The sequence below is a fragment of the Chlamydotis macqueenii genome, chromosome 24, assembly GCF_036417535.1.
Source record: "Chlamydotis macqueenii isolate bChlMac1 chromosome 24, bChlMac1.mat, whole genome shotgun sequence".
Classification (NCBI taxonomy): domain Eukaryota; kingdom Metazoa; phylum Chordata; class Aves; order Otidiformes; family Otididae; genus Chlamydotis; species Chlamydotis macqueenii.
The window spans coordinates 3,394,378-3,652,382 of NC_141579.1; the positions used below are offsets into that span (position 1 = coordinate 3,394,378).

General features: G+C 43.9%; 5 protein-coding genes and 2 long non-coding RNA genes across 28 annotated transcripts; 3 read left to right on the top strand and 4 right to left on the bottom strand.

Annotated features, from left to right (window-relative positions):
* Positions 1–226: 226 nt before the first annotated feature.
* On the top strand, positions 227–71,125 carry ZBTB44 (zinc finger and BTB domain containing 44). 19 transcript variants are annotated; one of them, XR_015261069.1, is made up of 10 exons: positions 227–499; positions 20,098–21,167; positions 25,761–25,845; positions 31,071–31,234; positions 33,495–33,578; positions 59,927–60,049; positions 66,778–66,955; positions 67,128–67,217; positions 69,720–69,921; positions 70,372–71,125. XR_015261069.1 is itself a non-coding variant. In XM_086766403.1 (9 exons), exons 2-8 carry the CDS (start codon positions 20,150–20,152, stop codon positions 67,204–67,206), a joined length of 1,731 nt encoding a protein of 576 aa, XP_086622529.1. In that variant the 5' UTR covers positions 227–499; positions 20,098–20,149; the 3' UTR covers positions 67,207–67,217; positions 70,372–71,125. The 19 variants fall into 19 exon arrangements, 10 of the variants coding, with proteins under 10 accessions (XP_086622529.1, XP_086622531.1, XP_086622534.1 ...); XM_086766403.1 differs by lacking the exon at positions 69,720–69,921; XR_015261070.1 differs by lacking the exon at positions 59,927–60,049 and having other exon boundaries at positions 229–499.
* A 341-nt stretch (positions 71,126–71,466) lies between these two features.
* On the top strand, positions 71,467–72,510 carry LOC147597878 (uncharacterized). The gene is made up of 2 exons (XR_015261037.1): positions 71,467–72,181; positions 72,243–72,510. It is a non-coding gene; the product is annotated as an uncharacterized LOC147597878 (long non-coding RNA).
* Positions 72,511–92,575: 20,065 nt separating this feature from the next.
* On the bottom strand, positions 92,576–93,561 carry LOC147597879 (uncharacterized). The gene is made up of 3 exons (XR_015261024.1): positions 93,292–93,561; positions 92,948–93,113; positions 92,576–92,699 (listed from the first exon to the last, which is right to left on the bottom strand). It is a non-coding gene; the product is annotated as an uncharacterized LOC147597879 (long non-coding RNA).
* A 1,982-nt stretch (positions 93,562–95,543) lies between these two features.
* BSX (brain specific homeobox) lies at positions 95,544–97,860 on the top strand. Its single transcript, XM_086766327.1, has 3 exons — positions 95,544–96,035; positions 96,941–97,137; positions 97,267–97,860. Exons 1-3 carry the CDS (start codon positions 95,768–95,770, stop codon positions 97,510–97,512), a joined length of 711 nt encoding a protein of 236 aa, XP_086622453.1. The 5' UTR covers positions 95,544–95,767; the 3' UTR covers positions 97,513–97,860.
* A 7,971-nt stretch (positions 97,861–105,831) lies between these two features.
* Positions 105,832–124,078, bottom strand: JHY (junctional cadherin complex regulator). 2 transcript variants are annotated; one of them, XM_086766264.1, is made up of 10 exons: positions 124,038–124,078; positions 123,695–123,810; positions 122,569–122,995; positions 119,347–119,848; positions 115,334–115,444; positions 112,242–112,864; positions 111,161–111,422; positions 109,160–109,240; positions 107,761–107,886; positions 105,832–106,494 (listed from the first exon to the last, which is right to left on the bottom strand). In XM_086766264.1, exons 3-10 carry the CDS (start codon positions 122,907–122,909, stop codon positions 106,282–106,284), a joined length of 2,259 nt encoding a protein of 752 aa, XP_086622390.1. In that variant the 5' UTR covers positions 122,910–122,995; positions 123,695–123,810; positions 124,038–124,078; the 3' UTR covers positions 105,832–106,281. The 2 variants fall into 2 exon arrangements, with proteins under 2 accessions (XP_086622390.1, XP_086622391.1); XM_086766265.1 differs by lacking the exon at positions 124,038–124,078 and having other exon boundaries at positions 123,695–123,829.
* Positions 124,079–124,476: 398 nt separating this feature from the next.
* Positions 124,477–138,554, bottom strand: CRTAM (cytotoxic and regulatory T cell molecule). 2 transcript variants are annotated; one of them, XM_010126402.2, is made up of 13 exons: positions 138,506–138,554; positions 135,171–135,317; positions 133,245–133,397; positions 132,896–133,027; positions 129,777–129,947; positions 129,145–129,216; positions 128,903–128,968; positions 128,563–128,670; positions 127,725–127,796; positions 127,109–127,213; positions 126,582–126,725; positions 126,267–126,350; positions 124,477–125,394 (listed from the first exon to the last, which is right to left on the bottom strand). In XM_010126402.2, the coding sequence occupies exons 1-13, from the start codon at positions 138,552–138,554 to the stop codon at positions 125,264–125,266; spliced, it is 1,434 nt and encodes a 477-aa protein (XP_010124704.2). In that variant the 3' UTR covers positions 124,477–125,263. The 2 variants fall into 2 exon arrangements, with proteins under 2 accessions (XP_010124704.2, XP_086622382.1); XM_086766256.1 differs by lacking the exon at positions 129,145–129,216.
* Positions 138,555–140,486: 1,932 nt separating this feature from the next.
* UBASH3B (ubiquitin associated and SH3 domain containing B) lies at positions 140,487–215,130 on the bottom strand. Of its 2 annotated transcripts, XM_086766191.1 has the most exons (14): positions 214,970–215,130; positions 167,880–167,933; positions 167,114–167,300; positions 166,382–166,580; positions 163,993–164,162; positions 161,632–161,840; positions 154,822–154,957; positions 154,311–154,431; positions 153,124–153,246; positions 151,236–151,328; positions 150,330–150,474; positions 147,485–147,591; positions 146,409–146,518; positions 140,487–145,555 (listed from the first exon to the last, which is right to left on the bottom strand). In XM_086766191.1, exons 1-14 carry the CDS (start codon positions 215,128–215,130, stop codon positions 145,418–145,420), a joined length of 1,953 nt encoding a protein of 650 aa, XP_086622317.1. In that variant the 3' UTR covers positions 140,487–145,417. The 2 variants fall into 2 exon arrangements, with proteins under 2 accessions (XP_086622317.1, XP_086622318.1); XM_086766192.1 differs by lacking the exon at positions 151,236–151,328 and having other exon boundaries at positions 214,970–215,126.
* Positions 215,131–258,005: the final 42,875 nt, after the last annotated feature.

Here is a 258,005-nt window from a genome sequence, read left to right on the forward strand (position 1 = left end):
GAACCCCCGACGCCCGCCGCTGCCCGCCGCGGGGTGCCGAACCCCGGGCCCGTCTCCCGCCGCTGGGCGCTGCGCATGCCCGCTCCGCCTCTCCGCCGCGGCCCCGCCTCACACCCCCCCCCCCCCCCTTCCCCGCCCCGGTGCATTCTGGGACACAAACAAAGTCCCCGGCCGGGCGGCGCGGCGCGGCGCGGCGCGCGGGAGCTCCGACCCCCTCCCGCCCCCCCTTCCCCCTCCCCTCCCCGCCGCCGCGCGCACGTTTCCCCCCCGCCGCCGTTCTCCGCGTGCCTGAGGGGGAGGCGGCGGCGGCCTCTTCCTCCTCCTCCTCCTCCTCCTCTTTTTCTTCCCCACCTCCGCCGCCGCCTCCCCGCCCGCCGTCATGGCCCAGGCAAGGCCCCGGCGCGGCCCCAGATAAAGGGGGGGGAGGGCGGGCGGGCGGGGTGGGGGGTGGCTCGGCCTCCCCCGCACGCCGGGCCCAACCGGCCCCCACCGACCGCAGGTAAGCGGGGAGAGGGGGTGGCGGGGTGGGGGGGGGGGAGTGGCGGCGGCCATTGGTTCCCCTCAGGCGCCCCTGCGTGCCCACCCGGGGGAGGGTTTTGGCTGCTGCACCCCGCGGGTCCGTCCCCCTCATCCCCCCCCCCCCCCGCCGCCGCCGCCGCCACCTCGCGTGTTTCCCGTGGGGAAGCCGAGGCTCGCCGCCCGCGGCGGGGAGGGGGTGGCGCGAGTCCCCCTCCCGCGGGGGGCCCCCGTCACCTCCCGCGCTCCCGGGTCCGTGTGTGTGCGCGTTTGCGCGCGTCCCCCGGGAGCCGCGTTGCCCGTTTGAGGCCCGTGGGTGCGCTCGGCTGCCCCGGGCACACGCGTAGCTTCTCGGGGTTTTGGGGGCGGGGGGGGGGGGGGCTGTGTTCTCTTCCGCATCCCAGCGGGATACCTGCTGCCTCCCTTTCCCACCGCAGGCTGGAAAGTGGGGATTCCCGTAGCTCTTAGGCTGTCCCTTTGTTGATTTTGTTTTGGTTTTGTTGGTTTTTTTATCCCTTTCTGTATATTCTATACTGCCCATCTGCCGGGGTCTGCTGTGCTGCCTCTGCTTGCGCCCGTGTCCGCGCACAATGAGGCTGTCGTAGCGCTCGTCTGCAAAGATCTGTTGCGCCTTTTTCTGCTCTCCTTCCATGTATTCGAGGTTATTTTCCTGTATACAAACATAAACAGTGGCAGATGCTGGGGGGTGGGTACAGTCTACTCGCTTGCCTGTTGCCTCCTTTCCTGCGCACAGGGCAAGGGCACCGCTGCCTTCCAAAATCTGCTGTGCTTCCTTCCACCCGCAGGTGTGCTGGGGAACGCCTCCATGCCTGACCACCACAGCCTCTTAAATACACACACCCCAGGAGGCTTCTTCCTGTCTCCAAAAAGCTGCAAAGTGTTGTTTTTTTTTTTTTTTCACCCAAATAGATGTGCAGGTATCTTCTACCAAACCCTAAGGGATGACTGCTCCAGGCCATCTCTTTGCGCTGTGGAGCTTGCCATGCCCGCTGATGCGGGAGGGTCCGTCTCGGGGGTTGTACGTACACACACCGGGGTTATCCCCCTGACCGCCTGCCCGAAGCCAGCGCAGCCTGCGTCGTGCGTGTTTGCGCACATCGGAAAAGGCACAGGCAGCTTTGCTGGTAGCCTTTGGGAGGCAGGCAGGCATTTCTCCTACAGGCTCCCAGGGAGAAGGTTTCCACTGTTTGTCCTTTCATGTCTTGCCTGTTCCCGCAGACACCCGGTGGCAGCTGTTTTGCTGCCTGCCCCCACACCGTAGTGCTTCCTTGCTACACGTGCCAGAGAGGTCACCCGTTCTTACCCATTTCTTATCTCTTCTTGGCTGCACTTCGTGGCTGTCTCTTACATCTTTCATGGCTGAGACTTTCAACCCCTTTTCTTCGTGTGCCCTGCTGATACTGCAGTGCTATACGGTCCGGTTAAGCCTACCTTGCTTTCTGCTTTGGCTTTTGGTTTTTATTTTCTGAGCGATCTGCCAGGGTAAGAAGAAGTCTGCTTACTTCCTAGGTATCTGCAGATCCAATGTTGAAAACTACAGGTCTAAAATGCGTTCAGTTTCTCATTTCCGGTCGTATATGTAATTTGTCCAGCCCAGGATCTGTTCTGATGTTTCTAGAAGTCTCCTGCTGCCATAATTTTCCTCACGTGAGCTCCTTGGTTTGCCATACCCACGTAGGGAATTTCTCAGGTTTCCCACTCATGTGTTTGCCCCTGCTTTCTCTCTGTGCTTCTGCCTGGCATGAGGCTCTTCCTTTTCCCCTCTTTTAATTTTTTTTTTTTTTTTTTTTTAATCCTTGAGATGTCTAGTACACTTAGCTGTTACTTAGGTAGAGGTCACCCAGTTCACCTCCCGAGTTCCTCCCCAGCTTCTAGCTGCCTTGTTTTTGTAGACACGGTGACATGTTGTTTATCAGGTGTGGGGCACGCCTGTGACACTGCTCTGCAGACCCTGCGAGGTGACACTGAGTGGGAACGGTGTAGCGCCGGCGTAAGTCTTGTAGGGGGTTTTGAGTGCAAAGTGCTTTTCCTCTGCCATCGAGGTCTCTTACTGCAGCTTGACGTCTACACATAATGCGGATCCAAGGTGTGATGCACCTGGAGACCTTGCCTGGGTTTAAGCGCATCTGTTTGAGGAGATAGGGTTGAACAACTGTTAACCTGCAGGCTTAGACGCGGCTCTGCCAGTATAAATGCCTCCATTGATGTAAAACTGTTTATACCAGGAACCAGTTACAATGCTGTAAGTGTCTCTCCCCAGGGACTACTTCTATTTAAACAGCTGCTTTTAATCCGAAATTGTAATTGGTGCGAACACTACGAGCAGTCCCTTTCCAGGGGAAGGGAATTTCCAGCCCTGCTTTAGTCTCCCCAGGTGGATGTTGCACGGATGCCTAGTTCTCGGGAGGGAGGATCGTGCTCACTCCCACTCACACAGAAGGTTTTGTGCTGGTTTTGTTTACAGAGTGAGAGAACTTGTCTCATTGTCACTGTGAGGTTTGGAGGGGGGGAGTGTCCTTACGTATTTCTTCTGTAATACAGAAGAATAGTAGTCAGCAAGTGAAACTGAATCCTTGCCATGTTTGTTGCAACAGGAGGTTAATCATAAACTTTGGCAACTTTTAAAAGGGGTGGTTTCGTTCTGTGGTGTCTGTAGCAAATGCGTGCTGTTTGGAGGGTCTGGTCAGCTGCTTGCAAAGAGGATCAAAAGCAAATACAGCTTCCCTCCTGTGAAGCTGAACAAGCGTCCAAACGTTATTTTGGGTTGTATCCCGTGACTTGCTTGAAGGAGGCTTTTTATTTTTATGTCCTCCTTGTGAATGGACGTGCGATGCCTGAGCTGGGAGGTGAAGGGTGTTTGTGTGACTTGTGTGCCTTCTTGGGTGCTTTGAGCTTGTCGTGGGTGCTTCACATCTGGTGTTTCACTGGCATTGCCTCTTACATCTGGTAAAGTTATTTTTCAACAGGCTTTGAGAATGTTTACGTGTATTTCTATGAGAAGACCTGGTGATATGTGTAAATTCACTCCTTTTAGCCGTTGGAATCCACTAACTTAAATGAGAAGGCCAAACTGTGACAAAGCAGTGATGCTTCTGCTGGCACATGACGAGGAAGGAGACGTCCCTTGACGCAGAAGGGATTGTCTGTTGACATTCTTCTATCTCGCCTGGATAGAAGTAGGTTGTCCCTGCTCAAATTATGCAACCATGCGGACAGCCAGGCTTCAGGAATTCCAAATACTTTGTGTCAAGTGCTGACTTCGAAATCAAACGCTACGGTCGCGGAGTGCGTTCGCAGTCTGCCTCTTGAAGCAGGACATCAGTCGCGTGTGGCTGAAAAGGGGCAGCAGCTTAATTGCTTGTTTCTTTGAAAAGGTGTGTAAGATTTGCAGGAACAAACCTGGGCGGGAGATGTGCCTCTACCTGTAATCGCGTTTCAGTGTGGAAGTAGGTGGCTAGCATTTCAGCAGTTACAAGCAGGAAAAATACTGAAAACATCGGTTTACGTAAGAAATTGAAACGCCTCGCTCTCTTCCTGGCTGCTGCTGTGGCCTCGAAAGATGCAGTTTTCTAGATCTAATTGAATAGTCGTGTACTTATTGCCAAGTCAACAGTGGAGTCCATCGCTCTTAACTTGCCTTGGAGATCAGATTGATTCTTCTAATGGTTTCGCTGGATGAAAACAAATGTCTGGTACTGCTTTGTAAAAGGTGTGTAAATGAAATGGTGGTGGTAGGGAACAAGCTGCAAACCTGATAAAATGGCATTCCTGCGTACTTTTTGGAAGAGAGGAATTGTAAATGCTCGGCGTTTCATTTAATTCTCACATTCCATTTAATCAAGTTAAGGAAGTGACTTAAACTGTGCATTATTTGTCGATATGCATTTGTAATGTATTCCAGTTTAGAGCTGGCGAAATAACTATTTCACGTGGACAGGTTTATCAGAGTAGGTGAATGATGGGATAATAATCACTGCAAAATGTCTTTGAGCTCAGCGTGTGTTCTCTGACAATGACCAGGAGTAAATCGTTAGGGGGAAAGTGGACAAGCATACACAGCGTAGTGATCGTTCCTCAGTGCGTCTGCCAGCGGTGAAGGGTTTGGAGGTGGCCTGGGCTGGAGGGTACGTGCTGACAGTCGTTTTAATAGTGCCCGTTGGACCTGTCACCTCTGGATTTGCCTAGCCCTTTTGAACTGCTTGTACCGTTAGCTTTTAAGTGTGCTGTGCCATGCATCCCCCAGTTTGTGCAAAAAGTGATCCTGGAGCTTGGATATTTTTGTTAGTTTGTTTTAAACCTGATGAATGGTAATCTCATGGAGTGCCTCCTGGGTTTTGTAGTGTGAGAAAGAATAAAGAATCTTTTTGCAGTCACCACCTCACTTGTCATTTTATAGACCTCTGTGTTCTCAGTTTTCTCTCTGTTTTTTTTTGTTGTGGTTTGGGTTTGTTTTTTTTTTTTCTCCACCTTGCGTTGTCCCAGTCTATTTAGTACACCTGTCTGCAGAGGCAGTTCTACATCACTTTTTTTTTCTTTGAGCTCTGCTGTATTATTTTGGGGTGATATGACCACAACATTTATTTACTTGCTTTACCCAAGAAGGCTTGAATAAAGGCTTTTTTTTTTTTTTTTTTCTCCCAGAGCATTAAGAGATGCTTTCTAATAAAGGGACACTTTGTACCTCACCTGCAATAACATTATAAACATTTACTGTGTGTGATGTTTTATATTCAAAAGTACAAATTAATGTCATAATCGTAGTGAGAGCTATTCTAGTGGAAATGTAGTTACAGATAGTAAGGAAGTTTACAAATCTAGCTACAGGTGGTAGTTGATACGGCATGTCGTATTTGGATATTACAAAGGGTGCTTTATTGGAACAACTACAATTACGGTGGGTAAGTTTTTTGGAAGGTTTTGGAGGCATCAAGATGCCGTGTCCTGTGGAGACCCAAGAGCCCTAGAAATCACTAGTGGGCTTGGAAATAACTAGTGGGTTAGGAGGCAAGTTGGTCCTGTTAGAGACAGGTATGTACATAGTGTTGAGACTCTGCAAGTCTGACAGTTTCCTGCGGTTTTCTTTCAGCATCTTGTTTTTTTTAAGTGGATGAATAATCCTGTTAAGAAAGGCCTACTCTGAGGAGCTTCTGTGAAATGTTAGTAAAGATGCTAGAGGTTTAAGAAAACCCACAAAACTGCTTATCCACAGCCTGAAGCATGGATGTGGTTCTGCCAGTCAAGGTTTGGCCATACAAGGGAAGAAAGTTAGCCTGTATAGTTGCTACTCACCTGATAACATGATTTGTGGATAAATACAAAGATTTTTAGTTTTTGGGGCCAAGAAGAACTCCTTTTAGGCACTGAAGTTTATCTGCATAAATGAGTCATTGGGAAAATAAAGGGTGATGACACAACCGCATTCCTGCCTTGCTTCAACTTGTTCAGGATTCTTTATAGCCGCTTCCGTTGGAAAGGTGGCTGCTTGTTTATGTGTCTGTGACACCTTGACTAGCTGGCCCTGCTCCATGCCGTCTGGATTAGCGATGCCTTTTCGCCTCTTCAGATTGTGCACAGCCTGTGACTTTGCCTTGATCTCTCTCCGCTTTGCTCTTTACGCAGTTTTTTTCTGAGGTGTTGCTTGTCAGCGCAGGCTTCCAGTACTTGGGGCGTTAATGGGACTGGCGTGCTTCGGGGAGGTTTAAGATTTGCGTTGGACTTGAGAAAAATACATTTGTTGTAGTTAATGTGGATTTCATTAAGGTGTGACGCTTCCTTGCTAATCTGGAATAAAAGTGAGAGAAGGAAAGCTGTCATTTTTTTTGTAGTAAACCTGAATCCTTTAAACAACAAATTGGTTGACAGGTAAGCTTTGTGCTGAACTAGTGAAAACTAGCACTTAGCCAAATTTGACTGTCACAAACCTGATGATTGTGATGTGCAGTTACAGCCGTTTGTTTCTGTAAAGTCAGGAGACAGATATGTCATTTCCAAGTGACAAAAATTAAAGCCTCGCGCGCAGTAAGAAAGGAGGCACAACTTGGGAGCGGTAGTGGAGGGGAGAGATTCTTCAGTTTGATTGTTTTGGCAGCTCTTGGGGCATTTTACACCCAGTTAGGCCTTGGTTTTGTCTTGGAGGAAATGAAGAAATAATTTCTTTTCCAAGCATGGTTTTCACCGTGCCATCAGGTAAAATGACCTCTGAAATGGACCCTCTTCTGTCTGAAAACACGGGATGTGCCCTTTTCTCTCTTCAAAGACATGTAGTAGGACTTGGCATGTGTGTGAGGAAGCACAAGCAGGTTTTTTGGTTTGTTTTGGGGTCTTTTTCCTTTTGACTTTTTCATGGATCTAACACAGTAGTGCTACCAAGAAAATCTTCAACCATGCTAGAATATTTTGGTATGCAGATACAAAAAACCATCCTGTTTTTCTTGGTATTTCTTTCACATGGTAGTACCAAAGAGGGCTTGGAGATTTTGTTGTTGTGACTCGTTTGGGAGGTTGGCCTGAGCAGTCTTTTTGATGTGTATTTTTCATAAGTTCATGTTGACATGCCTACAGAGCTTCTGAAAGTGAAGACTGAAATGTTGTGGGTAGCCATGGTAAAACAAGAAAAAAAAAGCTTTCTGGAGTTATTTTAAATTAGAAGACTGCTACCATGTGACAAATAAAAGTACTTCATGGGTATTTTTTTGGCAATTTGCAGTGCTTAGAAGAATTTAATGTTCAACTTGGGGGGTTTGTTTGTTTTGTGTCTCTTGTTTTTGTGTATTGCTGTTAAAGACCAAAGAGTGTAAAACTGAAGCCTCACTTTTTATTACCTGGAGTGGGAAACAGTCATGTAATGGCTTGTCTGTGCTGAGAGACTTGGGAAAAAATTAACCTGAACGTGCACAGAGCAAAAGTGTAAAGTAGGTATTTAGATCGTATAAATATTGTATGTGAGCACTGTTGTGGAAAGAGTGGTTAGATCTGAATGTGTGCCTCAGGGATGCAACACATCGGTCCATCCAGTATAATCTGATTACGTTCCGTGGGGCTTGCCTACGTGAGGATACCAAGCGGACTATGAATTCACTTGGTTTTGGTTTTTTGTTTTTTTGGTTTTTTTGTTTTTAGTATAAAAAACCCAAACGCAGATTTGCTTGTATATGAATGGCTCTAGCACGAAACTTTCAGGGCAAACCACCATCGAACTAGCCATCTGATAGTTTGGTCATGTGCTTTATCAGAGCAGTGGTGAAAAAGAGAAATCGCAGGGCGGTGAATCTGTTGTGAAACATCTCAATACATTCCGTCTCATGAAGTTCAAGCATTAATTTTTATTATGATAATAAAAGTGATTTGCTGTATAACAAGACCTTTTAGCAGTTACTGCTGTACTGTTAAATGAACCTCAGTTTTAAGTGCTACCTGAAGATGTGCTTTTATGTGTTGTGTGGAACGCTAACGTGAGATTCTTACAATGGAGAGTTCAAAGTGCTGGAGGCTGGGGAAAGTGGCATTTATCTCGTTTGCTTATTCAGCCATGTGAAAGCTATATCAGGCACATAAAGTTTATACTTTGCACTGCAGCTTCAAAAAGGCAAGGAGTTAAATCCGGGTCCTTTGAAGTAGTGAATGGTAACATTCTGTGCTCTGAAAGAGCCGGCTTCAAATGATCACACCAAAACTTGAACAACTCAGTCATGGCTAGGGAAAACAAGACTTGGGGCCGGGGAAGGGAGGGGCAGGGGAAATACAAGCTATGAAAATGTGTGGTGCTTCTTGCACGTCGTTAGGAATAAAGAATAGCCCAAATATTGTACCTGCTTGCGTTCCTGAAGCTCTTTGCCCATTCTGCAAAGTTACTGTTTCAAATTGTTCCCAGATCAATCTTATTTAAGAGTTCAGCTGTTGCCTGAAACATGGAATTTGTTGGAGCCAGGGAACTTTGTTTCTGTAGAAAGGTACAGAATCTTTTAAGAAAATGATGTCTATTTTCTTTATGTATCTGTAAATGGATTCAAGAAACATCTTGTCATATAGCTGTTGTGTAAAAACAGTCAGTGGCATCAGATCAACAGTTTGCATGCGGCATGCACTGCTGTACTGCCCTGATTATTGTAATCTCTTCTTTTAATTAGATCCTGAGATTAAGAGCTGTCTTGCTGATCAGGGCACTTGATGTGTGCCCTGTCAGTTCTACCTCGTACATGTTTCTAGCTGAAACGTCGTCTCATTAAGTTATATGCTCTGAAAAGTTTTAAGCGTAGTTTACTTTACAGACACATTAAGGGGAAGCTGCACAAAGAAAACCACACCAAAAAACCCTCCCGAGAACCTTCCAGGAGGTTAAAATAGATATTGGCAAATACCTGACAGAAAAATGAGATATTTAAGTAGTCCGGTGGTTCTGCGGGCCTTTCAGTTAGCTATTTAGTTTAATAGCGTGGAGATCTTACTCCACAGTCACTCTCAACTAATTAGCTTCCAGATTATAGCTCAAGTCCGTTACTCGCTCCCTCATATATAGTGTCGAGGTTTTCGTTGTGTTGGGTTTCCCGTGAATTTCATTCTGTTCCTCAGACTCCAGTTCTCAGTTTTGTGGTTTGATGCATTGTGCTGACGATACATCTTAACGTTTTCATCAGCATTTTTTGAGCTGGTGTCTCTACGGAAACACTCAGATCATTGCTAAAACAAGTCCCTGTGGTACTTCACAGGTAAACTCTTTAACCCATTATTTCAAGTACATGAATTGCTGCTTTTCAGCCAGCTCCTTAGCTGCAGTTTGTTTATTCATCTCCGTGTTTTCCCTAATAACTCTGTATGTCATGTTATTCAAACATTTTAATGAAGTTCTCATCATCTGTGGCACTTCCTTTTTTTTTTTTTCTGAAAAATACATTATCAAGTCTGTTTGACATACTTTAGCTTTAGTAAACACAGGTGGTGTCTCATTTCTGTTTGTTGTCTTATTCTTTATTCTCCTTTTCTTCAGATTGTTTTTACTTAGCCAGATTTCTGCAGTTGTATGCAAACACCTATAATCATGTATCTCAGAGAGGAAAACATCTCTATATTTGTAAATAATCAGAGCTTCTGCACTAAATATTTGAGAGGAAATTAATACAGTGGTAACGTTGCCAAGCTTTCTGGCAGGTGTGTACCACCAAATGAGACAATCTTTGAGCAGTCTTGCCTCTCCTCCCAGTATGCTAGCACCTTTTCCTTGAGAATTAAAATATCAGTTTGCGTGTTTGCAATCACAGCAGTGTCTAATGGAAACGTGTTTAGGTTGTCTCCTAATGAAAGGAGTGGTAGCATGTTTTACACACCTGCATTGTGATCTTTAATCTTCAAGTTTTATTGATACTAGGAGTTGTAGCTGTGCTTTAATCTTCTTGCTGTATTAATCCAGCACGCTGGGTGCTGACACCCAGAGCTCTGTTGTGTGGCAGTGGTTCCCAAGCTGTTTTGGTTACCAACTGTTGTCAGCTCTCAGCTTCTCCCATCACCCACAAGGGTCTGCTGTTGGCCATGGCCATTTACAGTGCTGTGCAGACTGATTTCCATTGCCCAGAAGCCAGTGGGACCATTTAGCAGGTTAAATTTCGCTATATATGACCTGCAGCTCAGCGACACTTCCACAGTTGATGGATTCACAGGTAAATTGGGAAATTATTATCTGCTATAGAGCTGCCTCACGACAGCTGAGAGTTGTCAGCTGTGGAGATCAGAACTCTCATTTGTGTCTCGTTTGCCCAAGACATAAGTGGTGTGCAGTTCCTGCAACAGAAATTAAAAAGAAAGGTTTATAGAAGGATTAAATTCTCTTGCTAATTTGAGATCAGTCAGGAGAAAGTCTCGCAGGCCGCTTCCTGTCGGCCGTGTATAGGGGATGATAAGGAACACGAATAAGTCTAGAAGTGTCACTTTCACAAGGAAATTATAATCCAGAGCTGTGTGAGAGTCTGCTGCAAGTGTGTGGCTGCTGGTGAAGTTAATGAATGTGGCCTTGGCATCTGTCATCTGTTACGGTTGGGCAGATGACTTCTTAATTCTGCCAGATGCAGGGGGTGGAAGAGCTCCTCTCTGAGTTCCAGGACACGCTTGGGGCTTTCAAACGGATCCAGTCTGTAAAGGACGCGCTGGAAGATGTCAGCCCAAATTGATGAGTTCCGTGTCTTGTTCTGTTCTGGATCTGGGAAGTTTTCGAAGGTTTGTCGAGGGACTGTTGTCGACAGATCCAAGGTCATTTAGGTGCCTGCGTTTCCATCCTCTCTGCTGTGTGCTGGGCTCTAATGTAGGCTCTTTTTTAGGCTGTCGTACTTCTTCCTCTCAGCCTGCACCCAGGCTCTCTTTATCCAATATCTCCTGCCAGACTGTCAGAAGATGACTGCTGAATTTTAACATCTGACTTCTTCATTTCCATGCAAATGACTAATCAGGAAAACAAACTAAAAATTCCTAAGACACGTTATGCTTCACGTTCTATGTAGAAACAGCAACTCCTGAAAAATAGCAGTGCTTTAACTAATGGTTTACAGCTTTTTCTTTGTTGTGACCTCATGGTACAAGAACAACAGCTCTGTGATATGTTTTATGCTGGTTTTATTATTCTAAATTAAAAGTAGTAGACGTGTTCCCCTCTTTTTCATTGTGGTAGACATCGCTTTTTTCATATGTCCAGCAAACATCCTGCTTCTGTGTGCTGAGGCAGTCGTAGAATCATAGAATCATAGAATGGTTTGGGTTGGAAGGGACCTTCAAAGGTCATCTAGTCCAACCCCCCTGCAAGGAGCAGGGACATCCCTGACTAGGTCAGGTTGCTCAGAGCCTCATCCAGCCTGGCCTTGAACACTTCCAGGGATGGGGCATCCACCACCTCTCTGGGCAACCTGTTCCAGTGTTCTATAACCCGCATCGTAAAAAATTTTTTCCTAATTTCTAATCTAAATCTACCCCCCTCTATTTTAAAACCGTTACCCCTTGTCCTATCGCAACAGGCCCTACTAAACAGCCTATCCCCATCTTTCTTGTAGGCCCCCTTGAGGTACTGGAAGACCGCTATCAGGTCTCCCCGGAGCCTCCCCTTCTCCAGGCTGAACAGCCCCAGCTCTCTCAGCCTGGCCTCACAGCAGAGCTGCTCCAGCCCTTTTATCATCTTCGTGGCCCTCCTCTGGACCTTCTCCAACTGGTCCATGTCCTTCTTGTGCTGGGGACTCCAGAACTGGACGCAGTACTGCAGGTGGGGTCTCACCAGGGCAGAGTAGAGGGGGAGAATCCCCTCCCTCGACCTGCTGGCCACGCTTCTCTTGATGCAGCCCAGGATGCGGTTGGCCTTCTGGGCTGCAAGGGCGCATTGCCTGCTCATGTTAAGCTTCTCATCCACCAGCACTCCCAAGTCCTTCTCCTCAGGGCTGCTCTCAATCCATTCCCCGCCCAGCCTGGATTTGTGCCTGGGATTACCATGACCCAGGTGCAGGACCTTGCACTTGGCCTGGTTGAACTTCATGAGGTTGGCACAGGCCCACCTCTCCAGCCTGTCCAGGTCCCTCTGCATGGCATCCCTCCCTTCCAGCGTGTTGACGGCACCACACAACTTGGTGTCGTCGGCGAACTTGCTGAGGGTGCACTCTATCCCACTGTCCATGTCGCCGACAAAGATGTTGAACAGGGCCGGGCCCAACACGGACCCCTGAGGGACGCCACTCGTGACCGGTCTCCACCTGGACATCGAGCCGTTGACCACCACTCTCTGAGTGTGGCCATCCAGCCAACTCCTTATCCACCGAGTGGTCCGTCAGTCTTGTAGCATGAGGAAGACTGGTCTTCTGTGGAATCTGTACACTTTTCACTTGGAGCTTTATAGTTTAGAACCAGTACAGCCAAGACGTTTGTAACTGATCTGTGATTTATTCTTGGTCTGTATTGCTTTAACAGCAGGTATTGTGCTGTTTGTGTGTTTTAATATGCATGGTGTAAAAAAAAAAAAAAATCTGGAAAACTGAGGAGAAAATAAAGAGCATTTGCCTGTCTTTTGGTGAACAAAGTCAAAATCTGGTAACGGAAATGTGTGGAAGTGGCTTGCAAGAACAGTGCCTTTCCCCATCCTGCCTCACAGCAGAGATTTGGTAATGTGTTGTTCCCGGGGTCTCTAACAAGATACTTTGGCTTCTCTCACAGGCCCCTTCAATTCTGTTCTGATCTGCTCTGGGTCAAAACAGCCGTGCTACGTGGACGTGTTTCTCGCCCTGCGTGCCAGGAGGGCAGTGACAGTTGAGGGACGGGCTGCTGGAGTTTTGAAGGAGCGCTCTGCTCAGTCAAAACTTCACCAGCTTCAAGGTGGTGAATGAAGATGACAAAACAATTCTGGTGAGCAGGGCCAGGGCTCATCCTGACAAAAGCTGAGGAGAGAGCTGAGAGTTTTTGTAACTATTTTTAGGAATTTGCACTGAAATGGGAGCTCTTTCATTAGCCTCATACTTGGTGGATATCATTTTCCTCACCAATGAATAAACCACATGTTCCAGCATGTGAAGAGCTCCAGTTCGGTGCATTCAGCAGCAGCACTGGTTTCTGACCAAAGCTTACACCTTGATGCTAATAACAGTTAAAACTGAAAGCCAGAATAGGTCTATCTTTTGCTATCTCTTGTATGGGAATACATGTCAAGAAGTTATTAGATGAACTTCTTTAAAAGAAAAAAAAAAAGCAGCAATAAAGTCACAATTGCTAAAAAACTACCTGAGTTTTGTAAGATAAATTGTGGGGGAGATAAGTGGCTGGCAGCCATGGCATCTTGAAGAGGAGGGGTGTCAGCTCCCTCTAAATTCAACACTCAGCTGAAGCTCCAGTCATGTAAACCGGTTTAAGAGAGCCTGTGTTCTGCTGTGAGGGGAAAGAAGTCTGTTGTTACTGTAAAAATGACACCCTGAACTTTCCCTTAAAATGTATGTGTAAATATTTTTTTTCTAGTTTTATCCTTCCAGAACTGTTCTGTGGCAGCTGACCTACCATCTCAATTTACAATAAAACCATTTTGTAGAATAAATGGCTGGTTTTGCCCACCACTACTTTGTCTCAATGCTTTCACCAGCTCTGAGAATTAAAACACACGTACTAGATTTGTGTCATGTGAATCCACTTTTCCGTTATCTGAGATCTGAGCCATTCTTTTCCCATCCTCGTTAAAGATTAATGTTTTCAGCAGTGATGATAACGTGAGTCAGTGCTCTAACTGTGATCTAAGACTTTGCCATGCCCTCACACATCTTTTTTTCTCATGGCATGTTAAAGTTAACGCTTTTCCTTTCTGTTATTTTAGGGTATAATTTAGGGGAAGCCTGAGAGATCTATTAGGAATATCAGACAGGTATTTCATAGATATTTTGGGCCTTCTTATTCGGGAGTAATTATTTTGCAAGAGGAGCTTGGTTGGTACCAAACAAGTAAAGTTATTGTGGACCCTGGCGCAGCTTAGGATTTCCAGATATGCAAATCTTTTCAACAGTTTTTCGTGAAGAGATGCAGCCTGGGTGCTTTGACTTTGTAAACCGCTAGCGAGGAGCTTAGCTAGATCCTTACAAATTCATTTAAGATTGAGAGGAAGCTTGCCACAATGCAGTTTCTGCAAGTGTTAAACGGAGGCCTAGGTACGTAGAGTTCATCTTTCATCTGAACATTTTGTAGGCTATTTACACAGACCTGGATCAATGAGAGTTGTCTGCACTTAAACATTTGAAACCATAGCTGCTTCCTGATAGGGTTTTAGTCTGCCTCTGTGAAGCTTAACTCTAGTTCTGAAATACTGCCTGCCACCCTTGTGCAGTAGCTTCTGCTGCTCTGTACCTAAAATTTAGGAAGATCTTACTTTAGAAGGTCTCTTTGCCAGGAATTTTTCAGAGGATGAAGTGGCTGCTTGTGAAGCAATTTGCCACGGTAGCATCCTTGGAAAGTGCTCTGTCGGGGGGGTGGGGGGGGGGGGGAGAGTTGAAATAAAATTGTAGTGAACGTAGGTACAAGCTTATGTGTGAGTACAAAGAAGCAAACAAATGCTTTTTGCAAGTGACACTGGCTGTAGGAGGAGACAATGACCTTGAAAGCTTTAACACATGAACTTGTCAAAAGTGGTGTGCCAAAACCCCAGTTTTTACAAAGTAAATGGCCTTATCGAATGCAGGACTTCTGGAGTACGTAGGAAAAGCACAACACACTCTTTTATATGCCTTTTACTGTGAAAGGGAGCATTACTGCCAACAATAAATAGATGGATTGTAGTATTTCAAGTCTTCAGTTTGCTAGGGGAAATTGCTCTACCATTAAAGCTCCCAAGTGGAGTTTTCCGGAGTTACTTATCTCGCTGTCGGTGATTCTTTGCTGGGCAGACAGAGATCTTCCTGGAGGACTGTCCAAGAACAAAAGCCCCCTACAAACTCCTTAAAACAGAAAATTGTCGTCTTCTGTGATCCTGGGGAGAAAGGTACACAGGAGCAGTTCTAGGGTCTTCGGGTATTTCAGGAGGAGTGGTTGGAGAAAAGAAGTCTCATTCCTGAACCGAGGGACCAAGGACCAGGTCAGCCCCAGTAGTGAATGCTCTCTCCTGTTTTTTGCAGGGTCTAGCATCACCTCAGCCTCCATTTATAGACTGCAGCTCGGCATCTGTTTCAGGGTCTAACATAAAGCTGTTTATGAAGTGGCTGACTTAACACTAGGTCCTTTGTGCACTTGCAGTTTGAAGTATGCTGTCCTGGAGGAAATTGAAGTTCTGAAACACTGCATACTTCTCTGGATGGTTCATTTCCCTGGTCTGGTCAGCCACTGCAGCTCAAGGTTACAGGTTTGCATTCCACAGATTCCAGGACACCAAAGTGAACACTGCACATTGACGTAATTTTCAGCACAGAAACCTTGTGTCTGGCTTCTCTCTTCATAAATACCATCAGGTTTGGCAGTGATGGGCTGAGTTCAAACTGGGTTTACTGACCTGCCTTAAAATACAGTTTTAAACGCAGTTTAGAAAGTGCTGTTGGCTCATTGGGAACAAGAACAGTTTGGCAACTCCAGCCAGCAGTTTTGTCAAGTGAAGCAAGGCAAGATTTGTCGTGATAGTACCTTTTATTAGGCCAGCTGGTGTTGGGGGGAAAAAACAGATGCGTGTTTAGATACACAAGTGTTTTGATTCTGAAATGGAAATGAAAAACTTGAAGTTAAGTACGCACACAGAGCAATTGCTCTAATTCAATTATAAACTTAATTGCACTAACCAGTTAGGCAGTTTGAGGGAGAAAGAGGTGCTGGTGGCTTTGTAGTACAGTGAGAAGCTGACAGAGATGAGGTGGTCCGGGTCACACGTTGATCCCCACAGTTGTCTGTGCCTGGGCTGCTACCGCTGTTTATGGGATGGTGCTGTAACCAGTGCTCAAGAAGTGGTTTGGGTTAAAAATAAATTTCAAAATGAGAGATAACCAGTGATGTAATTTACACCATTGCCTCACAGTTGAATGAGTGTACCTGAGGGAGTGCTGGTGAGGACGAGGGTGGGAATTTCCTGAGCTTTTTGGGCACTAAAGCCAACATGACATTTCTGTATCTGAAGTCTGTTGGGTTTAGTATTCAGAAAACTCAGTGTTTTAATGATGTTTTGTAAGTTGCCATGGGTCAGGGTACAGGCTTTAAAGGTGGGGTGGTAGTTTTGTGGTGCTAAAAAAAAAAAATATTCACTTCTGTTGTAAAATGATGCTGCAAAGTGAGACACTGAGTGCAAACAGCTCTATGAGTTTGATTCGCTGACTCCTCCAAAGGAAAAAACTGAGATTATTGTAGGTACCATGTTTCAAAACCAGTGGTTTGAGCCATAACAATCAGCAGCAGGTGAATGAGGAGCTGACTTTTGGGTACGGGGAAGTAGGCAGGTCAGGTAAGCAATATATTTCAATTCTGTTACAGGTTCTTTTTTGTTTACACAACATAGCGTACACTTTCACCTTTTATGTTTCCAAGCACAGAAACTTGATGGGTGTTTAATCATTGTCCCAAAACACTGTATGTGAATCGGTAACTGTTGCTAAAACTTGTTTTTCAGTAGCCTTGAAACAGAATGAGAATGCGCGAAGGTCCTTTGAACTACTTGCAGGTCAGGTCTATGTTAGGGCTCCTAGGATTAAAAAAAAAAAAAAAAAAAAACCCCAAACAAAACAACTAAAAAACCCAACTAATTTTCAAACGAATTGTGCAAAGTCTTTCGTGCGGTAGCACTTACCTTCCAACTGCTTTCAGCTAATAGTGGAGAAAATTCTCGCTCTGGAAGTCCTTAAGTGCTCACATTTGAATTCTCACCTTCTCCAGGGATCCGCACTTGGGTGGTGAATCCCCACGTTTCCAGTGCTGGAAAAACAGTTCTCTCAAACTGTAAGTGTCTGTGGCAAAGTTAAATACAGCCCATTAAATACGGGCTGAAGCGTCCCGATGAGAATATTTTGAAAACTTTTGAAAATGTCTTTAAATTTCACCACGTTTCTCTTGAACTTTGAAATACTCTGAAGTATTGTGGGCCAGGGTATAAGTGTGTGCGTGGGGATTGTGGGGAGGAGGAGCCGTGCTGCTGCAGCGGGAAAGAAAAAGCAAGCCACTGTTTCTTCTATACCAATCCCAGTCCTTGTTTGGAGTCGCTGATGGTTTACAGCTCAAAGATGAACAACTTTTCCAACCCACTTTTCACTTAGTTTGTGCGCGCCTTGATCTCCCCAGCCCAAACACTGCCGAGGTACCGTGTCTGTTTAGTGCTAGGTTATGGGTCTTTAATCACTCCTGAATGTAGCACCTTATGGTCCAACAGCTACTGTAGGGACTCTCTCATAATTGGCAATAAAACGTGACAGAACATTGTTTTGAAATGGGGATGATCCAAAGATGTAGAACTGAGGTGAAGCTGTAACATTGCAGCGTGCTCATCTTTTCATGCAGAAAATATTTTCATATTGCTTGAATTACCTTCTTAAAATATTTGATGTTTTTTACTACCTGATTTTCTGTAAAGAACCAATATTGGTCCCCCTCCTCAGCCCACTCCTTTTGATTTTTTTTTTTCCTAAAGATAGCATGCATATGCATACTTCCTTTGTCCATGCCGCAGCCTGTGTAGGAGCCACTTGTTTGAACACTGGTGTCAGTGCAATGAAGGGGAAAGTTATTTTACAAAAGTGACTTAACGGAGCAATATTCCACATTCATGGCAGGCATGCTGTTCCCGTAATAAATTTAAATCGATTTATTGCACATCACTGACTTCCGCTATTTTATTTTAAATTCTGTAACCAGATCAAGGTCAAGGAAGCAACAGATGAAAGGAAAAGGGGAAAGGAAGCCGGAAGAGGGGAGAGGCAGGCAGGAAGGGGGAAGCGGGACAAGGAATGGTTCAGAGCAGGATTTGGAGGAGGTGAGCAGGATAGAGCTCCAGCACTTAGAGACTGCTCAGATGAGCGTTACTTGTTGAGATGAACTGAGAAGGAAAATGGGTTAGTCTTCTGGGCATACAAGAATTGGGAGTATTGATGGCTTAGGTTTTGCTCCTTGCTTACAATTATGTATTGGTTCTATTTCTGAATTTCAGATACGCTGTTAGTCCTTGCAAATGTAATTCTTTGTGTGACCAGTTGCTGAACAGAAGTACTTCTGGACTTCTGATGTGCCTAGTAATTGCTGCAGCGACTGGGAATTCAGAAGGAAGGGTATCCCAAGGCCATTTTAGAATATGCTGTTGCAAGATTTTACTGTGGTGTTTTGGTCTGAGATCAATGAAATATGCTTTTCATTTGATTCACACTGGAGAACAGACCGTCTGGCTCTTCAGATGCCTCATGAGGTCGAGATGTTTTCTTTCACTGAAGGGAGTGTTTTGCTTGTGCTTAACTTCTTCCTCTGCACTAGTGTGAAATTGCATTTTAAACCCAAATGGCCCTCACAGTTTCACTCAGACTTTATATATATTGTTAAGTGTTAGTTAATCTGTTCTCTTGGATAGATATTTTTCCTCTGTCTGAAACAATTTGCGGTATCAAAAGTGAAACCATAGGAACAAGAGGCAGCCAAGTGTAAATGTCTGTAGAACAAGGTAGGCTCTGACAGCTGCCGTTAAAATCTGTGCTACGGCTGGTGAGAGCTGTGGTAAGCTGTTCCAGACTTGCAGTGCTCTTTGTATCTGGGAAGCTCCACGTGAGCAATTTGCAAGTGTGGTCTGTTTTTGAGTACGCATAAGGGAAAGGAGAAGGATGATGTGAGGAATCTGCCTGACTCCAGGAAATAATCAGATCCAATTATGTTGTTGATGTTTAACCACCAACTTTACCGAGATAGTATTTCTGTATCACGTTAATTGTGTGAGTCATCTGGAACATAAAAGACTTTTCATGGAAGCTTGGGAGAGCCCTACGAAGGTGAAACCTGGTGGCTTATGTTTCCTTTATTCAGAAATAATTGGAGCAAACCCAGGAACTGATTGTCCTGCTCTGCTCTCTGCAAGTAGACAGCCTTGGTGGCCGCAGAAGCTCCACTGCAGGGGCAAAGGATGTCTGGGCATATTGCGTCTAGCTTGGCATAGTGTCTTTCCCCTGTGCCTTGCAGAGGGAATGAATCATGGATCAGATTAATCCTCCTCATTTTCAGATACTGCTGGAGCCTTAGAACTTGCAGACAGTGTGGGGCAAACAGTCCCTTCTACTCCATCAGGACCTTGCACAGAAACATTTGCTCCCACACGTGGGAGAGAACTGGTCCCCTAGAAGGCAGTTTTGTATTTTTCAGAAGAAAGAAGTTGTCCTCCTTGTATTATTTATCACATCTATAAAATCAATTTGTGTGTATTTGATTTATATGTAATCTTTCCTTTGAGGTTTGCAATCCATTGTGTTTTTGAAGGAATTTTCAATAACTTCTCATCCTGGTTCAAACATTATTTATTAAAAGCAGCTTTACGCAATCAGTACCTGCACTGTAGCAGGAAAGCAGAGCTATTGGCAACTGTTATTTTGTGTTTACTAGCTTGAACTCTGTCCTCTGAAAATTAGTGCTGTAGTTTCTCTAAAGCTTTTCTGGTATTAAATACCTTCTCTGGGAGACTTGCTTGCTCCTGCATGCTTGTAAGCGGACCCAAACTAATGGCTTTTCCACTTAAAAGAAACATTGGACAAGGTCTGTCAGGTTTAAGAACCGTAAGCAGTAGTTTCCTGAGCCCAAAAAGTAAAAATGTGTTTGTTACGCAGATGATAGTTTCAAAAATGCTTTATTTTTAGTATTACAGACATTTGGTTTTCTCTAGACTGTGTTAGGAATTTGTCTGGAGTGGTCAGTAGCAGAAATGTGGAAGATTGTTAGTGATAGATTGCAAATAAATTGATTTGCTTTTTTGAAAATTACAGGTAGCTAATTGTATTTCTGTAGAGTTGCACAGTCTGGGTCCTAGAAAAACCTGACCCTAGAGAATTCAGCTGAATTTTCTTCGTTCAGAGTCGTACAGTCACAAAGCCACTTCACTTTTGCTTTCAGAGATGAAAATGACGGTTTTCTTCTTTGTTTTAGGATACCTGTGATCCCTCGTATGTGGAAAGAACGCTAGCAGAAAGGTGAAAAAATGGGTGTTAAAACCTTCACTCATAATTCTCCTGCTCACAGTCAGGAGATGTTGGGAAAGCTGAACATGCTCCGCAACGATGGCCATTTTTGCGATATCACCATCCGCGTCCAGGACAAAATCTTCAGGGCGCACAAGGTGGTTTTGGCAGCCTGCAGCGACTTCTTCCGTTCTAAACTCGTCGGCCAAGCAGAAGATGAGAGCAAGAGCGTGTTAGACCTGCACCACGTGACAGTGACTGGTTTTATACCTCTTCTGGAATATGCTTACACAGCAACGCTATCTATTAATACAGAAAACATTATTGACGTGTTGGCTGCTGCCAGCTACATGCAGATGTTCAGTGTTGCTAGCACGTGCTCGGAATTCATGAAGTCCAGCATTTTATGGAATACGCCCAATAGCCAGCCAGAGAAGGTGCTGGACGCAGGACAGGAGAATAGCGCAAACTGCAATTTTACTTCTCGAGACGGCAGCCTTTCTCCGGTTTCTTCTGAGTGCAGCGTCGTGGAAAGAACCATTCCTGTTTGCCGAGAGTCGCGACGAAAGCGCAAAAGCTACATAGTTATGTCTCCCGAGAGCCCCCTTAAGTGTAACACACAAACAAGTTCCCCCCAAGTGCTGAATCCTTCAACTTCTTACCCGGAGTCCAGAAATCAGCCTGTGGACTCGTCCTTAGCTTTTCCCTGGACTTTTCCTTTTGGAATCGATCGAAGACTTCAGTCTGAGAAGGTGAAGCAGGCAGAGAACTCTAGGATTTTGGAAATGCCTGGGCCCTCCGAGTCCAACAGAAGAATTGCAGATTATGTGACTTGTGAGAGCACAAAAGCCAGTTCTCCCCTCGTCATTGAAGAAGACGTGCACGTCAAAGTGGAAAGGTTAAGCGATGAGGAGGTTCACGAGGAAGTATCGCAGCCTGTTAGCGCGTCCCAGAGCTCTCTGAGCGATCAGCAGACAGTCCCAGGAAGCGAGCAAGTGCAGGAAGATCTCCTGATCAGCCCACAGTCTTCCTCTATAGGTATGAACATTTCTGAGGTTAGATATGTGTACAAATAGTTATGGGTGCACTTGTGATTTTGTTGGAGGAAGTCTGCTTCATGATTTTTCATGCTTTTGTGCCACTGCATTTTGGCTCCAGTTTTATGAAATGTTGTGTATAAACCCTGATGGAGAGATGGGACTTGGAGCTCTTTAAGTAGCTTTGAAGAAGGCAGCTAAGAAAGGTAAGCCTGTTAATAGACCTCCTTATTCAGGAGAGGCTGAGAGCCTCTTTTTACCTCTGGTTGCTTGACTGGGGAGAATAATTCTGTTTTCAGTAGTGTCAAAAGGCATGATCTCAGCTGAGCAGAAGCACCAAATCAGAAAGACTTGTGGTTGTAGCCACGGAGGGGTAGAATGGTACTTTGCATCAGACATAAAATCTTGTATAATCATGACAGAGAGCCTTTGTAAGAAGATTTGCAAAATAAGTGGTGGAACGCTGTCATCCTAATGCCCCAGACGAAAACAAAACCACACAGTCATAATACTGAGAATCTTTCCATTTCTGTGGGATTTGGTTCTCAAGTTGCTGCTTCAAATACTGCCAGTTGCTGAGAGAAACCTTTTTTTTTTCCATGGAAGACAACTTGAAGCCAATTTTGGGTTCTTGTGGCAGACTGTTGTTTATTAATAGCTAATGCTTAAAGGTTACTGTAACAACCCCATTTTCCCTTGTTGTGCAGAATGCATTGACTGGCTTTTAGTAAGCCAGAAGATAGAGGTTGGGCAATATTTCTAGTTTAATTACTGAATTTTTGCCTAAGTCAGCTATTTTGCTTTCTTTTGGCTTAACCTGTGCTCAGTAGTTTGTTTACTGAAAGATTTTTAATAAAGCCTGTTTTGTTTGAAGGCGGTAAGAATGGCGCATGTACTGGTCTGCTTTGTTCAAATAATGTATACATGAAAGGCTGCTTCAGTTAAATAAATCAACTACAGCAAAGTAAATAAATGTAGTCTAGTAGCCTGCATGATTTGTTTTGTTTGGTCAGCGTAACACTGTGCCTTCTCTGAGGAAAGTGAGTGTTAGATCAGTCTGACCATTCCAGGACTGCAATATGTAATCAGTGGCGTTAAACTCTTCAGGTAATACACGCTAAAAAGAAACAAAAATATTTTCCATTTATCCCATTCCTTCAGGATTTTTTGTGATTGGTTTTGTTCATTGGTTTGTGTAGCTCATATGTTGATAATGCTTTTTCCAAATGAAAATGTTTTATTTACTGGAGACAGGGATGTTTACCTTTTGTGAGAAGCAGACTTCATATCAGTTTAAATATAAATCTTTAAATGTAGTTTGCCAAAATACTGCATAGATTAAAAATGACAAGAAACAATTTGTTTGCTGGGTGGTCTCCAGGAAAAGTGATCCTTGTTCAAGAACAGGTTTAGCTTGACTCAGTTTTTAACTCATTACAGTAGAAGCTTCAGAAGGGCCTTGCGAGCGCCATCTGAGAAGAGGTGGAAGTCATTTCATCAACATAAATCTACTATCACAGACAAAGTAGAAGAAGGAGAAATAATTTTTAAGGAAAGTTTAAAATAGCACATCAGGTGAAAGGAGGGAGTTTTACTAACTCTAAATATCATACCCAAGCAGCTTAAAAGAACAGAGTATAAACTCTAGATTACAGCTGAGTAGCGTACACTCTGCTGAAGTGTTCAGAGAACATCTCTTGGAGTTAGAAAAAGCAGAAAAATTGCACAGTCAAAAGTGGCTTGAACGGCTTGGGACATGAGAGAGTGAGGCTAGGACTGATTTGCAGAGAGAGGTGCCACTGAGTGCTATAAAATCGCCTTTTCTAAGAGAGTCTTAGTGTTAAACAAAAAAATACCTTGAAAGGTTCTCCAGCAGCCAGGCACCTTACTGGATTCTGTTCTTGCTGTAGCCAATTTGCAGAAATTATTTCTGTTGAAAAGCAACTTTGCACATCTGTCTTCAAAAGCTCTCTGTTTTGAAGCCAAATGATGTTTTTGGGAAAGTTTTCTGTTTTCTATTTCCTATTTTAGGTTGTGTACTGCTGAGGTCATGTATCTGACCGTTTGTATGGCATGGGGCAGAGTATCTTAGGCTTTAATGATTATAATGTTTAAACTTAAATGTCTGTTATTGAGGATATTAGTATAGTATGTTCTTCCTTAAAATGGCTACAGAGAGAGAAAAAAAAAACATGCTAGCCCCAAACCTTCAAAGTACAAATTTGTTCTTTGACTACGTGTGAATTAATATTTAGTGGTCTTTGCATAACATTACTGACTATCATCACAATAGTTTTTATTCTATTTTATTTTGCTATAAAGAGAAATGGTGCTCTTGCTTTTTAGCACAGTTCACATGTACTTAATGTATGATAAGACACACTTTGTAGCTGGAAAGCACTTTTTGCCTCCTGAAAATGTATTTCCTCATGCAGTAATGTAAGAACAGTAAATGGAGGCAGCAAGACATGTTAAAGTACAGCTTTCGCTTCCCTGAACATATTTTCTTTGTATAATTGCATAAATTTATCTCAGTGTTTTATAGCGCATTTATAAAAGCATTCCTGCCTCTCTTTCTGATATTGCAAAAAGCTCTTATTCACTCCTTGGGCAATTTCAAGAATTGTTCATTTGCAATTTATGATATTTGGAAGCACTTTATAATACGGAAGGAGACTTGAAGCAAGGCCCTGATAAATAAGTCATTATGGTTACAACAATAGCTGTGTCTGAGAAGATATCTTCATAACTCATTAACACTGTTTCCATTTGAGAGGTGAAGGCATCAAATTAAACCTAAGAGCAACTGGGCTTATTTTTCAGTAGCCTTTCAGTTAAGTATTCTGTGAGAAAGAAGGATAAATCAAAACAGGATTAACTTTTGGAACTTCCTAGAGTGCTTAGTTGCTGAATTTCCCAAATGTAGTTTGTCAGCTCGTAATGAAACTAAAAATTGTGATTCCACTTGTGTGATTTTAATACTGCTGGGGATGCAAGTTTTCTCCCATCTCTGGCCCCACAACATGAGCTCACATTAAGACAATAATTTCACTTCGGTAGGGTTTTGTAGAACACCCTTGGCCTTCGTAGGGACAGCCTTTTTTGGAGACAATGCTCTCGTTCTTTTTGACAGTATAAGCACACTTTCTGCTTCTCTTTCCATGTATTTGTTCCTTCTCTCTGGTTTTCCATTTTGTCTGACACTTGCCATTGTAGACCTAACGATACTGGGTTTTCCTAGTGTGCTTTAGAGAAGGGTGCCCAAATTCAGATTGCTCACGCACCGCTCTCTTAGAAAGCAGAGTTATTTTTACCACAGCAGCAAGAGCAGCTCCTAGCACTGTCCTAAGCTTCGCTCGTTCTCAAGATGTAGGTGTAGAGAGAGAAGTTCCATTCCCGTATCTGTTCTCAGCTCACGTGGATTCAGTGGTAGAGACTCAAAGGCTGCTTGACTCTTCAGAAAAGTTCAAGCGATGCTTAGTATTCAGTCTCAACAGAGGGGAAAAAGAGGCAAGACAGAATTAGTTCTGCACCACTTCCAAGTGACTTTCTGATCCTTTTGAAATTTGGTGGAGTTCAGACATTCATATCTTATCGTCTCCCATTGCACCCGTAGTCATCATCAGAGGAAAAGGAGGTCTGCGAGGAGATCCAGTCTGCTCTTCTACGCTCAGCTCCAAGAGGCAACAAAACGTGGTTTATCTAAATGGTCACATGTAACCAAACCAGAGGATTTTTTTTTTTATCAAGGGGTATGGTTGGTGAAGGGTCAGTATCAGTTCTGGGAACTGTTTTAGTACTGTGCTGCCAACGTCCCTCCCTGGTGTGGTGTCATGAGGCCAAACTAACCTTCCCTAATACGCCTAAACAAGAACTGAACGCCAGACTCCAAGTGGTGATGGGGGAGGCCCGTCTGAGCAACAGCCAGATGCATCAGGTGAATGAAGTCGTAGTTTTGCTTTAGTGCTGCTTTTACCTTAAATTCTGTTTCCAAAATCCACCTGAGCTACATTTGCTTGATTGTTGTTGCACTGAAGAAAGCTCTAGAATGGTTTCGTGTATACGATTCTCTTACAAACAGATGTTTGGTCTCTTTTGTGTTGCATTTCTAATTTCTCAGAGGGCTCTCTCTCTCTCTCAGCATCTTCTCAGTAAATAAAGGCATTATCTATATGTATGTATATATATACACAAATCAATGTAGTGTAGCAGGATTGAACTGTTTATTGCTCAAGAAGTCTTGAAAACTGATGGGATAGTCCTTTTAGGTGAAGGTAACGTTTCTGCTTTACAGTGTCGGTACTGGATGTGTTTTGAAAACTGTGGCTGTGTTTAACATAGATTCTTTCCATTTTCTAGATGTGCCAAATATTTGCCTTTTATTGAGTTGTCTGTTTACTAGGTAATCTGTGCAGATGAGAAGTTGAGCTGGAATGCGTTGCTTCTGGGTTTTCTAAATGGTTTTCCCGAGACAATTTTAATTTCTTATCACCCAGAGATTTGGGAAAGCAAGCTTTATGTGTATTAACCTGCCCCCCCCCAACCCTTTTTGAACACGTATTTACATTAAATTGCCCTTTTTTTCTTTTTCTAGGCTCAATAGATGAGGGGGTTACGGAGGGATTACCCACACTCCAAAGTACCTCTGGCACTAACGCTCACGCAGATGATGATGATCGGTATGTACCAACATGGTGTGCAAACTGTTCTGCAGCAAGTGCTGTGTTGTAATTAACCTACCCAGCCTTAATCCCAGCATGTTCAGTTGTTCGTACATCTAATTTGCTGTGTTGATCAAAGTACAATCAGTGCCTGAAGGATCAGATGCTTTAGAAGAATGTAGGTGATGAAAGTCAGAATCTGCTTACTTGTTGCTTTTCATTTTCTGTCTATTTCCAGGGAACACTGGTGAAGACGGATATTAATGTTTTTGCTGTTTCTTCATCACTGTGCTTCATGAATAAATTAAAAAAGATCTTTACTGTGAAACAGGTGTGGTAGCTGCATGCATGTTACAGCTGACGTAAAGCCACAAAAGCAACAAAATGAAAACAAGTACCTAGCCTTGGCTTCACCAGTTGCCGTAAACCACAGAACATGCAGAGCAGTTTTAAATCTTTTCTCCCAAACTTTCTGCATGTAGCTTCTTACGAGATGCTGCGTGTCACTTACTGTAAATATTTAGCACTCTTTCGCTGTGCTGAGACGAGCGATTTATTAAGGGAATCCCTTATAAGGGAAGGCTGCCAGAGAAGACCCAACTAAAATGGGTCTGTTTGGTGGAAGATGTATTGTTGTTCCGTTAGAGCAAAGCGGTGTACCTGCAAGCAGCAACCACAACTGGTTTGACTTTGATTTATTTGCTTTTTGTGGTGTGTGTCAAGCATGGCACATAAATAGCTATTCCCTTTCTAAGCAAAATTTTTAAGTATTGACAGTGTAGCTTTTGCATGGCTTTTTGTTAGACAAGTGGGGCTGAGGAAGAAGTGTGAACCGTTGGGAGTTGCTCTAGAAACCGTGTCAAGTGAAACTCCCTATAGAGATAGCTATCAAGAGCTGCATTTTCACAGCTCGTAAAATCTTTCCTGCCGCTTCCATCTAAAACCTGTCCCATTGTAGGATTAAATCTGAAGGGAAAATAACTGCCTAGATAAGATTTTTGTGTATGGCAGAGAAGATTTTATCTATCTGCTAACAAACCGCAGTATAAAAATAATACCCAGCACTTAGGGTTTGAATTGATAGTAGGAGCACATGTTACATTAGAAGTATTCCAGGTTTTTAAAGCTGTATATAATTCTAAAGTCAAGCAGTTCTCAGCAGTAGATTATTTCAGAAGTTTCCCATAAAATTGCACAGCTTCTGCACAAACTGCGTAGAAAATTTAAAGTATATAAAATCCTTTTAACACACTGAAAATTCCTGTTAAAAGATCTCTTCTATGTAGAGAAGGAAAAAATATTTGCCTTAGTTTATGCACAAGTTTGAAAATAATTAGTCTCAGAGTAACAGAAGCATCAGCAAAATGAACCAGAATTTGCACATTGTTTATGTAAACAATGAAGGAACTAATCGTTACGGGGATTTATGATAATTTTAGACTGCAGAACTAAAATTTTCTACCAAATGATTTATTTTATAAACTCAAATGAAAGTGCCAAGACTGTACTTATTCTGTGAATCAGCTAAATGTGTAAAATGGTGCTTTCAAGTCCTAAGAAGTTTTCTTTCCCTTGTGAGCCTGTCAGGGTGGGACGGTGCATTCTGAAACGTTGTGACAGCCCTTCAGTCTCCAGACTTTTGAATCCCCGTTTCAAGCACAGAATGGGCACATCAGCAAATAAATATGGCCTGTCACTCACTGGGCCATACGACATCCTTATCATTGTGGAGAGAATCATAAATATTTCAAAATTTACGATGTCTTATCTCTTGAGTTTCTGTGTTAAATAATTAACGTAATTAAATGATCCTCCTCCGTATTCAGTGTTTCGTAAACAGCAGGTCACACGTCATTATTGTCGGCTTAATAGGCACACAAAGTCGGTTAAGTATTAAAACTTCTGTTTCACAGTGAAGTCTGAAATATTCTTTGTCTGATATTTCACATTTGGATTGCAGTACGCTTCTGTAACACAGATCTGTAATTGAGCCTTGGCTGGTTTAACAGTCTCTGTATCAGTTCATGGCTGTGTTTAAAAAGGAGTTGCAAAGGCTCAATTATAAAAGATCTCTCTGATCTGGTATAATGAGAACCTCTACTTTTCTCAAATAATTGTTATTTACAAACAGAGAACATTTCTCGGCTCACTGAGCATTCTGGCATTCACATTTGTCAGAGTTTAATTCTGCATAGTTAAATATGTATATAATCTCTTGGTGAAAAGAAGAAATTGCAAGTAGAATACTTTAGTGTTGCAACAAAAACATTTTAAAGCGTCTCTTTACCTAGTTGTTACAGAAATTCGCTGAGACGTTAGACAAATCTCAGCCGTTAAATGCCACATTTATCACAAATTGCAAGTAATGAAAATTGGAGTGTGTACGGGGAATAAAGAAGCAGGGGAGAAAAAATACAATTGTGTTTCAAATGTAATTTCTTCGTTGTGCTAAGCTCTGCAGGTAGGTCACCAAGAGGTATTTCAGCCTGCTTGCAGTGCCAGGATGGAAAAAGACATGCCAGTCACTGGTAGCTGGAGAGCCTCATGATTCCCGTGTTACCTGCTTTAGCCAGCCTTTCTCATCACAAAGCTTTTCTGTAGAAAAAAAACCCAAACTTTATTTTAAATTCCTTCTAGGGAGATTGTTCCCGTAGCACTTCTCCATTCTCTTCCAATCACAGGGAAGCTGGCACCAGCGCAGGCTTTGAGGATGAGCTAGCCTGAGAAAGCTGGAAACAAAAGGAGAGCTGTGGCTCCTGATTTCTGCCCTAGTTTGAGTGTCTCCCTGGAAAGCTCTAGAAGCACAATGCACTTTTGCCTCCTCACAGTCCCCTGACACAGAAACGAGGGAAGAAGGACCTCGGAGGCGTGTTACCAGAAGTTGAAGTTCTCTATAGAGCAAGTTAAATGTTGTCACAAAAAAACAAAATGTAATTCTTATTTGAGGACACTGCATATGTGTATCTATATGTGCAGCTCAGAGCAGGAGTCATCCCTTTATCACCCCTGCGTTGCAGCTGTCACTTCTGGTGGCACATAGCTCTGAAAATGTTAGTTGTGAATTCTCCAGTCAGCTGAGCCCAAGGACGGGATTGCCCCTTAGCGAGACTGCACGGCGTTTGTCACATACCAGATGAGGGGCAAGTTGTCCATCCTGGGCCCAAGTCAGTTTGGCTATTTGATTGTTAGGTCATTCTGGCAGCTGGACTTCTATGCTGTATGCTTTTTTTGCAATGTCGTTCTTTTATTTTATTTTTTTTTTTTTAGTATTTACGTTTGGATAACAGGTGTCTGTTAGTCTGTGTTGATGGAGTTCTCATTGGTAAAGAGGAAAGTGTACGGTCATACCAACTCTAGAGACAAAGCTGGTGTTTCCACATTTGAGTAGAGTAAAATCTGTTCTCTGTCTAGTGATCGGCTCACAAAGAGGAACAAGAGTGCCAGTTTGTCAGAAATTTAGTTAAACAAACCAGAACCTATGTTTAATACCCTCATTTATTTCACATGCGTTTGGTGAGCCGTCAGTTGGCTTTTTTAGATTCGTAAGTGGCAGTGAACTACCTTGTGGCAGGCCCTGGATATGAGCTGGTAACTTCCCTCTTGCAAACACTCCCTTAAGCAAAGATCAACAAATCTGTCCGCATCTATCTTTTCCACAGTTCTCTAAGACCCTGCTGTGTATAAAAAAGAGTGAAGAACAATAAAATTGCTTCCTTAGAGCAAATATTATTCCAGTTCCACATGAGACCAGAAATCCTTATGGGTTTTACAGGCAGATTGTTACTGAACTCCTGCAGGAAACTCTTATCTTGTGTGTATCGAGAGCTGCTTGGTGCGCTCGCTCTCTCTCTCTCTCTCCAGGTAAATTTTACAACTGGAACTTTTGCCACCGAGACCCATTGTTGTACTCAGAATTCAGATACCTAGTTCTCACGGGTATACTGACATCCATTTCCAGAACAGATCAAGACAGTTAAGGTGTAGACTTTAGAGAGGTGGTCCTAGTTCTTGACCTCCTGTGCTGATCTGCTCTGTGGATTTTTGTATGAGGCGTAGGAAGACGTGTTTGTGCAAAGTGCACGTTTCATTCCTGTGAGCATTCGAAGTCCACAAATTCAGCCTAACCTCAAAACCAATAATCTGGGCTCGAGGTGGAAGCAGACCAGCCAAAGGATTTGTTTAGTTAGGGAGACTTTCTGACGATGCGCAACAGGGGACATTGTTGTACTTTTTTTTCTCCTACATCACAGTTTAGTAGAACTAAAATTGCATTGTTCTGGCCCTGGAGTATTCAGGATCAGAGCAGTTCCCTGCTGCCAGTGACGTCTGATCTGCCACCAGGCTGTGAGCAAGCTGAAATGTCTCTTTCAACAAAAAGTGTAGACCTTAATGCTCAGGTAGGGGAAACCCCAGGTAAGTACAAACTCCTGTCGTTATGATGTTTGTACCAGCAGATTTGGTTTTATTTCACCATGCCCTTTAGCAAAGCACGTTCCTGGCCAGAGGACTTGGATTGTAATGCTGTAGTTCCCCTAAACAGTTTGCAGCTACAGGCCATGTAGGAGCAATTAGTCAGTTTTAAATAAATTACTTTGAAAGTTAAATTTTTCCGTTATTATAATCTGCATGCTGTTTTTTAAATACAACGCTTGAGTCATTCTCATGGAGCCGGTTGAATCAGACAAGGAGCAAGTATTGATTAATTAGATGAGTATTTTAAACTTAGAAATATGTAATTGTAGATACAAATGTTTGCTCATTGAACTTGGATTAAAGTGTAAATGAATCAGCTTTAATTTCATTTGTAAATATCATTGAAGCTGCAAAATACTCCTTTCATTTCCAATTTGCTCAATTCTTTAAATTCTTCCTTGGGGACTCTTTACTGATTGTAAATCATCGATATGCTTGACAAAATGCCTGTGCCTGGAAAACAAAGTTCAGTTTGCAGCTGGTGCTCAGACCTGTGCCCAAAAGAATGGAATTCAGAGGTTATTCTCTGGTTTTGTTCAGGTGTGGAATATTAGTGACTTTGAGACTTCAGATGCATAGCTGTAGAGGAGGAGATTTCCAGCATAAATATAGACTTCATCAGAAATATGAAACACCAGTCTTTTTCTTCTTCTTCTCATCCAAATGTGTTCAAGGTTCACATTTCCACAGGCAAGTCCTCTTATTTTTTTTCCTCTAGCTTGCTTGTAAATCAGTGATTTTTTTTTTTTTTTTTTTTTTTTTCTTTGTAGTTTGGAGAACGTTCAGTATCCCTACCAGCTCTACATCGCTCCTTCTACCAGCAGCACAGAGAGACCCAGCCCAAACGGTCCAGACAGACCTTTTCAGTGTCCAACCTGCGGGGTCCGGTTCACTCGCATTCAGAACTTAAAACAACACATGCTTATCCACTCAGGTAAGAAACATTTCCAATAATTACTAATTTACAGACTCGCAGAGGTTTGCTCGCTGTGCAGCAGATATAATAATGCAATGCTTTTTTAATCACCTGCCAAGCGCTTGGGAATTGATTTCGGAAAGATTGAGTAGAGGTATGTCTCCTTAAATGCTTGTTTTGATACATCAAATCTGACTGATAGTTCTACTCGTGGATGATTAGCGTTTGTGTGGACTGAAAAAAATCTGATTGCTTGAAGATCATCAGGACAAGTCATTTTCCTGATCAAGATTTGAGATGAAATAAAGTATACTTGGCTTTTTTTATGATACTAAAGAAGTGACATAGATTGAAATTCTTGCTCTTACATGTTGTAGTTGTCTGCTGGGTTTTAGAGGAAACTTGTGAATAATACAGAAAATATTATCTATCTTATGTCCTTGCATTGAAGAATGTTGTATCCTTTGGATCTCAGAATCTTTGGAGGGATTGCAGGACAACTGAATTGGTTTGATAATCAGTTTGGCTACTCCAGATAGTACAGGTAGCAAAAGGTTTGTGTGAATGCCTCCGCTGAGTCTTGGTCCCCAAATTGGTGCATTCATTTTGATTTCTAACTTAAGTATGAACTCCTTATGTCTTAGGTATCGGTGTTTTTCAAGACTTGTCAGCATTATCTGGCAATAGCATCGACATTTTAGTGAATGGAGGGAATATTGGGTTTTGCAGTTGAGCACCCACAATTACACCTTGAGGTGTAATTTTGTCCCTGCCAGCGATTATTTGTCAAATCCATTCAAGGAAAATGGCCGTATGATGTAATAATATGTGTTTCATACTTTAAAAAAGCAAACTTTGGGAGCATTTCAGGTGCGAGATTGTCCCAAGCTTGTTGCTAAAAAGGTAAACGACAGCAGACAGCCTTCAGCGGAGCATCTCTGGCTGACCTGTGGACTGGCAAGACCTAGGCAAAGCTGGGAGAGATGTGAATAGCTGTTTTAGCGTAGTTAGCCTGCAAAAGAAACTCTCAAAACTTGTAAATGTTGAAAGTGTTTTCACATAAGCAAAATGGCTGAAGAGATTGTCCTCAATCTATCAGAGGAAATAGATGTCCTTGGACAGTAGGGAAATGTGGAAAGTTTTAGCTCCACAAGACAATATTCTGGTATATTAACTTGTTTTCACATGCTTAACAAGGAGTTTCAGTGTAACCTTAACTACAGCTTTCTCTTTAAAAAAGCCCCAATTAAAAGTTCAGCTCCCGCTTTGAACGTGAGGAAAGCAGAGTGAAAGACTGGTGGAATTAACAGCCTGGACTGATGCACATTCAGCCTTTTGAAAAAAAACCTTTTTTTATTCCTTTGACAGCCCTATTATGAATAGAGCTCCAGATTCCAGATTCTTGGCCTCACGTTTGGATTTCCACACTTTCTGGAGTTCAGGCTTTTTATTAAATCTGAACTTTTTGGTGATTCAGTCTTTTATGTTGTAATAGTTCTGTTTGGGTGTGATTACATACTCTCAGCCACTGCAACATGTTGCAGAGCTCGTCTGTTTTGTGCTTCTATTAGTACCTGCAATAAATGAAAAATGAACTAGTAAAAGAATTTCTAAATTAATACAAGAAAAAAGAGAGACATGAACCTAAACTGTCTTCGAGAGCTGTCTGTCATGCAGAGTTGCTGAAAATCCTTGTATAGAAAGGTTCCCACGCAATATAAAGGCTGCTACTTCACCCTTTTATCACCATTCCTGCTGCATTACAGGGGCATCCTTGTGCACACGGTCCCCCTGCAAGAACACTTCTCTGAGGCCAAAGGCAGCAAGAAAAAGACCTTGCAATTAAGGATAGTCTGATAATGGCATTGTTGGGAACCAGTCTGGCACAAGAAATCTCCCGAGATCAAAGGAGTTCAAAGATGGTTTGAGAGGACTGCTGCATCGGATACTTTTTTGGCTGTGGCTCAGGATCTTAACTGTAGTATAATCCATGGAGGCTTATGTTCATTTTGAAACATGAGGGGAAGACAACGTGTGAGCGTTACGGACAGGTCACATTGTTATGAAATTTATTGGCAGTTGGTTCTGAGAAAGCACAGCTCTGTGATAATTGCTTCTGCCATTTTAAACTTAACCAGAGCTTTTTTTTCCTAAAACAGCGCTTTGCTGTGGCTGGCCACAGCTGCTGTCTGTGTTGGAAATCTGGAAGGATGTTGTCAGCGACCTCATTACAAAAGGTGAATGGTTTTGTTTTTTTTTTTTGCTCTCTCTTCCGCAGGCATTAAACCATTTCAGTGTGACCGCTGTGGGAAAAAGTTCACCCGAGCTTACTCGCTAAAGATGCATCGCCTGAAGCACGAAGGTAAACGCTGTTTCCGGTGCCAGATATGTAGTGCCACTTTCACTTCCTTCGGGGAATATAAACACCACATGCGGGTTTCCCGGCATATTATCCGCAAGCCTCGGATTTACGAGTGCAAAACATGTGGCGCCATGTTCACCAACTCTGGAAATTTAATCGTTCACCTGAGGAGCTTGAACCATGAAGCGTCAGAGCTAGCAAACTACTTCCAGAGCAGGTGAGGTGCACAGCAAAAACCTAACAGGGAAACTTGCTGCTTTTTTTTTTTTTTTTTTTTTTTTTTTTTTCTCCCCCCCTTCCTTTTTGCCTTTTTTTTTTTTTCCCCCCTAAATCGTATTTTCCTGCTTTCAGGGCAGCCTGCTGTGCCTCTCATCAGGTTGCCAGCTACTTCCAGTCAAATTCATTCTCGCGCCACTGTCTGTTCTATCTGATCTGTCTTACAGCATATGAGCTATGTAGGGGGGCACTGAAGAATCGAGTGATATGCAGAAGTTGCTTCTGGGCGACTTAATTTCTCTTTTCAGTAGTATCTGTGGACAGGCTAATGGTGTTAAGCCAGAGCATTCTGTACTACAGTATCTGTGGAGTTCTGTAAATGATTTGCTATTCAAAATCTTGTGCATAGCCTGTTCACTTACTCAGGGAATAGACTGACTATTTAATTTTAAGTACTTGCTTGATGGTGGATATTTTGGAAAGATTGCATGATTGCATACCTGCTCTTTTTTCATTTTCTAGGTAACATTTTACTAAATGATCAGACTAGTAGGGTTTGAAATAGTAAAGGCCAGTGGGACATTTCGTGTTTATCAGGGCACAAATGACTTGGCACATCTCACAAGTACACTTCACTAAAGACTGTTAAAAGGATTCTGAGGCATCAGATTAGCACTGCATTCTCACGTTGAAATAAGTGTTTGTAACCATTGGAATTTGAGATAGAAGAATATGAAAGTGGATGAGGGAAACTGGAGGAAGATAGATCTCACAGCCCTTAAATGTATAGAGAGGGTGCAGCTTGGTGTGTCTATAAGTCATCTGCCTTCAGAAACGCAAAAGAAATGTATTGTAAATGTTACGGCATCTACAATACCATCCCCCGTGATTTCTAAATGTTATGCTTTTTTCTTTACCAAACATTTCAACATTTTGTTCTATTTGGGTATCTCAGAAATGATGTAGGATGAAAAAATTGCAAAACAAACCAGGAAAGCCGGTCACTGGTCTTCCAACAGAATATTGTTTAAAAGTACAAGTGCTTCAGATCTGTGGGTTTCCGCATTTCTTGTTCTTAACGCTTGTGCCAAAACTAGAGCAAAAACTCTTAAGGGGTGATGTGGTAAGCACTTCATTGTTGTCGTCAAATTAAAGTCAGATTTAAGTATGTAATGTTAGTCGTCTGTAGGCCTCCCTTAGTTTGAATGTATAAACACTAGGCTGAGCGTAGCTGGCTGTGATTTTAGATTTGAAGCAGTGAATGGTGCTGTCCTTTAAGAAAAGGACTGCTTTTAAATGGATTATTACAAGGAGGAACCAAGGCACACAAACCTGCATGTATATAATATATATATGTACTTGCCTCAAGTACTAACTGACATGTCTAGTGCTGAATATTTGCAAAGAAATTTTATTCTGCTTATGTGCTCATGCTCTGAAAAATACTACTGAAGAGTTTGGTAGATTATTTTTTTTATACACTCAGCCATCAGTTGGTAAGAATCAGTTACAGAACTGTTGTCCAGACAGGACCGAAATGGGAAGGCAATGCAATTCTATTCTTTTCACAGTAGCGTGAGATGTGCCAACATCACAAAACACCGCTGTCGCTGGCGGCCTCCTTATCCTTTCAGCAGAACCCTTGCTTCCTTGCCTCACACTTCTGTTTACAGCCTGTCCACTCTGAGAGGAGTGCTGCTGCTGTTTCTTGGGTGGATCTTATCTCAGTGGTGGAAAAGGCCTACACCTTTGCCAGTGCTGAACTCGTTTCTATTTTTAAAGGCTGAGTGCTCCCTTTTTTCATTGAGATTTTCAGTGCCATATGATGTTCCAGACATTAATTTTCATTCTCATCAAGGTGATAAAATCTAAATAATAAGTTGCTGTGTAGGAAATATGGATGCACAACGATGCAAAATAAATGCCTTTGAATAAATTCTCTGTGTGTTTAACTGAGAACCAGGTGTTGGTGCTTAGCGAAGGACATCGCTGTGATGATCTTGGAGCAATGTGAAATGAATATCTTTGTTCTCTGAACAATGCAGTGTGTAGCTTGTGTGATGAAACTGATATCGCCAATGTTTGTGTGAGAAATGACATTTCTCTTCTGTCCTTTGCCCCTCTTCTAGTGACTTCCTAGTACCGGACTACTTAAACCAGGAACAAGAAGAGACCCTCGGGCAGTATGAGCTAGGGGAGCATGGCTTTGAAAGCAACTCTTCTGTCCAAATGCCTGTCATTTCACAGGTCTCGTCAACTCAGAATTGTGAAAGCCCTTTCCCCTTGGGGTCTCTGGGTGGGTTGGCAGAGAAGGAGGAAGATGTGCCAGAGCAGCCAAAGACTAACGCCACTGCTGAGGCAGCCGCAGGTGACGCTCCGAAACCGGAGCTGTCATCTATTCCTATTGAATAATTCATGGTTTGGTTTCATTTTTGTTCTTTGGAAAGTGCCTGTGTTTGGTCCTGTACATTTTAATTTAATTTTTTTAAACAAAAGTGGGGAGATTTTCCCTTTTTACTTTGTAAGCTACGCTTTAATCGGAAAACTGCAACAGATGTTACATTATTTTTCATGACTGAATGATGACTTCTGTGAAAATATTTAAGACTGAATGCAGAAAAAGATCTTGTCAGAACACCATGGAAGCTGTGATACACTTCTAAAGAAGAACAACTGATTCAGATTACTTGTAACTATTTCTTCTTCCACAGTTAGAGCAGCTCATTAAGTTTCTCTTCCTTCTGCAGACCCTCTGGTTAAGGGAAAGAAATCAGAGGAAACCTTTTTAAAATGACAAACAAAAGGATGCATTGGAAATAATTATTGAGCAGTTTTGACTAGTTTTGAGTGGATGCTTTAATCTTCTGCATTAAAAAAAAATACACTTTCTATCTCTGTGCCTGCTGTTTTTCAAAGCGCTTACTGTAACCCTTTTCTTGGAAACAGTAAGCATTTTTGAAACGAACAGCCACACACTTTTAAAAAACATGTCCCTTTTCATCTCAGATGAATCAGTTTTGACAAACCAAGTGATGTCATGCCAGGTATTCCTACTTCTTCTATTCCAGTCCTCTTAGAAACTGCTTGATCAAATAGCCTGTCCAGATTTGCCCATCTAAGGTTAGGCTGTCAGGAAAAGACTAATAGGTGTGTAATAAATTGAGGGTAATAGAAAAGTATATATCCGTGCAAGCCTGACAAATCTCTCATGACTGTATCTTTCTGTAGAAGGGGCACCACATGTGAAAAAGAAGGTTTTCCTAAGCTGAAATTCTTAAATCTTGGCCAGGTTGTTTGCAGTTCTCGTCACTTCTCCCGATCATATATACTGTAGTTTTACTAATCTCCAAAAGCTAGCTAGAGGGAGTTTACAGATGGGGAAAAAAATGAGCTCTTTTGTGCGTTATTGCACTTTTTTTTTGTTGTTTATACATATGCATGTATAGTTTCTGAGACTTTTATTAGTCTGTTTTGGACAAAACAAGCAATTTATTCTCTTTAGAGGCCAACTTTCTTACCCAACAGGGGGTTGTTTACAAAAAGCCTATATAGCAATGATGAATTGTTCCTGTTTCAAAACATTTTAAATCCTTGCCAACTTGGTTTATTAAAGGCCATTACTCCAGCTACGTACACAGCTCAAGTAGGCAATAAATTGAAAGATTTGCAATTTCATTTTTCCATATTTAGAAAAAGCAGCAAATTTAGGGTGTGGGATTTTCAGAGCAGTGAGTCTTGTTTTGTTGAGGCTGGTTGGGCTATAGTACTGCTTTGAAATCTAAATTAGGAAATACATGAGGAGGTTTGTGATTTTTCTTCTTGCTTCTGAAGTTAACTCCATGTTTGATGCCAGATGCCTGTCGCCTACAGATGACATGCTGAGCGAGTAGGTATTACTTGATCTTAGTATTCCAAAGGCATAATATACTCCCTTAGTTTTGAATCTTGGTTTGTTTTTGGTTTTTTTTTAATTGTTGTTTTCTATCCGGATTTGTTTTTCACAAACATGAGGGTGAAATAAAGCCAGTAGAGAAAGGTTACTCCTGAAGAAACAGAAGACACAAAAGGCTTATTATTTTGCAAGATCAATTTGTATTCTGTTAGCTTAGGCAGCTCTGATACTCTGTAGGTCTGAGTTGTTTCTACTAATAGCCAGCTTCTGTAAGGAAAAAAGTTTATTGCCCTTTGGAAAGAGCTTAAAGAGTTTCAGTGACTTTGACAATTTTTCTCTGCTGTATTTTAGGTAAAAAAACCACACATTTTAGTTAAATAGAGCAAAACCAGTTGGGATTTCAGTCGTTTCCAAGTTACTAGAGTGAAGTCTCTCTACCAAATCCAAAGGGTGCTTTAGAAACATGCTGCAAAGAAGTTCTCTGCTACAGTTCAGTCTTGTTGTCTACCTTTGTAAGTCATCTTAAAAGGGCTTGAAGAAGAAACTCTTTTTTTTTTTTTTTTGGGATGTTGTACTGTGAATTAGTCCAGTGTCTGTTGATGGGCTGAATTTAAATACCAGTTCTCTTCCACTTCTGATTTCTATAACTGAGAAGCCAGTGAGACAAGACAACGCCTTTTGCTGAGTTTTATCCTGAATTATAGGGCTATGACACTGAACTCAAATACATAATTTTATTTTTTTCTAATAAGCATTTCTTCACTTCTGCAGATATATGAGAATACTTTGTGATTCGTGTGGTAAGAAGTACTTCACGCAGAAACACATTTCCAGGCTGTACAGAGGGAATAATCAAAGGTGGTCAGATACAGATCTGACCATCTGTAATCTTCTGTTACAATCTGATGGTTTTCACCCATTAGATGTTTTGCTAAACAGTTTGTTGGTGAGGAGATGTGCAAATTCAGAATAGACCCATCTGGGTATTGGATTTTTAAGACTTAAAATTTTGTGTCGGAAGGCAAGCTGCTTTCTGAACACCAAAGAGAAGGGGGAAAAAAGTTAAAAAGACTTTGTCACTCAAATCTGTTCCTCCTTGAAAATAAATTAATATCATTAATTCATGGGTTACAAGGCAGGTCACGGGTTTCATTCTTCATTGCACTGTCATACACATTATCTTTTCAACCCCGTAATCTCTATGTAACATCTTAATTTAGTTCTCACTTTTCAATCTGATTCAATTGCAGGAACAGTAGAGTTCTTGGAGGATTTTATGTGTTTGTTGTAGGGTTGACTTTACTTGTTAATTTTCCTGGTTGTGATTGTTTCTTGTTAGTATCTTTTTTCTCCCTAGAAGTGAACACAGATTAAATACCATTTTACTTCTCCTCCCTAACTTGTTAGAAGTGTACAGATCTTTGAAATGCTGGTGTTCTTCACAGGAGAGATGTAAAAACATTGTTTTATAATATCCTATCTCTGTTGCTAATACACTTAGATTCCAAACTGAGCGAGATGGGTATCTAACTAAGCTAGAAGAAACTTACCTTAAAGTACACTTGGAATTAAACCTAAAGCGTAAATTTTTTTCAATACATTATCAGAGAGTTTTGAACTCTGGAGTGCATTTTTTTTTTCTTTTCCCCTCTCCCCCTAAAAACCCCATTATTTGGTATGCATTTATATTTCCGCTTGACAGGGATTTCAGGATCACAGAATAGTTGAGATTGGAAGGGATCTCTGGAGGCGATCTAGTTCAACCCCCATGCTCAAAGCGGAGTCGGCAAGAACAGGTTGCTCAGTCTGGTCAGGTTTTGAATATCTGCAAAGATGGAGATTCCCCAGCTTCTCTGGGAAGCCTGTTGCAGTGTTTGACCACCCTCACTGTAAAAAAAAGGTGATGTCTAGATGGGATTTCTTGTACTTCAGTTTGTGCCTAGTGAGAAAAGTCTGGCTCCAGCTTTTTTACACCCTTCTATCTGGTAGTTTTAACTTTGATAAGATCCCTCTAAGCCTTCTCTTCTCCTGGCAAAGCAGTCTGAGCTCTCAGCCTGTATGGTAGATGCTCCGGTCCCTTCATCATCTTCATGGCCCTTCTAGGTTGTTCAGAATTTCTTCCATATAGCTACACGTACAACCCGTTGCAGCAGTTTTTGCATTGACGCGTAGTCTCCAGATTCATTCAAGAAATTATTTGAGTATGTCTTGCTTTTGCATGTTCTTCTCCCATGTGGCACCAATCTTTGCACTCAGTGGAAGATCCTTTCCTCACCTGTTTATTTTGCAAGCAGAGTGCCTTCACTACCAGGGAGCTAGCGAGGTTCTGCCGTATGCCGGGGACCCGGATTCTCGGAGTCTGTGCAGAGCCTTTACTCCTTGCATATTGTGTAGACCAGTACGTTTGATGGGAACAATGGTGAAGGAAGGGATAGGTTTTTTCCTGACCTAACGTGGTGTTTTGGGAGAGAGGAAAAAAATTCAGAAGCTTTCTATTTCACGGCAAAGAGTGGAAGAAAAAGTAGTGATGTTTTAGCTGCACGGGAGATTTGGCCAAGTTGTAAGGGTTTATTTTGTTTTTTGATGCAGACCCGTAGCACAGCTCCCCTGGAAATCCATGGGGAGCCCTACACATTCAGCAAATTAAGCTCCCTGTCAGAACTGCTTGTCACTGTTCTTACACCACATTTTAAAAAAAAAAAAAAAGTGTTCCTGATGATTTGTCTGTCTCAGTACAGTTTGAGGTCAGTTGTCAGGCTCGCAGGTACTATGGTCACATCTCTCATACTGAGAGATTAGTAGACTAGGTTATTGAAAATGGTTCTGGGTTCACGTGTATCCTGAGTCTAAAAGGTGTGAATTTAAACTTTTTAAAAAAGTAATAGCTGCCAATGCAGTAAAATATATTTTATAAGACTATGATCCCTATATGTCCCTTACGGGATAAAATTTTATTGTTTTTAAGCTATAGTTTAAAGTTTTTATATGAGGGCTTCAGTCGCTTCTGGTTGCTGGCTTTCCCCTCCAGCCCCAGGATGTCGGAGCGCTGAGACTATTGCCGGTCTCTCTCTCGGAGACAAACCGTGAAGCATTTTATATGCAAATCAAACGGGAGCTTTGTGCACCCCGCAGGGACGGAGAAAACGCAGATGTAGGAGCACCTGTTGCTCCGAGATCCATTGCAACTTCCACACCATCAAAATATGGAAAATAGTTAATTTTCTTTCAGATTGATTACATTCGAGTTTTGCTTACGAGGTGAAACTCAGTTTTGGAGGGTTCTCATCTCCAAGTACGGACATAAGAAGTTTCATAGCATCTCGATGACAGATAAGAGGGTTCAAGGCCGGATGGTGCCTCAGCCACATCAGAGGTCCCTAGTAAATACAGTCAGTTCAAAGCGTACCATAAAAAAACAAATGTGATTTTTTTTTTTTTTTTTAAATGCAACAGTACTTACTGCTCTGGGTTTTTGTTAACTCAATGTGTGCTATCACAGTAATTCAGTGTCCCACAGGTCTCAACTACCAGTGTGGTTGCACTTAAAAAAAAAAAAAAAAATCCGAATCGGTTTCTGGTGCTGCCAGCCTGTGTGGCAACTGTACCTACAGTCTTCCTGAGGGTTGCTGAAGTCCCCAGAGGAGCGATTTTGTTTGACCATTCGTTTAGCTGATGCATGCTTTTGATATTCTGACTTCTAGCCCTGGCTACACAAAGTTCTTGGACAGCTTCTTTGCCCTGTTCCTGCAGTGCCTTCACTCGAGGTGCTGCCCTATGGTGAAATCCTGAAGAGGGAAAGAGTAAGCTGGAGGAAAAAAATGTGAATTAAATTATTGTTGGGCTTCTTTGTGCATTTTAGTACCAGTGAAAACCCCCTTAACTGTGCCAGTCTCCGGTCACCAGCCGTATATCCAGTCGTCATCTCATCCACAGTACAGCTTCTCTTGTTGATGCTGGCCACAGCTAGATTACTTGGCATGTTTATTGACTTAACAGAATTGTTTTTTGGTTTTCTTTTTGTTTTTTAATGTATACGATGTTTAAATACACTTCACATTTTATATAATACTATCTGGCTATTAGTATTTTTCAGGAACCATAGTTCTTGGTGGCTATATATATTTTTGTGACTTTTTTTGTAAACTAAGTGCCGTTTCAACGTTACAATCATTTTTAGAGTTCTTGTAATCAATGTGAATATCATGTTTTTTCAACTCTGTTCTGAGCCTGTAGTGTTTGCTTTGTGATCATATGTGTAATGTATATATTCTGTATAGTTACATTGTATTGAAATACTAGCTTGTTTGATATAAGAAAAGTATGTATTGGGTACCTTTTTGCTAGCCTGGTTGTTTAATCTTTAAAAAAAAATGTTCTAAAATACAAAAAAAAAAAAAAATTCTCCAAACTGGTCCCATTATAGGTCAAAATTAAGGGGGGAGAAAAACTAGTTTTGAGTGTCTTTGGATAGAAACATGAAGCTAAGATTTTTCATTAAAATATTAATGTTTTATGGAGTATATCTTTGCTTTGTGTCGTTATTTAACTAGACTGGAGTTTGTCTTACAGTACAAAAGGCAAGCTTTGACCTTGTGTAAGAAGGTGCGGTTCTGTTGCTAGAGCTACATTCTCTTATAACTTTTGCTTATAATTAGTCTCAAAATAGCTGAGCATGAGGAGAACTCACTGCTGCTGAACTCACTGCGGCTGAAGGTAGTTTAAAACAAAATAAGCTTTAATAAATGATTGGAGAAGTTACATGAGTAAGGAGTATTAAGAATAAAGTACACATTGCTGTTTCGTTTTCCATTGTATATTACATTTCCTTTTGTTAATGCCCTCTTTTAGGCTGTATTCTGCGAAAAGCAGTGGGGCTGTGTTTTGAGCGGGGTTTTATTGATGGAAAGCCAGCCAAGAGTGAGTCTAATCAAATTAGTCAAAGCAGAAGACGTTTAAAAAGGACAGTAGACAGAGTCACTGCTATCGCAGCTGCGAGCTTCAAAATAGTCATGAAACAGCCTAGAGTCATGGGACTTAAAACACACCTCTGCTGTTTCTGGCAAGCCTTTCAGTTAAATTAATTTGCCTCCTACAGATCCAGCTGTCTGACTGAGCCGGAATGCTGGCTGGATCCACACATAGCTAGGGCACAGGTAGGAAAATGAAAGTTTTGTAACTGCTTGGCTGGAATGATGGTAACTCTGCCCAGTAGCCTGTGTGAGTAACAAGCAGGCTGACACAATTAATACACCAGCAGTCAAATTGTGTTCAGCACCTGACACAGGAGTGAAAAAGAAAATGAAAAGGCATTCCGTGGTGCAGTGTAAGCAGCTACAAAGAACCTTGGGTGGCGGGGCTGTGAGAGTTTCTAAATTCCGAGTTCTTGTTTTCCTGAGGAACTTGTGTAGAGATAGTATTTTGTCTAAAGCATAATTGGGAGAGGGAACATGTCTGGTGAAGGCTTTGGAGAATGAAGTTTTAGACATAAAGGTTTTGACTCTCTGAAGACAGACAGACCCGGTTAGGAGTACGCAGTGATGCTTAGCAGAGCGTTACAGATCTAAAGCCTTATATGACTGTATATGAACATATACTCTCCTGAAGCCAAGGCGAGACTGCTAAAATGCTTGCCTTGGATGGATATCGAGGTCAGATCTGTGATCCAGCGGATTTTTCCCAAGCACAGCCACATGTGGTAGTATGAAACATCTTTTAGATGTCCTTAACAAAGCAAGTGTACACTACTGAAGTCTTTCTGTGGCTTCCTTGTAGCATTTAAGCATTTTATTCCTGACAGTAATGAAGTACTATTTCTTTTGCGCAGAGGAGAGCAGCTGAGATTGAACTCATAGCTACTGAGAATGTAGGAGAGGAGCGAAGAGAGTTCTCTCAGGGCTTACCGCACCATTCCTACATACGTGATATCCTGGTGAAAATGAAGCTGCTGAGGGAAACCTGACTCGGATTGTGCATCGAGCGCTTTTCACAAGCTGCTTGTGCTTGCTGCCTCTCCAGAGTACTGAGCGTGACTGTCATCACCATTCTTAGAGCAGAGATCGCGGTGAGACCGTGAGCGAGCAGAGCAGGGGTAAGTGCATACACATTAGAGCCTGGGTTACAGCTCAGAAACCTGTGGTTTTCAGTCATTCTGATTTTGGCATCTGTTAAAGACTTTTTTTCAAAGGAGATGTGCATTCTTGACTAGCAGATTTACACTTACGGATAGTAGCCCTGATTTTCTTATTTGCCTCTCCCAAATCCTTTAGAAACAGGCCACAGACACCCAGAGCGAAACCATGTGTTTGGAAAAACCACTCGAAAGGCTTGAATTAACTGCTTTTGGTCATGAGTTGTCTTTGTCTCAGTCACATGGTCTCCCACTGAAGATTAGAGAGCAACGCATGGGGCATCTATTTCTGTATCTCACTTGAACCTTGTCGTAGTTCAGCCCCGATCGGGACCAGACTACGCAGTCTCTCTCCCGCTCCCCCCACCCTCCGAGAGAACAGGGGGAGATGATATAAGAAAAACGGCTCAAGGTTTGAGATAAGGACGGGGAGAAATCCTTAAAGTTACCGTCACGGGCAAAACAGACTCGACCTGGGGAAAACTATTCATTTATTTTCTAAAACTAGCAGGAGAATGAGACAGGGAACAAGATAACCTCCCCCCACCCCTCCCTCTTCCCGGGCTTAACATTATCTCTACTACCTTCCCCTCCCGAGCGGCACGGGGGGGGGAAAAGGGAATGGGGGTCGCGGTCAGTTCATCACGCGTTGTTTTACGCCGCTGTATCATCGTCAGGGGAAGAACTCCTCGCATTCCTCCTCTGCTCCAGCGTGGGGTCCCTCCCACGGGCCACAGTCCTCCGTGAAACTGCTCCGGCGTGGGTCATCTCTTCCACGGGGTGCAGTCCCTTCAGAACAGCTGCCCCAGCGGGCCCTCCACGGGCCACAGCCTCCTTCAGGCATCCACCTGCTCTGGCGTGGGGTCCTCCACGGGCTGCAGGTGGATCTCTGCCCCTCCGTGGACCTCCATGGGCTGCAGGGGGACAACCTGCTCCACCATGGTCTTCACCACGAGTTGCAGAGGAATCTTGGCCAGGAGCCATATTACTCCTCCCCCTCCTTCTGAACTGACCTTGGCATCTGCAGCCGTTCCTCACAACAGGCTGGCAGACGCCTCTCAGGATCCTTTTTACATCTTATTCACTTCTCATCTCCTCTCCACTTCTTGCAACCAGGCCGGGCCGAGTTGGGCCCAGTCGGCTGCCCGGCGGGAGGCCAGAGGGTGAGGCCTGCAAGGCCCATGCGGCTCGCGCCTCCCCCTCTCTGCCCCCCGCTCAGCTGCTTCACATCTTCCCTCCTCTTTTTCCTGTTTTCCCCTACTTAAATACGTTATCGCAGAGGCGTTATCACGGGACATTCTGCTACCAATTGGCTCGGCCTTGGCCAGCAGCGGGTCCGCCCTAGGCCCGGCCGAGTCCACTGAACAAAGGGGAGCGACTTCTAGCAGTTTCCTACTGAAGCTACCACCTTAGGCCCCCCCTCACTAACAAAACCAAAACAAACCTTTACCTCTGGCTGCTGAAATTTCAACTTCTATTCAAATTTTGAAGTGAATGACCTAGATGTTTTGCTCAACTGCATGTTACTTTGTGTGGTTGTGCCACTGTCACTGGCTCTTAGACGCCTCCTCCCATTTCAAATACAAGTGGTTGGATTTATGTAGGAGTATCTTTGAGAATAAGTCTGCCACATCTGGCTAAACTGCATTCCCAGTCTTCACACACTTGCATAAAACTAGATGCTTAGCCCCTGTGTTTTGCAATACTCCCATCATTCAGAAGATAACAGTTTTTTCTCGCTAAGTACTGCTTGTTCCCCTGTACGTGCACACGCGCACTCGTGCACAATCTGTATGTGCTCATTCAGAAGGAATTTTTAACAACGGCCGTACAAAAACACCAATTGACCAACTCTTTCCTTGCTGCTTCCCTACAGAAACAGCCAGTATTACTGTGGGTTTTTTTCTTTGTTAATTCTCATCAGATGAAACAGGTTACTAGCTTAAACCTCCAGCAAGAACCTTGCTTCACTCTTCTGTTAGCCATCAGAAGCTTCTCTTGGGTTTGGAGTGAAAAGGACAAGCACGTTTTCCTGCCATCCTGTGCTCATCTCTAAACGTGTCCACAGGGAGGCAGGACTTACAGACAAGATATTAATTGTAGGGAAGCAGATACGTTCTGTGGTCTTGAGAAGGGTCTTACGGTGTGAGTGTCGATGAGTACTTCACCATATTTTTGGGTTTTTTTTCTCTGACATTTTCCAGACTATTTCTAAGAAAAAACTGTGTCAGCTACAAACAGATTGTTGTTAAATATGAAGCAGCATCAAATAAACATGGACAGTGTTCATTTAGGCCAGAACAAAGTACAGTCCTTAATTATTTGTACAGTCCTTAATTATTTGTTGGCTTAAGGTGTTTATGTCTGCAGCGCAGTATAGCTTTCAAACTACCATGTGCCCCAGGTAGCTGTCAGTATGCCCGTGGCATTCATGCCTCTAAAAAGACAGAAAAGCAATGGTAAAATGAATCATCTGAATTCTTTACAGGCAGGGGAGAAGTCTTCCAGGTGAGTACACTTCTGAGTCAAACGGGAATAACCAGGAGTGTTGGGAGAGGAGTAAGGAAACCACGATGTGTCTGTGGGCTGGTGGAGGTGGTGACTCCGTTCCAGGATCGTTGCAACAATGATCTGTGTAAGCGAAGAAAAGACATTTTGACCCATAGACAAGGAGAACTGATCCCTCGGGGTTTGAGGCTGTATCACTAAAGGGTAACAGTCCGCCAGCTTCGGAAGAGCAAGGTAAATTACAATCCCAGTCCCCTTAAACATTTAAAGAGTCTGCCTTTCCCAAAATGTGTTTACATCCCTTCTTAAGAGCTTACTCATTTTGTGAACTTTACTTCTGCCAGTTGCTTCTCTGACTCAGTAGAGAGTGTTTTATAGCCTGTGTATGAAATGGGGTGCACAGAACTGTTTTTGGAGAGTTTATGTGCATAAACAGGCCCTTACACTCTGTAAAACAAAACTGGACAGAAACGACACCAAAGCACAGGACTAATAGGCAACAGAGCTCAGAAAACCAAAACATCTCTCCAGGGTAGGACTTCATCTTCCCACAATTTAAACGAGAAAAATAACAAAAATCCTAACAAAACCTTTTATGTAACTTCAGCGTTGCAGTGATCAGTTTCAGCGTTGACGTGACAGCAATTATAAACAACAGTTATGCAACTGCCTCCTTGATTGAATTGAAATTAATATGGAGAAAGAAAGAGCCAAAGAAAAAGAAATGGCTTAGGGTTGACTCGTTATGTTTTAAATAAATTAAAAAAATGCCCAGGTCAGCCTCTTTTTCAAAAGTGAGCACAAGCCCAGGGTGAAAAATCTCCTTGAAGAACAGACAAAGTGAATTGCTCTTAAAAACTCTATTTGTTAGAGGCAGAATTTTGTTTCTCTTCTAAGGCTTACAGCTCTTTCTTTTTTATCTGAGATAGAGGTAATTCAATATTTTAATTTTGCTCAAGTTCCTTCAACTTTAAAACTCTTAAAAAAAAACTTTAGCACTTTGTATCGTTGGGCATAGTGACTCCGGTGTTACTGATTCACATCGTCTGAGGAGAAGCCCCACATACGCGTTTGTGCGTACCCGTTATTTCCTCCCCTCACCATCTGCCCGGCGTTGAGATGTTTTTGAGTGGAACTGAAGGCAACGTGGCAGCTGCATGTTGCACAGGCAGCATCCGGTATCTCGAAGAGGAATGCTTCGTTAGAGTGAGTACCGTTTGGTTGTCCTTCAGTTCACGTAAAGAAAACACGGGAGAATTCTTAGCCTAGCTGGCTGTGCTGGCAAAGCCTGAGTCCCACCTGTATTGCACAGGAGTTGTGCCCAACTCGTTTTCTGTGATCCACCGGATAGAGGCAGGATGCAATTCCTGTTCAGTGCCATTAATGGTTTTGCGCAGACATGAGCTAACCTCCAGGAATTAATTTGCCATTGTGAAGTAGGTGTATAAATCAACGCCAGGGTGGATCTGGAAGAAATGCTGTGGTTTTGTTGTTTCTCCAGAAGTTCTCCTGTTGATTCAGGGAATAACGCATCCAGGAAGAGATGAGATCCAGGAATGAAACGTGCTGTTTCTTTGCTCCTCCTCACCTTTCCCATCTTGAGTGGTAGGAGGCAGAGGAGCATTCCAGCTTGTTGCTTCCAGTGGGAAAGGAGGAAGCAGATTTCGGAGGCTCCCACACAAGATGGGTTTGCTACACATCCCACTGACATGCATGCTATTGTGAGTCATCCAGGGAATTTGCTACCCTGTATGCAACAGGTTCAGTGAGCAACGAGCCAAAGAAAACCTGCAGAATATAGCAGGCTCACTGTTCCTGCACGCATGCTCCGCTGTGATGAGCTTTTGTGCTGGATTCCCTGCCAGGTTTGCCTCAAGTAGGCATTGGACAGGCGGCTTCATCCCCAGTAGCCTTGTTATTGAGGAAAAAAAGCTGATCTTGAAGCTACCTGTCTTTCCTGGACCAGTAACTTAGCGTTGGGTATTACCCTTGGCGTGCTGTTGGGTGACATGAAGAGTGCGGTCTGTGCAGCCATCTCATTGTCCTTGCTTGCCTTTCCTGCTTTCCTCCTTCTGTCTGTTTCTGCGGATTCCAAAGGAACGAGGAAAAAGTGAAAGCTCGCATGGCCTTTGACATCTCTCCAAGCCAGAAATAAAGCACTGGGAGCTTAAATTTTATGTTTCGCTTAGCCTTCTCATCTGGAGACATGAAAAGAATTATAGGAGCTTGATCTATAGCGTGGCTAGGCAGCTGTGATGGGTGCTTTATTAAAGTCTGTAGCAATCAAGCTAACACAAACCAGAACCTTTCCCTGCAGCTTTATGTAACCCTTTAAAAAGTGATGGATGTTTTGCAGCAGGAGTGGGGGGAAATCAGTAGGTTAGGTCAAACTGCACAACGTGATAACCAGAACAATTAATAGTGCTTAATGTGAAATAGCAAGCTCTTGGCTCCTCAAATATTATATGGTTTATAATCCAGGACAGATTCCCTTTAACGCATGGCTCTCGTCAAAACAGCAGCTATGGAGCCCTCGTTACAATAAAGCTGCTCCATGGAGAAGATCCTTCTCACTGTCTTAAGTAGTTTTTTGCTACTGGTTTTGCCCCTCTCTGTCTCCGTGCTATAGGAGCAATGCAGCTTTGAGGGAGGGAACTGGATTCCTTTCTTTGGAGAACTGGCAGCTGAACTGTTCCCTGAGCTCTGATGGCAACAGTGCCTTTTCCCCATCAGTTGCCATTTGTGCAAATTCACTGCATCAGCTGCAGAGCGGTAACTGGGCACGATCTGGTTTTGTCTTTATTGCTAGCGATGGTGCCAGAAAGCCTGCAGCTTGAATTCCCATCTCAGAGTGGGTTTTGCAGGACCTGTGTTCTGAAAAAGCCTTTCTTTTGTTTGCTGTCCAACACAGAGGCTCTGAGCTGGATGTCGGGAGAGACAAAGAACCTAACAGCACAGAATGCAACTTGCTGGACATACCAGGGCACGTGTTCCTCTCCTTCAGCACCTTGGCTGTTTTGATCCCTTAAGATATTCAATTTTTTATCGAGAGTGTCAGGTTTGTCCTCTTTTCTCATTAAAGCTAACTTTATTCTTTAACTCCTGAAGGGAGACAGGTGGAGTGAAGAAACGGAGTTTTGGTTTTCTAAAAGTGTCTTGGAAAGAAAATTACTGGATTATTGTAATTATCCCCAAAGCGAGAATATAAAACCCACAAAACTGGAAACTAATTTTCACTGTAACTTTTGAATTTAGAAAGTAACTTTCATTCTGAGTTGGTGGTTCATTTTGAAAAGACAGACTTTTTTTTTTTTTTTGACAAAATACCTTTGTGATTTTGAAATTTCCTCCTGAAAATGTCTCCTTTTTTTTTTTTTTCTCCATGATATGTCTTGCTATTAAAGGTTTTCTTCCTGACTTAGAAGACGAGGTAAATTCAGACCATTACCATTTCTCACAAAGAGGACGCGGTTCCCTGCAGGACTCTGGCTTCGGCTTTTGGCAGCCTCGGGAAGCCAGCGCTCCCTCACTTGCATTCAAGTCGTGTTTGGTAGTTTGGCTTTGGAGCAGAGGAGGTTTGTCACGCATTTGAAGGCTAGAAAACAAACCCTTAATTCCCCTTCTGAAAACCAAAAGGAATTGTGCTGCAAGATAGCAGCCCGCTATAAAAGTGCAACGTTTTTGCAGCCCTCTTTCAGCCAAGCCATACGTAAGTCCATCGCCATAACCACGGAGCAAAATGCTTGCCCTTCCTCTTCTATTTATAGAAAACAAATATAATATCATTAAAGGAGGAGGGAGTCTGGGGTTAGTAAATTGCATTAGCATATTGGCAGAGTTTAGATTCCTGTCCTGGAAGAGTGTCCATAACGAAACAATCTGCTTAATTACCCCAAGGTCCAGCAGCCTTGAGTGAGAAAAAACAGATTTTGCGAAGTAAAACCAGTTCCGCTGTTACCTTTCCAGCCCACTGTCCTTAAACAAAGCAGTTACATCTCTACATAACCTTGTGGTGAATGAACTTCAAGTCTCTAAGCCAAGTCTGAATTTAGCCTGTGTTTTTTTATCTCCAGAGGTGTTTCATTAGCTCAATTATGAGTGACAGGTTCCACTATGTGCTGCTGACTGAAAAAACTCAGCCAACCTAAATCCCTCTCCAAAGAGAATCCAATTAACCTCTTACTCTCCCTTCCTTTAATCCCCCATGCCTCATGACTTGGTCACAGCCACACCTTTTAAAGAAGACCAAAGTAAACTACCTGAGGTAATGATGTGCTTGTGTTTGTACTTGAATTTTGGGTGCCGTTGGGCTTGGGTATGCGCTGTTCTTGTTCAAAAAGGAACAGCCTGTGTGTTTTGTGATGGTGTCCAGTGAGTTCTCTGTTGTACAACCCACCATTTGGGCATGGGTCTGGCCCTGGATTTGCCATACAGGCATTTTCTGTGCCTCACCGTCCCCATCTGTAAAATAGACGGGCAGTGATCCTCACTAACGTACAGCAAAGTTGTTGAACAGGTTGGATGCAGACCACCGTGTAACTTCAGAGACCACCCCGTTGTTGTGAACATGCTTGCTAATGACTGGGTTTGCTTGTAGGAACTTCAGATCCTGGTTAAGCCTTGTTTTGAAGGTGGTTACGGTGCCTGCTCGGGGCTGAGTTTTGCCCTAGATCCATTAATGTTTTGGCAGCAGTGCTGCCTTGCTGGTGTTCTCAAGACGGTTGGGTGCTGAAGTCATCGGTAAAGCACATAAACCATAAATGGTTGGATCCTAAATGGTTGGATCCACCCTAAATGGGTGGATCAGTGACCTACTTTAACATATGAGCCTTGCACAAGCCTGACCTTCTCCCCACGATCCACCCTGAGACCTCAGCAGCACAGGCCATTTCAAAGCATCCTCTGGTCATGTGTTGAAGCCTTACTAGCAAGGCGGCGAGTCCATCAGCTGAGGCCGGCAGCTGTGATTTGGAAACCCCGAGTGCTTGATTTGGCTACAGCCTTGCTTTGCAAATCCACACAAACATCTCATTTTCTCGATTTTTTTTTTTTTTTCCCATTGTAACTACAGTCCGTGTCCCGAAGAACTTGTCCTCCCTGTGAGTTACTGGTGGGATTATTAATGGAATTTTGTCTGCTTGCATGCTTAAATAGGCTTTCAATCTGGCCTGAGATTTAGGCTGCATTAGTTGTTGGGGTTTGTTTTGTTAGCAGACAGTTGTTTTTTAATATAGTTCTGCTTGCATCTTACAAGCATTTTCCTCTGAACGTGACTACGACAAATAAGCAGGAAAACTCAGAGTGAGTGGGACAAATGTGCTGCTGAGGACGAAGCAGCCCTGGGCCCTGATCAGAACAGGTTACAGCAGAGGTATCTGATTGCACCCCTAAACTGAGGAATATGGTAAAAAACATAGAGAAAAACTCAGTCTCTTCCAATAAAGATGCTCTGTGCATTTTGTGGGTCTTGGATCAGCATGGTCCAACTCTGTGTTCCAGCCAAACCGAGTTTTGGACGTGTTGCTACGAACAGCACCATAAAATTTCATCTCTCGGTTGCGTTTCACTTTTTATTCCTCTAAGTTTGAATAGCCTGAGAAACGTCTTTGCTAAAAACCGTATTACTGCCCAGAAAGAGTTAGCGTGTTGTGTGGGATCGGCTAGAAAAACACGCGTCTGGCTTAGGAAGGCTGGCAGGCTCTGGATGGGAGCTGGGATGAGTGCCGACGTGGTGGTGTTTTGGCGGGGCAGCACGGGCTGATCGTCCGGACCGGTGCCTGCCTGGATTTCTAAACCTGCGTGCGTTTGTGCAGCTCGCCGAGTGATAAACTGGGATGGGTGCCCTGTGACGTGGGAAGGCTGCGATGAGGCTCTGCTTTCCTGCAAAGTCAATACGCAGAACTAGTCTGGTCAGGTTTTCCTCAGACAATTATCTATTTCTTCTCTTCATATAACATCTCTCTCAATCCTTTTTTGGCTTTTCTGCTTTTAATTCCCCTTTCCTCCCCTAAGCTGAGCATCCATCCTCCCTGTCTCTTTCTATCCGTTCTCGCCAGTGGTCCCAGTGACCTTCAGTCAAAGCGCGCGCCGCCCCGCTTCCCTCATCACGGCCGACGGCAGCCTTCTCCTCCCTTCGCCGCGCCCCCAGGGCAGCTCGGGACTGCTGGCCGCTAACTGAGCTTAGGCAGTTCCTCCGCTCTGGGCCCAGCTGGTGGGTTTTACGTAGCAATGGGCCCCGTCCCAACCCTGACCTCAGCCTGCCTGGAGGTGCTTTCCCCACCTGAACCAGGCTGAGGTGGTCACGGGTGAACCCAGGTGCTTTGGGCTGTTCGAAATCCGCGTGGCATTTCTGTGGCTTTAGCAAATTTCTTCATTTCGTGCTCTCGGTTCTCGGAGTTGTTTTCTTTCTGCCTACCCACTTAAGAGGTCAAGTGCTTCCACAGGGAGGTTAGCCTGTAGTTTTCCATGCACCCAGACTGCTCCGCGCACGAGTGAATTTGTTCTCTGATAGTACAGCTGAGCAGGCAAAACCACAAGTAAATCAGACTGGGGTTTTTTTCCTACTTTTAATAACAGTTTACTATTCTGTAAGTGCATGTAAAGCACATGCCCTATTCCCCCAGCCAAGGAGCCTGACAGCTTGTCAGCAAGAACTACCATAGGTCGAGTGAGTGATTTATACAAGTAAAAGCACACGTGCCAAGACCTGGCAGCAGCTTGCTCCTTCTTTTTTTCTGTTTTTTTTGGGGGGGTTTTTTGGTTTTTTTTTTTTTTGTAATGACTTGGCAACCCTGTCTCTTCTCCTTCGTCCAAACTTTTGCCTTTTATAGTCTTTGAATAACACCTTTTTTTTTTTTTTAACGTATGTACAGTTTCCCCTCCCTTCTCTTTCAGCCGTTCGCTCTCCTTATCTGAATTGGCCATGGGACAGGAGATCTTGGCTTCACAACAAGCAGTTCTTGACTGAGTGCACACGAACTCATGTTTTCGTGGATGGGAAGGGGTGCATCAAGGGCTTCATAACGCTTTCTTACCTGTGCTCTGAAATTCCCATGCTCACGCTTGTGCTAAAATTCACTTCCTTTGTAGAAGTGTATGCACATCCTAAGCTCACACCGGTGCAATCAAGCGTTTATTAACACCGATTCTCGTGTTCTCCGTGTGGAACATCCCATTTACAGAATTACACAAATTTGTCTGCGTATCCAAGTGGGAATTCTTATACACATGCACACACAAACAAGGATAAACCATCCTGTGTAATTATACAGCCTCCAACGTAGATTCAGACTTGATGACGGTTTATTGATTTGCTCTTTCTCACTGAAGCTGCTGTTCGGTTACAGGCTCATGGACAGCTGCGCGGCCACGCTGTTTCTCAGACATGAGCATTCTCAGGCACAGACGGTCTCTCGCACATCAGCTTATAGATTTATGATTTGTTGTGGGAGCAGAAAACAGCTGCTGCAGGCTAATCGAATACAGCAGAAGATTTAATGCAAAATATTGAAAAACACTGTCTGGTAGGAGGGTGGAATCCTTAAAAACATGCTGGTCTCATGGCTCTGGGCCAGTGGAAGAAGATTTGCACCTGGCCATCAGCAACGGGTCTGGAGGAGGCTGCTTCACCCTCAGAGGGCTGTCGGACGCACGGGCTAAAATTCACAGCAGGTTTGGCCCTGCAATTAAGCTACATGGGTCTGAGGTTGTGGTTTTTCAGGGGCACGGAAGCAGAGCTGCTTCGCGTGGACTGGTAGGGAAGAAGAGGAGTCCCAACTGGAGCATGAGGTTTGCAGAGCAGGTTGAAGTTCTCACTGCTGGCTCACTTCTGCCTGTCTCTGTGGACAAATGGAAAGCCTGTTTCTCCAGGGCTGTCAGTTCAGTACCTTTCACTAGCTCTTGCTCAGGCTGCAAAGGCTTGGAAATAATTAACTGCAAAGGAAAGAATTCCATCTTGAGTTTCTGCTGACTGACGACATAGGCAATTTATGATGCCACAAGAAGCTCACGCTGGGATTATTTCTATGTAACTCCCAACGCTGCTGCTTGGCAGCTTAATGACTGTGTTGGAAGTGACTGAACTAGATTAATACCTTGTGGATTTGAACTATAAACTTCCACAAGTTTGGAGTTCTGGGGCTCGGCTGAGTACAGATGAGAGCTGTGGCACTTGCAGCGTCCCATCTCTCTTCACTGTTGCCTGTAGGCGTGATTTTCTCTCTATCTTCACCATCCATTTTGAGATCAAGGTGAACAGTGCTGTTGAATCTGTTCTTTGCAGTGAGACACCAACTGCGCATCTTCACGTTGGTGAACCAGCAGCTCTCTGACTCACGGCTGATGGGCTCCGCACTGCCAAGGAGACCATATTCCCTTTCTCCGTGGGTAGACAGCCCTGGGTGGCATAAAGTACACACTGAAAAGTGCCATCTGGGGATCTGAGAAGCATCTGTTCCTTCCAGATGTTGGAGGACAGGAACCCCCTTCAGTTATGTGAGGCACTCGCTGTTCTCAGATGTCCGGGAGAGCATGTGGGATGGGGGGAGAATTGGCTTTGTATGACGCCAGCAAGGAATAGAGGTTTCATGCTTTTTGGGAAACACTTGAAAGGCCTTTGAGCTCTGGCTAATCTCCATTGTTCATGTGTTTTCCGGCAGCAGAATAAGAGAGGAAGAACAGAAAGAGGCAAGAGAGCAAGGCTGAGAATTAGAACTGGAAGCCTTTCCCGTACTCAGGCGAGCTTGGCAGAACCCATTGTGGCAAACGGAGATGGATGCAACAGAATCCAGGCTTAGGCTTGGCTCAGGTTTTAGGCCCAGCAGAGCCTCCTTAGATCTGCAGGAGCATTTTAAGTAGATGAATGTGTTTCAGCCAGCCTCGCTGAACAAGTGCAGCTGTTGATTTCAGCTGTGGAACAGGGCAGAGGGTAGCATTGCCCAGATCTGGGGCCTTTTTGCCCACAGCCATTTTATGTCTTTGATTTTTCTACAGACTGATTTTCCTCTGCTGCTGTAGATGATAGAAGACTGTTGGAACTAGACGTGCATTGCAAGCTTTGATCCATTCATGTGCAAAATGCGTATTTGCAGCAATATGCTGCAAAATGACATCCACAAAGTCTCCTGTAAGTGTTCAGCAGAGCTGCGTATTGTACCTGAAATGCACCAGCAGAAAAGCTTTGTTAAAAAAAGAGTCATTTGCAGTTCAAAATTTGAAATGTTTTGTTCCTGACGGTGAGTCAATGATTTTTCCAGTCCCTCCCCCACAATCAACAAGTGCAGGCTGAGTGTGGTCCAGAGGAAAATGTGAGTTACACATGTCCTGGCTACATACATCTCCGGTACCAATTATAACCATATGGTGGCTTTCAGACCCCAGCTCTCCACCGAGAAGTGTTAGCAGGAATCAGTGCAAGCTCCTGCAGAGTAGACACGTAACCAAGCCCTGCCTGTAGCTGCTCGTGCGTGCCTGGCAAACACCTTCACAGCCTGGGACGGTTGTAGCGCCTTGTTTTCCGGTTCAGCTTCGCCTGCAGCAGCCCTTGGGCTAGTTTCAAGGTTTAGGGGCAAACCAAGTACAACAGGTACGTTATAATTTTGGCATCTCACTCATTTAGGATGCAAACAGTGCCATCACTAGCGAGGACAGCCCATAAATTGCTTGCCAAATTTCAGGACTGTTAAAGAAACTCTGTCCCAAAACCAGTGCAGGAAGCACAGCGTGCAGCAGGCCCCCAGCGCATGTCATGCCACCATGCCATTGCATGATACTGCTGCAAGGAAGCTCTCAGCTCCCCCTAAGTTAGCATCATCATCGCTATTTTCTGCAGAAATCCAAAGGCTGGTGTCTTGGTTTCCCTTTCTTAGAGCTTGCCCTGGCCTTTGCTCACAGGCTGCAAGATTTCCCCATGCGTGGTTTCCCATCCTTCTTTGGAACCAGCTTGTTCCTACAAACACTCTGTATCTCACCTGTATTTCTCCTTCCAGCTACTGGGGGAGCAAACAGGAGGAGGTTCACTGGTTATTTTTAGCGTAAAATCTCAGCTAGGTAACCTTTACTGAAGCTAAGCTAAACACACAGCAAACATAAGCTTTACTCAGGCAGCAGTTCACAGGAACTTGGCAGAAGCCTGCCTGCGTTTCAGAATCCTTGTCCTTTTTCTAGATGAAAGCCCTGCAGAAGGATTTGTTTTTCAGACAGAAGGGAAGCCAAGTTGGTGATTTCATCCCAAGGCAGGCTGTGTCAAGCTGGTCCTATTCAAACACGCAGGAAATCAACCTTGGAGCTCGTTCAGAAACGAGGATGGAGAGTGGGGGTAGAGAGGGAGGCCCTGAGGAGGACAAGATCTTGGATGCTGAAACTGAGCTCGAAAAAAGCAGGGGAGATATCTGCTGTCAGGGTAGTGCTGCACGGAGCCGTCCTTCACCCTTTGAAGGATTAACTGGCAAGGTTTCAAGAAGCATTTCTTGATTTTCCAAGAAGCTATCCTGTTTCTGTTCTCGGGGCCGTGCGCAGCATCGCTCCGATAAGAGGTCAGGTGGCTACCACAGGCAAATTTTCCCAGAGTCCCCTTGTTTCAGTACATTTTCTACTGTTTAAAGCAATTATTGTCTAATTACAGCAGTTTCTTTCTGAGCTTAAATATGGATTATTGAGGAGAGAAGGAGAGAGAGCCTGCTCTGAACATGGGAACGGGAAGAGAGAAGAGGGGAGTGGAAGAGAGACTCTTGCGAAGTTATTCTTTACAAGCTGTTATAATGATCTCCACTTAAACATTTGTAGAGCAGCTATGTAACACCGGCAGTAGAGGGGAGGCAATGGACAGCAGAATTCAGAACGTTTGTCCTTGGGTCTGCTACGAAATCTCAGAGGTCTTCAGACAGTCCCTTCCCAAGCAGCCAGGGAAGCACAGTGAAGAAAAACCTGGCCTAATTTTATCTGCTGCATTTCTACAACTTGCCTGTTGATGTGCAAAGATTTCACTCCAAGAACCTCCATCGCTCTGCAGTGTTTCAGATACAGCTCGTCACATGGGAAATTAGTGAGAGAAACCTGCTTGGGATGTATGTGTGAGTGTGTATAATTCTTCATCCCTAAATAACATCTGCAGAGGCTCCTGGGCAAGGCAGCCTGAGTTTGCTGTCACGGCTAGAAAAAGCTCAGAGCTTCCCCTTTTCACTTACTCTGTCTACAAAAGAACTTCAAGGACTCCAGTCCTTCCTTTCTAGCAATTGCTTGCATGGATCCAGATTTTAGTGGTTTGGTTGTTTTTTTCTTTAAATCAAGCACTTTCTGATGTGAATAATACCAACAAAATGTTTGCAGCTTGTCCTGGAGGACGAGAAAAATGCAGGCGCTAAAAGCCAAGGCAGTTTCTGAACGTCGATGCTCATTAGGTACTTTTTAATATGAGTGGCTGGTGCTGGAATCTGCCCACGCAGGCTGGAGGCTGAGGAAATATTATTTGAACACATCTGTTCCAAGAGATACTGTCAGACTTGGGGAGCATCTTGTGGTAATTAGGGGAATTCATTTCCTTATGTAGTCCAGCGGAGTTTTTTATCCTGATTTTTTTTGTTTGTGGGATCCTTTAAAATTTAATTTTCTGTGGGTTTTTTTTCAATAAGTGGAAGGCTCCCAGGCAATATTAAGATGCTGTGTTCACATAGCATCTTCATCCCTGTTGCACAGCACCTGGCAAAGCTGGATAAGAAGTATTTCACAAGTAAAAGAGGAGAAACATGGGCTCAAAAGATGACACAGAGTTGTAAACCCCGATTGCCTTTCCCCTTTCCAGCCCCTGCCATATCTCGTGCCTCCCCATTTCCCAACCTACACGTGTGCAGCTGCTCTCCAGGTAGGAAGCTCCTCTAAGACCCCAGTGCCAGGGTTCAAGCAGACCAGGTGTCTGCTTTTCACACCGGGTCTGCCAGATGACATCCCGGGCTGGAAGTGGCTTCTTCCTCTCCTTTCCACTGCTCTTGCTGAAGGCGGGGTGGTACCTGACTTCCCCGACTCAAAACTCAATCCCTCAGCAACTTTCATCTCCTCATGAGAAGTACTTTAAAAAATCTTTTCAAGAGGTGGACGGCTGTAAACCCCTGTCCTTTTCGCTGAAAAAAAAATGTGGCCTTTAATACAGTTTAATTAAAAGCTCATCCTGCAGAGCTTGTTTGGAGTCAGTTTTGAAATTCTGTGTATTTTGTTTCCACTCGTATTCTTTCGTGTGTTTAAATCAGTGCATTTCCATATAAGGTTTTTGTGCGCTCACCGCCCATCTCTGCGCTCGCTCCTTGAACCTTTAATGCTTTCTGTAGCGCTGAGCGGTGACAGGGTTATGTTAACCTCTCAGCTTCACCGGGCACGTTTGTTCCTCAAAATCAACAGAGCAGCTGTAGGAGCTGACATCTGACGTGGTCCTGGCTCTCTTTATGGCACGGAGCGTCTCTTTGGGCTATGTGGGTTGCATGGAGTGCCTTGCAGGGAACACAAGCCAGAAAAGCAGGTGCTCAAGGACGAGGAGCCCTTAGCTAGGAAAGGAAAGGCTTTTGGTATGACTGGTCATCCGGGAGCCAGCCCACGGGACAGTTTTATTTGGCTGCTTGGGCAGCTGGCTAGATTGGGTGGCCATTGGGGTGGGAATGTCTGTGGTGGGGACAAGGTGAGTTCACTTCAGGCCAGGCTTGTTTTGAGGCCAGGTGCAGCTCGTCCCAAATCTGTCCCCTTTTAGGCTGAACTTGAGCAGCTGGCTGGGCTTAAATGCTGCTGGTTGAGGAGAGGAGCTGGCTCATCTTGCCCTTGGTGAGAACCTGTGGCCATTCCTGGGGAACTGGAAGCTTGAAGGAGAGGCACTGAAATGGGAATATGGTTTTGCAGGAGGTGATGAGGCCCTGGCTGAAAATCCTCTGTGTCAGATCCAGGAGACTGAACTGTGGTGCTTTCAGGATCCTGTGGTTGGCAACATGCGGGAAAACCATAGTGGAAAGTGAAATGGAAACTCCTTAGTTTCCATTTCTAGCTTGACCAGCTGCTAGAGCCCTTCCCTCAGTGGGTAGCAATCCAGAAGCCCTCTCCTCCCTGTGAAGCAGGGGCAGTGAACAACAGCAAATGACTGTCCTGGCGCATTGAAGCTTTTATTGGAGCAGCTCTTGGTTCTGTAGCCGGGTGAACCTGCTGGAAGGACGCCCAAAGTGCTGGGAAGATGCAGCTGACACGAAGCCAGTGAGAGGTAGGGGGAAGAATTTACTTGTGTGAGCTGCTTTAAGGTGCCTGGGAGGGCAAGGATGCTACTTTGTTCAGTGCCTTTTGCCCACACCATAATTGTGTTAGTGCTGGGATCTGAATAGTTTTAAGTTTATTCCTCATTTTCTGCACTATGCATGGATCGTAAAAATCAGTGATGTGGTTGCCCAGTGGAGATGAAAGCTGCTTACCTAAGGTGTACAGTGAATAACAATGAGAATTAAGTTGCATGTTTCTGAATCGTTTCTGCTGTTCTAGATGGATGAAGCTCTGCCACGAAATGGTGGATTTTCTTAAGCTTTTTCTGTTTCTTAGCACCCATGTTGTTTATTTTCTTATGACTTTCCCATTTGTTGTTCTCAGCCTTTGGAAGTCAAACGCTTAGAGGTGACTGCCCGGCATCTGCCCGTATTAGTTTTGAAACGGGAGAGATTGTGACCAAGAAACTCAAAATTCAACAGCTTCGGGTGAGTGTGCTGAGAGGAGGTACGGTGATTGGGGGGGTGGTGGTCTCTGAATTAAGAGGGAGCCTGTGTTATACATTCCTGGGTGTAGTGCTGTGTGGGAGAGCTCTCCTAGGACAGGGGAAATGGAGGTGGCCATGGGCCCTGTGTCTTCAGGAGTCATTTTTGTTGTCTGATACTGAGAAATGAGTAGTTGTCATGGTTACCGGCCTCCCCTTCTCACTTTTGCCAAATGTCTTCTCTGGAGCCTCAGGCTTGGAGCAGGATTCAGTGTTTCTCTCTTGTTGAGAATCGCGCTCTGATCCAAGTGCCTTGAATTTCAAACATACCCAAGCACACACAAACGTCACACCAGAGTGCCAAGGTAGGTATCTCAAGGGCCTTTGGTGCTCCTGTCTTCTTACTGATCCTTTTTTCTGAAGAACACGAAGTGAAGGAAATAATTCAGCTGTAGGAATACTGAGGGATGCAGCCCTGTGTTTGCAAGTTGGGCCGAGGTGTAAGGCATCTGGATGGGCTTGTGGGGTCTCAATTCCCTGGACCATACGTGGGCTCCATACAGACGGTGCCTCCTGTGGAAAAACTTGAAGGGATTAGCAAAGCTCAATCTTGTTTTCTGTCTTCAAACCACAGTGTGTCTAGTGATGAAGTGACCTGAACCATGAAGGTCAGTCTTTGCAAAGCTTTTGGCTTGAACTTGACTTTTTTTCCCTTTTTTTTTTTTTTTTCCTTTTTGTCCTCAAGGCCCATAGAGGAAGCTTGAGTGAGAGGTGAACAGGCTAACAAGCAGTCTGGGTTGGATATTTTTGGAGCTGGGTTTGGTTGCCATTTCTTTGGAGAGTGAACTGAGCTCTGAAAAAAGGCTCGTGTGAGTTGTGCTGGAGTCCATGCAGCAAGGGGATGGCGGGGCTCGCAGCAAGCCATGCTGTAGGAATTCTTGGAGCAGGAGGAAGGTGAAGTCTCAAAGGAAACGTGAGGTCATTTCCCTTTTAACATAGTACATTTCAGAGATACTTTAACAATTAATCAATATCTCGATCTGCAGCCCATTAGAGGGCTTGGCAGTGGGTTGTTTTATAGCCTAACAAATGGGAGCCTGCCTGTGCTAATAGGTTGAATCCCTGGGCTACAATAAAGGTCGCTATCACATGGTGAGCGATAACTTGCTCCTCCCTGCCTTTTGAGATGAGGTCAATTACGTTTACCATCTATGGTAAAGATATTCTTCCAATTCAAATGACGAGGATGCAAGGAATCCACTTTTGCTTTCTTTATTTTAAACTTTAAAAGTAACAATCATTACCAAAAATCTGGGAATGAGGGGCAGGGGAATCTCTCACTATGCAGGCAGCCAAGTGTTACAACATAGCTTTGGCTTTGGGCGCTGAAGCTGCTGCTCAGCCCCTTCGTAGCCCCATGCTGCAACATCTGGTCCATCTCACGACAGCAGGTCAGCCCGAACAGCCAGGCAACGGAGTCTGGACCCGATGAGTGCCTGGACTGTGGGGGCTGGACAGCTGCGTCTGGTGTTCAGAGCTGGGAGTCTGCAAAGCTCGAAACGCTCCTGGGGCAAGAGCTTACCTGGTGAAAAACAAGCTTGGGTGTCTCAACCCTTGGATTAACTAACCCGCCCATAATTTTTCAGGATTACGTTAATTTTTTTTTTTTCACACAGCCCCTTCATTCTTCCAAAAAAACCCCGGATCACTCTTCTCTAACTTCTGTCTGGAAGCTTATTTGGAGCAGTGGACAGCGAGCAGCTCCTGGCCCTCCTGTTAAATAACCTGGACCCCTCTGGAGATGGAATTGGCTGCTGCGTCTGCTTTAAGGTTATCGGTGAGCAGCATCAAAGGAGTGCGAAGGCGTTAGTCACTTAATTAGCATTAATAGGGCAATTATTAGCTTAATAAAATGACTGATTATGACACTGAAGTTATATTTGAGGTTTAACAGCTGCAGCAGCCTGACTGAATTGTGTGTTTGTTAATCTTCAGTGAGGGTGTTCTCTTTCATGAGGTGACGTTTATTTAACGTGCAGTAAGTGTCTTGGTGAATCTCTGTTGAAACCTCTGTTGAATCTCATGTGGAAACCCTAATTTGAAGCATTTCAGAAGAGAGTGAGACCATTCAATTCATAAAAATCCTATTTAAATGCTGCAAGCTCCAAATCCCAGCCGGTGCCAAAGCAAACTGTATCCTGTAAGCTCCGTGCCAGATGTTTCATGTGGGGTGTACTCAAGGTCCAAAGAAAATAAGGTTTGGAGGGAACAGTTTGGCCATTGAATCTCCAACCCAGCCTATATAAAGGGGTTTCATTTCCATGCAGGAAACACAAACCTCTTCTCTGTTGATCCTGTTCAAAGTGTGTTTGCTGAACAACTCTTCCCAGCAGCAGCGATTCTTGGTGCCACCACCTACGCCTATGAGCAGAAATGAGATCTGGTGGGAAGGTTTGGGAAATAGCCTGAACTTCTCTCTGTTTCTGAGAAAGAAGAGACAACAGTAAATCAGTTGGAAGTGTCTCTGGGTGTTAGGCACTCTGGTTAGTATAATGGTGGTCTGGGTCAGGCATGAGATGAAGCCTTGGCAAACCTGAGTTTTTCTTGTGTGTCCTATGACATTAGGTACCTGGTTTCTGTGGTACATTGTGCTCTGGGCAGGGTGCTCCAGGATATTGGGTCATTAACCATCGGGAAGCTGAGATGATGTCCCTGGAGAGCCTGACTTGGCTCTGAACCTGGCCTGTTTCCTTCTGGGTGCCTCTGTATGCTGTTTTGCAGGTAGATGCATGTTCATTTTGCTTATTTTCAGAGACATTTGGATAGCAGCCAGGTCTGAACTGGCACCCTGTAGCAGTGATGAACTCAGTTCAGAGGTGGGATCCTTTAGTGCTGATTTAGTGCTGTGTTAATGCAGCCACAGGACTTTCAGTTGGCTCAGCCACAGGCATAGCTCATGTGTAGACATGACACGGGCTCTATCTCAAGCTTCTCTGAGTTTTTTTGTGGCAATTCATCTCCAAATCCAAACTTAGGAACTCTGATGCCAACCGTCTGGGCCAGGACCAGGACATGTGCTCAGCCTTCCTTCCACCGATCTGTGAACCCTTCCTGCTGGGTGAGGGAGTGACAACCAGCCCTGGCAGCTTTCACCGTATGAGTTGTGTTTGTTTTGGGTGAAATGCAGTAATTGGAGAGGAACCAATGCTTGAGGCTCCTGGGAGCTCTTGCCAGCTCTGTGCCGCTTCCCCAGGTGCTGTAACATCATCTCTGTGGAACACGCTGGCTGGGGTGAAGCCTTCTGCATGAGGTCATCTGCTGGAAGAGTAATGTCTTGTGTGCTTTCTCGTTACAGAGGTGGTTCTGCAGTATTGTCCCGTTTTAGAGAAGGAAATGGAAGGGCTGAGGGGATTGCCTGTGGTTATTCAACAAGGCAGCAGCAAGCTGGCATAGAAGCTGTCTCTTGTCCAAGAGAGGCTCTTCAGATCCTGTATGGACAAGACTGTCTTCATAGAACCATAGAATGGTTTGGGTTGAAAGGGACCTGTAAAGCCCATCCAGTCCAACCCCCCTGCAAGCAGCAGGGACTTTTCCAACTGGGTCAGCTTGCTCAGAGCCTCATCCAACCTGGCCTTGAACATTTCCAGGGATGGGGCATCCACCACCTCTCTGGGCAACCTGTTCCAGTGTTCTACCACCCTCAGCATAAAAAACTCTTTCAGGAGACCTTGCTGTTCTTGGCTAGTGCTTTACCTTTCCTCACTGATAATCTCTTCAGGGCAGCAAGCCAAGCAGGGCTGCAGATAGGCATGGTCAAAACGTGGGATGAATAATTCCGGGTGGCTCCATCTATAGGAACAAACACATGGAGGAGGGAGTGAGTTCATCTCCTCCGCACTCTTGGCCGTGGCAGGGCTATTCCTGTATTCCCCCGCGTGCTGCGGTGGGGCGATAAGCTGGTTGCGAGGAGAACGCTCTGTCCCTTCCCTGGAAGAAGAGATTAATCTGAACCTTCCTCCTGGGAGCACTCCTTGGTAGGCAGCTTGAAATTTTCCTTTGCCTCTCATCCCATGACTGCTAGGGAATATCCATCCCTTGCATTGTCCAGAATATTTCCGCTGTCCAGAGGAGTAGTGTGGTTCAGTATCAGCATGCTGGCTGTTTCCTTTCCTGCACTTTTTAGCTGCTTTCTCCCAAGCTGGTGCCTCCAGCCTTTAAGAATTTATCTCGTTCCCGGAACAGCAGGTTGTTGCAGCTTGCCTGCAGAAATGCATCTAAAATGAGCATGCAGCTCCTCTAAAACACGTGTGGTAACAGAACAAAAATGAAGTGGATCCCCACAACTGTGGTATCAAAGATGTCTTATTTTGGTGTCTAAGTCTACAGGCTTTCCAGTCCTATCAATCCCATATTTAAACTTAAAAAAAGTATGAATGCTTAACAATAGCAAAAGCTATAACTACAATTTTTACTGTGTACAGTTGCCAAAAGAGGGGGGTGAAAGTGGTGTGAAGTCGTGTGCAGCAAGCTGGAGCAAGCAGCGTAAAAGGCAATGGTGAATGATGACGTGATACCCTGTGGTACTGAAGTTGCTTTGAACTTCTGGCCCAGAGATTTGGGCAGAAGGGTGAATGAGAACTGTATTTGGGGGAGTGGGGTTTTGATTTCTGATGGGGAAGTGTTTTGAGTTTCACTTGCGTTCCTCTGCTATCTGTTCCCACCTCTTCTCTTCTTCAGAGTGCTCGGCCAGGACTGTGGTATATGACTGTTTAAACACTGTTTAAACAGCCGTAAGCCTGTTTATTTACTAGGGCTGTAAATTATCTTGAAATCAGAATTCATCACCCTGCAAATACCGTGTTTTAACAGGTGGGCTGGCTCTCTGCTAGCGTGACCTCCTAGCTTCTCTGCCAAGTCTCTGTCAAGGACGAGTGTCCTTGCGTGGGCAATCACTGCCTTCCAGGGATCCAAACAGACGCAGAGGGCTGATTTTTATTTTATTTTATTTTTCTTCTTTGTGAGTTTATCCTCTAGTGTACTGGAGAATACAGTGGCCACTGCCATCTCTGGCACTGAGCTCTGTGTTTGAGTTTCTTGCTGGGATTAGCCGTGAAGCAGATCATCTTTCTCATCCAGTATCTTCCAGGTGTTAGCAGCAGTTGTCTCCAAAAGAAAGCATGAGAGGCTGATGTTAATTGACGAACGAGCTTTTCTAGCTTTTCTTCTTCCTCACCCCAGCTAGTGATAGGTAAGTCTGTTTCTGAAGTGTGTGGCTTTTAAACAATAACAAACCCAGCAGCATCCTGTCCAGCATTACCGGGGTTGTTCCCTTGGCTATTAGTTTTTCTGAGGCCTCAGATTTGGTAAGTGACTGGAAGAACTTGTCTGAAAACACATAAACATCACCCTTTGGCTCTGTGAAGTGTAAATTCCTTGTCATATAACTTCTGTCTGAAGTGTTTGAGCATGGAGATGTGACCGGTCACAATTAAAAGCCACCAGGGCAGCTGTTGTAAACTCACGGTCCTGTGTTGTCCTGGCTGTTGCACAGGCTGTGGGTTTTCCTGTGGATGCTGAAGTTTCTTCTCTCATTAGAAGCAGCTCCTCGCTTCAAGCTGAGTGCAGGACCCAAATGCTGTTGCGTGAGCTGTGTTGATCTGGTTGCCTCACTCTGGCAGGTTTGGCAGCTGCTGTTAATCATCTGACTTACCTGTCCTACGCTGTGTAAGCTATCGCCTCTGCAGATTCCTGGAACCACAAAAACTGGAGATGGGGAAGATCTGAGGTCATCTAGCTTCTCCATTTTTTCCCCCTATGGGGGAAGGCTTGTTCCCTACACTAGATTTTCCTGTACTGGGTCCAGTTTTAAGTGACTCAAGCAGCAGGGCTTTCGTCGTTTCCCTTGGGAGCCTGGCAGATATCTCACCATGAGAGATGTTTTCCGAATCCTCCACCTGATCTGTTCCCCTCCTTGATTCCAGCCTTGACTGGAAGAGTGGACAGCACAAAGCTACTGTGGGTTAATGCTCATCAAATTACTTGAATACTGCTTAACCCTTTCTGGGTCACTTTGATGCATGTCTTGAGTAAAAAGACTTTGGAAAAGAGTGTTACGGTGCTACTACGGTGACATTTAGCTTGAAGACTGAGAAGCATTCATAGTGTGTGGGTAGCAGGAGTACCAAGAGCTGTGGTCCTTTCTATAAAGGCTTGTGGGAGGAATATGTTGTCAAATGGGAGCCTGCACAAGAAGGGGGAAACAAATGTTCAAATCGTGGCCGTGCAAGGGGCAAAACTGGAAGCAAATCCAGTGGTCCACCACTGAGGTAACTCCAGAAAGATTTAAGACAGGGTGAAAAGTTGGTAGTGATTAAGAGGTCTGTGGTAGTGTAACAATTCACGCGATGGGAAGCTTTGGTTTTTGTCGAGGGTCAGTTGGGAAGCTGTTTTGTGGTCTATCTGAAATGAGCAGTGGGGTCTTCAACCTGCAGTGGGGTCTTCTCTACCCTGCTTTGACCAGGCACAGGCAGCGATGCTGTATTTGCACCTCTGGCAGGGAAACAGAGGGTGGTTAGTGGGTCTGCACCACAGGAACTGCTGCCTCTGTGGGGAGGAGAGGTTCCTCTGCTCTGACCACTACCGTGGCCATGCTGGGGGGACGCAAAGCCAAAGAACATGGCTAATAGTAAAGAACCATCTTCCGTGTGGTCTGATTCACTCGATCCTTGCACGGCTTCAGTCTTTCCTCCAGGAATGTTTGATAACGCAGTGCGCGCGGCTGAGATCACCCTTCTGGCAAGTGCCGGCTGCGGTATGAGACCCAGTCATCTGGCAGCACGTTGCTTACCGCCGTCTCCAAGGCAACCCTCCATCCTGTTCTTCTTTGGAAGCTCTGCATTTTTCATAAAGAAGCTGTCGTTCTTCTTACGGTAAGTGCAGCAGATATGAAAGATTTTTACCTGTGCCAATGAACTCTAGGCCAGGATGCTGTTGCCACATTGTGGATGATGAGTCCCAAGGTGGATTTACCAGTCCTGCAGTTGTTTGCTCCTGGTAGAGAAGCAACTGAGGTGCAGCTCAGACTGTGGTTCTTGATCCTAGGGGCATTGGTGTGTGGCGAGAGATTCCTGTCTCACTAGAGAAAGCCAGAGCAGCTGAACCATCTGACAGCCGGAGTTAAACGAGGTGACGGTAAGAGCTCATGTAGCCAAAGCATCTCCGGTTCCCTCTGGGTGACAGTGTGCTCCTGAATTATAAAAGCTGCTGTCGTTCTTGTCCCTCACTGTGAGCCCTGGGAGGGAAAGTGTTGGATTAGGTGCGAGCTCTGGTTCGCTGTGCAGGTGGTTTGCTTCTTCGCTCTGTCTTGAGTGGCAGCTGCTGGAAAGTGCTCCCCTGGAGCTTTCCTGCTGCCTTTCTGTCCAAGCCCGTGCTCCCAAATCTGGGCGGATTTTCCTCTCGGCACACCTTGCTAACGGGGCGATGCTCACAAGATGGGAGCTGGTTTGCCCAGTGCATCCAGGATCTGGGCCTGGGGAGGGAGGAGGGAGCCCGCCCTTCCAGACTGCTGAGCCCAGTTTAGCAACACAATCAAGACTGGAGTTGCTGGGCAGAGAAACTGAGTAGGGCCGAGGCATTCGGCACTTATAGTGAGCCTTTAGCTGTGATAAGATAAGAGTTTGAGTAACTGTGGGGTAGAAAGCCTGCCTAGCGGATTGAGATCATTGTTGTTGAAGGATGTTATGGAGACAATCCACTTACAGTCTTGGCTGCTGTGCTGGGTTTAATTTTTTCTGTTTTGGTTTTTTTTTGTTTGTTCCCCCCCCCAGCTCATCTCCCCATCCGCAAGCTGGGCAACACGTGTGGGGAACGAATCAGCAGACAGACGGTGGCATGTGAAATGATGTTCCCCGCTGGCACAGATGGGATTGTAAAGCAGTGATACGAGCGGTGATTTGAAGACCGAAGATAACTTGCTGCTTTCTTGCTTGCAAGCCCTAAAATGGTTTGGACAAAGGAGGCAAGAACCTGAGCTTACTGGATCTGTGAGGGATGTTGGAAGGATAAGAAGGAAGCAAGGTCTCTCCTCACCCTGCTGTGCTCAGTTGGGGTGAGCAAACGCCTGGTATCGTGGATGTAAAGAAGGACAGGATCCAGTATGGTAGTGGGTGCAGAAGCAGACTCCTGTCCCCATCCTCTTGCTATGTGTGTCCACAGGAGCAGCTGGGCTGTCCTGGCCAGGCTGTGTGAGGCTTTCCAAGCCATCGTGTGGGATGTTTTCCTTTGATTCATCAGCTGTAATTCCTCCCAAAGACTTGGCGTGCTTTCCTGGTGGTTTGCCCTCCTGCAAGTCATCTGTTCCCATTTGGGACTGGCCGCTCGGGGTGCTGACCTGGGTTCACTTCCATGGGATGCAGCCTTTCCTTTTTCCCTCCCCTGACCCCTCATAGGTATCCAAATAACTCCCAGCAGCACGAAATCCGCTCGGCTCCCCGTTCCCTGACCCCATTGTTTGTGTTGGCTTCCTGGGGTTGCCCCCGATGATTGCGTTGGGTTCCCCCATCTCTTTACTTTTCTTACCGTTTCTAAGACGACCGGTGCAACAAGACGCCAATGTCGGACCCTCTTACGCTTTGTGTGCCTGGGGACGAGGCCGACTCTGCTCCACCTCCAACTGCTGCTGGATTATACAAACCCCTTGCTTTGCTGTTGACTGTTACCAGTTCGCATCCCCAGTTTAGCGGTGTTTCACCCCTACCAGCTCTGAGCACGAACCAGGGCTGGGTTTGCGTTGCTGAAATCCTGTGGGATCAGAAATGCACCGCATCAAAACAAAACACAGCATTTGAGATCCAACAACTGGTTTCTCTTAACGTGAAACAAGCGGAGGACTGTTTCTTCCGAGTGCGGAGTTTTGGGAACTGCTGATGGACTGGGGGATGGAGGGGGGAAATGGAGTGGGTGAACTCTGAGACTTGGACCTTTAACCTGAGCGCTGGGACTTTCCAGGCTGATTCAGAGCTGCTTTTCCTCTCTCCAAAGTACCTCTCTTAGGCATCTTGTAGGCAAGGCCAGCTGCTGTGAGCTGCCTGGCTTGGTTCTCCATCTAGTGCTGCCTACGCTTGTTTCCCTTCCCTGCCCACTCATTCTTTTTCTCCTCTGGGCTCCCTCCCCTCTGGCCTTCTGGAGAGAGGGGTCTGGGGCTCACAGCCTGTGGACCTGCCCCTTCACCACTTCCCTGGATCTTCTCCTTGGTGATGCTTCAGGAGCCCTTGTGCCTTGGCCGAGAGGGACATCTAGTGGGCTCTGAGCTCAGGGACCTGGGCTGTTGGCATTGGTTTTATTTCTTGCATTTTTATTTAGTTATTTTAAATCCTTACGAAGGGCTGGTTTCTGAGTAGTCTTGCTGTATGTATTACCTCGGGGCAAAGCGGACCTTTGGCGGGTCGGTTCACCGGGCGCTTCTCGCCTGGCGCTGTGTGAATCTGGGTTGGAGCTTTTGGTTCCTCTGTCACTCTCTGGAGGTGCCTCTCCTCTGACTGGAGGTGTTTTCCATCACAGCAAGGTGTGCTGTGCCCTTGGGATGGCCAGCTGATCATCAGCTGGGTGCTGAAGGTGAAAGCCTACCTTCACAGAGGGGAGCACCTCTGATATTTTGCTTTAGGAAAGCCTAACCAGACTCCTCTTGAGTTATAGGTGCAATGAACACATGCCCAAAGCCATGCCAAGAGCCAACGTGGCGTTTTCGTCTCCGCTTGCCTCCCTCATGCACTGGATGATGATACACGACGCTTGCAATTGCGCCCCCCCCTCCAGCTGGGCTGATGTTGGAAGCCAGTGTTGGTGGGAGGAAGGAGCCCTTCATCACGAGTTCACCGAGAGGTTGCTCAGAGCAGGGGTGAGCGCAGTCTTCCCGGGTAATCGGATCCTGCTTACATGTGTGTGTGTCTGGGGCATAAAGGAAAAGTGCTGGCAAAAGCAAGGATTAATCCGATGCCTGAGCCAAAAAGGCTTTTAAGAAATCCTCCCCCCTCACCCCAATAATTCAGGGCAGATGATACTGAGTGTAGAGCCCACCTCAAGTGATGGCTGAGGAGCACCGCTGATCCCTGCGCTCCGAGGGAAGGCTGCGAGGCCGAGCCAGCCCCTGGGACTGAGCTGGCTTCCTCAAAACCCCTCCTGTGCTTAGTGCCAACCTGGCATCAGGACTTTTGGGGAGGAAAAGAGGTAAAGAGGTGCTGTGTCGCACCTCACTGAGGTGGGTGATGCTGCACTCGGTGAAATGCAACCTGTCTGAACACTTCCCTTTTTTTTTTTTCTTTTTTTTTTTTTCTCCTTACTCACACAGGATTCCTGCCTCTGGTTGGAAAAGCATCTTCTGCGCTCTTCTTCAGCAAGGACCTTTTATCTGGCTGTGATATTTAACCAGCAAAGCTGTGCTGGGTGGTGTACACAGCTCCTGGGGTTGTACGCTTGAGGAACTAGTGTTTCCCAAATCTGCCACGAGATGGGGTGGCTGGCATGGCAGCATGCTGAGCTCTGGCTGAATCCAGGAGGGTGGGACTCGAGTGTCCTGAATTTGGGGCTGCCAGGCCAGGAATGCGGGTGTTTGAGGTGGAGTCTTCAGTCAGGGTATCAAGGCTTCTCCTGGATGTCACCTATAAGCCCTCAAGTTTATGGAAATCTTTTGTGGGGTGGGTGTCTGGGGAGGCCAACTGCAAACTGGGCTGCTGTGGAATCGAAGAATCCATGCTTTCAGTTTGCTTTCATAGCTCAGGGCTGCAAAAGGCAAGAGATGCCCTGCACAGACCCTGGCCCTGACAGCGGCATGGAAGGAGCCGGCTCTGGATGGTGTGTGGCTGGTGAGTCCCCTTCAGGATCCAGCATCACTCTCTTATTATTCCCTGCAGGAATTTAGGGATGAAATCACCTCTGTAGCAAACTACTTGTCCGAGCAGTGTGTTCAGTGTCTTGCAGCTCCCGTGCAGCATCTGCAGTGTGCCTTAGCTGGAAAGCCACCACCGCCGGTGCTCCTCACCGGCCCCAGCCACCGCATCTACAGGCTCACAGACACTGGGGCTCTGGGCTTTCCTAGATGACCGGGACTCTGACGTTTACCACCCCCTCAACCCGGCCGCCCAGTGAGAAAAAAAATCTTAAAAATGAAGAACGTTGGATGATTGCTCCCACACCAGAAATGCCAGCACTGAAAGCCCATCTGTGCCCCTTTGGGACCCCTGAATACACCCTGTGAGCACTTATAGCCCCCTTTAGGACCCCTGTGAGCCCTAATATCCCCTTTGGGATCCTATATAGCCCCTTAGGGACCCTAAAAAAGGCCTCTGAGCCTTTATATCCCTCTTTCTTACCCCTTCTAGCTCCTCTGAGCCCTTATATCCCTCGTGGGGACCCATTCTAGCCCCTCTGAGCCCTTATATCCCTCTTTGGAACCCCCATATACTCCTCTGAGACCTTGTATTTCCTTTTGGGAACCCTATAGACCCCATTTGGGACACTGTATACCACCTGTGAGTACTTATATCCTTTTCAGGGACCCTACATAACCCCTTTGAGATACCATATACACTCTGGGAGCCCTTATATACTCTTTTGCACCCTATGTACCCCTTTTTGGAGCCAAAATACCACCTGTGAGCCCTTCTGTCCCCTTTCAGGACCCCATACCAGCCTGTACTGGGCCCCTTATACCCTTTGTGTGCCCATATATGCCCTTTTGGGACCCCCAAACACACCGCGTGAGCTCTTATAGCCCTCTCTAGGACCCCATATATGCCCCGTGAGCCCTAATGTCCCATTTGGGACCCACTTATACTCCCTTTGGAATCCTATATACCTCCTTAGAGACCCTAAAAAAGGTCTCTGAGCCTTTATATTCATCTTTGGGACTTCCTTCTAGCCCCTCTGAGCCCTTATATCCTTCTTTGAAACCCACTTCTACCACCTTTGAGCCATTATATCCCTATTTGGGACCCCATATAGCCCCCGCCTGAGCCCTTTATCCCTCTTTGGGACCCCCTTCTAGCCCCTCTGAATCCTTATATCCCCTTTAGGGACACTGTAGACCCCTTTTGGGATACCATATACCTCCTGGGAGCACTTATATCCCCTTTAAGTACCCTACATACCCCCTTTGGGAGGCACAATGCAACCTGTGAGCCCTTATACCCCCTTTGAGACCCAATATACCCCCATTGGGAGCCAAAATACCACCTGTGAGCCCTTATTATATAAACATTCAGAGCTCATTAGCATTGCCCCAGAGCAGTAAAGAGCGTCGTTATGATACAAAAATACTGAGTGGATAATTATCCTTTGGTTATTAAAGCATTTATTGGCTCAAAGATCTCACCATTTGTGGGAAGGTGAGTTCAGAGGTGGGTCTTAACTCAGAGAAGTCATTTTTGGGGTGGGGGAGTGGCTTTGTGCAGCCTCTTTGGCAATAATAATCGCTATGTTGCTTATTATATAGAGTGTTTTGAGTGTACGTACTGGTATAGATACATCTTGTGACTCTAAACCACAAAGATCATCACAATTTCTATACAGAGGGAGTATTCATAATAATCAGCAGTTCAGTGCTGCTCATTTTTTATCTGGGTGCTTCATGAGCTAAACCACTTTTCTCTCTTCCCTGAATAACTTCTTCCTCAACGTGGGAGAGGAATTGAAGGATTTTTATCGTTTTTTTTTTTAACAGCAGTACTCGACCAAGGGGGAATAACATGCTCTGAAAGTGTAACGCTCCTATTGCTGCCTCTGAAGTGCACGTTCTCTGGTTGGATGGAGGATGCACAGGGCTGCCTGCAGCGCAGCTGCTGAAGTGCTAACAGAGCAGCTGAGAACCTTCAAATGCTTTTACACATCCTTACAGCAGGACAGCCCTCTTTTCAGCCAGGCGCTTTGGATGCTTTTCTGAGGGATGGTAAAAGCAAGAATACCCCTACTACCTCCATCCCGCAGGAATTTGGGTAAAAAGTCAAAAAAAAAAACAGCCTTGAGGCATAATCCAGAGAATGGAGCAGTGTGCCATCTGTGGAATTCTTGTGCTGCATCGTTCATTATCACCTCTTACTTCCCTGCTTCTAGTTCCAGCAGAACTGCGCCCAGTGAAGAGTGCAGCCTGACACAGTGCAGTGGCAATTTTAAATAAGTCATGACTGGAGTCCATAAAAATCATCACTAGAATAGTTGGAAGGGATTTGGAACAATCGTTTAGCCCAAGTGCCTGACCACTTCAGGGCTAAAAGTTAAAGCGTGTTGTTAAGGGCACTCTCCAAATGCCTCTTAAACACTGACAGGCTTGGGGCATCGACCGCCTCTCCAGGAAGCCTGTTCCAGTGTTTGACCACCCTCTGGGTAAAGAAATGCGTCCTCATGTCCAGTTTGAATCTTCCCAGCACAACTTCGAGCCATTCCCACACATCTTATTGCTGGATCCTGGGGAGAAGAGCTTAGTGCCTCCCTCTCCCACTCCGTGAGTGCTCCCAGTGCTCTCCCCCAGTGCTCCAGTCTTTCTAGATCCCTCTGCAAGGCCTCCTGTCCCTCTAGAGAGTCCACGGCACCTCCCAGTATAGCGCCATCAGCACGCTTCCTAAGGATGCGCTCACTTCCTGCATCCAGATCATTGGTACAAATACTGAACAGAAGTGGCCTGAGGGACACCACTGGTGACCAGTCACCAGCCAGATGTTGCCCCATTCACTGCACTCCCTCCAGCCCTGCCGTTTGGCCAGTTCTTCACCCGGGGCACTGTGTCCTTGTTCATCTCACAGCTGGACAACTTGTCCAGAAGGACAGTATGACGGGCAGCATCAAAAACCTTTCTAAAATCCAGAAAAACTACATCCACCACCTTCCCTTCATCTGCTAGGTGAGTGTTGTGGTTGAACCCCAGCTCTGCACCGGCAGTTGAGCCCCAGTGGGATAGGGGAGAGAATTAGAAGGGTAAAAGAGAAAACTCATGGGTTGAGGTAAAGTTTAATAGGTAAAGCAGAAGCTGCACGTATAAGCAAAGCAAAAATAAGGGATTCTTCCACCACTTCACATCAGCAAGCAGATGTTCAGCCATCTCCACAAAAGTGGGGCTCCATCACACGTTACAGCGACTTAGAATTTCTTAATACTAACTGGGGAATAACCGAAACGTTAATTACACTTTCTCACAAAATAGAGGGGGTAAGAAAAACACCATGCTGTCGGATTCCTACTGCACTCCCGTATTTAAATGCGTTTTAGCCGAGACTTTTGGGGCATGCCCTGGGCTGGGCTGGCAGTTTGGTGGCTCTTGGCCACAAGACGGCAGCACTTGATCACAGAATAACTGAGAGGTTGGGGGGTTTTGTTTTGGTTTTTTTTGGTGGTTTTTGTTTGGTTGGGGTTTTTTTTGTTACCCCCACCTCCCCCCGGTTTTGAATTAAAATTTGAAAAAAAAAAGTTTATAGCATTTAATTCCGTCCTCAGCAGCATCTCCCATTAAGAATGTGCAATGCTTTTATTGACATAGGTGAAATGAAAATGTTTTTTGGACAGTGGCATTTTAGAAACAGTGGCTTAAGGCAGCACTCTTTTTGCAGGAGGGCATTCCTGGGAGTTGTCAGAGCTGTGATTTAAAATTACCAGTGGTGTCAGGGTAATTTAAAATTACCTGGTGTCCCAGGCTAAGGGATGCGGTTTCACCGTGCAAATTCCGAACGAGCAGAGGTACAGGCTGAGGGCCAGGCCATGCGGGATGCTGCGGGGATTCGCATTCACACCAGAACTTGCACGAGTGCACGGGCAGTTTTAGTGAAGTAATGGAATGAAAACAGTGTCACATTTGTGAGTTTTACATTCATGACAGAAAAGAATTGTGTGCAAGACAGGAGAGCTGGTTTTAGGTTCATGTATGGATAAAGTGAGAAGTTCTTGAGCTCAAGTTCTTTCCTTTGCTTTTCTATAAAAAATTAAATTCAGTTGTTTTTTTTTTTTTTTTTCTATCACAAGTGTTTCTTAATGAGGTGTAGATTGGGTAATAGGTTGGAATCCTCCACAGCACTACCTGGTGCGGCTGATGCCAAGGGCAAGCACCTGTGGAGCTATCGTATTTCTCTGCGTGCCAGTGATGGTGCTGCCTGGGGTGCAAGAGCAGAGGCAAAGAAACGAATGTAGGTAACATCTACACAAATTTATTCTCAAATGCATGAAAAATGCCTCAGTAAGTAGGCTTTTAAATAGGGAGGGTTTTTACTTGATACTTCACCAGAAGAGGCTGAATTTGGTTATGCTGAAGGAGGATCTCCCAAGGGCCTTGCAGGTAACACAAACACAAGGTGGAAATTAGCTTAAGGGTTTGTTTTATGGGCTCAGAAGTCTGCTTGAACACTGCTGACTGCTTTCTGGGTGTCTTCACCGAAGTGAATTACATCTTTTTTTCTTTTGAAAGTGTTTTATTGTCTGTTTTTGGAGATAGAGAGTGTGTGGCTGTTTTGTAGAACAGGCAAGGAATATGATATTGGTTTGCCCCTGTAAAAGCTCTTTGTGTGTGTGAGAGAGAGACAGAGTACATTTAACTCTTTATAAAACTGAGATAGAGGTATGCAGCTGAAGTTTGGGCTTGAAGGACATTCCTACTGGAACCAGTGGCCCAGCTAGGGGAGAGATTCATTCTTGCTAATTGGTAGGAAGGCTTCTTGGAAAACCACAGCCTAAGGGTTACACGGGGAGTCCGGGAGCAGAGGTAAGAAAAAAGCTCTGAGTTCCTTGTCCAGCTTTATTATGAAACATTAAGCCCTCTGCTATTGAGGGAGGGAAACCTGTGTGTGCTCGGGGAGTTTAATTCCTACACGTACTGCAAAACGCAAAGAAAGGGAGCTTTGAAGAAGCTTTCACAGTTTCTTGAGGAGGAAAGCATTATTGACAGATGGTTTTGAGGGGTTAAACACTCATGTTTTGTAAGTAAACCCAGGTTTGTAATCTGCAGTAGCCTTAAGGATAATTAATCAAACTGTGCTTGACTTTATTACCTTGGAGAAGAGGGAACTCCCTAACCCCCAACAACTGCAAAGGTGCTGTTAAGTTTTTCAAATAATGTTTAGGAACCCACATTAAAAAAAAAAAAAGAAAAAAGAAAACAAACTAATAAAAACAGCTCAGGAAAAGTGAGAGCTGGGTGTTCGGTGGTGGGTGACAACAGCTGGTTGTAAGGAAAGAGCATGAATCAAAGCTATGATTTGAAATTGCCATTATAGAAGGGCTTGCTGTGAAGGCAAAATGCAGCTAAACCAGGAGACCAAGCAGCCTGCTTGCTGCTGAGCCTCAGTACTTGTCTCCTCTCTCCGGTCAAGTGCCTGTTTTTCCATCACACGATTGACTCCGTGGCTGTTTTGTTCAGGCTGAAAGACAGGAGCGCTTGCTGGAGGAGATAGTCAATGCCGAGGTCCTGGGGCCTTGAAAAAGCAAGGATTAAAAGGTTTTGCTGCCTTTGAGCTGGGCACCCAAGTCAGTATTGAATAAAGGCTGCAAAGCCAGGGCTACTCAGCCCTTTCGGGGTGCCTGGCTGGGAAGTGGCGTTGAGGTTCCCGGGCGTGCAAGTAGCCAGCAGCAGCCGTCTGGGCTGTACCGCACAGACCCTCCGGGTCTGGCAACGCAGAGCAGCGTTTGAGGGCTCTGCCGCTGTGTGCCCCCCTCATTCTTAGATCAGTCTGTGCCTTCAGTTTTCGAGGCCTTTTTCGCTAGCGCTAAAGGACGACGCAACCTGTGGGATGAAAAGGCATACGTGCTATGGGCTGGTTTATGAGCTTCAGCAGAAAATAAAGCAAACCTCTGAGCACAACAGCCTGCTTTTCACGTATTATGGGGGTTTCTTTGACGTTTAAAAGCAGCAGCAGAGCACCTAAGCCTAGTATCTGGGAGCAAAGTACGTACAGACACCCGATTTGCAATCTCTGCCCCGTCACTGGATTTGTTAGTAACACTGCCTTTAGTCAGCAGACAAACGGGTACTCAGCAGCCCTCTGCTCAGCTCTCCTTCTCCCCTCATGCTGCTTCTGCTCTTCTTCCGCTACCCCACATCATCATCATGCCTTTTCTGTCAATTTTCCAACAATGCTTAATTCTATTATTTGGAATGATTTCCCAGCGGGTGGTAGTTTATTTCTGTCATCAAATCTCTGATGAAATCTTTAGACGTGAAATATTTAGCCCGATACCAACAAATCGCACATAGTGTTAACGTGTCACAAGCTGCCTGGAGACAGCATTAGGCCGTAATTTGAAAGCGAGCGAAGCGATAATGCCATGCGCACTGCTTCTGTGAGCGTGCATTAATGCATCTTTCGCCAGGGCTAGTCATTGACAGCAAATCGACTCCCACTAATAGTATGCAGGAGGGTGGCAAAATTGGGGGAGATGCAGAAAATAAAGCATATTGACCAGCCAACTGCAGCGCCTCAGTAGCCTTTAATCTATTATTGCCCTTGATGGGGATGTTTTAATGCAACCTTACGGTCAATCGCATTTATCGTCGCACACTCTGCCTGCTGGGGAGCACTGTGAAAATGGCAGAACTTGGATCATGCGGTTGCTTAGAGCTCATAGTTATTGATCGTGGCCAGGCTCAGGAGTCTGGGTTATAATTATTTCATTAAACCATTTAACGGTTATCAAATATGAACTCTTCTGCCATTCCATTTAGGAAATGCAGCGAGCTTTAAGTTTTATTGCTAATCCATGTTGATCTTATTTTTCTTAAACTGTCCGGTGCTCTCGAGTGGTCGCTGTTCCCCTGCCAAGGCTCTCTGCGCATTGATCCCGAGAGAGCGACGCCAGCCTCTCGTGTGGCACAGGGAGAAGGGGTTATATGTGAGTGAGACTGCGTTAGCAGATCATCTCATATAATAATGGGACTCCCTGGTCCCCTCTCTGACCTGTTTTTGCCATGATGGGGTCACTACCAGACTGCTATGGTGGAAAATACACTCAGTTTCTTCCCTTACGGAAGACATGCCTCAGTTTCCTATTTGGCCAATGGAGTTACTTCCTTTTTTTTTTTTTTTTTTTTAATTCATTTGGGGTTTAGGGATGGAAATGACCAATTATTACAAGCAAAATCCTCCCCTTATTCAAAGACAGGCTGTTCACGCCTGTAAAGGAGTGAGGAAATTCCCCTTCCAAAGTGTTCTTGATATTTTTGGGGATTTTTTTTGATGAGAATGAAAACAATTATGTTGTTTTTCTCATCTAACCAGAGTATGGCAGCATCCCACTTGGTCCCAAATGTTTGAGGCAGCCTCAAAAGCATGGTAGGAAAAACACAGTCTGTCGCTGCATCTCTGACACTGAGCGTTTGTCTTTCTTCCCCGGGTGTGTTGTCCTCGACGCGGCAGCTGAAAGCAGCAGCTTAGAGCCCCTTGTACCAGCATAAGGGCGTTGCACGGGGCTGTGGCAGAATCAAGGTGATTTGGGGGGCTGCTTTTGGTTCCTGAGGGGTGCAAGAGCTGTTCCTGGCACTACCTCTGTGGGCTTTGGGATTGTTTATCTATTAGAGTGAGCCAAGTCGTCTGAATTCCTCTTCATTTCACTTTTCCTCCTTGTGAGTGGCAGATTAAGCCAGTGTTTAATTCCCGTAGCTGGAAAGCCCCATAGGAATCAGAGGAACTGTAGAAATCCCAGGGACTCTCATTAGCGACCTCGGGGCATGGTCCTGCCTTCTCTGACACCCAAGTGCCTTTCAAAAGTCACACAGACCTTATGAGTAAAATGTGGAAAAATCGGGTGAACTCAGGTCTAGGGGAGCTTTGAGGAAGCATCTCAGCATGTATTTGTATTCTGGATCCATTGGAAGCCTGCATTTGTTGGCACCTTTTCATTAAAAGCCTGGATGCTCTGGAAAAGGTATATCTTAATTTGAACAAACTGATTCCTTTTTGTCTGTGGGCAGGCGATAGAGTTTCTGCAGAGTCCTTTATCAGTATTCTGTGCTGCCTTCTGGCAGCTGCTCATTTTGTGTTGCCTCAACCTATGCTGACCTCATTTTCTATCACAGAGCAGTGAAGGATTTGGTAAAAATTAGTTATATTAGTAGCTCCCGATACAGCCAGTTTATTTGTGATATGACAAATATTTCAGCCATTAGGATCTTTCCATCTCTTAGCAGCTTAAATGCACTCACTTATATTCCAAATCACTGCTTAATTTAAAAGCCTATTTGTCTAGATTGTTGCAGGCATGAAAAAAAATGCAGAACACTTACCCTTTCAAATAGGCCTGTAGCGCAAGCGGAGTTGTGCCTGTGATTGGATCTCCCGCTCCATAACTTTACACTCAGCGAAGCCGCGGGCTAATCACTTAGCGCACGGCAGAAGCACATCAATTCCACGGAGGAAGGGTGGGCGCGACGTCAAAGGTGCGGAGGCTGGATTGCTGCCTTCTCCCTTCCGTGCAGTGATTCACCAGCCGTGCCTCAGTTTCCCCATCTGCCGTTTGTTTGTTTTTTTGGTTTTTTTTTGCTGGCTTTCTGGAGCCACTCAGTCGCCCACTGGTTTGGGAATAGCACGTGTGCAAGTGCAAGAAAGTCACTGCAGGGCTAGGGAAGGGCAGGAGGGCTACAAAGCCACCCCCGACAGTCGGTCAAGCAGGCAGATCTGTGCTGTTTTGATACCTGGGGGGACTTTCACGCTTCCTATGACACGAACACTTCTGTAAAGTCAGTAAACCCGTGGCAATGCTGAATGTCTTCAGCCGCGTTGGCTTCTTTTCTCAGCCCTGCAGCTCAGAAAGGGAGGGGAAGGTGGAACCGCAGGGATGATGCTGGGGTGCCCCATCCCAGCGCTGTGCCTCCTTGAACTCCTCCTAGCATTCAGCCATGCCATTTCTCCAGGATTTTTTTTCCATACCCAGAAGGCCTGAATGCTTCCTTTAGAGACTTGCACATATTTATTTGTTCAAGATGGAATAACATCAGGATGTAACTCCAGAGCTGCTTTTAGGAACACACACTGTTTCTTGCAGACATCACAGTAAAATCCCAGGAGCTGCTGACATTCCAGCTGTGGGAAGGTGCCCAGCCCCGCTACCTTTGCTCCCTCCCTCTGTGTGTTCCCCTGAGGAACTTCTCAGTTCTCCTTCGACATTTTCCTTCCACCGAAAAAGCCGGGAAGCGAACGCGTGCTTCCCCCCCTGCCCCAAGTGTCTGCCTGCCCAGGGAAAGTCATTACAGGACTGGAGTTTTCTCTGCTGGCTCCTTCCCCAGCTATAAGATGAGCTTTCTGCCTGGGTAACGCATCGCCTTCCTCCCCTGAGCAGCCTCCAGCGCCGGTGCTGGTTCCTCTACTGGTCCCTAATGGACACGTTTAAATTCACGGGCAGTAGCTGTTTAAGGCTGGCAGAAGGGAGCACCCTCAAAGACTTAGTTGTTTTTGTGGAAGGGAATCCAGAGGTAGGTTGTGTGCTACGTTTGCTGTGCTATTCCTTCCCCTGGTTTTCCCTAGCATCCTCCCAGGTAGGTAGCTGGTGTTTCCAGATCACACCTTGCAGCTTTGTAGGGCAGGTAATGCTGGATTTAGTGAGGTCCAGAGCAATGGGAAGCAAAGGAATTCGCCAGCTCTAAACAGCAATTGCTGAAAGTGTCACTTGCTTTTGAGGGAAGGGCTTTCCCTCGTGGCGTTCGTCTCTCGGGCTCGCAGGCTTTGCCTGCTGCTGGTAATCCTGCAGAGCATGCTTTAAAAGTGGTTGTGAAGAAGTAAGAAAAGGAATTTGAATGTAAAATCATACTCACATGCCATTGCTGCTTTTGATTGTGTCAGCTGGGGTGTTTGACATCTTCTCTAAAGGTAAATTATCTCTAAAAATCTATAGTATTTTATAGTAGGTTATGGCACAGGATTCTGACTAAAAATACTTCTCCTAAGGTAATTCAGTCTTCATAAATTCTCCTGCAGCTTTCACAATTAAGGAGTTATGATGGAGATATATTTAATTGCTAGAAAAAACCATGCAAACCCAGAGCATACAGTAATTCTTGCTTAGTTTCACTATTCAACTTGCAAGACTCTAGGAGTTCAAATGCTGATGGAAGGGTATCGATTTTCCTCTATATTGAATGCTTCCAAAAAAAAAAACTCCACAAAAAAACCCAACCCACCTCCCGTGATGCAAGTCCCATGGTTCCAATTAAAATCACCTGTTAACTTAAAAAGGTCTCTTCTTAAAAAGGGTTTAAAAGATTTTCATTTAATTGATTCAATGTAAAATGCCCTTTACAATTACCGCTATAAACTACTTGTTTCCCACTGAGTAAGACCCAATTTGAGATGTTTATCAAGACTTTGCACTCTTCCCACTCTTCATACTGAGTTCTTAAATTCCTTATTGACAGCTCGCATCTGTCAGCAGTGGATATTTTTAGTTCGTCGCAAGAAAGCTTTTAAAAGGTTGTAATGGCTTGATTTTGCCTCTGTGGTCTCAAGCGATAAATCAGCTCTGAATGGCCTCGTAAGCGTGGGCAGTGCTGGGTGCCCTTTATTTCAGAATGGTAAAATGACATGATTTAACAAATTTATTCTTTCCTTCCTCTGAGTATTTCCATACAGGTGGCATTGTTCAGTGCAAAGATCACACTCTTCATTTTTCTTTATGTTTTTTTTTTTGTGTCTTAAAATAAACTTCTTTACAACTAATAAACGCTCTGGAGCTGATTGGTTTCTGATGAAGTCTCTGTGGCTGATCTAGAACTTTGCCCTCAAAAGTTTAATGCTCATCCTCCCAATTTAATGCTCACATCTCCCCTCCCCTGGCATTTCGTGCAGTTTGCTCTGGCTGGATTTCAGCCTTTTCCCAGCATTTCTGGGGTATTTGGATCTAGCTTTTCCACCCCAGTGTTATCCTTGGTTAGCGTGTGGATGTGAGGGGTTTCTTTTCTTTTTATTACCCCCTTACTACAGAAAATAAAGCTGAAATAAGGTGTTGGCAGCTCCAGGTGGACACAGAGCAGTGCCGGAGCTCTGGTCTCCTTATCCTGACAGTGCTTTAAGGCAGGAGGAGATTAAAAACAGGGTAAAAGTTGGAAAAACTGGGAGTAGCCATGCTCTGCGGTGTCTGCCCATACCCAGCTACACACCGATTACCCCGAGGATACGGATGAGTATGTGGGGTTGCTTGGGGTGTGCCCCCCTTTTCTGACCCGTCCTGCATATTCCCGACCCGAGGGTGAAGGGGAGCGGGGAGAGACCTGCCGGCCACTGTGCGGAGAGCAGGGTGTCCCGGAGCAATTGTAAGCACTGTATTTTTTCCTTTCCTCTGGGCAGGCCGTGCTTTTTGGGGCTTGCCAGGCAGGGTGGCACCCGGCTGTTGGTGCAGTGCGGGCTCACCCTGGCTGCGGATAACCAGAGGGGGTGCTGGGCTGTGGAGATGGGGCAAAGTGGGGTGCAACAGGGGTGCTGTGTGGGTGATGCCTCAACCCCCCTGAATGACTGGCCTGCCTCCTTTCTACAGCTGGGGAAACTGAGGCACAAGGAGATTATTATTACTTTTTTTTAACTCCTAAATGCAAGCAGTGACTTGCTAAGGCTCTGAGAGTGGGTCAGCTATTAATCTGAGATCAAACCCTGCCTCTTCTGCCTGTGTTTGTGCTGTCAGCAGTAACACCAGAATTTCTCTTTAATAAAACACGCTTAGAGTCGCCTAGCATGCTAAAGCCCAGCCCAGCTCTCTAACCTAGGTTTGCTGCTCACGCAGAAGCCTCATAAATTACCCCAATTACCGTTTCGCAAACAGAGAGTTTGTTTCCACACTTTCAATCAAAACTCTAGCCAGATCAGGGGAGAGAAGGTGTTCGCTCGCAGCCCCGGACGCAGCCATGCTAATTGCAAACCACAACAGGTTAAAGTGTCCAGCACAAAGGTGATAAGTATGGCTGTAATTATGGGTTATTGTAGGAGCTTAATTAGGATAGCTGTAATTAGCCTGTTTTTCCCGATCTTCATTTAGCAGCTAACAAAATCAAATGGAAAATATTTTAATTTAAAAGGCCTTCTCGGCACAGGGTTACTAGAAAAGACTTAATTACTCATTGATAACTATGAGGTGGAGAAATTACTTCTATTGTGCCAGTAGTAATAAAAAGCAAGGCTGTTAGCCAACAAAATAATACCCAGCAGGTTTAACCCTGGAATTTATGTTTCAGTCCGCGTAAAAATCCCTGAGTCCTCACCTTTGGCTTAACTTGCAGATGGGCATCTAAACCTCCAGGGAAAGGTCTCGTCTCTCTTCTCTGTGGGAGGCTGCTTCAGGGACACCTGAGCGGGCTCGAACACCAGCGTGAAGCGGAGTTTCCCTCTTCAGAGCAGATTTACAAAGGAAAAAGGGAAAGAACTGGCAAGTTTTTTTAAGAGGCAGGTTTCTAGGTGTGGGTGTAGCAGTACAGGGGCGTGGAGAGCCGTAGTTTTTAATTCAGGTGCCCGGGGTCCAATTAAGTCCTTCTACTGTTTGCATTTGAAATATTTGAGCTGTCAGAGCCTCCTTAAACCTCTGAAAGTGCCTCGGTGCAAGCGGCAGGCTGGTGTGCAAAGCCTTGTGTGGAATCTCCAGCCTCCGGACAAGGAAAAACTGCGGAAATGCCCGGTTTCCTTAAGGTTCAATGAAACACCCAACTCCCCGCTCACTGCTGGTGTTGTGGGAGCGGGGCACAACTCGTATTCAACATATCAGGGGTTTGGGGCTTTTTCTTTTTTTTTTAAGAGAAACCCCTCCTGCTAACATCCCTGTGGATTACATTGCTCATTTACTGGGCTTGAAAACATTTTCCTGTTCACAAGCTAAACAGATGAGACTCTAAGATTCCTCTCTTTCTTGTTCATTTAGGGGTGAAAAATTGCCGGCAAGAATTCAATTAGCATCATATCTGCTTAGCCCGGGCTGCACCGAGGGCCTTCCTATGCCCATACTTTCACTGCATCGTCTTCACAATAGCAGCATCTGCTTTATTATGAGTTGCCTAATTGATTCTGACATGCCCAGTTATTACATGTTAACAATGTCCTCCGGGGTGAATGGTTAGAGAGGAAGGGAGGGGCAGTCACAAAGACGTTTTTCTTCTGTTTCTTGGACCCCCTTTCAGATTTAAAAGCTGTGGCTGACCTGTTGCATTGCCTTATTCACAGGAAGGTCCCTCACTTCTGGTCCTAACTTATTGCAAATGCTGGTGGCAAATTTTCCTCTGGAAGTTTGTTTTTGCTGGTTTTGTTTTGTGGTTTTTTTTTTTTCCTCCCATTAGAAAATGCATATTCAACACTGTCAGGAAGGCTTGTAAATTGTGTGGAATGGGCTGATGTGTTCTATGAAAACGAAAGTCACTTTTCTCATTTTTCCTGACGGCGCATGAGACAAGCTTGGCCAGGCTGGCAGTGAAAGGCAGCATCTTTCTCTAGCTCAGCAGATAGAGTTAGAAAACCTGGACACCCTTGGAAGCTCACAAACCTTTTCTCAAAGAACTCTACACAAATTTCAAAGCCATCGCTGCTTTGGTGGGGGTATGAGGTCAGCAGTAAGATATCGCTGTTCTGTGGGAGTTGTAAAAATATCCGGACTTTTCCTTGGAAGAAAATAGGAGGGTGTTGCTGTGTGCTGAGGAATGAAACTCCTGATTAGGTTGGTATTGCTGATACAGAGCATCTAAAAACCATGGTGATTATTAGCCAGGCTGTCAGACCCGACCCTTTCCAGGTGGGAAGTGCAGGGCGTTTTCGGGGCAGGGAGGTGGACTAGGGGAGCTCTTGAGCTGGCTGCCAGTCCTACTCCGTACAAAGCTGTTTGCACGACTGGAATATTATTTGGGCAGATTTATTGCCCTAATATTTACCAGTCTTTTAATCTGGCTTTATTTAGACTTGCACTCTGATTTCCGTCTTCGTTTATAACCACTGCAAAGAAACCCTTGTTCTTGGTGGTGTTTGTGGCCCTGAGAGCTTGTGTTGGGTGGTACAGGTGCGTCCGCATTGCCTGTTGCCATTTCAGGCCGCGTCTGTCCATGCTCTGTATTATTTCCCATCAGTGAAAAGCTCGCTCTAGAGGCAACACATGTTGCCCTTCTTATTTGTGCTGCTGCAGAAGAAGAAGAAATTTTCCTGCACCCCGTGACCCCTCCCGGTAGCTACTTCTCCTGCGTGATGCTGTTAGGCCCTCTACACTTTGTAAGCATCGCCCAGGAAAAATCAAAGTGTCAGATTAGGAGAGAACTCACAGCAATGCAATGGCAAAATGGTTCTTGCTGGGAAACATAATGTGTATTTCTTATGGAAGCTGGGTGTTCATGGAAGTCCAGTTCCGTATCGATTTACCTCTATATCCCCAACCCCTTATTGTGGCAATAGCCTTGCGCCTCTCCTGCATCCTTCACGACCCCGCAACACCTCCTGGTCAGGGGAACCTGATGCCTTAGGAAAGCAGATTTAAACAAGAGGGCCCAGTGCAGATCCGGGCGGGTTCTGTCTTCTCCATTTGCTTCCATGGGCCCGCAAAGGGGGACTCATAATTTTTTATATGAGCTTCCATCATTTATGTAAAGGAAGCAATGGGGGCTCCAGAGTCTCTCTAAATTCACTTACATGTCTTTTGTAGGACTTTTGCTGCGGTCTTCAGGCAACGCATAGAATTTTGTGTCAAGTCTCCTGCAGTTAGTAGCCATGAAAGAGAGAGTTAAAGAGTTAAATCATGAGGCTGATGCTGAAAAGCACAGAGTACTCATTATATATATGTGTGTGTGTAAATATACTTCATATAAAAGGAAGTGAAGCACAGAGACGCCAAGGTATGCAAATCTAAATCTTGTTAATCAGAAATAGACCCCTCCATCCTTCAGAGGACCCAGACCACAGCAGCCTGTGCAAGGCCCCTTGCTCCAAAGTCTAAGCCAGAAACGAGAACGAAGCCTGGCGTTTGTGAAAGTGCCTTGCTCAAGCACCTCCATCCTCCCTGTCTCCTGGGGATATGACAACCGCCCACCCTCATGGCCCACGACGGTGGGATGAAGACAGCAAGCTGCCAGCAGCCTCTTCAGCGTGCTCGCTGGTAGGTGGGACCCATCAGAGGCGCCTTTTAAAGGGTCGTAATTCTCTCCGGCAGCTTAGGGTGAAAATCCCAAGAAATGGAAATGCAGGACGTGTCAGAAGCGGCCAAGGCAGGCGAGTCTTGTGGGTGTCCGTCCCTGGAGCTGGAAGGTGCGTTAGAGTCCACTGCTCATTACAGGCAGCGCCCACGGATGATGAGCATTGACTAGGCTGTTCACCGACCTGCGATGGAAAGTGTCTTGAGTTTTGTCAGAGTAACTTATTAGGGAGCATTAATAAAACTTGTTACCCTAATTGAAACAAATACTTAAATAAAAATCAAGGCTTCAGACATTAATGGATGTGTGTGTGGGAGAGGGAGCAGCACACAGGTAACTAGGCTGCCTGTCCTTTTAGGATTGGATAGCAATAACCTTACAACGATGACAGCTAAATTAGAGAAGATGGCTTTCCATAATTTCTCCAAACAATCACTTAATGGGAGCAGTATAATTCCACGAAATAGGTGAATGGAGTACTGATCCATTTTATGGAACCATCAATAAACCAAACCTTGCCTGCTTTTAAGATTAAACTGAAAAAAAAAAAGAAAAAAAAAAGCCTACAGCTAGGGAAGGGAGAAAGAAAGAGTATTTATCTTTACACATAAAATTTGTGTGCTAGTAAAGTGCAGGCAGTGACAGGAATTTCAATTATTTAATCAAAAAGAAAATGAAAGTGGCTTTAAGTGTTGTGATTTGAGCCAGTGAAATCTAATGTGGGCTCACATTGAATATGAGGAAAATGGGAAGAAAATTAAAGCTGCTCCTACTTAAATCATGTGGTTACAAATGGTAAATTAGTTTCTCGATGTTTTCATTTAAGTGTTTAAGTGGAAGGTTTTATTCTTAATGTAGTGTTGTGACACAGAATAAAAACCTTATCTGTCTCTATAGCTTTTTTTTCTTCCCCTCCTCCGTGCTGCTGCCTTAGAAGGCAAAAGGGGAAAAAGCTGCAGCAATATTAGGCTGCTTTTGTTAAAATTGGGAGGCAATGTGCTTTCACCACAAGCTCATTAAGGTAATAGATGAATAATGTCTATTAAAAATGCACTAGGCTAAATGAATTTAATGTGTGTTGGGAGGGAAATTGCATTTGCTGGAGGATACAAACTGGAAAATTCTCCTTTTTGTACTTATTTTGAGACTCAAGTACTGATCTCAGTTGGACAGAAACGTACAGACAAGCAGATACACAAGCACAAGTACACATCTCTTCTTTGGGACCGTGCTAGAAAGATGCACAAGCTTATAATATTCTAAAATACCCTCAGCTTTGAGGAGGTTTTGTATGATATGTTGTTTCCCGTAATTGCGCTGCTGTTTTTCTCCATTCAAGCTTATGACTCTTGACCTGTTGGACTTCTAGGTTTAATTTTCCATGTACAATAACAAATGGCAAACTAATTTGCAACGATGGCTGCAGGCTGTTGTATGCCAGGTCTTGATCCCCGTGAAGTCGAAAGAAAACAGAAGCAGATTTTGGCAGAGAACAGATACTTTCTTTGCATTGATAGTTTCTAACATTCACTTTGAAGGGCAGATAATGTATTTACGAAATAGGAAACCCCAGAACTCGTTATTAAAAATACTAGCTGAGTGGAAGCTAAACCGAGACCAAAACAAGCAAATTTGTGCATCCCGTAAGTAAGCGATCACAGTGTGTTTCTAAGTCTGTGCACTTTTCCATCACGTTTCTCCTGTTCTAAAAAAAAAAAAAAGCCAAACTCTTATGTAATGATTTTTTCTTCAAATTGGAGAAGTCTTGAAAAACTTGTAACGTATGTCCTTCCATTATCCAGAATGTGTTTAGCCCACATACAAAATTCTTCAGCATGCATACGAGATACAAAACTGATCCTGTAGTCCAGTTGCATTTGTCAGAAAGCTGCTGTTTCCCCTAGAAGCACTTTTAGACTTTACTGAATAATTAAAGACAATCCCAAAGCTCTGTCTTGTTGTGCGAAGAGGCCCTGGCCATGCCTCCCCTATGCCCCGAGCCTCGCTTGCTTCCATAGCTGAGGAGGGAGCCTGTCCGCTGCGTTCGCTGCCTGTGTTTTGGGGATGGCTGGAAGGGGAGCCTTGATTTTTTTCAACATTAGAAACCGTAGTCAGTTGGATTGCTGCTGAAACCGTTATAATCCCCATCGTATCTCATTTTTGTGCATTGGCTACACCAGACCCAAGAGGCGGTGGGGGTTTGGGGGAGCGAGGGGTCGGTGGCTGAAAGCCCATGTGGGTCCTCTGGCCTCGCAGATCAAACTGACACTGCAATAATGAAGTTACTGCCTCCTGTTCAGCCATTTACTTAGGAAACATTCGGGGAAAGTGTGTGTTTGAGACTGCTAATGGCCCAACTGATTTGACTGAAATTGGCTACTCTGTTAAAACCATGGTAAGGGGAAAGAGGAGGCTTAGAGAGGGATGTACAAACTTCCTTTTTTTTTTTTTTTTTTTAGCAGGAAATCATATTAAAATAAAATATCAGAGTGAGGAATAGCTGGACTGAACAAATATTGCTGAACTAAATAAATGTAGTTTCTTTCCTGAAGCATGGAAAAATAATGCGAATACTATTTCACTAATTTATCATGAGGCTTCCGCCTGCATCATTACTTGCTGCAGATGACCTAGAGCATTTTAATATTTCAACTAAAAAAACAATATTGACAAATGTGAGAAAGTGTTTTTAACATTAGACAATATTACATTACATCGCCATTTGAATACCTCATCCTTAGAAATGTACCAAATACCCTTGCAAAATGTAATTTCCAGTTTTAAAGCATTATTTGAAGATGCATTTGCGAGATGCTGACTAGATTCTATCTTTTTCCCCCAGACCTGTCATCCACTTCTGGAGTGCTTAAAATAAAGTGCACAGATACAGAGCAAGCTGAAACAGTCAAGAAGCAATATAATACAAAAGTGTTTTGAGTAAAGTGTGTTACTCAGATCTTTCTAAAGTACATTTCTCCCTTTATTCTGAAGGCCACAGCACAGACAACTCTGACTAATGCAAGTAATGGAACCAATCTCTTCCTTTGATCATCAAAAAGGTTATCTTTTTTGTAAACTAGGTCCAACTAGTTTTGCAATCTGTTTGGAGCAAACATGAAAGAAAAAGGTGTAATTATCTTTCAATAAAGAATAATTCCTTTTCTTTTAACAAAATGATCGGCTAAGACAGCATCACTTTGTGGCCGTCACCGCGCATGTGACACACGCAGTGTGAGGGATGTGTGGAAGATGTGACACTTGTGGACATCTTGTATCTCAGCATAAGACGTTACAACAATTTGTGTATTTAAACCAGGAGGAAAAAAACTTAAGTCAGTATGTTGTGTCTTGCCCGAAGTGATTTACAAAATCTACTTGCTGGTAGAGATTGACCTTTTTTAACTGAAGGCTGAATTATATTTACAAAAGCTTGGTGTGGAGTTTGTAAATAATCACAGATTTTCAATGGAGCTAGTCAAAATATAAATACAGAAGAATGGAGATGCTTGCTGGAGATCTAGAGAGAAAGCGGCTCATTCACCCTATTTGTAAACATGTGTTTCCTATGTATACATTGCAATCTATCAAACACAATTTAAAGAGTTAGAAAACTTATATTCCTATTTCGCGGTCTGCCTAGGTTGAGTGTTTTTTATGAGTTTGATACAGGAGTTACTGGATGAAACTCTGGCTCATGTTATTCAGGAGGTCAGACTGGATGGTCATAATAGCTTCCTCTGACCTTGAAATGCATCATTTGTGTGCTTTTTATTTTTAAGGCTTCAAAATGAGACACTTGAAGGTTGAAAAGTAAAGAGCGGAATTGAAAAGAATCAAAGTATTTGCGTCATTTAGATTTATATGCTCCACTGGTTTTTATATAAGTTACTCCTGACTTATACCAGTCTGAAACTCGGGGTTTATATATTCAAAGTACTCCTCTAAGTAGAAAAGGCATACGAGGTTTTCTTGAGGAACCTGGAGCTACAGAAAGAGTATGACAAATAATCAGAGGGAAACCAGAAAGAACAGTAGGAAAACATTGGGAGTAAAATAAAGGTTGAACGGCTGAGAAAGGGAAAAGGAGAATTATCCTGCCCCAAAGGTTAAAAGCAAGGATGTACAAGGTTCATACATCATGGAGCGAGGAGAACAAGGCAGGTTCTGAGTCATTAGTGAAAAGAAGTGAATCAAAACGCTGGGTTGTGCAGATGATTGTTACACAGCTGGAATGAAGGAAAACAAATAAGCATTAATGTGCTAACGGTGACAGCAAAGCAGCGACTATAGCAGTGAGAATAGATTTTTTTGAGAGCAAAGGATTAGGCGAGATCCAAAAGTACAGATGGTCTTGGGTGAAATAATCACCTTTGCCTCAAGGGAGTAAGCAATGCCCGTGGGTCGGTCACACAATGAGGAGGAATTGATATGTAACCAAAGGAAGAGAAGACTAATTGAAAGCAGGTCCCAGAGAAACTTCTAAGCCTCCCTCCCAATTTGTGACTCATTCAAAAAAAAAAAAAAAAAAAGGAAAGAAAGACAGAAAGAATAATCTTGCTGTGTTTCGGAACAGTACAGATAACCCTGCTGAAGTTGAATACAAATATTAGATAATTAAAAACATCCTAGGTCTTAGTTAATGGGTCACTATTTTGGGTGAAATGTGTAGACCAAACCTGTCAATGTTAATAATTTTAGTTCTCTTTATGTAAGCAGCTTGCCTTCAGAAAATGATGAGGATTGTCAGATGGTGAGGCAAATTTTCAGTAGAGAGACAGCATTCTCACTCTCCCTGAGCCTGTGAGAGCAGCGTAAGGAAACTACAGTCTAAGTTTTTACTCTTTAATTTTTTGGCTGTCACTGATGTCATATCCTTTCTTCTCCCCAAAATTCTTGCCGTTATCGGTAGATGATAAAAGCCTCAAAAGTACCATCCTATCCCAATCTCTTCTTAACGTGGCCCCCTCACAACAGCAATGCTTCCACCCACCCCGTGCTTTTTACCTAGAACTGTAGCCCTGAAATTCCCGTGATGTTTGTGGGTAGATCCAGTGATTCTGTCAGAATAACACAGACCCAGCTTTTAACCTGAGTATTTGTTGTCTTGGAGTGAAATTAACAGGCTGATTACTTCTTTATTTCTCTTTCTCTTGTCTTCTCTTCATCTCAGCTACAGATGAAGGTGCGTGCCAGTCCACGGGCTGTGGGACGATGTGTTTTTGAGGTAGCAAAAGACAAGGGGTGGCAGAGTTATGAGCCTTGGAAGACCTGGTTGGATGGTCCTGCCTTCAACCCCGGTGGGGAGGTAAGCTTCTCTTTGACACTTTCTTTCCCCTCTCACCCTCCCCCAGCCCTCTCGCTTGCACTGTCTGTCCTGACACAACCTGCTAGGCCCTGTTGTTTCAGGCAGCGCTTGATATCAAAGCCCATCCATCAAGCTCTCCTTGAACTTGAGCTGGTGTCAAGGCATACTAGAGGGTTGCCAACATTAAAATATTATCTCTGGCCACGCTGCAATGCCAGTAAAAGCCTCGAGTGCTGACCTAACTTAGTACTGAAGGGGCTTCCCACCGCTGCCTTTAACTGCACCCTTACGTTACATCAATTGAGATTAGTTTTAAAACTCTCTCTTGTCACGAATACTAGAGCCACAATTTTCCACAGTGGGTTTGCAGGGTGGTAGGAGGCAGGGTTGGGTGCCGGGTGAGACAGGTCATGGAGACCTGCGGAGAAAGGGTAGACGTAGGCAAAGGGATGTAGATAGGGAAAGCGGCTGCAGTGGAGCACAGAAGTGTTTTTCCCTCTTGCCAGCAGCACCCAGTGAGCCTCCAGGCAGAGGCACCCCGTTTCTCCAGAGTGGGGAGTGGTTTTGCCTGAAGCATCATGCATGGAACATTCTCCATTAAGCCATGCTTTGTGTTCAAAAGACCTCTCTCCATGGCTACTCAAACTGAGCTCTTCAGACCTCTTTCCTGCAGCCAGGCTCCCATTTTCACCATATCAAGGCTGTTTGTTTTTAATTTAACCCTTCCTTCTTGAGTGGGTTTGTCTTGAAAGGCATGAAAAGGCTGGGCTCCCAAGCTACCTTACCTCTTCAAGAGCCGCAGGAAGGTAAATGCATGTATTTTTAAACCGCACCAAATTTATCCCTACTGCAACACCCTGAAATAAAGCTACTCACATTGATCTAGCTGCACTGACCTTTTAAATGACCCCCCAGGCTTTAAGTCAAATAAATTTCTGTTTTCCTGGGCAAAATTTCCCCATAATACCTTCAAGTGATCTTAAGAGTGCGAGTAATGACAACTGGTGTTTGTGTACGCAAAGCGTGTGTGTATGACGCATGATATTAAATCATGAAGGGAGAGGGGGTGTGTATAAAGCTCCCTAAGCCTGTAGAAATAATTTTATTTTGTTGAAGAAACAACAAACATACTCCACAGTAGTGTGGCTACCTGGGTCCGCAGATGCGTGCCTCTGGAGGAGGTGTGAGTCGTTTGGGGTTGCGGGCTGAGATGTCGCGCAGTCCTGCGAGGTGTTCAGGGCAGGATGCAGGATTGCAGTGTCGAGGGGCAGTTCTGGTGTCCCCACCACGGAAAGGGAAACACACAGTGAGTAAACCAGCCAAACTGCTTCTCCCTACCTTGCACTGACCCCAGCCCCTCTTGTTTTCTCTCCTAGATGTGTCCCTCAGCCCAGTGAGACCTCAGCTTCTGCCCAGGTTTGGGGCAGTTTCTGCCAAATCTGGGGAAAAGCTATGGGACCACCTCAACAGGGGACCCCGCTCCACTGAGAGGAGGCCACGGGGTTTGGAGACCAGACTCACCTGTGAATTTAGCTGCAGACAGAATTGTCTGTGTATGCAGAAATGCACAGGAATATCTGTTTCTGTGCGTATGTCTGGTCCTGGGAGAGGGGAGCAACCAGGGCTGGGAGTGTTCGGGGGTCCTGAGGTCAGATCTGTACTGCTGGGTCCCCATCACCGTGGGGAGCTGCAGAAGAGAGCCAAAAGGGGAAAAATAGGTAAGAGGTTTGTGGGGCAAAGAGGCCACCCTGCCAACACTGCCCACCAATGGTGGGAAGCACCTGGCACCTCACAAAAGTGTTAAATTTTAAAAATCCCTGGGTGTGAGGACTGCAGTGCAGAGATACCCCTGCCCTGGGTCTTACCTTCCTGTCAGGGGGCTTCTCCACAGACTGGGGGTGATCACCTCTGCCCCTTGCCCTTGAATCAGCACCTGGGAGAGGCTGCAGTGCCTGAAGTGCCGCTGCCCCGTTTGGGGCCGGGTTTTGCTGCTGTTGCTGGAAAGTAACACCAAGAGAGCAGCCCCATTTCCCCCTCCCCAGCTGCACCCTAAATAAAGAGGAACTCCGAAAAGCAGCCCCTCTGATGTGACTGTCAGGCAAGCAAGCCCGTGCCCGAATTCTAAAGCTGTGACCCAATCTGGCTGAAGCAACAGGTCTTTAATCTTTCAGATCTGCTTTAAATATATGTGTGTATATATATATATATATATATATACACACACACACTCTGTTCTTGAGTAAAGCCCCAGCCCTCCCGGAGAAGCAATCTCAGCTGATGAAATGGCCAGTCAAGCGGCTTACCCCTCCCTGGCTGCGCTCCCTCCGTTAACAAGTCGGGCATTAGACCCGTTTCATCACTGTTAATTCATTTGCTTACTCATTTGCTCTTCAGAGAAAGTTGTTAGCCTGTTGCATTTTTAAAGCCCCTCCCAAGATCCCAGGCTGATGCTGAAATGGGTATTTCAGGAGGGGATGGTGCAGCAGATTTTTTTTTTATTAGTATTATTTTTTTTTTTCATTTTCCTAGAGAAAAAGAGGGATTTTTGCTGGCAGCACTGGGAGAGGCAGCTCAGCAGTGGGCGAACCTTTCCCTGAGCCCTGCAGCAGTGCCTTAGCATCCATACCATGCAGGCATGGATGGATATATACATGTAAAATATATATATTATATTATATTATATTATATTATATTATATTATATTATATTATATTATATTATATTATATTATATTATATATGAAATGTCGCTTAAGTGCATGATGAGTGCAGCAGTGCCTGCCTGTGTGTGGACACCAGACGTGCAAAACGAAGTGTGTGCGTGGCTGCAACACGCCCTCCCTGTAGACACAGAGAAAAACGCTCCCGTGGGTTTTCTCGGCGAGACGGGGCCACCCCGCCACGAGTTTTGGCCCGGTGGAACGGATGAAGGAGCCACATCTGTATTTTCAAAGCTGCCAGGCGTTGTAACTTGTTGTTCTCAACAGCCCGAGCCGGCCGTGGGAGTAGAAGTGGCTGCCCGTCCCCTCGCCCACGCGTGATTGTGCCCGGCGGCGGCGGAAAATACGCGGCACCGCTGGAAAAGTCGGGCGCTGCGAATTCCAGGTTCATTAAAACCGGACGATTGCCATTTCTATTCTTTTAGAGTTTTTTTTTTCTCCTCTATTTACCATTTACCAGCTCATCCATATGGAAGGCATGGCTTACACTTCCCCGAGAACTGTACTTTTAGGACTAATTGATTCTGGTAATTAATTTGTTCTACCTGCTGGATCAGATGGAAATGCTGTCCGTGTGCCCAAGGATTAGCACTTGCCTTTCTAACATCTTTCTTAATTATCTAATAGCATGGGCTGCGCGAATTCTGGCTCTATTAGAACACTTTTACTATTAACGGTAGTGATTGGAATTGTGATGACAACTCGATTTCAACAAATTAGAGCTTAAAATCAGGAGATGAAGGAGAAGTGCCTTCTTTTAATTTCCCTGAGTTTAACATCAATAATTAGAGCAATTTTCTGAGATGCGAACCGAAATTATCTCGGCTATGATGTGGTATATCACCCTCATTTTAGCAAATTGACTCCGGGGAAATGAATGTTACAGATTAGGAAAAAAAAATACAAACAGAGGAAAGTAAAAAAAAAAAAGGAAAAAAAAAAAAAGAAGTGTTAGCACTACACTGAGCCGGGAATGGACGGGAACAAAATCCCAAGGGGGTAATAACCTGAGTGGAATGGCACAAGCTGCGTGCGTGGGGACAAGTTAGGAGCAGAGCGTGGGACAGGCCGGGAAAGAGCCACTAATTTTTTTTTTTCACCAAGTTTTTGCTTTTTTTTTTTTAAAACGTTTCCCACGTTTGGGAAAGCAGCCCAGCTCCCCGGCTGGGAACGGGGGCTAGGGGCTGCCGCGCTGTGGGAGGAGGATGCGCGCCCTCTGCGCGCCCCCTCCGCAGCGGTTTGTGGTTTGGGTGGCCCGGCGGGCCCGTCCCGTCCCCCGCCCGCCCGATCGCCATTGGCTCGCGGGAGACCCCCCCTTCCCCCCGCGCCTCAAAGCCGCGCATCTCCCCGCGCAGCCCAAGCCCACCCGCCTCGCGTCCCCCGGCTCTTCCCGTTTATTTCTGGCCGGGGGAATTTTTTACTTAAATTATTATTATTTATTGTTCCTCCAGGTTTTTGTTTAAACTGTTATTTATTTATTACCGTTTTTTAAATTTATTATCTTCGGCGCCGGGAGGTGCAGCCGGCCGCCCTCTCTCCTCCGGCAGCCAGCGCCCAGCCCAGCTCGCTCCCTTCCCCGCTGCCCGACGGGGGTGGGGGGGGGACACGACACCCAAACCGAAATGAACCTCAACTTCACCTCGCCCGTGCACCCCGTCTCCGCGCCCAGGCCCACCTCCTTCTTCATCGAGGACATCCTGCTGCACAAGCCCAAGCCCTTGCGGGAGGTGCCCCCCGAGCACTTCCCCGGCCCCTTGGCCTCCCGCGTCCCCCTCTTGGACTATGGGTACCCCCTGATGCCAGCCCCGACCCTCCTGGCGCCTCACCCGCACCCTGCCCTGCACAAGCCGGAGCATCACCACCACCCCCCCTACTTCCTCACCACCTCGGGTAAGTGCGGCCCCGCGCGGGGGGGGGGGGGGGGCGGCCGAGGGGCGACGGGGTGCGGGACTCGGGCGCGGACGAGACCCCGCAGCGGGACGCGCTCCGGGAGCGAAAAACAGAAGGCGAAAGGCACCTTTCTGTGTCCTTCGCCGAGATCCTGGCTGCCTCCCCCCGCCCCGGGGCAGGAGTCCCCCGGCGCGGGGCAGCCCCCAGCCCGACCCCGGCTTCGGGGAGCCCCGGGCAGTGCCGGCTTCGTTCTGGGGGACAGGAGCCCATCTCCCTGCAGCTTGTCGTTCTCTCCATCGCCCGAGACCTTGACGGTTTCCCTCTCTTGGCTTTTTTCCCCCCCGTTATTTTTATTTTTGGAGCAATAACATTTATTTTTCCTTGCGCTGTCCCTCCAGACAGTGCTGGGGCTGAGGGAGGGATCTGCGCTCAGCCCTTCCCGGGAAGGTTCATTGCCCTGGAAGGAAAAACCCTCTCCAAAGTTTTCCACCGGGCAGCCCAAGTTTTTCACCGGAGTGGCCGTGGAGGGTCTCTCCCCTCCTGCCCGCCCTCTCTCAGCCTTTTTCGGGGCTCCTCTCGGTTTTTCTGCACCCATTTCGTTGTGGTTTAATTGCCGGGAGGGTGCGGGTTTCCCTGCCAGCCTCGCCTCGCCGGGGTGGCTTCAAGCAGAGGCGAAGCGTTTTGCAAAGCCTCGTGTTTTCAAAGCGACGAGACCCCCCAAAACCAACAAAACGATCGCCAAAACGAAATCAACGGGGAAATTAAAAAAGGAAGGAAAAAAAAAAAAAAAAAAAAAAAGAAGGCAGGGGGACACCCTAGCCCGTAGCCGCCGGACCGCAGCCGGGGGTCGCAGAGGGCAGCAGCCCCCCGGCTCCTCGCCCCACGGCAGCCCCTGTTCCCCCCAGGAATGCCGGTACCAGCCCTTTTCCAGCACCACGCTCACGCCGAGCTGCCCGGGAAGCACTGCCGCCGGCGCAAAGCCCGCACCGTTTTCTCCGACTCCCAGCTCTCCGGCTTGGAGAAGAGGTTTGAGATCCAGCGCTACCTCTCCACCCCCGAACGGGTGGAACTGGCCACGGCCCTCAGCCTCTCCGAGACCCAGGTACCGGGGCGGCGGGGTCCGGCGCCTGCGCCCACCCCTTGCCCCGCGCAGCATCCCCACCTCCTCTTGTTAACTTTTATTTTTTATTACTATTATATTTATTTTTCTCCCTCGTCCTGCTCTCCCCAGGTGAAAACCTGGTTCCAGAACCGCCGGATGAAGCACAAAAAGCAGCTGCGGAAAACCCAGGAGGATCCCAAACACCCGGGGGGCGAGGAGAGCCGGGAGCAGAGCTCTCCGGAGCCCGAGCTGCCCGGGGCGGCGGCGACCGAGCCCCGCAAGGGCCCCCCCGGCCCCTTCCTGCTGCAGGACCCCGAGGACGAGGTGGACATCCTGGAGGAGGGGGACCTCTGCACCGCTCCCCGTCATCTCTAGGAGCGCCCGGCCTGGGCTCACCCGCCTCTTCGGGGCGGCTTGGCCCCGGCCCCGCAAGTCGCCCCTAGCCGCCTCCCTCCTCGTCCCCCAGCCTCGAGCAGTGCCGGAGCTCGGAGGGAAGAGGGGCACGGATTTTGGAGGGAGGTGTGGATGCAGGCGGGCAGGCCGGGGGCGAAGGCAGAGATGCCCCGCGGTGCTGCCGGCTTCCCCCCAGCATTACCCCAAACCTGAGCTTTGCCTGGTGGGGGAGAAAGAAAAAAAAAAAAAGGAAAAAAAAAAAAAAAAAGGAGTTTCCTTTAAGTTTCCCCTTCCCTTCGAAATACCGGACTTTTCTCCGCTCCCCGAACTTTCCTCGATTTTAAAATAAACGTATACCCGTGCCAGCATGTTGTCGTGTCTGAGAGCGGCAGGTCGGGTTCGATCCCGGGCAAAGCTTCCAGGACAAGCATATACTAAAAAAAAAAAAAAAAAAAAATTGTAGAAACGCCCTGCAAAGAAACAGGTAAGACTGAAATTACCGTGTATTTAATTGCGAAGAATTGAGAAGGGAAGGGGGGAGCATCACGAATAACTCGATCCTGCCAGGGCTGCTCGGAGCAAACGCAGCCCCAGCGAGCAAAAGAAATTTTCCACAGCTTGGAGAGCCACCTGCACCGGCAGCTTGATGCCTTCACGGCTGCAGGTGTGAATCGCCTTCCGAATGCTTTGCTTTTCCTCTCCGAGAGCCCCGGAGCCGGTCCCACGTTTGGCTCCTGTTCCCCACCGCCTCTCTGAGCTCCGCACCGCAGCCAGACACAGCAGCCACCCGCCGGGCTCGCTTTGCCTTTCTCTTCCTGCCAGGTTTTAATTTCCAGGTAAATTAAGACTTTTTAATTATTTTTTTTTAATTTTTTTTTTTTTTTCTGTGGGGTGAGCTGCTGGCTGGCAAAGATGATGGAAGCGCGACCGAGGCTTCGCATCTGCAGGGGAGGGCTGGTTTTTTTTTTTTTTTTTTTTTTTTTTCCCTCTTTAAAAACCTGGAGGAAAGGCTGTGCTTGCTCAGATGTCGTCTGTGCACCAGCAGCCTGCTGGCATGTCAGTGCCTCATTACGTTAAGTTTTTTTTTTTCTAAACAGGAAGTTAATTTGATTGTCCAGTGTCTTTAGCGTTTGCAGGGCATTTTGGAATATGGGACATGTGATTTTGTGAGGGAAAATGTGTCCCTGTTTAGTTTATAAAATACAGACGATTGAAATGTGTATGTTTGCTTCCTTTTTTGTGGGTTTCCCTTTATGTTTTGTACGTGTAAAATAACAGAGATGACACATTGGAGGGGGGAATACCCAATACCCAACCATCTGTCCAGAAAATGGCAAGTTGTCTTTTATGTGGTGTTTATAAGTACTTCCAGGACAATCAGTTTCATCAACAAATTTTGCTACAATGCTCCCCAGCTCCCTAAATATTATAATTCAGAGGGTAAACCCAACTGCTTTCCTCCTGAAGCCTCGGTGGGATGTGAAGCGCTGGCAGGTCGTTTCGCATCGCCACGTCGTGGCTGGAAGCGCTTCTCAAGGCTCCGTGGCTCTTCCTTTCTCTCAACACCTGCCCGGCCGTAGGCAGGGAGGTGATGGAAACCACCTCAAAACCCTTCTGATTTCGTGCCACTGTTCATCCGCGTCCGTCCTCAGTTGCCCACAAAGTATTTTGTTCGTTTTGCTCTATGCTGATTGTCAGCCTCCCCCTCAGCACGTATTTCATTAGGAACTATTACAAGTAATATAAAAAGGAAGCTTTACCATAATATTTACACGATAATTTTTTTCTAACCACGTTTACCGCTGCCGTTCCTGCGGCCGGGCGCTGTGCACCGCAGCGTGCGATGCGGTACAGACGCTCGCCTGGGAGCTGGCCTGGCTGACCGCACTCAGCTGCGGAGGTCAGTGACTTCCCATCAGCCGCTCAGGTGGACTTGCCCTTGGTAAAGGCATTGGGCGGTGAAGTATTTAGTGAGAGAAAATATTAGAAGCAAGTTTAAAGATGTAACTATTTTTAAAAATGGCACCTAGATGAAAAGGGATATTAAAAATCCTGTTTCTTTATATTTGTGTGTTGTTCCTTCTGCTTGTGCAAAGAATTGTTCTCTCTTATTACTGAAGACAAAGGTGTGTAAAAATACTCTGAGCTGGAAAGAGCACAAAGAAGAAAAGGCAGGAGAAGGTAAAAGCAGAAGATTAAGATGCACAAGTGACTGGGCACACACATGCAAAAAAAAGCAGTATTTTCCTCCTCTGTGCATTTACACCACTTCTTTGCAAGGCATCCAGTGGATGTCAAGAAAATGGTGGTGTCAGCTGCCGGGCGCTGCCAGGCTCTGCCCTCCCAGCGCAGATCGAGGGGTGTGATCAGGTGCTGTGTGACCACGTGCACTGGTACCGCACCCAGCACCCCAGAAGTCTGCTCATCTCTGTTGCAGTAGCAGGGCCTGGGGCACTTGCACACCCGTGGCCTGGCAGCATTTAGACCCTGATGGTGGCTCTGGAAGGCAGGATCCTGGGGTTCAGGTGTGGGCACCGGGTGTGTGTCCAGGACCAGGGTCTGCAGCACATGACCTTTCCTGTGCCGCAACCCAGACAACGCTGCAGGTGACAGCAAGTGACGTTGGGGCAGTTAAAACCCACAGGGATCCTCACCGCAGTCCCCTGGCCAGGGCCATGTTCACGGGACCCCTTTAGCAGTGAGGTGCCGTGGTCTTTTTGGGGCACAGGGGGGTAACAGCAGCCTGTCCCCCTTTCTGCCACTGGCATTATCGCCCTCAGGACCTGCCAGGTCCATGAGGAATGGTCAGCATATGAATCAAGTAACACTCGAGCCTCTGCTGCATCTCCCCTTCCACTGCAGGAACTTTCTTCACCAAGTATTTATGCTGATGGATAAAATAAAATCCGCAAACACCCACCTGTCTTCACCTCTCTGTGGTGCTGGGCACCTTGGCTAACATTTGAAATAGCAATCGTGTTTCAAACCAAAGACACTCATTGCTAGCAGCCTCAGTGACAAATACGCACAGAGAGTGAACCGCCCGGCCCCAGGGAAGTCCCCGTCCCAGCCCGGACGCTGCAGCAGTGTGCGCTGAGCCTTGCAGGTGGCAGGAGGAAGCTTTGGGAACAGGGTGCTTATCCTAGAATGTTTAGTGCAAACAAGGGGAAAAAAAAAAACAAAAATCAGAGGTTGAGACAGCCAAAGGAGATGGTGGCTCTCTGAGACATCCCCTCCCTCATCAGCCAGCTCCTGCCAGGCTGGTGACAGGAGGCTGCAGTTTCTAGATGATCTGGACAAGATTTTGGAAAGAGTTTATCATGTCTTTGGAGAGTGGAGACAGTCCTGGGAAGAAGGAAAGGCTGAGGAGGCATTTGTGGGGTTTTTTTTTTTGTTTATTTCAGATATTTTCCTCTTAGACTATGTGAAATGAGTTTTTATTCCCAGGTCCTGACTTATTCAGTGACTGCTGACTTTTTCCTGCTCTCTTTACTGCTGTTTTCAAGAAGATTGAGGAGTAGGGGAGAGATTGTTTAGAGCTGGTACTCTTTTTTTTTTTTTTTTTTTTTTTTCTTTTTAATCTTTATGTGTTTGTTTGGGAAATGCTGGGGTGGAAATGGCTTGCAGGAAATAATTGGTGGAAATAGGAAATATTGGTGGATTTCATATTTTTCAAGAAATCCACTGAAATATTGATTTTCATTAAGATTATTCTGTGAGGGTTTTTTTTAAATTTTTTTTTCCTGTTCATTTAACACCTAAGTGGTTAATGTTTGTTATAATTTTCATTAAAGAAAACCAAAAAAAGTCTATAAAATCCTCCTGTGAACTTTTGCTTTCTCTTTTTATTTCGAGCATTTTCTTGTCTGCTGCCCTTAACATTTTTAACTTTTATGGGACTGGAAAGCAGTTCCAACTCAAGTTTTTTCCTTCTAAGGCCTGAGCTATGTAAAAGCAGGCTGTAGAGGCAGCTGTAGAGCAAATCATTTGCAGAGTCCCGCTATTAAACAGATGTGTAGTGTCAGCCCTGAGAGTACCACGGACTGTCACTCGGTGAAGGTGCAAATAACCCATGGCCAGACCTAGTAAGTGATCCAGGTGCTGCGAGCACTATGTGAAATTCTTTCTACAGCTCCCACTTGTTGTTTTTCTCTGCTGGCTGATGGACTGAGCGCGTTTCTTTTCATCAGTTTTCCGACGTTTCTGCAGGCGTGGGCCGTGCTGAGGAGCAGTAGGTGAATGCAGAGAGGATGCTGAGCGCTGCGAACTCCCGGCTGTTGTAGCCTCCTGAACTGATGACTTGTTCTTCCTCTCTTCTAGTCACAGTAACAAACAGCATCACCTTCACTAACTGCAAACTCCCGCTTGGATGGTCTTACCCTGCTTAAAAAGTGGCTTCCTTCTGTCTTGGATTTATCTTGTTCTATAGCATATTAAGCTTTGATGAAACACTTCTAGCTCCATTACTAGAAGTGCCTTGGGGTGGCTGCAGCTACTGACACAGTTAGTGTTCATGCATTGCACTTGGTGATGATGGCAGGTGGGTGTAAAGTGTGTGCTTAAGGGAAGAAAGGGTGATCCCAGAGTGGACTGCAGTGCCTTTTCTACCAGTTAGGGTACAGATAGTCTTTCAAGGACGAAGTTGGTTTCAACTCATGATAATGAGGTAACTCTATGATGATACAGGTTTCTGAAAAGCCAGTAGCAAAGGCAAGCTGACTGAAGTCTGTGACTCATTTTGTTCAGTCATTGCTGAGACCGCTCAACTTGCTTTCCTAAAGTAAAGACTCAATAATCTCCAGTACCATGTATCTTGTTGGCTTTGCTGTGACTGCTGGAACAAACCCTTATGTGCTCCTATAACATCAGAGAAAACTAGCTCTGTAGTATTACCTGCAGCTGCCCGCTCTGCACTCAGGATTATGCAAAGCTCTTGCTGAGCTGCTCGATGCTTCTTTAGCATCTGCTCTATCCAGGTTTTTGGCTCAGTATCACTTCTGTTCAAAGCAGGCTCCTCCGTAAGGCAGGCTGCTTTAACTCACTCTTGCCAGCTGTCACCAGTGGAGATTCACCGCCTTTACCTATCACCGTGATTTTGTGCATCTAGAGCTCTTTCTCACACCACAGAGGCAGTCACCAGAGTTGACCCTTTCTTCACATGCCTGTTTATTCTAACACAGAGATTGCTTAGGTTTAGACAACATGTAAAACAAACAAAAAAAAAGGCATATTCTTCGTATTGTTATAATTTATCGTGGAATTGATCCTTAACAGGAGATGATAATGACCAAATGCTTGGCTGGTGGGCTGTTTGGACATTGTAGCTTGTTCACACCTATTGGAAGTATTCAGTGACTGTAGGAGTTAGACATAACCTCATCTGGTTTACGATCCTCAGCTTTGACATTTTTTCTTTAGAGATATCATAATGGAACATGGCTTTTAGGCTTTGCCTTATTTAATGGTTTTAAGTGATAGACCAGCATGTTTTTGTCACAGTCAGCAGCCTATGAGCCAGCTGTTCGTACCTTTTGTGAGACGGTGGTGGAAAGTCGACTTCAGTTACCTTTGAACGAAATGTGACAGTGATATTGCAGCAGCACTGCTCCTAAGGAGAACTGCCCCGGGGTCTTTGACCACTGAAGGTGGACTCAGCTTCTACACTTCCTGAATCTAAAATATTAAGAAATGGTGGCACTAGAAAGGGCCTGCCAAGTAAATGTTGACAAGTTCTATTGAGTGATGTATGTAGATACATTGCTGCTGCTGTGAAGGCAGCCTGTGCTCATGTTGAATAACACTGCACTCCATGATAGCTGTGCTGGAGCCATGGGACTACGGCAGGCAGGTTCTACTCCAGCTCAATCTCTCCTGAATGCTTAATGGAAAATTCAAGGACTATTTCTTATTTAAATTCCTTGCCTTCCTAATTCGAAAGACATTAGGTTTTGGCCTTTGCTTTTAAGAAGATGGATGCTCATCATTTACTTGTACGGTCCCTTTTTGTGCTACCATATCTGGTAGGCGCAGGAAAGATTTGCATTAGTATTGAGGTAGATCAAAAGATTTTCTTTCCTCATATGCTGCAAATAATGTCTTTTTCTGGGAGGAAAAAAAAAACAATCCAACCAGTCCTTTCTAAATGATTTGCAACAAGATCATGATCAGTGTTTTTAAAAAAAAAATTATCCCCATCCTCTGATGCAGCATCATAGAAGTATACAGGGCTTCTAGCTTAGCATCGGTTTAGTATTAAAACGTTTCCTAAAAGTTCGTTGTTTTATTAAAAAACCCCAAATTAAACACACCACCCAGCCAGAAAGATCACCCCAATTTATGGGAGCTCTAAAAGGTAGTAGGATGACAGATAAGGAGGAAGGTGATCAATTAAGGCATTAAGCATTTTGCACCACATGGACGCATCTGCATGTCAGCCAAATAATAAGGCCATCAGCTCATTTTCAGGGGGCTGTTGCCTACTTCAACTCAATCCTCAGATCAAAGAGAAAATGTCTGCTTGCATTTTCTAATCAGAAAAGGGATGCTAATTTAGGTTCCTTAATGTGTGGTGGTAAGAGACTTCTTCAATTAACTGAATTCTATAGCTCAGAAAATAAAAAAGGGGGATACAAAGGGAGTCAGGCTGGAAAGGCAGAAGTTCTCATTAAATCAAAGGTCCAATATTCATTACCTCCAGCATCTGGGGCTAAACACTAAACATGGAGATCATCAAAGGGGGTTTAATGGGTTAAATTGAGAATATAATCTAATTAAAATATTAGATACGAGTAAATAGCTCTTTGATATTCATCTGAAGGTTTCATTAAAATAGGTACTTGAGGTTTGTATTAAGGGAGGATTATCACTTTTAAGCAGACAGAACAAGTTGAGGTTCCCTAATCAGAAATGCTTCAAAGTGTTACTATTCCCTTTAAAAATAAAAGTAGAATAACAGCAACTGGCAGAACATGGAAACGTTTACCCAACCTAGCTTGACGGATCATACCACAGGCATCCACATTCTACAAAGAGGGGCCAAATGCAGTTCCCAAAGGCGAGGAGAAAGGAGGCTGAGGCAGAAGATGGTCCTGTTGCAGAAGCTACAGTGGTCATTCAAAGATGTCCACTGCTGCACTTTGATATGCAAAACATTTCCCCTGCAACCTGACCCACATTCCCCACTTCTGCCAAGTTTCCCCCAAAGACTATGTACATCACAAACTTCCACCTGCAAAGTGTAATTCAGCACGTGCGGTGAGAAGCAACCAACAACCAACAGGGTGGAGAGCTTCTTATCTGTCAGGTGGGTCAAGAGGGCTTTAAAGAAAGGAAAAGGTACTCTTCCCATGACGGAGGGATGCAGTATGGTGGTCAATTTTTCCCATATTAGGTTGGGAGCCTGACTGGAGATCCTGCAGGGCGTATTTCAGAAACTAACTCACTTTCAGGAGGACTGAGGTATCCTGAGGACTGTAGGATCTAGGTCAAACTCATCCAGGACTCTATGAAATGAAGGATATAGGACTTTTCCAGCAATATAAGTCATACCTCCAATGCGCTGACTTCACAGTATACCTACTGGAACATTATATTTCCTGTAAGACATTAAAAAATGTTAATCCAGAAACATGTTGTCTTACGCATTTCTATCTTTACCTTCATCAAAAGGTGCATCTAGGAAAAACAAAAAGCCATTTCAAGATCTCTCTTATTCCCCACCTTACCTTTCCATTGTTAGACTCCTTCAAGGAGACTCGAACAATTTTTTTTTCCCGCAAAGACTAATTCTGTCTCTCCTCCCATAGAAAAGGGGATCCAATAAATAGGATAAAGCAATTACACCTAATCACAAGGTTGGGTTTTCTTCCTTTTACCTAGCCTATTTTCTAAGAGTTTTTAGTGTGTTTTCTTCAAAATTCCCTTGCTATATGTTCTAATCACATTTCATATGTTGACTTAATTCATAATGTACTAAGTTAAAGAAATGGAACCATCATAAGAAACCGATCTATTTGTTGTTATTTTTATAGATTTAATCTGTTAAAAGCTGTTTCCTCTCAAACATGTAGCTCTCAATTATCCTTAGTTACTCAATATATTTTCCAACTACTCCTGCCTAATAACAGATTGCCTGCATGATCAGCTAGTACTTGTTCTGAATTTTCTTGTCCCAGACGAAGCTCCAAAATTTTGGTCTTGATGTCACAACTATTCCCTAACAGATAACAGAGTAACATTTGAATAATTAGTATTGTATCATTACCAACTGCTATGTTTGGTGCACACTTTTGTTCTCTTTCTTACCAGCAATGGATTATTTTTGGCTTTATTTCTGGACAGTGTGCCAAAGTCTCCTCTGCACTTCAAAAAGAGAAACGCTGCTGGTATTAAGATCATCAAATGAAACTAATTGTTCATCTTTAATGTTTTGTATATGTTTGACATGTCTAAAAATGATCCAGCTGTGACGAGCCAACAGCTGCTTAGTCTGAAAGATGCATCTGCTAGATCAGTTTATTTCAAAGAAAAATAACAACAGATATGACTATATTTAAAATGCTACATATGCAACTGTTTAATTTTTTTTTTAAATTAGATATAGTAGAACAGAAAATTTAGTAGACTAAACTTTAATAATGATTAAACCTAAGTCACTTGGTAGTTGAATGGAATGGTGAATCAGTATGTGATGGTCATAGCTCATAATTAAATAGTTCAGATATTTTTGCCTTGAAGATATCCCTAAGAATTTCAAAATACTTGTAACATATGGAGGGTTCTGAAAGCAGCTACAACTTGCTTCTCCTTCTCATGTCTATTTTGCAAAGTTTCCAAGGATGGAATTTCAGGTAAACTGTCTCCATTTAAAGTCTGTGGTAGAACTCTTTCCTCTTTCACTTCTTCATGTAATCGTCTTGCTGTGAAAGTCTTCGGTCTAGGAATCTTCTTAGCATATTCCAGTGCCTAAAAACATCAAAATTAAGGCAATGGATTAAGAGAAAACCTGACTAATATTTCCAAGAAAATTTAAGTGTTTTTAGGTCGAGTTAAATTAGTAGTTCTCCTAATTCCTGATCTATAGTGCTCAACACTAGATGCTTCAGTGGCGACTGCAAGAAACCTCTGCAGTGGGCAAAACAACCCACCTCAAGGAGATTGACTTTCTGACACTTACCACTAGAGGCCACTTTAAATACTGAAGCAGTGTTTTTTCTTTAAAAAAGAAAAAGCAACATGAGTCTATTAAAGTTTACAAATATTTTTTTTTTCAGTCTTGTTGAGCTCTTGTCCTCTGCCATATCTTATAGCAGGGAGTTCTGCAGGTTGGAAACTGAGTGCTCCTATGACAAATTCTAAGAAACTGATGTATTGAGACGCCTAAAATGTTAAAACAAGTTTTGAAACAAAGTCTAGGTAATTGTTTTAAGTTGTCTGGAACCTGATTTAACACAATCACTTGCCAAATTCTTTTTTGGTTAATTTCAAAGCTAACACAGTTCTGAACAAGAAAAGATTTCTGAACAAGTGAGGGATGGTATTAGACATGCCAACTCTTAACAAATAACTATTTCAGAGTAAAACAAAGAACTGCCTCTCACAGAGTTCTGTTATAACTAGGCATATTCCATGGTGACTGGAAATTTCTTTACCAGTCTGCACAGGACCCACACGTACTATACTTAGAATATGAACAGCAGCATGAAATAAACCACAATTCCAATTCTTTTCTACTTCAGACACTCTGAAGAGGATATCCTCACAAGAGGATATCTGTGGTCCACACTCTGCAGTAGTGTGGCCCCTGCTGCTGATGTGCTGCACTGGGTGACATTCCTTGGGGCGTCCCACTCTTCTTTATTCCCATTCTGTCCCCAGGAAAATATCACTAGCTGGTTAAGCCAAGCTGAGTGCTGGTAGCTTGGATGGAGTAATGCTCCATTTCTACTTAGTATACTCTCATGAAGGACAAGGCAGATACATGGACTGAAGACTGCTGTTGGCAAAGAAATCAGCAACTCTTCGCATACATCTACAGCCGTAAGAGAAAAGATGCACAGATGAGCACCTCCCAGGTTCTCATGAGAGTAAAAGTCCTTAGAGTTGCTAAAAGGAAAATCAAAATGAGGAAACTATTTTAGCCTACTTTGAGTTAAATATATGCTTTTCTTTTTCTTTGTGCAAAGTCCAGAATCTCTCCCTGCATGCATTTTTAAGGGACTCTGTTCTTACCTTCTGTCTTGACACTGAAGATACAACCTGGGGTTTTATAGGTAACTTCTGAACCAAAGTAACGTTTTTCATATTGTGTTCCTTAATTTTCTTTGCATATTCCTTTTGTTGCTTTAATTTCTCTTTCTGAAAAAAAGAAAAAAAAAGTGTATTGTTAATTAAATGTCTCAGTGGATCCATCAATGAAACACTTTTCCGCTAGAGTCTTCCATTTACACCTCTGTCGCTGTTTAACCTGGCTGTGCTATTGATCCTTCCTCAGCAGAACACAACAGGAAATCCTGATAAATGGCACAGTTGTTTTTTTTGGTCACTTTTCATTTTTAAGAGCTTTTTCTTGGACCTTATTGAGGATAGAGCTCAACAGAAATGAAACATGCATCTTTATTCTGAATGTTTCAACATATCTGTTCAGTTTTAAAATGGCTCAGCTAATTTCTGTCAGCTTTTGCAATGACTTTTAAAACCTCGGTACTTACTTTTAAGCCCTGAATGACATGCTTCATCTACTTAACTATTACTCTGTGTCTTTATATTTCCAGCAATTCATTATGCTCAAATTCAGCAGTACACTCTACCTTGCCCCTGTTATCAGTCAACGTCAATTACTTCCTTTCAATGCAATGATACGCCAGTGGCATGCCAGGTTCCTGAAGCATTATGAAGGTGTTAAAAACACACAGAGTCCTGGGCTATGCACTCTGTCCATTCCAATTTCAGATCTCTAATCTGTTTAATTTATGGCTAGGAGGAAGAAAATACAGGGGCTTCTCAATGACTCCAAAGGGACCATAATTTTATCATTTTTGCTTCCTGCTGTCCTACAATGTTTCTATAAATGATGCCATATAAAGCACCTGTTGTCAGATTCATAGGGTCTCAAAGGATGCAGGATGGAGTTTGCAGCACCTTACAGCTGCTACCAGACCCTTATTATCAGCAGAAAACAGGTCAAAGGATACCAATTGTTCAGATACTTGTTCTGAACAATCTCTCTCCATTTCAACAGGGTAACGTGCATCCAGCTGTTTTCTTCTTGTGTTTACACAACTTCTTTTACTTTCACTTTGAAGGTTACAAACCTTCTACAGTGGGAATGACAATGCAACTCAGTCACAGGAGTGTATAATTTACTGACGTGCAATTAGCCCTGTTGAATTCTGCGAACTGCTCCCTGTTTCTGGAACAAGCAAATCAGAGCATTGAAATTATCCACAATACAGCTGTCTTTCCTCCTATTTGAATCTCCCCTTAGGATCTCAAGCTAGACCTGGAGTCAAGGACATAAAGTACCAGACAAACATAAGTTGCTTCTCAGCAGTGATTTCTTTGCCATTCTCCCCCGCTTAAGTTTGCTTTGCACAACTGAAAAGCAGATCATATAACAGGGACTGCTTACTTTCTCTTTGATTGCTTCATAGTCAGGTCCAAGGCCTCCAAGCTTCACGTGCAGGTTTATGTAGGCTTTTGAGCTACATGTCTGAAAAACAAACAACAGTGACTGATCTTCCTTTAGATGATTTCATGGAGAGAATAATAAAAGCAAATCTTGTAGTGGACACTCGGGATAAGAGCAGGATTCAACTTGCAGTCTCAGTCTTACCTCTGGCATGTCTCATTTCAAGGACTGTAACTGACCAAAACGATTGAGTTAATTGCACAAATCAAATTACACTGTATTTCCTTTGAATCTAGGCGAGTAATTCCCAATCATCCAAATCACAAAGTAATGCTTTCTTAGTAAAAAATGGTCTTCTGTGAGCTTTATTTTTAAACAGCTTTAAGTGACCCACTTGACTGTTATTAGAATGAAACTCCAAAGAAACTGTTATAACAGAAGCAGATGAAAGTACCTGATTTTGGCGGTAAAAAAATTAGGCAAATGTTATTAGTAATAGTAACCTCTCTTTGTTCTCAAAACTGCAATGGAACATTGTTCACAGGCAGTTGAAAAACACATGACTTGCAGCACAGGAAAATCTTTACAAGTGCATAGGGAAGACAGAAGATGAGTGATGGGTGATGCCATTTCAATACATCATGACATTACTACAAAGACTCCAATACTTCCAGAATCTTTTCAGCCTCTTTCAAGAACACTGCATTAATTTTAGGAGTGGACTAAGTTTTAAAAACTTGTCAGTGGAAACTCATGATGATCAACTCTGTAGAAATTTCAATCACAGAGTAATGTAGAAACACCAAGAAATTTCTATATGGAAATAAAATGTGCATTTCTTCAAAGGGCATGTTCAGGTGAAACTCAACTGTAGAGAAACTAATTCTATGCACTGAATTTTCTGTTTGATGTTTCTTTGTGTCAGTTATTCCTATTCTTTTGTGACATACTTACAACTAACTTTTAATTTCAGGTACTGTGAGGCGTTAATCACTTAGCTGTCTACAACAAAATTGGGGGTTTCCCACTTCATGCGATGAGTATGACTGCACCTTTTTATTAGGAAAAGCTGGATTTTTCTGTAAGACATGAACAGTCTTATTCTCTGTGGCATTCCTCACATATGAAGGGTGAGAAAGTTACTGAAAATACAGGACGTGGTTTGAATGAAGGGGAACAGAAAGGGAAGGAAAGCTGCCCTTCAGTTACTATCATAATCCAGCTAATTCTTCTTAGAGCCATTCAAGCAGCAATACACAAACTGCCTCCTAGATGAAACACATGAGTAATTATTTCAGCTTAGTTTGTCTGCCCTGAGACTTGGAGCTAACTTCTTAAACATTTAATTTGTCATGGACACACAGGGATATCGCTATGCTGTTCCACCGCATCTGTGTTAACTGGTTACAGTATGAAACTGGACCCACAGAAAAGACAAAAAGAATCAAGTTTTAATAAGGACCAAAATGGGATCATCAGGAGACTTGTAATAATGTTTATGCCGCTAGCTTTATGTATCCTCTAAGTTTGTTGTTGTTCACTTTGATTCCCTTGGAAACCAAGAGATTTGTGTTGGATAGCAAATGAGCATGACCAGGATAATGGTTTGCTCAGATCTGAGGCCTGGCTACCTGCTGCTTTATACAAATAGCTTTATTCTAAATCACTTTATCACTGGATAACTTAAAGGACAAACACTGCTCTGTGTGTTCTTAGAACTAATCAAGACTGAAAGTGACACAGGGAGAGGTGGTGGTGAACTGCCTTGCTCTTTAGATGAAAATGATTTTAGTGTTTGTTTCCACCTTTGTTCCTCGGTTTTTAACGCTCTCGGTAAGCCAGTGTGTGTCAGTGTGCTCTCTGTAACAAGGAAATATTGCTCAGTCCCCATTCCTTTTTTTTTTTTTTTTTTTTTTAAGATCTTTGGATTATTAAGAAGAAAAATATTAATCGGGGGGAAATAGAAATGTAAAGCCAACCAATCCACATGTATTTGCTTACCTTCTTGCTGACTTTAGGCTGGTTTGGCTTTTGCCTTTGCTTGAGATATCCTTCTGAGTCAGTGTGGCATTTTTTCACTTGATTTCCTTCATTCATCTCTGGAGCTACCTCTGAAGCACTTTCTACCTGTGCGATTACAGGTGAAAGTAGGCTGAACAAGTGCCTGTCATCTAAGTGAGCTTCTGCCAAACGAGTGATTTCTTGGTGATGTTGCTCCACCTTTTGTGTAAATTGAGAGGTGGTGCAAGGGGCTGTTTGTGAGCTGTGAACAGAAGATTGAGAAGGCCACAAAACAGAAAGAAGGTGGGAAAAAAAATTCATTTGTATACAGTAGATAGCTCAACAAGAAATCTGTACATGGAACAACTCCTGCTCATAGAATATACCAGGAACATGTAGATGGAATGATGAGTATTTCACAATGACGGACTTAGCTTGCACCAAGTGTACGTAAACTGTCTAAACTAAATGGAAAAATTATAGATGGGGAAACTTTCAGTCTGATACAAAGCTAGCTTAAGCCAACAAAAACTGCCTTTAAGTGGCTTTAGATCAGGCCTGCTGAGTACTGAAATAATTATGTCTATGTGAAATAAAACCTTTACTTTTATCAAGGCAGGTGAAATTCTACATAACTAAGGATTTTCATGCCCTTCCCCATGTGTAGAGAGCCAGAATTCTAACTGGAATGACTCTGGATATTCACCCTGCAAGACAAGTTATGACTTAGCATATGCACAGTGCTCTTTGTTATCTACTTTCTAAACTTCACCTTCCAGCCTTTCAGAAGGAAACTTTCAATTGTGGAAAATTCTATGTGCAAGACAGCCTAGAATTCAGAACTGTCCTTTTCCAATACCATATTTAAAAATCAATCGTTACAAGGAAACTTAAGTTAGTAGTAATCTACAGTGGCAGGACTGTAGCAAAGTAATTTTATACTTATATTTTATACTTATATTTTATACTTTTAGAACATTTTCTTGTCTATTTCTATTTTTCCTGGGCATCATAGTGTTATGATAATACTGTTTCAACATTATAACCTTACCATAAAGTACAGAGAGCATAGTTCTGATACCTTTTATCCACATAAATGTGTCTTTTGCAATCCTGAATTGATTTTTGATCCTTCACCAATTCTTGAAAATTGGCATTAAAAGCAGATGAAATATTCTTCTGATTTGGATGTGCTTGACCATTGGTACTGTCATGTCTTGCACAAAGCTGCACAGTGGCATGGTTGTCTAAAAGCTGCTGTTTATGTGCAAGTCCATTTGGAGAACCACGCTGATATTTCTTGTTCTCTTTGTTGTTATATGCTGGAGATATAACCTCTGCTGGGTTAAATTCATGTAATGTTGGATGAAAAGGATAGGTAGATGTGGTAAAATCCTGATGAACAAAATATCTTGAATCTGGAAAATTATTTAAGTAAATATCTGAATTCGCTGCTGTATTAGTGTCAGGGCCAACAGAAGGATCTGGATACAGCGATTTCCGCAGTGCGCTGCTGTTGTCTTGCTCCACTGCCCGCACGGGAGCAGCCAGAGGTTCTGATGTTTGGTGGTGCCTGTGGTGCCAAGACTTTGATTCTGCTGGTCTTTCTGGCAGTCGCTGGCTATCATTCCTTGGGAAAGCTCTCCCTTTGAGACTCTGGTTGGATTTGATTTTATTTCCCTGCAATGACTTATTTTGGTGATCCTAAAACAAGTTATCAAAAGTGGGGTGAGTTTTAGTGGTTATAATTTTATATGTTCATTAAGATAAATAATCACAAATGTATGGGTAAGTTTGCCTGTCACAATGCTTTTCATGTAGCTATTTCTTAGAATTCTACAAATTAAATGATTAACTGATGTTTTGACTAGATTATATCATGTTCTATGATTCTAATTCTGGACAACATTCTTATTTTGGCCAGCCCTTAAATAGCTGTGCAGATTACAGTGAAGCTACGTTCCGAACACGTACTGAACTTTGAACATGTGTTGACGTGGTGCCTTGAACAGCCCTGAACAGGCTGGAGTGCATAATCACCTGTTCCTTTAAAAATCAGGGATGTATGGAGCCAGCCACCCCTGCTCAATGTACACTCACAACTAGAAAAGGGTTAGAGCAATGTTTATAGGGCGGAATGAGTATTGCAATGGAAATTAGTTTCAAAAGTAAGCTCTTGGCAAAAGTCTGGTATGGAGAACAGGGTTGTTTTTTTTTTTGTGGCATTTGTAAGGCCTTGGGTTTGGCCTTTTGGATTAACAAAACATGTCCTGATAGAAGGGCCCTTAAAGAGACCTAGGTATGGTATTGGCCCTTCACTACTATGATAACAGTTCTTTAAGGTACTGGTAATCAGTTAGGCCAGTCTGCAAAAGTTTGATTAGACCCATCAAAATCACTCCATGCTGCTTGTATCGAACCCTGACTCAGTAAATTATGCTTGTGGCTAGACTAGGTGATGGCTTGTGTAGATTTAATTCAAAATCAAAATATGTAGGAACCCCTAATCAAGAATAGAGCACAGGTGCTATTCAGGTGCTGCACAGACAACACATAATACTGCATTAAAACTTTGCTTGACGGCCTGAGACAAATTCTGAAGCAGAGCACTATAAAAATGGTTTCTTATGGGTGTAGATCATATTTAAGAAATTATGCTGTGGTGAATATGAAACGAGGGAGTTTTATCTGAATAAGGTGTAAAAATAACAAGTAAAATGCACAGGACTACTTGTTTTTAATCCTGTAGACAAGTGGTAGCTCACTGTCAGCTATCTGGGGAAAACAAGAATCAAACCAGTTCTTGGTTTTTATCTTCCAATGAAAGTAAACTGTACTAAATTTCAGGAAAAGATGGCTACATATACACTGTTCCATAGTAGAAACAGACTGATGTCAATGATTCAAATTATTTAATTTCTATACCAATCACTCCTCCCTGTCCTGTATTCTGCAAAACATTATTTGAATTATAAGAAACAATCTAAGAATTTAAGCACACCAGGAGTAGTGTCTTGAGCTAAACCAACATACTCTAAATCCAGAGTTTATTTAAGATTTAGCACTTTCCAATTACAGCATCAGGTGTTGCCCATTTTGAGGAAAGACATGGCTTTCCTTCTAGGGAATATACAAATCCATTGTCAGTCCATTTAATCTTTGTCAGTGCTAAAATCCTCCATTTCATCCTCCTGTCTCTCTAGGGTTCTTTTGTTAGCAACACTTGCAATCACTACATAGCATATGCACTCAGAATAACTACTTAATGGAAGGTATTAAATCCACATATAGAGCGGAATGTTTTGGCGAGAGCTTTAGCACTGGGGAATCCTGACTCCTGGTGCCAAGATGATGATTTGTTAGCTCGACCTCTGCTGTAACGATTAATGTTCTGGCATACTGTGCCACTGGTGGAAAGCACGAGCTGCTGCCAAACTGGGACTACACCAACGTTTTCCCATTTAAATGGAATGAGCAGCCCTGTAAAATACCTCTTTCATTCTGAAATTCCATATATAAAGCATATCTCTCTCAATGAACAGCAGCATAAAATCTTGTTTGTCCTTTACAGATATGCAGCTTCCAGTCTTAAGTGAAGAGCAGGGAATTTAAACAGTCTGCCTGAATTACTTCAAATGCATTTAATACAAAGATAGTAACTAGGTTTGCTAATAGTAATTCCAGTTGGCTTGAAGTTCTGGTTCTGAATTTCTTGGGTTTTCGTCAGTGATAACAAGCTGGTCTCTTCTATTGCTCCCATTGCATTGGTTCCACTTGTAACATTTTCTGGTTTATAGTAACCCCTTGACGTTCACTGGGATTTTAGGGGACAAGTAATGAACAGTAGTTAAGTTCTAGCTCAGGATTCTCATGAACCATCAAATATGACCAAGTACTAGTTTGCGCTTTTACATTATTATCAACCAAATAACGTCTTAAATAGATAAGATTCTTTGAGCTCAGAATTTCTTGGGATTTGGGATTTACTTTGATTTAAAATCATTCAATATATAAAGCTGGATATGCAATAAATTTTGATTTATACTGATATATATCTAAGGATTTATTGTCAGTAACAGGTACTTTAAAAGTAATGAGATTACAGCTTTAAATATTCAACTTTCAATGCTTTTACAAATGCATTTTAGTTATCATGTTTTATCAAAAAGGAACCTTGAGCTGCTGTGACTTCAGGTACCATTGGTCCTCAATCTCCATCTTCACAGTCTGGAATGGTAGGACACTCTGAACCGGTTTCTCATCAACAGTTTCAACATCTGCAACCTGAAAATCAAGAATGAAAGGATTTAAAAGTCTCTGGGAAAGAATGAGAAATAATTTGCTTCCTATTAAATCTAAAATGCTAGAGTTAGGCATCATATAATAGATAATAAGAAAATGAATAGCTAAAAGAGAAAATGCAGGGGAAAAAAGAGAAAAGGAAGCAAAAAATCAATTAACAGTGGTGTAGTAGTATGGCATATTCCTTCTACTTTTAAGAAAAAGAAAGGAAAAGAAAATTGCAGGAAGTAGGCAGCACAGAAACCTACTTGTAACTCTCAAATGTCTGGGCTTCTCCATTATCTGAGAGCCAGCAGATGCACCAAATAACAGAAAATCAACTAGACAGTCATCATTGTTTAAGCAATCAGCCAGTGTACCAAGACATTGATGGATGACACACACCATAGCAAGGCCTTGAACAATAGAGTCATGCGGAAAAAGATGGCAAAACACAGTAACGTTGGTAGAAAAGTACAAGGAGTAGCTGCAGAAATAAAATATCTAATATACATAGCCTGGCAACAGTATCAAACAGCCTGTGCAAAATAGCAAGTCCACAAAAAAGAACATCTTCACGTGGCAACATTTGTGGTAGCGTGATGGCTGGAAATCAAATTTGAGCAATTTTTTGAGGGTGGCTGCTGGCACTAGACTTTGAAGCCAAGTAATACCCTCATAAATATAGCAATAATGAAAATTTTTCTTGAAAGCATCAAAAGTTTTTTTTTTTTTTCCAATCTATACAACTTCAGGAAAAACAACGCTTTTTAAAATTTTTTCTTTATACTTGTTGTCCCAAACTGAGGGACAACAGTTGAGTACTGAGTACTATAGCAGGTGTGACCTCAATTAATTGTGCAGTTAGGCAGTCTCACCATAAAGAGACTACAGCTGGACTCTTGCTCGTGGTAGAAGTACCGCTGCAGAGTGACTAACACAGGTGAAGTTGCACTGACCAAGAGAATTATAAACTGAAAATCACAGTGGTGAAATCAGTGTGAAGGAAGTGTTAAATCCTTTTGGGGAGCTGAGCTCTCATCTTTAGCGCAGAAAGATTAGGACAACTCGGAAAAGTTAGGCAGGGTTTATTCCTGAGATTTTAGGTGATCACATTGCTCCAAATGGCGATGCAGATCCTATTTGGTGTGACTAGCGAAGATCACAAATTAAAAGTTACCACACAGATTTTCTGAACTGTGGATAGATACAGCGTTGCAGCCAGTAAGATGTTTTTGGTGGAACCAACCAACTCACTGTATTGATAGTTTACTGGGCAGGTAAAGCATACTTCTACATTATCTCTTTGAAAGAGGAACAGGACACAACCTCTGCCAGCATTTTTTGTGAACTATTCTATTAATACCAATCAAATTGAGAAAATGATCAAATGAAATTGCATTTTGAGCATCATAAGCTGTGTAATGCCTATTCTGTTAAATTGAGGCCCATAATTGCTTCTCTACTGAAAAGATACAACAAAGACAGCAATCATGGCATGTCATTATCCCAGACTAGAAAACCGGCCTTTGCAGTGAGGACTTCAAAGGCTTGTGGTTCTCGAATTGCATTTGGCTGCTATTGTTGAAGCGCAGGCAATCTTGATTAGGTGTTTACACTGAGGTAAGGCACAGTGCACAGAGAGTCTGAGTGCCTTGGTCTAGAGCCATTAAAAAATTGTACATTATGTTCCTTGCTTTGAAGTAAGGGGCTTGTAGGTAGGAAAGCAACTCGTATTGAGTACAGCTGAGCTAGATTGGGCCGCTACTTCTCTCTCTTCCTCCCTCTCCCTCTCTCAAAGAAACTCATCATCAGGTTCTTAAAGAATCAGGCAACACTGTAAAGAACTTGATGCTTTATAAAACGCTATATAAATTAGTAAATATACAGATCAACACACACTTATAGTATGTTTTGGTACATACAGCCTGCTGTCTGTATGCATAGAGATAACAGCTGTAAATCTTGCAAAAATGAGGCTGCAAATGTTTTACCTAATATTATGTCAGCTGAAAAAAGCTGTATGCAAAGTACTTACTTCAATGTAAACACTGTTTCATTACCACAGTACCTGACAGACAATGGTGATCATATCCAAGAAAACAGCTTCAAAATCCTGCAAAGCTCAAAATAATCCAGTTTAGGAAAAAAAAACAGTATTCAGAACATGTTTAATCGCTCCAGCAGGAGCTATATGGCTTGTTTGCTTCTTCGCATACTCGGTGGTTTTGCACTTCTGATACAGTTTTCCAGATAAGGTGATCAAAGTTGGCTCATGGGCCAGCTCTGGACAACAAGATGCTTCTGTCAGGCCTTCTTTCACCCTCTCCAACAAGATGGAGCAATGGATGGCTCGATTAAGAGCAAGAGAGGTAAGTGCTTCTTCCTATGCCTATCCACAGCAAATACAAAGCTAGCTGATAGCAGGTAGTGATGCTGTTGTGGCTCTATCAACTCATCGAGGAAAGAAAGACACCTTTCTACATGCATGCTGCCTGGCTCCTGCTATGTCACAGCTGTGCTGTCCCCATGGCTACTTCAGCAAGGTAATCTTAGAACATAGCCCTGATTTTAAGAGATTTTTTTTTTTCCTATTACATATCTTTGAATAGCATCTACACAGTGAAGTCCTGATCCCTGGCTCCAATACTTATATATGAAACATTTTCAGAATTCCCCAAATAGTAAACATAATCATATCAACACAGCTCTAATTAGCGTCAATATACGCTAATTATTTTTACCATCAACTAAATTATAACTGAAAAAAACAAGTGTTCTTAATAGCTCTGCTAGAAAAAAAATCGTCCACTGTTACTCTCATTGTAATGTAGTCAGCCGATGCCCTCTAGTGTTGTGTCAACTGTTCATTAGCCTTGGAAAACGTGTCACTTGAAGCAAAAAGTCTCTGTAGTTTTGCAAGTTAAGAGTTTTCTGTGCTAGGACTCGTGGAGTGATTCAGTGACTCCCACCTTCCCATTATGCATAATCAGTAGCAAGTAAAAGCAACAAATTCATGTATAATCGTTCATTAGGAACTGTAATTACATTTCCACTTAATCCTTAATACAGGTTGACTGACATTTTGCAGTCAACCGTAAGAAAGTTAGGCCCTTCAAATCCAAGTGCTGTACATGACTAGCATCTGCTGACTGATTTCAAATAGAAGGTTTGGCCTGGCTGAGAAAGGAAAGGGTTGTCTGACCACCCAAATCTGACACAGATTTCTTGGATGTTCCTACATGTGTGGCCCTAAATGACAGTGATAAGCAAAAGCGTGGATGGCACTTGAAAGCAGTGTGACCACAATACGTTTTCTGGTTCTCAAATCCAATTGTTAACTTCACATAGTAGAAAAACACTAACATAGCTTTTTAAGCCAAATCAAGGTTTCCTACTGCAGTTAAAAAAGTGTGAGTGTTCCGCTATTAGAAGCAATTGGCGCTTGCTACATTGAGCAAAACTGGGAATATGCTATTAGCAGAGATAATAATTACCAAATTCAATTTGGCCAAGCAGAGAAAAATCAGAGGCAGCAAAAAAAGAGCCACTGATAAGGTGCCACACAGATCTCATAGGAAGGAAGACAGCATTTCTTTAGCATCAAAATTAAAAACCAGTGAGAGATCACCTCCCTGACGACACAAACATGCTTCATGGCCAAGAATATATGTAGCTTAACTGGGCTTGTAACAAGGCCATCACTGGGGTTGTGAGTAACTGAGGACTTGTCAATTATTCCATGAAGGCTCAACAAGATTCTCATTGGAAATCATAAGTTATCTGTTGCACGGTAGATTGTAAATCTGATTACTTCCTCAGCAAGCCTGGTCACGCAGCTATTCAATTTTAATGCTAGACAGTCCTCAGTTATACCAATTAGAAAACATGTAAAAGTTACCTACCTGCTTTTGAAGAACTGCTTGCTTTTTATTGTGTAATTGAAGATAGGAATTTATCTTCTCTGAACGTAATCCTAAAGTCCGTTTATTTCGTTCCACAAAGTTGTATTTTGCTCTTTGTGGTCGATCTTTTTGAATCTGAAGAGGAACAGCACTGCCATGTGTACTGGAACTATCTTTGAAATGGCAGCCATCTGCAGATTCCTTCCCTTTGGCACACAGCCTCAAAGGTTCCTTGCTGACCACGACATACGGTTCGTGAAAGTGTAGTAATTCTGTACCAAACTCTGAAAATGAATCTTGTGACTTTGCCTCCCATTGATTCTTTTTTTCTGGGCAGCCATTGGAATGCAGGTAAAATGAATCTTGTGAAAATTTCACACTGCTTCCGCCAGCAACTTGACATGCTTTTTTCCCTGCCTCTGAAAATTCTGCTACCTCTTTGATTTTCTTCCAGTTAGGGTTATATCTTAGGCTGAAATATTTGTCCACAGACTGTTGTTTCCTATTTAAAAAATAAACACAAAATATTTATGTATAAATTGTATAAATTCTATATTATCTCAGTGTGCAACTTGAGCCAACAAACGTCCTGAATTATTTGAGTGCACACAGTATGGCCATTTGTGGGACTGGGATCAAAAGAGTTTTATCAATAATTTTTTAGCAGAAAATTTAGGCAGGACCTTGGCTTCATTTTTAATTTGCATTATCAGTGAATGATAAATTGGCCTAACATTCAGATCAGAGTAGCATACAGTCTTTATTCTAAAATTAGCATAGAAATAATAAGCGCTAGTAGAATCAACTAAAAGATTAAATTATTATAACATACTGCTTCTGTTGTTTCCTTTGAAATGATGTAGCCTACAAAAGACAGTGTGTGTTGCTCATTCTTCCAAGACTCTTCGTGTGAAAGAAAAGTGATATTCCTGGCAAAATCCCTCTCTCAAATGTCACTAGAGCTCGCTCTCTAAGCAAGAACAGCCTACAGCTCTGTATTTTTATTCTCTCTTCTCATTCCTATTCATGATGTTTCAATAGAAAACTCTCTATAAAAGACTTAAAGCAACTTCTTACTAAAAAATAGGCTGTAATTGAAATAAGCGTAGAAAAATATAAATCAGAAAGGTTTGTAAGTTTAGCTTTTTTTTTTTTAGCAAGTGTCTAAATTGTTGCTCTGAACTCCATTTGTCACACAGCAAACAAAGATGGTCTGCCTTAAGAAAACCACAACTGAATCTGTTTATGATTTATGATCTGTTCCAGCAGGGGGAAAACCAACTGCAGGAGCCAAAAACACACAAATTGGCTTCCAGAAGGCCTGCGGGCAATGGCAGGAGTAAGGAGTGTGGGAGAAAAAAAGCTTTTAATGCTGTTTTTTTCCTAACTGGACCTGCAGCGTAGTCCTAGTTTCTTGGACGCTGACAAATGGTGAGCCTTTCAAAGCGACATTTATAGGCACTGAAGCCTGGTTGACTCTTCAGTCCCAGTTAAAAGAAATGTACTGATCTCGTGGATTCTCCAAACTGTTGCATAGTTAATTATATTAACACTTCCACAAATCATTTATTCATCCCTTCTAAATTAGTTACATGCCTATGCCTATATTTCAAGTGGCTCCTAATAATAACATAATCTGTTTCTTTAGCAATGCTTTTCATTTCAGGTAAGCGTTGGTGCCATGGTATCCTGTATACTAGAGATTAGATGATTTACACGGGTGAAAACATTATTATTCCTAGCTGTCACACACCACAGGTAAACAGAAATAGGTGACCATATTTTGAAATGAGTACAGAAATATGCAATATACTTGCAATGATTCAAATAACGGAGTATAATGCTAAAGAGTTCTATTGTGCTGAAATGTGCGCACAGCAGCTCAATTGTATTTTGCAGGCCAGGTCACCGCATGGGAACAAAATGAGTGTGAAGAGCTCCTTCATCTCTAATCATCTGCAGACAAAAAGTGCACCTTTTATTCCTCCCCCCCAACTTGATATAAAGGTTAGATGGACTCTATACTCATCAACAAAAGTGTTGTATGTAGACAACAGATGCAGCGTTTCCTCTTCAAATTCCGAGGTTAGTAATGGATGTAGAGAGGGTGTTTCATACGTACATGCTGTGATATTTGCTCTGCTTAATGGACTATATTTGAGTACTTACTAGGCTAAGTTCAAACAAAATAAAATCAAATTTCCATTTAATGAAGAGCCTCACATTCAGCATAGTATTCAGTAAAAAAAAATTACTAAAAATTAGAGCATGTTTCTAGTACAATTAACATCATTTGCACTCACAATAAAATATTCAATAACTGGCCATTTTGCCTGTTGAGGAGGTGAATAAAAGCATGCTATTAATCATTTAGCCTTCATTTGTTTGCCATTTTATTTTAAGTAGACAAGTAAATTGAAACTGCGTATTATTATTACTTTGGGTTTAATTTAATCCCTTTAAAGTTGAGAATTACTCCCAATTTATATAGTGTTAAACCTTTTATGCATATGACAGTAAATTCAATTTTATTTTATGTACCAAGTTAACGCTGTCTAAAGAACACTTAAAGCTGACGGTAGCCCTGGAAATTTTAATTTTAGATTTATACAGCTACAAAGGCAAAACTGCATTTACTCTACCCACCAATTTTTGCCTTTAAGTTTTCTTACAGTAAGTGCTAAATGTTGTAGTGCCTGGTCCACAGCCTATTAATTTGATTCCTTCCACTGACTGCAGTTCTGGATCAAGGAATAAGAGGGGATCTACACTGAATAGGTCTTTACCAGGAGAAATTCTAGTTAAATGCTCCCCCATTAGCTTACCTAGTAATGTTTAAGAGTAGGGGTTAACATACATCAGTTCACCACTTCTTGCCTGCCTGTTTTAGAGGCATCTAAACAGGCATATAGAGTTCGCCTCTGTATGCAGTGTCTAGAGCCTACACAGGTCTGTGAGGGATGTGTTCTTGTCCAGCTTACTCTCCTGCACTGCTGGTGTAGCCAATAAACAGTTGAGGCTACGTTGGAGAAATAGGCATAATAATTATGGATGCGGGTAGGATGAAATGGTACATCTTTGTGTGTAACTAAGTCCATAGGTGCTCTTAATAGCACTTCAGCAATATAAATTGATCTTGAACATGTAATGTATATTCTGAGGAGCATAAGGTCTTAAAGTGTCAGAACTGTTCTACTCATCTATCAAAATCCTATGCCTTACCTTCCATCACCATCATTCTTTTGTATGCCATTTGTATATCGATTTGTGTCATACTCAGCTCCTTCTTGTTCTTTTAAACTCTTCTCCTCCAAGCTGTCTTCTTCTAAGCTGTCATTCTCCAACTCGTCAGAATACAGTCCTACCAGCTCTTCATTTTTATGAATCCGCTGCTGGAGTTCTAGCTGAAACTGTTGCTCCTTAACAAGGCTTTCAAAATCAGACTCTTGGGAGTCATGCAGACTTGAGGGAAAGCCCCCTTCACCTACAGAGGGCTCCTTCCAATTCACAGGGTGGAAATTTGATTGCATGAGTACCTTCTGAGGAACACATTTTTTACTCATGTTGCAAGTGTGTGGAGAAGAAACTGAAATATACTTTATATCTGAAGAATTTATTCCGTGTTTTGCAGTGATGACATACACCAGCCCTGTATTTGGAAAACATGAGAGTAAACATTAAAAGATTGTTCACTCTATGATAATGATTATATTTGTTAAAAGCTGGAATTGTGGGTAGTATCACTGGCTTAGGCTCAGAATTTGATGTTCTATAGTTAAAACAATTATTTACTCTCATCTGTTACACTGATTTTCCTTTAAGCAGTTAATATCAAGGTTCCTATACAGCAAATGCATGACTTATTACTATGAAATCTACCTTAAATTTAAATACTAGCAGTAACAAAGCTAATCATGTATAAACAGCTTATGAAAAAGAAAATGAAGCTACAACAAAGAAACGACATTTTATCTGTTAACTTCTGAGAGGTAAAAGAAGTTCCGTATGTTCTCTTTAATCAAGTTTATAGCATCTGGGCAAGCGAGTTATCAGCAAGAATGTGTGTGACAGAGAAGAAGACAGTGAAAAGAACTGGCACACTTCTTAAATTAGAAGGACAGTTTCTTTTCATTTGATTGCATTTAAATGTTTGTAAGTCGCTTGTACCACCAGATACTGACAAGAGGAAGGGGCTGGGAGGAAGGAAAAAGGCAGTGTTTTGTAAGCAAACGCACATTAGTCAGTTACAGCGAGCAGTCCGTTTAAAGTAGGTAGTGAGTTTCACTTTAGTACGTGAATTTTAGTACACGAATTTCTAATTTTGCAGGGTTAGCACTGCTTGCCACACCTGAGTTTACCCTCTGGGGAGCCTTTTACTCCTGGATGGACGCCGGTATCCATTGCTCCATCCACATCACGCAGATCGCTGACGGGAGGCAGCTGCCCGGAGAGGAAAGCTGGGCACTGGCAAGGAAGTTTTGCCCCTCTGTGAGCTTCCGCAGCGAGGGAGGTGAAGCCTTGCCTACAACAGGCCTCTAGCCCCCTGAGAAAAGCCAGGCCAGGCATGCATTTCCCCCCCCCCGCCCCACCCCGAGGCCTCGCCTCACCCCGAATCCCCTCTCCCCCGAATCCCCTCACCCCAATCCCGAATCCTCTTTCCTCCCGATCCCCTTTCCCCCGAATCCCCTCACCCCAGTCCCCTCATCCTGGCGGGTCCCAGCTCTGCCCCAAGGCCTCAGGCCCGGCCCCGCCCCGTCGCTATGGTTACACCGGAGGACGCTTCGCCGCACCTACCAAGCGCGGAGGCGGCGGGGGGAAGCGTGTCCTCCGCCCCGCGCGGGGAGGGTGGTAGCGCCCGGGCTGGGCGAGGGCGAAACCACTTCCCACTGAAAAATGAAATTATTGCCGGGAGCACTGCATCGGCTTTTATTTAATTGCCATTCAAAACCAGCTTCAGGCATTTTTCGTACTTCTGGTGAGAAATAATAATCTCTAATGAGAAAAAGAAACGCAGCTTCCTGCTGTAATGTAAATTTCCTTTATTTCAGGGATTCAGTTTCATCTTTCTGCGACAGAAAAGGTTCCCGGTGATGGCATCACGGGGCTCTGCAGACGTAATGTCTCGGCGATTCTCCCAGCTTGCCCGCTGGCAGGCAAGTGCCTTAGTCCCTGGATTTGGGGAGTCCCATGTGTAACATCATGCATCCTCTTCACCCTCACCAGCCCCTGGTTTGAAGCCCTCGCTCTTCTCAGTAACCCCTGGAAGCACAGGCGATGTGGGAAACCCTACAACGGCAGCACCCAAATGTTTTGGTTTAGAGCCCCTTGCAGACTGGTGCTGCTGGAGTCTTGCACAGCAGAGTGATGCTATCATTGTGCAGGGGAGAAACTGAGGCAGAAGTCCTAGCAAGGGGGAATAACTTCTTTTTTAGCACTTTGGACATCAGGATGCTTTCCCGCTTGGTTAAATACAGCCAGATGTCCAGGTTTGGGATCAGAATGTGATAATTCAAGTCCCAGCTGGTTTGCAGCTCCCAGGGTTTCCTGCTCAGTCCCGTGCTTGCAGAGGAGGTCCCCGAAGCGTTACATGAATATCTTCACATCCTGAGGTCCTCCGGGCTAATTGCACGGTCCCTTGCCAGGACCTTAATTGCTGGCAGGACCTGAGGTGGGATTGATGAGCTCTATTTCTGGCAGTGGTTAATCAAATCCTCCGAGGATCACAGATAAATCAATGTGTTTATTGCTAATAGCTTTCTAGGAGTACAGGTCCCATCTACCTGTTTAAAGAAAAGCAGTCCCAATTGGCTTTTGGATTGAGCTGTTTGTACTTCTGCTCCTTCAAATCATATTGATATCTGTAATATAAATATCAGGAAACAGTGGTGCTTCTGCACATTGTAGGGATTTGCCATTGCTATACATCTGTTTCCTTTCCACATCCGAACAGTTTCTCGCTTATTGCAATGTTTCTGTCTCTTGGATTCTTCTGTGTTGTTTCCACATATCCTTCTGTTACATAGCGCACGTTGGACTGCTGATTGACACCTGAAAGATAAACATAGATTTCTGACTGATTCTGTAAAGGGAAGGGGGTGTTTTGAGATGTGTATTAATCAGTGTTATAGAACAATAAAAGATGACATCACACCTAGAAATTGTTAGGGCAGGCATCGCAGCAAAGACTGAGACGCACGATGTAATCTAACGCAGGTTACACAATACTTAAGGCACTGCTTTGTATTACCAGTGGTTTAAATATTTTGTATTTCAAAATATTAGAAAAATAATGAAAGTTTTGAAGATATTTTTTCAAAACTTCTCTTTTAATACCACTTAGATGCTGCAATAAAGTCATGTTGAAAGATGTTGGCAAAGTTCCCTTATTTTTGCTGTCTGGGCTTATTCTCCTGCCGAAAGCTGTCTTTGTTTAAATAAAACAAGTGCTCCAAGTGTGGAGCAGAAATACCCCAGCTGAGGAGGCTGAAAGACCTGCCTCCATCTGTAGTCACTGGCTGAGGACAGAACTGATGAAGCACTGATATTTTGTTGGTGTTGAAATCAGGTAAGAGCCTTTCACGACTGTTTAACTACAGTAGCATTCCCAGTACATACCAGGCATATTGTTTTTAATAGTGTTTCAGTAGATATATTTAGAAATGAGATAAACTCACTGTGATTATCCAGTCTAACCTATCAAACAAAAAGCAAGGATTTTCATTTTGTACGGTTCTGCATCACTCTTGCTGAAGCTATAATGTCTGTGGTGGACCTCCGGGTATGAAAGGTTTGGGTTTAGAATATTCAGGTTTGAAACATGCAAATATCTCTGTATAGTAAGATGGACTGCAATCTGTGCTGGCTGTGGTCAGCGACAATGCTCTAACAGAAATTAGTTTATGTTGGTTAAAGCTTTTTACCGTGTCCGTTCTTCTCTTGGCCTGGACTGTCTTCATTAAATTTGGATTTGTAACTCTCCAGTGTCTGCTCCGAAACATCATTTTCTGTGCAGAAAACAAATGTAATTAAGATGAGTTTTTTCCATAACTGTTCCTCATAGTCTGCCTTGAGATAAAAAAGCTGAGTTACTAGTTATGAAATGGAGGTTCAGTCATCCTGACCATCTAAGGGATATGCTTAAGACAACAATTTAGTTGCCTTTTGTGGCACCTCCGTCAGGCAGCCTGTCTGAATCAAGCAGTGTCAGCAGTTGCTCGGACAGGACTGTCACCCACCTCTCTTCCACACTCCATGAGCTTTTTTCAGCTTCCTCATAAAAAGCACGACAATGATGAGCAGCGCGAAAATTAAAGCAGCCACCAGGATTGGCAGCAGGAGATTATTCTCCTTTTTGATGCGTTCAGACTTCAGATCTTGCTCTGTAAGAGAGGCAGATATATGTTCGTGTTGTTAAACAGCTTCCTGTGAGTCTCCAGTAATTAAGACAAGAACGATATATATCCTGGACAAGGCCAGATTAACATGGTGAGACTGCAGAAGTCACCTTACTGGACTTAATTTTAGGACGTGAGGTAGAAGTTTTTCTGCTTTTATGAACAAGAAAAACTGAAATCGGTAGACGTGTGTGCTGGCACAACAAACATTAAAACTTAGCTTTTTTCCTAGAAGCTGAAAATGGTTGCGTTTCTGTGGTCTCTCCCCAAGACTGCAAGCATTACCAGCTTGGTGAGAATCAGCTTGGTGTAAGAAAGCTCCTTGCATGTTTGGAAGGTGTCATTAAAGAGCACTCATGAGTTCGTACCGAAGGTGACGATGGAAATCACAGTTATATTTTCACTTGTTGATGGGTCTTCTGTCCTGGAAAGTTCCTCTTCTGTGAGGTTGCCACTGAATGCTGTTACAGTCCCTGGGGAATGGAAACAAGAACAGTGTTTCTCTGAATGGCAAAGGGATGCTTAGGAAATGCGTATTTTTCCCAGAAGCTTTGAAGTCCAGGGCACCTGGTACTGCAGCAGAAAGGGACTTCTGGACCCCTTGACTCAAAGCTCAGTTCCTTAATGCTGTATTTCATTTTAATCTGAAGACCACCTAAGCTTTGTGAACAGAAAATCCTTCAGTCTCTTACACATTGTTGAACTCAATGGTTCCCATTTACAGTTATACTAAAACAAAGCTGAGCTTTGACTCTTTGTTCATTTTGAGCCTTTCCCTGTCCATCAGTTTGCTTCTCTATAACAGGCTTGCAAAACCAGGAATAAGCATGCCTCTTTTTCCTTAAAGCAGATTTTTTTTTTTTTTAATTCATATCCCTGACTACTCTTTCACTGTCTTCATAGCTCACAGTGGTGCAGTCACCCAGAGCGAGAATCCCCGTCCTTTGCCACCCCCACGCCACGTCTGATGATGCAAGGTCATACCGTTGGGGATGGGGTAACTTGACGAACCAGGCAATTCATCCTTTCCCGCTGTAGTTGACGTTACTTCGGACCCTGTGCAAACAGAGAGGTCAGCTCTCACTTTCTTACACACACAGGCAACCTATCTGTATAATTAACACAGGTTTGTAAAATTAAAATGATAATGTGTGCTGTGTCTACCAAAACTTCACATTCAGAAGAGATTTTCTTCCTTACCAGTTATGTAAGCACAACTAGTGAAAGTCCTGTGAAAAGATTCAGGCTGCCTCTCTCGTGTATGTTTATCAACATAGGTCTGAATTGTTTACTGAGATGTAGCTATTCTGTGATGTTTGTAATCAGTGGTGTAGCACTTTTAAACAAATATAAACAAAGAGTTCGTGTATTTCTAAAACAGCCAATTGTTTTGTCTCTGCAGGGCCTGTCACACTAAGCAGGTGCATGTGCCCATCTTGGGGGGTTTTGGCCAATCGATTTGGGCAGTGGAGCTCTTCATTCTTCTGCTGGAAACAATTCCTCAGTTTAATAACCAGAACCTGCAGCCTGCTCTATGCACAGATAATTGTTGTAGCACAGTGCCATCTAGTGCAACTGTCCAGAGAAATCCCAGCCTGGGCTCGCATTGCGCTGCGATAGCGGCCGGTCTGGCAGCTGCTGACACTGAGGGTCTTCGCGTCTTATGAGAGAGACTTTGCTTTCATGGCTGTAAAACTGAGGGCTCCCAGCACAAGCAAGAAATGCTGTGATTCATGTTGTTTGTTGCATGGAATGTAACACTGTTCTTGGTAGCATTTCTGTCCTGGTTTTGGTAAATTCACGTAACTAAGACCAAACTTACATGTAGATGTGACATTGGGTTGGAGGTTTTGCTGGGTTGGTGTTGATGCTGAGCTGGTAACTACTGGATCCTCTGGTACTGCAGAAGGGATGGTTGGTTGTTTGGATCCTAAAGGGAAATCCCCCAAACACATGTTAAAAATCAGAAGAGACACTTTGCCATTGAACTGATCCATGAAAAATGAAACCTGCTCTGGTATAACTAGTGCTCCGGACAGTTTGGGTGCTCTATCTGATGTGTGGTTAGACTTACAGTCCTACCCTCCCACCTTCAGCTTCCCTGTCCTCTGAATGTATTTAATACTACTAAATGAGAGAAAAAATGAAAGTGAAACCCTTACCACTATGCTGTGGGTAGCTTGGCGTGGGGGCTGTGCCGCTGCTCAGATCTGACTCTGCTGCGGTCACTGGGGAAAAAACGTCAGTTCTGAAGGCTGAGCAAAACATCCCCCAGTGCTGATAGCAACTGCACTTTTGCAGTCCTCCCTTTAGGTAAAGGCACTGTATAATATTTTCTGTGATAGATGCTGCGTTTATCTGACCTATGCATTAATTAAAACAAGGCCAAGCAATTAATGCCTACCTGTAGATTGCTCATTCTCAGGGACACGTGTATCCATCTCTAGCATAGCTGGTGCAGGATTTGTATTTGTCACTGAAAAAACCCAACAACGGTACAACTTTTAAAGCACTTTATAAGCATTTGTTGAATCGAGCAATCTAAGGAAGAACAAAGTAAGAATAGATCCATCCTAAAGATGAGTAAATAGGCAGAAGGCAAATACTACTCCAAAAATTATTAGACAAGCAGCTGTTAGTTTACATTTATCCCCTGCTAGCTTTCCAGGTAGATGTATCTAATACACAGAAGACATGGAAAGCTCACAGTTTTTTTGAGAACATAAACTTTGGATTATCTTTAAAACTTTAGGACAAACATCACCCAAATTCTAGCAGCAGCACTGGGGAACTGACCTGCCTGAACTTCGGTGGCTTAATGTTTAATGGATTTTAAGGTAAGTTAAGAAGCAGAAGAAAGGCCTCAAATCTTAGTTTGGATTTCTTCTTTTTCCCCAGGTAGCCCTCTCATTTAAAAATAGATTCCACACACAGGGCAGCAGACCATGGGCTTCAGCTTTGCACGTGTATCTGCATGACTTTCACCACCTGAGAGCGGTAAAATGGGATAGCCTCTGCTGAAGGAGCCCGCAGTACCTGTCCTACGGAGGTCCTCAAACTGGAAAGTCGCTATCAGCTTCTCTTCTCTCAGTGCTTGGTGGCGAACGATGCAGCTGGCTGTGGAATTGGGCCCATAGGCGAGGACTGTCAGCGTGCTGGTTGTGGTCCATTTCTTCCCATCAGCTTCTAACTTGTGCTTACTGTCACCTATACACACATTGGAAGAAAAACATTTCAGTGCTTTCTAGTCAAGAGCAATTTAATGAAAAACCTTCCAGGCACAATCTGTGTTACTTTGCTGTGCTAAAGCAGTGCATGATTACTGTGCACAAGTGGTTCATTGTATAAATGGATTACATGGGAGCCCAAAGGCAGCAAGGTCATGTTTTCTTCCTCGGCAGTCGTTTAAGTGCAGACCTCGGTGCACCTCCTGTCCTCAACCCAAGGCCTTCGCTCCAGTTCATGACTCCCCCGGGGAAATTCCCTTGCAGCGTGCTGCAGGACTGTGGCAAAATGTCCAAACACCCACTTTTGGTCCTTCCTGAACCGAATAAATTGCTTTGCGGTGTGCCACAGCCACTCACAGCCCACAGCGGGGAGCCTCGGGGCAAGGACCTGCTGCTTTGCAGCATGACCGAGATCTAAAGAAGTTCTGATCCTGCGGTGTGGTAATCCAAGGGCACTGAATTTGTGTCTTAACAGCTGTGGATTTGTAACCCCAAACATAAACACAAGTTGTTAAAGTTGTATTGATGTGCAATATTTACATTTGTAATAAATAAACATTGCTACAACTCTGTGAAACCCTGTACAAGTCTTCTATCATCCCTACAATGCAGGTTTGACTCTTCCCCTTTCGCAGCTGGGAGAAGTTAAACACAAAGATAATTACCTTGCCATAATGAATTACAGAGAGCCATGTAACTTGCCTGATGTAGTTCCTAGTCCTAGAGGTAATACTGACTTTTCTCATTTATACGATATGGAAAAATAAAGATGTATTTCATGTGACACCAAGAGACGTGTTTGAATTGCTGTAGTGGAGAGGAAGGTTCTTTCCGAGGTTTACCTTAAGTGCCCATGGTGGCACAATAATCTCTGCTATCTGTTTCTAACGTAGAGGTTCTCTGGAAACTAACTAATGTTTTCTCTTGGTCTGTTACCCTTGGTAACACCCTTATTTCCTAAATGAAAGACATTCCTTGTTTCCAAATTAGCCTTTACAGATATCTTGCCGTTATCACATGGACCAGTATTTCTCAACCCTCTTTTCCAGCCCCAGCAGGGTCATGTAAGAGCTCAAAAGGGTTTCAAAGTGCTTTTGCTGGGGAGGAAATAATCTTTGTCAGCTCAGTAATTACAGCTGGTTTGCCCCTGCTGAGCCCTGGTGGGACTGAGATGCTGCCAGTAATTAAGATGCGTTAGCTATTTTCTGATTAGTATAAATATTTGCAGTGTTTCATTAAAGCTGAGAAAGGAGTGTTACTGAAAGACAGTCACCCACCAAAGAGCGAAGGCACATGCAGAGGGCTGGAATGAGGAGAGTTGTGTTTGTCTTTCAAACACTCTGTGTTGGCCAGGTGGTATCAGCACCTCTCCAGGCAAAAGCTCCTTCCTCTGGAACCCAGCTGGAGGTGGAACCGGCCTGGCACAGCGCGGGTTTAACGCCGTTCACAGGTGCCTGCGGGAGCTGAGGAAGGCTGGGTGCTGCTCGCTCTAATGGCTGATGGGGTTAGAGCTGCAATGGCGAGGAGGAGGCAAAGGTAAGGATAGATTTTTTTTTTAAAATAAGTGGGGGAATGCATGGTTGGCTGTATGTGTCGTGGGAGGTGTTTAGTGTCTGTGTTGTGAGGTTGCGAGTAATGTAGTTTGTCAGGCCAGAACTGAAGTTGTTTCAAGTGTAAGAAAACCCCTGGTTTTTAGCAGAACAGTAGGAAAATTATATATAAAAACTTAGGGGTGATGTATTGCTTCCCTGAGCTCCTCATAACTCTACAGCTGGTGTTCCCTCAGGCCCTTACAGCCACACGCGACCTAGCTCTCCCCAAAGCCATGCAGGATTTCAGAACCTGCTTTTCCAAGGCCTGCACACTGCTCCGGAGCACCTTTCCCCCTGGGATGGCGGATAGCTCCCTGCCCCGCTGTCCCTGTGCCTCGCTTCCCAGCTCTGCTGCTTCCCGAGTGCACTTCCTTTAAGTGTAGGACTTTACGTGGCTGCATTGATGTCTGTATATATGGATTTCTATCCTTAGTCTTCATTTCTAGCTATATTCAGGCCAGCACACTTCTCTGTTGTTTTCTAGAGCTCTTAATCAAAAACCCCATCTTGGGAGGGGAAGGGATTACAGGCTAAGCTTTGAATATGTTGCTTGATGATGCAAAATACACATAAGAGCTTGTTAATGTGTGACAGAAAAATACATTTGCATTTATGGGTATTTTCCTCACACTTCGATACGGATGTGCATCTCCTCTCCACCGCGCTACCGTAACAGCTAATAAGGTAGTTATTATTAGAACATGGCCTTCAAAGCAGCTGTTTATCTAGTACACAAGTTAAATCGAGCTACGTGGTGGCTCTGTTCCTCCTCGTGTGTCTACCTCTCCCTGGGGAGAGTCTGACAGGGTGCTGTGGGCTGTGGTTCCTGAGCTCTCTTCTTGTTTCTGCCCGTGAGCTGCCTGGCTCTGAACAGATTAATGAGACAGAAGAGCTGCTGGGATGTGTGTGTGAGCTGCTCGGTAACGCTGAGGAAAATCTATCTACCAGTTACAACGTGGAAATAGTTACAATGCATTTGTTAACCGACTTTATACTGAGGCTTTGAAAATTCTGCCTCCAGAGTTTTGGTTTCATTTTATTTCAGTGTAATTTCACTCCAGATTCTCAGGGGATTTTGGTCCCAAGTGGTGGTGTTTTGCTCTGAATGTGAGCAAAGCAGACGAGCCCCATCCCTTGCACAAACACTGGAATTTAGTGCTGACTTTTCTCCAAAATCTGCACCGCAGAGGCCAAGTGGTACTAAATGAGTGGAGAATGAGTGTTAGTCTCAGCTGATGTGTTGCAGAAGGCATTTCACCCTCCAGTATTTTCACTAGTGCCCAAGACTGATAAGAAGAAATTGTTAGTAATCAATCCCTGGTCCTTTAACACTTACCAGGCAGCTCTATCCCATTGTCCAGCAGCCAGGTAATCTGGGGCTGTGGTTTACATCCTTGGGTATAGCAAGACAGCGTAATACTTCTTTCTGTGTCTCGGGATACTTCCAGTACTGGATTAGAAGGAGCAGCTGCAGCAATAAGATTTAGTACATAGTTATAGTACATGTGTTCACTTGGTTTATGAATGCCTGCATGCACAGATTATGTGGGGGAACTGAGCTAAGACCAGGATTATGTTGTATGATGTTAAGCATCATACAGTTGCATGCAAAAATGCAGATCTGGAGTTGAGGAGCTGGCCTTGTTGTTTTCCTCCTCTGGGACAAAGCAGGTGAAGGAACTTACCTAATACCTCAAGAGTCTTGTTCTTGCTTTTGAACGGGATGCTGTAGTAGAAGCATTTGTATACGCCTTCATCATGCACTGTTACGTTAGACAGTTGGATGGATAATTCATCCTTTGAATAATGGATAAGTTTGTACCTCTGATCTCTAAGAGCTGTAAGGAAAATAAAACCCAGCATGGTATATGTGTTGGTACATAAGAGGAAGACAGATAATCAAAGCAGTAATGAATAAAGATAGTTTTCTTTATTGCATTTTTTTACTTCATTGACACTTGACGTAAGGGAGCAGCTCTAGCACAAAGCATTCCTAGCTGGTGCTGCACTAGTGCAGAAGCAGCAGTAAACTGAAGAAGGGGATGTGTGTGCAGCCAGCGGGGAAAATGCCATGGTTTTTCTTGCGTTTATTTTCAGGGGGTCTTATTCCTATGTTCCCAGGTATCGTAGCAATTTGGGTTCTTTAAGTGTCTAGGCAGACAAATATAAGCAAATATTGGGGTGCGAGGACATGATATGTGGTCAGAGAAGTAATATGACCTTTGAATATAGGGCACAGAGCAAAGTTGAACTAAGGGTTGTTTTTCCTTCCCCATTCCCCAAGCCCTTATTTGGCCTTGAAAAAATCACTTCCCCTCTTTGGGTGTCTTTTGTGATACATAAATTAACACTACGGTCAGCCCACATGTCTTTATTAACTGCTTATTAATTGGCTGTTTTGCTTCTCATATCCTTGTCTAATTACCTTGATTTTAATGACACCGTCTCCTAGGATATCTGTACTCTGCTGTACAGTCCCCTTTCTCTCTCTTGACTTCCTACTCCCTGCTTCATTTCTCCAGCTGGATAACCCGTGGGAGTCCTCGGGCTCAGGCCAGCAAGTCACATGGACTTTTCCCACAATCACAGCACAGAAAGTGTAACTCATCTGCCCTTAAACTGAACCGAAACTGGGGATGCGTACCAGTCATTAGGGAGAAAAAGACCTCAAAAACTATATTTTTTTTTTTTTTTTAGCTGAGGTCTTGTAAAAGTACAGAGTTGGGAGAAAATCACAGCAGTACTATAATCTATGGAAGTGATTAAATATTAACGGATTTTGAACTCACCATGATGTAAAGACTTGTAGCTAGCTTGTTGTATTTTTAGCTACAGTGAGACTGGAGGGAACTGATTCATGAAGCGGTTTATTGGAGAAGCAATGTGACAGAGATTCACAGTGGCGATTCAGAATAAAAAATGAAAATGACCATGTGCAGTGTAAAATCTGGTTTATCTCTAAATGAGGACTATCTTCTTTTGTACTGGAAAAGGAAAATATCCAGTGTGTCTGGCTTATCAAGGATCCAAATGCTTTGCAAACTCTAGTCCTTGTGGATGTTATATTATGCGTCTTATTGAAGGATAATTGTGTACTGTACGAAAGGGGAAGACTAAGGCAGTCCTCATCTTGCAGAGCTGTTGAATTTGGACCAAGAGGAGAAAGACAGAGAGACATGAGGTACAGGGAGTGGAAGGGAACATAATAATTATGACTTTGGCTTTGTCAGCACGAATTAGAAATCACTGCTTGTTTTCTAAAGATTTCCTCTTGATGTACTACATCGAATTCCCTGATGAGCAGAAGAGTACCCAGGGCTTTCAGGCACCTCCACTCCTGTCTTTCTCGTAAGAGAAGAGTGGGTTTTTGTGCTAGTCCGTTGGTGCTGGCGGTAACTACAGTTCATTGCTAAAAGCTCTAGTGCCAGACCACTCTTGTGGGGGTTTCCATTTCATCACCTTCCTGCCAGAAAGGGGCTGAATGTGAAACCTTCTCGAGCGATTCGGTAGCAGGTGAGTCAGACTGGCCACGGGTGGGAGCTTGGAAAGCCCGCTTCCGAGTGACCCTCCAGCCCCCCGTGGAAAGTGCCACATTCATTTTTCACACTTACCCCGCTGGGTGTTTAGAAAAATGGCAAACCCGTGAGGGTTTAACCACTGCCGGGCAGAACTGCCATCACCGCTGAGGGTGCAGCGGAGACTGAGGTCCTCTCCTTCCTTTAGAGTTACAGTTTCACTGCCAGCTCCTGGAAAATCCCCTGCCAGAGAGGAGTCGGAGAAAACAAATATTAAAATGTGATATGAAGTAAAGTGACAATGTTTTGCACAGTGTAATGTCACGTTTCCTTTTTTTTTTTTTCAAGGTTGTAAAGGTTTTTCTACTTTGGGAAACTTGCCAATATGATTGCACTGATATAAATAAATCACAGTCATTAGATAAGTCATCCCAGTCACTAGGCACGACTTGTACTGAAGGCTTGTGACCTTCATCTGCCAGCACAAACAGATTTAGTTATTGAATGTTATTCCACACAAGCCATTGAAGAATTGATAGCAGATCCTTTCGATCCATGTTCTCTCTGTATGTTAACGCAAACATTAATTTTCATTAATCCATGTTCTATTCTGAAGCTGTTGAACCTCATTTTGCAGTGAATGAAAAAAATGAAAAGCCTCTGAAAAATGAGGCTTTTTTTTTTAATTCAGAAAGTGTAAAGCTGCAACTGCTTTGAACTGGCTTTGAAGCTTCTTTCACAAGCAGCATCCATAAACTTGGCCTGGCACAGGTTACTGAAATGAAATGTCATTCTTTCTTCTAGTTCATTTTACAGACAGGCAGTAAAGTGTGTTTTTCTTTCCAGATATTCAAAGATATATAATACACTTTGTGAAAATATTTGATGACCTGGAATGAATTACCTTTTCCAGAAAAAAAAGCATGCCCTGGAGAAATTACTAAGAGCAGTGCCTGGGTCAGCGTTAAGTAAATAGGCAGTAAGAGGGTTTTATTTTTCATTCCTGTTTTGTGTGTTTTGATTTTCTTTTCCAGGTAGCTGTCTGCTGCAAGTTCCTACTGCGTACATGAACACTGCAGTTTGGGGAAATGAATCTTTCTGGGCTTCAGGAAAGCTTTTTGTTGTCTTAAAACCTTTTTAAAATATTGTAAACGTGCCCCATGATGGCTTCACTTCTGGTATTCTTGCTGAACCTGAACTTTTACCACCAGAATCAGAGGAAGGACTTGTCTCCCTGTAAGACAGTCATTTCCCATGGAGATCCCATGCCTCACACTTGAGTTGAGCACACATGACGTTTCCTGGGCCAGAGGTGGCATGGAAAAATTGATCAGTGATGTAGCTTGGGGCTTCAAAAATAGCGAATACGCTATGGACCTCTCTCTTGCTTCACTATCTATCTAATCTTTTGGAGTCTGTAAGCAAGAGATTTCCTTGTAATAGCTCAATATTTTAACTTCCAAATTTGTAACTATGATGTATGCTGCTTTAGCTAAGGAGGAGCTGTGCAATACAGGTTTGCTATCTATCATCCGTGCCTTTGCTTTTTATTTCCTTGTGATTCTGCCTTCATTTCCCAGGGTTAGTGCCTCAGCTGGTCTCTTGGGGCCTGTGCTGTGTGGGGGTCATTTGCTGAGGAGCAGTAGCAGAAGGAAAACCTCCTTGTGTGGGTTCCACTTGTGCAGACCTATGTCAGGAGGTGCCTGTTGTTAAGGCAGCAGAGAGGACCTTGTCTGTGGTTTTCCACAGGGCCCTTCTGTATTTTTTTGTAGCCATGGTTTCCTGTTGCTAACAGCAGTGTGGGGTCTTTCAGGTCGCACCTTTTGAGGTGAGAGCAGCGTGACTGAACAACAAAAGAAGATGGGGGTGTTGTTTGCTTTTCTACAGCAGAAGGAAGCAGCCCCCAGAAGAGAGCTTACACGTAATTTCCATGAGAGACCATGGCTTCATTTGGACCATGACTCACAGGTCAACTTTCCTTCCTCACACAGAGGGCAGTTTGATGTGGCGGTGGTCTTCAAGCCACTGTAGCCCACCACAGTACAGTCACTGGGGCATGTGAGATGCTCCCATGTCTGCTCCAGAGGATAGTGGTTCTTGTACTGTGTGGATGCCAGGTGCCCTGGCTACCTGGAAAAATTAGTCTGGGATCAAGAACAGCAATGTTTCCATGTTCTTGGCAGGACAGGGCAACAATTTCTTGCCAGAAATGCCAGGATGAAACTGAGCAGAATGGCCATGCCCCTGGTTGCTATAATTTTAGCCATCAGCGCACAGAGAACTTGTTGCGGTGATATGCGCTCAATGCATCATTTCGGAGTTATCTTTGAAACTGTAGCCTTTACAGACATCCTGTTTAATGAGTTATTTTTGACCTCTGGCTGTTGACCTGTGAGTGGGAGTCTGAATTAATTCTGATGGCCAAGAGCAGGTAGCGGTTGCCAGCAAGTACAGATTCATCATGCAGGAGACAGTGGCAATATCGGGAGAAGAGGGTTGTACAGTGAAACAGAGTGGAGGCTGCTGATTTGGAGCAAGTCTAAAGGGTGCTGCAAGTGCTAGTTCAGGTAGGAGATAACTGACAGTTCCTCAAGACCTGGCTTCTGTTAAACACAATCAATAGTAATAAAATATCTTAAGCATACAGTTTTACAGAATGCCCTGTCACTGTTTAGACACTGAGATTTGATGTGGCCTCTGTTAATAATACCTTTACCAAAGTGTCAGCAATAGCACTGCTGTGATTTCTGGTCCAGCATTTGTTAAGAAGGGAGCAGGACAATTGCTTTGGGCAGGCTCATGTGTGCATTCCTCCTGCAAAGGTCAGGAGAAGCCTGCAAGAATCCTGAACTGTAGATACCTGTCTTGCTGCTTCCCTCACTTAAGCCTTTCCCTGTTTGACATTGTCAAATATGAATCTCTCACACCCTCCTGTCTATGAAAGTGAGGAGATTACAAAGTAGGTGTAAGCTACATCTTCTAGTAGGAGTAAGGAGATTGAGCATTTAAAGTGCTTTTCATTTTCAAAGTACTTTGCAAGAGCTTTCTAAATTACTCTGACTTGTTGTATTAGCCTCTTTTTTACACAATACATGAACAAAGGCATACACAGATATCCAAGTCATGGGAAGTAAGCAGCAATCCGCTATCCAAATTTAAGGGAGAAAGAATCTTGGTTTGCCAGTGCTTCACTGTCTCAAGCTTGCTGCCAGCTGCTAGGAGGTGAATTGGTCTCATTGGTACTGGGTTTAGGAGTCAGCTGGAATTCAGCACCAGCGTGCTTTGGAAATTGGGTGACAAAACAGCATTGTCAACAGGAAAAGAGCAGCAAAACTGCCTTGCATGTGGCGTGCTGAAGCTCTGGAAATTGAGTTCTCCAGGCTGGACTGCTTGCAAAGGGGAGATTATGTAAGACAAGGGGTATGACTTACCTTGCATCAGGAACAGAGCCGCGACGTGTAGCACCCTGGCGAAAGTCATGTTGCTGTGTGGGCACGGGCAGTCTGTGCTGACTTCCTCTCTCTGCCGGGGCTGCTGTGCAGCTGGTCCCTTTTCAGCACGGGGGGAGCGGATTTACCACTACTTCATCACTGCTGAGGTCTCTGCCTCCTTTCCTTTTCTCTGCTTTTCCACTCTCTTCTCACCTCATCTCTTGTTTCCTATGTGTTGGTGACTGCTGAGAAATGGGTGACCTCACAGGTCCCTAAAATTAAACTGGTGGGTGACAGGACTGGGGGCTTTTCACCTTGCATCCCCTCTCGCTTGGTGTCCGTGCAGGAGACGTGTATATGGAGGGGGAAGCAGGTAACGGTTAAGAGAAACGTGGACCCTGGGGACCTGGGCTAACCCTGCCGGGGACCCCAGTCCTACACGTGCACTGTGCAGGATTTAATTCTCCAAGATGGGGAGGCACTCAGGAAGGCAGAGCTTATGTTGTGGACACCGTTGTAGTGCAGTAACTGGCAAGGTTGCTTGAAAACCCAATTATGCACTTTAAATCCCTAAAAAAATAGTCTTGTGTCACTCTGCCTTTTGTACCACTGTGTGCACAGGAGGTTTGCATTGCTCTGCTTGCATGAATCCCGGCAAAACAAATAATGAGAGAAAGGTAATTTTATGCCTGTGGTTTGTGGCTCTCCAGGGAATGAAGAGTATTGGTGAGGTGGTTGTGAAAGGTTCGCTGAGCACTGAAGCACGAGGCGGAGGGGTGACTACATCAAGGAGGTCCCAGAGGACTGGTGGCAGAGTCTGGGTTTCCTGCGTCCCCTTGACAGTCTGATTATCACAGGAGCAGTCTGGGGCATAGCGAAGCTTTTTGTGTCTCCTGGGTGTGTGATGTCCAGTAACATCACAAGATTTATCCAAGCCTGTTTGTAGGCAGAGCCTCTTTTAATGATGTAGCCATGTGTACTGATGTCCAAAAAAAGGCTTTGGCAGATCCTCTTCTGGCAGTTTTCTGCAGCTGCCCAACACTTAGTGCAAATGACTAATACTGTCAATGTAAGCTGACTTTAATAAGATAAGCAATATGGTTTAAAACCATATGCATTTGCAGGACATGGCTTTGAGTGAACTGGACAAAACAGTTAATTATAAATACATTATGCATTTCACTTCTAAGTTATTAGAATCTGTTTCCATTAAACTTTAATGTGCATGGAACTACGTCACTCTGTTAGTGTATATTTGATTGAGAAAAGCTATGGCTTTTATGTTAATTGTAATATAATCAGTTTTACTGGAAAACAGAGCCGTAGGCCATAAAGTTTAATGTAGTTGGTTTGAAAGGAAAGAGTCTCACTGGCTGATAAAACTACTGCAGCATTAAAAAAATCCAGATCGAGAGAGAAGATAAGTGTTTTAAAGGCAAGCATTGCTTTGCTTTACAAGTTGTGCTTCCAGTTCCACACATCTAAACCTGACAGTAAAATAACTCGCGGGGGAAAAAAGCCATCAAACAGTAGAGATGCTGAAGGCACCTGCCTCCAACCCAGAGGGAAAACTGGCTCCCTGTGCATTAGAAGGAAAACCAGACTTGAGATGGTTTTGTGCCATCTGCTGTCAAATAAATGAACTTCATCTTCGGTGGAGGGAAGAACAATGTAGCTCAAATTCCCCTTTCTCCTTGATGCTTCTGAGGCTTGCAGCCCATCCGTGTGGGCATCCCAAAATGGGATGTGTGAGGGCAGCACTGCAATCCAAACTGAGAAACAGCCCTGATTCTCTTTTTGTTTCAGGGTCCCAGTACAGCTTTTCTCTGGGCATATGTCCAGCAGAGGCGTTTTTCCTACCTACATCTTGCTGGGACCACTGAAAATATTGCTCAGGTGCACCCCAGCAATGCACAGGCCCCTCTGAAAGGGAATTAATTGAAGGTCTGTGTCAGAGTATTCACTCCAGCAAAGTCCAATATGCTTGAGAGGAAAATTTAAATTGGAAGGGCAAGGTGTGGGGCTGTGGCATCTTTATTAAGTCACCCATGAGACATTTTTGTCTGACTTCCGAGAAATCCATTTAATGTAATAAGCAAATTAAAACGCAGTGGTTGTTTTAACAGTTGTTAGCACTTGAAACAGATTAAAAACAACCAACCAAACCCCCCCCCCAAATAAAAAAATACAGATGTCACAGGTAATTACAGCTATTTTTGGCAATACCATTATTGTTTTTTTAAAACAGCAAACATTGTTTTCAAATAAATACAATCTGCTCACACTAAAAAACATAATAAACAGAATGATACAACAGGTTTAAAGTGGGAAAAAAAAAGTATCCATAGATAACATCAAGTTTTAAGAGATGTCCACAGAGTGAAACTTCAGAAAATACATTTTAATGGGAAGTAATAGAAAGGAACTGGCTGTGTATTTTCTGCTATGTAGCATGGATGGTTCATGAATATTCCCCAGGGAACAAGTATTTGAGGAAGTCGTCATAAGTAAGTAGCGACTGTATGCAGCCAATCACGCTTACTGCTTTTTTTTTTTTTTTTTTTTTTTTTTAATTCATTCACTGTTTTAAGCATGTCTGCTACCGGCATAATTTCACATATATTTTAAATGTTCAAATAACATCCCCTATGCTTAGGCTCTTTTTTAAAAAAATAAGCAAACAAATCAAAACCCAAACCTATTAAGGATCCCTTTCAAAACAAAGATTTTCCTTATGGAATTTCAATACATTTTAAGTTGTGAAGCATTGCAAACTAATTTCCAGCTCTGGGTTTAAATGAGGGTTAGTTGACTACAGCCTAACTCAACTGTCTAGCATCCCTCTTTTTGAAATGAACGTGAGTATAATCGGACACTAAATCTCACCCTACTTCTGCATGCAGTCCTACACCAGGACTGGAAGTGCTCAACCCCAGACAGGGACCAGTCCTCCAAATTCCTCATTAAGTCAGTGGTGGGTTGGTGAGCAGCCTGTACTAGGACCAGGCTTTGCACAGCTTCATCTCAAGCCCAAGGAAATAATGAGAAATTGTCCTCCTTGTTCCCCTGGGCTCTGGATCAGGCCTTTGTAAGGACCCAGAGGGAAAAGTTTACAACCCCTCGCACTCGGTGCTGTACGCAGGAGCTCGGTAGAGAGGCCCAGTTTGTCACAGTGCTGTACACAACCCCCTCCCCATCCTCTGACTTTTTCTCCAAGAGCTGCTGTTAGCACGCAGTCAAAGATGACAGTACCCACGTCCCTGAGATATTGCTGCCTGGGGGTTCAGGGCTGCAGATACAGAAGAATATGCTGGGAAATAGTGCTCTAGCATCCCTTCTACCCTCTTTGTTTTGTGGAATTACTGCTTGTGTTGCCTTCACTAAAGAGAATTCCTGCAACGTTCTTGTAAATGACCACTTATTTGGTGATGTGAATGATCACTTTCACAATAACGTTGACACTTGAAGATAAAACCAGAGGAGAGGAGGAGGCTTCTACCATCAGCTGACCTCTTTCTGAAACTGTTCAGACTGAGTGAAAAGGGAAATACTTTTTTTTTTTTTCCCCCCTGAAGTTACAGCCTGGATCCTCAGTTTGCATAAAAAAAACAAAGCTCTTTTCGAGTACACAAAAAAAATCAAACCTGAACATTTTCAGATACCCTGGTTTTGACCTCCTGGTGCTGAGTGTCATCCCGTCAGCTGCTGCTATGCTAGAATTTGATTCTGCACTTTGATTCTTGTATTTTTCTAGCCCAACCCTTAAGTTGCAGTTTATGGAAATACTGGATGAACAACTTATTCTTGTCAGATTTCCAGCTTTATTTCTTAATTGGGAAGAGAGGGAAAAATCTAGGAACTGCTTTTTGCCTCCTATACACTGATTAAACTGTTGGGATCTGATGCAGCTCACAGTGAAGGCAAGGAAAAGACTTGCACGCACTTTGGATAGATCAAATCTAATGTTCTTCTGGGACAAAACACCGAAGTGACGTTAAACACACATTAATGAGCAGCAATGGAGTGAAAGTGAAGCAGCAATTGTTTTGTATTCTTCACATCTCAATTAAAAATTTAAAAGGAACACATTGTTTTCTTTTTTTCCCCCAATGAGCCCTATCAACATGAGACTACTTAACACAAAACTCCTATGAGAAATCAAAATGCTAGAAGAAAATAAGATTTTTCTTGCTGAGATTCTTGACACCTGAAGAATCTAATTTGAGATAACACTACAATTGTCAAAATACTTACCCAAACATCCAAAAATATACTTTTTTTTTTTTTAAGAAGAGAGTATTTCAACATCTATCTTCTCAAACAGAACACTCACTTCTGTATTACTTACTATATGCAAAGATCAGCTAGTACAATATCCAAAATGTGCATTCAAGTTTTGTTCCCTCTCTGTTTCATGCTTCTGTCTAAATAAACTCCTTGTAATGTCGCTTAACTGAATAGGACCTGAGCAGCCTCTACTGCTTCATACAGGCAATATTTGTTGCCCCAGGTTATATCTTGCTGACCCATGGTGTAAAACAAAAGCAGTCTGGAGAATTATGCATGCTTCAGTAACCAAATTAGTTTTGGTGTGATTGTCATTTACGTAGTTTTAAACTCTTTGCAAATTTGCAGTGAGTAAGCATGGAGGAAAACAAGCCAGAAATGCTCTTCAGAATGTCTGTACACAGCCAAAAATAGTTTAAATTACAGTTAAAAACTAAAGTGACAGCAGTGTAACTGCATGGGAGCAGTTTCTTCTGTCATCTCATAAGTTATCTCCCTGACTTTTCAGTATACATCCCTGGTATAATAATGCACTTCTGAATGGCCTACTGTGAATCACATAGTCATAAATGTATCAATAACGGACTATCGTTATGGATTGTGACAATGGACATATGGCACAGGAGGAGCTCTCTGCTGACTCAAAATCTGTACAGAACCTGAGGTACTCTTCCTGGCAAGCTCAATAAATCCCAGAGGCAAAGCTAAGCTAAAACCCCTTAAGATTTGTCACGTCACAACTGCTGACTGTTTTGCCTCAGTGAGGAGGAAGGGATTCGTTTATCGCTCCTTATTGTTCTGACTGCTGAAAGCACAGCTCAGTCGTATCCTACCAAAGCTGAGACCGGTCCTGCCAAAGGCTTGATAGGTTAAAAGAAACCAACACAAAATCAAACTTTGATCGTGCTATGAATAATAAGGCTTTGTCAAAGTTGGCCAGCATAACCTTCAGTGCCACACAAACATTTCACATGAGGACACTAACACTTTCTGCAGAGGAAAAGCTGGACAGAAGAGGGGTACGTAGGATGCCAGAATTTCTCTCTTGGTACTTCTGAACTTGCGTTTGATGGTGTTTATGGGAATACTCAAGAAAGGAGTATGCCTGAAAATCTTTCATCCCATTTTAGCACATTTTTAAGTATCTTCTGGAAGCGAGCCTGCACTGATAAGACCCATACAAATGTCCGCAGGAACTCTTTGACCCAAGGCAGATGACTTAAGGTAACATTAATCTAAAGGAAACCTGCTCTGAAGCCAGTTTATACTATAAACTACCACTGTGATGTATTTTGCATTCTCCTGTAAAGCACCTAGTATTGGCATCTTGCAGTCTGTTGCGCTGAGGACACTTTTTGTGATTTCAAAGAGTTTAGCTACAGATGGAAACCCTTCTCTCCCCCTTTTCCCCAAATCATAACCCTTCCCCCACCATTTGGCATTTCCCCCACCATTTGGCATTTCAACAGGCCAAAGCATGTTGCTCCTAAATGTAAGTGTACTGTTTTATCAGCTCTGCTTTATGACAGATGGCACTTGGGAATTAAGGAAAAGGAAGCAAAGCATGGAGCGGAGGCTGAATTTCAGCATCTTTTTGATTTCACCATTATCTCCTGAAGAAAGCTGCTTACTGCAGAACCTCACCAGGGCTGACAGAAAAGCTCACAAGTGACAGAAAGCCACCACTGTGTAAATGACCAGCACAAAATCTCAGTATGAAAGGGAAACTCCTTTTCCAAGGTCTTCTGAAGAGAATTTAAATTACATGAACACTTTAGGCTGGGTCTGGGCATGAGGGTGGATTTCAGTCATCTAAATAAAGGAAAAAAACCCAAGCCCCAACTTTCTAAATCCTTCAGGTTTTGTTGGAAAAGGCTTACTTCATCTCCACTTAAAAGAAACTGCTCCCAGTCTTGGTTCACAACGGTGCTGTCTTTTGATGTGCAAACTTCGTCTGTAACTGATGTGAAATTCAAAATTTTCTTCTGATATGGATCAGTGTCCATCAGTCTTTGCATCCACGATATGCTCACCACATCCTCTAACACAGTGCTCAAACAGAGGAACAATATTCTGATGCTGCCTGCAGAGGCAATGCTGGACTCTAATTTCCAGCTGGTGGTGGTACACTTTATAGAAGGTGCTGAGAATCTGGGGCTCGTGAGTGAGAGGGGTGTCAACACGTGGTCCTGAACAAGCCTGCTAATGCTTTACAAAAACAGTAGTGAAAAAAACCTCAGCATCCTGAATGCTCAACTTTTACACAGTGCTAGTTGTTTCTAACGCGGTGCAGAAGGCAGTGAAAGTTACCGGTGTTATCAGAGCTCCATTCAAGGTGGGAAAATTTACCCAAGCTACTGACTAAACAGATACGCCCTGCAGTGCAAGAGCTTCAATCTGTATTTTAATATTTTATTTCCTTCAAATCACTCCCTTTTCTATTTGCCTAGTTGTATTATGAGAATTTTTGCATGACTGTGGCTGTGTGAGAGATATGCTACAACAGCTGTTTGTGTGATCCACTGAACATATTATGACTGTTTTTCCACTGTCAATAAACACAAGAAAGAGACATTCTCCGATGCTTAGAAAGGCCATGAGTTTTCCTTGCTTGTGCAGCTTTGCCTATTCTTGTAGTAATGTTTCTCTCCAGTTAAAGCCTCCAGTTGGTCCATGTGTGAGGGGGAGGATAGGGGGGTCCGTAAGCTGCCAAACACCTGTATCTCCCAGTTCTTCGCACGAACAAAACCCCAAGTATGGAATCTGTGTGAAGAGAGATGGAAATAAAGGCAATGAGCAGGGATCCAGCCATGCAAGGAGACGCTGAAGTCCTGCTGTGCTACTGAAGCATTTCACTGTCTTCTCTCTCTTTCCCTCTCCCCGAAGTCCATTTTGAGAAGATGACTGTAGGACTGGGGTGTGACAGCCAGACTTGGTGCACCACTGTACATCCAAAACACTGGGAAAGACATATTATACCCTTGTCACGTAGTTTAAATACGGGTCAGTTCAAACCAAAGCTTCCTGTTGGCTAATATGGTCCCAAACCCTGAAGGCCAGCACGGCTCTGGAGGAGAAATATGGATGCTACTCTGGCTCAGGTGTCCTCAGGTCAAGTATGAGCTGTGAATGTCCCAGAGGGTGACTGCAAGGCTGTCAGTGGACAATGCCATCTCTGTAGCCAGGGCATGAGTAAAGGAATGAAGGCAGAAGACCCCATCATACTTTTCAGACCTTTTCCCTGCCAACTCTTTAGAGTCAAATAAAAAGGGGAAGTGGTGTAGGGCAGAACTGCCCTGTTAACTGTGGTCAGGGTGTTTTTGGCACTAGGGGAGTCTCTGTACAGCTCCAGTATCTATAAGCATAAAGCAGAGTCACTGCAAACCCGTTTGTAGGTGGGTATCTGATCCCATGCTATCTGTTACAGAAGTGACACATTAAGATAAGCCTCTTAAAGCAATCTGCTTTACTCTCATAACTTCTGAAATGAAAGAAACTCAGTAACGAGCAGAACAATCAGATGGGAGGAGCAAAGTGTCCTCTGCCTGGTTAAGCAGATTGCAAATTTCTTTTCTCTTTGTAAAGCCAGCGAGCTTTACTCCTTGGTGGTAATTACCTTTCGGACCATCTGTACAAAGTCCTTGGAGTTCTGCGGCGAGAGCCCTTGGAGCTGGCAGGTACAAGCCTCCAGGGAGGATGCGTGTGCCACTATCAGGATGTTATTTCCTGAAATAAAGTGAGAAACACAGGCTGAGGAGGGGTATGAAGCCAGCTGTAGGGACTGGTGCCCAAGATCAAGCCTAACCATTTGAAATGTTCAAAATGGGTTCAGTTTATCAGATGAAAACACATTAAACTATGCATATGTGGGGGAAAAAAGGAGGCTTTAGTAACACATTTTGGAGCATTTCTCAGTTCTGAGGATAATGGTTAACTCAGTGCTACTTAGTTTTAAAATGGCTTTCTGAAGAAAACAAGAATCCCAGTGAGATTTCAGATGCCTTGTGAAGCAAATACTTTTCTTTTACCCCCAAATTAATTCTGATTAAAACACACACTTTAATTTCAGTCACTGTTTTTCTACAGCAATAGCTTTAGATTTCCATTTCCAAGATCCTTTACAACTAATGTCACACTCTGCTATCGAGGTTTGTGGGCAAACTATTAAAACAAAAGCTTAAAATGTAGAGGTAGATCAGGAAAATGGAATTAGTGAAATCACCAGAACTTAGAAACTTCCTATTGCTATACTGTGAATAAAAAATAGAAGCCATAGATTTTTAAAATTTCAGTATTGTGTTTGGAGAAGTATTTAACAGTCCTTATTAGTAATATATTTCAGAAGAGTCGCTCAAATAGGGGATAGAAGATGGCCCATTGGATACAGGTAACAGACAGCAGGGTGCAAACGGCTGGCTTATTCCCTGGAGAAACAGGTAGCTTGCATTGGGTAGGGATCCCTAAAATACTTCTGCTTCTGTCTGTTTATGGACACTTCTCGTAAGCTGAGCCTATCTGAACTCATAGTTCTGACACATACACTTGAACCTGGAGTTTCCAATGTCTCTGTGAGAAGGGATGAGATTCTGATATGGGGATTTGAGTCCTTTAAGAGGGAAAGACTGGTTGGGAATATCGGCGCTCACACCCAACCAAGCCTGTCTTGTTTTTCACTCCCTCTGTAGCACGTACCTTTGCCTTTACATTCACTGATGATTTCTTTTGTCACTTGGTAGCTTCTGCTTATGTATGTATCATAAGATTCGGAAACCACTAACTTGCTGACGGGAATATGAGGTCTGTGAGCAGAAAAACAAGTATGGTAAATTGGGAGAAGTGATAAAGTTTTAAGTGCAAGTTATGATTCATCTGCAAGTATCTGTTTCTTTAACTTCTCTAATTCCCCAAATCGCCAGAGCTGCATCTTGTGTCAGGACCACTATGATGATTTTTAAACTTCCAGACCAAGATGTTTACCATTCCTGCATTAATTTTAGTTAGCTGTGAAAAATGATAACTGCTTCCTCTAACATGGACCAGTTAGTGGAGGCAGCATACGATGTGCTGATTTTATTTGTGCTAGTTTTGCAATGGCATGCAGCAGTAACAATGCCACTGTGTGTTTATTTAGGCATGTGTCCTTTGATTAGCAGATTAGGTCTGCACTGGGCTACCATGGCTTCCAGCTTAGAGGGTGGGCTGACAACATCTGTGTCTGTCTGGGGAGAGTGGGCAGGTACAGCGAGAAATGTGGAGCATGGAGAAGGCAGATGCTGGCTCTCTGCACTGCTCATGCTTTGATGGTGAAGGGCAGAGGCAAACTGCTGCTTTGGCCATCTGTAAAGCTGCGTTGCTGGGAAATGCCTGGAATTAGCCGACCTCCTCCCGGGCCAGAGCATTTCAGTGAATTGCCTGGCAGGACTCTGGCCAATTGTATCAGCTGGAGTAGGCTGATGTGCAGAGAGAAGCAAGGGATAGCAAGCAGAAGGCTGTATTTTCATGCTGAGGTGCAAGGAAAAAACCTAACTTTTCTTTCCATCCAGTGATCAGATATATTTACAGGAATTACACCTGTCATTGATAGGAGACAGAGGGCTGTGTCCCAGTCTCTCACCTAACCAGCTGACCACACAAGAGCAGGCTCTTGTGCCAAGAATATTTGTTACGGTCTTCCCAGAGGGCATGTGTTTTCTGAAGCAGAGACTCTCCTGCGGTCCAGCTGCTCTGCCGAGTGCTAGCCATGTGATACCCTTTCAGGGATAAACACAGTGTAAGGACTTCTATTTAGATACCCTCAGTGTGTTGGAATTTTAGCTGCAGACCAGAAGGATGCAACGCAAGCGGTTTATTGTATAATCAGGTATGAAAAAAAAAATATTTTTTTTCCTTCAAGTTTTTCTTCTTTTCTTTTCTTGTTTCAACTGTTTATTCCTCTTGAGGGTTCTTAAAGACACGGGTGCCCTGGGACACCAGGAAACACCAGCATTTCTGCTGATAACATAAACCACAAAAGCCCAGCCACAAAACATTTGTCACCAAGCCCGTGTAGGTGGAACTCTTGTGTATGTGTACTATGTGTGTAATCTAAATGTTTTGTTTTCATCTGAGATTGCTCAGCTGGTAATCAGGCTCACACTAAGAAAGGGCTGGTCTCTGCAAGAAATTATAACGATACAGATATTTCAGCAGTGAGGTGCAGTAGAGGACTAGAATTGTGTGACCTTTCTGGAGTTTTCTTCTTTGTAGGAGCTCTTGGAGTCTGGCTTGTATAAATTAATCACAAATTTGAGAGTAGGAAGCCTGAACAGATCATCTTGTCTATTCTTTGCCACATGACTTTTTCTGCTGGGTTTTATTTAGCCTTTCTCTCTGCAGCTTACAGTAAAAAGCCTTTGTGTGTTAGGCTGGAAGGCACCAGGACTGCGGTGCTTCACTGGACAGTCAGGGGAAAGAGTCTTGAGCTTCCCTCTGGCCCAGGCTGCGCGTTGCACCCAGTAGCCCTGCGGTGTTTGTTGGCAATGATATCGGGGAGGCAGAGGTATGGCCATGTGGCTGGATAAAAGGGAAGCAGCAGAGGCTGGCAACAAGGATGTGAGTTCAGATACGGATCCTTAGCAGGTGCCAGGACTGATCTGTGCAGCTGTAGGGATGGCTGGAAAAAATGCCGAGCTCTGGGAAGGTCACTCTGTGCTTTTGGAGCGGCTCTGCCAGGGCCCCTGAAAGTCAAGTGAAAATCATCTTTGTGTTTCCCTTTTCTGCAAAGAGGGAGGAAAGATCAGTGGTGCTTATCCATTTGCCTTTCAAATGTTTTTTAACCAGACGTTTACTTTGTTTGCTTTCACCAACTGCTTTTGGGCTGAATACCATGAAAACCTGAGTCAGAAACTTGCAATTCTTTCCACTAAAAATATTTCAGATGTAATTGCTGAGAAGTGATAAATGGTTAGGATTTAGCTCTTTGGTAGAAAACCTCTGAATTTTGAAGTCACAGGAGACCCTGAATTCTTGATAGATGTAAACACGTTCTCCAGGGTGTTACAAAATTTACAGTTAAGATCCATTACCATATTAATTGTAAGAGAAAGACAGACAAGCTCTTTCCTCTGGGGAAGGGCAGGTGTGAATAAGCCCGTGATCCGGTTCAGTCTATGAACACGACGATCAGGGAACTAAGTCAGCAAAACTAGTTCTGTTAGCTGAGCCCAAACTCCTAAGTTTTAGGAAAAGAGTTAAAACAAACAAAAATACTTTGAGAGTTTCCTGGACACCTGGAAGATAAACAGGGTGGAAGGAGTAATGGAAAGAGGACCTCTGTGATCAGTAATATAGCTGGACCTTGCCAGCAATCTGGGAAATTTGGTTGATAAAGAAGTCAATTCTCAGGTCATGTTCAACACAGCAGCCTCAAGCCTGCTCTCCGTTTATTCTGGAAGCCTCAGCAGCTCTTCAGTCACTGCTTAAACTTAAAACCTCAACAGAGTGTTAGTCTTAAAAGCCAAAAAGCAATCCAAGACCCTCTCCCCGCCATTCCTCCTACCTGTAGGTTGTATCAACGCTTAGAGTAGCTGCAGCTAAATCCACGGGGGGTATCCAGGCAGGTAGTGTGTTCCCAGAGACCCACTTGGTCCATTCAAACAAGCCCGGCTCTATTCGGATTTTCAGGTTGTTCTCTTGTTGCATACCTGGAAAAAGGGATAAAGCAGACCAGATATCAGTGGAAGTAGCTAGGCAGGAAGGCAGCAAGGCTTTGCAGCTTTAATACTTCAGTTTGATTGTAAATTAGGGTTTTTTTTGTCTCCAAGTAGTCAGTTGATTAATACTGGCTATGAAAGATGAAGTATTTGATGTATGTACTTGGCATATGACATGCCAAAGAATGTAAACCTCTGGCTGGCAGTTACATGCAATACATTGAACTTCAGTGTGACTGTATTTTGGAACTGTTTTTCAACTGTTTCCAATGCCAGGGCATCTCATGCCCCTATCATTATCTCCATTCCCAGTTTCTGCAGTGAATTACTCTTACTGGGGGCAGCAAGTTTCTTGCTGGTAACAAGTGTGGAAGCATCAGGGGTGCACACAGCAACGAGCAGCTGCAGGAGCATGAGCAGGCATGGGTGCAGAGCATGCTGAGCTGGACACGTCTGCCCATCCTGAACGCACATCTGGCTTCTGGAGCGGGGGCAATAAACCCAACTCTGACCAGCAGCTGGTATTGCGGCCAGCACACCACCTGCCTAAGCACTTGTCACACCACGCCATTAAGAAAGGGCTCCTTACGGACAGTATTGCGCTAGTGTGAAGTATACTCTCGTGGAAATAACCCTCAACATGAATTATCACTGACTTGGGTCTCCCATGCCAGGCTTCCTGTAATCTGGTTAGCAGTGTTTTTCCTAGAAAGTAAAAAGAATGCAGCCCTTCCTGCTTGTTGGGTTCTTACCTTTCAGGATATTGTGTGCTGTCTGTACACACCGTAGGGATGGGGAGCTGTAGATGTAGTCTACAATGGTATTAGTTTCTAGCAAGGCTTCACCTGCAAGCAAGTTTCAACACCCGTGAATAAAACCAGGCAAATGGCATTGTAAGAGCAACAGCAGCTTGCAGGGTATCTGCCACCCAGCAAGGAGCTAAAGCAGCTTCCCAGCTGCACAGCTTGTGTTTTGGGAAATATGTGCACCCATCATATTTTTCGTGGTGTGATGTGCACAGCTGTGGAACCGGGATACATTTTTTTTGTGTGCGTTTCTCCATGTCCATCTAGGTACCTGACCACTGTGCAAAGAAATCACAGCAGCTTTTGCTCGGTTTCTGCTTCTCTTAGATTTAGCCAAAAAGCAAACGGTATGCTGAGAAAAATTGTAGAGAGCTTGAATTTAATTACACTTCATTTATAAGCCGTAAATCAGGATGATTCGACTTGACTCAAACCCAACTTAATTCAATTGGCTCGATTCTTCGCTAGTATAAATTACCATTTCATTACGCAGGTGGAAGATCACTGAAAATGAGATAAGAATCAACTCCACTATTAGGGTTATTAATATTCTTGCAATGCCTAAGGGAACTAAATGCAAACAGGAATCTGCTCAGCATTGCACAGACTTGTAGTAAAAAAAGAGTTATATTTTTGTTATATTTGGAGAGGCAGGACAAAGAAGTAGGAGCAAGAAGGAGTTATTAACCTCGGCTTCGTATGTTTAATGATGGCTGTAACCATGTCAAACCAATCTATAAATCTCTTGAGAGAAGAGGGGTAATTTAGAAGGAGCGGCACATCTAACAGCCGTCCGTCATGGGGAAGCTGCTCGTTTGCTTTAGTCATCAGAGGAATTATGGCTCCAGCAACCGTCAAGGTCGAGTCTGTGCCGCTGCAGCGGGGAGCGGGTGCCTGCAGATGGCTGGCATGCCGCAGCCGCGCTGGCAGGTTGATGGCGTCTGGGTCACGTATGCGGTTGTGCGCGCGGACCCATTTAATGATACCAGCAAAGCGTGCTGTGATTGCTCCCAGATTTGCCTTCTGTTATGTGCATATTGTGAACCCTGATGCCATGTGGCCGGGAGTCTGAGCATCCTGCTGTTGTACAGTGATTTATTTTTGTTTAAAAAGCAAGTATAATTTTAGCTGCCCTAGTTTGAATGTGACTAACATGAAGTACTCTAAAGGATTTGAATCTGAGAAAATACTAAGTACTGTTCTCAAGCTCATGTCTTTAAGGGGCTGGACTTCCCTAATCACAATGCTTCTTGACTACCAAATAATTTTCTCTCTATACACAAACCTTGACAGGGACAAGGATGGGGGGAGTGGAAGAATACCGGAAATTATCTGAACCATGGTTTTGCCACATAAACATAAAGCCAGACAGACTGATAAAAGTATATTTGTGTAGCAAATTGCAGGTCAAAAATTAAGATTGTAAAAGTCAAGGAAAAAGCATATTTTGCATGAGGTGACTGTCACACTGCTGTATTTCTCACTAACATTGGTAATGATGGCATCTTCCAATGTGGAAAGTGTAAAGTGCGGCAGCGAACGCTCTACAACCGCACTGCTGATGGTGCTGATTTCATACCATGTCCTAGATTTTGTGCTTTGTCTTTTCTTCAGCTGCAGTAGCTGAAGGAGACATGGTTCCCTTTGAAAGAGGGGGCTTGCTGAGCAAGGTGAAGGGACTTTGCAAAGGTTCTTGAAATGTCTAAATCTTGTTAGTTTAAGGCACCCGATTCATTTTTTTTCTGCCTTGCACTTTCTCTTTCTCTGGCTGGGTGTGTGGGAGGAAGATAGCAAAGCTTCCTGGGCAAGCTCTTGTCTGCTGAGGACAACTTACCAACAAGCCTCGCCTGCGTACAGCCCATCACGGTGATTGGCGCGTCTTTTTCATAATCCCTGAAACCGCCGCTTCTTTGAGGTAAGCTGTGAGGCATATTCAGGTTACTGCGCATATACCTTCCTGCGAGGGAAAAGTTAGAAGCACTTGCTGGAATTACTCGATCAGAGAGGCGGAGAGCATCATGCCTGTTTGTACTCTCTTTCACACACTTTGCAGGCACTGCCTGGACCTGGCTACTGAGCAGTTTTTCCCGTGTTAAACTTTCAGGAATCTGACAAAATTAAGTATCAGTTCAAATTCAGCAGAGAATTTACTGATGTTTTTAAAGTTATCTTTAGGACAGATCTAATGCCCCAAAGGAAAGTAATTTTGATCCCACAACAAATGAAACCTCAAATGTTACACTTTTACAGGAGGCTAAAATGTCAGAGCTCTGCAAACGTAATTTAGAAATGAGGTAGTTGTAAAATCATCCTTTTCCCAGTGATATTGACTACAAGATACTGGTATTTTTTGACTAGAAAAAATACTTTTTTGACAAATTTCTGATCAGCTCTAATGCCAACAGAGCCTGACGTTACAGTCTGTTAACTAGAGTCTGAAACTCGAGCATATTACTGGGTTGCAATCTCCAGCTTATACCCCAAAAGGCACTCTGAACTGTACCTACGGTGTTATTTTCATTTAGGACTTAAAGCCAACTGTGCAAAAGACTTTCCTGATGGTAGCAGATGTTTGCACTGGACAGTGAGTACTAACATCATTACTTCTTTTCCAAATTAAAATGCTCTTTGGCAATGTTGTTTTAATGTAATATTTCCTGCAATAGTTTCCCCAACATTGGACACTTTTAAGATTCAGCTGCCCAGGGTGCAGGGCCATCTTGTCTAGACCGTGCTTTGGCCAAGAAAGGTTGGTCCCAGATGATCCTTGAGGTCCCTCCCAACCTATTGATTCTATGATTAGCAAGTGTAGTATTTACTCCCTGGCTTGTGTTTCTGCTTCTGACTGCAGCCCTACCATCGCAGAGCTCTGCACCGAGGTGCTCTGCCACTTGGAACTGCTCAAAGCTATGTTTTTTGTTAGGAAACCACAGCTTCCATCTCAGCTTTGCCCCAGGCAGTTGCCACTCTCCTTCCTTCATCGAAACCTAGAACCTGAGAGACCCACGGGAGCCGACTCACCTTTGGCATCAAAACACTGAGACAACCAGTACTTCCCAAAAACGACATCCATCCTTTCCCCATGTCTGCAGACAAACAGGCAGCGTTTTTGAGGCCCTGGCTGGCTGGTTATTCTCAGGGGCTGCAAGAAAAATTACAGGATTTTTGACCTTCATCAAAGTGCAAGGGTTTTTCTGAGATCTGATTTACTAACAGGAGGCAGGACCAGGCACCTCTTGCTTTACCCTAGTGCAAATGCAGGTGCAGGAAACTCTTCTGAAGTTGGTAAATTTATGCTAAAGTCAGCAGAGGATGGGGCCCTGTTGCCCCATGCTAAGAGCAGGTTTGGGGACAGCGATGTCTTCTGCACCCATGGTTAGTTGTGCCATTCAAAAGCTTGTAGAGACCTTTAACTTCTAACTTCTGACAGACAGTAAAAGGAGACCAGAGGATGACTTGTCAGTGAAAAATCAGTTGGTGGAAACTTGCCACTAAAACTGTATGTGATTTATACACGTGTGTAGGTCCCTACCTGCATGTTCTGGCAGATGATAGTGAGTGGCCCTGCGTCCCCGGGTCCTTGGTCTTCCTGCTGTCTTCTTTCCAGAGCTCCATCAGTGAAGGCGTGAAGGGATGGGGAAGATGTAGTATTCAGAATTGAGTACGACCTGCCAAAAATAGAAAGATATTAGCTTTGGGAATGCTTTGGACTTTGTGCACTCAGGCTGCAGTAAGGACATTTCTGTAGTCTTCAGAAACTGACAATAATTACTGTTGTCACGTTATTACATTATTATTTGTATTTTAGTGCTGCCTAGAGAACACCTTGCTAGGTGATGTACACACATGAAGAGACAAATTCCATCTCAACAGGCTTTCTGTTTCCTTAGAAACAGTTTCACAAAACAACAGTTCCCAAACTTTGGTCTGCAAGGCTCTTGCAGCCCTCAAATATTCTAATGAAAATGCCAAGACCTTCCTCATAGCCACAGGATGCTCACTAACATCATCTGGGCACCAGCTGCACATTACTTACCATGGTCTTGTGAACCAAAGTTTGGAAATTAATGGCTACAGGGAGTTTTCACACACGTTTATACCATAAATTGTTGCTTCAGTAGAAAGCTGGAGCACAGCCCTGCCTCTCATGTTGGGCAGTTTTCAGGGTTCCTGCCCGCAAAACAGCTTGTATCCCCTGGTAGGGACATGGCACAATCAGTCCGAGTTGTTGTTTCTACATTTTTCAGCGCTGTCTATTCCATTTCCCATCTACAGTGGGAATTTATTCTCACCAGTGTTTCCTGTTAAGTGTGGTCAAAGGGATATAATAGATCCCATTCTCCCTCAAGGGGCTTATCTAATGATGGTCCCTCTGAGTAAAGCGCTCCTGTCCAGATGTTCAAGGACTTTGGCTGGGACCCTCAGGAATAAACTCTGAGAGGCAATTACAGAAGCCGCAGTCACCCTCTGCTGATTCGATTACATTGTATGGATGACGGTTGCTTAGTCATTAAAAAAAAAGGTCATCAGATAATATATACGATCATTTACTTTGACAGAAATAGTTGCCGTTGCTTGCACTTTTCAGTGCCTTAAATATGTCAGAAGTTGCTTCCTGACTAGCACCTAGTTAGAATAAAATCTCAGAGGGGTTTCATAGCTGTTAAAATAACACCAAATGCCTCTACCAATGGAACAAAAATAGGTCATCTGCATTTTTGCAAAGAACTGATCTTCTGCAAAATTACATGATTTGCACCAGTTTAAAGAAGACAAAAAAATACCTCAGTGTTGGTCCTGATGTTGGTCCCTTATCTGGTGGAATTAGGGTGCAAGGATGAGACTGAGGTACTGGCTTATTTGGTCAGGTGAGGATGCCATGCAGAGAAGCACTGGCAGACAAGGGGAGCGGGAGGTGGGAAGCAGCCGTGCCGGGGACAGAGCTGTGGATTCCCATCCAATGGTGTGAGGCAGCAGCTCTTATTCCTTCAGACCTGACCTTCTAGATTTACACATTCTTATAACTATATTTATTTTATTCATGGTGCGTTCCCAACAAGGGCTAGGCTCGCTCCAAGGAACCATTCCTCTCATTGCCCAAATGCAGGTAGAGCATCAGCAGTCAGGGCAGCAAATACATCTGAGTTAGGCATGGTACAACCCCGAGGTGCAACAGGGGTGATGGATCTTGAAGTGGAGTTACATGTAGACAGGAGAGCTTTGTGGATAAGCTGAAGGAAATATTACCAGGTGGGAAATCATGTCTAACCCTCCTCCTCAGAATATATGTGTGCAATATATTGCAGGCAGAAGTACGCTCGGACCACACTTCTAGCTGGCAGGGTAAGACCAACTCTGATCCAAGTGCGTTAGCATGTGCCAAGCCCAGGGCAGCTAAGCCCTGAGCAGGGCACATGAACAGACATTTATCACTGTATTAGGTGGTCAACTTGGAGTGCGGGTGCAGCTAGCACAGACAGATCCTCACTGACCCAAAAACTTGAACATCTCAATATAAGAAGAATCTGAACTTCTTAGCTAGGACCCAACTCTGTTGCTGTGCAAAGTGGATCTTGAGCCTGAGTGCTCTGTCTTTACTTCTGTATTGCAGCTTCTAGCCCTTAATCCTGTCTCAGCCCTTTCCTGCTTCACCCATATGACAGTCTTTTGAGGACACTGGCCTGGAGAATACTAAAGATTTGTTTGGTTACCCCTCTTCCCTTTACGTCCAGGAGCTGCTGCACAATTTCTGAGACTTTCTTTCTCTCTAAGCCCTTATGAAAAGGTCATGAATGCTTTACTAACTATTTATATATGCTAGGATTTGCTGTGAATGACGATGAAGCAAAGGCGTACTATCTTGCTGTGTCTGGAGGAGAGCCACCAGCCTGTCTTCAGTGGTATCTCCTTGATGTTGCTGGAAAACAGAAACCGCTGAAGCTATTTCAGCTTAGTCATCTTCTAAGCATAGGTCATTGTTTGGAAGCTTTTCCCAAAGGCTTGTGGTTCCTCTGCTTGGCAAACAGAGACTGAAGGCAGACAACATCATCTACTGTCTTCTGAATGATGTCTTGCCTTCACTGCTCTGTCAGTGATACTGCTGTCTCCCTGGAGGCAATGTTCTTCCAGTCAGGAAAGGCCTCTTGAAGAATGGAGATGCTGCAGCAGAGGATGGAGAAAGGGTCTCTGTCATGGCACAACAGCGCTGGTTGTCAGCTCTGTGTAGGAAAAGACTCCTCTGCCACATCACTCATCATGTTGAGGAGCGGGATCCCCAGGGAAAGTGAACCGGCTATTGTGGCAGAATGGGAGGAAGACAGAGTGGAAAAAAACCTACTGAGGCCCAAATATAGCTTGAAAAATTAGGGCTGCTTTTCCTCCCCCTGCTACTTGTGCCAAGTCTGATTTCTCAGGCTTATTAAAGGGGCAAGGAATACTTTTGGCATCTCACAGGGAGCTGAAATAGACTGGTGTGTAATATCTACAGTGCTTCTATCAATTTGGGGCAGAGGAGGTGACTATTTCTGGCTTCACTGGTATGGAAAAGCAGTGCAGGGAACTATCACAAGTTTTAGCTTTTGGATATTGCTGGGTCCATAGACACAAAGATTTCGACTTGGCAGCCCACTAATTTCAGGCACAAAAGGCAACTTATGTTATCTCTTGATGTTATTTTCCAATCTATAGCACTGATCAGAGATGGAATGTTTCTCCTCACTGTTACCAGCAGGTCCACTGCTTGGCAGGGGAAGAAATGATACAGGGATGTGCCATAGCCAGCAATGTAGTTTAGGTGTATGGAAAATCCTTGGGGTTTCCAGAAGAGAAGTGATAGTATTCCTATTTTTAGTAGACAAGGAAAGGATTCAGTCCTGGAGTCTCTCAAGACACAACCTGGTTTCACCGGCAGTAGCTCTGCCCTGAAGACAAAGCCTCCCCTATTAAATAGCTCATTGTCCTGGTTCTGCCTAGGATAGACAGTATTGGATTTAAATATCTAGCACCTTGCAGTCTCTCTTAATTACCTCTGTGAATGCATAGGGACTCCAGAAAACCTCCAAAGTTCATTAATTGCAACTGTCCGATATTTGTAACAATAATATACCACATAGATGGAGCCCGAAGTCATGGGGTAAATGAACTCAACAGACATTTTGGAGGGATGACACATAGACTAAGGGAATGATATCTGTATGTATGTATGTATATAATGTATATCAAAGATTAAAAAAAAAAGGTTATGATTAATTGGAAGGTGTAGTATCTGGGCATGATGTAGATGGTACGGAATAAGGGGTGGATAATGTCCTGGTTCTGGCTAGGATAGAGTTAACATTCACCTGAGCTGGGAGGGGAACTGGAGCTGGTGGCCCCTATGGCTGGGGGACACAGCTGGGATAGTTTACTAATTACCCAACAGCTGGGGTGAGTTTACCCAAATTAGCCAAGGAGCTGTTCCATCCCATGGGACATCAGGCTCAGTATATCAGTGAGGAGGGTGCTGGGGGGAGCCTCCTGTTACTCAGGAGGAAACTGGGCTTCAGGATTTGCTGTGAGCTATTGTACTATATTTGTTTTCTTCTGTTATTTCTCTTATTTTTTTTTTTCTTCACCTCAACTCACGAAATTTTCTGCCTTTTCTTTATCAGTTCTCCTCTCTGTCCCACTGGAGGCGGGGGGGGGAGGGGGTGGGTGAGAGACTGTAGCTTGGTCCTGAGCGGGGCTAAGCTATGACACTCATCAGGGTTGTCATCTTAGTGATGGCAGCCTGTTGTTCTGTGGCTGAGGTACAAACCTTACTATAGGGCAGGGACATCTTTCTGTTTTACGTTTGTACAGTGCTAGCCAGGGGGGTCAGTGTGCTGGGCAGAGCTCCATTTGGATATTAGCCATAAACCCCATGTCCTGCAAAGGCCACAATTCAGCTTCTGCCTCACTCGAGCAGTGCAACAGGGAAACCTTTTTTTTCAGGTGAAATGTGCTGGCAATCTAATTTTGCTGTATTAGAGATTCAATCAAATATCCTAGAATAGCATTTTGCCTGTCATATCTTTTGCGTGGTACAGCCAGGGTGCTGCAACCCAGAGTGAGCTGTATTTTCGTGATGATCTCAATAATGCATGATTTTCACTTGAAGAATACAGTCTCTTGCGTCTAGGAGGGAAAGCTCCATGGCTGTTATTCTTTCTTCCTCTGCAGGTATGAAACAGGACATGGCGGTATACACAGAGGCAGCACAAACCATCCCCAGGATCACAGCATCACTCGTTGGCAGCCTCTGTCTCAGCACTGTGAGCTGGGTCCCATCTCCTGCACCACGGCAGTTTTCCTGCAGTCCTGGTGAGTACTGCCATGCTTACTTTCACGTCTATAAAATTAAGGTATTTGTGTGCTGTTCTTATCTTACTACCATGATCCTACTGTGAATACCATGTCCCAGACAGCAGTGGGGCTTAAGTTGTCCTTAGCTTGCTCTGTTGTTCTGACCAAATGACATTCTGTAACCTAATACTCCCTGTGGAAAGCTGTTGTGTAAAATGAGACTGTTTCTGGGTATGTAATAATGTTTTTGATAAATGGTCTGTATTGCATGCTCCAATTCATGATTTATAGTCTTTAGTGGCAATCAGGAAAGGGGCATTTCCTTTCTTTGCTTGTCTGGAGGCAGAGGCGCTCAAGTTACAAAACATTTGGCATTCCTTTTAGTTGCTGCTGCAATAGTAGTTCTTTCTCATGTTAGTCCCTAGGCCTCAAAACCCTTCCAGGACTGTAAGAAAAAAATAAACAGAATCCACTAGAGAAGGCTGCTGCACTGTATGTAGACCTGAGACCATTCTGGCTGGCAAATTTTCAGGGAAGAAAGGATGCTTTTGTTGGATTGCAGATTGAGGGGTCTGGAGTAAGTGCTGTCTTCATTGACTTTGCCTATATGTCTTGATTTTCAGTTCTTTAAGTCCTGGTTACTGGAGGTCTTTTCTTTCCTCGTAATGAAAGACGAGTTGGAGTTTGATAGTGATAGACTCAGTACAGATAAGCTTGTTTTATTTGGCTAACATATGGATGAAAGCCCTTTACTAGTGGTGTTCATTTCTCAGAGGGTAGGCAAGAAAAGAAGAGATGGTTGTGACAAGAGGGGTAAATAAGTGATTTCTTGCTATGCTTGCCCTTGCCTGACAGAGTTCTGGGTTGGGGAGGAAACAGGGCTAACCCAGGGCTGGTTTACAGAAGGGCAGCAGTCGGTGGCAGTCACATCTGGAGGTCAGCCTGCATGCTATGATTGCCCTCTGCCTGCTCTCCATCTGTCATTCACCACGTTGCATATGTTAAGCCTGAGAACTCACAGGCAAAGGAAAAGACTGTTTGCCCTTTTTTTTCTCCTTTTGTTTCCTGCATTTTGCTTGATTTGAGGAGTTGGGTCAGTTCCTCTGGCTGTCCTGTACCGACACGGGTTATTGAATGCTTTCCCTTTCTGTACAGAGACCCTCCCCACAGGTCGTGTTTGCCCACTGAAATTTGAAATATGAATTGTCAGTGGTTTTGGTCTGTATCTCCATCCCTTCCCTGTGTAACTAACCTGCTCGCTGGTGTGACCATAACCAAACTTCTGTACTAGCACGGTGCTTAGCAGAGGGGTAGCAGGCAGGAGTAGGCCTCTCCCCTCTCCTTGTTGTCTTGTGCTTTACATACAAACTATTCCCTATGCTCCACATTTGTCAGAGGTGCTTGGGTGCTCAGAGATGCAGAGAAACTTGCAGGAGTGCCCAGACCCAGCCTCAAGCACTAGTTTTTTATTGCTGTTTAACTAATTCCCATCATAATCAAGAGGCATAAGGCATAACCCTATTCACAAGGTGAGATCTGCATTCTCACTGAAGACAGAGGCAAGCAGGCAACTAACCGCTTCTGAAAAAATCTCGTGAAGTATCTTAAGAAACACTGCTGATCCAAAGTCCTTTTCCATGGGAATTATACACAGCAGATCTCACTTCCCAAATGAATACTCACATCTAAACCTTCCTGATCCTAGTCCCACTACAGAGGTGTCTACACAGCAGTGGCTCTACAGCAGCCATCTGCTCCAGCTCCGTTAACCAGCAGCAGCCATCCAGTGAGTAATAGTTGCTGTAACATCTTAGCTAAATAAATCACATCGTCCTCTAATCCCATGCACAGGGATAGCATTGGCTTTTCCTTTGCTTATGAGACGACGGGGCTTTGTGTGCGAGTACGTTTCCCCAAGCGACCTCAGCAGCCGCGGGAGACTCTTCACTTACCCAGGTGAAATCCCAGCTGCTGAGCCCCCTTTTTACAGTGACAAAAACAACTGAGTGGCTTTACTTACCCATGAAACACCCAGGTCCCACATTCATCTGCCTTCGTGATGTAATTTTCAGGCAGTAGCCCAGAACAGCCAGTTGCAAGGGAAATGCCGTAAATCCAGCCCTCACTTGTGCTGGTTTGTTCCACTGGGGACATGAAAATAAAATCCCCTGGGACCAGCTCCAGTTCATCATCATTCTGAGGGGTGTAAGGATAGATCACTTGCAGAGTCTGGGGGAGAAACAGAAGCACAAATGAATGGAAGGATTGTTAATGGATGGGAACCTTTAGCAGGAGCACTCCCATACTGGACCTTTAACCTTAGCGAGGTGTGAACAGCTCTCCTTGTAATGCATCACTTTGTGCTTTATCCAGGAAAGCTCTACCTCCAGGGAATTCCTGCCACTTTCCACTCTTTGCTGATGGAAAGCTTTTATGGTGTTTACTCCTTCCCTCTGATTCCAGTCATGTCTTTGATAACCAGGAGGGAAAGGGGGGCAGATGATTTTTTTTTTTTTAGAGTGAGCAAAAACATAGCTGTGTACTGAAATCTCGGGGCCCTGTTAAAAATGGAGCCAAATTCTTATTGGGACCTGGAATGTGCACAGCTGTAGTGGTTAGTGACCACTTTTGGTTTACTTACTCATGCTTGCTGTGAAAGAGCAGTTCTCCTTGTTGCTGTTGCTTTTGAAGACAAGGCAGAGACACTGTCGAGGGGCTAACAGGTTTGACTCTGTAACACCCTGCTCTCAAAACTGTTCATGAGAATGCACAGGAAAAAAACAGAGGTGCTGACAAATACTGGGATGTGACCACACTGCTTTCTTTGTATTTCCTAACACGAACAGGATTAAGTTCAAAGGTGGGGGAAAGATCAGTGAACATAATTCCATAATCTTCTCTTCACTGGAGCATGAGGAACCCACACGTATTAAATGTCTATCAGTAAGTTTCCTCAGAAATGGCTACAGCAGTCCCCCATTTAAAAGGAGAACAAATGAGTTATTGTCCCTGGCCAAGCCTAACTTCTGCAATGGCATCACGCAAAGAAAAACCATATTCTGCTGAGGAGTTCTGATCTCCTGATGGTGTCAGCCCATTCGCTTGCTAATCCTCCTAGACTATTCGTGGTATCTTCAAAGGAAGATGGAAACTAGTCACTGTCACCTGATACCACAAGGCCAAAACTTTCACATGTGGCTGCCTGAAGTTAGATATGCAAAGACGTGAGCTGGTTTTCATCAGCAACTCCCTTTGCCATCAGTGATGGTGTTGACTACTTGCAGCTTCTAAAGGACAAGATGACTCTTTGGATAGGAAAGGAGGCTGTCACATATGGGAAGCGTGGCTTGGGCTGGGTTGGGTCAGAGTGCCATGCATGAGAGACTTCAGCTCTCCAGAAGCTTTGGCATCTGCTTACTTTGTGGTCACTTTTTCCCACTCCGATGTGAGTTTTGCGTGTCTGATTCTGGACAATGCACTTTGGTAGGATTAATCACCTCAACCTCAGGAGTCTAGTTCGCTGCCTGAGCAGGCACCTTTTGGAGGATCCCTCCTCCAGATGTTGATTCATTTTTTCACGAGATAGACATCTTAGGTCAGATGACTCACTCTCTGGAGGTGTAGGTTTCTCTGCACTGAGCCTCTGTGCAAAGGGAGCCGCAGACTGGCTCAGACTTAGAGCTCTAACTTGGGGATATTTACAGGGAGGTGAGATCAGTCTCACATGTGGTTTCTCTATGCCCAAGATCTCAATCTACAGAAATAATACATATTTTTTTTCTGTATATTGTGTTGGAAAACAACATTATTAAGAAAACTCTATTAAGCCGTCTAGATACTACAGTTACAGAATCCATTTGAGTAACTGAAGTATACAGGCCATGAGGGTAAACATTTCTTAGATTATGAAACTAAATGCTGTAATTAATAATGTCAAGCCTGTACAGAAGAAATAGACAGTAGTCAGGTTATGATACTGGCTTGGTTTTCGAGAGATCAGACCAGATTACACTGAGCTAACAGAGTCATTGTTAGAATTAATTAATCCAGCAGGACTTTGTTCCCACAAGAAGCCAGAAATGAGGTGGGTGAAATGGCAAGTCTAGACAGTATGAGTAAAACGCAAAAAAAAAAGAGCAAGATGGTCCATTTGTTAAGATGACTGGTGGGATGTGGGAGATCTTCGTTCTGGGTGTCCTTGTGGGACCTGAGGCAAATTCCTTAATGTCTATATAGTCTGTGCTGCGTATCCACGCAGCTCTGCAGGGCAAATAGGAGTCCTCATTCAGTTCATGAGCACTCTTGAGCTGCAAATGCAGCTAAAGCAGCCTGCAGCTCTGCTAGGTCCTTTTTTTAACTGAAACAAGCTCCAAAAATTTACCTCATGATTAACAAAGCGTATATCTCTGGAGAATATCGCAGCAACCCAGTCGCAGCCCAGCTTGACATCGATGTTCTGTGCTAACTTCTCCAGCGTGGGCAGGTGGCTGGTCTGGAAGTGATAGGCCAGCGTCACGTGGAGCTGTTTCTTGTGGGGCTCCACGTGAACATCTGCAATGAGAAGACGTCAGTTAACAAATGACTTGAGATTAGTAGCTTTTTGAAGGTGTAAGAGTGTCTGTCACCTCTGAACAGGAGCTGAAAGCAGAACTTTTAATGATAGCTTAAGTGGAATAAATTGTAGGCCAGTTTCTGAAAAGGCTTTGGGGAAGTCAAATGTGAGTTCTCTATATACGTTGCATCTTGGATCAAATTACCAGAGATTTGTGGTCTGATTCAGTCCTGAGTCACACTAGCATGGTAGACAAGGCATCCTTGCCAAACTGCCAAAACTCATTTGCATTCAGAAAACAATAGGTTTCTGGATGGTGTGATAACAGTTATTGTAATTTTGAACCCACTGGGTCTTCTGCCAAAAAAGACCCTTTTCCAGAAAAGGGGTGGCCTTTCTTTCACTAGCAGCCGAGAAACTCTCCAAAATAAGCAAGTTTAAAAAGCATAATTTTTACTCTCCCTTCTCTATTCCCTCTCCTACAGTAGCAAATACAAATTCATGGAATTTACAGGTTCGTGTGAGTTGATTAGATCTTTTCCCTGGACATTAGTTGGATTACCAGTTTGCCCACTGAGGGTGAAGTATTCCAAAACTGTGCCAACATAAATTGGTGAGATAATGAATCAAAATGATCCTACAGAAAAAGAACCTGCATTAGGTAAAGATTCCAGGAAGCAGAAGGGTGAAAGTATGTGAAATACCGGGACTTTTCCAATACATGTGGAAATCATAGGATACATTGTTTGCATATTATTTATTCTTGCTTATTCAACCAAAAATTGCAATTAAATTTGACTGATTATTCAGCCAAAATTGCAGCTATTCAGAGACTTGGCTCCAAGTGCCAGGCAGGGGTAGCTTTGCAAGCTCATGCATCTTTTTTTTTTTTCCAATCAGCAAGAAAAAATATGCTCTGGATCTCTGAAAAAGCCCCAGAGACTTTAATGTGATAACCTGACCAAGCTGTGGACTGCAATGCAGCAATCAGCTTCCCCTAAGAAAGCACCAATTTGGACTGAATTGCAGCAGTTGCAGGGGCAGAAGCTTGCTGGAAGCCATTACTGCTTCCTTCTTCTGGGACAGTGTTTTGGGGGTAAGACTTGCCCCTTCTGACTGTGTTGGTTTGGAGGGCATGTCTACACCGTGCAGGGGAGCACTTGTACCATTCTCATATAGCTGCAGCAGTCCTTGGACCCGCCTAATGTCTGCCTACCAAAATGGGCATTTGTAAAGATTTGTAAAGATGTCCTCCCTCTTCTAAAGGAAAAAGTTCTAGGTTCACTGTCAAGTGAAAGCAATGCATTTCAGAGGTGTGATGAACCTACGACACACCTGTATCTCTTCCTCTGAACCAGGGGCAGAGACTAATAGCTGTTCTGGATGGCATTAAGGGGTGCCTGTCTAGCACTGAAAGACTCCAGGGACTCAGAAGTTGCTGTATCTTGATGCACTTGAACTCCAGGATGAGCCTGTGATAATGAAGGACTAAACTGGTGGTGTTGTGACTAGTCCAGGCCGAGCACTGCAGTGATGGAGGGTGGGAGGATTAGTCAGGGAGCTGTTATAGTGCTCCGATGCTGTTCTGACTTCCAAGTTTGGAGGTAATCAGAGGACACTCAGAGAGCCCATTCAGCACCGGAGACCATCAGAGCATGGGATGCTCTGGTTATCTCCCCCTTCCTGGCTCCTGATGGGTTCCTCCCTCCAGAAGCAGAGGACCAGGCAACAGGAGCCAGCCATGTCAGCAGTGAGATAGGGCTATTTGATAAGGTTCCCTTGTAGGTTGCCAGAGTACTTGAGGTCTTCTCACAGCACTTCTCTTCTGTTTGTATCTCAGAGATGCAGTGAAAAAGCCTTTACATGGCTGAGGAAAGTTTTGTGGCAGTGGCTTGAGGTAGTGAGTGGAGCAGGAAATGCTCAGCCTTGCAGCAGAGCATCTATATGAAAGGTTAAGGAACCACCAAATGTCAACTTCCCTTTCAGGAGATAACACTTGAGACTAAGTGTGAGGCGATCTTTCAACAGAAAAAGCACTGAAACCCAAAGAACCTGATGGGGTATTCCTCTCAGGCTCTTAGCCTTCAAGCCACTTTTAAAAATAAATTCTTGGCTTAATGAGCTTCGTTTCTCCATGCCATCAAAACTTTGGCTTCTGAAAATGTCCAAGCTTTGACCAAGCCGTAAGCTCTTTCTAGCTGCTGGCATAGTTACTCACCTGCTTTAGAAGCAGCCTCTGCAGCGAAGTCTGCAGCAAACTTTTTGAGTACCTCAGCACTTTCTTCCTTGACAAAAAGCCCAATGAAGTTTGAGGAGGTGTAGAGCTCCAAAGGCAGAGGGGCGGGGAATTTGCATTTCCACCGCATCACAGTGGCCTGCAGAGCTTCAGTGAGAGCATCGACCTTGCTGTCCTCACACTGCCAAAGGAAATGGGACAAGCATTGCTCAGGTGGAGAATTGCTCCTTACGCCTCTGCTTAGCTCTGTAGTGCACTCAGTAGAGAAAGGAAAAGCTCGGGTGGGTGGGCCTGAATGGTCTACCTTTGCTATAATGCAGTGAGAAAAAGCACAGGGTCACAGAAAAAGGTATGTTTAGAAATCATCTGCTCCTTCCTTGCCCTCAAAGCAGGATTAGCTATCCCCAAGTAACTTTCCTAACCTCACCCCCCACATACGCTGTCTATTCTCATGTTAACAATCACTTGAGATCATAAGAACTTGTTTGGTTTTTTTTTTTTTTGGCTGCTGCTCTTCCCTGAAAACAACATGCTTGAACAATTACCTCCTCAACAAGCCCAGGCATCAGACCATTTTGGTAACAACCCCCAGCTCCTGAACTCAAACCCTTCTGCAGTGACTGAATGAGGCGTGTAAGGTCTCCAGCTTGAGCCTGGCAAGGGCTGCTCATGAATGCATGCATAAAGGCAACGGAAAGAGGAGCTCTGGTTTACCATAAAGAACTGGCAAAGGGTGATATGTGGGAAGATGTTGTGAGCTTTGTTCTTCCCACAGATCTGCTTTGACTGCTGCCAGAACTCAGACAGCTTTTGAGCCAGGGGGCCAGTGGGGCGCAGGTAGAGAACGTACTCCCGAGGCAGGGTGTCATCAAGGAATGGGTCACCCACATGGGAGAACAGCCTGAGAGGAGAAAGAACTGTTAGACTGACAGATAAAGACATACATTTTTTTTTTTCAGCAAAATCAGCTTCCCCTGTCCTCACTCCATTTCGCTCTCCCTTTATGGAAAAAATCAGCTCCAGCAGGTCAGGCGGAGAGGTGCGCTGTCGTAAAATTGCAGCCCATTACCACTACGAAGTAATACAGAAAATTGGTTTTCAGTTTCAGACTGAGGCTCTGAAGATCTAACCTGGGTCATTGCTGCTGCCTTTCTGACTTTCGGTGTACAAAACACAGGGAGGAGCGCACTAGAAATTACTCAACTCTTTGAAAAGGCAGCTTTCAGTGTTCTGTTTAGGTGCTAGGGTGGATGGAGAGAGTAGTGGTTCCTTTCTCTCACCTTTTTTTGCTGTTAGTCAAGATCACAAATTCTCCCAGACAAGGCTTATTTACAGCAATTAAATAATGGCTCAATAATATTGCTAGTGTTTTTCAGATAATGCCTCTGTTTAAAAATTCCACGTTCTAACGGCTAAAATCTTAGATGTTAAATTCATGAATTTCTTTTACTCTATTTAACATTTATTACTTCATACCAACCAGTCACATGCTGCTTGAACGCTTCTTCCACCTGTTGATGCCAGTGCTTTTTGTCTGAAGAGAGAACAAAATAAAAAGAATATTTCAGTGATGCTACATTATATGGCTATAGTCACATCTATTGCTTGAACCTTGGGTCCTTACTGGGGAGGGGCTGTAATGGTGTGTTTAGAAACCTGCACAATACACGTTCCAGGCTGATTCCCTCAGCCCTGGGGCTTTCTTTTGGATATGCGGTCAAATGGCCATACACAGTTTGAGGGGCAAAGTCACGCAACCTGCTCAAAGTATGAGGTATGGACCTCTGGGTTCTCCCTGCTTGGGCTGGTGCTTTTCTGGACGGTGATGCACCAGCTATTGGCATTTAATGACCTCTTTGGTCATTTGCACAGCATGAAAAATCGAAAGGTTTGGGTCTGGAAGGGCAAGCATTGCAATAGCACTGAGGACAAGAAAAATTCAACTGCCACCAGGGGGCAAAACCCAGAGATTTTTCAGGTTACAATAACCTGGCAAAATTTCCTCGCTCCCCTCAGTCCTTGCTACCTTCAAAGTGCTCTTTTGCTTATCTCCCCTCAGGATCCCTATAAATCCCTTTTCACTCCAACTAGGAAGACTCAAGTCTTCTGTTCAGCAAGTTTTCCTGTTGCAGAACAAACCAGCACAGTGCCGTTTAACTCGTAGGCATATACCAGTGTTTTCCAAATGCTCATCATCAGCACTGAAATGCAGCTATGGATCAGCTCAGCTTTGTATCACTGAAGACTGCCAAAAAGAGGAATTCACCCAGAATCCAAATAGCATAAATATTTAGCAAAAAATGATGACCAAAGCATAGAGATGTTGGGGTCATGAGGCAGAAGTCAGGCCCTCAGTTGGGTGTCAGGAGGCAAATTTCCCGTGAATAGGTGATTTTGGAGCTTCTTACTTAAGGGAAGAAGTGCAGTACTGCTCTCAAACAAGTGCTGCAGGTGTAGTAGGAAGGAGGTAAAAATAAATGGGGTGCTAATTTAATCTAATTAACCAGCACACACTCAGCACACATGTGTGCAAAGTAGTGTGAGTGTAGGTGAAACAAAAAAAAAAGGAGGGTCTGAAGAGCAAGAAGCCTTTGCAGAAGGTGACAGTGGGGTTTCCAGGCAGTCATTCCCTGAAGCCGGGGAAGGGATCCTACAGATGGGCAGTGCCAGAAAAGGGTCTACATCCTACAGCCCCACCACGCTGTACTGGTAGACAGAGGTGTCTTTCTCACTGCTAGACAACAGGGAATGCCTTCAGGCACCAGCACCGAAGGTGAAACCCTGGTGGGTGCCATTCGGCATGTGAAGCATGCGCAGGGACACAGCCCAGGGACTGACAAAGGTGACAGCCGGTTGTATTCTTCTGTTGTTAATTTGGCTGAAGCAGCTGCCTTCCTTCTGCTCTGTGGGTTATATGCTGTGTCTCAGAGCTGCCCACTGTTAGCGACAGAAAATCGGAGTGAGGACAAGAAAACTCCTAGTTTAGACTGGCCGACCTCAAGCTGCAACCTAATCTCACTAAATATGGTATGTTACAGCTTGATAAAAGTGCAAAAGACTTGCTGACATCTTTAAGCTAGAGGGAATGTGTCTGACCCACGGGACAAGATCAATGTACTATGCACCCTGTGCTAAGTGCTGCTGGTTGGTTACAGGAAGCAGGTCCAAGTGAGGGAAAAGGGTCACGACTCCAGGGTCCAACCCGTGGCTCCAGGATTAGGGCAGCTGGGACTGCCCAGCATTTCTTGTTTCTGCCCGTAGTGCTGTGTAGGATGTTTACTGTGCTTTCTGTCTGCAGCGATGACTTTCGAAATCACTGATAACCATGTGGGAATATGCAACGTTACCCACCACCTTGTAGACATGTGTTGTTGACTCAGCTGTGTTTCAACTCTGTCCTTGGCTTCCCCACCCCTTGAATATACGTATTTTTGTTCATTTTGAGAGTAAGAGGAAGGCAGAAAGATAATGCTGCAAAAATGGGCTGTGTTGCAAATGTGTGATTATGAAAATACTTCCTCCTGAAGCGTTTTGCTGCCCTTATCTGCCAGCATTCATTTGAGATCAGCAGGGTGCTGGTCCAAGCACCTGCCTTCTGGAAGGATGCGTCTCACGTGGTCAACATCATAGTTTGGTCTGTTTTGTCTTGCTGACCTGTTCCCTAATCCGGCTCAGATGTGCTATGCAAAACTGCCACTGCTTTGCTTTGAAAAGTAGTTCAGACAAGAGCAAAGAGCTCTCCCCTTGCACAGGCTGGGAAACTTTCAGGGAGGCTATTCCTTGAGCAGAGCAATGGCCAGCTGTGGATTCTTCCTACCCTGGTTTCATCATCCATTTCTGTGACATCGCCTTTGTTTATGGTCTTTAAAACAGGACTAAAATGTGACTCTCCTAAGCATACATCTTGCAACTGAAGTGTGTCTGTCTGTGTTGCATCCAAGGCAGTGAATTAAAACCGCCCTCCCAGTAAAGCTCTGGCTTTGAAATGAGCAGTTTCTCCTGTTGGAAAGCGAGGGCAGACAAGCTGGCTCTCGCTCGTTATTTACTCTCTCCAGACCCCAAAGCACATCTCTGAAGGAGTCATGCACAATCTAGCAGGACAGACGGTTCTGCCACCCACCCTTGTTGACTGTTTGCTTAATGAATTGATGTTTCCTTGGAACAAATAGCACAATAGAGCTCTGCTGGAATTGACTGCAGCTCCTTCTCCGCTGTTTTTGTGCTCCCGGGATGCCAAAGGGCGTTAGAAAGCATTAAGCTGGGCCCCACACACGCTTGCTCATGTGTGATTTCAAAAGGTGCCTATCTCTTCCATGGGGACAATAAACTCCCTTTTCAATTTATTTTTCAGTGCAAGGAGGAAACACTGCATAAAGAAAACAAAAGCCAAAGTATATTTTTATCACAGGACCTGGAGCTGAGAGACTTTTTAAAATTTAGTGCTGGGAATGGTAATGATGACTGATAGCCACTGGTTAGTCGCAAAACAGGGCATGCGCTGCATCCCTCCCATATACCCCTCTCTGTAGCCACTAGCCAGAACCTGAACAGGACCCATCCTCTGGGTGCTCCAGCTCCCAGGCCCTGTCACCATCAACTTTTTAAAAGTTCAGTACTCAGTCACAGCTGTGTTTGGCCACTTACAAAAGTGGCCTCATTTTCACAACTGCTGAGTGCAGTGGGAGCTGGAAGATGTACTCTGCTCCTGAGAAAATCAGGTCTCTTAATTAGGTGACTAGCTATGGCTTAGATGCTCAGATTTACTCATGCTGGGTAGCATGTTGGCTGCAGTAGTGTAGCTAGCAGTAAGAAGTGGTTTTGTGATGCAGATGCACCAGAAAAGAAAAAAAAAAAAAGCCAGAAAATAACTTATTTTTCAGAATCTACCAAACCGGCATTGCACAGTAACCATGCAAAGATTGCAGCTGGATTCGGATAGGAGGTGGAAAGCTTTGTGCAGCATTACTAGTCCCCTGAGCCATCCAATTCCTTCATCTCCTAACGTCTGCTGCCTCTGAGATGAAGTACAGAGAACTGGATTTAACAATTCACACGTACAAGCAATTTTGAACAGAGAACAAGGGAAATGCTCTGTCCAGTTGCAGCTCTGGAGATGGAGGATTTAGGGAAGGGGAAAGAAGATCCTAACAGTAGTGTCTTCCAAAAGCACTGCAGGTATTTTAGCCACTACAAAGTATCAGGGTTTTTTTTGTTGTTGTTGTTTTTTTTTTTTTTTTTTTGGATTCTTCAACTTCACCGGCCTCACTGTGGCACTCTTCAATGTTAAGTCACAACGAAAGTCTTCCTCTGCTCAGTGACTGGTTAAACAGTATCACAATATTGCTAGGAAGCGTCTCAGCTCCACAGTTGACTCCTAGCCTGAAACATTACAGCAGAGCTGGAATTGCTGCCCTGGAACACATATTAACGGGTACGTGGTGCCCATTTTAACCCCAGCCCGCTTAATAGGAGAGTATACAACTCTGCCTGCCACAGACCTTAACTCATTACTGTTGGAGGATTTTTGGCTTCCTGCAATTTCAGAGTAGGAAAAAAGGCAACAGGGGAAAATCAATTCAGCTAGGAAATATATATCAATAAACATAAAGTATAATGGCAAAATCCCATTTACTTCAGAGGAAATGACTGTAATGGGGAATGATGCATTAACCATAAGGAGAACCTTCAGTCTCAGAAGCACCACACAGAAATCCTTCCTCTGTAAGTGCTCAGCTTTCTTATTCTAGTCCAGTTTAGAAAAGGAGGGTGTGTATGGCTGCCAATGGTGTCGTAGTGTGCGTGGTAGTGAATTGCCGCGCAGGAAAGTGAATGCAAACAGCACAAGAGCAAGGGACGGCAGTGAACTATTTTGAGATAGTTCTTTATCTGCACCTGCGTTGTATTTTATCCCTAAAAAGGTATGCAAACTTTGAGGTGTTGATGGCCACAGCGGAGATCGGCTGACGTGCAAGGCATTGTGCTGGGGAGGGGAAGGTGAGTGTGTTTGTGCATCATGGCCATGCAGGGTCCCCAGCCTCCATCGCGGCCAGGCTGGGCTGCGAGGGCTGAGACATTCAAGTCCTCCGCGCTGGCCCTTCAGGCATGTACAGAGCAGAGACTGCTGCTGGCAACCTCCTCTCCTCCTCACGCGTTCAAATACACCAAGGCTGAGTCACACAGCTGGTTTGAACCCTCAGGTCCAGCCAGCCTGTTTGTTCTCCAGAAGCAACGTCTAATTCATATAAAGTTGGCCCCTCTGGCTGCTGCTTAGGACTGAATTACCTCGTTTCCAACGGCTCTCCCTTTACTATAATAAGCAGATTCAAACCCTGCCATCGGCAGAGGTGACCTCTGTTTGTAAGAGGGAGCTCGCTCTGCTGCGTGTTGCTGCTCACAGAGGCAGCAGAAAATGCTAGCAGCAGCCTCTACCTCAGATCCACCTACGAGTTGTCTGCCTACGGAGGCACCGAGGGATTTGTGAATGAGCAATGGAAGGATGGAGGCAGCCTGTAAAAGAAAGGGAATGACTAAATCTTCCCTTTCATTATGTGCCTTGAGCCTAGACAAACTTCTTATCCATGAACAAAACCCCTCAGAGGGATGAATTCATCATTTCAAGTAGCTCTGAATCTTTGGCCCATAAAATATTTAGCTGTGTAAATAACAACTTTTTTTTTTTTTGGAAACGGCATTAAACATGATGGAAGTACTTGGCTCCCCTCATCATTAGGTTCAGTTCAAAGGACTGCCTGGCATGATAAGATAGGAATTATGGATCATAATTTATGCCAAATGAGTTTGAAAGAGGAATGCTGTCAAACAGAACGTTTTTCATAGGATTATAAAATGGGCACCTTTATTTTTGCTTGTGTGTGTTTAAAATATATATATATATGTAAACATATGTTCAAATAGGTATATGTATCTTTGTTAAGCTTGACTTTTTCAGTCTATGTTGGTTGATGGTAAAAGAATAGAAAACAAAATGCTAGCTGGCTTGAGGGAATGACAAAAATTAGGCCTTTTCTAGATGCAGCTGCAGTTGTTTGGAGCACTCCTGTCAGTCCAGGTACAGGTCAGAAGCCTAACAGTTAACTCCTTGCTTTGCTTACATGTCCAACTCAATCGTGGTGTGGGACATCCTGAACTCAAACCCTGCTGTATGGCAATATGTACAGGGAAGCAGTTATACATGCTTTGCAAACAGTAAAATTCCTGGCTTTGTGTGTGTGTGTTTGTTTCCAAATTGCCCATCAAGTGACCTTTACAGATTCTTTACTTTTTGCAATTTTCATCAATTGTTTATACTATTAACAGTAGAATAGTGGAAATGTGTCTATTTTAGGCTTTCAATAAACAATTGCACATTGAAGAACAGTTTTGCTAGTCAAATTTTTGTCCGGCTAATGACTTGATCATTTGATGTAGGGAAAGATACCCAAATTCCAAATAACTGACCCTGTGTCTCAGGGATTGCTTAGTTGCTCTACACACAAAAATGGCTACAGTGAGGTGTTCTCTCCAAATGGTTTCTGATGTGGGTTATTCAAATGTGTTCCTCTGAATTCTCAATATGCAGAATTCAGTTGGTCACCAAAAATCATATGATACCGTTTCTGTTCTTATTTGGGTGACCTTACTTCTATAAATAGGGACAGGATAGGAAGATATCACTGGGGATCAAGTTCCTGTTTAGGGCAGGGGGTTGGGTAGGTTCCTTTTCTGCCTTTTGTTACGGGGGAAAAAAAAAAGCAACAAGAAAACCTGGATGTTTTTGCAAGACAGAAACCACTCTAACATAACTGCACGGCAGAAGAATTACTTTTCCTTCCCTTCACTGAGCTTTGGCTTCAAGCATTACCCTAGCTTATCCTTCTGTTGCTTTCTGCACATGATGGAGGACATAAAGTCCTCCTCACGTTTATTGAGTGACTCTAATTGCAGCCACATCCTCCACAAAACGCAAGTTCATTGCTATACGCCAAGATTCCCTTAGGAATATGCGGTTCGGTACAACATCCCCAATTTAGGTCAGTGAACGCTATAAGCCAATCGTGGCTATGTAAAGACCCAGGTCTTGCCTGAAATACAGGAACTTTCAGAGGAGTACGGGGAACTGCTTGACTGCACGGTGGCTACAGAGGCTGCAAGATTTCAAACTGTGCTATATCCTGTAGGTCATGTAAATATTTATAGAAGGTGCCTGAAAGCACGATAGGGGCTCGGTAGTTCTCTTACTCCTCCTTCCCGAGGGGTGGCTGCGTGCTCCCAGCTATTGAATACCAAGCTCTGGTAATAGGAGAGAGAAATAGGAAACACCATCAGAAATAAGTTTGGGAAACATGCTGCTATGTATTTCTAGTTTCCATAATTTAAAATGTTCATTTTTTTCAGGGGATAGTCCAGCTGGCAAACTGCAGCCTGGCCACATGATGATGATTACAATTATTTTTAAGTACAGAGAGTGAGGGCTTGGGCGTGTGTCTCTGGTTTACGGGTGTATTTTTTGAAGTTATGTAAGATTTTTGAAGGCAGATTTTTTTTTCCCCTCTTCTTTAGCACATGTGCATTAAGTCATTCCCCTAATCCTCTGCTTAGCCGGCTTGTTAAAGCAAAAGAAGAGGGAAGTACAGGCTCATAAAAAGTGTCCAGGATAAAGACAGGAATGTAGCAGCCATTTAACATTTTTAGAGATACACAGTTTAAAAAGGAAACAGGATATTATTTTCTTTAGAACAATAACAGTACAGCTTTTTATGAGGCCCAGGCTTAGATGTCAAAATCCTGAGCTTGCAGTTGCCAGCCACTCCACCAAGTCCCCATGCGATGGCAGAGAAACGAGGCACAGGTATTTTGGCTGATTTGAGTTGGTCACACAAAATTCTTCTGTCCTTTTATTCTCCCCTTCAGCTTCAAGTGCAAAAACTTGTCATCAGTTTTGCTTACAATCATATTGGTTTTCCTTTTAGTTTCTGGTTTGGATTACATTTGTTGCCTGGCTTCCTAGTTCACTTCCTTAAGCTTCTCTCCCTTTATGAGAATCTAGAAATGCACTGCTGCTCAGATGAAGAGCAGCAGGCTCTGAAAATAACGGGAGTGCTGAAGTTGGAGATGTAAGAAATGTCTCACAATTCCCTAACAAAACCATAAAAGTCAGCAGCACCTCAGCTGGCTGATTCAGAAAGGTTCAAAATTTTGATGCACAGCAATCACTGGAAAAGGGTGGCAGGGTTCAGGAAGACTGGTAATAACCGCTGCAGAGGTCTGAATATTAGCAAAATCATCAAATATAGATAATACAAACTCAAATAGAAGGTGGTTATAACTGGAGCACACTCAGCAGAGGCTCTTTCCCTTCAAATGTTTAATTTTAATACTAGCCAGAATGCCGCAGTGACCAGTTTCATTATTCAAACAGTGCAGTGCAGGAGAGCAGGAGCTTTCATCCCAATGCTATTAATACATTTTTAGCGAACCAGGAAGACAATGTCTTTGCAAGGAGCCAAGTTAGAGGTTTAAGTATGCTCAAATGTACCATCTGGAGTTTCAGTGACAGCCAGAAAAGGAAGCAGTTGTCATGCTGATTGGAAATAAATAAGTTCCCTCGCAGCATTCAAGGCAAACACGATGCTTTAGTCTTTCCAGTTGCTGCTCTTCCTACACAGAAATGAACTGGGATGGAACAGAGATTTGCCTTATCTCTGTTTTCTGTACCAAGGTCCTCCTATTGCTAGGGCCTCTTTTTCCTGTCATGGGTGGGCTCTGTGCAGAGCGTGGATCCGTCACATGGCTTGGCCAGAGCGGGAAGCCGGGCCAGGTGGCTGTTCATGGCACGTGGTGCCCGGTGAGCGCTGCTCGACACGTGAATCACAGTTGTCTCGCTGCCACTTCACAAGCACCTGCCTCTCCATCTGTCCCCTTGCCGCTTACTCTGAGCGGCACAGTTCGCCTTTGGCAACAGCCATTTCAGCAGGTATCTGCAGGGCCCAGCTCAGCTCCAGTTGGAAGCACCAGGACCTGCTGCTGAAAAACTCGGCAATAGCTACAGTGATGGAGCACACCCCATAACACCTGAATTCAGAGAGGGCGAGAGGAGGTGGAGAGACAGTGAGCTACCTAATGTGTACAAGTCATGGAAGAGGGGATAGTTTTGCTATGGATGCTCTGACATTCTGTGCTTTGCCTGGCTTGGGGCTCCCTGGAGAGGCATGGGTTTGCTTTTCTGCCCCCGCGTTCCTTAAGGCAGCCCCCTTTTACTCCTTTGTATGTAGAAATTTTTAGTATCATGTAGATCTTTAGGAAGAAGAAGAAAAAAAAAAAGGCCACAACTAGCACTTTAAAGTGCCGGTGTTAACATTTTCCAGCTTCTTGGGGTTTCAAAACAGGAAGTTCGGGGGTGGTGCAGTTGCACAATTTGCCAGAAAGCTGCTGTTCTGTGAAGTTGGTGACACTGGGCTGTACCAGGAACTTGAGCCCTGCAAACCACCAAGGCCCTTGTTTTCTGGGACAAATTCTCAGTGCAATGCAAGGAAGTTTTGTTTGATTTTTTTTTTTCCTTTTTCCTATGTGCTGCACCTATTAGTAGGAGCCTTGTGATTTTAGCTCCTCTTCACTGCCAATGGAGAGTTGACTTGTTCTCCAAAGACAGAGTAAACCCCACAGCTCAGGGGAAGTCTTCCCAGCCTGATAGAGAGGAAGCGGGTAGAGATAACAGACCAACGTCAATATGGTATAGCTAAAGACAGAAAACAAAGCATTGAGCTACTCAGTTTGGATCTTGTGATGAAAACTTGTGATGCAGATTTCTTTTTAGGTTAAAGTCCAGGTCTTTGTATCATGCACATCCTCAGAGGAGAGTTTGAGGGTTTGTCTGAACTTGCCCTGGCTCGTGTGTAATGAGATTTGGACTGTACCTTTCACTTATGTGCAAATAACAAGCAGCCCTGAAGTTTTAGTCTAAGATAGTGAAGCATCAGGTTGAGGCCTGCACAGCCAAATCCATTCACTGTTTCAGTCTCGTTCCACCTAGTAGAGGGAAGGGAATATATCACAACTAAATCCCATGGTGGGCTCCACAGTAAGGCTTCGTGGGCTTATCTGGAATTTAATACTGAAGTTGGTCAGGGCATGAGATGGAATGGCTTTCTACCAAGAGGAAAGGCAATGGTTAATATCAAAGCAATGATATTTTGTGGTTAATCTGAATATCTGTTTGCTGTAGATGAAGAGTTAAGACGCCCATGTCCTGACAGCTGGACTCAGCAAGCTTAATTTGGTATTCTTTGCACTAATTGTTTTTTGCATTCCTTCCTGCATTTGGAAGAGCCTAGCTGTGTTCAGACACTTTATTTTCTTCTCAAGTAGTTATTTTAACTTCTTATTGGCAATGTCTGTTTATCATGAGGAATCTTACATGTTGTATGTACTAACAGAGTCCCGACTTTGCTGAAAAGGCAAATCCCAGAGACAGAAAATGGGAAGTAGATGCGTAGCGAGAAGCTACCATGATCTCACACCTAAAACAGACTCATGCAAAGCAACAAGAAGGAAGTCTAAGAAATTAAGGAAGGTGGAAGGAAGAAGGGTGGGGCACTGAGATAGTTGGGTGAAAGGCGAAAAAGAGATACCCAAAATAGCCTCCTGCTCTAGACAGCTCTGTTCAGGAATTTTTCTAAGCCTTATTGTTTTCAATAAAAACTATTTCAAAATATTTCAAATAGGTATTCCTCATTTACTCTTTCTTGCCGTCTAGATAAGACTAAGTTATGCCAATATGCTTATGGGATACCCGGGTAAGAACCCCAAAGCGCTGCAGGAAATGGGGGAAAGGAGGGTTAACACAGCAGATGGTGAGGTACGCTTGCCACTGACTCAAGGCTAAAACACTGCCCTAAGCAGCGTTGGGGTTGGGAGTGCCATGGTACTAGAAGCTCCTCCTTGGGGTGAGAAGTCACACACAGGTCTCAGTCTCTTGCCTCAGAGATATTGAAGTGTGTGGTTAAACCAGTCAGCTAAAGATAATGTCAAAGTTTCCACTAGGGGAAAAAGAAATTAGTTAGCAAGCTCTGGTCTGAATTTCAATATGGGTAACTGTATTTGGTCGTCTTCAGATCACTCTGTAGTCCTCGGCTGATACAAGTCTGGTAGTTGTGGTGAACTCTCTAAAGTAATCCTGCAGACCAGGACATCAGGAAAAACTGCAGTCAAATTAAGCCGTAGCAAAAATTTTGGTGGGGATTTTTAAGTTAGCTCAGCTTTGGCTTGCTTCTTCCAATTCTTGTTCTAAAAGGAGGAAATATAGGCAAATGCGGATGCTTTTGAGAGTCCTGTTCACTAAAGTAAGGTGTGGGATATCCACACTGGAATGAAGTATTGCTGCATTAATATCTGTTCTTTACAAGCCTCAAGTGGCAGAAGCTATAAAAATACACACTACAATTATTTTGCCCTTATAACATTAATAACAATGAGAAGCCATAAACTCTTGGCTAGACGTTAAACTCTAATACCAGATTATATATAAAAAATTTCCTTGTAGTGTCTGGTTAAGTTATCTGGAATTTGTACGTGAGATCTAGCCAAGAATTTCTGAAAGGTTTAAATACTAACTGTGGAAGGGTTAAAGAAAGCCACATTAAAAATATATATGTTTGAAGTCTAAAAGGGAACAGGAAATGAAGAATTGTGATAAACTTGAGAAACAATGAGATAAAGAAGGATCTGAGAACATAATGAGAGAACTTTACCACAGACTGGGAATATTTCCCTGCATACTTTTCTGATTTTCTTATGGCCTGTCAGTTCTAACTGTATAGTCTTTATTCCTGTATCTGATTATATTCTTGCAGAATAAATAGCGAATGACAAAGAAGAAAATAGGTAGACCTTAATGAGACCTAGATTTACTAATTATCCCTACACCAAAGAGTACTTATGCATATATTTAACTTCAAGCATGTACTTACAGACTTCAGAGAGGCATAAGCAAATGCCAACTGCTCTTCCGCTAAGCATGTGGTGAAAGGTTATTGCAAATTAAGGCTTCGGGTCTATTCTTTCTTCCAGCAGAATTTCTAAGGATCTTAAACAAGTGTTTGCCATGATAAAAGTAACTTTTTTTCAGTTCACTGAAAATCTGGAGATTTGATGCTGGTAAGTAACACAATGGATGTGTATTTGCTGGAGCAGGACTATACTTAACAACCTCACCCCCTTCCAAAAAAACTCCAAATCATCATACCTGACCAAAGGGTCTGTTGCGACCTTCAGCACAGCACATCACCCGCCCAGCTCTGGCCAGTCCTCTCACCACAGGATACTCCTTGACCCAGTTCATAGCCTTCAATTAAGGGCTCCCAAATCTAGTGGGTATCCTGATGCACTGGTTGCTCTAGTGCTCAGTTCTCATGTTTGCAGAGGAATAACTTCACCTTTCTGAGATGGCTGTTTAACATCGTACAAATGCTGTCCGCAGCTGTGGCACTCTCCAGTGCCTGGCACAATGGGACTCGGAGATCTCAGCAGGGCACAGCTATAGTAGAGATCATAAAATATCAGCTCAGCAAGTCTCTCCCCCAGTCACTTCAGTCTCTTCTGAGCCATTTGAGTAAACACAAGCAGCATTAGGCCTTAAAAAGCGCTCAGCACACAGTTTCAGCCAACTGCAAGGGATGGGAGTTCTCGGGGACTAAGTGCTGCTGAAACCCTGGCAGCTTTACAGCGCCAGCCATAAAGGTGCTCGACTCCTCTTCTGTGTTCTGCACATCAAGAATCAATGTGATGTGGGTGACACGGTCTAGATATGTCTCCTTCCTTCTCCTCCTCTCACCGTTATAATTTTAATTTCTGATACCTGAGAAGTCAGGTACTGGCAGTAATGGACTGGGAGTAGGTGAGGAGATAGTCCTCACTCCTCTTGCCTGAACAAAGCTCGTTGTATATGGGGAATAAGACATAACCTGGCCTGTCCTTTGCCTTCTCTATTCATATGCTTGGCCAATATGACTACTGATGTTTTGTTTTGTGCTCCTAAATGGTGTGAGACTTGGAACTTCCCTTTAGTTAAGAGTTTTGACCGTAAGGATTCTCAGATGGGATGTGTTGTCTGAGTATGAAGTGTTTATTCTCATGGTTTTTCTTTTGCCAGTCACCAAAGGCAGCTAGCACTTCGCCTTAGCACTTTACCAGAAGCATCTCCCATGTGGAGGCACACTTCATCCTATTGCCAGCGTTGTGTAGGAGGCCAAGTCCTGGATGCTTGCCTTGAAGACCTTGTTATCCAGATTGATCTTTTCAGGCAGGTACTGTTAGACAGGCATACACACAAGCATCACCTCATTTCCATAGCGTAGCTCTCCCCCGCACTAGAGTATACGTACTGGTGTGGGGGTGTATTTCTAAAATTATTCACAATGCAAATCTTTTACAACTGATCCCCATCTTATCTATTTTGCCTGTGTGTGTCTGATATTTGAAAGCATACAAAGAAGCGCAATTTTTTTTTCACAAATGCGGAAGGAATGGTAACAATATTGCAGCCTTTCTTTCAGTCATGCTGACGAGGCAGCCTGTCCTGTGCTGTATGTCACTGATCCACTTCAGCTCTTCCCAGCCAGCCAGCTGTCCCTAACAGCAGCATTAGCAAGTGCAGCATGTCAGCGGCAGGACCCTGGAAGAGCACCTTGCAGCATTGCTACCGCAAAATAATAGCTATGCTTACAGCTAGACCCCCTCTCTCTGCCCTGTCAGTGGGCTCTTGGGAGATGAAATAAGAAAGAGCTCTAAATTAAACGAATGACAGATGCTTGGTGTGGATAAGGATCGGTTATAAAGCTCTCTTGGTTTTTAAAGAGTACTTTGTTATGCGGGCTCCTGTGATTATGGTAGAGGACCTAGACTGGCATGAGCTTCCTTCTTGGTAAATATTTAAGAGCTACCTTGTGAAAAGTAGGCAAGAAAGGAGAATACTAGATACCAGTTCAGAATAATTATTTGCAGTAAATTTCAGCGGCTAATAGCAAGGCATGTATGGCAAACAGTGTGTAACTGTCCTGTAAGAGGTAGGACACCCTTCTGGAGTCCAGAATCCCATTCTTCCCATAGACAAGCTCATTCCAGTGGGTTTCACAGAAAGAGAAAGCCACAGCCCTGCTTTTATCCGTACCCAGCATGGCCTTCTGAATGCAAATACACTCAGGAAGTCTCTGCCCATTTGACCCAGTGAGCTGCAGGCTTGGCATCACCAAACCAGGAGACAGGCTTAAGAGACCCTCAGATTAAGGCAAAAAGAGGAAATACAAAATTTTAAGTTGAATGAGTTGAAAAAATGGAATCTACTTCTCAAAAATATTAAAAAGGAAGACATTGTGATTTCTTCTTGCATTTTTTCTAAGTTTTAAAATTTGAGGGTATCCTGGGAACACGTTTCAAACTTTTCTCTGTAGTGAGGCCTTTCTCCTGGTTCTCAAAGGAGCTGAGGCTTATAGGACTGTGTTACATCTGTGTGTGTGTGTGTCTGAGAGCCTCTGCAAGTTCCTGCAATAACTTCTGAACCTACCAGTATATTTAAACCTAGTGTTACAGAGATGTAAAGCTATCAAGGATATTTCATGTTTTGTAGCTTCTGTAAAAATAGATTCTTGGATGGCCATAAGTAACCTTAGGAGTGCACCAGATGGAAAAGATTGTGAGCTGAGCTTACTTGTTATTAGGTACTGGAGGATCCTCACAGAAGCAAGCCCTAAGAAATGCTGCAGTCATAAGAAAAGTATCAACCATCAGAAAGACATGTGCACAAAACAAGGCTTTGTGAGCTGGTTGTTCAAAGACAGTGAAGATTCAAAGGCAGCTACATCATGCTATACACATTTTTCTGCCGTAGATTCATCAGGGTAGGCATGGCTTTTGTGCAGATGGTGAAAGACTAATCAAGATCAGGACTGTACAAGGGTTCAGATCTGAAAGTGCATGAGCTATACCAACACAAGTACTTTTATACTGCCACAGTTGAAGATACATTGGGAAAGCTTTTCAGGAATTCCTGTCCTGGGAAAACTGAAAGAGCAGAATGTGCTTCAGCTAAACTCTCATTGCTCCTACATCTCTCCACCATTTCCCAAAAGACACACTCAGGAAGCACAGATAAGGAGCTTCCACGAAACAGGAATGCAGGGTTCTTCTTTCTCCATATCCCTTTCACCTGTGGTAACACATGATTTCAGGCTGCAGCTGAAAACAGACCTTTCTCAGTGCATTCCTCGTTGCCCCTTCTGCAGTTTAATATTTAATGCTTTATCTCTGCTGGCAGACATGGTTCTGTATAGGACGCAGATAAATTGCATGAGTGAAGCTGCAGTGAATATCATGGCAAATTCTGTAGGCAGGAGATAGACCTTGGTACCATTTTCTGCTGCTCAACACTTTTCTGCAGTAAGGTTTTGGGATGTTTGTGGATGCTAAACCCATTTATGCATGGATTCCTGTGTGGACAGACTGAACTGCATAGAAATTTTTCCATCCTGCAAGACAGATAACCATGCAGTATGCTAAACTGCATCAAGACCACGAGGCTTTCAGAAGAGCTCAGCATTAGCCTAATTTTGCTCCCAGTGGTATTAAATGAGGCAGAATTAGGCTAGAGCTGAGCTTCTGAAAGCTGTACCCTATCTTCCTCTTGCTGTAGTTGTCTAAAAATAAGGAGTCCAATTAAATGAACGGCAGTACGAAGTATGAAGGAATGCATAATTAATTAAAAAAAATCAAAGGCTGTCTTACAGCACTGATCAGCATTTAGCAGTCCTGCCACCAGCCCTTACTCTTTTCATTCTTCCTTTTTAATCAGTGATTATTGTTGTATCTCCTTACATTATGATCACATATTCTGGTAGTATTTCAATGTGACTGTTCACTGGGAGCAGTAAACCTAGTCACAGGAGGAAAATGAGAAACTCCATTAAAAGACCAAGAGAAAAATCTGTTACCAGCTCCAGCCCTGGTCCTGACACCGAACTGGAGCCCTGCTATTGGTGAAGGATAAAAATTTGCTCGCTGTGATAGTCAAAGCTTTCATTTGCAACACAGCCCTGATGAGAAGCTAAAGCCTGAGAGATAAGAAATTGGATGTCTAAAGTAATTTCTCAGAGCTATTGCTCTCCCTGTTGCTATTGTCCTGTATCTAGCACTCCCAAAGGAAAAAAAAAATGTGTTGGTTTTTTTTTTTTGGTCTACCAAGAGGGAATAAGGTGGCCATCTGAGCGCAGGGCTTTGTCACCTCCCAAACAAGTGTTTCACACTTTTACTCTTCCAGTGCAGTGTGAAGGGAGCTGGGGAGCATGTGCTCTTCTCAGTTATCCTGGCAGGAATCCCCAGAAACTGTGCTGGATTCACAGAAAATCTGGAGTGACTCCATCTGGATCTCCAGGAGCAGAATCTGGCTTATATTTTGAGTGCCAGCTGTTAGTGGGGAAACAGTAAGACAACATGGAAGGAGAATCTGTATTATCCTGTTCTGATGGCTCTTCATCAGTTTATGCCTAGACGTCTCCACCTTTCCTTTTTCTAGTTGAATTTAAGGTTTAATCTGTTTCTTTGCAGCAGTAAGTGTGGACAGTTAAAAAGGCTTGTGATATGATGGCAGTAGTGCAAGGACGGACTTTTGCCTCAAGGAAAGGTGAGGGGAATTTGCTCCGTTAAACCAGCAGTGGTGGCACCAATTGCTCACTTTGTGGATAGTTTCAGTGAAATTAATAGCCTTGCGGTGGTGGTATCCTTTCTTTTAAACATAGTTATTCATACTGTAGATACCTGCATATAGACTTGTCTTTACAGTCAACGGAGACACTTGTAAGGCATGTTTACTTTTGGCGAGAGTAGAAATTTAAAATAGGTCAGATGAGTCATGCTCTGTAAGTGCCTGTTTCTCCCCATTGCCTGGAAAAAGAGTGAGACGACTAGTCCAGACATGGGCATCATCTACTGACATGTAAGGTTATGTGAAAGTACTGCTCTCTAGTTTTCTGTGCGTATTCTGTCTCTCGTTGCTGTGCTCTATCCTTTTCACCTGTATGTTTAGATCATAAATTCCCCTCGGCACTGTAATGCATGACGTCAGCGTGACGGTATCTTGGGATCTTTCAGCTGGACCGTCACAAAAATAACAGTATAATACTTTCCAATTAGTACATACAGACAGAAAAAAAAAAAATCAGTTGTGAAAGACAAACTATTCATAGTGTGGTCTCTGTGCTGTCAAGAGCTGAGGGGGAAGTTCTTTTACTTTAAGCCATGCAAGCAGCTTTTAGGTATGACTCACAGTTTCTTTATCTTCAACTAAATACCCTGTGTAAGAAGCTTGATAGAAATTATTAGTAAAAGATCACTTATCTCTAGGTTTCTGTGAAGTTTAATAGAAAGTTCTGTCCTTGCTATAGATTGGTGTACAACAGCTCAAGGAGGACTAAAAGAGATCATACTCTTGCAGAGCTTGCTGAGATTTCAAAGCGACAGCTTTAGGACTCGTATTTGTACGACTGTTTGCCCTGGGCTCTATCTTAGTGATGTCTGTTAAACAGAAGGGACTCTTCTCGGTTATAAATATAATTTCAGATAGTTCCAGCATTGTTGGTTTGCAATGTTCCTTTTGGATATCCAGTCACGTATGAAGGAAGAGTTCAGTACTGCAAACCTGGCTGCCTTGCATGCAAGACTTGTCTAGTTTCTATAGTGTATTTCCGAAGGATTACCCCCCTCATATAAGTCCTTCAAATAGAGTCAGAATTGCAGCATACAGCCCTACTACTGCCAGATTTAAAAATAAAGATCCCTAGCAGATTTTTTTCTATGTAGGGAAGAGTAATTTTTACTTCTCTGCTGCCTTTGCTGACTGGACACTCACTTCCAGCTCTGGGCTGCTCCTCTGAACTACGCATTTGAAGTTATTTTTGAAATGCGTTATTACCCTCAAGTTGCATCTCTCCCTTTTTGATGCATAATTTAGATTTTAGCCTCTTATAAATTACATGCCTAAGGAACTGCTGATGCTTCTGGGGAAAAAAAAACCAACAATAATAAAACTGTACAAAGTCTTCTTTGTGGAGACTGTTCTGGATATAAACACATTTATACTTCTGAGTTTTCCCTATTTTTGTGTCTGGGGTGTTTACATGAATACAGAAGCTCTATTGTTTGGCAATTCACCAATATGGATGAGATCTCATGAATTCCCACTGCGCATCATGTGCATAATGAAATCATAGTTCTTTATGGTACCCTGATGGATGGATGGATGGACTATGGGTGGAAGAGAAATTAGAAGTAGCTGGAGGAGCTTCTTCATTGCAGAAAAGGAATGCCAAGCAAAACTCATGACTGTTAAAGTCACGAGGGGGCTTGAGTAGGTAGATCGCGTGCTGGATCTGGTTCTTTTGTTGGTTGATGTTGACAAATCTATTTATTCCTGGGTGCATTTTACACTGTGCCCAAAATAGAGCCCTCTGGCTGCTGCTGCTATTCTTTAGGTTACCAAAATCTGCTGAATTTGGTAACCTTTAGGTTATCTTTTGGTAACCTTTAGGTTCTTCCAATATCTGCTGAAGCTCACAGAAGAAAATCCCAGTGGCTTACAAAAGCCTTTGGGACATCTATGTAAATTGGTCTGACTTTTTCAGGATGAGTGAAATGATTGTTTTCCGTGTGTGCTCCAGTTCAACATGGCTACACGGAGGGAGGGATCTGCTCCTCTGCATTTTGTTTCAGCATCTGTAAGATGGAGGAGGGTCTTATAGGCTGTGGGCTGCGCAAGGCACTGTGAATTTTGATTATTTGGGCAAAAAATTTCAAATGTCAGTCACTGGGGTCAGGCATCTCAGTAGGAACCGAAACAAAATTACCTTGATTTTCAATTGTGGTGTTAAAATCTGTGGCTCTGAGGATTAGCAAGCACTCAGTATTTTTGTCAAACTGGGTTGGTTTTGTTTTGCTTTATATGGATGTTGCTGCTTAACAAGCCCAAGCCTAAATGTCTTTGGCTTTAGTATTTCTAATTAAAGGTGTAGGCATTTTGGATAAGATCCCACAGTATATGAAATGCCACTGCTCCCTACTGAACCAGGCTTAAAATTAGTAATACCATGTCCAAAGTTAATTAAAACCAAAGAAACAAACAAAGAAAACCCAACCAACCTTCTGTTGAGAAACAACTGGAAGAACTGAAGATTTAAGGTGGCTCTGCATTGTACGTGATTGCCTGAAAGTATCTATCAAAGTTAAAATTGAGATACAGTGGGGGATGGAAAAAAAAGTCTAAAATGGGATGTTTTTCTAAGTATTGGAGGCAACATCAGCAGGTTTTTAAGTGTGTAATTTGTAGGGGAAGTGACTCAAATGAAATTATGCACTTTAACAAATCAGCAAAGTGTTGAGGACATAATGACCTTTGAAGAATTAAAAAAACCCTTTCATATTCATATTATTAGAGTTCCTCAATCCTATAATTTTTCTTCCTTTTTTTTTTTTAATGACACAGCTCCTAATACCAAGTGATTATTTCAGAATCAATGAGTTTCATTAGAAAAAGCAAAGTCAATCCATATCCTTCTTGGACAGGGAGAAAAGCTTAAGAAAACAACTTAAGTGTATCCAAAAACCTCGAGACCATGACAAAAAAGAAATGTTCAAGTGCTAATGTTCTGGTAATTAAATCTCACTATCTCTAAGCCATTCTCATGAGCTTCTGTTCTTAGTCATAAGCCTTAAGTTTTCCAGTCCTATACTGGAGTATTTGGAAGATGGAGAGAAAAAGAAGTCTATACCTGCTGGAAAAACCTTCTCTGTGAGCATTCTAATCCACTGTTGATTTTTTTTTGTTTGTTTTATTGCGGTATTTCACACATGGATCTTTGTGATACTTGAGAAGTGTTCTATTAGATCAAAGACCCATGCAGAGCATTATTTTTTCCTGTTCTCTGGCCAGTGGTGAGTACTTAAAACCAGTATAAAAGCAGGCACACAGAAGTCATCTTCCTCTGCCTGTACCTTTGCACCTTCCCAGCATTCAGCATCTGGCAGTCTAAGTATTTACTGAGCCAAAAAGTACATCTGAATGGCTGTGATGATTTCTGAACCCATTTTTGCTTCCCCCCTTCACAACACCTTGCCTCTGCAACTTCCAAATATGAGTTATTTGTGGCGTGAAAAAGTTCTTCCTTGAGCTTCTTTTTAAGCCTTTTGCCTCTTGCACCAGCTGTAGGACCCAGGCAGCCTCTTAGATTGCTTGTGGCCAAAGCAGAGTGTAAAACGGTAACTGAGATGGTCAGTATCACACACCAGGGAGCTACGGATCAAGTGCTGGAGGACCTTTACTAAGACCAGAACACATGAGCCTGGGTAAAAGCCAAATGAGTGAGAGCCTCGCACTTTGTCCGTTTCCATGAGGATTAAGAATTTTATGTAGCCTGAAAATCAGCTTTTTTTCCTACCTGAGAACTACATGTTTGCAAACACAACATGCATTTTTCGTCATTGTTGAAAGGAGCTGTCAATTTACTGCTTTCAGACTTGGATTTATTTTTAGGGAGTGGCTTTTTCTGATGAAAATAGAAAATTCCAATAAACTGTTCTACTGAACATTTCAGCCCTTCCTTGCCTTTATAATAGAAATTATGGTTTGATATGGGTTTCTGAAGGGTCACCTGAAGGCAGGTTGATTTTGTTATCCTTCAGACTATCTCTGCTGGAAGAAAGGTAACACCACTGAATAAACTCCCTCCTGCCTTTGACTCAAAGATTGCAAACACCCTTCACAAAGGGGCTGGAATTTGCTTCAAAAGGAGTCAAACAATAACCTTTCAATGGATTCTATCACTTCCGTAATAAACAAAACATGATTCTCTTTCAAGTTTATCTGTGTGCCAAGTTCTGCGGTTGCAATACAATAGCTGTATTGTTCTTGCATGCTGCAGGCGAAAATGTATTTTGGTAACTGCTGCTCTTTATAACACAATTGTCTGATGACAGTTATTCTAGCAAACCATTAACTCCTTCAGCCCAAGAGGAGCTCTTCCAAGCAAGCTGGATAAGCCTCAAGCAATCGATTTCTTCCACAGAGCATTGAATAGAACAGAAAGTAACATAAACTTGGGACTCTCAGTGTTAGATAACATGTAAATTATGGTGACTCATGGTGGAAAAGCTTAAGATAAAAATTACACAAAGACTTATTTAATTACCATCTTATGATTTTTTTTTTCCCTGTACATGACTGTGTGAGATATACTCACACGTACTTCAGAATAATGCTACTATTTGTCCATCCCCCTCGCCTTGCAGCTGTCTTGGAAGAGATGAGATACAGAATAAAAATGTACATGCATATTCATATTCACCTCACATTCCCCACTGAGGCATGAATGAACCCTGAAACAGTTTTAATCGCTGGTACATTTGTGACAAATAAGCTAATTCCCACAGTTCCACTCTCCTGAAAATGCTTGCTGGTTTTTGCTGGGAGTGCCTGGGATAATCCCATTTTACAGTTTGGAAAACAGGCATAGGGAAAAACCAAGAAGTTAGTGGGTGATCCTATGCAGTGCTAGGACTAGACATAAATTCAAGATGATGGTTTCCCAGGCTTCCCTCCTTGAACTGAACTATAGGAACCACACAAGCCTACCTGAGCTGCTTGGAAAGATGGCCAGATTAGGCAGAGTATCTGGCTCTTCATGGCAGGAAACATTGAGAACAAGCAGGGTTGTGGGTTTGGGTTTTTTTTTTTTTTGTAATTCAAACTCAAGTCACAGCCAAGCTCTGAATACAAACCAAAAAGAAGAGCCAAATATGTTAACATGAGTTGGAGACCAATTCCAGCAGTGACTGAGAGTTTAAGGATAGGAGATACTCCTTTCTCCTGAATCAGTAAAGCCCATGCTAACATCCTAAATGATGCTAAAGAAACACACTGGTGAGGAGAGAGAAAACAGCTTGGCAAAACAACAACAACAAAAAAAAATTTCATTTCTGAAGGACACAGGTTTATAAGTGCCAGAAACCGTGGCAGGATTTTTAAAGAAAGGCTGAAAAGGTGCATTATATTCTAGAGAAGGAGTTTCCATATTACCCATTCTGCCCATCTCCCAGACAGCACAGAATTGTTCCCCGAAGTATTGTCTCATTTGCTTTCTTCAGCTCAGTATTCAGAGGCTCAAGGAATGAGGCCAGCCAGCCTTACAATTAGAAATGTTCTTCCTGATATTCTGCCGTAATTTGTCTTTGCTCATTTTCATGCATTAGCCTTTATGAACTTCATGAGGCAACCTTAATTGCATTCCCTTCTGGCTGCTTGAGGAAGGACTTGATTGAAAACAGGGTTTGAAGCCAGGGTCTTCAAAACCAGAGCACAGAGCTTTGGCAGTCACACCAAGGGAGTGTGTCCATGAACTGGTGACTGCACTGGGCTGTCAGTCCTGTGTACCAACTGCTTCCCCAGTGCACGGTGCTCCAGCAATGGCACAAGATTAATATCCCTGTCACTCAGCCAACGTACATCTTATTCTTTCCATTCATTCATTGTGGCTTTTCTCTGAATTTCCTTGCTTTGTCGATAGCTCTCTGCTGTAGGTACTTTCAGCAGAACAGTTTTTGATATTTTTTTCTTCCTGTGTATTCTGGAGCACCTGAGCTGGAATTTTTCTGGCACGCTGAAGTGTGAGCTTCCCAAAACAACTTTGGTTTTAAAAATCACCTTGTTTTGCAAAGATCTAAATTGCTTAACTTCTTTAGCCTCCGCTGAAAATACCACCCTTGAAAGATTTCGTAAGTCAGAGTTCATCTATCATGTCCATGCTGTGGATGCTGAAATATGGCTCAGTGTGGGGTCCGTAAGTCGCAGAGGGGAATAAACAGCATTATACATACAGGGTACGTTACAAGGGGTAATGTTTCTGTCTTTCTAGGAAGCTCTATGTGTAGACAAGGTGCACTCCTGCACTCCCATTTGCCACGCAAAGGCACCTCTGTATAGGATGATAAAGCAGGCAGTTCCCCCTGTGCTGCAGTCCCCATCTTTCCTTGCGTCTTCCCTGTCTGTATTCACATGATGTTACCTCTCCATTACTTGGGTGGAGCTTTTTGCAGTAAGGGGCGTCAATATATGTATGAACAGTGCTTACTAGCTTGTGACCTTGATGTCAGAAGGAGGGTTTTTGGTTCTGCCAGCATATGCATTATTAATGCAGATATCACAACAACTAGCTGGGAGGAACCAGAATTTTCTTCCCTTGTACTATGGTACATAAAGGTCTGCGAGGATAGATCAAGTGGCTTCATTTGTACTTGGTGTCTAAGCTAGAGCTTCTTAAAAACGCTGGCATTTTCAAAACGTCAATAGATTTTTCTTATTAACTTGAGAAATTGTTTTTAAAATTGAGCATTTTTTATATCCAGCCAACAAAATCCGATTGTGATCATGCTGTATGGGGAGTAGCAGATTGTGGAGCATGACAGAAAATGTATGGTAGGCTCATTTTAGGTTTGAGGGAGGCATCTCATAAACAAACACACATGAAAAGCCATTTACAGGAATGATATATTCAGCTTTCAAGTGTATGCCAGTGGTGTGTCTGTTCTGGTGCATGAGTCTGGGTAGTTCCTTCTCAATCCAGATCTCGGTCAACTGCAACTTTATTTTTATAATTCTGTAGGAACCTTTCTGATATTTCTTTTTTTTTTTTTTTCAGAGACTCATTGCTTTTCATCTTCTAGCATTGCTATTTGCCTGATTCTCTCTGAAACTAAATCATATTCATACTAAATTCAGTGGCAAAACTCAAATCTTTTGTTTGTTTGTTTAGACAAAAAAGTCCAAATTGTCTGCTAACAATTTTTCCTAAAAACTTTAATTCCCAAGAATTTTTATAAGAGGAAATAGAATCTAAAGAAGTGTGGCAAAATGGAGAAGTCAGTATTGAGGTTTGTGTAATTTACTCGGTCTCTTGCAGTGGGAAACGTTTGTACCTGGGTACCGCAGAGATCAGGCGTGTGATAGGTGAGGAGAGAAACTGGCATTGAAATTTGGGCTTGTTCAGGAACATTCACAGGGCTGTAATTCAGGCTTAGAAATGATTTTTGAGTTTTGGTTGTAGACAGATGAAGTTTCATGGAAAAAAAGCCACTAGGCGTCCATGGAAATTATATGTTTTAATCCTTAAATAAAAAGTATAGAAGCCAAAAGTCTGACAATCCTTCTGAAGCGTGAGGGGTCCTTCCTGGCCTACTGTCACATCACCGACAGAACAGTGCAAAGCTGCTTGTGTACTGTTGCAAACTGACTTTTTCAAGGTACAGAAACAGGCCTGAGAAAACTGCAGAATTAGAATAAACTCTCACAATCCCCCCAAAAGTTTGATCAAAGGCAGCTCAATTCTTTGTATCAGAGGAGTTAAAAAGAAAAAAAAAATTGCTTGTGTGAAAGCAGAGAGAAATGTAAAGGCTAAAGGCTGCTCTAACCACCAAGTATCAACTTCATTGCCCACCCACCTCCCACACACAACTAGAAATAACTTTAAATAATTTATTTAAGTGTGTCTGTATTGCAGTTACATATTTAATGACTTAAAGGGACAATGTTTCACTTAGGAATAAATTTGAATTTTCCGTAATTGAAAGTAAGCATTATTCCTGCACCCTATTTTCTGAGAATTTCAGAATGCTTCACAGCGCTCTGTGGATTAAATTCTATGCTGCTGTCTCAGGTAGTCATTACCTTTATTAACAGAGAGAAAACCATGGCACGAATGGGTTTAGTAGCTAAATTTAGAACATGGTAATTCAGTGAGAGAACAAGGAACAAGCTAATTCCCCTGTCCTCCTCACTGAATGTTAGAAAAAAAAAAAATATTTTCTTTCTTCTGCCTCTATTGTTTGTTGCCTCAATAATTGTCTTTTCATGTATAATAATATATTCAGGGACTTAAGGACAAAAAGTTAAGCAGGACTGTTAGTGTTAGAATGATGGGGACATCGTGTATAAAGGAAGTAAAATTTCATGTTGGAATTATCTAAGCTCATTAGAGATGAAAACATCTGACTGAGTCATGTTATGTATTTTATTAATAATGGTGAGTTGTTCACATCTCTGGAATTGCCTGTCCTTTTCTGTAAAGACCACTGCCCTGATAATGATCATGGTTTGGTCCAGCTACTTGCAGGATATTCTGATTTTCATGTGTTAAGCATATCAGTACATTTGTAGAAATTAATTTGGATTTTATGAGCATAGGAATAATCCTGAATGTGGGTTTTTTAATGGCTCCCAGTCATTTTAACCTTGCAAGTGGTCAGGAGAGCTGACGAAAGCAAGTTCTGGCGTGCTTGCTTTTTTTACCACACCATGTTGACTGATATGGAAGAGAGAAAAACAACCAAAAAACCCAACAGGCTTGGTTGGTCATTTCTGTGCTTACAGCTTGCTGGGGACAGTACACCCTCAGAAAAGAGATAAGACCTAAACTTATCCTTGTGGCATCATTTTCGCCATCGCCCTGAAAGAGCTCAGTGCCCTCATGGTAGGATGCCGCATTCCAGCGCAATGAGGCACTGCAGAGATATCGCAGCTCAGATAACGTCCCAGTGCAGTGCCACAGATGTGTCCTTCAGTCTCCAGCTACGGCTGGAGTCTGGCAGCTCTCTACGGAAATACTGAAAAGCATCACAGTCTAAATGCACATCTATTTATAAAGTCATGCAAAGTCCCTCAAGTCCTATGAAATTCCTCTCTCCTTTATCCAAATGCTGCCTCTACTCACACCAGTCCCTTTGTGTGCCTTGAAAGAGACCAAAGTGTCTCCTCTTTCTGCCAGCCATGAATCCATCTGACTTGAGTAATTCCACTTGGTACTTGCTCCTCTCTTCTGCCTCCATGCTTAGATTAAGACCATGATGGAACAGGGATTCCCCTTGTCTGTAGGCTGGGATGTATTGTGGGTGTCCCCATGCAAACATAATTCCCCCTGGCCTTTTAGTCTGGACCCAGAGTGTGACATCTGGGGAGTCTTGCCTTGGTGAGTACTTCCTTCTAGTAGTTGTCTAGGAAAATACTAAGAGAACCACTTCCTGTGCTATCAGTGGGGTGAGATGAACAACACTGCTAGTTTTGCATCCATCTGAGCCCTGAAAGGCTCAGCAAAGAGCAAACAGCATGTGGTACAAGCGTTTTGTTAACGTGATCTTTAAAGCACTGTTTTCCCCTGTATAAATACATGGTACAGAAAAGCTAATTATAGCCCCAAGGCTGACAATTATCAATGACAAACAGAAAACCCCAAACAAACCCAACAGTTGATCATTTTCAAGAAGTTATAGAAATGCTCTTTTAAATGGCACAACACCTGATCTGTGTGTCAGCTTTCTTTTCTGCCAATGCTTACCGAGAACAAATCACTGCTTAGAGGGAAAGCAGAAAGCAGGGAGGCAGTCAAGCCCTGGCAGCAGTCTGAATCTCGGGCATCTTGCTTTAATTTCCCTTTCTTGGTGGCAGATGGTAGCTTTGCAGGGGTGTTAAATCTGCTCATAACTAATAGGGTGTTGTTTCTTCGAATGCTTCATCTATTTCCACAGGAACAAACCATCAATTCTCACTATAACATGGCACAAACCAATAGTCAAGAAACTACGATTTGACTGGGGGGAAAAAAAAAATAATCACACCACCTACATCCCCAAAACCCCTATCAAATAAACAGTAATAACCCACAGTTGTTTACTATACTTTCTCCCATCTCGTGTAGTCTGTTAGTTGAAGAGCTGAACCTGGTGTGCCGTTTCCCAGAGCTTTCACAGCCAGGCTCCTCGGGCATGCTGAAATATGCAGGCTGAGAAGAGATGCTTTAACTTCCTTCGGGGCCAGAGCCGCTGTTTGTTCAAAGGATAAGACACAGGCCCTGCCCTGAAGTACTCAAAGCTTAAACAGAGAAGACAGAGAATGGAGTAAACAGTGTATCATCCCTGGGACCTCCTAGCATCAAAGCGGGTCAGATGTGTTGCATAGGTCTCGGCGCTTGTTTTACTAATCTTTCCTTTCACAAAGCAGTGTAATTTCTGCAGAAGCACTATCATTTTGGTTATTCCCTTTCCACATAAACTAGCACAGCCCTTGGCTATACCTGTGAGTGTTCAGCTGCCTGATAAGCCACCAAGTAAGTAAATCCCTAATGACTCAAGTTGCTGCAAGGAATTGAAAACAAAGCTTGAAAAAGGACAGGCAGCAGCCGGGGTCTTGACAGGGCAACTTCTGTGCCTGGAAGACCGCTTTCACGCAGGACATCCCGCTCTGCGGGGTGGCCCCCCGACACCTGTGTCATGCAGTGCTGTAAAATGCTCTGAGGCTCTTGCATAAAAGACTGTTGTGTCAGTGGAATCACTCTTAGTTATAGGTGGAGGGGCTTTATGGCAAATATTGAGATTTATCATCTCCCAGCACAAACATCCAAGAAAGTAGACTATGCAATACTGTAATCTGGAGTTTGAGCTGCAGGCTGTAACAGAAGCCGAGGGACTAATATGCCCCTTCAGTATGTCCCCAAGTTGTAATCCTGTAAACTTTGGCACCCCTGCCCCAGTCTAAGATGTGTGCAGGATGTGCGATTGTGGCGAGGGGGAGGCAGTGGTTATAAAACTGCCCAACACTTGGTCATTCACATGACTTTCAGCTTCACTCAAAAACTGAAAAGTGACCTGTTTCTGTGAAGCTTTTTCCATACCGTCAGCAGCTGAATGTCCTGTCAGCTACAACCGCGGCACCCACTAAGAGCAGAACCACCAGAGATCACAGCAAAGCAGCCTTCAAAAGCCTCTGAGCTGTGAAGTGGCCCACGTTTAGATTTTATTCTGCCTTCCTAAGGCTGTAGGGAAAAGCTTCAGTTTTAATCCCAGCATCTGGTGTGCATTTGGTTGCAGAATAAAGGTTCATTCATACGACACATGCAGATTTTGGTCTTCACTGTCAAAGTGCTTCCGCCCAAACTCATCTGGGTAGAGTTCTTATCCCGGTAGCCCTGCAATTGTTCCTCAACCTTTTGGCCTCTCTTGTTTTGCCAAGGATCATCTTTTTTTTTTCTTGCAAAGTATACTCTGGGAAAATCCTCTTGCAATTGAAGTGACCTGTTCTGAAGAAAGAAGGGTAAAAGTGCATCTAGCACGAAGTCACTGGTGATCATAGCGTGATTTCATGGCCTTCGTTGCGCTCACCCGCACACCTGGCTGAGGGTCTGCACACCACTGCTGAGGGTACAAGCCTCAGCTTTTAAAGCAGCTCTGTTTATCAAGAGTCCAGGATGAAAGAGTAGACAAAAGAGACACCAAATAGAAGTGTAAGGAATTTTCCCACCCACACAGCAGATACATTGACACCTTGTTCTGCTACCAGAAGATAGCCCAGCTGTTTATTAGTCTTAGTCACTTTCAAAACTTAGAGGCTGTGACCTTTCCATTCAGGTCGAAGGAAATCGAATGGCAGGGATCCCAGTGATTTCCCAATTTGGCTCTTGTTCAGATTGTAGACTATGTTAACTGCTGGACAAATTCTGAGGTCCTTCCAGTTTCTTGGTTGTGCAGACATAAACTCACATGGGGGTACTTTTCTTCTGGATAACCTGCACAGACCAAAGGGGCAGAGTTTGCTTCCAACTATTCCTGCGTTGTTTTCCCCGCCACGGTCAATTAACCTTTATCATCTATCCAATAATAAGCTCAGCTAAGAATCAAAGGAAGTAGGCACTGAGATTTGCTTATATCACACTTTTACATGATTCTGTAACTGGTTTAAAATTCTGTTCATCCCAGAGCTGGCTCAGAGAAGAAATGCTTGACTGCTTTGCCTGATAATGGCTCACTCCTGTTCTTGCTGACAGCTTTCTGGGGTGTGCAACCTAGGCTGAGTTCAGAATACTTTAATACTGAAGTATTACACAGCCCTCCTTGCAGACTGGAGAACAGGGGAATCCCAAGTGGCAGGCAGGAGACAAGACTCTCGCACTGAAACTTAAAGCTCATTTTTTTAATCTAACAGGGAGAAGTGGGATTTCCCACTTCTACTGGATGCCTTTTTGCTTCCCATTAAAAGAGAATGCAGCTAAATAATAGCCACCGATCTCTGTTTGTCTTGACTCTTGCAGCAACTTGCTTCTTCAGGTTCTCTCCATTTCCTTCAAAAATCAATAAGATTGGACTTCTAAACTGTATTTGCTATGATCTGATCACATGTGAGAACTATTTTCCCATTGATTTTCATGTGGCTTTGCAGTATTGTCTTAGTAATGCTCCGTATGCTTGGTATTGTTTCCGTAATGCTCGTGGCCTCAGCGTAGTACTTGACGGAGTTACAGCAAGCAAATGCCCGACTATGGGTCACCTACGGATTTGTTAATATCCACTGAGGGCCAGGATTAACATGTATCTGACCCAAGGCTTTCTGCACTGTCAAAACTTATACTAAGATTAATAACTACATCTTGTCAAATGCATTTAAAAGAACTAAGGGCCTGCTGTGCCCATGCTTTTTCCCAGGTCTATCAATTTTAAAAATATACAAGCAGTACCCACACAAGTGGCCGAGGAATAAAGGGCTTAGGTATCTTTGGAGAGAGTGGGATGGCAGATGTTTGCTTTTTTTTTTTCTTTTTTACCAGTCACATTCAGTCCTCTGCTGAATCTTTTTTCCTAAACTCATGTTTGGATGCTTCTCATATGACTAGGTGTGTTTCACTGAGCCACCTAAAATAAAAACTTAGGAACCCTGGGCACCCTCTGGAGTTGATTTAGATGGTTATTCAGGCAACCCAAGATCTGAGCTGAAAAGAGTCAAGATCTGTGCTTAAAAAAAAAAAGCAAACAAATGCAAGTACTTTTAAGATAATGCATTACCGAGTAGCGGAAATTACTGGCACGTAGTGTTGTGAAGGTTAAAGTATAAATGCATTAAGAAAAGGAAACATAAATTAGGATTGGCTTAACGGTGGCTTTCAAACATTTTGGGCCAAATGCAAAGTTTGGCCTAGGAAAGTTCCAAGTTGCTGTTTGGCATGGACTAAAACAGAAGAATTGCTTAGTGGTGTATTAAGCTAAATGAACCTTTCATCTAACGGGCTGCGCAAGTCTTATATTTTTATGCATGCACATTAGAGGAAGGGTAAGCCAGTATTCTTTATAGCCTGGAGGAATGATTTCTGACATCTCTTGAATTGTAGCAGGCCAGACTGATGGCTGAGTTCAGTGTGATAACCGTGGTAGACTCCCGCTGGCAGCAGGGGATTTGGACTGCTCATTTATCATGTGCAAACATGATCAGAATTAAGCCCATTCATTTCCTGAAACCACTGGCTCACATCCTGTATATGTTCGACCATGCAATGGTGTGCACCTCTTAGATGAAACCACAGAAAATGAGGCCTTGCAAGACGAAATAGACACACCACTTTCCCCAAAGCACTGTTCATCTCAATAAGATTCTGAGGGTGATTTGCTGAGTGTCCCATTCCTTTCAAGCCCTGTCCAATATCTTGTTTGATAGCCCGCTGTTAATCCAGGCCACAACTTGCAAAGCATGAGTGAAATAGTAAGGTAATACACTGTGCAAACATAAGATTTTATTAATCAGACATCAAGTTCCTATGAGTGTGGTCAGGAAGACATTCCTCATCAGAACAAATATATTGTAGGACAGGTTTGTGTGTGTGGTGCCAGCCCTTGCACGTAGTTTGCTTGTGGTCTGAATCGCTTAACACTGCAGACCCTTCACAATACATCGCTGGCTGACTGGGATGTGTCGTTCAGCATTTGTAAGTGGTGTTTGTTGTCAGTCTCCAGGTTCTTTTCTGAACCAACAAGCTCTCCTGGCTTCTACTGCTAATTCTGGTGGTTTGGTTTGTATTGTAGAGAGGGGAAAAAAAAAAAAAAGAAAACCGCACATTGGTCACAAATTGCTGCCTAACTTCAACTGTACAAACCCTGTTTACTTCATTGTATATATTGTAGGAACATATGCTTGTATATGTGTATATAAATGTGTGCATATGCATGTATATATATAGTAAGTAGGTGTTGCTGTGTATTTTTATAGCTACTAGCTCTAAGTAATCTCAGGGATTTTCAGCAATCTAGATAGGTTGTATTTGAATAGATATACAATTGCCTTAAGATGTTTTGGGTGAGCTAGATAGTTGCAGAATGGTTGCAGAGATGGAAGAAGCACTTTCCTTCCCTTCCCAGATTCAGAAATAAACAGCAGACAAAGTGCCTGTGTTGTGTCATAACAAGTTTCCCAGGACGGCATGGCAGGCAGAGCAGGGAGCAAACCCGAGCACCAGGGTTTGGGTGGAGGAAGTGTATCTTCTAGATACTCTGTGCTTCTGTTATGGCTTGTAAAGATTGTGGAAATGGGTAAAAGTCAGAAGTGGTCCAGGGGCTGCTCTGGCCTTGGCAAGAAACCAGAAGAGTATAACTTACAAAAAGTGATTGCAGTTTTAAAACTTGCAGAGTTCAGGGGGGAGAACCATTGTTTCTCTCCTTTGAACACGTCATAAAGACGAGAGGAGAGGAAGACACAAAAATCCTGTATTTCAACATTTCGTTTCACCTAAGGTGGGCCAGCGAAATCACCTTTCACCAGACTATATGTCTGTAACTACAGCTAAAACCAGAAATAGTGGCAGATTTACAGCTCTAGATTTTTGACCTTTGTTTCCTGCCCAGAGCAAGGACAGTTGCGTGCTGCACTCTGTCCGACGCGCTCCTGGGAGAGGGAAGGGATGGAAAGGAAGCCAGGGACTGTGTTTCTGGGATGCGTTCAATGCTGCTTTACTGTGAGCTATCACATAATGGCAATAGGAAATTCTGCAAAAGCAGAGACTGTGAGAAGGGAAAAATTATGCAGAATAGCCCTGGCAAAAGCTGCCAGTGGAGCATGCCTGGAAAGCGTTAGCATGATGGGGAGGAAAGGTTTGCCACATGTTCACACTAACGCTGACTGAGGGAGGGATGGCGGGGAGGGATACGCTCTGCAGCTGGACGGGAGGGTCACAATGGCTACAGACCTCACCACATCTGCTCCTCTTGTTTCCCCAAACGCTGCTCGCAGAGACAAACCTCTGCAAACACGTCAGCTGGCACTGAAAGCCTGGTGGGGTGAAAACGGTACGGAGCTGGATGCTCACAGTGACTCAGAAACCTCCTCAGAGACAAACCCTCTTCTTACTTCAGTGCTTTCTAAAAACTTTGACTGGTATCAGTAAAGCACACTGCTCTCTGAAACCTGGAGGGCTGAGTGTCCTACTGCTGTCTGCTTTACGCAGCCATTTTGAACACATGCAAAGGGGGGAAGCTACGCCTTTTCTGACAGGCTGCCCGCTGTGCTTAGCTTGCGCAGGGAGGGAGACAGCAAAATATTTCTCTACCTCAGTCCATCCCATTCACTGAGATTAATGGGATGTAAACATGTGTTTAGGGCTTTCTTGAATGGGAACCTAAATGTCCTTCTCTGCATGTCTTAATAGATCCCATTCAGCAGTCAGCACAGAAGATTCATTGTCACCAATTATTGCAAACATTTACGCGTTCTTTTCTCAGCCTGGTCTTCTGACCAGCTGAAGCCTTGTCAATCAGGCTAATCACATTTCCTAGCTGAAGCTAGTTTATAGATGAGTTGGATATCACTAGCACACAAGTGAGGGAGAAAAATCAATGCTTACAACCCAATTCAAAGGCTGCTGCATCCAAGCGAATGATTCGTCTTCAAGCCAGCATGCTAGACCAAAGCAAGCTTTGATAACGATTGATTTTTGAGGAAAAGGAGCTGCGTCTTTTGCTAGGTTTGAAAATGAGTTGTTTAAGAGTAAAGGCAAAATCCATGCTGGCTTGGGGAAGGTGACTGTGGCTGTGCAAAGGTTATGATGATGAGAGGCAGGCAGGCTCCAGTCTCTAATGAAGAGAATTGAGAGGGGCTGTGCTGGATATACAGAAGGACTCTACTGTGAGAAACGAGACGGTGAAAACTGATAACGAAAATGAAGAACTTCCTTTGATTATTGGTTCTCATTTCCTATAATGCAATCTACATCTTTAAAGAAAGCTCTTCTGTTACATGTTAGATCCTCTTGCCTCCTCTGTGTGGTTAGATCTTAAGCACTGGTATTGAAAAAGAAAGGTTAACCTGAATAAGGTAGAATATAAGCCTATTTTTCTTCTGACTTAAGGACTGTATTAATGTAATGTAACACCGCAGGTATGAGTGGAGCCATTTCAGATGTACAGCAAAATCTGGCAAGCAGGAAAGCGCAGAACGGAAGCAGTCAAGGTGGCATGGAGAGAATTGCTGAGAACGAAAGGGAGGTGATGGCTGAACCCATTCTGGGTTGGTCCTGGATTTCATGTGGGGACGAGGACAGGAGTGTACCTATGTCTTTTTTTAAAAAAGATAGCTGGAAACAAGATGGAATTGTTGTGTGTCTAGATGGCTAAATGCTTTTGAAAATCTAGTCCCAAATCACCTTTGAAAATAGCTAGCTATTGAGTTTGTAGATTGTTAGACATGTCATACCAGGTTGTATATGCAAATTGGCCCAGTAGTTTGGCTTTGGAGAAATTGCATAGACTCAATTTGTCAAAAGCAGGTCCGGATTTTGAATGCTTCCATTTCAGTTGTGCAAGGATTTTCAAAGATGGTGAGATTGGATGTGTGAGCACTCACACATGCCTGTTTTTACATGTTTGAAACCGAAAAACTAAAAGCCAGTTTTGAGAACAGAAGCTTAATCCTTCTGTACTTGCAGTTTCCATATCTGTGAAATGGGGATGGCGATAACACTTATCACCCTGCTGATGACAAAGAAAGCTGCGGGAAATTTCTCTGCCTTCCTTACATAGCAGTGGGCGGCAGAACATTCACAGTTATTATGGGGCAATGTCTGGACTTGAAACTCTGTTGCTTTACGAGTAGTAGATCAGGGACATCGGCAGTGGGTACAGGAATAAATTAGAGCCAAATAATGGAATTGCATGTTTCAGAACAAGCAGGATGCACATATACACATAAGAGGGAAAAAAAACTTCTCAATTAACACCCAAGAGGAAACGAAATTAGAGAGATGCTAATCCAGATAACCAAACCAAGCATTTCTAGTGTGGGATGGCAGTTAGCGAATGGTGACAACAGCAGCAAAGGACCATCAGCAAAGCTCCACTCTGCACCACAGTATTTTAAACCAAAATTGTTTCAGAGGCCACAAGCTAGGCGGGCATTTACGCGCCAGAGTTATCTCAATTAAAACCAAGGGAATTATTCATGTGTTTGAACTTCAGCAACACGTTTGAATCCTTTGCCGGATTGGCACCTAAATTCATCCCAGTTTCCTCCTTGAACGTGAGACCTGGCGGGGCAGCCCGTGGAAACCTGTGTGGTTCCTCGGAGCGCGCTGTTCAGAGGATGGCATACCCTCTGCCTTGCGTGATGCTGCAAAGCTCAGCTTGGCCTTAAACTTCCAAAAGCCGCAGGGATGTTTGTACACTAGGCGTACCTCAAACTACTCTTCAGCAGTGGAAACAACTCTGCCCAGACCTTGCAGGGTGCAGATGGGATGCTGCTAGGATTCGCTGATTGTTTTCGCACTGACCACCAATAACAATAACAAAAAAGCCATAGTTTTCAGGAATTTTCATTCCAACAGAAAACTTAGTCTCTGCTTTGACGCATACCTTGAAGCAAAGGGACAATTTTCTAGTCACAACATTCAATCCCATTTGCATAATCTCATCTAAATTGTTCAACTGCTTCAAATACTTCTGTGATTAAAAAGATACTCCACAAATAAACTGACTTGCGTGTTCCTGACACTCAAAACTAATATGTTGCAAGTAAGGGAAAGATAAAGCAGCATGGAAAAAGGATTCTTTCCTTACCATTACTTACACCCAACCTAAGAAACCACAAAATTTCATGTCTATTACTGAAATGAAAGTCACATCAAAGGTCCTGCAAGGCTTGAGGATATGCTGCAGCAAAATTGAAATAATATTTAGTAGGTGGGAAGTTGAGCTAGATGCCTGGAACAGTATCTAATTGCCACATAAGAGTACATTTTGGTGTTATTTATGGCCCAATGGCAAATCCAAATTACTGAGATCCAAACCCATTACTGCAAGAGACTCTCTTTGTGTTCTCAGGCAAATACCTTTATAATGGTTTCATGGTTGTTCAGAGGTGTTTAATTTGCAGCAACACTGAGCATCAGTTAGCCAAGATTTTCCAAAGTGGTTGTTGACTTCAGATAATGCATTTTGGACCTCTGAAAAGGGCTTGGTTTCCAGACACAGCAAAACACTTGGGTTTCATAGTTAGTTTCTTTCAGTGAAGCAACTCTTATTTGCAAGGAAAAAAAAACCCAAACACAGCAATACAACTTTATTCTGTGTGCTGCTAAGTAACGCTCTTTGGGGGTGGTTTTGGTGATCCAGGAAGAATCATGCCCATTTTGTGGTCCACATACAACCCCTGTGCCCCACCACTATCATAGCTTGCATCTTTATATTCCCAATCTTTAATGTATTTATCCTCCTAAACACCTGTGAGGGAGTTACTATACTCCTCCACCCACGGGCACCTGAAGCCAAAAGAAAGCAGCACCTTGCCCTTGAAGCTGTCTGTGGTGCCAGGAACCGAGGCAGATGTTTCTCCTCCTAAGGCAGCAGCCGGTCCGCTGGGCAGGCTGGTCTGCAGCGGCTCTTGCTGCATTGCTCACTTGAGCTTCCTCTTAGATCTGACAAGGTTTTCCAGTGACCTTTACATGTCAGAAAGGATGATAAACAGAGCCTGATGACTGTCCTCTCCACTGCCCCCGACTCTCACAGAAGTAAGAGAGGGTGTTAGGTGCTCACCCTGGATTGCATGCCCTGGCATACATTGCCCTCATCCCTTCCTGGATCTGCATAACCCCACTGGCTGTCAGGAAGGACTGAAATGACGTCTCTGCCATCCTTCTTCCCTAGAACAAGCTGGTGACAGCAAGTATGTAAAATTCTTAAGCTGTCATCCAGGGAAATCCTATGACATCTCAGCAAGCTCCTAGTCCTGTGGTTGAAAAGAGGCAGTGGCAGCAATGACAGCAGGAGAATTTTATCTCTGTTTGTCATGCAGAATGGTGGAGCAGAGGTTGGGGGGTGAGTGGAGCGAGGAGGGACCATTAAGACATAGCAATTCTGTTCCCATGCTAGGGGACCTCTAAGCCTGAAGGATCCTAGTGCCTACTTATGCCAGTACCTACTTATGCCAGTCTGGCCTCAGGCTCTTGCAGCACGTTTCTGCATCATCCTAAAAGACGTACTAATTTTTTTCCCACCTGTCGTCACATTTTAGCTGGGTGGCCATGGCTCTATCCTTTTAAAGTTCACTTTGCAGCAGATGGGCCTATCTAAACAGCGAGCGCAAGCAAAGAAATTGGCAGCTGGTCACAGGAGTTTCCTAGGAGAACATGGAAAGGATCACAGCAGGCTGCCCAGCGCCTTTGGTTAGGCTGACTCACAGAAGAAGCCTGGTGAGACACGTTTCTTGGGCACTTGAATCACCAAGACACAGCCTAGGCTGAAATCACAGAGGCGATTTCTGCACTAGCAGAAATTCCTCTCTCCACGATGCACTTTCAGAGGAGTTAAAGGTTGGGTGAATGATGGCTGTCAAATATTGGTAGGCATATGGAGAATCAAACAAAATCCCAGTCACACCATCTACTTCTAACACACCACTTTCCCCCTTCGAATTCCCAAGAGTTTAAAGTCCTTTGACCCCAATGAGGATCAGCTTTGGGGCAGGAAGTGGCGGAAGTCGGAAAGATACATTGACCCCCAAAGTCAGGGTCTTCATAAGCAGTTAAATCCTCTTTCAGAGATGGCATCTGATGAGCTTCTTTGGGAAGCTGGATGATGAAATGGAGAATGCTTAGAAAGGCCAACCTTCCCATTTGGAAATAGACTATTTTACCTTAGGGAGAAAAGAGGAAATAATGGGGGGGAGTTGGTCCTATTCTCCGCACCCCCCCGAAATTGTGCTATTTTTACCAAATCAAAGAGAGAGACTTAAGATACCCTGATACAGCTGGTTTCAGATTGGTGTAAGGGGTTCCTTGTGCAACTCACCACACCCACACAGGAGACCTCTTGTATGCAGAGGCTAACTCTGAGAAGAGAGGGGGCTAAACAGCATGGACAATGGATGCTCAAGGAGCAGTGAACCTGTAATCACTGTAATATTGGAAGGAAACAGCATCAGCTGTCCTGCGCCATCACAGCACAAGCTATTTGCCCACTGAGGAGAGCGTGCACGATTCTGATCTCTGTGGACCCATCCTGACTCATCCTCTCCACAGCCGGCTGTGCTTGGCTGACGTGTTTCAGACCCAAATAATCAGGGTACCTGGGGAGCCAGCTGCACCCGCGCTGCCTGGGAAAACGTTATTACACGCACCAGCTCTGGAAAGCGCTGTGAGGCCCCGGTGCTCCCTGGGCAGCGAGCAGCCGTGCTGCGGTGCAGAGCTGGAGTCACTATTTATAAAGGACTCCATGGCCCCAACATATAAATGTGCTGTGAATAGGTGAGAAACACCCGAGGTTTACATTTTCCTCCCAGAGGCTTTGGTACTGATTCTCATTTACACACAGGCTCTTTGCATTACCTGAATGGTGTAAAAAGCCTGTTTCTCTAAAGGAAGCTTTTGTAGCTGTGAAAGTTGGGTTATTTGGGGGTAAGATCCTCAGCTGGTATCTATTTGTATTGTTTCAACAAGGTGTAAATCAGCCCAGCACCATTTACAACTGGAGGCTTTGACCTTTAGGACATGAATGCATTTATGATACAGCTCAGCTATGGGAGAGGGTCAAAGAGACTGTAAAAGGAATATAAACGTGTCTTGTAAGGTGCAGCTGCAAGTTACATTTATTCCAAGGCTTGTTTCTGTTGCCCATGGACTAATGTGAATATGAACCAGATACAGTTCTTGTTTAGTTTGAAATTTCTTTGAACACTGCCTGGGAGAACTCACGGCAACTTATCCATGGGTAATACATTGTCATTTCACACTTGCTAAGACTTGGCAGCTACTCTCAGAAAGAAATATTGATTGCGAAGAATAAATTCAATATAATGGTAGAACAAGGGAGCAGGACATCATTGACACCATTTACAGTCTGCAATTCTGGAGCGCCCTTTGTCTCAAGCGGGTGGCAAATGTTAATTAAGGTGCCCTCTCTGGCATCAAGCGACTTGATGTATTGTCTCATTTTAAATTTCTCTGTCTGTAAAATGGGAATGACACTTATTTCAAAGTAGCTGTTCATAACAGTGGCGTTCTCATGCAGCTGTGAATTTCACCCATCCATCTAACTCGCTGTAACTATGGGTAACAACCGGGAGTAAAGGATTTTGGAGGCAATGCTGGGATCGCTGCCTGTCAGCACGAGATGATACTGTCTGCTTCCTTGTGTGGCCTCTCCCTATCCCCTTTCTAGAGACATTTGCTCTTTCTGGCTCATGTTTAGATTGCCAGCCCTGGGAGCAGGGATGATGTTTGCACAGCCCTCAGCACAACAGGCTTGTGGTGCATAAAAATCAGGCTTCTATTCACTGGTGCCATACAAGGGAAGTGATACCAGTGTTTCATGTCAGCACAAACTCAGGGCTTGAAATTTGCGTCATGAAACTGATTCAGTCGCTCTCAACAAAACAAGGAACAGCTTAGAAGAAAAACACTACCATTTTATCTACTTCAGGTATTTCCAATGCCATGTAATGCATCCCCCTTCGTGCTCAGCAGAAATGTATCAAACATCTTGATCTCATCATTCAAGAGAAGCACGTGCTCAAGGGCTTTGTTGAATCAGGCCATTAATGAAATCTGTGTCATGTAAGAACTTGCTAAATTTCATTAGGCAGAGGAGAAAGAAAATAGTCATTTTTATAAACCAGGAGGGGAAATATCTCTCTGAAACACACCCGCCTCTACGCTGGCAATTATTTCACAGTCGGCAACCAGGAATGATTAATTCTGCACTATCATGAGCTGCAGAGCCCAGCTAATACTACATGAAAGGGGAAAAAGTGGCACTTGCTTTGCGTTTGATAATAGCGGGAGGGTGATGGGTGTGAGTGAAATACAGCTAAAACCTCTTCCGATGTCAGGCTATGAAAGGCCAGGGTGTTTATCAGCACTACATATCTTTGGGTATGCCTCTGCATTTTGGGCACAGAAGACCAATATCCCAACGTGTACTCAGAGCTGCTGTTTGCTCAGCCACGTGCATAACCTTTCGCAGGCATTTTGACACTAATCTCCTGCTGACAGGGACTGGCCCGCAAGGTATTCGTGCTGGCAATGACAGGAGACTTCAGTCCCAAGGACTTGGATTTGGTGTCTGGGAAAAGCAAAGGCATCAAACACGTCTCCTGTCACTCACTGCAGGTTCCAGTTTATAATTCCTTGCTTTCTGTTTGAATTTTACGCTGCTGCTTGGTGGGTGACAGAAACCACTCAGGTTCTGACAATACCTGTCAGGATATTGTCATATCTGCATGTGCAACTCTACTCTCCACACTGATCTCTATCCTTTTGGGAATCCATGTTAAGAAAGGAAGGCTGAGGCTTCCTGGGGAACGGAGGAGCGATGGCTCCCGCTCCCTAGGTGTGCGAGAGCATCTCTTGGCTGCATACCGTGAGTTGTGGGTATTTGGGAGTACCTTAAGAAGCGTCTTTTGCTGCTGAGACTTGTCAAAGCTTCAGGAGAAATACTGAGACAGTGGATTTGAAAGGGCAGCAGCTGTGTCTTATGAACACAGACGAGGTACAAGATGTCTAAAACACTGTTTATGTAGGTTGTCAGCCTCTTTGTTGTGGTGACTTTAGCAATTCTCTCAACCCATCCTATTATTTCTTGCTGTTGTTTTTTCACCTCCAGTTTACACTGCTCCCTAGATTAAGTCTTTGTGCACGACCAGGCAGCGTAGGATGTGGTGGGGATGGAATAATGTCCAGCAAAGCCGAGGCCTATTCTTTTCAGTTCTGTTTATACAGGGGGTGAGTAAGACACAGGCACCGAGCGCACCCCATTGTAATGCACAAAGCCTGCAGTGAGTCTTGGTGGTGGAATCCAAAACGCTGTCAGCTGCTAAACTACAGCTCTTTTGATGACTCTGCTTGTTGAGGATAATTAGACTGGTGTGGTACAGACACACACACGGATGTCTCTATTCTTTTTGCAATTGCAGAGCACATGCTGTGAATCCACTATGAGTGCCAGTTAAAACCTAGGGCAACGCTTTCGAGTGTGAGCAAGACTTGGGAGTCTAAGATTCACTTTCAAAGGTGATTTGAAAACATAAGTCTCGTCAGGAGTCTGCAGGGTTAGCACTTGGTATTTAAAAGCACCAGTCTTTTTGTTTTAAATTTTTGCTCATGATCTTTCAAAGAGTGAGATTCCCCCCTCTTACGTATTTATTCAGGAGGTCCCGAGGGCTGGCAGCACCCTTTGAGCCTGGGCTCTTGCACAGCGAAGTGTCAGAAGTAATCTAAGGGTAAACTTCCAGAGGACTTTATAAGGAAGTGCTGCAAGATTCTGCAGAAACGGACCAACACACTTCCACTGTCACCTCCGAGAGGGAAGAATAATCAGCACTTTATGCAAACAGGGCTCCATTCTATGCTGGCTATCTGAAATCACGAGTTTCTCTAGTGAGTCTTTGTCTTGTGAATCTCGTCGGTAAATTTAAACTGGCTCCTGACAGTAGTATCAGGTCTGTGAAGTGAGAGAGAAAAAGGGACAGAAAAGGAAAAGATAACACTGGTATTTATATCACTTGAAACTGATACATAGCTTGAAAGGGAATTGCATACTAAGGATCAAGTTAGTAACTCTATAGATTTTTGACACAGAAGGCACAAAGTAATTCTTCAGGCTTTGTCAGGGAGATGTGGGGTCTGTGGTGCACTTTCTGAAGCTCCCCTCCTTCCTAGTGTAGAGGACCAAGTTCAGGATCTTTCCTCCAAGACAAAAAAAAAAAAAATCCTCAGAGAGACAGAAGCACGAGCAAATGTTTTCTTGTCGCCATGTCATTTCAATACCAAAATGAACTGAGTACTCAGGGACCAGGAAACATCTCTTACATCTCTCTAACGTATCTTACGGTGTTTGCCAAAGTTAGGTAGCCCTGCAAAACACATCTCAGAAATCCAGGGATTGCTGCCTTCTGTCTGACTTGCTACCGATACAGGAACTCACTGTATATGGTGATACTGCTTAGACAATTAAATATGAGATCCCAACGAAGCACGGTGCATGAAGGTACTATAAAGACGTCTGTTTTTCCTGAACATGTGCAGGCTTGCTTTCTGGGCAGCTAGCAGTTCTGTATTGTAGTGACTCACTGGCCTTGGCTCTCCTGCGAGCAATTTTTGTATAGGGATGATCTATCCTTAATCTGTTTTCTTAATGTTTGTGGCAGAAGCATTTTCTTTGTTGATATCTGCTTCTCCCAGCTATCAGATATGAGTAATGGCTTTATGTATATAGTATCCTGAATCATTGAGGTAATATGGAGTGCAACTGCTGCCATTATCATTTCAGAGTGTGATCTTATCACAGGAATGACTTATTCAGCCTCTGATAAGAGAAGGTCCCTCTCCATTTGAAAATTTCATACGATGTCACGGAAATAGATGTTCTACTTAGACCAGATATCTAAGTCTTTTGATTAAGCTAATAGACTGAAACTCTACAGATTTAGGTGCAAGTACCAGCCTAACTACAGATTTGATGTCTATATCTAAGCTTCTCTCTGCCTCAGTTTCCAGACTACACAGTGGAAATAAAAAGCCCTCTACGTTTTATCACTGTGGATCTTTAAAGTAAGGAACTGTTTGATAGAGATCTCCCCCCACACCAAACACAATGGAGCCACAGGCATGTAACAGTCTGAATACTGCAGTAATCACCTCTCAGTCCCACAGCAGAAATCTGTAATAAAGCCAACGAAAAAAAATCCATATGCAGAGCAGCCATGGGACTCAGTCCCAAATGTATGTTTGCTCAAGCCTTTCTCCAGTGCACCTTTCTGGCATCTGCTAACTCAGTTGCAGTATCCATGTTCCACTGCGCAGAGCAGACCTGTTGGATCCCTTCCAGCACAGATGTACAAAATTGTTCGGAGGCCTCAGTGCTGAACCTCGGGATTGTAATACATGAACTAGACTGGTTAATTGCTCAAACTGTTGCTCAAGTTACAATGCAGAATCTCATCCGTTAAACCCTGGTGTGGGCAAAGAGCTGCCAGCCCCGTAACTTCTCACAAAGGCTTTGACAGGCATGGAGAAAGGGAGGGTCACAGTAGGGAAAGCAGGTCTCGTCCAATCGATCTGCTGAAGGGTGCACCTCCAGCAAGTTCTTCCACTTTCACTATTTGTTGAGTGTAAACAGGTCACAAACGCTTCCTAGGAAGCTCCTATTTAAAATTGCCATCAGTCTGACGGCTGACATGCAGTACTGGAAAAGGAAGTATTTTGGTTAGACGGTTTCTCTACTGTATGGTCCAGTGGCTCTATTCAACCCGAAACCCACTGTCTTGAATGACGAGCGCAGACAGAACATTAGGGGAAGCTTTTGCTTAAGCCTTTGTATGTACAACACCTGTATTTTCTATTCAGTAGCTGCTGATTTCCTCCAGCGCTGTTAATGAACGTGGAAATCCACTCTCCATGTAGCCTTCTCAACTGTTGCTTCTAGGAACATTTCTGTCTATCAACTTTTTCACTTGGGATGGGGTTTCCCCCCACATCCCAGGCCAACACAAGTCACCGTGAATTATCAAAACGCTTCTAAAGCTTGGGCTCAAGTGGGACTTATGAGATCCCTGTGTTTGGGGCTGGTTCTTTGTGGTAGGATGAATTTCAGCCAAGATATTTGCAGAAAACTAATACCCTGAAGGCAAGGCCGTGAAGGAACAGAAACCACTTCAAAATCCAAAGATTATCTGCAGCACTTTTTTTCCGTGTAGTATTTTCCCAAATCCAGCTCAAACCCTGGAGGAATGAGAGACTTCGTAGCCTTTCTGTGCTGAAATACTGCTATGTTGCTAAGTCTGTTACTAGGCAAAACATGTTTTAGCAGCCTAGAAAACATTTTCAAAACACAAGAGAAGATTTTACTGTTTGTAAACTGGATCTGAGCTTCTTTTCTTTGAGAATAATGAAACTCTTAATACTCCTAAATTCTCATAGTTTCTGAGAAAGGAAATAAAAATCAGACTGGCTTGGTTCTATTCAGGTCTAGGGGAAATGTGGTACAGCTTTGTGAATTAACTCTCCTCATGTCCACGAACAGGGAGTTAAACCCAGGTGCCCTTTTGTGGGAGGGAGGAAGGAGGAAGGTTGGAGGGGAAGCAGTGAAGTTGATTCATGGTAAACTGTACAATATTCCTGTCTATCCCATTTTTATGAGGGAGAAGTGTTTGCAATTATGTCTAGTGTCAGCAGATCCACCCAGGAGCACAGCATTATACACTGAACCAACATTATGGACCTGTAGAAGATGGTCCCGTTTTCAGGCTGAGATGATAGGAGGGAATATCACTTTAGTTTTGGAAAGCTTTGCCACCTGTGTCAAGAACAGTGCTCATCTCTTACACTTATCTCACAGAGCACAGCATCCAAAAAAAGCACGATGCCTGTAATTTAAGTGTTCTGCTTACTGACAGTGATTTACCCAGTTTGAGTAATGACAGGGGCTGGAGAATTATCTTCATTTTTCAAGGTCTGGATCTCTTCTGAAACAGTACCCCAGGGCTGTGGCTTGAATTCAGAGTTGTATGCAAAACTCAAGTAATGTTTAAAATTTTATCCATTCAGATATGGACATAACTATATGCGCACCCAAAATTAAAGCAAGTAGCAATTTTTTTCTCATACTGGAATTTCAACTTTCTGTTTTTGAGGATGTTTTGTAGGAGTTTAAGTTCTGACATGAAACTTTTAAACCTGAATCACTGAACTCGCAGATTCTGGAGCCACACTGATTTCTGCACAGTGTGGGCTAGAGGATTCCAACTGCTTATCCCTGTATTAGTTCCAGTAACTTAAATTTGGTCAAAGGCCTTCTGCCATCCTGAAAGAAACTGCAGTCTGTCACTAAATTTTCCTACATTTACCATTTTACAAAGATATACATTATGCATAGATATATATTTTTAATTGCTTCTACCTGCATAATATTTTTAAGTGATCACCTGTGGTTTCAATGGCCTATAAACTATGTTGTGCTTCATTTTATATTTGCTCTCAGGAAGACTATCAACACCTACATAGGGATTATCACTGAAGAATGAGAGGCGCTGGCAATCAGATTAGATCTGTGGCTGCAGCCACTGACAGTAGATCCATAATGAGAGGAGGTACAGTATTTTGGGGCAACTGTGAAATAATAGTTGTGTGAAATCTCTTTCTAGAAGGCGCCTGTTCTTGTTGCGTTTGGGGCCTTGAGACACTGGGATCTGGTCAGACTTTTGTGTGACCCTGGGTAAAATGCTTGTGTTGGTGCTCAAATTGCAAAATGGCAATCATAACATCACCTTTGCCTTCCTTCCTTGTTTAAATCAGAAACTAACTGGGATAGGGACAGCCTCCTCCTGTGTGACTAGACAGTACGTAATATAATGGGCTAATTGCAAAATTAAAAAAAAATAAAATTTTGTGCTGACAAATACCCCAAAATAGAACATCTCTTCACGGTAATAGTCCAAAGCGATGACATACTACAGTGGTTTGAGCAATTGCTGTCCACAGGTAAATGCATCCAAGGGTGGTTGGTACATCACTGCATTGCCATGTAATTTAGGCTAGCCCAGCTGAATTCAAGTTGTTGCTGGGAAGAAGGAAACGAGATGGACACGCATCTGTCCAGCCGCACATCACAGAGCTGCTCTTCCACCTACGCCAACAAGGACTGCAGTGGGGGAGTGGGGAAAACCTCACCCTTAACCGAGCTAGTCTATACTAGCCGTGCAGCAATACTTGGAAACTATACTTAGTCTTTCATCTTGGGTTATTTTAGCATGCATAGGTTGGAAGTGGCTTGCCCAAGGTAACAAAGGAAAATAAAATGAACAGCTGAGAATTCTCAGCTCCCATCAGCAGTGCAAGCCCGGAATCATCCTGGCCATCTGAGGTCTTATTGCTCTTATAAACTGTAAGCGCAGAGAAGTATTATCAAGTACTTAATGATTTCGGTTTTGAAATGACAAAAGCTGATCTGTCTATTGGTTAGGATGTGAGGTACACAAAGTTATTCGAGCTGAATGAGAAGCTGAAAGTTAGGCAATGTGAATACTCCCAGGATCTTGGTACTGTCTCAACACCACAGCTAAAAACAGCACTCCTGTGATCTCCAGTGAGCTGCTGTGTCTCTTACCCCGGCTTCCAAAAGTCCTCTCTGTCCCCTGCGCCAGTCAGTCCCTCCGGCTCTAACAAGAAGCCAGGAGGCCAGTGATGCCATCAGCGATGGCATTTTGTGCCATGCCTGACAGACTAGTCTGACAACTTGGAACTTTGTTTTGCATAAGCCATCCAAACAGATGGTCACCACTTCTAACTATCAGCCTGGCTCGTATTTGTACGCAGGATCCACAGGCACAGATCTGAAATCCCCCATTTCGCTGAATTCTCCATCTCCTGTTGTAACTGTGGCTTTGGGGTAAAAACCAGGTGTTGGGAGAGTTTTGGGAGAAGACTCAAAAAGGCTTTGATCTAAGGCTACTTCTCAATAACGTCTTTGGAAGACAGGGGTGGTTTTGCCTGCTTGGCAACTCGGTAAGCTCTTTCATTCGCGCTTGCAGAGTGATACGCTGTGAGTTAAAAAGCAGCGTCTGGGAAGCAGTGACCTTTAGGCAATGTCCTTTTGCCATGTGGTCCTATCTCTTACGCTTCCGAACCTGTGTGCCATTCCATCGTGAGCCCTTGGTGGCAGTACTTAGTAGTTTGGTTTTATTTCTGTTTTGCTTCTTGTCTGAATTTTAATGATGAATTTTGTAGTATTTCCAACAGGCTGGAACAGGGACACTAACTGCTACTTCAGCTCAGGGAAGGTGTCCCCTCCCAGCAGCAGCTGAATTCTAAAACAGGGATCTTGAAGAATTGAAGGATCTTGAATTTAGCATCAAGACAGTTTTACCTGGCTGCTGGCTGGTTGTATTTGCAATAAGTACTCTTTGCAGCTGGGGATATATTACTCTGGCTTGCTGTCTGCGTTTAAGCTTCCCTGTCTTGTATGATGAAGCTTTGGATCCATTTTTGTCAAATGTTAGTTTTCTCGGGCAAGAATATGAACCATAGACATAGTTCCTCATCTAACGGTTAGGTGACGCCAGGGCTGACTGTCAGCCTTGATGGCACTGTTGTACAGGTAAGAACTAGTTTCATTCATAGTATCAAGCTGCTTTTTTTTTTCTCTAGCTACACTGAAAGATGCACAACTGTTTTTCCAAACAAGCAAAGCATGAAGTCACCAGCCTCCTACTATCTCTGTTTGTAGGCATTGTATATAAATGCTGTATGTTGATTTCAATAGGTAACTGCAGATCACTGACAGACATAAGGAGTGTAAGCAGGACAACAGAAAGCACACATTAGGTTTTCTGTATGGGCTACTGGATCCACAGCAGTCCCGTGAATCTGTAGATGACATACGTCCTTAAAACTGCACGCATGTATCACTATTAAAAAACTGCACAAAGGCTGGCTGCACAACCACCGTGTTCTGATTGGTATCAACAACAAAAAGAAAACTTAAGCAGATCAAAGAATCATCCACATGCCTGCCGGTTTCGTTTGCATCCTGGAGCGAACAGTCCCACTTCAGGAGTCACTATGTATAAAACTGGGAGTCATCATTAAGTTATCATTAGGTTGCTGCCTAATTAATTTAAAGCATAAGCACAGATTACACCAGGGTATTGCTAAATTGGCCAAGAGAACCCTATGACTATGGAAATTTTCTTCTATCGCTCTGCTCCTTTTGAGTTGACTTGTACGCGGATTAAAGAAAATCTCCCGGGTGACCGAGTTAGCCAAAGCAATTCCGCCAAGGGCTCTGTATTTGCAAAGCCCAGGAACGATTTCAGCTGGGGGGGGCACGGGGGTGTGTGTGTGTACCAAAAAAAACCTGCTTCCCTGACGATCCCAAACTTTGCAGCGATGCTTGACGAGGGGTGCGGGGGGCGGCGCGGGGGGGCCCTTCAGCACCTCGGCTGGGACGGGACGGGACCCGGCTCGCCCCGGGACGGCACCTGCCACCCCTCCCTCCTCACTCGCCGCCTCCCTTGCCCCCCCCCGGGGCCGGGGCTCCTGCCTACGCATCCCTCGGCCCGCGCATCATCCGCGCTGCTCGGCATCCCCCCCCCGCGCTGGCCCCGCACCGCCCGCCTCTGACGGTCCGGAGCGGCTGTCGCGAAACGAAAAGAGGAGGAAAAAAAAAAAAAAGGAGGAGGGTTGCCGTGCGGCGACTTACGCCCGGGCTTTGGGGAAGCCCATTGACAGGAGGATCTCCAGCGACGAGCCATGTTTGATGGTCCCGGCGCGGTGCTGCCGGTTCCGCCGGGGGATGACTTTGCTGTACAGCTCCTCTTTGGCAGCCATGGCGTGCGGTGCGGGCTGCCCGCGCTGGGCCATCACGCAGCCATCGCCGCCCGCGCAGGGCCATGCACACCCGCAGCGCCCAGCGCCCCGCCGGGGGCCGGGGCCAGGGCCCTCCTCCTCCTCCTCCTCCTCCTCCTCCTCCTCCTCCCGCTCCTCCGCCCCCGGCCCGGCCCGGCTCAGCGCGCCCACCCGCGGCCGCCGCCGCTCTCAAAGCCGCCTCCGGGAGGAAGGGAGGGAGGGACGGGGGGGTGCAGCCCCGCGCGGTTCCCCGGGGTGGGAGGGGTGTCCACGCGTGGGGAAGGGCGGTGAGGCGCTGCTCTGGAGCTGACCCACGGGGTATGCGCTGAGCAGGGCGGCTGCTGGAGCAGACAGAATGAAGGCTTGCTTTAAAAACCTAAAGCCCGTGCATAAACAATTTTTTTTTTAATTTTATTTATTTTTTTTTTCCTTTAGAGGAAAAGCTCTGCGCTTTTAGGTTATTATGCGTTAGGTATTGACCTAACTCCGTAGGAGAGAGAGCAGAGGGGAGGTGGGGTCCTCTGCAAATTCAGGGGCTCTGTCTGCTCAGCGCCGCTCGGATGTGGCAGCATTAGTGGTTAAGGTCAATGTATTTAGTAGAGGCAAAATCTCCGCCTTAGTCCCGTGTGTCTGCATCCTTCTCAGCCCTCTCCAGGCCTCAGAGCCTGCTGGTTCCAGGGCAGGGTCTGCCCTTCCCAGTGAAAGGTCCACTGTGACCCAGCGCCCTGCTCCCCTCCCACGCAAAAGCTGCGTGTTCCTGCGGGTTGGGTGGGACAAACGCTGCTGCTTTCTTCCTAGTTGTGGTTCAGTTCAGATTTCAGTTTGGTGTGTTTGGTGTTTACTCTAGTGTAAACCAAGGGGTTTATCTGGCATCCTTTTTCTCCTTTGTCTGTCTTCTGGCCTCCTCTTCTTCCCTCCTTTACCGCGCACTCCACAGCCTCCCTGCTTTCCCCTTCACTTTCAGAGACGAGCATATACCACTAATACCACTACTGATCTTCCCAGAGCAGGCCCAGCTTGCAGGAGAGTGGAGAACAGCATGAAATCTCAACCCTGCAAATAAGTAAAAAACGTCGAGGTGTTTTAAAAAGTACAATAGTTTATGTTGGGGGAGGAAAGGCACTGCTGGCAATTGACAAATCTATCACTACAGTTATTATCATTAGGGAAAACAAACAGCCGATTTCCATTTTGTTTTATCAATGAAGCCAGAGATGGGAAAAAAAAAATCCCTTCCCAGCTATCCGCTCGTTACCTTCCCATGCCAGTTTATTTTCTGCCGCTTTACCCAAAGGCAGGGTGAGAAAGGGCCGCGTGCTGCAGTCAGCACTCCCGCGCCACACTGGGGTCTGTGTTCCCACAGGGACAACAGGCCGGCGAGTCATCCTCGCACTGGCTGAGCTAACCAGCGCCGTGGAAATTAAAGCTCCAGAAGGACACTGCACAAAGCGCTGCTTGTTCCTTTCTCGAAGTCACTTTTAACTCCTTTGATGTTGCTGAAGCACTGATTCTTTCCTTTACCCCCACTATTAATTGGCAAGAACTTCATTAAAGTCAGTGGGTGAAACCAAGAAGCGTTTAGTCATGGATTTCAGCCCTGTTAGACATTTTGCAACCGTGAAATCAGGATCAGGCACCCAATCTATTCCATTTTAACAGAGGAGAAGAGTTAAGGGTTATTAATAACAATATTTACACTGGAGCATATCTTGCCAGAGCCCCCAGATGTGTTTGTCACTGACAAACCCATACCCAGCCATGCCAGGAGCACTACAAAGATACAGCTAGTTCTGGACCTGTGAAAGGGGAAGATGAAAAATCCCAAATTAACACTAACCCCACCCTCCCACCTCCCAAACAAGCGCTGCAGGCAGTTCCCAGGAGAATCTGATCAATGTACAGGGGTTCACAGCCAAGAGAAATCTGCAAGGACTGTTGTGTTTTGACTTAACTCGATATACTTCACTCATGCATGTGTGTTTTTTTTTTTTTTTGCTCCAGCTGTATTATTCAATCAGGAAATAACAATAAAAATGTAATTTGCTATGGAAGTAGCTTCCAGGGACTTTGCCCAGATGAGAATCTCTTCCCTCTAGCTGTGACAGATCCACATCATCAATTAAAAAACCCCACTTTGTAGAAATGGTAATACTGAAGTTTTGTTGATTGGATGAATTGCTACAACTCCACTGGAAGCATCAAAGATGTTCCAACAAGTAAGAAGGAATAGAAATAGGATGTTTACACATCCAGGCTAGCTGAGCGTATAATTCATAGTCCAGCAGTGAAACTGGCTGTGTACTGGCTTGAAATGACTTTTCAAGCCTGCTAAGAGAACCACTTCATGTCCTGTAACTTCAGTGAGTGCCTCTGCATTTGATGTGGCTGTGCTTTTTTACATTAAAACCCTTTCCTTGGGAAGCAGTCCTTTTTTATTCCCTTCTAACAACTAAATATGTGCCTTGAAATAATGCTTCCTTCCACCCTTTTTTTTTTTATTAAAAACTGAAAATAAAAGCTCACTTAGTGATCAAATAGGAAAAGGAAAAGTAGAAAGCAAATTTTTAAAAAGCAAACACCCAGAAAATTTTGTTTCAGTCCTCCAAATAAATAACTTAGTGAAAAACCTGAAATATACAAAAAGATTGTGCCTGTATGAAACCTGTGATATGCAGTTTATTTTAAAATGCTGTCAGATTTTCCCATAAAATCTCTTTTTTTCCTCTTTTTTTTTTTTTTTTCACATGACTTTCCCTCTACTGGCCTGATCCTAGAAATTTATCTGTGTGCTTAGCTTATTCCTGCTAATCATTTTCCTGACTTCAGTGCGACGGCTTCCGGGTGCCTGAAGCCAGGCGAGCGTACGAGTTCCTACAGCAACAGGCTTGTCTGTGTTCTCTGTGCTCTTCTACTGTTTTCCTGAGTGAAACTCAAATATTATCCCTTTACCTACAGGAAAGTGCGTTCTTAGGGGATTATTTATATCACTTCCTTAAAACGTGCAACACAATTAATTGGGGGGGGGGGGGGGGGGGAGTGTTTAAAAATGCCACACTGGACAGCGAGTGGGAGTGTTGCTGTTTACTTCAGTAGGAAGAGGTCAGGCTCCTAAGGAATTGGAGCCAAATTTAGCCGTCTTCCTAGCCTGATGCTACCTCCTCGCGTTCACATGCAAAGGGTTTGCTCTCTAACAATGGAAATATTCTGAAATAAACAGCACAACAGCAGGAAGCTGAGTAGGGGTTTTGCTTTCCTCCTTCCTAACTTCCCTCCCTTAAAAAAAAAAAAAAAAAAAAAAAGAGGTCAGATGTTTTAAGAAAGTCCTCGTTCAAGGCTCTGCTTTTGAATTATTACCAACTGAAGTGCATTTTTGCCCGGGGGGCGACAGGGACAGGGGCAGGGACAGGATGTGGGGCTCCTCCTGGGCCAGCACCTCCTTTGTAGGAGCAGCAAGGGAAAGACTGTCCCTTCTCCCTCCAGCCCCCAGGAAAGAGAAAGAGGCGTTTCCCATCAGGCAAAAATTGAGTAAAAGCTGAACAATGAAGGACACAGCAAGAGCGCTGTTTCCTAGACTTTGAGCCTGATTTTGCAATGATTTGTATGCTTCAGCCGTTTTACACACACAGATACTCCACGCGGCAACTTCAGGCCCATCGGCAGCTAGGGGGAAGGAGGGCTACAGCCTCTCCCCTTATCCTGCTTTGGTGAGTCCATCCTTCCGTTATTTGCCTGCATGTGGATGTCAACGCGCCTTTGGGGCTCAGCATCTGAATGCGCTAAATAATTAGAAATAAAATTGAGTGCACTCTCAGCACTTTTTCCCCTCTTTTTTTTTTTTTTTTTTGTCTCCTGAGTTTCCAGATGTCAAGAAACAATCATTTATCAGTGAGAAAAATGAACAGCTGCCTCACACTTGATTCAAACCGGCATGAAAATTGAGACAAAATTATTACTCAGAGTTTTTACAAAGCTAAGACCAAAGAAACTTCATCAAACTTCAGCCCATTTCTTACGTAGTTGGCAATAGCTCTGCGGGCAGTGTTTTGTGGCTGCTTGGGCTTTGTGTTATAACACCCATCTGAGCACGTTTGGAACAACTGCTGAGCCTGGGTGAAAGTGGAAGAACAACATTCCTGAGAGCAGCTTAGTCTTAAAGCCTAAAACACCTTTGCCCAGATATTTTACCTGTTTAGGCTTTGATAATTGAGCTGGAATGAGCATTTATTTGTGGCTGTGTCCCACAGGGATAGTTTCCTTCCTTTGCTAAGCATCCATCTGCCTAGGTACTTACATGAGCCTCCTCTTCTCTCATCACCACAATATTTGAGTCCCTCCAGAGTATTTAAAAATAGAAAGAGCAGCTGGTTTGTAGGAGAACAGGATCCTGTATTTTGTCCAGAAGTTTGTGAAAGGACTTTCTCACCATTCACCGCATCTACCTCACCTCAAACCTCTGCCATGAGATTTGGGCTCTGGGAGGATTCATTAGGGCTGCAGAGCACTCCCTAAGGTCCAGGGATTTTTTATCCATCTCCAGCTTTTATTGCCTTGAGGCTGTAACTCCAAACTCTGCTGCAGACGTGGAGGTGTGGGGGCGGATTTGAGTCCAGGGCTGGTCACAGCACTGTTGGCTTCATTAGAGAGCAGCTGGGGCCTGGGCCTGGAGGATCCAAGCTGGCCACAGGCACAGGAGAATTTGCTTTCCTAGCTTGGATTTCCTTCAAATTTGGAGTGTATTTTCCTCATGACACACAAAATCCACTTTATTTCATCACAATCCCTTCATTTCTGCATAGAGCTGTGGAGTCGAGCAGGACCTTCAGGTATGAGCCAAGAGACAGCGTGTCCTTCAGATACGGCGCTTTGAGACCAGAGGACAGGAGGTGACATCTAGTGCAGCTTGCCTAACTTTCCCAGTTCATGGTGTAAAAGAAAAAGAAAATAACATATGTATTTTAAAATGCTTTGAGCTATTTTTGGTTAGAAGGAGATTCTGTGTGAGGAAGGACTCCTGGCTTTCTTGCTGGATGTGCATAGGAGATGATTTACTGTGACAACTCTTCTCTGGAGCCTAGTTTTCCTGTTCTGGGACGGATGGCAGCTTCATTTGGCAGTCCTAGCAGAATGGCCTTTCATGGGTCATTAAAAAAGGAACAAATTGTGGACGTAGGACCAGTGAGTAGCCGAAGCTTTGCAAAGATGGAGTTTACCCTCTCCTAACCTGTGCAGCACTGCATTCTGCCATAGATTCAGCAAATAGTTGCACACAGAAAATGTTTCTTTTAATTTCTCCATGCAGACTTGTCACAGCAGCGCAGCTGGCCGGAGGGAAGTGCGTGTATGGTGTGCTGTGAAAAATGCTCGCAGACTCTGTTCGCTAACATAGGTGGGATTTGCAAAAGGAACTAAAGCCGCTGGTAAATTATCATACCAGTGTGAAATCCACTTACACTGGGCTTGAGAAGCGTGGTTAGCTAGTTCCTGCCGTGATCTGCTCGCTATAATCCTGGTCTCTGAAAGTGGAAGTACAGTTGAGCAAACAAAAGATTAATAGACTCTCAACTTCTAGCCCATGTGCAAGAAACATCTTGAGCACTGGCTATCTTATCTATTGGATTTCATGTCCGTTTCTGCTACACTTGTCTGAGTCTAGTTTATTACGATGATTATTTATTTGCTTGGGAATGCGCCAAGAAATAATGAGATACAATAGAAAGCTGCTGGGATTTCCCCAACTCCCACACACAGTAAAATATGCTGATCTGCAGGAGGCTGTGCAAAGGCTGCAGCATTTCTGCAAAGGCCTTTCTTTTTTACTTTTGCTTTTCTTGTATTTATTATTTTTTTCTGGTGATTTGTTTAGCTGCGTTCCTGTATTGTTAACGGGCCGTTGTCAGATTACTTCCAAGAAAAACGCATTTGTTTGATATAATACTGAAAAGGAAGGGAAGGGGGTGTTTATGGTCACTTGAAATCTTCCTAATCCTTTTGTAGAATTGTTTGAAAAGATCTGAAGATTGGTGATTTGATTTAATCTCAAAGACAGGCAATAACAAACTACAGGCAGTTGAGTGACACTAACGATCGCTTTGGTTCCTTTTCTCATTTTTCTTTAGTTATTTTTGCTTTTTAACTTTCCTCTCTTTGGATATGGCCACAGCCTTTGAATGGAGAAGAGAGTGAAAGTGCATACAAGCAAAAGTGAAAACGATTAATCAAGTTTCACAAAGTTCATTGAAATAAAAAGAATAAAACAGCAGTAAAGCAGGAATGGTAGAGATAAACAAAATTTGAAAAAATGTTTCTAATGTAGTCATCAATCATGCTTAGGAGCATGAGAGACCATTTTTTTCATGTTTATGATGAGAATTTTATCTGGAAAACTGCACTGTAATAATACATGTTTTTATTACAGAAGAGGACTGTTTTACGTGTACGTGTATGTCCATTGTAGAATCATATATAATCATAGAATGGTTTGGGCTGATACATTTATGTAGCTTGAGAGGAACTTAAAGAGGTAATTTCAATATGAATGAACATAATCCAACATCCTGCTTCAGCTGCAAGTGTTTGCAATTTATTTCATATTTAAATCTTCATTATACGAATGTCTAAGAGATAGAGGCTGATCTCTGTTAATGAAATTCCACTGTGTGTGGCTCCACGTGTAACTCTTTGCAATCATTTACTGAAATGTTACATTCATGTTTGGAGCATAAATTTCCGTGGTGCTTTGATTTCAGCTGCTACTGTCTTTATCTAACTGAACGACGCAGCGAATTAAATATGCTGTTCCCTCCGTCAAAACTCTAATCTCCACTAGTAATACTTCGCATGGAACTTGCTCTTGTCATCCGCAAAAAGAGTAATTAAGATTTACTGGTTAAGGCCACAGTCCAAAAAGTGTACACTTATGTTTACTGCTCAGCATAGCCTTGTTGTGCTCCCCGCAATGAAACCAAGTCCATGCATCAGCGTCTGCAGGACTGGGGCCCAAGGTAAGGCTTGATGCCTTGCTCAACACATCACACAAAAATAAATGTGTTGCTTTGTAGTTTTGTTTATCCAGCTCTGCTGGTACGAAGTAGCTTGCAGTCGTATTATCTTACTTGTGTTTCTCGTTGGGATTTCAAAGGGTAAACAAGACAAGGCAAGAAAACAAGGAAAGAAGAGAGTTCCTGTTTGCAAATAATTTCCCATCTGTTTCTCATTCTGTTTGACTCCGGGGAACATTTCCACACTGTATACATCTCATTTTAAAGAACACAAAGTCTGGATGAACACTTTGAGCTTCCTACTTCTGAGCTGGGTTCCTATTTCACTCAGATCTGCGTAGATGGCCCTTGGCACTGCCAGGAATCCTTGGTGCTACGCTGGGCTAAAAGCAACCCTGGAGTAATTACAACCGAGCTCCAAGCTGCTGCCCAATAGAGGAGATAGTCCCAGTGCAGGGGCTGACACTGCACGCCTAGCGAAGCACAGACCTGCTCAGAAATGGGAAGGAGCGGGAAATGGAGATGCGATTGCAGTAGGGCTCGACAGCCAGATCAGAAGCCTGACACAGAGGAGAGCTCAGGGGCTGCTGAGGAACACGCACCAGAGCCACTGATGCTGCTGCTCGGGGGTGTTCAGCCCCAGCAAGCTCGTCAGCTGTCGTCCCTTTGTTTCTCGGTCTGGACCGATGTGCTAGTTCAGTGAAACCGTGATAATGAAGTATGAGGGACTTTCATCTCTGAGAAAGGGTCTTTGGAGAACTGCTAGAGTTGAATTTAGACAAGCAAAAATGTGGATAATTGCAAATGTACCTTCAATCGAACTTGCAGTCCAGTTGAATTTAACGCTGGGCTTAAATGCCAGCATTTGCTTAACTAGTTGGAGACTGTGGCTGATGCATCTTGTGCTCAGCCTGAGCTTACAGTGTTGTTCACTAAAATGGCCTCCTTGTAGCCATGTAAAGTAAATGAGATTTCTTCACGGGTCCAGGCATCAGTACAAGGGGAGGGGGAAAAGGCTCTACCATGAAGCCACCCATCTTTTGTACCACTGTGCCCCAATGTGTGAGCAGAAACTCTTAAGCCGAGACTGGAAGCCTGTTGCTCTTTCCCTGCAAAGGGCTGGATTTTGGTGCTGCACTTCCCTCTTGTGTTTGCTGATAATACTGTATTTCCTCTCTGCTTGCAGAGCTGTGTGCTTGCAAGGCGTGCACAGAGCCTCGCACTGCTCGAGAGTGTCCCCCCAAGTCCTGGGGAACGGTGAGCAGCTTCTGGTTACCTTTCCTTGATTTTCTCCTTTCCTAAGAGTTGCAGGAATAATTGAATAATTCCCGATGCCATCTTTTATTTTTTTTTCCCTTGAGGCAAGAGCCCTGTTTTTGTATGCTGAATAGAGCATGAGATAATTCTAGCCAGCTTGTATACCATATGGCTGAGGTGACAAGAAGAGGAGTTGCCCTGGGACAGCGACATTTTAACTTTTTTATGAAAGAAAAGTCCATGTCAGGGAGCAGAGACTTCTCCCAGGAGGGCAAGGTCCTGCCTGTCCTTTCACACTCCAGTCCATGGAGTTTAAACCAGCCTGTAAACAATGGCAAAATCAGGGTCTGGTCCCAGAGCTATTAAGTCTGAAGTGTGATTGTACACCTGGACTTTTTTTAGGGAAGAGATGAAGCGATGAGGTTTTCTACCAGCAGTTATGTTCCAGCACATTTTTCTAATTTTTGCTTTGAAGAAAAATCATGTAGTAGTGAAAACCGTAAAACTACAGTGACTCCAGTAAATTATTTCTCACTAGGATGAATAAGGAGGTTGGAGCTACTAAATTACAGTGCAACTACTAGTGGCTTTTTTTTCCCCCACTTTTGCTGTTCCTGAGCTATTTTTCAGAAGTTAAAATCTCAGACCACCAGTACTCCCACAGAGGTATTTCAAAGGGAGGAGCTACCATGGCATATATGGAAATACTGCTTCATTTCTGAAAGATTTCACTGCATTCTGTGTAATATTTGGGTACTTTTTTTTTTGACAAATCAAAACCCCCAACAAATCCAAACACATCATTTCATAGCAGATGGGGCACACAAGATCAGGCATTCTTACAGTATATACAGACAGATGCCTGTCTTCCTCCCTCAGCTCTGGATTTGACACCATAAGGAAGGCACACATATGAGTTGGGATCAGCTTCCTTTACTTAACTATGCTGAAAGGAACTTCTGACACTGAATATTGCATAGAAACATTTTCCAGTCGTGTCTTCAAAAGACTGGGAGTTGCTCTGATGAAATTTATCTGTCTCTGTGGTGAGATGCAGTTACCTGTTTGGCAAAAGTTCCCCTAGGGCATTTAAGTATGGACTTTCTTTCTATTCTTCCCATACAAAGTAGGTTTGCTTGATGCTATTTAGCGTGCACCGCGCTGCTCTCAGCTATTGATTTGGAGCAGGGCCGAAGAGGAAGTTTCCAGCAGGTCAGGTAAAGAGAGATGAGAGCACTTGATTTTAATGCAGGCCCCAAATGACTTGTTTCCATTTATCCTCCCCCTTGAAAGCCTGGCAATTATTATTACAAAACAAGGAGGGGAGAAATGAATCGAGGTACAGTATCTGCAGGCCAAGTGTGTGATTGAAGATGAGGTTTTGAGACATGATGTGAGACCTTTAATGGGACTGCATTAGCTAGAATGGGATCGTGAGCCACACACTGCCTCTCCGAGTACTGCAAGGTGCTTTGGTAGTGAGGAGAAAGGGCTGTGGCTTGTTAGCAATGAATTGCCATCCTTGGAGGTACACGAGAGCTTTCAGGAGAGAAACAAGAAACCAAAGCCAGTCTGAGGCACGGGCAAGGCAAACTAAATTAACTGGCTCCGTTCATTCATACATGCTCTGATTCAATCTGGGAGTTAGCATTCAGCCTGTTTGTTAGTCCCACTGAGTCTGGACTGAAGATTTCTCATTCCCTGCCTTAAATTTATCCCTGTTAAAACGCTAGCATATTTCTGACCAGGAGCAGCTGCATTTTGATAGTGAGACGTACAGGATTACAGTGAGTCGACTCGTTCCGTTCTGGGTGCTGAATCAGACTTTTCTGTGCGAATGGGTCATTTTTAAGAAGTCTGCTGGAAGCGATGAGTCACTGCTGGAGGGGCACAAAGGCACCAAGCAAGCTGAAGGATGCAAAAAGTGAAGTTTTGTGCCAGGTTTTGCACAGGTGTTGGGTATAACAAGAAATGGGCAATCAGGCACCCAGCAGAGCCCAGAGCTGTGCTATAAAGGGAGCTACAGGGACACAGCAACTATTTTGATGAATCAGATCTTCTTGGCTTCAGAGAGTGGAAGTTCACAGTAATTCAAACTGAGGATTTGTTTGTTTTTGCTTGTGGAGCTTCGCCAAGTTTTGTTTCATGTCTTGTAACGTGGTCTCGTTAGAGCAGAAAGAAGAAAAGAAGCCTTTTGAGGTGGGAAAATTTCATTAATCAGCTGGTAATTCTGGGTGTGGGTTGATGGCCTTTCCTTTGGAGAAGAAACTGGTGATTAGAAAGCTCATTTGTCATGTGTGGTCATAGCAAATATTGACATTATTTTGTTATGTACAGACTGGGGTTTAATGTCCACTCTAGTTACTGCAGGAATTGCTAGCAGGAGAGATACAGGATGAGTGTGCCTGGAAAGCCTTGGTTTCTGGGTGCTGAACAAGCTACGGGTCTGGGCTGGTGGGGTTTGGAATTATGGTGTGATTGGTATTGGGATTTCAGCCTGTAAAACCTACCTGATACTTGAACTTCACGCGTTTTCCAGGAAGGTTTTGGGAAGGACCCTCCCAGTGTGTCAGCAACCTTGAGTTTCTTTCTGGATGGCCCACGGGAGATCAGTGGACGCTTTTCTGTAATTCTTACCCATTTCTAATGTGCTTTGGATCAGGATTCTGCGCTCTGTGTTTGTGCCCTCACCAAGTAATGCCTGGTTTGCTAACATTGCTGTGCGTAAATCCCTGCAATCTAGAAGCATAAAAACTGGAGGAGGTTGCTTACTTTGGCAGTTTATTAGTGCAGTACTAGCGAATATATGTAATTCATTCCTATGTTGTACCTGAAATCACTCTGACTCTTTCTGCCCTGGCCTTTCTCCATGGTTATATGGGCCAGGTGAAACTGTAGTGAAATGAGCACCTGGAGAACTTTTTTTTTTTTAAAAAACAAACAAACAAACAAACAAAAAAACCACCCGAAAAACCAACAACCAACCCAGACTATAGCTTTTTGCCCCATCTAGTGGGTACATAATGTATTGAGCCTGGAGTTGTAGTAGTTTAATTCCAGCATTCAAGTTATCTAATACAGTTCTCAGTCCCTGATTTTAGGTTTACCTTCTGGCTGTTTGAGCCGTACTTGTACTGTTAAATACACAGAGAGAGTTAGTTCTCACACAGAGAAATAGCTCAAGCATTCGTTACTGAAAGGAAGCGGTCAGTGAATAGGGCACATTTTTTTTCAGAATGAGATTACAAAGAGAGCAGCTTGGAAAATGTCAAGATTTTCTAGGTGAGGGTATGGGGTTGAAAGGATGAGTATTCAGAATGGAGAACAAAAAACTTTGAGAGTATAAAACATGTTAATCTGAAAGCCAACATATTTCAGAGGCAGAGTTCTCTTGGGTGGGTTTTTTAATAAAGAACATTCAAATGACAAATGCTTGGTGGCTCTGGCTGTAACCTTGCAGGGGTGCTGACAATCTGGTTTGTACCACATCTGTATGTGTTCTGCTTTCTAAGAAATATGGGTTTGCTGTGCCTCAGAGTGAAAGGCAAGACAAGGTGGGGAAAACAGGGACTTTCTGTAGACATGCGAAGTGTAGTATGGGTCTTTCCCTGCCCTCCTGCTTGCAGGGGAGATGAGAATTGGGATCATGAAGCTGAGACCCCTGATTTTTGGCCAAGAGAGTGTCTGTTTGACCGAGCAGGGTGTGTGCAAGCCTTTCCATGTCACTGACCTCTGCCGAGCTGTGACAGAAGTGTGGCTGAGCTCTGATGCTCCCTTGGCCTTGGTGGGGGTCATGCGTGATGTGACTGTCCTGTGTACTTGCTGCAAGCACGTGGCCTGTCGAGGAGCAGCTATTAAGTCCCAGGAGACCCTGGTGAGGGACAGAATGGGGAGAGGACAAATTGGTCATGTCCACCAGAAGTGGCTCGTATGGGGTGGCTGTTCCTGGGCTGCAGCTTTTGTAGCCTGGTTGGTTTTTGGTTTTTTTTTTTTCTTTCTTCAGTGCTGCATGTTATTCTTCCTCGTGTGATGGGTTGGAGAGGTCTTTCCCCTTCCTTGTCCCTTTTCCAGAAAAGCTATTTCTCATCTGGAGAAGGTCCCTCCTTTAAAAAGCTAATGCTAAAGGCTTATTCATGTTGGAGTTTTAAATAGTTCAGGGGTACTCTTCAGTGTGCAATGAGGCTGTTCTTGGCATTTATGAGAATAAATAAGAATAAAATACTTTTCTTAATTGTTAAGCAAATTCAGTTGGATCCAGGGTAAAGTATTAAAATGCTGGTGCAAAATTAAACCTTCCTTTCTTGGGGGTGCTGTAAGTGTGCTTAATGTCTGAAATACCCTGTCTGACCTCAACATTGTTTGATATTTTGCAACACCATTAATGAACTGACATCCGAGACCTGAAGGCTCCTCCCCATCTTCCTCTGCGTCACTGACTCCCTCCAGACTTCTCTATGAAGCTGATAATGGTCCTGTGATCCAGAAAACCCCTGGCAGGGCCAGCCTGTAGCGGTGCCAAGATGTGAATTGTATGGCAGCTCTGCCATCTGCCAGGAGGGAGAAATTATTTTCAGACGTCAGTAGAGAGGAGGATATTTCTTGCGAGAATTTTTGTTAACACATTTAACTCCTGGGCCAAAGAGGTCAGTTTGTACTAAAAGGCCATCTGGCTTGAGGATCAGCAGAGGATTTTAGATGGAAGAAGTCAGTGTGGTGCAAGGGTTGAGAGTAGTGGCTGTGGCTGTCTTACGGGTGGCTGTGGGTTAGGAGCAGAGCTTCAACTTGAAAAGCGTGTTAAGGACCCCACTGTCACTGGAAAGTAAATGAACTGCAATGTCTGGAGACACATCTGGGAACAGAACGGAAAGTTCCTAGTTAGTTACGTGCTTTCCAAAGCTGCTCTGCTCTGCTAATGACTCAGTAACACTTCCAACTCAGCCGTATTTCCTACTCAGCAGAGCACGTAGAGGCTGTAGTGTTATGTACAGTGGCCGATTCTTTGTCTCTTGATTCCACCGAGTGGGAATATTTCCTACCTTATAGAGATTGAGTCTTAATTTAATACATGTAAAATGTTATTACAGTTCTTGGATAAAAAGTCAGAGTGGTAAGGGAACAATTATTATTTCATTTACTCTAATATGCTAAAACAGTCTTCTTTCAGGCATGCTTATAATCTGGTTAAGCATTGGACACAATACACTATAAGGGTAATAATAGTGTTTCAAGCCGGAAAGAGCTAGAGGAGTGAGGACTTATGAAGTATCTCTGTATCTCTGAATTTATTCTGGTTATGTTAATCTTTTCTTGCTGCTTCAGTCACTGCCTCCCCATCTTTCGAAAGCAGTAATGTGCTGGCAATGACCTGTGCTAAGTGTAGTATTTTCACTTGTTGCCTACGGGAATAGGGAACCAAAATAACAATGTTAGGTCTTTAAAGGATGAGATGAATTTATGTGTAGGCCCTGGACATGTCCTGCTTTTCCCTTCGCAGATCCTGTGCTCAATTTTCAGTTGCCCAAAGGCTGATAATTGGGAAGGCATGCTGAGCATACAGCCAGTGTCCCCATTCATTGCAGAAGTGACATAAAACTTGTACAGCATCCAGCTTTCCAATCCACAGAGTGGAGAGCTAGATCAGGTGAGAGACGAGCAATGCAGAGAGAACGGTTGTGTTTTACAAGGACCTGAGGAACAGCCTTGCAAAATCATTCTCATGGATGCTGGAGCTTGGGCCTTGCCCTGAGCTGTGCCAGCCTGAAGAAGAGTGGACATGCACCTCTCGTCGTGCTGTCAGTCAGTAAGGGGGAATGGGGCTGGTCCCACTTGACTGGGTATGTAGTTTATTGCTTGGTGAGAGGGACTCTGTCAGATTCCCTATATGCTTATTTGTGACTGCGCTATGTGCTTTCCGTGCATCTCTGGGCACGTACGAAGTACTTTGTACTTTGGTTAGGTACCTTGCAGGGGTCTGAGAGCAATGATTAATAAGTGATTGCAAAGTGCTTTGAGATCTCAGGATGGAAAGAGCTATAGAAATGCAAACTATTATTATTTTCTAGGTCAGGGGAAGAAAGCAATTGCTTGTAGACCAGTAATTTTCTATTTTATCCTTGCAAATGAATGTGAATAGAGGACAGCAGCAATTACACTGATGGGATGGAAAAATGCGTTCCAACTTCTCTTCGACTATCTATTATTTTATATTCCCTTTGAATTTCCTTTGAGGTGGCAAGTTTAGTTTTAACCTGGTGTAATCTATCCAAGAAAATCCCTAAAGTGCCTGTGTCCAAGGCTGGAAAGACAGAGCGTGGAAGGATCTTTCTGTATTCTCCTCTAGTACCATGGTCATACAGGATGTTTGGATTAGATGGGCTATTGATCTTACGTGCATAGTCTCCCCTCCACGTACACACCAGTGCACGCAGACGTGTTTACCTGCATTGTGTCTCTTGGGAGAACCAGATGCAGCATCTGATCTGGGCTGCCTTCAGATGAAACAGCCATAACACTTTGGTGGGCTATCTTCCTTGCCAACCTAACTATTTTCCTGTACTGGAAGTTTGAGGAGAGGCAGAAAATTTTGTCCAGCAGTAGCTGCTGGTCTCCATGTTAATAAACTGTTCACACGTGGGTGGAATTGCAAACCATCATCTATTGGAAAAGGTGATAAGCATCTATGGTTGGCTGGAATTCAAGAATGACAGATTGTTGAAAAAAGCCTGAGTTTTTTATCACTTTCTTCCATCCAGATGTGAGACTAAGCCGTGAGTTTTAGAAAACTTTCATAGAGAAATGAGACTCCTTGAATAGAGCAGCTGCTGGCCCAGTGGGCCAGGTTCTTACCTGGGATGTGGAAGGCTCCAGTCCAAATCTGAGTCAGAAAACAGATCTGAACCTACATGTGGCATTTTCCAAACAAGAGACGCAATCACAAGGGTATTTGGCTGGATAGGGGTCAGAGTCTCCCTGAGACTATGATCCATCCTGTGGTTTGGTCCTGACAGAGAATATCTGACCCAACATCCTTCACAACTTTTTTTTTGTTGTTGTTCTGACAAGCTAGTATTTCTCAATGAAAGTTCTAATAAAAAATTCAGACCAGCTGTGATAGCTACTGCCAACCACTAATTACCTTGCTAGTTTTGATGATAGGGACACAGCTGCTAACAGGAAAAAAAAAAGTCCAGCAAGGGAAAAGAGGCTTGACTGTTGATTTGCATTTTGCTAGAGTCTGGAAGAGTCATTCTGGATTTGGACCAATTCTTATATGTTGGTGGACAATGCGATTCAGGTCATTAGAGAGATCTGTTGGGATTTACCAAGTATGTAGTGTATCTTTTTTGTCCTTACACATTCTTATGAATCTGGGCCATTGCTTCCAGCAGTTGCAGGGGGCATGAAACCAGATAGCAAAGAAGGTTACAAAAATAATAACAAAACCCTCTCCCTTTCATGGTCTAATAAAACATACAAGACTCAAGGGATCTCCTTGGTCAAGGTTCAGTTCCTCACACTTACAGTCAGCTCTAGGACAGAGGTGTAGTTTAGAGGGCTCCACAGAACATCTGGTTCGTTCCTCATCAGTCACAAAATATCCAGTAACAAACTGAAGAGCTGTAGTAAAGATGTGAAAAGTCGCAATCATAAAGCACTACACCAAAAAAAAGAAGGAGAGGGGGAAGGAAAAAAGGAGGAAATAAATGCTATTGCCAGTGTCCTAACGTCTTTCTTGGCGATATATGCATTAAATAATTATGCATTAGATAAAGTCCCAAGATTATCACAAGAACTGGAGCATGGTGTGAGATGGAGAGATGTCATTAACGTGTTAACATAGTACTGGAACAGTATAGCTCTTGTCTGTACAAGCAGCTATATCACAAGCCTGCAAACTTGAAGAAAACAACAGAAACAGCGGAGAGGAAATTAATTCTCTGCCTCAGAGCACAACAGATGGGTCACCTCTGTTGTAGGTCATTTCTCATATTTGTGGCCAGCATGAAGCAGACTTAGAAATGTCAGTGTGTGGTCACTGTAGAACTGTTGCGTGCAACCACAAATTCTTTTGTCACAAATGTTAGAGATTTTCATTCTCTCTGTCATCTGGGACTGGAGATCCATTGTAACAGGTTTTCTTGCAGTGTACAACAAGAGATACTGTCTGTTTTTAGGAAGCTGAGTATAAATAGCTCAGAGAGTGGCAGGCACAGCGGAAGCAATAGTCTTCAGTAACTGGGGGACAGATGAGGAACACAGAGGTGGCTAAGGGTTGCCACTTGAAAGATGTAACTGCAGATACGTTTAAAGTATGGTCCTCTGGGATTTATTCAAGGTCAGGCAAGGAGTTTGTAGCAGAGCCAGGGCCTGCATCCAGATCTGCCGACATCTCAGTGTGATGCCTTAAGACTAAAGGCTATCTTTCATCTAAATTAAAACCCCACAATTTTATAGAAGCTTCAGGGCTTCTGTGTAATCTATTCACATAGCATTCATCACCATGGCATCTAGGTGCCACTCTCCTCATCTTTTAACCTTGCCAGAGTCTATCATGAATATTCTGAGCATCTAGATGGGTTTCCAAATGAGATGAACATGCTTTTCCACTCTCTGCCTCGACTTTCACTTTACACAGCCAGGCTGTATGTCTGATAAACAACCCCATCCGTTACTGCGTCAAAAAAAAAAAAAAAGAAAAAAAAAGACAAAACACCAAGAGGATGTCCAATTAGCAAATATCGCACTTAGCCATATTTTGGAATGTCTCTTCTCCCTTCCCCATTAGAACTCATGCACTATAACAACATGGCCTGTCACTGTGCAGCCTGCCAGCTGCATAAAATCAAGGCATCAGGCTTTTTTAATTGAATGCATAATGAGTTGACTGGCAGGTTTAATTAACAAAACTCATCCTGTGTATGCACCTGGAGGTGAAAATAAGTTTAATCAAGAGGAGTTGGCAAGCACCAACAGCTCTGTCGTGGTGGATTTTTTTCCCCCTCTCTTATTTTGGTTTGTTTCAACCAGGCTTTGTATTTACAAAAACATCTCAGGGTGCTGATTAATTATCTTTTGCCCAAGATTGATGAGTTGTTGCAGCCTGCCCTGTAATGAGAACTACTGCTCCTGGAAAAGCTGCACTGAAAGCTTTAATAATCAGTCTGCCTTAGATAAACTAGTCATGGCAAACATTCAGGGTGCCTGAACGTGGCCCTATCACGGTAACCCTTGGGGACCTCATCCATGTGAGGAAAATGCGTTCTTAAAATGAGTTGGCTGATGTACTGTCGGTGGATTCCTGGTGGAGACGGTAGAGTGTAGCTTTCTTAGCAGTTAAAAGATTGAGGCAGAAACTGCAAGAAATGTAGTTACTCAGATGGAATTACCTGCATTTTGAAACAGCAACTATAGCGTGTTTGGTGGGACATCTATGTTGGTCAACAGTCGTAGCTAGAAGGTAAGAAAATGCCTTCTCTCCTTGTGAAGACAAGGCTAGAGGATATATTCTCGTGCATAAGGTCAACCTGTGCTATCATTCCCTCTGCCTACAAGATAGGAAACTCAATGCTATTTCAGACATCCACTTTGACCCTTCTGAAACCAAGGTGAAAGTGCAAAGCTAGGAGAGCAGAGATGGAGAGATGCACCCCAGAGGTGGCTATGGGCAAATGCATCTCCCCCACCTACCAAAACGGGCCCCTGGACACCTGAGGCCTCTGGATGTCCCTGCGCTAGAGCTGCTGGAGTCCCTCGCTCCTCAGCCAGCACGCGAAAGGTATCTACCAAGCCAAGTTCTAGCAAAGGTTGTGGGCGTTCTACAGGGAGGTTAATGCATTCAAGCTGTCAAAATATTCTTCCTGCTATTCACCCAGTTAACATGCCCTCTCTTTCTTTTGCCTGAAAAGGCATTTGCTATGGTATTCTAATACATGGTCTGTGTTCAAGATGTTAGTGACAGCTGTTGTATGACTACAGGAAGGAAATTATGACTCCCTAATGATAACATGTCACGGCATGTCTCTTTGCTTTTCTTTTCCTTTAGACGTACATTTCTTCTGCCAGTGTCTCCGTCATTGCACACATGCAGTTAATTGTGTGTCAATGACATGTATACCATGTGTTGAGAACAGGGCTTTAAAAAAGAATCTTCTGAATGCTTCTGCTTTGTCTTTAAATAATGTGGAGCTGGCAGAGAAGATGCCCCATGTGGTAACCTCATCTTTTGTACTTTGGGATGCTTCATATCTGAACATCAGTATTGCCATCCGTCTTTCCTTAGGGGTGATAGAGCTACAATATGCTCAGTTAAGGATCAAGCGTTCAGGGTAATGAATGTGTGCACTCAGGTATACTGTCAGTTTAATCTCCTACGTTACTTTTATGGCTTTACCCTGATAAATTCTGGAAGGGCTGATAGCTGCTGGAGAACAAGCCTGTTAAACACATGGAGGTGGCTGTTTGAATGGGCCACCACGAGCTCCTCTCTGCTGTGCTTCAGCTGTGATCTAACACCTCCAGCCTTTACAGGGAATCTTCTCACAAAGCTCTAATGAGAAGTGACCAAAAAAAGTCTTTTGCATCTGCTTTAAGGAACTTACTGGAGTGACAAGTATGTTTAACCTAGTTTTTAATTCCCTTGATATGGGAAAGTTTCTGTGCCCAGGCAGAAGGCCCAGAAGGGTTATGCATCATTTACAAGCCAATGTTCAAAATGAGGGGCAGGCTGGGGGTGGGTGGGAGTGAAAATGTAGTTTTATAATTCTCAGCTCAGCAGGAGCCCCTGCTCTGCACAGGGGCAAAACCCAGCTGATTAACAGGTTCTGGCAAGGGCAGCAGTTTTTGGTTCCCTCTTGCTTCCTGCTGGCATGGCAGAGAAAGTGTCCTTTCACTATGGCAAGTTACCACCAGCAGCTGAGCGTGCTCTCTTTACCGCTTGCAAAATGAAGGCAGGTAATGCTGTGAATGCAGGCCAGACGCTTTTGAGTAGGACTTAGATTTTGATAGTTTTTACCATGGTGACCTTTTAAAAGCACTTGAATTTGCTGTAGGATTCCTTTCTTCTGTGAGCTCTGAGCTGTACAGCAGGTCAGCACGATTTGTGAGGTGGAAACTCATGGACAATCTGCATTTGTCTCCTAGAAGGGATTTTCATATTGCGTGCGGTAAAAGAGCATAAGCTTGCAGGAAGGGAAAACACACTGTGGAGGTTGTTTCAACACCTGGTAGCTGTGACAACCGTAAAAACCGGAACAAGCTGCCTTCCCACTCCGTTGCTCGGAAAAGCAGTATCTATGGGAATAACTGTACATCCTGGCTTCCCTGAGACCCCCTTCTGACACAGGCAAGATGCCATTTCTGTTTCGATTTAGGCAGCCATGAGAAAAAACCCCAGAAATTGCTTTAATGTGGCCACGGAAATATGGGTGGAATTAATCTGTTTGTAGAAGACTTCACAAGGGCCCTGCACAGTGCAAGCCCGATTTTGTAGAAATTCATGGCTTTGTCCCTCTGTCAGGGACCGCTTTTATCTCGTAAAGGTAGGTTTTCTTTTGGGACTGATGCCAGGAGTTGAGTAAAGGCAAGCTTGCCTTCATCCTCTCTGTGGTGACAGAGACACGGAAGAGAAGGGGTGTACGCAGAGCGTGTTTTTCAGCCCCCTTTGCCTAGATGGTCCAACCAACCCAGCTGGCCAGGGCAGCGGGGCAGAGCCCGCTGCGGGTCGCGGCTGGGGAGCAGCAGCCACAGGAGGTCAGTGTTGCACTGTGCATGTGCCTGCAAAAAGGCAGCGTGGCCTTGGAGGCAAACTTGACCCAGAAGGGAACGTTAATTCAAGTAGTTCGCCACCCTGGTTTACTTCTGTGTTCAGCAAAACCCGGTGCTAGTGAGGAGTGCGTTCCTGGAAGGATCGGGGATTTGTCGCAAGTGTGAAAGGCAAATTGCAAAATGATGGCGGTTGGGATTTCACGCCTCGGGGGGAAGCAAGGGGCTGGGAACGGGCGCTGGATGGCTCAGGTCAGAACTGATCCTGGGAGCTGCAGACTTTCACCTCCAAATCATTGCTTTGTTTCTGGCCCAAGTACTTCCTTGCAGCTTCAGACAGCTGTTCGGAGGAGGTGAAGCAGTTTGGCAAACGTGGACCAGCTGGAGCGGAGGGTGTCCAACATCCCAGTGTCTGCGGCTGCTGCGCAGGTGGCCTGCTTGTTGGCAGCTTCGCTCCAGTTATCAAGGCTGAAAAGCCTTCTATGCCTGGTCTCAATTCCTTTGCCTGCAATTTCTCCTTCCAGGGTGGTCCAGGGGCAGGTTGGTGCAGGAGGCGCGAGGGGATGCTTGCACGGCTACTGTCAGGGTCGTGTCTGGTTGCTGAAAGAAGATTTGCATTCCAGGAGCGTCCAGCCACTGCCTTCCCCCAGGGCTCAGAGCTCTGAAACATGTTTTAAGGCCCACTCCTAGGGAGCTCTGGCAGCTATTTGATGTGGTCGCAGCGCTTTTAGAGAATGATTGGGACAATGACAGAAGTGAAACTCAAATATTCTCCAGTAGGCTCTGTGGTTCCTTCATTAAAAACAGACAGATAAACAAACAAATTACAGCACATTATGAGCATGTCCTTCAGTTCCTCTTCAAACAGCTTTTTGCTGTTTTAGAAAGCCTTAAATAAGGACACAGCCTCCTGAGTCTTGGCTATAAACTGTTGGATTTCCTTCTGCCTCTAGGTCCGTTGCCTTTGCTGTCTTCTGTCTGATGTGAGCTTTTCATTCGTTTGGCTTTTCCTGGTGAGAGGCTTCAGAACAGGATTCCTTGTGTGCAGTCTTTGATGTTACACCACAAAGAATCTCCCCCTTTTCCTAATGCTCTGCTGAACCCCCATTAAAAAAAAAAAAAAAAAAACGTTTTATGTAACTAGGTTGAGAGGAAGTGGGGTGACCCATGCAAATAGTTTTTGTGTCACTTACAAAGGCTCAGATGGTATGGTGATGCGTTCAGCGAAAAGATCTGAACTCATTTAGGCAGGACTGAGCTGAGATGTCTTTGCATTGCACTGACTGAAAGGCAGAGGAGACACAGCTAAGGATGTGAAGGTGTCCCTGCCAAGCTAGGCTAATGCAGTCCATCCTTTCAAGAACAGAGTGTAGACCTGACCGATTTTCTGTCTCTTCTCTGCATACTTGTGGGTAAGCTCTGGTAACACTGATTTTAAGAATGCAAAGAACCTACAGCCCCCCAGTCTAGAAAACGTGAGGTAAAATACACTGGAAATTCAGCCAGAGTTGTTCTTCCTTCATTTGACACTTAGTGGCTTCTGGTTTATTGCTTTGTTGACACTGGCCTCCTGATATTTGGACTCTGTCCTTGTTCTCCATGTCTTATATCTTCTAATACCTTTGCATTTAGGCATCTCTGATTCTTCCCATGCACAGAATTCTTAAAGCTGAGGGAGAGGGAAATTTATTGTCTTCATCATAGATTAGAATAAAGCTAATGATTTTTATGGTCAGTGTCTTTGCCTTTGCATTCTGGATTGCTGGCTGAGGGCACGGTGCTTTGGGAGTATCTTGTTTGGGCCCTTGCTTGTCGTTGAAAAGTGAAACAGGTGCTGTTGGTGCAGCATGTGAATCTTCAGCTTCATGAAAAGGCTTTGTTATAAGTGTGTTTTTAGAGAGGAGAAACCTATGCACTGACCCTTTTCAGTATCATCTGATGCATGCACCGTGATTAGAAAGAGTAGGGGAAGTTAAAAATAACCTATGGAGGAGGCATTCTAATGAGCAATTATCATTCCTTTCCATTGACTTTTGCAGCAAGACTCTCCATGTGTTTAGTCTTCTCGAAAGAACATGCCAGATGTTAGAGTGAGTGACTTGTTAAGTCCCTGAATACTATTCTCACTGGTGTACTGAACCATTGTCGGGTTGTTTTTTTTTTTTATAACTATTAAAATAATTGGGCCCTGAACATTCTGACCTGATAACGTGAAAGAATCCTGGCTGGCTTTTCTAGGGGTCACATTTGTGAATAGAAAACTCAGGGAGTGTTTGCCAGAACAAAGAAATGTTTCTGCATGCAAAGATCTTCAATAACTTAATCTGAGGTGGAATCATCTGGCTTCAGAAATCGTGCCTCCTGGCAAAATCTGACTTTTGCATTTCAACATCCTGAACTTTAGTCTTCAAGGAAGCTTTTGTGCTTGTGGGGCTCTGCTGTTCTCCCAAAAGAGAGCTCTTTAGAAATGATTGACGACAAGGCCAATTTCTACCTTTGCAAAATTTTAATACAGGGAAAGCAATGAGGAAAGCAGACGTCTCTTTACAAAGTGACTGAAGCCCTTTGCTGTCCCTGCTTGCGCACAGGAATCTTAATTGGATTAAAATAGAAATCTGTATATTGTGATTTTGTATGCTATGGATCCCACCCTCTTGTTTTTAGGCACATTGGCCAAACTCAATGAAGTGCACGGTCAATGTTTTAGCTTTGCCTTTGGTGTCCCTCGGTTGGAGCTCATTAAGCATTTGGGGAATAATAATTCTTGGACTTGAACTTTGATCTGAGGAATCTGGGAAAGAAAGGGCCGGAAATTGCAGCAGCCTGATTAGCTACCCCAAGTTGATCAACTTTTCTGCCAGATGCAGACAAAGCTCCCAGAGGCTGAAAGACAATAGCGCAAGCGAGGGAGAGCTGCCTTCACCGTGTTGTGTCTGCGCTGCTATCACATCCTATTACTGTCTCTAGTGCAGATGGCAGTTTGAACCGTTTCGCACGCACCCGCAGCCAACCATAATCTTTGTCCAAAATATCTACTTGGCAGAAAAATAATAATAATTTTTTTTTAACCTTAATTATTTGTTTGCTAATTTTCACGGATTTGGGAGTTGTGTGGTTTCATCTAGGATCGGAAACATCAAAATATCTTGAGAGAAGCTCAGCCAAAGCTCTGAGGGAAAGGGTATCTGGAGTCTGACTCTGAATTTGTGGGAATTTGAGGGACATGATGAATTAGAGTGTGGCAAGACCAGGATAGATTGTGTGTGCCAGAGCTTTACACAATGAGCAGTACTTTACTCCTCAGGAGGACGTTTAGATTGGGGTATAAAACCTAAAATACATTCAGAACAAGGCAGAGTTTGTAATCTATTTTCATTTTCCCCAAAATATCATGACAATTTCAAGTGAAATTCAAACACATGTTGTGACAACCTAAATTTGATGACGAACCAGCTTTAGCACTCGGCTGCATCTGACTGGAAATTTTCTGACATTGGCGACTGAAAAATCCCAGCTGTAATTGAGTGAAAAGTGAAATCGTTGTTTCTCACCGAGTCTGAGACTTAGATACCTTTCTTCTCGTAAAGTAGATAGAAGATGTACCTGCCACCATCAGAATACCTTGAAAATACTGAAATATTGAACCTTCCATCTTTGGAAAGCTTTCCTTGTCGTTGTCACTTTTTCTTAAAACTTTTTACACCTTCAGTTTCTGTCAAGAGGCGCATCAATGTCTACCTCAATATCGAAGGGAAATAAATACCCACAAGCAACTGCTGCCTAGTGCCATGTTTCTGAATGCTTGGCCAGCTGGCAAAGGAGGAATGGGATGTGGAACTTTTCCAGAAGAGCTTCTGAGGAAGAAAAATCTTTTTTTGTTCCCTCTAGAAATCAAACACTAAATATTGTAGTTGAAACCCCAAATGATTTAGGTTCCAGAAATAAGACAACGTGGTGTTGTATGAACTGTAATTGCGAAGTTTCTTCGTCCCTCTTTATATGGGAGACACTTTGCTCCCTCTCCCACGATGCTCACCAGCCTCCAGTCTCGAGTGTGGAGTGATGCAGTGGTCTATCAAATTGAAATGTACTCAGGATGTGTTTCAGGAGGAAAATCACTGTCATTGCAAATGATGTTGTTTGAAAGAAAGTTTCCTTTTCAAATAAAAAATATAATACAATTTTGGCAAACTCCCATCTGCCTTCCATTTCGGATACTCCGTGTTACAGTTGTGTGTAGTATCAGAAACGATCTTTAATACAATTTTGGAAATTCCGTGTCAAGTGACTGAGTCTCAGTTTTCACGATGGAGAGGTGTCCCCTTGCCAAAGAGCCAAATGTGCTGTCAGATTTAAAGTTTTCTGACCCTGTGTAAAGCTGATTTGTAGTTTGAGGTAGGAGGCACACTGCCTGAAGAAGCTGACAGTATTCCAATTTGTTGTTCATATCCTGAAGTCTTTTAATTTCCCCTGGCTGCTGTTGCAATAGCACAATGTCACTGAATAAATTAATCAGAATATAAAATTTGTTGAATATGAAGACTCAGAAAACAGGTTACCCTTGTGACTTTGATAAAGCTGCTATAGTTGGTGGTTAGTCATTATTTTTCCCTCTATGGGTGAAACGGTTACAAGAACCTCCGCTATTGTTGCTAGAAAAAGTGACTTCCTGTGATAGAAAGTAATTTTTTTTAATAGGAAACATATGGCTGGCCCATAACAACAAAGTAAGATTCAGGTGCTGATGGCATATGCCTCCAGTCGTATTACAGGAAGCTGTCTTGGAAATCTGGTGGCAGAGGCTTATACAGTAATTTTCAGGAAGCAGGGTGAGGGAAAGGAATCTGAAACTAATATCAGAAATATATTTACATTTTTAATTTCACTGAAAGCTCTTTGCTATTCCCACTTTAAAAGTCTCTGATATAATGAACAAATACTGTGTGAGGTCTGCATTGCTCAATTTAGTGCTCATCTGAGGAAAAAAACTCAGTAAATTTGTAATAAGAGGCCCTCTCAGGACTCGCATGATTTCACCTGTCTTTACCTAAGCTTACCACCTCTGCAGAATGGAGGAGATGAACATGGCTTTAAAATCATAAGGTTAGAGGGGATGCTCTGCAGTCCGTCCCCTCTCTCCAGGTCACCATCACAAGGCCCGGGTTGTCCCTTGGCAGATGTTTTCCCACTTACAGTTTTGTTGGAGGCTCTACTGAATCCCTTGGTGAGCAAATTCAGGGCTCTTTGTACTGAGAATAAGAAACCTCTTGTTCTAAATGATCATTACGCTCTTCCTTTTTGTGCCAGCCTTCTAGGTATTTGTAATTGTGGTCCCTGCCCATCCCAGCACTAACCCCTAGACCCCTTTTTTAAAAAGTAAGTCGTCCAAATCCTCTGTTAGTGCTCGTATCAACTCTTTCTGACAGATTCTGGGGTTCTGCCCTAGAGGTGAGCAGTTGTGGGCATTAAAACGTACAGTTGGGGTGTTGCTGTAGCATTACAACTTGTTTTGCATTTGCCAGCCTCTTTCATAGCTTGCTGAGAGGGCCATCAACGGTTACCATGTGTGTGCTGAATTGTGTTGCTCTTGTTGTGGTTCTTACAGTAATAGAGCCAGGCTTCAGGGAAGGAACTTGGCCTGAACCATAGTTGTGGATTTTGTTTTTATCCTCGACCGCTGGCATTTTTGCTTGCCTACTTGTAATAATTAATGATATTTACCTTTGTTTCCTTAGCACTGAAACCTGAGCCAAACTACAGGCTTTTTTTTTGTCTGGGCTTTGACTGAAAACTTCAGGTGTGCTGTTCCATCATAGCCCCGGTGTTTGGGTCCCTTCTCAGCTAAAGGCTTACATTAGGCTTACAGCCCAAAATAATGTCGGTCAGCAGAGCTTGATACAGATCTGGAGGTTTATTACCTGTGTGCTTCTAGAGATGTGGTAAACAAATGAGGGATGTGTGGAACTGGCCTCACTGGTGGCGTAACTCTCCTTGAGCTCAGTGGGAATCGCGTGTGTTGGGTGTGGGGCGGTGCCAGGCCACTAAACTTCATTGTGATATTATCTTTGTGCACAGAATCTCACACTTAAGATTGTTCAGTCTACTGCAAAAACCCCTTTCCACCTTCCTGTGTTCTTGCTTTCATTATTGTTCAGTTATCCAAATAGTGCACTCACACCTGCAGTGTACTCTTCATCTACAAATGTGCCATTGCTTTAACCCTTTGTAGGGCCAAAGCTGGAGAAATGTCAATATGTGAGAACAGATCTCTGGATTTGGAGTGACTTTTGTGTAAAGAATTTCTTTTTTCTCCATATTTGGGACATTGACACCTAAGTAAAGTAGGAAGTGATTTTTGTTTGGCAGTGAGCTTTTCTTAGGGGGCAAATGGCACCGTGAAAATGTCTTAACTTTTAGCATTAGAAAATATATAAACAAGCAAGAGTCCCGAGGTTTTCTAGTGAAGACTCTGAATCATACTTCAGAGATTGAGTTGCAGAAATTCATTCTTCAGAGTTGCAGCAAGTTGCAAAGAGACATAGCAGCTTAGCAGGATTGATTAAGTGTCTACAACTATGTGTCTAAGATACTGCTATAATAAAAGTGACAAATGAGGAAGAACAGTGTGTCTGCTAGAAACTTAGCATGACTGAATGAAAAAAATGCACAGTGTAATTTATTGTCAATGAAGAACCATCAGCAGGAGAGAGTGAACCTAACTCATCCCGATTAATTAGGTATGGGACTTAAACCTTGGTCTTCCACAGCTCTCAGAGTCGCTTGGTACCTGAGAGGACTGTGGTCTCTTACTGCAAAACCTTAAAATGAATTTTATTTGATTGGTTCAAATGTCTGCCAGAACAATAACCAAGAAAAACTCTCCGAATATACCTTGTGTGGGAAAGTCACCATTATCAGCAGTTGCCAGAGGCTTCACCTGGGCATTTGTCTGCATGTCCAGAGCTATTCTAGCACCGCAGTTTTAAATAGCTCGTGCTGTTTAAAATAGCTGTGCTTTTCCTTGAGGGAAGCAGGCGGCCGGTCTGCATGGCCTGCCATTTCGGCTGCTGCAGGCAGCCAGCGTTTGCCATGGGGCTCTCGTTGGCACTCACTGCGGAGGAGACGGCCAGCGGCCGGGTGGCAACAGCCTTCTCCAGCGTGAGGCTGGGCAGGGTTTTGTGTCACCCGCTGATCTGGCTGCCGTCCACCCAGAGTCTGAGCAGCCCCCACCCCCAAAACCTGCAGGTAGTTTAACAACCGTCCTCCCCTCCCCAATCCAATAAACAGAGTGTCCTGCTGCTAACAAAGAAAACTGCGGTCGTTCCCCAGGTAATTTTCCCTTCTCCCCAGCCTTAGGAAGCACTAAATCTGTGTGGGTACGGCAGGACGGGGAGGGGGCAAACAGCAGCACCTTTTGCACGCCTAGCCAGAAGACCCATTCTCAGGCATAAAGCACAAAAGAAGGTGTTCTTATGAAGCTGGGTGAGGCTGCTGCGCAGTGAAGGGCTCTCACCGTGCTGCCACACACTGATAAAAGGATAATTTTATCTGATGTAATTCTCAACATGGTCTGTGCTCCACTGAAGCTTCAGGCAAAACCAGTGTGGTCAGCGTGGGGTTGGGGTGGCTGGGGGAGAGCACAGAGGAGGAGGGCATCCCAGAACAGGAATGTTTTTTACAAATAAAGGAACAACAACAACAAAAAAAATCCACTAAAGCTCTTCCTCCCCTGACAATTTGTCGGCAGTGCCTGGGTTATGTGTGCAGTCTCCGCATGAGCCAGTTGCTTGTCCTACAAAAATGATTTGTTAGACAAGTATAGCCAGAGCTGAGAGCAGGGGGAGGTGGAAGGAGTCAAGAGTGGAGGGGGAACCTTGGAATGGATTCAGGAATGACTGATGGGCTCAACTGAAAATTTCATCCAACTACTACCTTGTGGAGGGGGGCCGAGAAGTGGAAGGGGGAGAAGTGAGAAAAGGCAAATGGAGAAAGGCTAGGCTGTCTGCTCTAGCATCATGATATTTTATTTTTCACCACTAAATGCAAAATTGATTATTTTTTTTTTAGATGCATAAAAAGAGAAAAAAAAGGCGCCTCTACCTCTTTCTTATAATTCCCAGACAAAGGAGACTGAAGCAGACACCCCAGACAATGGATAGTCCTTTCTCCCTTAAGCATTTGCCTTTCTCAGCAGTTAAGGTTAAAAAAAAAAAGATGAAAAAAAAAAAAAAGAACCAGAAAAGGCTCATTGAAGGAATGAATTAAAAAGATGACCCCGGAAAATGTGTCAGCCTTTTTATTTGATGAGGAATCAAGTTCATAGAGTGTATCACCAGAGGTGCTGTGATTTGGTCTTTTATTTGTTTCCTGGCAGTAAGAACATTCCTTTTTAGTCTGATATCATCCTCTCATCTTCTCCCTCCCTCTTTCTATCCTTCTCTTCCTCTTCTCGCATCCTTTTTCCTTCCTCCCTCCTTTTTTCTCTCTCACCTCCTCGCCCTTTTTTCTCTCTGCTCGCCAGTTCAGGCATTCTCACATACATTACCCCTGCCTTTCATCTCCGGAATGACCTGAAATGACCTTTTGCCTGGCACTAGACGTGACTTAACTGATAATAGCAGAGACTTGGGGGCCTCAAGCGGTGGCTTGTCTGAGCACGTAGAGGGAGGGGGGGAAAAAATCCTTTTTTTTTTTTTTTTTTTTTTTCCCCCCCCATACGGAATGCATGGATTTCTCTTTTGGAGCAGCATTTCCTGCAAGGTAGCAATTAATGACGCTTTGCGCTGCTTATTGCCCGTTAGATAAAATCCTTCCAGCACTTTCCCCATAGTGTCGATCCCAAAGCTGTTACAGGAGCGAGGGAGGGGCAGCAGGGGAAGGGAAGGGAAATCTGTCTGCAAGCGGTTAAAAACTCCACACCGTCATTTTTATGCCACTGGCTACCAGTGCTCTGCATTGCGTTTTCTCTGTCTTTGTGCTCCCGGTTCAGCCAAATACTTGTTGGAACAGCACAAATGTCCTTCTGTCTTAAATAATTGACACTTCTAGGTGACTAATCTGGGCAAAAGGTTATTATTTCGCTTCTTAGTGTCCCTTGAAGCCAGCATGGTGAAGATAAGATTGCAGTCAGACCCACCAGGTTTCTGATTTTATTTTTTAACGTTAACTATTTATTTGGATACTCGGCAAGGCTGGGTGAGTTACCACAGCAACGACTCTGGGTCTTGAACATGAAAGGGCTCTTATTGTGCCATGTGGTGCTGAGAGATGGAGAGAAAGAAGGAGGCGGGAGCAGAATTCCTCTTTAAAGAAACAATAGCGAGACATTATGTGAACTTTTGGGGCTTTATAATAAAGTTTCAAGGAAAAAAAGGGGCTACAAGAGTCTGCGGTGAAAAAATGTGCTGACTTACAGGACTTTGGAAAGAGAGGTGTATATGTTTATTGAAATATTAATTAATTGTTAAATAAAAGGTGACTATATATACATGTATTTAGTTCTTTTCTCTGACAGATCATTTAGGTGGTCAGGCTGTCAGACTGCCCAAGCAGATCAGAGCTCAGGGTCGGAACCCGAGATATGGTTTTTATTTAATTTTATTTTTTGAACTTTGTTCTGCCCTTTCTTTCGAGAGAAAGGAAAAGGGGTGGGTGTTAAAATGTCAAGAAAGGTACCATAGTGCAGTCTGTTTTCCATTGTCCAAAATAATGGGGCGACTGAAACTCCAGACAATGGGAAAACGTGGATAATAGGGTTACTAAAGGATGCAGAGCAGAAATACGTGAATGGCTGCATGCGGCAGCAAGTTAGGTGCAGAAGAGCTTGTTAGTTCAGATTTTCCACTGCCTTGACCAGACCCAGTCTGAGACTGAACATGATGCCACTTGAGTGTCCCTGCGTTGGACTCCCTGTGTTGCAGAAGGGTCAGTTTGCTGGCCCCATACCTGTGCTGAGCCCCGTGTTTGGCTTTATCCTGCCCGACTGTGCTGGTGTGGGGCCAGCTCCAGGTCGCGTGAGCGCCCTGTATGAAACAGAGAGTCACTGTGTGCAAATGTATCCCTAAGTATTTAGATATTAATTTAAATTCTTAGGGCAAGAAGGAGTTTCTCTTAAAGACCAAAGAGCCCTGTTCTGTTATGCACATCTGTACCTAGAAATGGCTGCTGCTCTGAAGAGCTTACCATCACCACCCTGTTTGTCATTAAAGTCACCTTTCCTTCCCAGATGTGCTGCATATAGAAAATAAATTTAGTGATTTGTACTCTTCCATTGAACCGTCCTTGTGGCAGCAGCCGCAATAAGCAGGGCAGCAGGACTTTGCTTGGGTTAGTGTACTCTGTTTTTTCTTCCCCAGGTAGTTTGAGTATGCATTGCAGAACTCATGGCACCTTGTCACCTACTGTAACTGAGAGATAATGCATGTCCTTTTCAAAGACCCATTTGCAAATCCATTCAGATTTTTCTCCCAAGTATTCACTTTGGCTCCAGGCACTGTCAGTATTTGAGGTGGGAGCAGAGTGGCAGGAATCTGTAATCGGAGAGCAGGGATGGACCTACTCAAGACGGCATCTCAGCAGCTTCCTCCGCTGTTTCAGCTTACAAGGCTCGTTTTGTTTCATGTGAGTTGGCAGTGAAATGTTAACCATTGGTACTGGATAAACCTCAAAACTCCATGTGAAACTTGTCCATGTCTCCCACGCTTTGATGCATTTTATTTGGAGTGATCACATAGCTTGCCCTGAAATTCATGTGGTTTCCACGCTTCAGTCATTACAACTGAACAAAGTTCTTGGAGTTCCCCTGAAATTTCAGAGAAATTTTTCCTTTTGACAAAGGAAAAAAAGGAGTCAGGGACTTTGCTGAAAGATAGCATTACTCTAGTAATTTTAAATCAACTGTGTGTCATTTGTACAATGCTTCCTATTCCTCTTTGTCTTGTGATATGCAAATCTGAGTGTATTAATTGTCAGTAATGTTAACATCAGACATAAAGGTGTAAAAATATGGCTGAATTAATATTGTGGGAGCAACCGTCTCTTTGTGAAATCTTTGATGCTAGAGTACTTAATCTCATAATCTTGTTACGCTTTTGTATGTGTATTGTGTATACATACAATGTCTGCTGTCCTGGAACATTTTTATAACAAGATTGCTTTTTCCCCACCGTTGTAGTGCCTGCAGTTTAGAAACTTTAAATTTTGAATAATATTGTGTAACTACTGAGGATTACTTTCCCTTTCCAGTACAAGTTCAAACTCTTTTCTTAATTAATTACCTGGATTTCCAGCTCTTCTTTTTAGAGGACCATCACTAAATGGAGTGAAGTGGATTAAATCACCATTGTCGGTGAAGGACAAGGCAAATCGTGGTTTATTGCCTGAAAAGCATGACTGCCTGAAGTGATGATGATTGTGTATTCCTAAGGATGTTAAAGTGTCAACTGTCTAAATGTCTCTGGTGGTGGTATCATAAAAGATTTCTGGTTTCTTTCATATCTAGGATGCCTGGAAGTTAGGCTGAGATCTGTCAGGATGGTATTGGCACTAAACCTTCCCCTAATTCTCAAAATACATGTGAGTGTGAGATTAAGAAAGCAAGTTGAGTTAAATCTCTAATCTCTTTATCAACAAAAAAAAACCCCATGACACAGTGAAAAAGTGAAGTGTATTTGCCTTTGATGGCTGCTCAGGTTACGGAATAATGACATATTATGGGTTAGCGGCCAATGGAGTTATGCCTGTAACTCAAGTGGCAGTGGCCTCTGCCGAGTGTTTTGGGTTCAAAGGCTTTTAATGGTGCAAGAAGGAGCCGCAACACAGAAGTACCTGTGCTTGCCATCTGTGGCAGGAGCCCTGCACTGGGAAGGTCAGAGCCCATGTTTCCCTACTGCCCGTTACAAAGATACGGTCCGGGCTCAGATATGCAGCATTTGACTGATTGTTCCCTGGGCTAGTTACGCTTTGTTAAATATGCTGTCATCGTCTTTGTATTCCCTGCTCTTCTTCGTGTGGTTAGAATAAAGGCCACATCTAGTCACCAAAGTCCCTGAGGCTAGCATCTTCTGTTGGCACAGGTTCCTCTGAACACCTGAAGCCAGCCAAGAGGTGATATTAAACAGAATGTGGATATGAGGCCATGTGAATATGACTGGTAGTCTTTGCTCCAAAAGCTTCCAATCTGTTTTTAATTCTGCAGTTGCAGAGTATATCTTGCAGTAGGATAACAGGTGCTACGTAAAAGGAATAATGGCAGCATATAGTATATGTCAGAAATGGTTATAATTGACCTGCTAAACTCTTTACTACTTAATATAGAAATGCATATGTATGTATTTAATAATGTACCAATCGTGTATTAACTCTTCACACATGGAGCTTTGTAATGGCAGCTGTTCCCTAGCTGTAGATCAGAAAGGGAAAGGAGCACAGTGTCCCAACAAGCTGACAAGAGCCCAGTACTCAGAAATGATCCTCCCTGTCTGCCCAAGCCACAGCCTCTCTGTGGAGACCACAAAAAACCTGCTAGTCGCTTATTTTCTGATATGGACAGGAACTCACTCGATGCTCTGAGACTTGGAAGCTCGTTTCATATCAGACACCAAACAGTTGTTTCCTCTTTAATCAATTGCTTAACTTCTGCCTCTTAACAACACCAACAATAAGTGATTTAGGTAAGCGGGGGTTATTGGGAAATCTTTTTAGAAACTGTGGAGTACATCAAGCACGTCAAAATGGCTGTTAAAAGCATTTGTATTACTTAGTAATTTGAAAATAGAGAAACATAAAAATGAAATGATGTCCACAGTGAGTTGGATGGTATTTGTGCATCTCAGGAGACATGAGCTGGAAACTGGAGCATTACTTAAGAGTTTTGACCTCTGAAACTTGTGTCTCCTTCCAACTGGCAAGCAGACAGTGCTAACCATGTAACAGTGCTGCGTCTGTCTTGGTGACTTCTCCAGCAGTACTCTGCTTTCTGTAGAGAAAGGAGAGAGGAAGCTTCAGACCTGTCTGCCTCTTCCCTTCCCATGTGCCCGATCTTGACTGGGCGTGCTGCTGCCCGTGATGCAATGTGGAGTCTGTGGGGCTGACTGGTGGTGAAAGCTGGGACTCCTGACTTATGGTATTATCTCTTCCATTAATTTCAGTGCATAACCTTGGGCACATAACTGCAACCTCTCATTTGTGAGTGGGAATGGGAGCATTTTTTGAAGCGAAGGCTCCCAGCTGTCTGTGTATTCGTCTCCCCCAGCCCTTTGGTACGCATGAGCTCCCTGCTGAACTGCTTCCATTAACGGCAAAGTGTTGAAAGGTGCTGGTGGCTGAAAGGTGCTGGTGGTTGACTTAGAAAGGCCACGTTGCAAGCAGTGACATTTCAACACCTGATGCTCCACCAGCTCAGGTGAGCGGCAGGCAGCCAGTCTGGGTGCCCCCAGGAATAGGAGTGTTCAGTCTACACGTGCTTTAATTAACCAGCTGGAGATGGCAAGCATTTAGGGGACGCTTTCTGAACTGAGGCTTATGGAGTAGGCTGAGATCTGCAAATTGCAGCTGCAACTCAGGAGCAGAACTTGTGTTGTACCTGAGAGATCTGCATCGCTCTGTGCTGCGTAAAGTACACGGGCACTGATCTTGTGCAACAGACAGGGACATTCAGATGGAAGGAGGCCACTTCAGGAGACAGTTATTTTCCCCTGGAAGCTTCAAACAGAAGACAGATAAGCTGCTAATAAAGAAGGCAGGCAGAGATTTTTTTTCTGAAATTCTTTTTTTTTTTTTTTAAAGTTATTTGCTCTGAGAGCTTTTGGGTTGAGTTGCCTCAGTGCTCTGCCTGCCTGCAGAGGTGGTGTGCATGCAGAAAGGGGTTTTAAAGGTCACTAATCCAGCTAGGGCACATGAGGCTTGAGCCAAGTGCTGGGACACCCCTCTAGTAAGGGGCAATGTGGGTGCCAGTCCCTACTCCAAGCACTTTGTCTTGGTTTCGTTCCATGGCTGTTTAATGGAAAGTAAAAAGAAGTATTGTTGAATGAAGCCTATTGCATTTCCAAATACATATGTGTGATAAATATCTATCTTTAAAGGCACTGCACTTAAAATGTACATTCACTCTTTGTTGACAGCGGTGAATTTCTGCTGAAGTTCATAACAGAAACCTGTTTGAAACCACACGGGTGTGTAATAATGTGTACTTTGTAAGTTGTTCTTTCTTTGGCGTGGTTGCTGTATCTAAGGTACCTTGAGTGTTTTGATGGGTCAGTAGACAGGTAAACAGTATAAAGTACACCGTAGCATCTCCTTGTGCCATGGAACAGGAATAGCAGAGCACCATCTGTGGCTCTTGTGTTGTTAGGTTAAAATTGCATCTTCAGTAGCTGGGCTTTTTCTTCTGATGTATGGCTTATATTCGTGGGCAAGTTTCATTAATGATTATAATTTAATTGCATAAATTTCTTGCATGCTGATAGAAGAACAGGCCCCCTGCACAAGTATCTGAAGCACTCTGGAGTGTTTTTTCCTCTCCCGCTCCTAGTATTATGACTTGTTTCTCTAAAGGTTCTTTTTATGTAATTATTTGTTTAAATGTCAAAAAAGCTACAAATCCTGCAAACATTTACCACTAGGTGTAGCACTCAATACCAAGAGTTTTAGTCCTGCTGACTCTTTAACAATTGTGTATTTATGGCAGAAGTACATTTTAAAGTGGTTTCCAAGTAAACACAAGACAAAATTTTGCCTGCATGAAAGCTTTGCAGAGATATGTATGTATTTATTGCGTTTACCTCTGTAACAAATGAAAGGCTTTCACTTCCTAGCAGTTACCAAGGTAGTTACTTCAAGGTCTGGAGTGATACGGAGATATGTCAATTCACCCAGACACGTTAAAAACTACTCAATCGCTAAAGGGGCCGATCAAAAGAAAAAGTATTAGGTGCGGTGGTGTAGTGCATGGTTAAAGCAGCGATGATAGCCACATAAATAGACAACAGCATTTGCAGGACAGGGTATTTTTAAATTCATGGGACTAAGACAAACATACCATGACACTCGCTTTGACCCTGCAAACTACTTAAACAGGATAAACTAGGACAAGTTACCAACAGCCAAAGAAAGGATGAGGGAGATATTAAGAAGAAAGGAGAGTTTTTGGAATAAATCAGCTACCAGGCAGTGGCTTAAAAAGGGAAGGAATGTGTATTTGATGGCAAAAAAAAAAACCCAGCAGATGTTTTCAGGTGAAAGTTAAAAATCAATTCGTGCAGTCTAAAGCTGGAAATTTCTGGAGAAATAAATTTGGATGGTAAAGTGTCAATATATACAAAATTGAATTTTTCATAGTGTCAGTTTGAATGACGTTCTCCATGAGCTCTTTCAGATGGGATGATAAAGAATCATGCTTTCTCTTTCTCAGTCTTGTCAAATAAAATACTCTTACATTATACCAAAGTTCCTCAAATCAAGGTGGCCATGCTTGAAATACTCCATCTGGAACCACCTTGCTCATGGGGATGCTGCGTGGCTACTGTAGAGCTACAAGACTTAGGGACCCCTAAACCACAGATGCTCCTTGGGGGAAATCTGTTGACTTTCACATTGTTCCATGCCTTTGCAAAGTGCTTGGGGAACCCTTAGCAAAGCAATGACATCCCCAGAGGCAAGCTATTATAATCCTAGATATGAGAAAACTTCAGCAAAATCTCGTAAAAAATCAAACATTGATATGATTCTGTTATTGTAAATCTCAAAAATGAAGTGAGAAAATTAAACTGTCACCTTTCTCCTCTTCTCCACCACAGATTTTTATGAGTTAAAGACAATGCTACATTAAGAAACGCAATATAAAACCCAGAGGTAAAGCTTAGCAATTCTCTTAGTGCTGCAAAATTTGCTTTATAAATGACTTTCCACTCCTCTCACCCCACTTTGATTCCAGAGCACTGCGCATACTGGCAATGAAGACTTTTTTTGTTAGGGTGCCAAAGTTGAACTCACCAGCGACTTTAAGTGGAAAAAATGAAATGGATCCATTTGTTTCATGGGGATGATGCGTATCCTGTGAAAAGCACTTGGAGCTGAAATTTAAGGCAGACTGTACTGGCTTTTAGCTGAGGGAGATGATTAAGGGGATGGATATTATTGCCTTGTTTTTTAATGTCCTGGCTCTGTTGTTGTGCATATAGACAGTTGTCGTTTTTCTCTGAGATGTTTATGGGCAAAAACATGGAACTTACTTTTGGTGCTAGCTCCTGGAAGGTGCCTGGGAAGTGCTAAGTCTGGAGATTTGCATGTGGGAACTGGTAGACTGAGGTTCTAATTCTGGCTAGCCACAAAGTAGGGTGTTTAATTTACGTTGGAAGAGCCCATCAGAGGAACGTAGCAGTTGCCTTTGAAAGAAATCTTCTTTGCTAAGGTTGTATGATCAAGGAGACCAGAAAAGCAAACCTCTGACCTTGTTTGGGTTTTGTAGGAGTTACAGGTAGATTTAGGGTCCAGCCTCATTCCTATGCCACGGTGATGTCTGAAGAGTCCTGCTTTGCAAGGACCACCAGTCCCTTGCAATGCTCCTGGTGGTTATTATCTGCTCTTAACTTCCTTATGTTCAGATGCTTATGTTTACTGCACCGTTCTGCTCAACTGAGACATCTTTACCAGGCTGACAGCTTTGCTGGGATTAGGTACCAGTAAACTCATTAATCCTGTACGGATAGATAGATGGCGAGTCCTTTCATGCTGGGAAAAATACATCCAAACCATTCAGTAAGATATAATGGCTTTTGGTTATACTTGATCAGAAGCAAGCTCTAAAACTTTTTGCCTTATATCAGAAATTACCAACAAATGATTTTTCCACCTATTTTTTCTTTTTTTTTTTTCCTCTTTTAAAGTTTCATGTCTTATTGAAGTTTAGCTGTTTTGAAATTAGCGACGTAGCACAAATGATGTAGCTGAGCTCCTTCAGAAGCATGGCACTTCACCAACATCTCTCTACAAGCATTTATTATATGTACCTATGCGCACAAAACATTTAGCCTTGAGACAGCTCTCTCCTGTGAGAGAGGAAAAATTAAATTCCCTGAGCTCAACGCTGTTGCTTGTGCAGTTTGTCTTTTCTCTTCCCTCAATCAACTTTATTTTGCCTAGAATAGAAAACTGTAGGTTGTCGTAGGAAATGCTTGCTGTCATTTATTATCCTGCAATAAGACTCTGAAAAATCATAGTTAATCTAATTCATGACATTGAAAAGTATTATAGGTCAGGAGGAAAAAAACAGTTCAAATTTTGGAGAAATACAAAAGAGAAGTCAGCAAGCGAATGTGAAGCACAGCTCCTAATTCCTGTGAAACACGAGTTGACAGACTGCTGACTGTGGTTGGCTCGGGCAGCGCGACTGGAGCCAGTCACTTGGACCTGAGCAGAATGACCCCCCTTTGTAGCAGGCTGAAAATGTTTCTGCTACAAAAAGGTCTGCAGCCAGTTCATGTGGAGTTTCAGAAGCAACAGCTAAATGGCATGAGGGCATGCTTGCTTTGCTCCAGTTTTTTTCTTTCTGATGTGTAATTGCTTTGCATATTTATGTAAAGTTGAGTTAGATTCCCCTGGAATTTTGTGGCTGTGGCTGGGTCTTTCCTGCATTATTTGTAGCCTTTTGTCAGTGCTGTCTCTGATTTATCATAGCAGTCTTTGTAATAATTACATCCAGCTCCTTTCGATTACTTTCAATGAGAGATATGAAGTGCCTTGCCCAAAGTTGTGTGGAAGACCAGTGGGACAGTAGTACCCACTTGGAAATTGCTATGTTTCACAATAACTGGTCTGTCCTCCTGTCCTGGCAAACCAAGTACCTTGCAGCATCTTCAAAGTTAAACTTTCTTGCAGTTTAACTTTTAATATATCTAGATTACCTGCTGCATTCTGGAAAATATCCCAGCTACTTGTATTTAGTATTTCATCAAAAAATAAATGCAATAACTCCTTTTCTGTTTGAGTAGGTCCTAAAGTTGGAAGAGGTGTTTAGACAGTTTGGTTAATCTTTGTATACAATCATACAGTTTCACTCAATTTCTTCCCTGAGTCCAGCTACCTGGGTTTGACCAGAGCATATCTTTAGCAGGAGGTGTAGTCTTAATACTCTAATATTTGATCAACAGTAGCAGTTCCTGGTTAGCATTTTGTCCAGATTTGAATGAATTTGTCCAATTTGTGTGGCTCAATGAATATCCCCGCTGTAGCGTGAATGTTAAACATTACAGTGGCTACCCTGAGCGGAAGGACAGAGCCAAAATGCAGTATTGTATCACCCTCCCTTTGAGATGGGCTGCTCTGAAGCTTCCTCCTTCAGCATCCTTAGGTCCATTATCTGGTACCTCTAGCCCGGTGACATGATCTCCTGGAAACACCTCTGTTGGGGACATTTGTGTACACACTGTTATCTAAAACCAAGCTGAGCTCTTCCACCTGTGTGGGCTGCCTGCCTGCCAGCCGAGTGTCTGTGTAGGAATAAGGTCTCCTGGGTCACGTTTTTCTCAGCGCGAGGTAGGAATAAGCTTTGCTGAAGGAAATGGGGGAAGCAAAGGAAAAACACATCTTTGGAAACTCACATTGGCTTGTTCTGCCAATGGAGGTCTCTGTGGTTTGCTCTCTGGGAGATTTCCAGCGTGGCTGTGTTATGTGATACATACTCGACACCAACCCCACGGCTATTTTGTTTACGGAGCTGTGCTGATCTGCTGTCCTTCGCTGTTTTTCCCTCGCAGCTGTTGCACAGTGCGATGGTGCTGGCTCACCGCCTTGTAGAGGACCACTTCTCTGCAGAGCTCGATGCTCGCGGGTGCTGCCCAGGGCCTCCTCCAGACCCAAGCCCTGTGGGATGGTTTATCCTGGAGCACTGGAGCAGGTTTATCCTGAAGGACTGCAGCCTCTGAGAATCTATGAAGTTTTTAATCTGATTTTCTCCCCTGTCCCTCTGAGGAGGGGGAGTGAGAGAGCAGCTGGATGGGCGTCTGGCAGCTGGGCAAGGTCAACCTGCCATGACAGGCTCTAGAAGTCACCCCTGAGTTACACCTCCTCAGTCAGACTACGCCGGGATGGCTATAGCCTCTCTCAGGGCTGTTAAATGGGAAATGGAAAGGACTAGATGTTTCTCCAGACACTCACAGGCAAAGCAGGCTCTTCTGCAGTTCCAGCAGGAACTGGGATCCTGCGAGCCCAACTCCCACTGAAAACCAATAGATTTGAGGCTTCTGAGTCACTTAAGTCCTTTTGAAAAGCTTCAAATGTTATAGCCAAAAGCTATAACATTACAGTTAAGAGGACCAGAAACGGAGCTCCACCCTCTCCAGTCTTTCTTTAATTTGTCCTTTCCCACCAAGAATTGAAGCATGGTTCCATCTGAACAGCAAGAACAATGAAGATAAGAGCCAGCAGACAGCATCCCTTGGGAAATCCTGTTCTCTCTCGCTGTAGTGCTTCGAGTGGCTACAAGGAAGCATCGACAGGTAGGGCTGAGCTTGCCATAGAGTAGCGCTGGCAAATGCAGCAGTGCCTGCTGCTTGCATATGGTGGAAAAATCATGATGCATCTCCAATTCCTTCGGGCAAAGAAGATGCTGTAAATAGCATGGCCAAGTTTCAAGCTCTCACAGTACAGTGGGAAGCGATCCAGGCTTTTCTGGTGTCAGGAAGGAGAGCAAAAACGCATTTTATGCATCCTAGGGGGAAAAGAGAAGCAAAGCTGCCTCAGCTGGAGTTGTGAGCTCTGGGAGGGGCAGCCATTTGGCTCTCATTAGAAGTGACAACATCTGAAGGAACAATAGTTCCTTATTGGATCTTGGTGGATGTGCCTTGGTGGGCTCTGTCCTTCGCCTCGGGAAGGACTGATGCCATGCCAAAGTCTGTTTCAGGTCTGCGCCTTAGGGCACAGCTTACTGGTTAAGTAGAATATGCGGGCAGCATCCCAAAACCCAAGTAGTTTCTCTGTCCAAAGGCTTGTACCATTCCTTTTTCACTTTTCCAGGCTTTCCCCAGTCCTTGTCCTGTCTCACGGATGCCAGAAGGAGACTGTGTTCTCCTCTCTGTTGCTGGCAGTCCACCTGGGAGTCACCTGATAGCTTCTAGGCAGAGACCATGTCTCTCTTTTTTCTGCCCCTTTGCAATCCTGCACAACTCTCTGCTCTTTAAAGGCCCTAACTGCAGACTCTAAAGGGTGTTTAAGCACCTCGTTCCCACTTTAATTCAGTTTGGACTGGTACCCAGTATGCCATCTTGCCGTCTCAGCTGAAAGGCAGCTGAGTAGTTACAGGTAGGACTGGTCCCAGTTTCCCTCAAAGAAACCAGTAATCCTGTGTCAGGACAGAATATATATAGCTCAGCTCATCTTGAGGTACAGGTGTTGTAGCTTTGGCACGCAGTGGTCCATATAGTTTTCAAATAATTCACAGGAGAGAATAGTTTTGTGAACTTGAATGCCCCACATGATTTTTCTTTCAAGAAGAAAACTGGAGGTAGAGTGCTTTCCATTTGGACACAGGACTCGTCTGCAAGTTAGGCCAACGCTGTGCTAAATAAATCATCGTGCCAACCGCTTATGGGTAATTAGGCATGAAGGGAATCGGCAGTCTGCTCCCTCCGTTGTGACTCACAGACGGCGTATTTGCAGTGTGCCTTTGGCTTCCAGGGCTTCAGCACTGTGGTACTCGCAAGGAGAATGGATCCTGAGCCTACAGCAGCCGGGAGGTACTCAGCAGCTCTGTCACTAGTGTTATGGGGAGGAGATCTGCAGTGACGGTGCGTGGATACAGCTGGAACACCTGAAGCAGTTCATGCAGTGGTTCATTCAGTGCCAGGAAGGGCTGAAACACTTGTTCATGTTGTGGACAGCTGTGGGGTTCACGTGTTACTGTCTCTAGCAAGTTACCATCCCAGAGTCATGCCATGATGACGAAGCACACGCACGTGCTCCTAAGGTGCTTCAGGGCTGTGTCCATTGGTTTGGCTCCTGCTTCTGGTGGCAATTCAAGCTCCTGGATGCCACGTGGAAGCATGCATGTGCCCTGTTCATCCAGCTGGGCTTCAGAACAGGTAATGAAAAACTGAGGATGTCTGAAATCACCACAACTGTTTGCTAAGTGAACATGTGTTTAAGCCTTGGGTTCATCAGTTCAGAGCTTTAGGGTAATTCCTTTTAGTCATGAATAAGGTGCACTGTCCGTCTGCTTTTGATGTCTTGGGCTCAATGAACACTTAGTAGGTTTAGTTCTTGGCACAGCCAAGACAAGTGGCTGAGAGATGGTCCAAAGATGGTCCAGAGATAAAATTCCAACTTGGCTGCCTGTTAGGAAAGTCCCCCCTGCTAGGGACTTCCCTGACCGAAGGAAAGTTTTGGGATATGAAGTGGGAACGTACCAAAGGGACGAGTCTTTTGGTTAGTGCATTCGGGTTTAATTATCCTAACACGGCTGCTTCTCAAAATCTGCAGGAAACTTTCTCTGGGGATTTCCAAAATATCTTTGAGTTCAGTACACTGGAAACGCAGCATGGCTTGTTTCTGTCAAGCAGTTCTCAGACTGTTTCCTTTTATGATCTTGAATGAAACCAGGAAGAGCAGGGATGTGTGGGCAGTTAAACTATTTAAAAAAACCCCCAACTTTGTTGCACTTAGGCGTGAAGGACCCACAGCGGTTCTGAAACATACCCATGTGAACACAGTGCACTATTAAAATTTGCAATCTAAATTGGGTGTATGTTCTAAAGGTCTGGACCATTTGGAATCCAGATATTTCATGGTCTATCCCGTTCAAATCAGGACCCGCAGCCGTGTAAAGACTGGACTTACTCGGACACCGAGGTCATGACTGCATTCTAACCTATTTTAAAATGCAGAGTGATATTCATTATCTTAGAGTGATAATGACCCATCCAGTTGTAATCCTGATTAGTGCTCCTTACTCTGACAAAATTATGGCTTTTGTTATTTCATTATAATTCTTGCAAGACTTGGTGTTTTTATGAAGGCTGTGACACGGCAGTCAGGGCCAGCAGACTTCATTACAAAAAGGCTAAATTTCTGGTCCTATTGTGGAGGAGAATTGAGATGTGAGAGCTAAGTGCAACTGCAAGGAAAAATTGGAAAGCAACTGAAAAGCTTGAAATATAATGAGAAGCTTTAAAAATAACACATGCAATTTTGTAGAATTGCTTTTCCTCGGCAACTCTTGTGAATTTTGTGAGGAGGGAGATTTCTGCTGCACAGTGTTTGAACACCCAGACACGGCAATATTGTAAATTGCAAATTGAAGTGCCAAAACCAGTCTGTCCTGTACAGGTCACTGAAGTAGACAGAGCTCTTGCCTGAAAGCATTTGTAATCTAAAACCCCCGCGCTATTCCCATTGAAGGTAGCGACAAAACTCCATGTGATAGCGAACGGGACAGGATTAGGCCCTAACTAAATAAAAGGCGCTTTTTTTTTCCTTCTTCTTTTTTTAGTCACCAGATACTCTTTACGGATGACAAATTCAAATAACTTTTGTTCAGGTATCTAATGACCTGATTTTGTCTGAAAAACTTCTTTATGCAGCGTTCTTTCCTCGCTTTAAAGCAGGTTTGGAAAGACAAGATTTGAAGGAGAATTCCCATCTGTTATTGAAGCATTTAATCATTCTTTAAAAGCTGGTGCAGTTTTATTTTCTCTGGGGAGTGAGTAGCATTAGCTGAAGCATAAAGCAAACTATACCAAGTGTAGAAAAAACTCACCCTGATGTCCTGTTTGACAAACTGACCTGCGGGTCACAACCTGAGTTTATTGATCTGTGGGGCCTTGTCTGGGTGTCGGGCATGTTTTCTGGACTTTGGTTTCAGCTGCATTCCTGACTTCTGAAAGA

Bases quoted from the DNA above. Each gene is read 5' to 3' on its own strand.
- ZBTB44 (XM_086766400.1), top strand. From the start codon at position 20,150: ATGGGTGTTAAAACCTTCACTCATAATTCTCCTGCTCACAGTCAGGAG. The intron at 21,168-25,760 runs GTATGAACATTT...TTCTTTTTCTAG, and splicing joins CCCACAGTCTTCCTCTATAG to GCTCAATAGATGAGGGGGTT. The intron at 31,235-33,494 runs GTAAGAAACATT...TCTCTTCCGCAG, and splicing joins ACACATGCTTATCCACTCAG to GCATTAAACCATTTCAGTGT.
- BSX (XM_086766327.1), top strand. From the start codon at position 95,768: ATGAACCTCAACTTCACCTCGCCCGTGCACCCCGTCTCCGCGCCCAGG. The intron at 96,036-96,940 runs GTAAGTGCGGCC...TGTTCCCCCCAG, and splicing joins CTACTTCCTCACCACCTCGG to GAATGCCGGTACCAGCCCTT. The intron at 97,138-97,266 runs GTACCGGGGCGG...TGCTCTCCCCAG, and splicing joins TCAGCCTCTCCGAGACCCAG to GTGAAAACCTGGTTCCAGAA.
- JHY (XM_086766264.1), bottom strand. From the start codon at position 122,909: ATGAGTAAAAAATGTGTTCCTCAGAAGGTACTCATGCAATCAAATTTC. The intron at 111,423-112,241 runs GTATCAGAACTA...TTCTGTTCACAG, and splicing joins CACATTTATGTGGATAAAAG to CTCACAAACAGCCCCTTGCA. The intron at 107,887-109,159 runs GTAAGCAGTCCC...TCTTTTTTTCAG, and splicing joins ATGAAGCAATCAAAGAGAAA to AAAGAGAAATTAAAGCAACA.
- CRTAM (XM_010126402.2), bottom strand. From the start codon at position 138,554: ATGACTTTCGCCAGGGTGCTACACGTCGCGGCTCTGTTCCTGATGCAA. The intron at 135,318-138,505 runs GTAAGTCATACC...CCTCTCTGGCAG, and splicing joins GGCTCTGTTCCTGATGCAAG to GGGATTTTCCAGGAGCTGGC. The intron at 126,351-126,581 runs GTGGGTGACAGT...TTTTCTGCACAG, and splicing joins TCATGGAGTGTGGAAGAGAG to AAAATGATGTTTCGGAGCAG.
- UBASH3B (XM_086766191.1), bottom strand. From the start codon at position 215,130: ATGGCCCAGCGCGGGCAGCCCGCACCGCACGCCATGGCTGCCAAAGAG. The intron at 167,934-214,969 runs GTAAGTCGCCGC...TTCTCTCTTCAG, and splicing joins GGCTTCCCCAAAGCCCGGGC to ACAAAAAGCACTGGCATCAA. The intron at 164,163-166,381 runs GTGAGTAACTAT...TTCTCATTGCAG, and splicing joins AGAGGCTGCTTCTAAAGCAG to ATGTTCACGTGGAGCCCCAC.